We start from the raw sequence: 288,358 nt of genomic DNA, 5'->3' as shown, positions 1-288,358 counted from the left end.
TTTTAAGAGTTGACAGCATGACTGAGGATGGTCTGGAGCACCTGTGGGCTCTCATGGCACACAACACCATGCCCTCCACTGGTGATCTGATGCATCACTAACTCTTCTTCCTTCTCCTTCTCTGCATCTGGTGCATCCTCACCTGCACATGGACAGTGAAAGACATATTGAGCCATGTGCAACGAGACACAAATGCTCATTTGCATCAAAGTGCACTCAAACAACAAATGACAGGACAAGCAGGCATCATACATTGTGCATTCTCACACTATGAGCTGTAAGCACACACAATGTTTGGTTATGCAAGTGTCATGTAAGCACACATACCAGGTAAAAGTACTGTCCATGTGACATTGTAATGCTTGGAAAATGCCTCTGAGTAGGTTCAGCTGAAGGTGGGTCTTCTAGGCAAAGTCTGTGAAGTGAAGAGAGAAGGAGAGAGGATTCGAAGATGACAACAAGGTCTATTGACCAACAAGTGGGTGAAGGGGAGTAGGCCCATGGAGTGCGGCCAGAGTGGGGGAGGGTAAGAGGAAGCAGGTGTCCCAAAGAGCAGGCTCTCTCTGTCACTGGCATTGAGGCAGAGAATGGTAGCAGCACAGCATGCCTGTATAGCAGACAGCCAGTAATGCATGAGAGAGGATGAGAGGGAGACAGGTAGTGAGGCTTGTTTGAGAGCTGTGTGTCATATGCATTACCAAGCATGGCCCTGCCCTTTTGCTCCTGCTTCACCCATGCTTGTGGGGAGGCTGCGTAGGTGCAAATGTGAAGCACATAGAACATTTTGTGACACACAGTATTTGGATATGGTGATTAAGGTCATACAGGGTCAATGAGTTGCATGTATGTGCAAATATCAATCATTAAAGCAATGCCTCCGGCATGGGTGTTCTTGTTTGCAATGTATTTCTGGTACATGCACATCATTCCACAATGCTGGGTCAAATTGTCATGGCCGTGCAGGCTCATACTTTGAACCACCACTGCCTGAAATACCTGTCACATTACACATGTTGCACCAAAGCCATCATGACACATCTGGATGTGCACTGTAGCTGGCATGTCTGACCGTATCAGACATATGACACGGGTGTGGGGAGTTCACAGCCAGGCCATTGTCTGTGCAACTGCACAGCACAATGAGGGAAGTGGCAAGGCATGTGCCTGTCAAGTATCACTTGCCGGACACATACAGGCCTTTGATGCCAGACAGGTGCCTTAAAATTTAAGTCACCTGACATATTTGAACAACTACCATGCACATGCATAGAATGTAATGCATCCAGGCACACTCATTACCATTCATGATGTACACGACCTACCACATGTGCTGTCTGCAGTCATGTGATTTACATGTTGAAGGGATGCCAACCTCTGCATGACAACCAAACATCAGCTATTGTTCTCCATATAGTAAATGGCATAACCACTTACTATACTCATTTGTATAAGCAACAACATGCCTGTAACTCAGGGCTGTGGTCGGTGCAGGGGTGCCGAGTACTCGGGTGCTCCGGGGCCTGGGCACCCACACGCAGAATTAAGTCAGGGCTGAGCTCTCTCCACGGGCCAGAGAGAAGAGACAGTATGGATGGCCCTTTGTTCCATCCATAAAAAGTCAGGTAAAAAGTCAGGTCAAAAACCATTTTTATAAATTGTGGGAGAGATGCAAAGCAAGAGGCACTTGCTTTGCATCTGTCCCTCAATTTATAAAAATAATTTTGGGTTGGGTATACTTCTACATCTTCGCACCCCTCGGTGCATAGATGTAGAGGTACACCCAAGCCATAACGATTTTTAGAAATGGAGGCACAGATGCAAAGCAACAGCCTCTTGCTTTGCCTCTGTCCCTCAAATGCTTACCCTCCTTGATCTATCAACCTGTAAATAAAACATTACTGCTAAGACCTTGTAGGATCAGTCCATGAATTTGGCCAGATTTCCATGTAACACAAATGTTGCATACAATGTCTTCCGGAATCCTGGTTTCAGGGGAAACCGAAAACCCATGCCTGAGCTGCCCTACAATACTGCACCTGCCGTGATAAAGTGTGAGATGTCTGGGTGAAGCAAATGGCTGTCGTGGATGCCGGGGCTGTCATGACAGAGAGTCTCCTTTCCCCACTACATAGGCCCTCATTTTCGAGCTTAGATTAAATCTGCTGTTGTTTTACATTTAAATAAATACAAGAAACAGGAAGGTTTGCACTTAGGTTTGTCCAATTGCCCTTTGGCACTTTAATTTGCTTCAGCAGAGCTTTTAAACTGGGAAGCAATTAATGGAAGCTGGCTGCAGACCTAGCAGTGAGTGAGAAATGTGGAGTGGCTATGAACTGTAGCATGTCACGTAAGAGTTGTGAATGTCGAGTGCTTAGAAATAGAAATAGGATAAACTGCATGTTGTGTGAAAAAGTGTTTGCAAGCAGGTTCTGGTATCATGCATTTTCTTTCACTGTGCTTATTTAATTCTTGGGAGCACAGTTGTAAAATCAACCATTTCTTTTATGCTCACATTTTGCATGCTGGTACTTGTAGGCTTCTGTTTAGGATGGGGAAAATACCTTTTTTCTTCATAGTGAGACTAATTGTTAGGAGTTCTATGAAGAATAGACAGGTCCCTCTTCTCCTGGGCGACTTTTGGCAGCCACGTTGGACCAACCATTATCTGGTGGCAGTCGGGAGGTTCCCTAGGTAAATATCCATGATTAAGATTATCCTAACCCTTTCCAAGATGGCTACCATGTAAGTTCCTGTTCCTCTCCCAAGACGACTGACCACACCAGGCGGCATCAGTACATTATTGACACAAAGTGCGCAAAGCTAAAAGGGAAGAAGAAACAAACCACTGCATCTTGCAAACGTGAACTATGATGCAAGCCGGATCATCACGTAGCTTAGGTAATTAGCCTTTGTTATTTTTCAACCTTGTTCCTTGCCCTGTATGAGGACTTCCTTTACCACTATATTGTTTTTTTTCGCAGGGCAGAACAATGCAGTGGTGGAGAGGTACTAGGTAGTGGTTGAACAACAAGGGAGAGTGGTTAGAGCCCTCAGGGACACCACAGGTGGAGAGAGAGATAGAGGAAAGGAAGGACCCAAGTTGGAACTGGGATGGTGGGTCGGAGAGGAAAGAAGTCAGCCAGGCTAGAGCCTGATTAGTGATACCCAGGTTATCATGCAGCCGGTTCAGCAGGAAGGCATGGTTGACTGTGTCAAAGGCAGAGAAGAGATCAAGTAGGATGAGGACAGAGGAGGGGATGTTAGAGTCGAGGTTAGATAGCAGGTCTTCACGCATGTTTAGGAGAGCAGTTTCGGTGCTCTGGCTGCTCTAAAGCCAGACTGATGGTCCTGGAGACAGCCAACAGAATCAGTGTGAAGGTTGAGCTGGGAGATGGTCTGATTTTCAAGGGGTTGGCCCAGAAATGGAGTGATAGAGATTGGGTGATAGTTAGCTGGAAGGGAAGGGTCGGCAGAGGGTTTCTTGAGAAGATGGTGCACAAGGGAGTGCTTCAAGGGAGAGTGGAAGGTTCCAGAGGTGAAAGAGACATTGCAGAAGTCAGTCAAATCTGGAGCGAATGTGTCAATGTGGTCCTTGATGGTTTTGGAAGAACAGGTAAGAACCTGTTTTGATGAGGTTTTCATAGATCAGACATGTCTAGAGATATCACATGGGGAGAAAAGAGTAAAGGCAGAGAAGGGGGGCGCAGGAGGGCTGGAGGAAGAGGAGGGAATGGAAGATGAAAGAGGAGAAACTGAGAGGGTGGACATGATGTCATAGGTTTTAGAGATGAAGTGGGAGGCCAGGGCTGTGCAGAGAGCCTGGGTGGGAACAGGAGAGGGAGAGACTGCAGCAGGTTTGGCCAGTTCCTTGCAGATTTTAAAGAGTTCCGCCCAGTTGTTAGATGCTGCAGAAACGTGGGCTTCTATGTGAGCTCTCTTCTTAGTGAGGACAGAGAGTGGGTATTGCCTTTGGAGCAGGCGGCACAGTGGTTTGTCAGAGGATTGCAAGAAGTCAACCATTTCCTCTCAGCAACCCTGCACTTTCGTTTAAGTGTGATGAGATCTGAGTATTACCAGGAGTTACATTTGGTTTTAGTTTTCATGTGGATCCTCATGACAGGGGCAATTGAAATGGGCAACATGGAAGGAATACAAACACCTCACTTAGATTTCAGATGTATACAAGGCCTGATGTGGGAACTTTACTTCACCTGAACACGTACTTTGAAACATTGTTAAGCCCGGGTGGGGGTCGGTGGAGGCCATGAAATAGTCCTGGAAAACAATACAAAACAGTGTCCAACATTCACAAAATGCAGCTTGTGACTTTTTACAACAAACTATTCGAAATATTCTTTAGAGGGCATGGGGGGTAATTTTAGGGAAAATTGCATGAAATGGTTCCACGTTAAACACTTTAGGCAAGTAACATTGGTCCAAACTACAGGCGGCACAAACATTAACGAGGCCCACATTAGCCCAGAAAATTGAGCCACACTTGTCTGTCTGCCTGACTCCACGAATAAAACTTTGGCCTAGTTCAGAAGATGCCTAATCGTGTCCTATCCTATCCTACTCTGTTCTTTTAATTAGTATGGTTTCCCTCCCACTATCCATGGCCCCTGTTGACCCCTCCCTCGTCAGCACACTGAAGCCATCTGTTAAAATTTAGAGTGCTCTCCATAGCCAAATAAAATACACATTTGGCAGAGGATCTTTTTTGTTTTCCTGATGAGAGGTGCAGCTAGGAATTGCCAGATGCTGTCATGTACATGGAAGAGCCCTGAGGTGATCAACTGGACTAAGCACAAGAGGGGTGCAGAGATGTAGAGGTACACCCAACCAAAAACAATTTTAAAAATGGAGGCACAGATGCAAAGCAAGAGGGGTGCACAGACATGTAGGTAAAATTGATTTGGGTTGGGTGTATTTGCACATCTCTGTAAGGGACGTAACTCCTTCCCTTGTGCCAAAGAAGTCAAGGTCTACACAAGTAGCAAAATCTCACTGTGGTGTATTACAGACAACAAACACAGAGGGGTCATATTCATGGAGGGAAGTCCGGGCACATCTCGCCGCATTCAGGCTCGCATGCCAGTTTTCTTACAGTGTGACGTTACAATCAGCATCCCGAGTTGGGTGCTTTACTAAAACCTATTGCCGCCCAGTATAGGTCACTGAGTGGTAGTCCCCCTATGGGACCCTATAGAGAAGTGATGTGAGTGGATGAGGCTGTTTCAAGTTGTACGCTTGGATCATCCCTGGAAACTGTTACATGAACTGTTACATTAAATTTGTTACAGTGAGTGGTCCCTGTGATTGGTCAGTGACCCCCGCCATCTGCCCCTAGACCCACGGGTTCTGATTGGCCAGGCCATGGGCCCCCAAGCATGGAACAAACTCTGTTCCCAGCCCGCAAGACACCTGTTGATAATATATGTATACTATGTGTCAGCACGGTGCAACTATATGTATTTTGCAGGGAATATTACTTGCTGCAGCTGGTGTCACCTTGGCTCTGTGTGTGGAATGTTGTTCACAACAATGTGGCCTTGGCAGTGCCGTCGCTCCTGCCGTAGCTGTTCACAGCATTTTGTGTGCTTGAGATTTCTCTAAAATGATCATGGAGCCATTTTAAGAGAAGTCGTCTCTGCTCTTTGAAGTGCTGTGGTAGTGTCCCCTGCAGCGCAAGTAACACCACAGACTACTGCTCCCCCACCTGCGTATACTCACCCACCTGAAGTACCGGCATCAAAGAGTTATAGGTCCAGGGAGTTTGAGGATAGGTTGGCAAGATTACTAACAGAACAGAGAAGGATACAGATGTGCCCAAGAACAGTAAGGGACATAGGGGCATCGAGAGAAGGGTCAGGAAAATGGAAATCAGGGGAAGTGCTGCTTAAGATGGATAATGAAGGAATAAGACGTGTAAGTGTAGAGAAAGAAAGAGGCCAGGATGAGTGGTTCATCCTTGGAGAGGAGAATACAGTGTGGGGAGAGAATGTGGAGGAAGAGGATGCCGCTACGTTTACTGAGGGTCAGAGTGAAGGAGAAGGGAGGGGTGAAGAGGCAGCTGAGAATACCCCCCAAGTAGAAGGTCTATGGGCAGGGGGCAGGTTGAGGAATAGGGCCGGCTGGATGGCATTGGTAAAGAGAAGAGGGGTTATGAAGAAGGGTGTGGGAAATAGGACAAAGATGCAGATGCCCCTAATATCTAAGGGATCAGGGAGGACACAGTATGTTCCCTGGCCCTAAATGGATAAGAATAATTTAATAAAGGCCATCCTATAACTCACAGCAGGGGCGAGTGGGTGGATACATGAATTTGAAAAGCAAACAGCAGGGATGTCTCTGGCAATAGGGTACCTTAAGATCTTGCTGTAATTGAGGACGAGGCTGGGAACGTGTGGGTTAAGACCGGATACCTTGGAGTAGAGCATTGGTATGGGACGCAATACAGAGGGCCTCCCCAGATACCCCTGATTTAGAGTCCTTGATGCAATATACTATGGGTGATGATGAGGACCCGACTAGATTTATTCTTAAACTACAAGAGAAGTGGAGAGGTGAGACAGGAAATCCGTGGGACCAATCAATACCATTATTCAATTGTATTGCAAAGAGGGGCTTGCCGAAGGAAGTGGAGAAGACTTTGGATAAGATTGTGGGTATTGAGTCGATGGGGTGGCTGGAAATACAGAGTATAATAGTACATCATTGTAAAAGGATTAAGAAGCGGGCAAAGGAAACAGCCCAAAGACGCCAGGGCAAAGAAGAAGGAAATTGGTGGAGAAAAGAATTGGCAAATGTTGCTGTCCAGGTGCCTGTATCAATGCCAATACAGTATGAGGGAACTGAGGGTACCCAACAGATTGTTAGTACAACCATTGTGGCACTCTGGGCTGAAGGAGCTCAAAGACAGGGGAATGGGGGGCGACGGTATCCCTGGCCACAGTCGCAAGAAGGAGGGCTGCAGAGAGGAAGAGGGGGATTTTGAGGAGCAAGAGGAGGAGGGTTTGGGTCAAGGGGGGTGGGTTTGCACCATCTCAATTTTGGATTTTTTTTAGGTGGGGACATTTCACAAGGGAATGCAGGACCTGGTCTGCAGTGGGGTATCATGGGCTGCAGCAACAGGACCAAGGGCCCCGAGGGCTCCAGGGACTAGGAACAGCGTAAAGGGTATCAGAAGCAAGAGTATTCACAAGGTCAATACCAAACCTATAATCAGCAGCCCCAAGCACCCGACTCACAAGCGTGGCACCTGCCACAACAACAGCAGGGTGGTGCTGCCATGGTGAACAGGGAACCAGGTGGGGTTGCCGCTCCCTTTGAGGGAGCAGCTGTCGTAGGAGGTAGCCCCTTCTTGTTCCCAGGAACAAACACATATCCTGATTAGGACAGCCCTCGCGTGTCCGGTCTTGTCGATGACCACCCACCCTGAAGAGGAACCTTTGGTGGGAGCGGTGATTTATTTTAAAATGTTTTTATTGAAATTCAAAGTGTACATTAACAGTTTGCCACTCAATTCTCAATCACTGTCACATATGTCCGTAAAACAGGTTAACAGCTACAAGTAACTTTGTAATAACAACAAACAGTCTTCACTTTCAAGTTTGCTTGTGGGAGCACACATCCTTGTCCCCAGAAAAGTTCTGGTGCTTAGGTTGTCACTAGGGGCTTTGGGGGCCTTAGTGTATCAATCCGGGTTACCTGATTGTAATGGGCCAAATCTTAACAAGTACTGGCCATCACAGGATTGGGCTCGGTCATTCACAGGGGTATGTCATCTGATGGATGAAACATGTCCCAGATGAGAACTTTCCATGCTTCATATGGAGGGCTCACATCCCCTCCTGCCTTAGATACTCCATCGCCCCATACCCTAGTTTCTGCCCCTGTCCAGTGTTCCGGTTCACTGTACCATCTGGCATATTGTGGGCCCCCCGCTGTCTTCCACACCATTGCGATGGCCCTTTTGGCCACAACACATACCATGTCCATGAATTTAATTACATGCCTGACTTTACTTACTCTTGGGTTGGCCCCTAGGAGGCATTTTTTTGGTGTCCATTCATACCGTGCTACTCCGGCCTTTCTGCCAGCTTGTTCTATCATGGCCCAGAAGTACTGTACCTTCGGGCACCCCCAGAACATATGCAAAATTCCTGCTTCCTCCGACCCATACCATGGACACAGTGGGTTAGTATTGTTTCTAAGTTTAACTATTCTACGTGGTGTCATATAAGCCCTATACAGGACATTTAGTTGGATCCGCCTAAAACGGGCATTTCTTGAAACTTCCCAGGGGTACACTAAGATCCTCTCCCATTCCTTCTCTGTCTGTCTGCCACCACTGTTTCAACATATCACTTTTAGGGTTGGGTCTATCTACGAGTTGACAATAGAGTCTGGACACTGGTTTCCACCCATCCCCTAGGTTGTGAAGAAATGTTAGTACTGGTTCTGCTTCTGGTTCCTCCGGCCACTCTTTCCATTTCCCTTTAGCCACCTTCGTGATCTTCCGATTCAATAAAAATTGGCCATTGGGCAGTCCCTCTTTCTCCCCCATGGATTCAAATTCCCTGAAGACACCCTCCTCATATGAGTCCCCCCAAGTGTAAATACCATGGGCCTCATTACGACCCTGGCGGAAGGCCATGGTGCTATTAGCACCATGGTCCATGCCGGTACGTTACCGACTCCGCCATGGAGAAAAGGGGAATTACCACCCCATTACAAGGTTGGTGGGGCGGTAATTCCCCCTTCCTCCATGGCCCTTCCCCATTCCCATTTTTGCCCCATAGGGCTCAATGGGATTGGGGAAGGCGCTAAGTACGGTGCCGCAAATTGCGGCACTGTACTTAGCACCAAGGTCCCTTTGCGGGTCCCTACTTTAACGGCTGGTAAAACCAGCCGTTAAGGTCAGGTCCCGCAAAGGGACCTCGTAATTAGGCGCTGATAGGTTAACAGCACCGCAGCCTTTTACGGCGCCGTTAACCCATTAGCACCTGGGTCGTAATGAGGCCCCATATCTTTCCCATGGCCTTACCATTGTCGGGTCCACATTGACTGCACAGACATCGGCAGCAATCAGCGTCTCAGGGGAGTAGGGGTGTTCATGTTCCACCTGTTTCAGGGACCTGATCCAAACTCTCCTACCCTGCTGTACTATCATTGGGTCCACCCTTTAGCACTTCAACGGGACCCACAGTATTTCCTTCAGGCGTGTCGACTCTACAAGCTGTTTCAGCAGCTTTGTTTCCGAGGTGGTCTCGTCCGCGAGCCACTTGGCCACGAAGCTAAGTTGCACGGCCAAGAAGTCTTTCTCGAGATTTGGTAATTGGACCTCACCCACTTTGTATGGTAGCATGAACGTGTTCAGAGATAGCTTATGCCTGCAGGGCCCCACTGCAGCTCACTCAGCAGCTTTTCCAATAATCCAAATAAGGAGGCTGGTATATAGTAGTGGACTTTGTGCAAAAAGTATAGGAACCTCGGTAGGACTATCATTTTAATGATGGCAACCCTCCCCATCACTGATAGCGGCAGTTTAGACCAAAACTTCATGGACTTCCTGAGACCCTGCACCGCCAATACAGTGTTGCCCCCGTGCATCTGTTAATTTGTGTGCGAGATATTCACCCCTAAGTATCTGAACGAATGCAGCTTCCACCGGAGCCCAACCTTCAGGAGATCCTCCTCCCTTTTCCTTGCCAGTCCCGCTAATGGGAATATGCACAATTTCTCAGTGCTGAAGGAGATCCCTGATACTCAAGCAAAGTTTTCCAGCACATCAAGTATCACTGGGACATTGAGGTGTGGGTCCCTTAAGTACAACAGTACATCGTCTGCATATAAGGACACAACATGGTACACTCCTCTTAACCTGATGCCTGCATCTAAAAATTGTTTCTGATGTATATAGGTATCGGCTCTAACCCTAGGACATAGAACATTGGCAACAGTGGGGAGCCTTGTCTGGTGCCCCTTTGGATGTCCCACAGTACTGACACTGTTCTTCCGGTCTTCACCCTCGCCACCAGTGCTTCATAGAGAATTCTAATCCACCTAATGAAGTGTTTGCCGAGCCCAAATTGTCACAAAACAGCGAGTAGCCATTCCCAGTATATGGAGTCAAACGCTTTTATGGCGTCCAAGGAGATCACTGCATATTGTTCCTGCAAGTCTGTTGTTTGTGCGATAATATTTTGCAGCCTCTGCAGGTTTATCGCTGTGTTTTGGCCTGGTATAAACCCGTTCTGGTTCCCATGCACTATCGGCCCTATAATCCTTGACAGTCGTTTGGCCAGTATGGTCGTCAATATTTTGATACCATAATTCAGCATTGCCTGTACGAGCCGCACTCAACTGCTGGTTTCCCCGGTTTAAGTATCAGGACCAATAATGTCTCCCTCATGCTCCTCGTAAACACCCCTGTTTCATTTGACTCCTTAAATACTTCATGGAGAGCCGGGGCTAGTTCGTTGCTGTACGCCTTTTAGAACTCGGGGGGGGGGGGGTGACCCATCACTCCCGGTGGTCTTGCTGGTAGCTAATGATTTAATCGCTTTGCTTATCTCCTCAACCTTTAACTCCCCATCTAATATTTCCCATTGGGTATTGTCTAGTGAAGGCAGGCCTATCTCTTCTAATGTGTCCAATATATCACCTTGGGGTATTAATGTGTCGTGGCGGTACAATTGGGAATACACATTTTTGAATGCATCATTAATTGCTGCTTGCGATGTGTGCACCAAGTCTGTTTCATCTTTAATTTCTGTGATTAGGCATTTTGGGTTTTCCCTCTTGCACAGCCACAGCAGTAGCATACTTGGTTTAGCACTCGCCAAGTGTGCCCTGGTGGTTTTTGCAATATAATCGAACTTTGCCAACCTAGCCCATGCACTTTGGCAGTCATCCCTGGCTGCTGACTATTCCAATTCCGCTTCTCTGGTTTTCTGTGTACAAGCCTCCATCTGCTGGATCCTCCCCTCACCTACCTCTAGGTCATGTTTCAGTGATTTTCTGATGCCCCCAGCGCTGGCAATGACTTCTCCTCTAACCACAACTTTCAGGGTCTCCCAGATTGTATCCCAGCCGTTTACACTTCCCACATTGTTATCCATGTACTCTGTTATTCTACCCCAGAGCCCTTCCCTTAAGGTGCAGTCTGTCAGGGCATCCGCTGGCCTGCGCCACAGTGGTATGGGTGACCTAATGCCCCTTATCTTCCATTCCATGAGTAATGGTGAGTGGTCTGATATTGTTCTGCCCAGATATGACGCTAATTCTACTTGGTGCAAGTGTGTTCTATGTATTACTATGTAATCTATTCTGGTATAGAGCTCATGGGGCGAGGAGAAATAAGAAAATTCCTTGCTCACTGGGTGTAACTCCCTCCACACCTCCGCCAGGCCCAGGTTCCCTATCACTTCATTCAGTGACTAATGGGTTGGTTTCACCCCTTGCATTGGCGGGTTAGACCTATCAAGGGTGTGGTCACGGACACAATTAAAATCTCCCCCCCAGATGAAAAAGCAGTCTCAATAAGGAGCTAATTTCACGCCCAACTTGGTCAGGTACGGTGAGGTCCCACAATTATGGAGGTAAGAGCTAACTATGCAGATTTCTAGTTGTTTGATGCTTCCCCGAAGTATCAGGTATCGCCCATCTGCTTCCACCTCCTTTGTTAATAGTTGGAAAAGGCACTGTGTTGGTTATCCACGTGTATACCCCTTGTGCGTACTTCATGTTGCTCCAAAACCTTGCCCTCCCCAATGTTCCACCACTTTGCTATAGCCCTCAGCAGTGAGGTGGGTTTCCTGTAGCAATGTGATGTAGACTTTCTTCCTCTTCAGAAAGGATTTAATTCTGTTCCTGCGCATATATGTGCCCATCCCTCTGACATTCCATGTCAGCACTTTTATGTCAGCCACCATCGCCATCCAGTGTGACCCAGTTCTCCCTGTCAGGTGCCCATTTTCTTATTACATCAATTACTGTGAAGACTTTAACACATTTCCAACCACAACAAATCAAACTCAATCAACTACATCCATCAGTTGCACTGTTCAGGCAACAATCAGGTGCCACCGTTCCGTCTTGGCCCATCCGGGACATCTTGTGTGGTTTGCGATGCGTCAGCAACAGGCCGGCACCAGTTCTTTTGCGGGGGGAGTACCTTCTGGCTTAGGCCAGATGGCTCAACAGTTCCCCTGTCCTTTGTGAAAACTTTGCCATGGTTGTTGTGAGTTTGAGTGTCTATCCGTATTTGTCGGGTGCCTCCCCCTTTGTCTCAGCAGTTTGGGCTATTTTACAGCTTCTTCTCACTCCGCCATGTTGTTATGTTCCAGCCACATGTTAGCCACCGCCAATGTCTCCAGGAAAACTGCTCTCCCCTTGTATAGCACTTTGAGCCTGGATGGGTACATCAGCATGTACTTAAGATTTAGTTGTTGCAGTCTGGCTTTGATTGGGACGAAGGAGTTTCTTGCTCTCTGTACTGCTAGGGTGTAATCCAGGTATATTGCAATTTTGGCATTGTACCTCCTTATTTCACCCCCTTCTCATGAATAGTGCAGTGTGATTTTCCTGTCCTGGAAGTTCAGGATCCTTGCTATTATCGGGCGGGGATGTGATCCAGGTGGCGGCTTTTTTTGTAAGGATCTGTGGGCCCTTTCCACCTTGAACCCCTGTGAGAGGCGGCCAGCGTCTATTTCCTGTTGGAGCAGCGTTTCGATGAAATTCATGGGGTTGGGGTCTTCCATCCCCTCAGGTATTCCTAGTAGGCGCACATCGTTACATCTGGACCCTCTTTCAGCGTCTTCCGCCCTTTCTTCCAGGACTTTGTTTCTTCTCTCAAGGTCCTGCACTCTGTTCTGTATGTCTTTAAGTGTTTCTGTTATTTCTCACTGCCCAGACTCCGTGATGGTTATGTGCTCCGTGAGGCTGCGCATGTATTGGTGAATCAATTGCATGTCTGTTTTGACCTCTTATATTTTGGTGTCAATAAAGGAGCATAGCCCCGCAATGGCCTCCAGCACATGTCTGTCTTTGTTGTTTTCATCTAGTTTGGTCTGACATTCTGCCTTTGATCCTGTGGTTTAGCTGCAGCAAAGGACTCCATGATGGTGGTCTTGTTCTTGTCTTTGAGGGGGGGCATAGCCACCAGCAGTGGCCCAGGGCAGCGATGGCCTGCGAGTTGGTTCTGCGACCTGTGTGGCCCGGAACTACCTTCCGTTTAGTTGCATGCACCAGCACTCCTTCCCCAGCTCCCAGTTTCCAGGTTTGTGTTATTTACAGAGTTCAGTTTTGCACCAGATGCTGTCCACGGCATCTTTTCTTTGCTTATGGGACCTATCTGTGATGGAAGCTCTCCCTGTTTGCACTGTCCGCTTGGTCCCTCTGCTCTGTGTGGGCGTCTGAGACTCGCCACTGCCCCTGATTGATTCTAGTGTGCAAACTGGTACAGGCAGTCTGAGTCAGAAGCCTTCCTTTGCTCTTTTGGTGTTTGCTACCTATGATTTATCAATTCCCTCTTCCCAATCCGGAGCAAAGGTTCAGTTCAGTTGGGGGAGGCGTACCGCGCTGGTTTGTTGGGCTATTCCCACATTGCATACCTGTTAGTGCTGGTTATCGCCTGGCTTCTTGCCTGATTTGGGTGCTTAGTATTGTGGCCGCACGCTGTCTCCCCAAGCAGCCCAACCACTCACGGCAAGAGGCGCACTCGCACTTGGTGTGTGTGTTCACAGCTCACTGCCCCAGGTGACTAGAGTTGTTACGTGTATCTTTCTGGGATTAGGTACCTTGTTCCTGGGCAAGTGTTTCTTGCCAGAACCCTTTGTGTGCAATGGTGTGTTAGGGAGTGGTGAGGGTGTCACCCGGCCGGTCAAACAGCCATGTTAGCAAATGCTCATTATCAGCTCTCGCTGTTCCCCCAGCCTTTGTTTGTTAACCTCTCAGGGTAGCATTGTCATTCGTAATGATTGGTGTGTCTTCCAACAGTGAGCACTTAGGGCGCCCTTCACGCTGTGGTAGGGACAGCTGCGTATGTTCCCCTGTGCCGCTGCGATGTTGGTGCCAGCTTTGTTGGGTCTTACCTCACGTTTCTTTAGCTAACTCCTCTTCCGCCTCCCAGCTGTATCCCATGCTGTGGGCTAACCTCCATCTCTTTTCTTGGCCCCTCAGTGACTCGGGCTCCTTAATGCCTCTCCCTTGGTGGTTAGCGAGGCTCCCCGCTCTCCCGCACGTCCTATGGGGCTCTTCTGCGCGTTCTTGCTTATGTTTCGTATGTGCCTGCAAGTGCCTTACAGCCCTGCGTTCCTCTTCAGCGGTTCCGCTGGTCAGTGCCCTCAAGTCCGCTGCTTGCTTCTGTCCACGCGCCCCAGCGTCACTGTCTCCCTTCAGCCGCAAACGTTCTAGGTTGCCAGTGCCGTGTGCACACCATTAGCTCGCTAGTACTGGCCAACTCCGAACTGCATCCCACTGGGCATGCCTGACTGACCCGCCATCCTCCAGTTTCACGCAGCCTCTTCGCTTGAAGCCTGGAGGGAGACAAAGACAGCGCCTGATCCTTTGTCCGTGTTCAGCCCAGCATGAGGCATCGCAGAGCCCGGTCCCTCCTTTCCCTCGCTCTCGGGCCGTAGCGCCGCCCGCCATCTAGGCTGCCCCGGGATGCAACTTTATAATCTTCGTTTGTCACAGCGCAGGCTCCGATTCTCGTCAGTTCTAGTTAGTTATGTTAAGGATTTCAATCAGGCACACATCCGGGTCTCGCCTAGCATGTAATGCACAAATTAAATTCTTATTTATTATATCTATAGGTTCAATATTCTGAGCGATATACCACTCATATCACACCTGTCTCAAAATACCCCCAGGTCACAGTGGGCCAGGAATCAGGCTTGTTGGTAAAAGTAAATGTTTATTTATTTATTTAATATTCAAAACAAACACACATGGGTCAGCAATCACCACGTCGTGACAATACAATTCAGAAAATAAGTAAAGCAATTGAATTCACTTATGGTAATGCAGAACAGAAAACACAGGAAATAGAACAGTTTTGGTCTGTGAACAGATAGCACTTAGGTTAAGGTTACTCCCTGCAAAGTTCTTAATTCAACATTGAGCAATTCTACACAGATGTAAGTAAGCAGCAGGTTTTCAGGAATGAAAGACAGTGTCTAGAGTTTGAATGCAATCTTCCCTCCCCAAACAAGAGAGAAGACCGTTTTTGGGAAATTTACACTTTTTAAAATGACAGGTGAAAATGGCTCTGTGAAAAGGAAAAGGGTGCAAAAATGCTTAAATTGATAGAAATCCTAATGAGAGCAACACTAAACAGGCCCTAACAAACATGAGCTACAAGATAAACAACAGTACACACTTTAGATCAGAATGGGAGTTAAGAAACAAGTTGGATGGGAAAAGACACGTGTAAAACCTTTGCAAAATATAAATTTGCAGCAAAATTTCCCTATGCGATTTTTTATAGAAAAACGGGTCAAATACATTGTTACATGATGTGGTTCTTGGTTGTGAATGTAGCTAAGTGTCTTAGGTTTAACTGAGAGTTGAAATTACGTTTCTATCTATAGAATTGAAGAACTTATGGAAGTTGTAGGTGCTGAGCCCTCAACATGCAACCCAGATCCTGAGACAAGTTCTGGACCTGGCGCTCAAGTTGGGACACAGGCACTGGCTGTACGGGGGTCTCTGTTCCATCCTAGGTGGATCACGGGAAGGGTAGCTGTCCCTTCTCCCATAATAACCTTGGTTTGGATAGTTCTGGTACCCCTCCACCCTTGGCCTCTTCTCTCTCGGATTGGGATGTCTGGGCTCAGGAAAGTGGGGAAAGAAAGAAGGGTTGTTTTGTGGGTTGGAGTTTGGCGGGTAACGGGGAAAGAAACTCAACCCGGCATTTAGGGAATTACTGCCCTCCTGGGGAAAGTTACAAGGGATGTTTTCAAGAGCAGTGCCTACCTGATTGTACCCCCCCCCCCCCTTGGGCTGGGGGAGTCCACACATACCCCAGGATGGGTTTGTTGCCCTTGTAAAGGGGGCTAATATAATCAGTGGAGTTAGGGGTCCCATTTGTGGGATTACCTCCCTGACTACCAGTTTCGGATTGGCCCGAGGGCCTTCTGATTCTTTGGTTAGAAGATGGATTCTCTACAGGAATATTTTTAGGTCCCCCATCTCCAGATCTAAAATGGGGGCAACCTTCACCTCTCCCACCTTAGCAGCAGCAGGGGTGTTGGCTGGTTCAGGGTTTTTATTTGTATTATTATTCTCTACAGGTTTCTGCACTTCATAAATACGGGTCGCCTGTTCAATGACCCAGTCTAGTGATCTCTTCGTGTGAAAGTCGCACACTAGCTGGGTCATGATTTATTTGGGGAGTGCATGAAAGAAGGTGTTAATGAACTCCCTGCTGTCTGTGTGCACCATCCTATTGGTCTGCGCAAAGGCACGTTTTAGTTCTTGCACAAATTCTTGTGGGGCCTGATTTTCCCCACACTGCAGATTGTAGGCCACCTTGCGGGCCTCTTGGGGATTCCTATGGACTGAAAAATGTTTTAAGATGGCCGCCCTGTAGGTGGACTATCTTGAGTGGTGCTGATCTTCAAGCTCAGCAAAGACGCTGGAGTACTTAGAGGAAAATGTCCATTTGACATATTGGATGCAACTCTGGCTACCTTTCAGATGGAAAGTATCCATCATCTGCTCATATAACTCAAGGTGCTCACAAACTGAATACTTGGCATTTTTGTGATAGGGAGTTATGATGCTCTTAATGGCCTTGATCTGTTTCAGGGAATCTTTTAGTAGAGCCCTCTTAATATTGTTGGGCTTTTTGGTCTTAGTCACCCGATTCCACTCATCCTCTGACTCAGAGGCACTGATACAGGAGGTGGCTATCTGATCCTCGAGGCTCTCCCTGATTCTGTGAGCTTGAGAATGGCTTGCAGAATGTGGGGGCCTAGGTTCTTGATGCCTGTGGCACTCAGAAGAGTCTTCTGACTCTCCCTTGCTCCCAGGATTGGCTGAGTACCCACCCGTACTGCCCTAGTTGGGTGTCATGATCTCTGCTTCCAAAAGATCAGGACTTGCCCGACTCCCTTGGAAGCAGACCCATAACCCCGGTTCCGAGTGCCAGCCAGTCCCAATTGGGACCTTTTGGACCCTGTCCTGGCGCCAGTGGCACCAGGCTCATAAAGATGCCCAGTCCCAGCGCTGGAAGCGCCGGGCTCATAATGCTTGGGTGGACTTACCTGCAGCAGACCATGCTGCTTACTTACCTGCCAGTTGAACCCCTGATCCTCTTCTGTTTGGGACTACTTTTCCTGTTGGGTGGGACAGGAGCCACTCCCTAGGTTCAGAACACTGGAACTCTTCTGGAAAGCAGGAACTCTTTTCTTACCTAGGCGTGGCTGTGGAAGGAGACACCTAAGCACTACAGGAGGCTATTTAAACCACACCCGATGGATGAATCTTGCTTTGTGTTATTCTGCATTCTCTGCAGCAGAACGCTCATCGTGTCTTCTGCTTCTGATCCTGGGCCTAAGGGAACAAAGGCTTACCATCCTGGAATCCAGTCTTCAGCAGCACCTGTAAAGACAAAGAAAGAACAGGTTAGCACTACGGTCTTCAGTGGCAGCGCATCTCTTACCTGGTCCATCGGCTGTCACCAACGCCTCGCGCTGCATTCTGGCATCTGAAAGACAAAGGCTTACCTACTCTTCGCATGCTCCGGAGGTCTTCACACTCCATTCCGGCATCTGAAAGACAAAAGCTTACCAGCTCTTCGCACGCTCCGGAGGCCTTCGGCGCTGCATCCCGCATCTGAAAGACAAAAGAAGGTGCGTTTAAAGACATTGGGCAACTTTATTACTCACGTGCCATTACTCCTTCCCACGCCGAATCCAGTGGGTATTCCAGCACCCTTCAGCTTCTCTAAAGCTCCGAACTTGTACCTGCAAGATAAAAGGGACTGTTAGTGCGCATCGTGAAGCAGGCTACAAGCGCTTACTTACGTGCTTCCAGGCGCTTCTGTTCCTCACGTGGGTTCGATCCTCAACTCTCATCAGCCCGCCATCCGCCATCGCCGGAACCCTGCAAAACAAGAGATATCATTACAAAAGACTTTTAAGACATTTGAAGTGCCCAGAACTTAACGTTCGTGCAGTTAACGACGGACAGCAGTCCTCTGAGGTCAAGAGGCCTGCACCCTTATCCAGTGAAGAAACTGGTTACGGCACCCTGCCCCGAGGCAGATGGAGAGCTCGGCGTTCACTTACCTAAGGTGAGGGCGTTAACCTTTGGGGTTCTACAGGAGAAGAGAAAGGGAAGAGGAGAGAGGCATCCAATAACCCCAGTTCATTAATCCATATTTTCTATCTGCAGACATCTTACTCTTCGAGTCAGACATACAGTGCACAGAGGTCCAGCCCAAAGAGCCAACCGTGTGTTACACATCACCTTTGAAGATACGGCATTCACCCAGTCAAGACCGGCGCCTCTGCGGGAATCAGGTGAGCGTTACAGAACACAAAGCCCACCGCAAAACTCCCACCCAGGCGCTATGGAAACCTCGGATACCGACCAGCTAGCCCAGTTACTTGGGGAACTAAGAGCAGAAGTGCATGCAGCCCGTCAGGAAACAAATGCTCTAAGAAGGGAACTGATTATTTCCAAGGAGCGAACAGACGATCTCGCTAGACAATTGCTACAGTCACAAGCCGGACAAACTCCGTTACCCGCATCAGGGGCAAATCTTCCTTCAACATCCTCTACGAACCCAGTGCAGATCAACCTACCTGGGAATGTACCTCTGGCTCCGCCCGAACGATTTTCTGGTGACCCAAAGAGGTTTGCAGTATTTATTAATCAGTGCCGGTTGCACTTCTTATGCCGGCCAGCAGCCTTTCCAACTGATCAAGCTAAGGTAGCTTTCGTGCTTTCGTACCTTAGTGGCAATGCGGCAGACTGGTCGATCCCTCTAGTTAATCAAGATGATCCGGTTCTCCATGATTTTCAAGCTTTTCAGCTCAGTATGGAAAAACTGTTTGCAAGACATTCACAGGGGCAGGCCTTGGACAATGAGCTCCTTTCATTGCGACAGGGTAATAAAGACCTTTTGGCTTATATTGCGTCTTTCAACAGACTGATAGTGGAAACTCGATGGCCTGAGGACAAAAGGATTACGCTGTTTTATAGAGGTCTACGTGGAGAGCTCAAAGATGTGTTAGCCCAAGTAGTGAATCCCCCGCAAGACTGTTCGGACTATATTGACTTAGTCGTTCAAATTGACCACAGACTGCAGAACAGGAAGGCCGATCGTTCCAAGTTTGATGCTCGAGTATTTTCCAAACCACCAACTCCTACCAAAGGAGTAGACTCCGGGGAACCCATGCAAATAGGGGGCCTGAAAGGACCACTAACACAAAAGGAGCGGGAAAGGAGAAAACAGCTGCAATTATGCCTCTATTGCGGAAACTTGGGGCACTTTCTTCGAGACTGTCCGGTGAAACCAGCCAAGAAGGCAGTAGGAGCTGCAGTTACCAGGGTCACAAACTCTGAGCAGGGAAACGACCTCGCCCGACAAGAATAGAGGTCCTCTTGCCGAGCGTTAAAATCAGTTCCGTGACCTCGCATTTCGTGATACCTATGGTCCTCATTAGCCCTGAACATCCGGATCGATTACATGCAATTGAAGCTTATGTCGACAGCGGTGCCATCGGCAATTATGTGGATCATGAAATGGTTTTGAGGATGAATCTGACTCTTTGTCCAAAGGCTGTAAAGGACGTCATTACTACGTGGATGGTACGGAGATAGCCTCCGGACCAGTAACGCATACCACCCAAGAAGTGACGCTAGTAAGTCAAGATGGACACCATGAGAAGATTGTGTTCGATGTGATCAAGGCCCCTCAGTTCCAGATTATTCTAGGAATTCCTTGGTTAGAGAAGCACAATCCTCAGATCGATTGGCGAGCAAGAACGGTTCAGTTTCCAGAATGTGTCTCTACTTGTCACCCTCGACCTGGTGTTGCACTGGCAGCAATTTCCTTGGAGGCTCCCCAGTTACCTCCTGAATACCTAGAATTCCAAGATGTTTTCCGGAAGGATCAGGCTAACTCTCTACCTCCTCATAGGTTTTATGACTGCCAGATAGACCTGATACCTGGATCTACTCCTCCTTGTAGTAGAATTTATGCCCTCACTGAGCCTGAGAATCTTCACCTCCGACAATACCTGGATCAATACCTAGCGAATGGGTTTATTCGTCCTTCCAAGTCCCCTACTTCCTCAGCTTTGTTCTTCGTTCCAAAAAAAGAAGGGGACCTTAGAACTTGTATAGATTATTGCGCCCTGAACCAGATCACCGTTAAGAATAGATATCCGTTACCTTTGATCCCTGAACTCCTGGACCAAGTCAGAAAAGCATGCATATATACAAAGCTGGATCTTAGAGGAGCCTACCACTTGGTACGAGTAAAAGAGGGCGATGAATGGAAGACGGCCTTCCGCACCAAGTATGGGCTATTTGAATATCAGGTCATGCCCTTCGGACTTTGCAATGCCCCGGCCGCCTTTCAATATTTCATGAACGATGTCCTCAGAGAGCTCATAGATGTGTGTGTTGTTGTTTACATTGACGACATCCTCGTTTATTCTTCATCGGAAACTGAACATCGGAAACATGTGAAAATGGTCCTCGAGAGATTGCGTCAACACAAACTTTTCGCTAAATTGGAAAAATGTGTTTTCAACGTGACTGAAGTTGAATTCTTGGGATTCATATTATCACCTAGCGGAGTGCGTATGGATTCAAAGAAGGTCGATGCAATTCTCAAATGGCCATCGCCATCCTCCGTAAAAGGTGTTCAAAGCATGTTAGGCTTCGCTAACTTTTACCGCAGGTTTATCCCCGAATTCTCTCGAATAGTCCAGCCCATCACCGCCTTGTTAAAGAAAAACAAACGTTTTGAATGGTCTACCGAGGCGGAACAAGCTTTCCAGAATTTGAAGACTAGATTTATCTCTGCACCGATCTTAAAACATCCTCGCCCAGAACTCCCCTACATCGTTGAAACTGATGCTTCGAGCCTTGCCATGGAGGCAGTTCTATCACAAAAGGACCCAGTAACCAATCAGTTGCATCCCGTGGCATTTTGGTCCCGCAAATTCTCGCCTCCTCAAATCAATTACACTATTACTGATAAGGAACTTCTAGCTATCAAGTCCGCCTTTAAGGCTTGGCGGCATTATCTTCTGGGGGCCCGATACACCGTTACTGTGATTACAGATCACCGAAACCTGCAATATTTGAAAACCACAAAAGCTCAATCCTCTAGGCAACTCCGTTGGGCACTATTCTTTGCCGAGTTTGACTTCATAATTACCTATCGACCTGGTACAAAAAACGGTAAAGCTGATGCCCTTTCTCGGATGGGAGTGGAAGAACATTTGATCAATCCTAAACCTGTACCTATCATTCCCGAACAAAGAATTCTAGGTGTAATCGCCACACAATCCATAGAGGAAGTTAAGGATAAAGCCAGGCTACTGGTAACTCCAGCAGACATACAGAATTGGCATCTGCAGGGAAAGAACTTTACGGTGAAGGACAACCTATTATATTTCCAAGAACGGTTATACCTGCCCAGCACAGATTTACAGAAAAAGGTAATCTCTTGTTATCACGATTCTTTAATGGAAGGACATCCCGGTATGACCAAGACCTCGGAAAAGATCAAGCGCTACTTCTGGTGGCCGTCTTGGAAAAAAGATATCAGAGACTTTATAATGTCCTGTGGAGTATGCGCCCAAAACAAGAGTCAAAAGGAAAAACCAGCCGGCCTCTTACGCCCTATTGACATCCCGCCTCACCCTTGGCATACGCTTTCTATGGACTTCATCACCGATGTACCTCCATGCTCCGGATACAATACGATCCTAGTAATCGTGGACCTATTCTCCAAGATGGCGCATTTCATTCCACTCAAAGGCTTACCAACAGCAGCAACTCTGGCCCGAGAATTTCTCGAAAACATCGTCCGACTGCACGGTTTTCCTTCAGTTCTAATTTCGGATCCAGGTAGTCAATTTATTTCTCATTTTTGGCGAAGTTGCTGTCGGTCGGCTCAAATTGATGTGAGACTTTCAACCAGCCACCACCCTCAAACCGACGGACAAACCGAGAGGACCAATCAAACTCTGGAACAGTATTTGCGCTGCATGCTACAACAAACTGAAAAAACTTGGAAAGATATCCTTTGGATAGCCGAATATGCCTACAATAACTCTGTCCACTCGGGAACTGGGAAGACCCCGTTTTTTCTTTTATACGGTAGTCACCCTCGAACCTCGGAGTTGGATCCACTCCAAGATCTTGGAACACCAGCAGTAGACCACCTGCATTCTACAATCACCCAAGCCTTTAAGGAAGCCGTTTCTCACCTTCAAAGGGCTAAAGAACAATACAAGAAAGGAGCAGACCAACATCGGAAGGAAGCCCCCCAATATCAAGTAGGAGATCAAGTCTGGTTATCCACCAAATATCTACCTCTAAAAGGACCACGCACATTCAACCCAAGATACCTTGGTCCCTATTCCATCACTACCATAGTAAATCCAGTAGCGGTCAAGTTGGACTTGCCCCCTCACATGAAGATACATCCGGTCTTCCACATCTCTCTATTAAAACCCGTGCAACCTCAAACCCGACTAACTACATCTCCAAAACCTATTCTAGTTGATGGAGAACTCGAGTTTGAAGTCAAAAGCATCCTGGATTCCAAGATCTCCAAATCTAAACTATTTTACCTGATTGACTGGAAAGGCTTTGGTCCCCAAGAAAGATCCTGGGAACCTGCAGAATATGTCCACGCGCCTCGTCTAATCAAAAGATTTCATCGAACATTTCCTAACAAGCCCAAACCCCCGGAGAAGCTCGGTTTGGGAGGGGCCTTGAGGGGGGGTGCTGTCATGATCTCTGCTTCCAAAAGATCAGGACTTGCCCGACTCCCTTGGAAGCAGACCCATAACCCCGGTTCCGAGTGCCAGCCAGTCCCAATTGGGACCTTTTGGACCCTGTCCTGGCGCCAGTGGCACCAGGCTCATAAAGATGCCCAGTCCCAGCGCTGGAAGCGCCGGGCTCATAATGCTTGGGTGGACTTACCTGCAGCAGACCATGCTGCTTACTTACCTGCCAGTTGAACCCCTGATCCTCTTCTGTTTGGGACTACTTTTCCTGTTGGGTGGGACAGGAGCCACTCCCTAGGTTCAGAACACTGGAACTCTTCTGGAAAGCAGGAACTCTTTTCTTACCTAGGCGTGGCTGTGGAAGGAGACACCTAAGCACTACAGGAGGCTATTTAAACCACACCCGATGGATGAATCTTGCTTTGTGTTATTCTGCATTCTCTGCAGCAGAACGCTCATCGTGTCTTCTGCTTCTGATCCTGGGCCTAAGGGAACAAAGGCTTACCATCCTGGAATCCAGTCTTCAGCAGCACCTGTAAAGACAAAGAAAGAACAGGTTAGCACTACGGTCTTCAGTGGCAGCGCATCTCTTACCTGGTCCATCGGCTATCACCAACGCCTCGCGCTGCATTCTGGCATCTGAAAGACAAAGGCTTACCTACTCTTCGCATGCTCCGGAGGTCTTCGCACTGCATTCCGGCATCTGAAAGACAAAAGCTTACCAGCTCTTCGCACGCTCCGGAGGCCTTCGGCGCTGCATCCCGCATCTGAAAGACAAAAGAAGGTGCGTTTAAAGACATTGGGCAACTTTATTACTCACGTGCCATTACTCCTTCCCATGCCGAATCCAGTGGGTATTCCAGCACCCTTCAGCTTCTCTAAAGCTCCGAACTTGTACCTGCAAGATAAAAGGGACAGTTAGTGCGCATCGTGAAGCAGACTACAAGCTCTTACTTACGTGCTTCCAGGCGCTTCTGTTCCTCACACGGGTTCGATCCTCAACTCTCATCAGCCCGCCATCCGCCATCGCCGGAACCCTGCAAAACAAGAGATATCATTACAAAAGACTTTTAAGACATTTGAAGTGCCCAGAACTTACCGTTCGTGCAGTTAACGACGGACAGCAGTCCTCTGAGGTCAAGAGGCCTGCACCCTTATCCAGTGAAGAAACTGGTTACGGCACCCTGCCCCGAGGCAGATGGAGAGCTCGGCGTTCACTTACCTAAGGTGAGGGCGTTAAACTTTAGGGTTCTACAGGAGAAGAGAAAGGGAAGAGGAGAGAGGCACCCAATAACCCCAGTTCATTAATCCCATATTTTCTATCTGCAGACATCTTACTCTTCGAGTCAGACATACAGTGCACAGAGGTCCAGCCCAAAGAGCCAACCGTGTGTTACACATCACCTTTGAAGATACGGCATTCACCCAGTCAAGACCGGTGCCTCTGCGGGAATCAGGTGAGCGTTACATTGGGAAGAGGTCTTCAATATACTCTTTTTGGGCTTGCTTTCCTGGAGTTCCCCACCAAATTTTACTAACTGGTCCTTTGGTGGGCAGTATTTCTGAGGATCCAATTCCCTGATTCTCCCCTCACAGGAATCTTCCTGATCAGAGAGGCTAGCCCTAATATTTGGGGATCTGTACAGAAACGCCCATCCATCAATTTCTGGGAGGCACTGATCTGTCAGTCCCATGTTAACAATTTTGCTGAAGTCTACCATCCCCATGGCCCTTGGTTCATATGAGCCAGTGGACATGATGCTGGCAGAGTCCATGGTACTGAAGGTGTTAGAGTCCCAGATTACAGGGGTCCTGATGTTATGCTCAGGGGTTTCTCTGTCCCTCCCTACCTCTTCTCTTTCGGCCCCTATTCCCTAGTGACCTGCCAAAATCTGACCCTTTGCTCCTCTATTAAGGCCTTACTGATCTCAATGATTTGCTCTTGCATGGGTATCTGTTTGTGGAGCCTATCATTCTTTTTACAGAGAGCCTCATTTTCTCTCTGTGCTTCCTGCCTGGTCTGAAAATACTGGGCCAATTTCTGCTGCAGGAGACTTACCTCCTGGGTTTTAGCATCATTGGCCTGGTTGTTTTTCTCCAGAGCATCCTCCACCCGCCTGGTGTGCTCTAGTAGCTTCTCATATTCGGTTTTTACCTCACTGAGCTCCTGGAGGGCCAGCTTTCTTTCCTCTAGCTTGGTTTTTAATTAGCTGACTTCATGGCCTAAGGCGTCCCTCTCCTGACTTACAGTGCCCCTCTGTTCAGTCAAGTTGTCCCTTTGTTTTTTAAATGCACTGGACTTCTGGCGCTCTCCATCAAATTTTGTTTGAGATTCTAAATCTTTAAGAATTAATTTATTGTTCTCCTCTTTTAATTTTTCTATCTGGTCTTGTAGGACGACCATTTGTTCTGCGCAGACTCTATTAAAAGTTAACTGGTGTGCCAGCCTCTGCTGACTCTGTTGTAAAGATTCAACCCGTTCCTGACACTCATCTTTCAGTGCCTGAACTTGGGTATCTTCCTCTGCCTTCTCTTGCTGTAAGAGGGCCAGATCTTCTTTTAATTGGGTAATATACTGTCTAGCTTCTGTCTCTAATTGTTGGCTCTTCTGTAGCCTTTGCCCTCCAGAGTCTAGATCAGTTTGGATTTTCTGTAGTGTTTCCACTTGCTTCTTTGCCAGAACTATGTTTTTTGCATGCTTTTCCTGTATTACTCCTATGTGGAGGTGGTATAGGTAGGCCGTCATCCTGGCAATTTTTGTCATCTCCTCTTTACCTTTTGGAGCCATGTACAGTTCACTAAGAGCTTGGTGTAATAGGCCCCTGTCCTGCCATGTATCTAGGTCTATGGCAGTGACCTGGTGTTTGATTTCCTCACAGGTATCAGCTCGGTTTACTCTCTCTTCAAGCATTTGCCCGAAGCCCAGAAAGACTTTTGGTTTGGCTATCTCAGCGGCCTCCTCCAGCTGGGTGGAGGAGTCGCTGGTTAAAGTACTGACTTGGACTGATAGCATCAGTTGGTGAAGGCAGTCCTGGTGGACTTGAAAGATCACCTCACCCCTCCTGAAGTCACAGGTCACCTCTTCCTTACCATAAGGGCAGGAAGAGGACAACAGGAAATTCCACCCATGCCGGGTGAAGATCCTGTCTGGTGTTGTGTCATTGTCGCTATCACTGACAAAACATTCATTGGGGATTGGTCCTATCAGTTCATTACCTAAATCTATGGAAAAATATCGGTCATCAACCGCCATTCCAATAATAGTGCCTGAGCCCAGAGTGATACTCCTAAGGTTGCTGTTATCCATCACTATTTGAATGGTGTTGTGTTCTGTATTAACTAGTGGTGTTGGGTTTAACCCCAACCCTTGCTGTTGGAGATGGGCGTTGAGGTGAACATGCGTCAGGATTTCGCAGTTTCTGTCCTCTTTTAATTTTTACTTTCAGTAGGAATAGCTGGGTCGATTCTGGGATGGTGACTTCCTCTCCAATCTGAACTTCAACTGCATATGGCAGCAGTTGAGCTGACCAAAATGCTTTCTATGGATCATCAAAGTCCATGGAATTACCCGCTAATCGGGACCAGGCTTTGAAGTTTATCAGGTCCAAACAAATGGCTAAACGATTGAGAATGTCACTGCCTAAATAAAATGCAGCAGGTACATCTCACACAACCCAACAGCTATGCACAATACTTTTGTTTCCTATGGAAATTTTGAGCATGCATCTGCTAGGCAGGAGATGTTTGGAATTGGGAGTTTCCAGGCCCATTTCCCATTGTCTATCAATTTAAAGGTGGGAAGGGCTGGATCTTTTGGGAGTTTTCGGAACATGGCTTTGTTGATGAAGCTCTTACCGCTGTTCAGGCACACTCTTGCAAGAACAGAGTCCTTCCCCTCATTTAACTGAATAGGGATGAACAACTGTTCTCCAATCTTCTGAATGTCAGCTAAGCTGTGAGCTGGTTTCTCATCATTTTGGACTATGGAAGTGGGATTTTCTGATTGTGACTTGGTATAGAATTTCTGAGTATTTCCTTCCAGGGTGGAATGCCACTTGAGATTTGAAGGAAGGTTGATTTTCAGAAATAGAGAGGACTTCCCATAACCAGTTTGTTGTCCTACTGCAATTACTGTCACATCAGGGATTTTGCTGTTTTGAAAGTAGAACTTTATTTGGTCAGGTTTGTGTTCAACCATGTGGCATGTGCCATTTAAACTAAAATGGTTGACGCTATGTTTTAATTTTATTGGTCGGTTAGTGTGGGTCCAGAGGACCTTGCTTACACAATCTATTAGGGGAGACAATCGACGCAGATGTCATTCCTCAGTAAACATGGTGTGCCCTCTGGAGTCACAACTATGACCGGGTGTTTCACCTTGTGTCACCCAATTTTAATTTCCAAAACCGCAGTCCCCTCGACAGGAATTTCATTCCCATCGAAGTTCTGAAGTTGTCCAGGAAGAGGGGTGAGAGGGATCTGGTATCTCTCCCCCCTTCCTGAATTCAGCTCATCAAAGGCCCTCTTTGACAGAAGGGTGGCTTGGGATCCAGTGTCCACCAGTGAGAAAAATGTTCATGGCCCTTGTATTTGCACCGGGGCATAAAATCACCCCGCCTTCTCCTCAAGGGGACAAAGATAATGTGCATTTTGGGCCAGTTGGTGGGTTAATATCTTGACTCTTGATTCCGACACAGGGATAGTTTGGGCAGGATTCTGTGTGGGAGCTTGGGAATCTGTAAGAAAAATATGACAGTTGGATATTGGGGGAGTTTTGGGCTCCCCCGATTCTGATTCTGGGCTGCCGGCCCCCCTGCCCCCTTTTTGGAGGCAGTTCCCAGAGTACGTTTGGGCAAGATGGTTTTCTGAGTAATCATTCTGGGGTTCAATTATGGGTGGTTTTGACTCAGTCCCCACATTTACCCAGTCTTTGTTAGGATTTCACGGGGCCCATTTTTCTTTGGGAGGAGTTCCCTCATCCCTGAAGGAGAAGATCCTTTTCCCAGAGTTCTCTGAGGACCCCTTTCCTTCAAATTGGAGGACACTAACATCCTCCACAAATGTTTTTTTTAGGTCCTTTATTTCTCTTATCCGCCCTCTGTTCCTTAGGTTGCAGACTTTCGGGGGCAGGAGATTTTGGTTCTGGTTCCTGGGTTTCCCGGGACTTTTCACAAGTGGGGAATGAAGCTTCCTCTAAGTCTTTACACTGCCCTTCCCCCCTTCCTCCTCCTTTGGAACCGGTGAATTGTTGGGGTTCTCTCCCTGTCATTACTCTGGAGTACCAGACCCTTGGTTTGTGAAGTTCTGAGCCGGCATGCTCATCTGAGGGTTCTGCTGAGCCCTCAACATGCGACCCAGATCCTGGGACAAGTTCTGGACCTGGCGTTCCAGTTGGGACACCCGCTCTGGCTGGTACGGGGGTCTTTTTTCCATCATAGGTGGATCACGGGAAGGGTAGCTGTCCCTTCTCTCATAATACCCTTGGTTAGGATAGTTCTGGTACCCCTCCACCCTTGGCCTCCTATCTCGCGGATTGGGTTGTCTGGGTTCAGGAAAGTGGGGAAAGAAAGGAGGGTTATTTTGTGGGTTGAAGTTTGGCGGGTAACGGGGAAAGAAACTCAACCCGGCATTTAGGGAATTACTGCCTTCCTGGGGAAAGTTAGGAGGGAAGTTTCCAGGGTTTGTGCCTACCTGATTGTATCCCCCCTTGGGCTGGGGGATCCACACATACCCCAGAAAGGGTCTGTTGCCCTTGTAACGGGGGCTAATGTAATCAGGATATTTAGGCATCCCATTTGTGGGATTACCTCCCTGACTACCTGTTTGGGATTGGCCCGAGGGCCTTCTAAATCTTTGGTTAGAAGATGGATTCTCTACAGGAATATTTTTAGGCCCCCCATCTCCAGATCTAAAATTTGGGCAACCTTCACCTCTGCCACCTTAGCAGCAGCAGGGGTGTTGGTTGGTTTGGGGTTTTATTTGTATTTTTATTCTCTACAGGTTTCTGCACTTCATAAATACAGGTCAACTGTTCAATGACCCAGTCTAGTGATCTCTTCTCGTGAAAGTCCCTCACCAGCTGGGTCATGATTTATTTGGGGAGTGCATAAAAGAAGGTGTTGATGAACTCCCTGCTGTCTGTGCGCACCCTCCTGTTGGTCTGCGCAAAGGCACGTTTTAGTTCTTGCACAAATTCTTGTGGGGCCTGTTCTTCCCACACTGCAGATTGTAGGCCGCCTTGCGGGCTTCTTGGGGGTTCCTTTGGACTGAAAAATGTTTTATGATGGCCGCGCTGTTGGTGGCCCATCTTGAGTGGTGCTGATCCTACAGCCCAGCAAAGACGCTGGAGTACTCAGGGGAAAATGTCCATTTGACATATTGGATACATCTCTGGCTACCTTTCAAAATGGAAAGTATCCATCATCTGTTCGTATAACTCAAGGTGCTCCCAGACTGAATACTTGACATTTTTGTGAGAGGGAGTTATGACACTCCTAATGGCCTTAATCTGTTTCAGGGGATCTTTTAGTAGATCCCTCTTAATTTTGTTGGCCTTTTTGGTCTTAGTCACCCGAGTCCACTCATCCTCTGACTCAGAGCCACTGCTACAGGAGGTGGCCATCTGATCCTCTGGGCTCTCCCTGTTTCTGCGAGATTGAGAATGGCTTGCAGAATGTGGGGGGCCAGTTTCTTGATGCCTCTGGCACTAAGAAGAGTCTTCTGACTCTCCCTTGCTCCCAGGATTGGCTGAGTACCCACCCCCACTGCCCTAGCTGGGAAAAGGTCTTCAAGATATTCTTTTGGGCTTGCTTTCCTGGAGTTCCCCACCAAATTTTACTAACTGGTCCTTTGGTAGGTGGTATATTTGAGGATCCAATTCCCTGATTCTCCCCTCACAGGAATCTTCCTGATCAGAGAGGTTAGCCCTAATATATGGGGATCTGTACAGAGACGCCCGTCCATCTATTTCTGGGAGGTGCTGATCTATCAGTCCCATGTTACCAATTCTGCTGAGGTCTACCATCCCCATGGCCCTTGATTCATATGAGCCAGTGGACATGAAGCTGGCAGAGACCATGGTAATGAAGGTGTTAGAGTCCCGGATTACAGGGGTCCAGATGTTATGCTCAGGGGTTTCTCTGTCCCTCCCTACCTCTACTCCTTCAGCCCCTATTCCCTGGTGACATGCCAAAATCTGACTATTTTTTTAAGGCCATACTGGTCTCAATGATTTGCTCTTGCATCGCTATCTGTTTGTGGAGCCTATCATTCTTTTCACAGAGAGCCTCATTTCCTCTCTGTGCTTCCTGCTTGGTCTGAAAATACTGGGCCAATTTCTGCTGCAGGAGACTCACCTCCTGGGTTTTAGCATCATTGGCCTGTTTTTTTCCAGAGCATCCTCCACCCGCCTGGTGTGCTCTAGTAGCTTCTCATATTCGGTTTTTACCTCACTGAGCTCCTGGAGGGCCAGCTTTCTTTCCTCTAGCTTGGTTTTTAATTGGCTGACTTCCTGGCCTAAGGCGTCCCTCTCCTGAGTTACTGTGCCCCTCTGTTCAGCCAAGTCGTCCCTTTGTTTTTTTAATGCACTGGACTTCTGGCACTCCCCATCAGATTCTGTTTGAGATTCTAAATCTTTAAGAATTAATTTATTGTTGTCCTCTTTTAATTGGTCTATCTGGTCTTGTAGGACTCCCATTTGTTCTGCGCGGATGCTATGAAAATGTAACTGTTGTGCCAGCTTCTGCTGACTCTGTTGTAAAGAGTCAACCCTTTCCAGTGGACATGATGCTGGCAGAGTCCATGGTACTGAAGGTGTTAGAGTCCCAGATTACAGGGGTCCTGATGTTATGCTCAGGGGTTTCTCTGTCCCTCCCTACCTCTTCTCTTTCGGCCCCTATTCCCTAGTGACCTGCCAAAATCTGACCCTTTGCTCCTCTATTAAGGCCTTACTGATCTCAATGATTTGCTCTTGCATGGGTATCTGTTTGTGGAGCCTATCATTCTTTTTACAGAGAGCCTCATTTTCTACCTGTGCTTCCTGCCTGGTCTGAAAATACTGGGCCAATTTCTGCTGCAGGAGACTTACCTCCTGGGTTTTAGCATCATTGGCCTGGTTGTTTTTTTCCAGAGCATCCTCCACCCGCCTGGTGTGCTCTAGTAGCTTCTCATATTCGGTTTTTACCTCACTGAGCTCCTGGAGGGCCAGCTTTCTTTCCTCTAGCTTGGTTTTTAATTAGCTGACTTCATGGCCTAAGGCGTCCCTCTCCTGACTTACAGTGCCCCTCTGTTCAGTCAAGTTGTCCCTTTGTTTTTTAAATGCACTGGACTTCTGGCGCTCTCCATCAAATTTTGTTTGAGATTCTTAATCTTTAAGAATTAATTTATTGTTCTCCTCTTTTAATTTTTCTATCTGGTCTTGTAGGACGACCATTTGTTCTGCGCAGACTCTATTAAAAGTTAACTGGTGTGCCAGCCTCTGCTGACTCTGTTGTAAAGATTCAACCCGTTCCTGGCACTCATCTTTCAGTGCCTGAACTTTGGTATCTTCCTCTGCCTTCTCTTGCTGTAAGAGGGCCAGATCTTCTTTTAATTGGGTAATATACTGCCTAGCTTCTGTCTCTAATTGTTGGCTCTTCTGTAGCCTTTGCCCTCCAGAGTCTAGATCAGTTTGGATTTTCTGTAGTGTTTCCACTTGCTTCTTTGCCAGAACTATGTTTTTTGCATGCTTTTCCTGTATTACTCCTATGTGGAGGTGGTATAGGTAGGCCGTCATCCTGGCAGTTTTTGTCATCTCCTCTTTACCTTTTGGAGCCATGTACAGTTCACTAAGAGCTTGGTGTAATAGGCCCCTGTCCTGCCATGTATCTAGGTCTATGGCAGTGACCTGTTGTTTGATTTCCTCACAGGTATCAGCTCGGTTTACTCTCTCTTCAAGCATTTGCCCGAAGCCCAGAAAGACTTTTGGTTTGGCTATCTCAGCGGCCTCCTCCAGCTGGGTGGAGGAGTCGCTGGTTAAAGTACTGACTTGGACTGATAGCATCAGTTGGTGAAGGCAGTCCTGGTGGACTTGAAAGATCACCTCACCCCTCCTGAAGTCACAGGTCACCTCTTCCTTACCATAAGGGCAGGAAGAGGACAACAGGAAATTCCACCCATGCCGGGTGAAGATCCTGTCTGGTGTTGTGTCATTGTCGCTATCACTGACAAAACATTCATTGGGGATTGGTCCTATCAGTTCATTACCTAAATCTATGGAAAAATATCGGTCATCAACCGCCATTCCAATAATAGTGCCTGAGCCCAGAGTGATACTCCTAAGGTTGCTGTTATCCATCACTATTTGAATGGTGTTGTGTTCTGCATTAACTAGTGGTGTTGGGTTTAACCCCAACCCTTGCTGTTGGAGATGGGCGTTGAGGTGAACATGCGTCAGGATTTCGCAGTTTCTGTCCTCTTTTAATTTTTACTTTCAGTAGGAATAGCTGGGTCGATTCTGGGATGGTGACTTCCTCTCCAATCTGAACTTCAACTGCATATGGCAGCAGTTGAGCTGACCAAAATGCTTTCTATGGATCATCAAAGTCCATGGAATTACCCGCTAATCGGGACCAGGCTTTGAAGTTTATCAGGTCCAAACAAATGGCTAAACGATTGAGAATGTCACTGCCTAAATAAAATGCAGCAGGTACATCTCACACAACCCAACAGCTATGCACAATACTTTTGTTTCCTATGGAAATTTTGAGCATGCATCTGCTAGGCAGGAGATGTTTGGAATTGGGAGTTTCCAGGCCCATTTCCCATTGTCTATCAATTTAAAGGTGGGAAGGGCTGGATCTTTTGGGAGTTTTCGGAACATGGCTTTGTTGATGAAGCTCTTACCGCTGTTCAGGCACACTCTTGCAAGAACAGAGTCCTTCCCCTCATTTAACTGAATAGGGATGAACAACTGTTCTCCAATCTTCTGAATGTCAGCTAAGCTGTGAGCTGGTTTCTCATCATTTTGGACTATGGAAGTGGGATTTTCTGATTGTGACTTGGTATAGAATTTCTGAGTATTTCCTTCCAGGGTGGAATGCCACTTGAGATTTGAAGGAAGGTTGATTTTCAGAAATAGAGAGGACTTCCCATAACCAGTTTGTTGTCCTACTGCAATTACTGTCACATCAGGGATTTTGCTGTTTTGAAAGTAGAACTTTATTTGGTCAGGTTTGTGTTCAACCATGTGGCATGTGCCATTTAAACTAAAATGGTTGACGCTATGTTTTAATTTTATTGGTCGGTTAGTGTGGGTCCAGAGGACCTTGCTTACACAATCTATTAGGGGAGACAATCGACGCAGATGTCATTCCTCATAAACATGGTGTGCCCTCTGGAGTCACAACTATGACCGGGTGTTTCACCTTGTGTCACCCAATTTTAATTTCCAAAACCGCAGTCCCCTCGACAGGAATTTCATTCCCATCGAAGTTCTGAAGTTGTCCAGGAAGAGGGGTGAGAGGGATCTGGTATCTCTCCCCCCTTCCTGAATTCAGCTCATCAAAGGCCCTCTTTGACAGAAGGGTGGCTTGGGATCCAGTGTCCACCAGTGAGAAAAATGTTCATGGCCCTTGTATTTGCACCGGGGCATAAAATCATCCCGCCTTCTCCTCAAGGGGACAAAGATAATGTGCATTTTGGGCCAGTTGGTGGGTTAATATCTTGACTCTTGATTCCGACACAGGGATAGTTTGGGCAGGATTCTGTGTGGGAGCTTGGGAATCTGTAAGAAAAATATGACAGTTGGATATTGGGGGAGTTTTGGGCTCCCCCGATTCTGATTCTGGGCTGCCGGCCCCCCTGCCCCCTTTTTGGAGGCAGTTCCCAGAGTACGTTTGGGCAAGATGGTTTTCTGAGTAATCATTCTGGGGTTCAATTATGGGTGGTTTTGACTCAGTCCCCACATTTACCCAGTCTTTGTTAGGATTTCACGGGGCCCATTTTTCTTTGGGAGGAGTTCCCTCATCCCTGAAGGAGAAGATCCTTTTCCCAGAGTTCTCTGAGGACCCCTTTCCTTCAAATTGGAGGACACTAACATCCTCCACAAATGTTTTTTTTAGGTCCTTTATTTCTCTTATCCGCCCTCTGTTCCTTAGGTTGCAGACTTTCGGGGGCAGGAGATTTTGGTTCTGGTTCCTGGGTTTCCCAGGACTTTTCACAAGTGGGGAATGAAGCTTCCTCTAAGTCTTTACACTGCCCTTCCCCCCTTCCTCCTCCTTTGGAACCGGTGAATTGTTGGGGTTCTCTCCCTGTCATTACTCTGGAGTACCAGACCCTTGGTTTGTGAAGTTCTGAGCCGGCATGCTCATCTGAGGGTTCTGCTGAGCCCTCAACATGCGACCCAGATCCTGGGACAAGTTCTGGACCTGGCGCTCCAGTTGGGACACCCGCTCTGGCTGGTACGGGGGTCTTTTTTCCATCATAGGTGGATCACGGGAAGGGTAGCTGTCCCTTCTCTCATAATACCCTTGGTTAGGATAGTTCTGGTACCCCTCCACCCTTGGCCTCCTATCTCGCGGATTGGGTTGTCTGGGTTCAGGAAAGTGGGGAAAGAAAGGAGGGTTGTTTTGTGGGTTGAAGTTTGGCGGGTAACGGGGAAAGAAACTCAACCCGGCATTTAGGGAATTACTGCCTTCCTGGGGAAAGTTAGGAGGGAAGTTTCCAGGGTTTGTGCCTACCTGATTGTATCCCCCCTTGGGCTGGGGGATCCACACATACCCCAGAAAGGGTCTGTTGCCCTTGTAACGGGGGCTAATGTAATCAGGAGATTTAGGCATCCCATTTGTGGGATTACCTCCCTGACTACCTGTTTGGGATTGGCCCGAGGGCCTTCTAAATCTTTGGTTAGAAGATGGATTCTCTACAGGAATATTTTTAGGCCCCCCATCTCCAGATCTAAAATTTGGGCAACCTTCACCTCTGCCACCTTAGCAGCAGCAGGGGTGTTGGTTGGTTTGGGGTTTTATTTGTATTTTTATTCTCTACAGGTTTCTGCACTTCATAAATACAGGTCACCTGTTCAATGACCCAGTCTAGTGATCTCTTCTCGTGAAAGTCCCTCACCAGCTGGGTCATGATTTATTTGGGGAGTGCATAAAAGAAGGTGTTGATGAACTCCCTGCTGTCTGTGCGCACCCTCCTGTTGGTCTGCGCAAAGGCACGTTTTAGTTCTTGCACAAATTCTTGTGGGGCCTGTTCTTCCCACACTGCAGATTGTAGGCCGCCTTGCGGGCTTCTTGGGGGTTCCTATGGACTGAAAAATGTTTTATGATGGCCGCGCTGTTGGTGGCCCATCTTGAGTGGTGCTGATCCTACAGCCCAGCAAAGACGCTGGAGTACTCAGGGGAAAATGTCCATTTGACATATTGGATACATCTCTGGCTACCTTTCAAATGGAAAGTATCCATCATCTGTTCGTATAACTCAAGGTGCTCCCAGACTGAATACTTGACATTTTTGTGAGAGGGAGTTATGACACTCCTAATGGCCTTAATCTGTTTCAGGGGATCTTTTAGTAGATCCCTCTTAATTTTGTTGGCCTTTTTGGTCTTAGTCACCCGAGTCCACTCATCCTCTGACTCAGAGCCACTGCTACAGGAGGTGGCCATCTGATCCTCTGGGCTCTCCCTGTTTCTGCGAGATTGAGAATGGCTTGCAGAATGTGGGGGGCCAGTTTCTTGATGCCTCTGGCACTAAGAAGAGTCTTCTGACTCTCCCTTGCTCCCAGGATTGGCTGAGTACCCACCCCCACTGCCCTAGCTGGGAAAAGGTCTTCAAGATATTCTTTTGGGCTTGCTTTCCTGGAGTTCCCCACCAAATTTTACTAACTGGTCCTTTGGTAGGTGGTATATTTGAGGATCCAATTCCCTGATTCTCCCCTCACAGGAATCTTCCTGATCAGAGAGGTTAGCCCTAATATATGGGGATCTGTACAGAGACGCCCGTCCATCTATTTCTGGGAGGTGCTGATCTATCAGTCCCATGTTACCAATTCTGCTGAGGTCTACCATCCCCATGGCCCTTGATTCATATGAGCCAGTGGACATGAAGCTGGCAGAGACCATGGTAATGAAGGTGTTAGAGTCCCGGATTACAGGGGTCCAGATGTTATGCTCAGGGGTTTCTCTGTCCCTCCCTACCTCTACTCCTTCAGCCCCTATTCCCTGGTGACATGCCAAAATCTGACTATTTTGCTCCTCTATTAAGGCCATACTGGTCTCAATGATTTGCTCTTGCATCGCTATCTGTTTGTGGAGCCTATCATTCTTTTCACAGAGAGCCTCATTTCCTCTCTGTGCTTCCTGCTTGGTCTGAAAATACTGGGCCAATTTCTGCTACAGGAGACTCACCTCCTGGGTTTTAGCATCATTGGCCTGTTTTTTCCAGAGCATCCTCCACCCGCCTGGTGTGCTCTAGTAGCTTCTCATATTCGGTTTTTACCTCACTGAGCTCCTGGAGGGCCAGCTTTCTTTCCTCTAGCTTGGTTTTTAATTGGCTGACTTCCTGGCCTAAGGCGTCCCTCTCCTGAGTTACTGTGCCCCTCTGTTCAGCCAAGTCGTCCCTTTGTTTTTTTAATGCACTGGACTTCTGGCACTCCCCATCAGATTCTGTTTGAGATTCTAAATCTTTAAGAATTAATTTATTGTTGTCCTCTTTTAATTGGTCTATCTGGTCTTGTAGGACTCCCATTTGTTCTGCGCGGATGCTATGAAAATGTAACTGTTGTGCCAGCTTCTGCTGACTCTGTTGTAAAGAGTCAACCCTTTCCTGACACTCATCTTTCAGTGCCTGAACTTGGGTATCTTGCTCTGCCTTCTCTTGCTGTAAGAAGGCGAGCTCTTCTTTCAATTGGGTAATATACTGCCTATCTTCTGTCTCTAATTCTTGGCTCTTCTGTAGCCTTTGCCCTGCAGAATGTAGATCAGTTTGGATTTTCTGTAGTGTTTCCACTTGCTTCTTTGCCATAACTATGTTTTCTGCATGCTTTTCCTGTATTACTCCTATGTGGATGTATAGGTAAGCCGCTATCCTGGCAATTTTTGTCCGCTCCTCTTTAGCTTTTGGGGCCATGTACAGTTCACTAAAAGCTTGGTGTAATAGGCCCTTGTCCTGCCATGTATCTAGGTCTATGGTAGTGACCTGTTTTTTGATTTCCTGCAGCCAGATCTGCTCATTCTGTTCTGGCCACTCACACCTGACAAACAGTTTGTGCAGGAGATGTTCCCTAGCAATATTAATTTCTACTGGGATCGTCATTTTAGAAATATCAATTTCCTCAGGACTTATTTTAGGGTTAATTTACTTTTACAAACAGGCCAGAATTTTTGAGTATTTATTTTGAGAGGTGCCTGTACAGTCTAGCACAGGACACCAACCCAGCTAAGTGTCTGTACCCTGCAGGCTAGTATGCTGTGTTAGACTGTCATGGGTAGTAACTCAAAGTTAGAATCACGGCACAAGCATCCAAAATGTGTTAAGGATTTCAATCAGGCACACACCCGTGTCTCTCGCCTAGCATTTAATGCACAAATTAATTACTTATTTGTTATGTCTATAGGTTCAATATTCTGATCGATATATACCACTCATATCACACCCGTCTCAAAATACCCCCTGGTCACAGTGGACCAGGAATCAGGCTAGTTGGTAAAAGTAAATGTTTATTTATTTAATATTCAAATTAAACACAAATTTAATATATATATGGGTCAGCAGTCACAAGTGGTGACAATACAATTCAGAAAATAAGTAAAGCTATTGAATTCACTTATAGTAATACAGAACAGAAAACACAGGTAAATGAACAGTTTTGGGTTGTGAACAGTTAGCGCTTAGGTTAAGGTTTCCCCCTGCAAAGTTCTTAATTCATCATTGAGCAATTCTACACATATGTAAGTAAGCAGCAGGTATTCGGGAATGAAAGACAATGTCTAGAGTTTGAATGCAATCTTCCTTTCCCAAACAAGAGAGAAGACCGTTTTTGGGAAATGTACACTTTTTAAAATGACAGGTGAAAATGGCTTTGTGAAACAAGGAAAAGGGTGCAAAAATGCTTAAATAGATAGAAATCTTAATGAGAGCAACACTAAGCAGGTCCTAACAAACATGAGCTATAAGATAAACAACAGTACACACTTTAGATCGGAATGGGAGTTAAGAAACACTTTGGAGGTGAAAAGACACGTGTAAAACCTTTGCAAAATATAAATATGTGGCAAAATTTCACTATGTGATTTTTAATAAAAATGGGTCAAATAAATTGTTCTGCAATGCGGTTTATGGTTGCGGATGTAGCTAAGGGTCTTAGATTTAATTGAGAGTTGAAATTACATTTCTTTGGGCCTCATCACGACTTGGGTGGCAACCCTTAAAATCGGCGGTAACGCTCTTAGCGCCGATTTTAAGGGTCTGTCGGATCACAACCCCAAATACCGCCTGCGCAATAACAACCGGCGCAAGGACAGCCGGGTGTACAAGCGCCGGCCATAACAGGGCCAGGAACCATTCGCGCTAAAACATCATCAATCACGGGTCCGGCGTAAGCGCTATTAGCGCCAGAAAAGCGAAAATACCTCCAGCAAAAAGCTGGAGGTAACAGAACACAGGCCACAGCAATAAGGGCCCAGGTGGAAGCAATGCAAATCATAGGCCTACAAAGGACCCACCCATGCACAACACACCCTCCCTAACCCCATTACACCAGCAGGAGCAGGGAGGAGACAGCAATGAGGGCCCAGGTGGAAGCAATGCAAATCAGAGGCCTACAAAGGACCCACCCATGCACAACACACCCTCCCCAACACCATGCTGCCATTTGGAGCTGGGAGCCTTGATGTCGACTTCTACCAGCTGCGTCTGGAGCTACAGAGGCCAGTCAACCAGGCCAGGGCCCTGGGAGTGCAGGGGGCAGTGGGGATGAGGAGAAGGAGGAGGAGAGCAGCACCAGCAAGGCGGCCAGCCATACCCAGGGTCAGGCCAACACCCTGGGCCCTAACTTATGGTCAGTTGGTGACAGAATATCGACTGGACAGGGCAACCATCACCCAGTTGCTGGACACAATCCATATGCAGCCGCATAGCCACCAGCATGGCAGTACCTCCCCTAGTGAAGCTCGTGTCTGTGCTTCAATCACTTGGGACTGGCAGCTACCAACATACCGTTGCCATGATGCATGGAATGGCCCAGTACACATTCAGTGCCATGCTGGGACAGGTGCCTGATGCACTGTTGAATCATGTGAACGAACACATTGCATTGCCAGCCACACAGGTACAGGTGCACCAGCTTAAGGGTCAATTCTATGCCATTGCCCAAGTCCCGAATGTAATAGCAGCCCTGGACTGCACACATGTGGCACTTGTACCACCCCAGGCACATGAGGTTGCCTACAGAAACCGTAAACAGTACCATTCCCTCAACGTGCAGATGACATGTGGCCCTGACCTAACCTTCAGCCACTGCTGTGCCCGCTACCCAGGATCCACCCACGACTCCATGGTCCCACGCAACAGTACCCTGCCAGCGTACATGGAAAGGCACCGAGACCAAAACAAATGGCCACTGGGTGAGTACAAATGTATCCCACAAAGCATGTCAATCCACAACTGATGGTGCCTGTCACAGAATCCATCATTCCCAATAGTCAGCAGCATCACAGCAGCATACACATTCAAGCACCTTACACAATGAACCTTGGACATGTCCTACACAGCAGAACACACCCACGCAGGATGTAAGACATGTGGCGGCACAGTGACATATGGAATCCCCACCACAACAAAGCCTCCTGTGTGAGTAGCACCATGGCTCACAACACTGACAGAGTCCAGATATCCCACCCTGGCCATACGACAGTAATGTAATTCCAAACCATGAGCTGGCACATCCACGAATGCCCCACACATAAGTAGGCTGAGTAATGACAATGCACATCCCACAGACACTGTCCCCAAAAGGGCCATGGAAATGCATGGAGAACAGTACAGAATAGTGAAGAGCAGCAAATGCAACTGCAGCCAAATGGATTTGCAATGACACATGAGGCAGCCACTTCTGTCAAGCAGAAGTAGAAGGAAGGGCCCCCTCATCCTGCGACAAGTGAATGAGTACTGTTACATACAGAAACATAGGCGTACCAAGTGGAGAGTATCTCATTGATTCAATCGTGCCCGTAGGACAGCACACTCCACAATGTTATAGGCCACATGCCAAATATGGCAAAATCACACTGATGACAGGGCTCTGTACACCCACTGGACTTACCTTGTCCCCATACCGGCTTACTCTCCCCTGCAGGTGATTCTGGATATCCCCAGTACACGTGGCTCATGACCCCTGTGCTTCACCCACACACAGCGGCGGAGTGGGCATACAACCTTGGCCATGCCCGTACACGGATCTGCGTGGAGAGGGCATTTGGACTGCTGAAGGCACGCTTCCGGTGCCTTGACCGCACGGGAGGGGCAATGATGTATGCACCAGAAAAAGCTTGATAAATTGTACTGACATGTGCCATGCTGCACAACATCTGTTGTCGCAGAAATGTGCCACTGCCCCCTGATGCACATGTGCAGTCACCTGATGATTGTAGTGAGGGCGATGAAGTGCCAGAAGGTGTTGCACATGCACAAAGGGTTGGCCAGAGGGAAGGGAGGTCGGCTAGACAGGGATTGATTGATGGAGTCCATTAGAAATGGGTAATAGGTAAATTGTGAACATGTCACTTCAACATCAAATTGCATTTGTTACAATCACTACTGTCCATGCATTGTGTTTTTTGTAATGTGATTTATTTTCCCTCCAACAATCCCCCCTCCCCCCAGTGAACACCCAACTATCCCCCCTCCCCCCAGTGAACACCCAACAATCCCCCCACCCCCCAGTGTACAACCCCCAACTGTGCAGTTGCCTCATCAGGCCAACAACAATGTTTCCATGCACCACTAGGATGGGCGCGGGCGCTTCCCTCTCCCAGGACCCTCCGGTGTGCGTGCCCTCAGGTGGCGCATGGACCGGCGCCTCGGAGATGGGTCTAGTGAACCCTCTGTGGGTGTTGTGGAAGTGGAGGGTATGGAAGCGCTGGCCATCATGTGCTGGCGCATGAGGTTATTGGCCTCGCGTTGCTGTTCTGCCAGTGCTGACACTGCCTCCGCAAATTTGCGGACTCGTTAACCAAAGCCTGTCAGGGCAGCGGTGCATTGTTGCACAACTTGCCGTGTGCGCGCATTGTCCCGTGCAATGTACCTGCACCCATGCCGGATGGATTTACTCACGGCCTTTATGTGCCGGCTCTGGACCCTTGCCATTCCTTCCACCCGGGCTTGTTTTGCCTCAATGATATCGAGTCGGCCCATGACTGCTGCCCCAGTGACAAAGGGGTCTTATGGTGCGTCAGGTGGTGGACCGCAAATTGGGCACTGTGGGGGGGGGGGCTGCATGGCAACATGCCACCAGACTGGACTGGGCTGCCTGGCTCAGATCGCTGGCCTTCTGGACTCCCATAGGACGGAGTGTCCACATCAGGCTGCGGTGTGCTGCAGCGACGCACAGGGACATGGCGACTCCCTGCCTGGTGTCTGCCTGGTCTTGGGCTTCCATGGGGTGTTGACATCCCTTCTCCATCACTACTGCTTTGCGAGTGTTGTGCGGCGGCATGATGCCCTCGTGGAGGTGTTGCTCCCATGTCGGGCTCCACTTCAGGCCTCTCTCCCTCGGCATCGGGCTGTGGATGGTGGCTTCTGGTGAGCTGCTGGTCGCCTCCCTGATGCCATGTGTCTGCCGCTGCTGTCTGGCGGGGCTGCGTTGGGGTGAGGTGGGTGTTCCCCTGTGTTGTCTCCCATGGGTGAGGCGTCTTTGGGGGGTGCTGGTGCTGGTGGAGGCACAGTGTTGTGGGCGCATTGTCGGTGTGGCCTCATCGCCATCATCCCCAGGCTGTTGGGATCGACGTGTGCCTGTGGGGTACATAGGGGGTGGTTTGAGTCCAATGCTACATACATTTGTGTGATGCAGGTCATGCAAACAAGTGTGAATGAAGACAGTGACAATGACGCAGTCAACTTGCATTCCGTTCAGTCACCATGTGGTGCTTGTTGTGGATGTGCATGGAGGTACACTGCATGGGAACGCGTGGTTGGGGTGGACTGCGCTCAGGCTTTTGTGGTTGTGTTGAATCACAGTACCACTCTACGTAGCTGTCCTATGGGTATGGTAGTCTAACCCCTGCCCCTGTCATTCATGCACTGCACGTACAGGGTCGTCTAGGCAGCACTACCGTTCTAGGGATGTGGCCCTCACTTACGGGTGTATGCAGTGCCTCAGACACATGTCTTCACTCTCATTCAGATGCATGTATTTGGGGATGGGACTCACCTGCCGTTGGATTTATGCCAGTCCCTGCCTCCGCTCCACCAATGCCCTCAATGGTTCCGATGTCGATGAGGCCCGTCAATTTCTCCTCCCATGGTGTGAGGTCGGGTGGGGGGGTGGCCCTCCTCCTGTGCCCCTGCTTGCACTCCTGTGCTGGGACAGGATGCCTCGCACTCACACGCGCAGGTCATTCAGCCGTTTGCGGCAGTCCTCCCCATCCCGGGGCACACGCCCCACTGCACTGACCCTTTGTGCGACGGATCTCCATATTTTGCCTCTGCGCTGGGCGCTGGTTTTACGCTGCTGCAGCTCATTGTGGTACGTCAGTGTCTCCTCCACAAGTACCTCAAGCTCCTGCTCACTGAACTTGGGTTTTCTGACCCTGTCCAGTGCAGACTTGCCCCTAGTGCGCTCTTGACTCATTTTCAGGGTTCAGATCGCGTGGATGGCTTCCAGTGGCTGTGATATCCGACGGATTGTTATTTCCAAGATGGCCGCCGCTTTATTTCCCGTTCCGGCGGTGACGTGTTTCCTGCGCGCTAAAAGCGCGCGCTTATAGCGCGCGCTATGAGCACGAGGTGGCGGTAGCGCACGGTGCGGCGGATTTAAGGGTTCGCGCTAATCGCGCTAACGCCTTGGACCAGGGCGCGTGCACGATGACTCGTGATTTGGCGTATTATCCCCTGGATGCCTTGGCGTTAGCGTTATTTAGGTCCGGTGGATAATCCGCCACATTTACCGCCCAAGTCGTGATCAGGCCCATTCTATAGAATTTAAGAATTTATGGAAGTGGAAGTAAGAGGCGTTTTTGAAATAATAGCCACAAAAATGAAATAAGAAATCAGTTCTTACAATGACATTATGCTCTAAACTAGGGTATTCAGGCTGGTTACCACTGTAAGCCCCAGAGTGATCCGCAGAAACCAACCCCGCCACCTCCGTGTCTGCCTTGGAGTACTCAGTCGGATTAACCGTGGGATGATATTAAGAGTTTGGGATTTTCAAAAGACAAAAGGATTTTCAAGAAATTATTACTATTACAAGAAATCAAAGCAAGGTTTCAGACTGGTGTGACACTATTACACGTTCTTAAGTTAAAGAGAGGATGGTTTGAGATTGGGATACGACGAGGCAATATACTATGGGCTACTTTTATTCCTGTTGAGACTTACAGCCCACTGTAATTAAGATTGGACCATCAGGGTTCTGGTCATCGGATTGGGTCTACCGGCAGCAGGGCACATTTGGCAGAATTGGATCAGCTGTGTGGTTCTGGTCGAATGGGACTGCACCTCACACTGGATTTGGATTGGCCCTTCTGGTCACTGGACACTGCAAATTAGCTTGATGGCGAGTTTCAGTGGTTAAGCCTTAATGGTAGCAAGCCATACTGGATCAGAATTAATTTCCCTTATGTTTGAGATGGTTGGATTTGGGCCTAGCTAAAAAGAGTTCAGCAAATGCTGAGGCCTGGTTTTTGCAAAGAAGTCTGGAATCAGCTGCAAGATGAAGAGCTCTGGGACAAAGCGCTGTGCGGAAATCAGGATGTGGTCATGAAGCAGTGTGTGTCTATGTGTGGTGAAGTTCCTATATTTATCCTACCAAGTGACATCACAAAGTTTATGGTATGGGCAGAATTTCAAACCACACCACCACGGCTGTGAGTGGCCAAAGGCACTTGCCTTGTTCTGGTTGGCAGACAGAAAGAGCTGTCATATTTTATGATGCGATTTAGGAACTCCCACATTGATTTGAACCACAATTTAACTTTCCCATAAACACACATTTTTATAATTATGCCCTCTTCTAAAATCAGACACATGCATTACATATTTTATGGGTTATCCTGGCGTCCAGTTCCCATCTCTGTGAGAGCTATCTTTGTCGTTCTGTGGAATTTTGTCCTTTTTAATCGTAACGGTTTGGCATAACAATTTCTAATTCAATACATATCTGGGTGATGACCCCTAGAACATGGGTATACAATAGCATATTTGCAACATTAACAGTTTTGCCACAATTAGGGTTTTGGTGTATCTTTGGTTACTTATGTAGTAAGAACTCCTACCAAATCTTCAAATGTCTAGCATGAGTTCAGATTTATAAGAATGTATTTTTCACTTGTCTACTTTTTTTGGCTGCCATGTTAAATGTCATAAAGTTCTGAGGCAAAATAAGTAATGCCCATTCAAAATCCATTCCAGTTTTATTTTTCTTACTTCCCAAGTGAGCAAATGGCCAGTCCTTTGAAGTTCACTGAGAAACCTCCTCCACATCCTGACCCTCCTCTGGGAGGATGGGTGTCCAAGCCTTCCTTTGTCCTTGGGTCAGCCAAAGACGAATGGCTAGTGAGGTCTTTGTTCTAAATATGAGGGAACCACCAGCATCCATTAAGCCTTCCTGGGAGCAGCTTAGTGTCAATATGAAGTGTCATCTTTCCCAGGCTGGGCACTTTCCAATCAGAATAACCAGTTAACTCCAACTGGGTTACTTTAAGATTCACCTACAAGCTTTAATTTAAAAGATATAAAATGAACAGAGTTTATAATGGATTTTGACAATAAAAGGAATTAAGCCCTTCACAAAAAAACATGCTTTAAATAGGCACATTTTGCACTTCTTCAGAGAAAAAAACACATTTAAACTGACCCTTTTACATCTCATTTTCTTATGCAAAACACACACATTTAACTCAGCATTACTCGGTCTTTAAGTGTTGGGAATTGTTTTGCAGGACATACATATTTCAGCTGCTGTCAGTCAGTGAGGCCCAGTTTCTTCTGACTGCACTGTATGATCAGTGGTTTCAGCACACTTTTAATTTCAATTGTTCACTTGGAAAATGACTGAATTTAGCACCAAAACCAGACTTTGAAGGTTGCAATTGGTTGGGAAAGCTGCGTTTTAAAAGGCTTTTTCGGTGTTTAGCCCACTTCTGTGGCCTTGCTTCATGTTGCATTCTCCTGCAGTGAGTTCTGTTTTTACACCAACTTTGACTGGGTGGCAGGGGTGTACAGCCTTTTGTGATTTATGAACAATGCACAATTTTCCAGATTTTTGCGCGCACAGGGGTTTACGCATCCATTTTTGGCGGTTTCTTTCCCCATTGGCAAAGGGGTGCAGTGTGGCGCATTGGAATGGGTAAAAATATCCCACAGTTAGATGTGGAATCGATTACTTTATTCCAAAACTCTTGTTTCTATGCTTTATACAGCCGTTGCCATATGTGCCAAGGATCTTATCCAGGATCTGGACGGGAGCTCTGTCCAAGCACGTCCTTACTCCATGAGCTTAGGCACGCCCCGTATGGGGGTGGTGATAGGAAATAAACAGTTTATATTGATATGATACGATATGGTATGATATGATAGTTTATTTATATAGCGCCTATACACAATGTGTTTCAAAGCGCTGCAAGGCAAGGGAGGCAAAAAGGGAAAATACAATGACATTCGTACAGGCCATGAACAATAAGGATGTGAAATTAACTATCGTACTTGGCCTGGCGACATTTCAGATAGTGCAAGAGCTAAGACATATATAAGGAAGGGAGGGGGAGAGTGGGAAGGAAATGGAAACAGACAGGCCACTACCGTACTAGGCTTGATGACATTTCTGGTAGAGCCGGAGAAAAACAAAAGGTGAGGGAGAGGGGTGCAGAAAGGGAGGGGAGGAACAAAACAAGTGACTATCGTACTGGGCCTGACAACATTTCAGATAGTGCTGGAAGGAGGGGGGGACAATAAGGGGATCGTGGAGTGACAGCCAAGTTTGCTATCATACAAGGTCCAGGGACAATTAATTAGGGAGTAAGTGCATAAAAAAGTAAGGGGAGGAGGGGAGGATAAAGGAAAAAGGGAGAGGGGAGGGGAGGAGAGGGACAGAGAGTAAGCAGTCATAAAGAGTGTAGAAGCAAGAGGGGAGAGTGAATACAATTGCAGAAGTCAGTAGTAACACATGATGTTGCAAGCCAGGATACAAGATGAAGATGGGAACAGCATGATTCATGGCCACCATGAGTACATGATGCAAAGCAAGTCCAGCATGAGTTGAGATAGAGTGACGCACCATGAATCAATGAAGTCCATAAAAGGAAAATCCAGCATTGGCCACAAGACGGTGATGGTGAAACCATAATGTTTCAGGACAGACTCCTGTGTGCGGGAAGTGGGGGTGAAAGGGAACAACACGGGGGGACGAGAGTGGGTGGGGATGGCCTGTGGGGACAGAGGGTGTAAACTCATTTTGGTGCATTCTTACCTGCTGTCTTAGCAGGGGGTCGGACCCAGGATCCTCCTGATCGAAGGTCCAAACAGGAATTGCCCTTTTCTTTGCCTGCTAAGAAGGTGGATGGTGCTTAGGCCAGGTGACCTAGATCCACTTACACCTGCTCCCCAGTTGCACAGGAAAAGAGGCTGGAGGGCTCCTTAAGTAGTTAAAAGAGAGGCAAGCAGGAAGGCACCAGGAGGGCAGGGCTTGCTAAGTGGTGAAAAAGAGTGGCAAGCAGGAAGGCACCAGGAGGGCAGGGCTTGCTAAGTGGTGAAAATGAGCAGCAAGCAGGAAGGCACCAGGTGGGTGGGGCTTGTTATGTAGTGAAAAAGAGCAGCAACCAGGAAGGCACCAGGTGGGCGGGGCTTAGGCCAGGTGACCTAGATCCACTTGCACATGCTCCCCAGTTGCAAAGGAAAAGAGGCTGGAGGGCTCCTTAAGTAGGGAAAAGAGCAGCACGCAGGAAGGCACCAGGTGGGCGGGTCTTGCTAAGTGGTGAAAAAGAGCATCAAGCAGGAAGGCACCAGGTGGGTGGGGCTTGCTAAGTGGTGAAAAAGAGCAGCAACCAGGAAGGCACCAGGTGGGCGGGTTTTAGGCCCAGTGACCTAGATCCACTTACACCTGCTCCCCAGCTTCAAATCAAAAGAGGCTGGAGGGCTCCTTAAGTGGGGAATAGAGCGGCAAGCAGGAAGGCACCAGGTAGGCGGGGCTTGCTAAGTGGTGAAAAAGAGCAGCAACCAGGAAGGCACCAGGTGGCCGGGGCTTAGGCCAGGTGACCTACATCTACTAACATCTGCTCCCCAGCTGTAAAGTAAAAGAGGCTGGAGGGCTCCTTAAGTAGGGAAAGAGCGGCAAGCAGGAAGGCACCAGGTGGGCTGGGCTTGCTAAGTGGTGAAAGAGCAGCAACATGGAAGGCACCAGGTGGGCGGGGCTTAGGCCAGGTGACCTGAATCCACGTACACCTGCTCCCCAGCTGCAAAGGAAAAGAGGATGGAGGGCTCCTTAAGTAGGGAAAAGAGCGGCAAGCAGGAAGGTACCAGGTGGGAAGGGCTTGCTAAGTGGTGAAAAAGAGAGGCAACCAGGAAGACACCAGGTGGGCGGGGCTTAGGCCAGGTGACCTAGATTCACTTACACCTGCTCCCCAGCTGCAAAAGAAAAGAAGCTGGAGGGCTCCTTAAGTAGGGAAAAGAGCGGCAAGCAGGAAGGCACCAGGTGAGCGGGGCTTGCTAAGTGGTGAAAAAGAGAAGCAAGCAGGAAGGCACCAGGTGGGCAAGGCTTGCTAAGTGGTGAAAAAGAGCGGCAACCAGGAAGGTACCAGGTGGGCGAGGCTTAGGCCAGGTGACCAAGATCCACTCACACCTGCTCCCCAACTGCAAAGGAAAAGAGACTGGAGGGTTCCTTATGTAGGGAAAAGAGCGGCAAGCAGGAAGGTACAAGGTGGGCGTGGCTTGCTAATTGTGAAAAAGAGTGGCAAACAGGAAGGCACAAGGTGGGCGGGATTGCTAAGTGGTGAAAAAGAGTGGCAACCAGGAAGGTACCAGGTGGGCAGAGCTTAGGCCAGCTGACCTAGATCCACTTACACGTGCTCCCCAGCTGCAAAGTAAAGAGGCTGGAGGGTTTCTTAAGTAGGGAAAGAAAAGAGCAGAAAGCAGGAAAGCACCAGGTGCGGGGGGCTTGCCAAGTGGTGAAAAAGAGCGGCAAGCAGGAAGGCACCAGGTGGGCGGGGCTTGCTAAGTGGTGAAAGAGCGGCAACCAGGAAGGCACCCGGTGGGCGGGGCTGTGAAAAAGAGCGGCAAGCAGGAGGGATCCTTAAATAGTGAAAAGAGCAGGAAGCAGGAAGGCACCAGGTGGGCGGGGCTTGCTAAGTGGTGAAAAAGAGCAGCATCCAGGAAGGCACCCGGTGGGCGGGGCTTAGGTCAGGTGACCTAAATCCACTTACACCTGCTCCCCAGCTGCAAAGAAAAGAGGCTGGAGGGTTTCTTAAGTAGGGAAAGAAAAGAGCAGAAAGCAGGAAAGCACCAGGTGCGGGGGGCTTGCCAAGTGGTGAAAAAGAGCGGCAAGCAGGGAGGCACCAGGTGGGCGGGGCTTGCTAAGTGGTGAAAGAGCGGCAACCAGGAAGGCACCAGGTGGGCGGGGCTTAGGCCAGGTGACCTAGATCCACTTACACCTGTTCCCCAGCTGCAAAGGAAAAGAGGCTAGAGGGCTCCTTAAGTAGGGAAAAGAGCGGCAAGCAGGAAGGCACCAGGTGGGTGGGGATTAGGCCAGGTTACCTAGACCCACTTACACCTGCTACCCAGCTGCAAAGGAAAAGAGGCTGGAGAGCTCCTTAAGGAGGGAAAAGAGCGGCAAGCAGGAAGGCACAAGGTGGGCGGGGCTTGCTAAGTGGTGAAAAAGAGCGGCAAGCAGGAAGGCACCAGGTGGGTGGGGCTTGTTAAGTGGTGAAAAAGAGCGACAACCAGGAAGGTACCAGGTGGGCGGGGCTTAGGCCAGGTGACCTAGATCCACTTACACCTGCTCACCTGTTGATGGTGGATGGACTCTGGTGCAACTAAATGATGTATCATGGAAGGAACCTTTGCTCTATCAGGAAAATATCTTGATACAAAGGTATTCTCTGAGACTATTTCCAAGGTTCCATACACTGAGGAGTTGGACATAAAGGTGGGAGGGAAGGTAGTATGGGTGCCCCTGATATATATTCCAAAAGTTCCCTTGTCAACTTACTAGGCAGTGACCTGCTCAGAAAGTTAAATATGACAATATCCTTTTCGGATCATGGTATAGTCTGTTCCACGCATTGCATATGCGCTGTAAATGTGATGTTCATAATACATGCAATGACAAGGGAGGTGGTGGCCCGTGGGATTTCCGTAGACCTGGACATGTTCATTTATGGTATTACAGTGCTTGTGGAGGTGGTGCCCTAGATTTTCAAACAGTGTTAGCGAGTGCCCACTGATTTTATCTTTAGTCCGGCAGACTCACTAGAAATGGTGGCGGGAACGATATTATCGCTGGATTCACAGGGGTTGTTGATTTCGAACAAGAGGGTTGTCTTGTTGGGAATGGACAGGGACGGATGTGAGCGGCGCACACTGCTCTGTGTAGATCCAACGGTACAACTGAAGGAAATGATGGATGGTGAATTGTTTGAAGATAATGACAAAGAGGGGTAAATAATTCTAGAGATTTGTATCCCCTGTGACATAATGAGACAGTACCAAAGAGTGCAATGTCCCTTGATGGCAGTATTAACCCCACCACCATTTGTTGATGAGGACTTACAACACATGCCTCCGCACTTGTGGACTACAAATCCACACAATGTAGGATTACTGAATGATGTCACCCGTTTGCGTATAACACTGAAGCCAGGTAAGGTGCTGCCCAGGGTAAGGCAATATCCCTGATCAAGGGAGGTGAAGGAAGGTATTATTAAGACAATGCAGGCCCTACTGGACCAGGAGTCCATTGTGCAATCTACCTCCCCATGTAATACAGCAGTATACCTTATCAAAAAATTGATGTGGGGCAATTGGAGAATGATTCAGGAACTACACCCCCTAAATATGTGGTACAGATAAACAGGCCGATTCATGGAATTAATGTGCGCTGAAATTTTCAGCGCAAGCATGCGAAAGTGTGCGAAAGCGTGCAAATCGCAGTGCCAGTGCGAAAATCGCAGCAAAACCCGCGCACAGCGATTCATGGAAGTCTGTGCATGTGTAAATCCCCGGATGTGCTCCAAAATTCTGCATGGCGCACGCTGGCGCAAACGTCTTCAAACAGCGTGCGCTACGCGCACAGCGGAATCGCACATAGCGCGGCACACACAACAAAAGTAGGAGGAACAGAGGGCATGACACGCAGAATGGGGAACAACGCGTGAAAATGTAGGCGTCACGGGAGAAGTACAGGAGGCAAATGCGCGGAACGCCCACACATACGTTCAAAACACGTATTCATGGGTTCGAACGGGGCTAACGCGTGCACCAAAAAAGACGCGGCAATCCGGAAACACTTACGCCAGCAGGAAGCAGGCAGACGTGGACCCGCGCAGCATAAAAGTGCACGCAAACAACAAACAAGCTCAGACGCCAGGATGAATATACCATTCCTAGCAGCAGTGGTCGTGGGATACCGCAGGAGGAGGAGGAGGATAGTCAGGCCCAGAATTTTCACACCCAGAACCAACCTTTTTGGGATGCCTGATGACCAGGTGTATGGGAGGTACAGGTTTCCACCTCACATAATACTCGACCTGGTGAGTGAGTGGGAGGATGACCTCACATCACCCACCCTGTGCTCCCAAGCACTCAGTCCCCTGGAGAAGGTCCTCAATGTACTGCACTTCTTGGCCAGTGGATCATTTCAGCGGACAAGTGCTATAGTGGGGGGGGTTTCACAGGCCACGCAGTCACGCTGCCTACACCAGGTCTTGGCCATCATGACTGCACCCCCATCAGTCCGTAGGCACATATACCTGCCCCGAACACCTGCAGAAAGGCAGGCTATCGTCCAGGATTTCTACGGGGTGGCACAATTCCACAAAGTCCTAGGTGCCATTGATTGCACCCATGTGGCTCTACTTCCCTCCAGGGCATCAGAGCACATCTATAGAAACCGCAAGCACTGGCATTCCATCAACGTCCAGGTAGTATGTGAAGACAAGGGAATCATCACCTCAGTATATGCCAACTATCCAGCGTCCACCCACGACAGTTTTATTTACAGAATGTCAACCCTAAACTGGGACCTAGAAGCTGGGCGGCAATGCGATACATGGCTGCTCGGTGAGTATAAATGCCACAGCACATGCATGCATGTCAGATACTGAGTAATGTCACAACCCCACTAATGATACCCATCACCACCTCCCCAGGGGACAGTGCCTAACCTCTGAGCACCCACATGATGACGCCAATTCGGAACCCCACCACGCCACCCGAGGTAAGATACAACACAGCCCACATTGCAACCCGGGGCATAGTGGAGCGCACATTCAGAGTGCTCAAGTCACGCTTTCGCTCCCTTGACCGTTCTGGCGGGCAGCTGTTATACGCTCCCCCAGTAGTGTGCAGGATCAAGGATCATAGTGGCAGCATGTGTCCTGCACAACGTTGCAACACGCCGGGGCCTACCCGTGGACATGGTGGTGCCCCCACATCCCCAACCACATGCACGGCCGCTGCGCATGGGAGGGGAAGGGCACAGGGTGAGGCAGCCCGTACGCAGCTGGTGGCTAATTACTTCACCTAAAATCACACCCCTGTGGAGTGCACACAGCCCTGGCACATACTATCTGACAATCAATGATGAGGACATAAGGGACAGTCAACTGTCACAACCATACCAGCCTGAGATTGGTCACCTGGAAGTGTTACATTGTGTGCATCCCAACCTACACAAACACCACCAATGCTGTGTCATCAAAAGACACACTTCTATGCTGCTAAATTCATTACCCCCTTGCAAAATACAACATGACAACAGTGCCATGTCACCCAACCCCTCCCCAGCACTGCCACCCAACACACCATGGCATGTCTTGCTATGTGAGAGCAAACAAAGCAATCCCCAAAACATGACACAAGTGTCACAAAGTACAGTGTCCCTAATGGAAACTGGCCACACACAATATGCTCCCAGTAATGTAGAACTAACAACACACATGACCAAATACTTACCAACAATACAATGCAGCTACACAACCTCAAACATAGCATAAACATGACAGTACTAAGTTAAAGTAGTGGTAAACTTACAACCTGATAATGCCAGCACATCAACCACATCCAACTGTACAGGGCTGCTGCCATGCAAATGTTTAAGTGCACTGCTTACAACATGAACTCCATCTCCAAAGTAGACGGCCTTGTGAAGACATGAGGAATGAACCTGCAAATTAGGAGGAAGACATGGATGCACAAGCACATATCAATACACCATGCAGTGTACAATACAACAACAATATCCACTAGGAATGTATACACAGTATTAACTACAGACTGCCCACACAGCTCATGGGAGTCCAACGTCACTGTGTAAGTCACTGTCACTTGGGCACACCCTTTGCAAGCCCATGGAAACGGGAAGCAGGAGGGGTGTGTGTCTCACGAACCCAAGCATCTAACCCAAAGACAGGACAAGCCTGCATGTGCCCAGCTGGAATACAGTGGATGCCCACGAGAGCCACACAAGGCAACACACTGTAAAAAAAAAATCAAAAATCAAAAATGGCCATGTGGGGTCCTGGGGGGAGGCCACCCAGGAGGTCCGAGGACAGGGTGCGCACCAACAGCCACCTGTGTGGATGTTGGAAAAAAAAGCACCTCCATGGGCTCATGGCCTGCACGGCTATGCCAATGTGGGAGAACTGCTGCTGTCGCTCTCATCACCCTCTGCTGATGCCACAGGCGGTGGTGCTGCTATGGGAGGCAGCCCACGCAAAGCCCTGGTATGGTCCTCCATGGCAGCAAGCATGCGGGTGTGGAAAGTCTCGTTCTGGAGAATTATAGTGCGGAGATCCCCATGCACCACCTGACGTGATGCCTGGATCTTCTCCCGAGTTGCCTGCATCTCAGCTGAGAGCGAACGTGTGAGCCGATCCAGCTGCTATTCTGTCCTCAAGTTAGTGGAAGCCTCAAGGTCAACAAGAGTCTCCCTGAGGTGATGGAGTTCTACCCTCAGGGCTGTAACGCTCACCTGATTCCCACGGAGGCGCTGGTCTAGGCAGGAAGGTGTCTGCGACTCGAAAGGCGATGTGCAGGACTCGGTTGGCTTCTGGGGCTGAGCCTCTTCGCACTGTGTGTCGAACTCGAAGGGTGAGATTTCTGCAGGTGAGAGAATATGGGGGTTAATGATCTGGGCAGTTGAGTGTCTCTCTCTCTCTATTCCCAGCTTCCCCGTAGAATCCCCCAGGTCAACGTGCTCACCTTAGATAGGTGAATGCTGGGCTCTCCATCTGCATCTGGTGCAGAGTGCCGTTGCCAGTTCCTTCACTGGGTAAACGTAGGCCTCTTAACATCAGAGGATCGCTACCACTGTTAACTGCGCGAGCGGTGAGTTTCCGGGCACCTTTTGTCCTTAAAGTCTTTAGGTGCGAGGGCACTTTTATGTAGATCAGGGTTTGGTATAATGCTTTCTCCTATTTGTTTTGCAGGGCTCTGGAGACAGAAGATGGTGTGAAGGGAGCCGAAGCTGGAGCCAGAGCCTTGGAATGAGAATGAAGCGCTTGGAAATGCGTGAGTAAATGCAAGCGCTCTAACTGTTTCTTTTCTCTTGCAGCTGCGGGTTCGTGCTGAAGAGATGCTGGAAAACGCCGGAGTATTTGCAGGTGTCCTATTATGGCGAGCACGATGGGCGTAAGTAAATACCTGTCTAATGTCTCTCCTTTTGTCTTTCAGGTCCGGATTGCAGCATTGGAGACCCAGAGTGCCGGTAAGAAATAACTATGCCTTTGTTTTCACAGGCGGAGATGCAGCGTGATGAAATGATCGCTGCCGATGGATCAGGTGAGTAATGCGCTTCGTATGAAGGTTGCCGTGCTAACCTGTAGTTTCTTATTTTGCAGGTGCTGCTGAAGACTGGATGCAGGAATGGTAAGTATTGTTCTTGCAGGTTCGGGCCCGGATTGAAGAAAAGCTGGAACAGACTCGGTGAGCGTTCTGCTGCAGATGCAGAATAACGCGAAGCACGTTTCATCAATCGGGTGTGGTTTAAATAGCCTTGGAGTGCTGAGGTGTCTTCCTCCACGGCCCCACCTAAGTAAGAAAAGAGTTCCTGTTCCAGAAGAGTTCCAGTGTTGTATCCAGGGAGTGGAGCTTGCCCCACCCAGGTAAGAAAGTAGTTCCGGCTTACTGAGGATTCCTATGCAGCTGGTAAGTAAGCAGCATGGTCTGCTGCAGGTACGTTCACCCAAACATCTTCATATAGATTATGAGCCCGGCGCTTCCAGTGCCGGGACCAATGGCATTGATGAGCCTGGCGCCACCGGCGCCAGGACAAGGTCCAAAAGGTCCCAGTGGGGACCAGCTGGTGCCTAGGATTAAGGTTAGGGGCCTGCTTCCAAGGACGTTGGGCTGGTCCTGACTCCTTGGAAGCAGTGATCATGACAGGGCTTCCCTGTGGCCCTGGGACTCTATTGATATCGATTGGCGTAGAGTCTCCAGTGCCGCCCGTCTGTCCCTGTTGGACGCCAACATGTCCTCCCTGTGTGATTGGCAAATGGAGTCTGTTGCCTGCTGTAGTTGCTCCATCTGCCTTTCAGGGGGGACAATGGAAGTGGCCACCCTCTCCATTGCTTGAGCCATCATCTCAACTGATGCTGCCTGTTGGGTTGCCATACCGTACATGGATTGTTCCCATGCGGTATTGCCTGGTGGCGTACGGCCACCGCGTCGGCGGGCACCACACCTGTTTGGGGCAAGGCGATGTGCGCCTTGCTGTGCCGGCACTGCCTGAGCTGCAGGACTGCATTCCCCCACTGATCTGCTGGCCCAGGAACAGGATCAGATGTTGTGGAGTGTGACCCTGCATCCGTAACCGCCAAAGGCGGACTTACCAACACTGACATCCCCATAGAGGTTTCTACCCCTGGTACAGGTGGGTTGGACAGAACAGAATATCCTGCCAGAAACACTTACCTGCGACAGCACATAGGTCTCATCATCCGAATCAGCACCTGAATAGAGGTCTGGGGAGGTGCACCCAGAGACACCCCTGGACAGAATGGTCTGCAGCAAGATTGGGTTCTCACCCACCACCACACCACGTCCCCCACTGGTGCCCGGTCGTGCCTGAGATCCCTCCTGAGTCTGCACCATCTCCTCAACCTCAACAGCATCAAGTGCGTCATCCCCTGCAAAAACATGAAAGATAAAAAATGGAAACAGGCATTAGCACCATAGCACACAAATAGGCCTGACAAGCTACAGAACCATTACATGATTTACACATGTCCCACATGACTATAACTCTCCCATGCGTGCACTGTCACTGAGTTGGGAGGGGAAGCAAAAGGCAGGCACTGATGACACCAAGATGGAAGAGCAACACATTTGCTGCATGCTGGGTAGCACTGCCATCACTCATTGGCCTGTGAGTGGCATGTCCAATATACATACATGACACATGCCATCACACAGATGGCATGTACCATAGCCAAGTACATCCATATGTCAGTGAATGAATACTGTCAGCCATCCATGTGAGATGGACATGATGAGATGAAAAATGCTACATAGTGTGACAAAATAGGCATGTGCCACTCACTGCAACCCATCCAGTGTACAAAAATACAGTGATTGCAGGCCGATGTACACATCAATGGTTGTGCACTTCAACATGACATGAAACAACTATCATGTTCCACATTCAAACAGGCCCCAAAAATGTATGTGATCAGGCCAATACTCAATCAGCCTGAATGGTCAAATCATTCACCTAACAAGGTAACACATGTGGGTCAATGTGGGGTTCATCAATGACAGAAGCATGTCACAAATGTGATAATAGGGCTGAGGAATGCGTAGCAAAAGTGGGAGAATTGAAACAATCAGCCTGAACGAACACTGAAAAATACAAACAATGTTTTTGCAAGATGCCACTTCAAGGGCAACTGCCGTAATGTTGCGCTAAATTACTACTGTGGGCAGAAGGGATACTGTCACACCCAAATCCAAGGCCGCTGAATGTTTTGGATGAAGCACATGGGTGACCCATACCACTCAGGCACACACACCCTCACCTGGCACTCAATCAGAACCCGTCACCCAAACAACATACACATGCATTACACACACATGCATGGGCACTCACCGGACAATGCATCATAATCAGGTAGTTCTCCCACACCTTGGATCTGTTCCTCTGTGACGAAGGCCCCAGCAACAGACTCATGTTCAGTGAGTTTGTTGTCCTCTTGTGGAGACCCACCGCCAGACACCAGAGTAGCGGCATGATTTGAGGTCAGCTTGTTCTTTGCTCTGCATTTCAGGTCATTCCACCGCTTGTAGCAATCATCAGCTGTGCGCCTCACAAATCCAAGGGCACTTATGCGGTCTGCGATGGTCTGCCAGTGTGCCCTACGTTGACCAGATGTGGTCTTGCACCCTGCAGTCAGCACCATTTCGTGGCTATGTGCTGACACATAGGCCACAAGTGCATCAAGTTCTGGATCATTAAAGCTGGGCTTCCTTGAGGTACCGGAGTGTTTAGCCATGTCTGGGGTCTCAGCCTGTCGTGCCAGAGCACCCTTCTTCCTCTTCTTTAACGGTGGAGCAGAGCCAGAGTGGCTTATGCCGCTCTGGTCAGTAGGGGCAGAATCACCGGTGGACTGGGTAGTAGGAGTGTGGGAATGCACAATGACCATAGGTCTTGATGCAGGCATTGGTTGCAGGGTAATGTTGGCAGGGGGAACATCAGTTTGATGGACCTGGACTGACACTGTCCTGGCTGGGAGAGTCAGAGCTGGGGCGAATGGAGCTGCAGCTGCCCCTGAAGCCTCCCCACCTTGCATACTTGGGGCAGCAGATGACATAGCTTCCCCAGATCCACGTGGCTTGGTGACAACAACTTGCACCGCCACACGTGGCCTAGACTTGCTGACCTGGACGTCAGCCAGGGAGTCATCCTGTGCCAGGTCAGGTGCCACAATGGGTTGGTCCAACAGGGGCTGAGCTGGGATGGTGTCAGCCACGTTTCCCTCAACCATGGGGGGGGGGGCATGGGTGTCCCTGATTGTTCCTCTATGGGGGTAAAGGGGCACTCTGCAAATCCCGGCCACGTTGTTAGGCAGAAACCTGTGCAGTTCCCTCTGGGACCACTGCAAAAAATTTAAGACTACAGGAGTTAGCAGTAAACCCAATTGGTAGCAGTCTGCACCACCCAGATTTACCTGGTAGCTGTGGCTGAGAAGTCAGACTTCTCTCAAGACGAGTTAGGCAGTATTTGGAGTATACAAGATAGGGAAATTTACACAGTAGAACAAGCAGACCCGGATCAGAGCTTGGGTGTAAAGATATATAATTATTTATTTAAAAACACATCTATGAAAAACACTCTGGCCCTAATATGGCAAACAACTTCAATCACAGTTACTATAAGTATATATCAATCACATAACAATATTTCGACAAGTCTAGGTTCAACGGCACCACTTATTTGCAGACAGAGGTGAGTGCTTTCACCTAGATGGCACTCTAATATTCGTTAGGAAGGGAGAGAAAAAGGCAGGGTATGAAACCAACTCAGTACTAACACTTTTACGAAACAAATGCAAGGCAAGCAAGGCAGGGTCTACTGTAGATCACAAAGTTCAGAGGCCAGGCCCACTCGGAGAGAGGCAAGGCAGTTTGTGGAAATGCACTTCAAGTCTTTGTAGCAAAATGTCACAGAAAGGTTGGACCAGTTTTAGTACAAAAGTTAAGAAGGTCTGGAGGCGACCAAGTGGAAAGGTAAGGATTTAAGACACCTCATGCTAACCGTCACAAGGGAAACCAGGTGGACACAGTACCTTGTAAGTGAAGAGACAGCTCCGGCGGGGGCGGTTGTTCCTGGTGGTGGATGCAAGTCGGGGCTTTGCCAGAAGATGAGATGATCTCATCGTCGAGGAAAGTTGAAGATCGTTGCACCACCAGGGAAGAGACCAGCCGCGGAGTGCTCAGTCACAGGGCACCACCTTTTGGTCGCGGTACAATGGTTAGTGGCTATCCGGTTGCCGGGGTGCTCAGCACGGGCAATTCGACCACTAGACGTCCTGGAAGCAAAGAAAAAGCAAGGGACTGGTTCTTCCCACCAGTCAGGGGAAGAAGACTCTCCAGCAGGGAGATCTCCTCTGTCGTTGGGAAGTGGTGAGTCGGTTCAGCAGGGCTCCACCGGAGGTGTCGTCGTTGCAGGTCGGATTCTTAGGTCCTGTGGCGACTTCTGAAGTTCCAGTCCCAAAAGCCCTGCTTTTATGCAGAAAAACCCCATTCATTCAGCCTAGCTATCAATCAAACATGCTAAGTGGTGAGCGGGGCGGCTCACCACTTGGGCCAATCACACCAGAGTGCGACTTGAGTTGGCAAGGCAACTCAGTCCGGGGTGCCTAAACCCCCTCCCACACCCCCTGTGGTACCCAGACAGAATGGCATCACTCTGGAGTGCTTCTGTGCAGAAGCCCGCCAAAAGTGGAACAAAGGGCTCAACCTTTGGTTCGGAGTTACAGAGACGAACACATACGCCATTTTAAAAACCGAGTTCTGGCAGAAAATACCAACCGGTGAATTTATTTAAAACAAATAAACCGGCGGTATGTTAGAGACTAATGTGAAAAAGTATTAGCCTCGAACAATGGGAAGAATCCCATAGGAATACATTTGCGGTTGAATCTAAAAAGTAGTATCCTCTGCCACCAGCCAAAACTCGACAAGGGGGGACAAACAGTGCCCCCTCGAACAACAGACCCAGGGTAATCGAATTACCCCTACCAGTACATCCACAATAGGATGTTTTGTACTGGTTCTGTTAGTAAATTTAGGTCTAGTAAAGCCAATGGTTACTTTACATGCCGTGGGAGACAGTAGTCAGTCCCAGGGTATGGAGTCTATGGTGGGGATCACCTATGATACCCCAGTGTTACGGCACGGAGGGTGCTGTGTAACACACATAGCAAAACACATGAGACCCTATGGAGTAAAAGACCCCATAGCCCAAAGAACACATTAACATTCAAAGAAATACCACAAATCATGTCCAAGAGTGGGAGAAAAAGAGTCTCACTCTTGGCAGGATGAAAAAAAACAAACTCCAGAAATCCAGCAAAGCTGCTAGGGGACTCACTAGGTTAGGAAATTCAGCCTAAACAGAGAATTTTCCCTAACACTCGCCCCCCCCCACACACTAAGGGACAGGAGGATTTAATCCACTCCTGGATGAATCTCATACCTCTAGTCAATGACATACATCCTAGAGAGACCATCAGCATTTTGTTGGTGATACCCTGACCTGTGCTCAATGGTGAAATCAAACCCTTGCAGGAAGATTGACCATCTCAGTAGTTTTGGGTTTTCCCCTTTCATTTGCTTTAACCATCTCAAAGGTTGGTGGTCAGTCTGAATGACAAAAGTAGAACCATACAAGTATGGCCTAAACTTCTTCAGAGCCCACACGATAGCAAAGCACTCTCTTTCGATTGTTGCCCACTTTGTTTCAGGATCCTTCAGCTTGCGGCTGATGAAGCAAACGGGGTGCTCCCTACTTTTCCCATCCAGTTGACTGAGTACTGCAACTACTCCTACATTTGAAGCATCTGTCTGCACAATGAAATTTTGGTGGTAATCAGGAGCTCTGAGTACTGGGGCTCGGCAAAGAGCCTTTTTCCGGTTTTCAAAGGCCTGATTGCATTCCTCATTCCATCTAACCTTCTTAGGGAATTTTGGAGAAGAGATGACATTCTGAGGAGAAGCTATGGTCCCATAGTTCTCAATGAAATTCCTGTAATACCCGGTGAGTCCTAAGAAGGCTCTCAACTGGGTCTGAGTAGTAGATGTTGTCCAATTTTGCACAGCTTCAATCTTACTGAGCAAAGGCCTTATTTCTCCACCTCCTACCTCATGTCCAAGATAGACTACCTTACTCTGTCCAATTTGGCATTTACTCGCCTTTATGGTCAGATTGGCTCATCCAAGAGCCTGCAAAACATCTCTTAGGTGGTCTACATGTTCTTCCCAGGAATTGCGGAACACTGCTATGTCATCCAAGTATGCCATGCAGAAGTCCTCCATCCCATTCAGAACCTGGTTTACCATCCGTTGAAATGTAGCCGGTGCATTTTCCAATCCAAAAGGCATTACCTTAAACTGGTATAAGCCAGCTGGGGTAGAAAATGCGGTTTTCTCCTTGGCATGGTCTGTCAGGGCTATTTGCCAATAGCCTAACATCAAGTCAAATGTGCTGATGAACTTGGCTGAACCAAGTCTATCCACCAACTTATCTGTTCTTGGCAAAGGGTGGGCATCAGTCTTGGGGACTGCATTAAGAGCTCTATAGTCCACACAGAATCTATGTTCTTTAGATCCTGCCTTTGGTACTAACATGACAGGATGAAAAAAACAAACTCCAGAAATCCAGCAAAGCTGCTGGGGGACTCACTAGGTTAGGAAATTCAGCCTAAACAGAGAATTCTCCCTAACACACTTCCCCTACCGTGCCCACCACGCCCACCTTTTGAAGGTCGGCCACCTTTTCCTCCTTTACCGCTTGGTCGCCTCCCACCCATGGCACTTATGTTTTTGTGCGTATGGGAGTTGCAGTAAACTATTGTCCTGGGCAATTGGGGGTTAAAGGGGTAGTATACTAGATGGAATTCGTACCCTAGTGCTCTAACAAGGCTGTCTGTGACCCCTGGGGGAAGATGACAGGTCACGCAAAGCACAGGCAGCCCAAAATCAAAAATTAACGTGCATGCAACCCCTCATAGACCACGTGCGTGAAAAAATGAACCCGCACTACGCTGTGGCACCCAGAAACACAAAACTAAGTGTACGCGTAATACACGCAGCCTACTATGACCTCTGAAGGGGAACGCGACACACGGGGTAAGCACAGTTGCTAAGTACGTGCGGAACTCACCGTTTGCCTGGAAAAAGAACGTGAAAAATACGCGCATGTGCGCGTTGGCAACACCCCCGCTAAAAGAAGAATTGTGCGTTGTCTGAGAGACAGGACAAAAGGAGAAGTGAACTCTGTTTGAGGAAACAGGCCCAACAAAAATTCAAAAAAGAGCTGTCAGAGGTAACAGGGAGTACGGACTAGAAACGCTGTGAAGTAATCGCGTGTGAACTGACAAGAAGTACAGATTTCACCCACTCGCTCTCCACGAAAAGCACGTACAAGGAAATGGCATCCTACACGTAGCTTTTAAACCGGCCCACACGTACACGTCAGATACGCGTGTACGCGGGACCTTTCCTCCAATTACACGCGATGACACTCGGATGTGCAGTTTTTCCACATGTGCTCTGTCATCACGTGCTATGAGGGAAACGCCCGTGCGCGTAATGTAACTTAAGCGCTTACGCGCTAAGGGCCTTTGGTCAAATGAAATTGCGTGCGTGTGCTGACTTGCTTATGCGCTAAGGCCCTTTCCTCGAATTACACGCTGACGTGCAATTTTTTCACATGCCAAATCACTCCGTATCAAGCTGGCCACGTGAAAACACACGGAAGACCACGCTCCTGCCCAGAAGGCTGAATTACTGCCCCCCAGAGCCCCGAGCACGCTCCTACCTGCCATCTGCTGCTGCCTGACTGCCTGCTGCCCACGTGCCCTGCCATTTGCTGCCTGCACGTCAGCCAGGGGTGTAGTGGCTGTGACCACCCCTGCTGGAACCGAAGACTCCCGACTGGGGTTCCATCGCTCCACAGCCCAGCCCCAGGACCCAGTTGCCCACCCACACCTGCCTCTGGGGTTGCCATGTCCAGCACAACACCATCTGGCAGCAGTAGCAACCCCCAGCCAGAGAGGCAGAGGGCCACCAGCTTCACTGCCACCGAAGTTGGTGTCCTGGTGGAGCAAGTCCTGGGGCAGTATGATGCCCTCTTTGGAAGTTTGCGCGCCGACAATGAAGGACGGACCAGGATCAGGATGGACATCGTGACTGCCATCAACGCGGAGGGGGTGGCAGTCCGTGACTTACATCATGTCAAGAAGCGCTGGGAGGACTTCAGGTCCAGGACCCTCAACAAGGCCAAGGCAGCGGATGCCAAGGGGCGCCGGGGCCAGCTGTCGAACCATCAAATGAGGGTCCTGGAACGCATATGCCCAGCGCTCTACGTCCAGATCCTTGAGAGGCAGACCCGTCTGGAGTTGAGCGGTAAGTGTACATGCATGTTGATAGTACGCTGTGCGTGTTGTGGTGTGCCAGTAGTGTGCAGGTTGCACATGTGTTTATGTAGGGCCATGTAGGGATGTGTATGAACATGGGTGTGAGGCTGCCACATGTGAGTCCTCTCAGTTGTGAGACACATTGATGGTGTATGTGTTGGTAAGCATGCTGGGCAAATGCAGGTGTGGGAGCACACATGTTTGAATTTCTGTGTATGTACATTGGCATGGTTGTGGCATGGATGGTGGTTCATAATGCATGTATCTGCACTGTGTACATGTGCATGTATGTGTATCTGACAAGTGTGCAACTTTGATGCAACATGGATGCACATGACACTGATATGTAGAAGGATGAAGGGCAGATGTGACATGTATCGCGATCTCATCACTGCAACAGTTGGAGGAGATGTAGACATGCATGTAAATGTGGTGGCGTGTGTGCATGTCTAGTGCACTCCTTGTGTTTCATCTGATGTCAGGCTCACCTTTGGCTGTTCATGCTGTTGTATGTGTATGGATGGTGCTGCCTGGTGCAATATTGCTGTTGAAATGTTCATGTGTGTGAGTTAAAATGACATGTGCTCATGGAGTGTGATGCCGTGTCTGAAGTTAAACATTGCCACTCATGTGCAACTGTCATGTGTGTATCAGCCCGTTGTACAGTGCCCTGATGCCTGTGTTTTATCTCTCCCTGTCTGCAGCGTCAACTGAAGAAGAGGGCGGAGAGGGTGCTGTGGAGCACAGCGGCAGGGATCGTCCCGCCAGCCGGAGACGCAAGGCCCGGCTCCCCTCCCAGATTGTCATCATGTCGGGGAGTGAGGAGTCTGGTGCCGCGTCCCAGGCCGCAGCTGTCGAGGGTAGGTCCAAGAGACGGAGGTTGGGGGTGGACCTCTCGGCAGCAGAAGGGGCAGCTGAGACTCCACAGGGTCCGACGGAGGAAAATGGCATGGAGTCATCCAGGTTGGTGGGGGGTTTGGTGTAGGAGGAGGCTGTGGAAGGGACACACACAGGGTCTGGAGGTGGGGATTCCACTGGTGCTAGTGGTGCAGTGCAGGACCAGGGACAGGAGGCAGCACAGGCCGCCGTGGAGGTGCCTGTGTGCAATCCTGTCCCTGATCCTGTCACTGCATCATCTGGCACCAGCAGGGATGCCAACGTCCAGACCCGTTTTCAGGGAGGGGATGAGCGCACAACAACTGGCCTTCCTCTCCCTGTGGACGTGGCTATCCAGGACTGTGTTGAGCCTTTCCTGGCCGGGATAGCGTTGCGTCAACGGGGCATGTGAGGTGACGTGCAGTTTTTTCGTGAAGAGAGTACACGTCATCTCGGGTGCCTCTTTGACCGCGTTGACCTGCTTGGACGGGTAACCAGTGCTGGATTCCTCCGTGTGCTGGACCTCCTTGCGACCTCCTCCTCACCTGAACCAGCCAGTCGTCCTGCATGCCATCTTCCCACCCATGTATCACCTGGGTACCCTGTGGCGCTGCCTCTGACCCTGCGGCCAGGCTGGTGGAGGACACATCCCTGCCACAGTCGGGAGTCGGACATCCAGCAGGGGTGGCCACCTCAACAACTGCACCCCAGCCGGAGGAGGATGTGGAGGCAGCAAGAGCCAGGGCACAGGCAGAGGCACAGCAGCAGCAGCAACAAGGTGGGAGCCATCATGGCTCGGGCCTTCGACATCGGAGGGGCAGGTATCGGCCAGAGGGCAGGAGGACCCAGCACTGGAAGTGTCTTGCATGTGGCAGCGGTTAGGCCATGCTATAGATGCGGAGCGGCAGCAGGCAGAAGAGGCACGGCTCACGATGGTCAGGGCGGAGAACTCCATGCAGAGGGCCCTGAGGCGGGCCGAGTTCCTCGAGGCAATTCGCAGGGAGTTGGAGTAGAACATGTCGTCGTCCCTGCAAACCCTCAGGGCCATAGAAGAGGACCGCCTCCAGGACATTTTGCAGGAGTTCGATGATGCCCTGGCCCGGGACATCCAAAAGTGAGCCGTCGGACTAGCCCGCTGCCCTTGTAAATAGTTTTTAGAGTTAGGTTTCCTTTTCGTTTTCCTTTTATTTGTGGTCAATGGACAATGCCACACAAATTTGTATATAGTTATATTTTTAGGTAGTTTGTTAGGTAGGTTTCATTTGTTTGGTTGGGATCATGGACCCTTTACATCCTTGGACAATGGATTGTATATAGTTTCATCATGTATTCATTTTTTTTTTTTCATTATGGACATGGAGCAATGGATTTATTTTTTCCAGACAATGGATTGTAAATAGTTGGACTATGGATTGATTTCTCTTTTTTTTTTATTATGAACATGAAGCAATGGAGATTTTTTTTTTTACATTTCCTTTGGATTTGCGTTGTTGGAGGGTGACTTTGGACTATTTTTCTTTCTCATTTTTTTGGATTGGTTATCATTTTCATTCAATCATCTTTTTCACATGCTTTTCATTTCATGTTTCATATTTTGGTATGCTTTCATTTCATTTTTGATTTTATGTACATAATACATTTTCGTTTTTTAGTTCCATGTGTAGGATTCGCCCATTGGGTTGATGCATGTGAAAATGTGGGTTTACACAAGCAATGCCAACCAGTGTATGTGTGTGACGGACATGTGTTGATGTACATAGTTGGCTTTTGGTTGGTGTCATGAGATCGGCATTTCACTGCTGGGGGTGGGGGTGCAGGGGGACATGAGTGGAGGCCTGCTGGCAGGTGCCCCACAGTGCTGGGGGGTGGGTGTGCAGGGGGACATGAGTGGGGGCCTGCTGGCAGGTGCCCCACAGTGCTGGGTGGTGGGGGTGCAGGGGGACATGAGTGGGGGCCTGCTGGCAGGTGCCCTCAGTGCTGGGGGGTGGGGGTGCAAGGGGACATGGGTGGGGGCCTGCTGGCAGGTGCCCCACAGTGCTGGGGGGTGGGGGTGCAGGGGGACATGAGTGGGGCCTGCTGGCAAGTGCCCCTAAGTGCTGGGGGGTGGGGGGCAAGGGGACATGAGTGGGGGCCTGCTGGCAGGTGCCCTGCACTGCTGGGGGGTGGGGGTTCAGGGGGACATGAGTGGGACATGAGTGGGGGCCTGCTGGCAGGTGCCCTGCACTGCTGGGGGATGGGGGTGCAAGGGGACATGAGTGGGGGCCTGCTGGCAGGTGTCCTGCACTGCTGGGGGGTGGGGGTGCAGGGGGACATGAGTGGGGGACTGCTGGCAGGTGCCCTGCACTGCTGGGGAGTGGGGGTTCAGGAGGGCATGAGTGGGGGCCTGCTGGCAGGTGCCCCACAACAGTGCTGAGGGGTGGGGGTGCAGGGGGACATGAGTGGCATGAGTGGGGGCCTGCTGGCAGTTGCCCCACGGTGCTGGGGGGTGGGGGTCCAAGGGGACATGAGTGGGGGCCTGCTGGCTGGTGCCCTGCACTGCTGGGGGGTGGGGGTGCAAGGGGACATGCGTGGGACATGAGTGGGGGCCTGCTGGCAGGTGCCCTGCACTGCTGGGGGATGGGGGTACAAGGGGACATGAGTGGGGGCCTGCTGGCAGGTGCCCTGCACTGCTGGGGGGTGGGAGTGCAGGGGGACATGAGTGGGACATGAGTGGGGGCCTGCTGGCAGGTGCCCTGCACTGCTGGGGAGTGGGGGTGCAGGGGAACATGAGTGGGGGCCTGCACTGCTGGGGGTGGGGGTGCAAGGGTACCTGAGTGGGGGCCTGCTGGCAGGTGCCCTGAACTGCTGGGGGGTGGGAGTGCAGGGGGACATGAGTGGGGGCCTGCTGGCAGGTGCCCTGCACTGCTGGGGGGTGGGGGTGCAGGGGGACATGAGTGGGATATGAGTAGGGGCCTGCTGGCAGGTGCCCTGCAATGCTGGGTGGTGGGGGTGCAAGGGTACCTGAGTGGGGGCCTGCTGGCAGGTGCCCTGAACTGCTGGGGGGTGGGGGTGCAGGGGGGCATGAGTGGGGGCCTGCTGGCAGGTACCCTGCACTGCTGGAGGGTGGGGGTGCAAGGGTACATGAGTGGGGGCCTGCTGGCAGGTGCCTTGCACTGCTGGGGGGTGGGGGTGCAGGGGGACATGAGCGGGGGCCTGCTTGCAGGTGCCCTGCACTGCTGGGGGGTGGGGGTGCAGGGGGACATGAGTGGGACATGAGTGGGGGCCTGCTGGCAGGTGCCCTGCACTGCTGGGGGATGGGGGTGCAGGGAGAAATGAGTGGGACATGAGTGGGGGCCTGCTGGCAGGTGCCCTGCACTGCTGGGGGATGGGGGTGCAGGGAGAAATGAGTGGGACATGAGTGGGGGCCTGCTGGCAGGTGCCCTGTACTGCTGGGGGGTGGGGGTGCAGGGGGACATGAGTGGGGGCCTGCTGGCAGGTGCCCTGCACTGCTGGGGAGTGGGGGTGCAGGGGGACATGAGTGGGACATGAGTGAGGGCCTGCTGGCAGGTGCCCTGCACTGCTGGGGGTGGGAGTGCAAGGGGACTTGAGTGGGGGCCTGCTGGCAGGTGCCCTGCACTGCTGGGGGGTGGGGGTGGGGGTGGAGGGGGACAGGAGTTGGTGATCAGTAGTGCAAGCTGACATGTGGCTTGGCTGGGGGGCATGCCCATGATGGATAGGCTGCCTGCGGGACATGACCAGGGGTGCAGGGTTGTCCCCTGTGGTGTAGGCTGCCTGCAGGGGCCGTGGAGGGTGTAGAGGGAACACCTGGGAGGACCCACACTGCCAATTCACATGTAGGACTCCCCGCGCACCCCGAAATACACGTACCCTGCTGAAATCGCGTGTGAGACTTCCCGTGAACCCCATTAATACACGTACCCCACTTGCACAGGCCCTTTCGCGTGTGAAACTTCCAGCGTACCCCCAAAATACACGTACCCTGCTGAAATTGCGTGTGAAACTTCCCGCGAACCCCAGTAATACACGTACCCCGCTCGCACAGGGCCTATCGCATGTGAAACTTCCTGCGAACCCCAGTAATACACGTACCCCACTTGCACATGGCCTATCGTGTGTGAAACTTCCCGCGAACCCAAGTAATACACGTACCCCACTCGCACAGGCCCTTTCACGTGTGAAACTTCCCACGCACCCCCGAAATACATGTACCCTGCTGAAATCACGTGTGAAACTTCCCGCGAACCCCAGTAATACACGTACCCCGCTTGCACAGGGCCTATCGCGTGTGAAACTTCCCACGAACCCCAGTAATACATGTACCCCACTCGCACAGGCCCTTTCACGTGTGAAACTTCCCACGCATCCCCGAAATACAAGTACCCTGCTGAAATCACGTGTGAAATTTCCCGCGAACCCCAGTAATACACATACCCCTCTCGCACAGGGCCTATCGCGTGTGAAACTTCCTGTGAACCCCAGTAATACACGTACCCCACTCGCACAAGGCCTATCGCGTGTGAGACTTCCCGCGCACCCCCGAAATACACGTACCCTGCTGAAATCGCATGTGAAACTTCCCGCGAACACCAGTAATACACGTACCCCCCTCGCACAGGGCCTATCACGTGTGAAACTTCCCCGAACCCCAGTAATACACGTACCCCACTCGCACAGGGCCTATCACGTGTGAAACTTCCCGCAAACCCCATTAATACACGTACCGCACTCGCATAAGGCCTATCGCGTGTGAAACTTCCCGCGCACCCCCGAAATACACGTACCCTGCTGAAATCACGTGTGAAACTTCCTGCGAACCCCAGTAATACACGTACCCCATTCGCACAGGGCCTATCGCGTGTGAAACTTCCCGCGAACCCCAGTAATACACGTACCCCACTCGCAAAGGCCCTTTCGCATGTGAAACTTCCTACGCACCCCCGAAATACACGTACCCCACTGAAATCGCATGTGAAACTTCCCACGAACCCCAGTAATACACGTACCCCTCTCGCACAGGGCCTATCACGTGTGAAACTTCCTGCGCACCCCCGAAATACACGTACCCTGTTGAAATCGCATGTGAAACTTCCCGCGAACCCCAGTAATACACGTTCCCCGCTTGCCGTTCTAGTACAGGGTTAGCGCAGCCCTTTGCGCTGGATTGGGGATTTTGATGACTTTTCCCTGCGCGAGGGGCGTTCTTGGGGGCGTAACTGGCGCTGTTGCAGGGTCGCTGCGCCACTGTGCACCACAGCTGGTTTTGGTAGCTAAAATCCATGAATATGCTGTGCCTGGAAATGGATTTTAGCGCACGCGGCTGGCGCAGAGATTTGCACGCGCGCACTGTGCGCCAGCCGCGTGCGCCACTTGTGCACTAAATTCTATGAATTAGCCCCAAAATGTCCAGTCATTCTGAATCCTGCAGCAATGTTATGTAGCATCCCAAAAGAAGCCCAGTATTTTACTGTAGTGGATTTCAAAATACATTTTTCTCAATTCCACTCCATCCGAAGTTGAGGTACCTCATGGCATTTACACAGGGCTGGATGTGGTTTGAACACCCTAGATTACCTTAGGGGTTTTGCAATAGTCTGAGCATATTTAACAGATTATTGGATACTGATCTTGGGAATATTCATGAGCCCAGCACGATTATTCGGTATGTGGATGATCATCTGATAGTGTGTAGTGACTAAGAACAATACTGCCAAAGGGACTCCATTGCACTCTTATCATTGTTGGCCTGTAAGGGCTACAAGGTTGACAAGGCCAAATTACAATATTGGCAACAGGAAGTGCTCTATTTGGGGCAGTTCATATCAGCAAATGGTAAAAGAATACTATCAGACAGGGCAGCATCAGTATGTGCCACCCCCAAACCTGCATCAGTTAAAGAGATGATAACGTTTCTTTGCCTGTGTAACTACTGTAGGGCCTGGATCCTAGATTACGCAGTGACCATACAAGACCAAGTCTACAGGCCCTTAGGGAAGCACACAAGAAAAAGGACCATAAGTTACAGTGGATGGTTGAAATGGTCAAGACAGTTTGACGACTTAAAATAAGTCATTAGTTCTGCACACGTACTGGCCCCCCCAGACTATACGCAGGAATTTTATTTGATTTCACACTCTGATGGTCAGCAAATGAATGTGGTATTGACATAGAAAAGCACTATGGGCTATCAGCCATTGGCCTATTATAGTGGGGGTTTGGATGCAGTGATGCAAGGGCAGTTTGCATACAAAAAAGCATTGGCAGCTGCTGCCTTTGCAATAGAGAAAAATTCTACAATTGTAATGGGATGTTCTGTAACGTTGTATGTGGAACATTCTTTGTTTGCTATTCTAGAAAGGTCAAAGTCTACACTGACTAAGCAGAGGTCGTCGGCATATGAGATCATTATTTCAAAACCTCATATTCATGTGGTTAGGTGTAAAACAGTGAACTGTGCCACCTTTTTGACAGACATGCTTACTACAGAGGATTTGACGGTGCACGACTATGCCACATACGAGCGGGATGAGGATGACACTCCCAAAGCAAGGGACTGTGCATTGACTGAGGGTGAGATACTTTTTGTTGATCAGTCTTCCACAATTGATCAGGAGGATGGGCAGTGATGGACAGGGGCAGCGGTGGTATGACTTGAGGAAGGTGATTACAAGGAAGTGGTTGTGAAAAGGTTACCTACGCATGATTCTGCATACCCATAGAACTCGTGGCACTCATCGAAGTACTGAGAGCATCTCAAGGGTGCCATGTCACAATATATTCTGACTTGGCACAGGTTACTACAGTGGTACATGCCACTCCATCCCTCTGGAAGTGAAGGGAGTTTTTGGGGGGTAAATGTATCCCCAGTGCAGCATGCAGCACTCCTAGAAAGGCTGATAGAAGTGTTATTACAGCCATTTGTTGTGGTGGTCGTTAAGTGTGCCACCCACACTAACGGGAAAAATGATATGTCAATGGGGAAAGCAGTCACTGACGCAGCAGCCAAAATGGTGGCGTACCTGCCAAACGAAATACGCGCTAAGTACCTAGTGACTGCCCCACCTGCAAGTGAGCATCCAGTACATTACCAGCATTGCCTCCCAGATTATTGAACTACAAGGAAGGGCACCTGAAAGGGAGAGAGAGTTGTGGTTTACGGAGAGGATGTAAGCAATCTCTGACGGATCTACTAAGGAGGCAAAGAAGCTCTGGGAAAACAATGATTCCCAAGGAATTGCTAGCAGTAGCCTTCAAACAGTTACATTACCAATCTCACAGCTCGAAGCAGCACATAGCAGCAGATATACAGGATGACTGGTTTATACCAAACATCCAGGAAAGCATTACAGAAATCGTTATACATTGCACCACATGTCAAAGTTTCAGTACCGAGATTACACAATGGACATTAGGGGCACTGTGACCCACCGTACAGGGCTGCTCCGTGAATTAAACAAAGATTACACTGATATGGGTGAACATTGTACTGGATCTAGGTACCTCATTGTGGTGGTCTGTCCGTTCTCAAGGTGGGTGGAAGCAGGGTCACGTGCACACACGGATGACAAGCGTGCTGCCAGGTTTTTAGTGCAGGAAGTTTCCAGTAATGGGGTGTGTGCAAGGTTTTAAGGACAGATAACGGCACACATTTCTTCAATGCTTTATTTCAACACGTTAAACCACTACTTGGCATCAAGCATAGCATGTATTTTTTTTATCACCCACAGGCCGATGGCATTGTGGAGAGAATAAATGAGCTCTTCAAGAGTAAGTTATTCAAACTGTGTACGACGTTGAAGAAAAACTGTGTGCACTGTTTGCCTCTGGCCCTCTTCAGTTTATACACACAGCCAAACAAGGACCACCATTTGTCACCTCACAAAGTGGTCAATGGCTGGCGTATGCATACTCTCATATCCCCTGTCAGAAGGGCTTCTGACGTACATAGGGCTGCAGTGGTGCTAGGTGAGGAGTTCAAAGAGTATTTGACTACGCTAACTAGGGCAATTAAATATGTCTCCTGAAAGATTGCACCTCCCAGGATTGTGACAACATAGACACCAAATGCCGAGACTACTACGGTGACGGGCCCGAGCATATGACCACACAACCACTGCTGCCTGGGGATTTCATTTATGCCAGCAATTTTGTACGCATATGGAATAAGGGCCCTATGAGATGGTGTTTTGTTCTCCCCTCGCTTTAAATGTCAAGAAATTGCGCTATTGGGTCTACCTCTCTGATGATTGTATGGCACCTTCAGAGAACACACTGGTGCATCAGTTATCTTTAAACAAGGGGCATTAGTACTTGTACCCCGACTACCTCACCAGTCTTCCCAGGGGTCATATATGTGCGGTAGCACGCTCCAGTGACAGGCCAAATCTTAGCTGCAAACTCCATATCTTTCTTTTTTCAGGGAGCTATTTCTTCCTTCCCTTTTTTATTTTCCTTTTTCTCTTTCTCTCTCTCTCTCTCTCTCTCTCCCTCACTCTCTCTCTCGCTCTATCTCTCTCTCTAACTCCCTTTTTCCTTCTTTTTTTGTGTACAAAGTAAGTCTTTTAAGATTTCCCTTTTCATTGTCTTGTGTGTTTGTGCTTTCATTTCTGGAAAGAAGATGGACGTGACCAATGCAAATCAATTTTTAAGTAGGGACCCGAGGTGCAGATGCACGAATGAGTGAATATGGACCTGTGTTTATTATTGTGGATCAGCTATTGCTGTAGGTCTCAGTGTGATATTGCTAGTATTGTTGGGAGTGTACTGGGGGAGGGTGTTATAGGGGGTGGTCCTATAATGGGTAGAATGGGGGAAATAGGTTTGTATATTATCCAAACAGGAAGATAAATATACATGTTAATAATATGAGTGGATTTACATATATTAGCACCAATGTGAACACTAACAGTAATAATGGAAATGCATTTACTAAATCTAAGAAGCATGATATGTCAGTGCGGGAAGCAGCAAGTAGGTGATTGGCTTCCATTATCAAACAATATAAGGTTATTTCCAATAGTGCTACTAAAATGGCCATCCCGGAGAATATGTATAGAAAATAGAACTCAGACAAAAGTATGGCACATATCAAGGGCTGGGTTTTGATGTGAATGAGGATATTCATCATCCCGAGTTTGCTTACTTGTGGTACTTCGATATGAGCGGTGTGGGGAGAAACAATGTGAATGGGAGCTGTTTTGTGTTTTCACATGTGTCAGGGGCTCCCAAGCTGTAAGTACAGCAAATGCTCCCAATTATAGAGGCACAATGCCTGGTTCATCTTGCGCTATGCAGAAAAAAAGGAACGTTTGGGGCACATAGTGTGCAACTGCAAATGGTGGGTCCAGATTTTGTAAAGTAAAGTGAAAACTCAAAAAACATCATGTGTGTGGAGTTACCCAATCTGATGGTGAAAGGGCAGAAACATGCCAATAATAACTGGCAGGACACAACACTGCCTTGTTTGGAAGAAGGACTGGTAACATACAGCAAGGAAACAATAGCACGATGGACACTTTCTGTGCACAAATCTTGACAGAGCATATCACAAAGCTGACATGGATACCAACAATGGAAAATCTGGTGAGAGTGCACAAGGAAGAAGAATATAGACTCTGTTTCCGCAGTATGGGTACAGTTATTGTCGGCTCAAATGAACATTGCAATAAGACTCTCTTGATCACAGACATGAAGACAGGAACAGTGGTGCTGATGGATTATTGCTGGGTCTGTGGCCGACAAGATTACTTGCACCTCCCACAATCATGGAGTGGCTGTTGTTCGCTGGCCACATTGCATACAACAGTATTAGTAATCCCAGAAGAACACCTGAAGGGGGAGCACTGCCTGCAGAGGGACCAGCTAGTCTCCCAATAGTTGAACATGAAGATATGGGCTTGGTGCCCAGACAAGAGCCCCATATCCGGCGAGGAAAAGGACAGTTTCAACAATTTCAAAGGATGAAAAGATCAAATTACATGGCCAAATACTCTTACACATTGCTTGCTGAAATACCAGAAGAATACAGCCTTTTTTAGCTCAGCAGAATCCTTTTTTGCATGTTTACTGTTGCCGGGAGTGCAGGCCGCAGAAAATGCCAAATGGTTGCAAATCGTGAAATGGGATCTGGTGCAGCTCATCAATTACACAGAGTATGGAGTCAACGTGATCAAGGTTGAGTTGCGTGCAATGAGACTTATGACGATTCAACTCGTTACATGATGGACATGTTAACAGCAATGGAAGGTGGGTTTGCTAAAAGTTTGTCGATTCCTGTTGCACTTTCGTGCCTCAAGAGAATGTGGAGAATGCATCATTATCCCACATCATTGCAGCTGTCAATGGCCTGTGTGTTTGTATGAAGAAAGAGGGAGCAATACAGGACAGTGATTGGTTAACCATGATATCCAGTTGAGCCTTGTCGTGGTTCGGAGCGATCATGAAGATGCTAATGACCATCATTGTGTTCATCCTGGACATTTTCTGCACTTGTCAGCTGGTCCTTCGATGCTGTGCCAATGTGCCACCTGATAGCGCAAGAATGATGGTATGAATTGGGGTTCCAAAATCACCTCATGGAACAAAAAATATTGAAGTACAAACTGATGTCCCTCACGGTGCCCCTAAGTATGAAATGTTCCCTATCCCGTGTGGAAATGAAGTTGATCCTCTATACCACTCTATCATTTCTCCACCCACTGACCTAGTGAATTACACAGATGTTTGAGTGGACCTGGCAGGGGAGGGTAGATGCAACTATATGACTTGCTCACCTGAAGATTACGCTAATAAGGGGGAGAGATTGTGGTCAGTGTGTAGGGCCTGGGTGCCAAAAAAGGGAACTCAGCCATATGTGGAAGCAGAGATGGGGGAGTGGGAGCGCAAAGGAATTCCAGAGTTCTTTACAGTAGAAGTAATGAAAGGGGGGAATGTTGGGAAGGGGGCACCCTCGTCCCACCTCCCTAAGCACTTTAGAGTAAGACAAGATGCATTTGAAGCACTATGATGGGGCAGGGGGGAGGGAGGAAAGTCAGAAGGGACAGCTCCCAGTTTAACAGGACCCCACCGCGATATAACCAAATATAGTCTATCCATATAGTACAGCATAAGGCGTGAGCAGCATTGCTATTTTGTGTAGATATTAGTAACCATAGGTAGAAGGGAAGACCTGTGCGGTAAATGGGGAATTGCATGCACTAGGCCCAAATGTGTGAGACAAGAGAAATCCCCAGCCATGCACAAGCCATCCTATGAGGGCAGCCCACACCCCCAACCTCAACAATGCATATTAATTGTTCTAACTGTGTTGCAAAGATGTGTTTTTTACCCAAGAGGAATGTACCCTACAAGGCTGTGATCAGAGACCGGCGCCTGGTGTACATAATATCTCAGATTGACCAAAACATGACCCTGGCCATTCCCGGGTGAGCACAAGTTATAGCCCATATAATTGACTGAACCTTAAGATCCCTGAATTCCATGGCACCAGGTACCCTTTGACCACCATCCCCAAAGTAACATGAGATGTTCAAAGAGGACGGACAGGGTGTATCGTTGAAGCCACAATCATGTGATTTGTATTGCGTGTTGCTGGAAGGGATAAATTATAGTTCAAGCCAAGGGTGGAGACCTTGGAGCTAGATGGCACGGAGGCGAGTGAGTTTAAATGTGTGTGTGAAGGTTGGAGTACCCCAGAATCTCCTTTGTGTCCTTCTTAAGCACCGATAAGTGCACAGTAGGAGTGGTAAAATACCTGTGTGGTAGGAGTATAATTATTTTGTTTTCTGACCATCGAAGTGAGAAGAAGATGAGCCCCGCAGCACCCACGTGATGGAAGATGGATGGATTGGGCCTGGAACAATAGATCGGCACCCCTTAAGGGTAAAGGTGGAACATGTATAAGGTCCATCCAATCAACCGTGCAGGTTTTTACTGTATGTTGTTGCATCATTATGACGTTGTGTATCTTTAAAAGTTTCTGCTTGCACGTTTTTTCAATAGAAAGTTCTTATCAGCAAAGTTCTTTGCTGTTGCTCTCATATGAGATTTAAACTTGTTTTTCTTACAAGATCAACTTGGGCCTTTCTTCCCTACCAGGCTGTATTATCACTGGTGTGAGCGTTCAGGGCATGCCTTCACCTGTGCTGCCTCCCACATTTTTATCTGCTGCTGCCTTTCCAGTGTAAGTGCCTGTCTCACACATATACTGTGTTGGGAGTGCCTGCTGCCCAGCCATTGCTTCTGCTCCTGTCTCTGGCCCTGTGACCACTTCAGCTGCTGTGTCTGACTTCTACCTTTCCCTTCCATCACCACTGCTGACCTTGCCCACCCACACCTGCCTCTGAGGTTTCCATGTCCACACCATTGTCCTGTGACCAGAGCGGCAACCCAACGGCAGCGGGGAAGAGGGCTGTCAACTTGAGCTCCAAGGAAGTTGGCAACCTTGTGGATAAGGTCTTGGAGAATTACGATGCCCTCCTCAACACAGCGAAGCAACGCAGCAAGGAAGCACATATGCTCATCGGGGGAGTCAAAATGGCTGCCACAAGCACAGAGGGGGGCAGTCTGCTGCAACAAGTCTGTCCATAAGCGCTGGGAGGACCTCAAATCCAGGACCCACACCAAGGCCTGCGCACCCTGAAGGTCGGTGCAACCGTGGAGGTGTAGCATGCGGCAGGTGTAGATTCTCCTCTAACAACATGTAGGCCCTGGAGAGGTTCTACCGGGATCTGCATACCCAAGTCTGTGATTGGAGAAAATGCCTGGAGTCTGCTGGTTAATAGGCATGTGCTGCAATGCTCTACAGTGCATGTGTGCTGTGCTAGTGCCTGCATGTTTGTAGTGACACCATTAAGTTTGTAGCATGTGTGTTTCGGACATTGACAGTGGCATGCAGGCCCCAGACAATGCCCCCCATGTGTGAGGTGTGACATCTGTTGATTGGACAGGTGCTGATATTTGCAGTGTGTGCTTTTGTGCAGTTGGGCAAACCATGATATGATATGATATATTTTATTTATATCGCGTTCATACACAAGTGTTTCAGTTTGTGACAAGGCAAGGGAGGGGATCAGAGGAGAACAAAACAACGATCTTACTAGGCCCAGTGACATTGAGAATGTACAATTGCATGGGAGAGGGGGAGGGGGAAAAGTGCATGGACGGGGGGGAGAAAGTGGAAAGTGCAGATCAAAGGAGAAACAGGATAAATAATAATAAAATAAATAGATAATAAAATCAGCACAAAGTGGTAGTGCAGCCAAGTGGCAAGTGCTAGGTTTGAGGCAGCAGATCAGGTGGGTCTGATAAGTGCAGGAGGGAAAAAAAGGAGGGGGGGCTGTATGGGTACAGATACAAACCCCAGTGCAAGGGGTGGCCCGGAGGCAGTGTGGTAGGGTGGCAGGGTGAGCAGGAACCTGGAACCAGAGGACAGAGAGTGTCCCAATGCAAGGTGCCAAGAGAGAGCAGATCAGAAGGGGAGGGGGGACAAAGGCAGAAGCAAAGAGGAAGGTCTTGAGGTGCTTCCGGAGCCTGAGATGGTTTCCTCAAGTTTTAGAGCGGCAGGGAGGCTATTCCAGAAGGAGGCCCAAGCTGAAGACAGAGATCTACTCCCAGCTTGTTTCTTTGAAAAACGACTGACCCTTAGGGAGTTAGAGGAGGAGGAGCAAACAGCTCGAGAGGGGAGGTATTTACGGAGGGATATCTTAAGATATTTTGGACCTAGGCCCCAGAAAGCCTTGCACATATAATGTCACTTGTGCCTGAGACATGCATGGATGGCAAGGGTAGCAGATGAGGATGTGGTGCTCATGTCAGATGCATGCATGATGGACATGATGTTGTGCTGACAATTGCCATGTGTGACTATGCTTCATCTACATCTGGAAGTGACAAGTGCGATCCGTTTGGATGTTTGGCATAGTCAAGTTTGGACATTAGAGTTTCTGGGACTTTGATGTGATATGTCATGGCACTAGTTGTGTACTCAGATTTGACGTGTGTGCATGCCATGTGTAATTGCTTGGGGCTATGGCATATTCACATATGTCTCTGCAATTGATGTATGTGTGTGCTGCATGCGCACAGGTTGAGTTGTGATGGAGGCATGTTGTTTGGTGTTATTGTGTTGTGAGATGGCCAAGCAGGTGTTGTCATGTCCATGCTCTGAGTGGTGCAATCATGAGTGACTTCTGGTGGCCGGGAATCCACTGAGTGTCTTGCCAACAATTTTTCCATGGCGGGGGTCCAGGACATCTATGGTTATATGATTTTCAGGTATGTGCATCCTACCAGTTTACTCCCTGCCCACCCTTGTGCCCCTTTGGCATGCCTTCCACAGATATGAATCAGGCTGCATTTGGGTCATATACCCTTTCCCATTGTGCCATGTCGATTCTCTTTGTCTCTGTCTGCCCACATTGTGCTGCGTTTACATGTGGATGTGTCATGACTGTGGTTGTCATCGAGTCTGGGTTGTTGTTTCTGTTTCTATGTGAATTGCATGTCCATGTGTGGGAGTGTGGATGTTGCTGAATGTACCTTGGACAATTCATGTTCCTGTAAATGTTGTTGATGCCACATGGTCTTTGACGCGGTACACTGATGTCGTTGTTCTGTGTCTCCCTTACCACAGTTGCTGCAGCTTAAGAACAGGGCAAAAGTGGTGCTGTGGAGCATGGATGCCAGGACCGTTCCACGGACAAAGGTACAGGCCCCAGCCACTCCCCTGTGACAGCTCATCTTCGGGGAGTGGTGTGACTGAGGTAGCACCTGAACCATAGGCGTGGCTGCTGGGGGTAAGTCAAAGGAGGTGAAGATGGCAGGGAACTCCTCAGCAGCACTGGGACAGGGTGATGCCAGACAGGCTTTATCCACGGCAGAAGACACCTTGTGGTCATCCACGTTGACAGAGCGGGAGGCGGAGGAGTTGGCCATTGTAGCCCAGTGCTAGGGTCAGGAGGGGGTGCAGAAGTGGGTGTGCATGCTGCAACCCTGTCCCAGGGTCATGAGGCTGTGCAAGCCACTGTGGAGCTGCCTATGGAAATCCCTGTCCCTTGGCCATCAGATGGAGCAGTGCACGCCTTCCGGGATGCCTTCACCCTGTCCAGCATCCCCTTGCTAGCTGATGTGTCCATCAGGGATCAGGTTTCACCCCTGTTGGACTGCCTGATGAGGCAGACTACAGTCATACGTGATGATGGGAAGGCTACCCATGGTATGCTTACCCATCATCACACTAAGCTGTACCACCTCATGGCATTGCTGGCAACAGGCTTGTTCCCTGGTTGGCTCCATGGGCTGTTCACTGCTGCAACCACCTTCTCGGCTTTCTCCTCTCTGTGCCAGTTGTATTCTGGGGTGCCTTCCAGGTCACATACCAGCAGGGCCCCCTGTGCACCAGTCCCACTCCCAACACCCTGTCTGGTGAAGCTAAGATCCCCACCGAGGTGGGAGTCCCAAGTACGTCGGCTGAGGTAGTCACTGTGGCTAGCCAGGCACCAACAGGGGCACAGACAAAGGAGGGACAGCAGGCACCTTGGAACATTGCAGGAGGTGTATGCCCCTGACAATTGTTATCATGTCGGAGGGCGTACCGATGGAGCGTGCACTGGGCACAGTGGCAGCAGGTGGCAACTAGGAGGTGGACTTTTGAAGGGCAGACCACAACAAGGAGGCAGGTGGCGACTTTGGGGCAGGAGGACCATGAAGGGGTGTTAAACACCATCTGTTCCGTGTTCCCCAACTATGAGAGGCAGTAGGTGGCAGATAGGCAGTGGGCACGGGAGCCACTGGTGATGGGGGCCAGGGCTGAGGTGGTGCTGCATTGGGTGAGGAGACGGGCTGCTATCCTGGAGGCTACTTGTAGGTCGGCACGGGACGCTGAACGACAGATGCTGTCCACCCTGCAAGCCCTCTAGGAAACATTGGAGGCCCACCTGAGGGATGAGGGTGTGGTGTGTGAATCAGCCTTTGCCGACAGGTTGGGAGAGATTGGAGATGAGGGCTAGCCACTGCCTTTGTAGATAGTTATTTAGGTATAGGTTTCATTTATGTTTTTTTTGTTTTTGTTTTGCCAAGGACTTCAATGACTTTCCTTCCCTGTTTTTCATGCAGATAGTTCCCTAGGCATAGGATTCATTTCAGGTTTCCTCATTTACCCCGGACTCCTTGGACCTTCATTCCCAGTTTTTGTTGTTTATTGTTTAATTTAATACATGTTCTGTATGGTTACATTCCACATTTCATACAGTTCATTTGTGTGTCTGCACCTGTCATGGTCATGAAGTTAGGGTCACAGGCATGCAGGGGTCGCATGCACAGGAGACCTGGGTGGACACTGCCCTGGCACCAGGCTCATGAACAAATGTAAAAAAGAAAATCCATTTAACACCAAAAAGCTTTTATTATAGGCATAGCACTTCAGATGCATTAACCTTGAACATTCCATCCATTAAGCAGGATGCATTAACCTTGAACATTCCATCCATTAAGCAGCCCCAAGTGTATTCATGGGTGTGGCTGCTAATGGATTGCCTTTGCACGTGTTCAGACTCTAGGAGTGGCAGGGTGTGGCTGGTAAGCCGGCCCTAATGGGCGTGCCCATGATCTCAGCTATATAAGCTGCCCTGATTCTCAAGACAGACGCTTCCTGTTATTCTGCACTTGCAAGCAGCGTAACGCTCACTGTCGCCTGAGGTCAGACTTACCTTTAAAGATCCTGCTTCCTGGACATCCTGCTTCCTGCCAGCATACTTACCAACTGTGGGAAGCTGTTCTTACCTGTACATCTCTTTGGCGAACCAAATATTCATCTTTACACTTTCCGGAACACCGATATCTTCATCTTGGCACCGCAACACGACATGCTCCATCGTCGACAGCAGCGCCTGCAAGGAAAAACAGTAGACAAGGTTAGACATCGAAAAAACAGTCTATTTAAGGTTGCGCTTCGCCATACTTTGCATTTTTCCTTAAACCATCACTTACCTGCTGTCGAACATTGCGGTAGCATCCATCTTCCATCCGGCCGCGTCTTGCGTCTCAAAGCTGCATTGAGGCTGTATTTCCATCTAAGGGAAGAAAACAGAAGAGAGAGATTATTGCGGGCAAAAATAGGAGCAACATAAGAAAGACATTACACATAGCGATCAGCACCACAAGAGCACAAGAAATATTTACTAATCATAAGGAGAAGCATAGTCGCAGCTGGACAGACTAATCCTTATCCGAGATCAGTGAAGGAACTAGAACCCATTCAACGTGCCCCTGCCAGAAGTAGCAGGACGGAGAGCTTATCTTCCATAATTCACAGGTGCAGTATCACCACATACCACCGCACACAGCTTTTCTACTGAGGGAGAGGCCTGAAGTGGGTGATCCAAGTTCAGGGAGGACTGCAACCATGCCCCAACGCCTCGACAGAGACCAGGTGAGTGTAACAGCACCTTTGATTGTTCACATTTCACACAGTGCATCTCTCCATTGCAGGTCATGTTTATTGTTGTGTGCCTGTGTGTGATGTTGTTGATGTCATATATGCGGGTGCAGGGATGCACATGTGCCTAACATGTGGGGATGAGGCCATCAGACTACTGGAGGCTGCACTTGATGTTTCAGCTTTTCTTTGCATGTGCAGCATCACTGTGTGTTTCGCGTCAGTGGGTCAGTGTGGTTGGGGAGGAGGGTTCTGGTGTGTGTTAGATGATGTACATCCGGGTATGGTTGCATTGATGTGTGGATATGTTGTTTTTTTTTTTTACTCTGATGGTGGCTCCAATGCCACCTTTTCATCTGTGTTTGAACACTTTGACATTGTTTTTATTTCAGGTCCACCGTTGTTCATGTGACCCCTTTGCACATGATTGTGATTGTGTATGTGTCCACAGTCGAGTGACTGTAGTGTGTATTTAGCATTGTGGGTGTTGCGGAGGGAGGTGGGCTCACTGTTAATGGGTAGCCTGGTCCTGTCACTTGCACATTTTGTTTTCTTTGCTGTGTCACTCCGGTATTTGGACTATCCATCGAAAATAAATTCATCGAATGGAAATCCAACGAAATGTATTAATTAGAAGTCATTTCCATCGAAATGCACTTTAATTGAAAACATTTCATTGGATTTCGATTAGGGTTAGGGTTAGGGTTGGGGGGTTCGGGTGGGAGCACCGCCCAAATAAAAAAAATGTCACATGAAGCTGGCCAGTGCCGAAATACTTTAAAGATTTCAGGCCTGGACAGCTACATGTAACGTTTTAACGGGAAAAATAAATGCATCGAAATGCTATCTTTTACATTGAAAAGTGCATATCCATTGAAACTTGTCCATTCCTATATTCGATGGACAAGTTTCGATGGATATATACTTTTAAATGTAAAAGATGGCATTTCGCTGCATTTACTTTCATTGCATTTTCATCGATGGTTTTCCTTTTCGATGGTTCTTTTTCGATGAAATGACCATAAACTCCCATGTCATGCTCACACGTGCTCACCATCATGTGCAGTCACCCACCGCCGCTCTCATATCTTGCTCCACCACTGCCACTGGAATGCATTTGTGTCCCATGTTTGCTCTTTCTATTTGGCAGCCCACATATCCTGTCTCATTGAGTCCTGAACTCTCTGACTGCCCTCCCATCACCCATGCACGGGCCCAGGGGAGTTGCTAGGTCTGGAAAAGACCCGGGGCTAAGCTGATGTTGGAACTGTTGGGACTGGGGGCTAGCTAGTCTTTTGGCTGTAGCTCCTGAGATTCTATCCGGGGCTACAAGCAAAAGATCAGGGGCTATAGCCCCTTTAGCCCCCCCCTAGCAACGCCCCTGCACGGGCCTATCATGTTGTGGTCCCTGCAAATAGCGGCATGGCTACCTCCAATGTCGTAATCAGGCCCAGAGACTCTTAATTCAACAGACTAATTTTGATCACAAATACAGGCATAGTCATAGTCCATTACTCTGACGGTGGGTACTGCATAGTATGCTTGTGAAAAGCCTAACAAACGGTATTTGGAATATCAATGTTAGTCCTTGTGCTTCAAGGATGTCAATGCTTGTGTCATACTTCTCGAAGTCACCAGAGGACAAGATCCTTGGAGAATTAGTGAAGACTTTCAGAAGCATGGAATGGCGCTCTGACAGAAATGCTCAGAGGCCCCTGAGGAGATTAAAACATAGAATAATAGAACAGAAATACTCGACCACTTAACCGTTCCTTATTCTTAGACTTCGGAAAGGTGTCTATTGTGAGTGAAAAGGGAAAGTAAGCCGTGCCTTTCAACGCTAAGCAGCGCAGTCCTTCAACACCCTCGTGGGGCTCTGACTGAGCTGCTTGTTAGAGGGAACAGATACGTCTACAACTGTCTCCATTTTAGAATCGTTTTGCGGATACGTCTCTTGTGACTAATGGCCAGGACTGTCACCAGGGACTGTTCTAGTGGAGTTTTTTCTTGGGTGGCGGTTGCCTGGTAAAGAGTGCAACTATGCGTGACCCAGTTATTCTTATGAGAGCTCCGGCTCGAAACATCAGTGGTGCTGCTTTTTTGCTGTCACCTGTGCACAAATGATCACACCAGCATCACATTCATCATGCATGTTGTTAACGAAATGGACATGCTTATTTCTGGGCATGCAGTAATGCACTCTGTAGTACTCTAAGTCGTTGTCTTGAGCACTTTTAGAAATAGGAGGGGTACTTTGGTCCTGATTTACAAAGGGTTTTCCAATCGGACTTTCCCATTGGAAAACACTTTTGCAAATCAGGCCTAGTGTTTGTGTTTCTTCAGTGGTTTCAGTGCGGGGGTCCACATATTTACCAGCCTGTCAAACATTGGATTTCCCTAGCCATCACATTATGTCATCATTAACAAGAGACAGTATTTCATCTCTCGACTAGGTCATCAAATAAAAACGCCATATTGCAAATAAAAGCACGAGTTCAAAGAAGCAGAATCGCCGCATCACGCCTGCACATTTCCCAAAGTTCCATGGGGATGATTTGGCAATCATTTTACAATACACATATAATTGAGATTTCAGTCAAGAAGCCCGTCATTAAAATTATAAACAGGACCCAGAATACCTCTTAAAGCTTGATGAATTTCAATAGACTCGTCTTCTCCCCTGATTTGGTAAATATTCATCTTATTACGCTCCTGGATGGCCATTATCAGGCCTGCGTTTTGGCTGCTACACCGTCTGACACTCTCAGCGAGGGTGAGATGATCAAACCGTTTTATACATTCAAATACCTGCAGATTGAAGGAGTATTAAGAGAATAAAACCATTATTACTGGAATTACATTTCAATCCTTTCTCCGATTGCAAGACAACATTCGAGGGAAACTCGCGAAATCCGCAGGACTCGGCTCGCACATTTTCGGTGTCAAATTAACAGTAAAAATTGCTTCTATATTAATATTCCGTTATAGCAAACGCAGTACAAGAAAGTAGTGATCATGCTCCCAAAAGCAACAAAAAAAAAAATAAAAAAAAATCATACGCAATCCTGGCTGTTAAAGGCTTATCACGACTGCCCTGCACTGTGTGCTGTAGATAATGATCCCGGAACGCGGCCGCCAGCCCCGGTTCAGAAGACAGATAAAACCGCTTAGCCATAAATCCTTTGCAGCACAGTAAATACAGTCATACCCAGAGAGCGATTTTCAAAAGATTTTAACCATAGGCAGAAAATGATTGAAACCATTCTCAAAATAGGCTTTCAGTGCGGGGATGCTGGCTTTGGAATTTTGATTTTTACTTCCATTTGTGAACGCCTCGGAGTCCAGTCTCCGTAGAAATGTGTTGAGAAAATCAATCTCACTTTACTGGTGTATACAAATGCCCGTCTTCTGTTCCACGATGCAAACGTGGGCGATTGGTTTTTGTTTTAGCAGCTGGGATGAACTGCACTCCGGGGCAATAGGTCAATGCCCGAATAGAAAAAAAACGCAAAATGCTGGTATGGGCCAGTTTATTGGGTCAAAGTGGACCACTTTTTTGGTCAGTATGGGCCAGTTTGATGAGATGCTTTATTATGTGTCTAGTAGTTTTGAAATTTTTTGCTGAATAAATATTTTTTAAATTGCTGAATTGGCATATTTGACAAACAAAAACTCTTCCTTGGGCACTATTCAAACAGTCTGTCACAAAAGGAATGAATTGCCATTTGCAAGGGTGGGACACATCTTAATTGGTCCTGAGACAATTTTATGCCCCAGTCCGACCTTGGCCATGTGCATTGGTGTGTTGCTGGGTGCCACACCCAACACAATGCGCAGATATTCGAAAGGAAGTCTTGGTGACAGGGGAGGGAGCAGACCTCAAGGAAATGAGACTCGACAAAGACGAGGCCTATTTGAGCTGCCTTTCCCAGCCGTGAACTGCAATGGAGAGTCTCTGGAGAAAGATTTTGTGCCTGTGGGTTACACACAATAAGTAATAAAAACATACAATTGAATGGGCCAGCGGGGGTCGGGAGTCAAAGAAGAGGCAGCCACTCTGAACGAGAACAGTCAAGTGAAGTGTTTGTAATTAATTGTTACTATCTCTGTTAGTCGGGAAGGGGCCAGAGGACTCAGTGTGTGTCACGGGCAAGCAATCATCATGTCAGCATGACTAACAACACATGCAACTCAAACCACAAGGGGATGTTTGAGCACAGACAAAAACAAATATGGAAAAAAAAAATCCCATTTCCAATCAGACTAAATGAGTGTCTTTTGAATGAAGATCAAGTTTTCTCAAACACCTGTTGCAGGAAGCAGCATCTCTCCAATCCATGGCATATGGTGGTGGGAGCATGAGATGACAAACTAGATGCTGTTCCTGGCGTATCCGCAGCTGGTCCGGAAGGGATCTGTGTTGTGGTCTGCATGGGTCATTGCTTGCAACACCTGGCTCAGTGTGTGCTAGACAGCAGTGGAGGGCCAGCCTTTGTAGTAGTCCTAGTCCTTACAAAAGTGCACCATGGGAGAAGGGAACACTGAATCCTAAAACAACCCCTTTTTGTGTACATAAATGTGTTCGTGCAGGATTGCCAAATTGAATGAATGCCAGAACAACACGCTTAAAGTACTGTGGACTCGGCCCACATGGAAGAGCTTCCCTGGACAGACAGGGTGCAGGGAAAGGTGAAATGTCCTGTCCTGGTGGCACATGCAGGGCCTAGATATCATGGTTGATGTGACGTTTTCAGAAATAGTATTATTGTGCAGTCTTTCATTCTACTAATTGAAGCGTCAACCTGATCCAAATTCCCATTCCCCTTTTACCTTTATCTTCCGTCTCCACCCTCCATATTCTATCAAGCCTGGCCCCAAGTATTCAATTGAATCCAATTTCTCATAATGTGGGCTCAGGGGGTTTTAGGGACCTGGCTGTCCATGTTGCTCAACTGTGCATAAGGCATTTATGGTGCAGCTCAGTTGGTTTGTTGGAGGCAGCCCAGCTGATGTGCGCTAGTGGGCACTGGATTTATGGTCGCAAGTCCGAGACAGTCTGCGCTTGTCTATCCATTTTAAGATAGCCCGGGCCTTCACTTCTTTGGGGTGCTACTCGGTGGGTGGGCTTCACAAATGGAGGAGGTCCGACTACATTTTAGGCCAATCAGGCGGAACTGGTTCTGAAGTAGTTATCTGCTGCGGCAAAGTCAGGACAGAGTTACCAAATGTGCAGCCTAATGTATAAAACATTAATGCTGCTCTGTGATGCTACTCAGCAAAATAGATGTTTACGCTGCTGTCAGAGGTGCTTTGTGCTAAAGGCATGTGAATGTGATGGTGTTCTGTGGTGAAAATACTCAGTGCTGCCCAGTGGTAAAGGCATTTGATGCTACTCAGTGTGTCAGTGTTAAAAAAAAAGTTTTAAATTGTGTGGGTCTGGGATGGAGTGGTGATGATACAGTATTTAGATGGCTACACTGTCACAATAAATATGTGCAGGAACTTCTATGTTTCAACCTGGGCTGCCCTGATTCTATGTTATTGTACGTGCTGGCTCCTTCATGCAGTGAGATTGTATGTATGTATGAAACACTTATCAGGTCATGATCGAGCCTCTCTGAAATCTCTCTAAGACTGAAAACGAACTGCATCCACGCTGCGTGTCTCTTTTTAACTCATGAGCATTATCATCTTCTAAAGATTTCTGAAAAATCGACCTGGACAAACCGCTACAGGCCAGGACAAAGCTTCATAATTTTAGTTTACAGAAATGGAAATTTACCTTAAACTGTGGTAAATATTGCTGCATGTATGAGTATTATGTGCATTCCCGTTGACTAGTATTGTCCAATGCAGCATGCTTCTTGTAAGAGCTGATTTCCTAAGTCCCAGTGTACAATTATAGGACACACACAGTCAGTTGGACTTCTGCATTAGGTATAAAGTGTGGCAAGCACAAGTGTGCACTATAATTTGTCATAATGTGGTCCTTTAGCTCTCAGTCCAAACTGTTGTCTTTGGAGCCTAATGTTTGACCTTGCTTCCAAACTTTGCACCATACGGCTGTCGCGTTCCGTAAGCCCTAGGATTGTATTTCAGAATGTACTATATGTCCAGAAGGTGGGGATTAAGGCAGTCAGCAAAACTAATTTAATTAAAAAAAAAACTATTTCCTAGAATACCTTGCAAACTGCTTCCTTCTTACCTTTGCAGGTCAAGGGTGGGTGAAATAAAAAGAACATTTGTGCTGGCAGATAGTTGCATTTGCTGATACCTGAGGCATACAATCATTATTATCTCTTAAAAGCTTAGTTTTGTTTATTCCAACGTTAGTCACAGTCTCTGGCATCTAAACGCTGGCCCTTATTCCAAACATCCAACTTTAATATATAAAAAAGGATTTTCCCTGGATACCTCACAAGACAACCAGGGCCACCCCCTACCCTCCTCACCTTCAGACTGATCACACAGAACAAACAGCCACAGAATAGACTGTGCGACCCTGTCCCAGTGTCAACCTGACTGACAGCTTAATACAGAATGGTAATTCCCCCCCCGGAAGGTTTATCTCCCCCTGGTTCTTCCATCACACCAGCTAGATCCGGTCAACCTCACTGGACACTGGACCAACACAATTTAGCGACACTGGCTAGCGCTCTCAATGGTTCCCCACGATTCATACTAAGGATTCACTCAACTACTGTACGGAGCACCTATCCCAAGTGGTGCATGACAACTCTCACCCACCCAACCTCCATGGGATCGCCCATGTACACAAAATCATGGACCACACGCCCATTATACACATACAAAACGAAAAGAATACGCATGAGCCACGGCCAAGGGACACTTCCCTGACTTGCAGCATGCGCATGCGATGAGGATACGCGACTCTCCCTTCGCCCCTCGTGGGACCCTCTCAGGAGGATAGCTCAGCGGCAATGTGCTCTCTTTGGAAGCAAGATGACACAGAGCTGTGCGGGTTCGATCCCGGATCCACGCTTAGAAACCTTTGGGTATTAAGCGCGTTACAAATAACCAATCATATCATATCCTATCACTATGCGCGCCACAAGCATCTCAAGCATAGATGGCACCAAAACCAAAACCATAACGCATGCGCAAGGCCAATGAACACTTCCCCGACCTGCAACACGTGCATACGCTGAGGAAAAGCGCCTCCTCCTTCGCCCCCGCACACGTGCACCATGCACGCCGCTAATAGTTTAAACACAGACGGCACCTAGACACACCGTGCCACAGGAGCAGGACGTATCCACGCCACAATCCACATTAAAGAAGTTAAGCCAACCCATCCCTGGGCTTACACGGCACATCGCCTTGATGGGTACCCCATCTAGAAACACCACTTGCTCACAACAATTTGAAACCTATGCCCTAACCACAACGCGGTTAGCACTTCACCAATGGGTTAGTAAGTTTCCACTGCCATCACGAGGCACCTGCCTCAATGCACCTTGTCACATCATTCAGAGACATGCCACGTCGACAGGGAAACAACCGTCTATTCACCATAAATTAGGCACTATTTATCCATTGGGACCACACCAAATGAACACATAAGCACAAATGCCAGAAGCAAAATGACCCAGCAGACCAGTACTCCATGCTAATGCCGCCGGACTCTGGGACAGGCACGAGAACCTACATTATAGGCACCTTGCGACCTGGACACACAGGATTAGACCAAGCTCATTGAGGCTAACACCCTATACCACAGCCTCCCTCTGCACACAAGCCAGCACACATCCCCAGGACCCACCCCAAGAGGGATCACACCCTGCAGCAAGAGCTGAGCACCACAACCCCAATCCCCCCTCCCCCACCACCACCAAAGTGATTTCTATATGGCTGAAACCATGAACCCTTACCTTACAGGGCCCAACGAGAGCCCAGCTGCAAAATTACAGGACTAAGCAAACCAAGCCTAACAGGACCCCACAGGGGGCAAGAAATTCAACATCATAGGTAAGAGGACTACAAATCCCTCGCATAAATAAGCCTGACTCAATGATCCCAACACTAACCATTGCCATTCTTCTACTTCTCTCCCTCTCTTTTCTCCCACCTATGTATCAACATAAAATGTAAAATGTAAATTTCATATGCTTCATACAACTGTTATACTCTAACCAATGCACATTATCTAACCACTACTGAATCCACTGCAAAACTAATGTCATTACACCATGCACTTTTGCACAACCACACATATATCATGTCACACATGTCACCAAAACAAACAACTGTGATTATATGTGTGTAACTTTTAATATGTATCAGCCTTGAAAAAGACCCACAGGTTCAAACACGTGTCAGCTGACCTTTTTTAAGACTAAGAGTCCACACTACAAATACAAGACAAATTAAAAATCTTGCAGCACCAGCACAAAACGCAAAAACCGAGTGGAAAATTAAACATTATTTTCACCCAAAACTGAATCGCGAGGTATCCAGGGAAAACCCCATTTTGCAACCAACAAACAAGGAGTGGGCTTCACCTCAACAACCTACCCTGTGACCTTGCAAGTAAATGACAGAAACGGTATAGGCAAAAAACAGGGCTCAGCAAGGTTAGTTCAAACCTAGGGCCCCAGTACAATTTTGCAAACGTTAATGTATAGTGGATGTATGGTTGAACATTCAGATCCTAGCTTTTATTGTCCCTCTGCACTTGATAAGCTGAACCCCAATACACAACATGATATGAAACAATGTTTTCTCTGTGCTTCCCTCTGCATTGGGAGTTTTGTTACAGGCCTCTCCGTAAAGGACTTCTCAGAGGCTGTGTATAGTTCAGATTCAGTGACTGCATTGAGGACCCTTTCTGAAGTTGCATCAAGGCCAGTTTTCTTGGGCCATTTCTGTGCCTGGGAGGGAGCCAGAGGGACATAATGCTTCTTGTGCCATGTTTGCTTTGATACGTGTTTTCTGGTGTAGGGCATTTTTGCTCAAAGTTTTGAAAAGAAAACATGAAGTTGTGGAAAGTGAGAATTTCTCACTTCACTAAAGTCTAAATATAGCGATCTAAAGCCAGTTTATTGCTTGTGCCAGTTCTGCAGCACGATGTGTCATACTGGTATGAGCATCATGTGGAGCACTGAGGACAGGTGTTCCTAATTTTCCAGCCAGCAATCTCACCTCGGTAGTTTAGGCGCATTACCCTAATTTAACGAGGGATGGTTCTCACACTGTAGAATTGGGTAGAATTGGGGAGGTGGTAACTGTAGTGTGGCATTGCTTTAGATTGGATATTGTCTGAGCGGCATGAAGTGTGTGGTGGCACCATGGTTGTGGTGGATTGTGGCACTGTTAAGTTGTAGCTGAAACTGCATGCTTGCGGACATCACCCTTTCCTGGCACCTTACCCGCAGAACTATAGAACACATACAAGCATTGTAAATCCTGGCCCCTAATCCTGTGAGAGATTTATACCTAGACAGATCCAGATATGGGATCTATGCATGCTTAGATTAAATGCTTCTGTCTGAACATGGATTTATCACACTCATGCTGTATCGACTAAGGGCTTGGTGATGCAGCTGCCCTTTGGTATCAGCTGTGATTTAAGAATGTTGCAGAGCCCATCACTGCACTCAACTCGAGTGCACCCTAGCATGTTGACCATTGCACAATAATTTATCTGTAACTGCTATTTTCCAATATAACAATGGGGTAGGGATTAGTGAGAGCGAGGAATGAAAGAAATAAGGAGGAATCGTAGAAGAGACAAAAACAAGGACAGCATAAGGATGGGGGAAGTTAAGAGGAATGTAACGCTCACCTGATTCCCGTAGGGGCCGGTCTTGACTGGGCGTATACCGTATCTTCAAAGGTGATGTGTAACACACGGCTGGCTCTTTGGGCTGGACCTCTGTGCACTGTATGTCTGACTTGAAGGGTAAGATGTCTGCAGATAGAAAATATGGGATTAAGGAACTGGGTTATTGAATGTCTCTCTCTTCTTCCCTTTCTCTTCTCCTGTAGAACCCCAAAGGTTAACGCTCTCACCTTAGGTAAGTGAACGCCGTGCTCTCCATCTGCCTCGGGGCAGGGTGCTGTAACCAGTTTCTTCACTGGATAAGGGGAGCAGGCCTCTTGACTTCAGAGGACTGCTGTCCGTCGTTTACTGCACGAACGGTAAGTTTCGAGTAATTCTAATGTCTTTAAAGTCTTTAGTAATGATGTTTCTTGTTTTGCAGGGTTCCGGCGATGGCGGATGACGGGCTGAAGTGAGTTGAAGATGGAGCCTGTGTGATGAATAGAAGCGCCTGGAAGCACGTAAGTAAGCGCTTGTTGCCTGCTTCACGATGCGCTCTAACTGTCTTTTTATTTTGCAGGTACAAGTTCGGAGCGGCTGCAGGGTGCCGGAATACCCACTGGGTTAGATGTGGAAAGGAGTAATGGCACGTGAGTATTAAAGTTCCCCAATGTCTTTAAACGCACCTTGTTTTGTCTTTCAGAAGCGGGATGCAGCGCCGAAGGCCTCCGGAGCGTGCGAAGAGTTGGTAAGCTTTTGTCTTTCAGATGCCGGAATGCAGTGTGAAGACCTCCGGAGCGCACGAAGAGTAGGTAAGCCTTTGTCTTTCAGATGCCGGAATGCAGCGCGAGGCGTTGGTGACAGCCGATGGACCAGGTAAGTGAAGAGCTGTCACTGAAGCCCGTAATGCTAACCTGTTCTTTCTTGTCTTTATAGGTGTTGCTGAAGACTGGATTCAGGATGGTAAGCCTTTTTCCTTAGGCCCAGGATCAGATGCAGAAGACACGATGAGCGTTCTGCTGCAGAGGATGCAGAATAACGCAAAGCAAGATTCATCCATCGGTTGTGGTTTAAATAGCCTCCTGTAGTGCTTAGGTGTCTCCTTCCACAGCCACACCTAGGTAAGAAAAGAGTTCCTGCTTTCCAGAAGAGTTCCAGTGTTCTGAATCTAGGGAGTGGCTCCTGCCCCACCCAACAGGAAAAGTAGTTCCAAACAGAAGAGGATCAGAGGCTCAACTGGCAGGCAAGTAAGCAGCATGGTCTGCTGCAGGTAAGTCCACCCAAGCATTATGAGCCCGGCGCTTCCAGCGCTGGGACTGGGCATATTTATGAGCCTGGTGCCACTGGCGCCAGGACTGGGTCCAAAAGGTCCCAATTGGGACTGGTTGGCACTCGGAACCTGGGTTATGGATCTGCTTCCAAGGGAGTTGGGAAAACCCTGACCTTTTGGAAGCAGAGATCATGACAGTACCCCCCCTCAAGGCCCCTCCCAAACCGGGCTTCTCCGGGGGTTTTGGCTTGTCAGGAAATGTTCGGTGAAATCTTTTGATTAGGCGAGGAGCGTGGACATATTCAGCAGGTTCCCAGGATCTCTCTTGGGGGCCGTAGCCTTTCCAGTCAATTAGGTAAAATAGTTTAGATTTGGAGATCTTGGAGTCCAGAATGCTTTTGACTTCAAACTCGAGTTCTCCATCAACTAGGATAGGTTTTGGAGATTTAGTTAGTCGGGTTTGAGGTTGCACGGGTTTTAATAGAGAGACGTGGAAGACCGGATGTATCTTCATGTGCGGGGGCAAGTCCAACTTGACCGCTACTGGGTTTACTATGGTAGTGATGGAATAGAGACCAAGATATCTTGGGTTGAATGTGCGTGGCCCTTTTAGAGGTAGATATTTGGTGGATAACCAGACTTGATCCCCTACTTGATATTGAGGGGCTTCCTTCCGATGTTGATCTGCTCCTTTCTTGTATTGTTCTTTAGCCCTTTGAAGGTGAGAAACAGCTTCCTTAAAGGCTTGGGTGATTGTAGAATGCAGGTAGTCTACTGCTGGTGTTTCAAGATCTTGGAGGGGATCCAACTCCGAGGTTCGAGGGTGACTGCCGTACAGAAGAAAAAACGGGGTTTTCCCAGTTCCCGAATGGACAGAGTTATTGTAGGCATATTCGGCTATCCAAAGGATGTCTTTCCAAGTTTTTTCAGTTTGTTGCAGCATGCAGCGTAAATACTGTTCCAGAGTTTGATTGGTCCTCTCGGTTTGTCCGTCGGTCTGAGGGTGGTGACTGGTCGATAGTCTCACATCAATTTGAGCCGACCGACAGCAACTTCGCCAAAAATGAGAAATAAATTGACTACCTCGATCCGAAATTAGAACCGAAGGAAAACCGTGCAGTCGGACGATGTTTTCGAGAAATTCTCGGGCCAGAGTTGCTGCTGTTGGCAAGCCTTTGAGCGGAATGAAATGCGCCATCTTGGAGAATAAGTCCACGATTACTAGAATCGTATTGTATCCGGAGCATGGAGGTAGATCGGTGATGAAGTCCATAGAAAGCGTATGCCAAGGGTGAGGTGGGATGTCAATAGGGCATAAGAGGCCTGCTGGTCTTTCCTTTTGACTCTTGTTTTGGGCGCATACTCCACAGGACATTATAAAGTCTCTGATATCTTTTTTCCAAGACGGCCACCAGAAGTAGCGCTTTATCTTTTCTGAGGTCTTGGCCATACCGGGATGTCCTTCCATTAAAGAATCGTGATAACAAGAGATTACTTTTTTCTGTAAATCTGTGCTGGGTAGGTATAATCGTTCTTGGAAATACAATAAGTTGTCCTTTACTGCAAAGTCCTTTCCCTGCAGATGCCAATTCTGTATGTCTGCTGGAGTTACAAGTTGCCTGGCTTTATCCTTAACTTCCTCTATGGATTCTGTGGCGATTACACCCAGAATTCTTTGTTCGGGAATGATTGGTACAGGTTTAGGGTTGATCAAGTGTTCTTCCACTCCCATCCGAGAAAGGGCATCAGCTTTACCGTTCTTTGTACCAGGTCGATAGGTAATTATGAAGTCAAACTCGGCAAAGAATAATGCCCAACGGAGTTGTCTAGAGGATTGGGCTTTTGCGGTTTTCAAATATTGCAGGTTTCGGTGATCCGTAATCACAGTAACGGTGTGTCGGGCCCCCAGCAGATAATGCCGCCAAGCCTTAAAGGCAGACTTGATAGCCAGAAGTTCCTTGTCAGTAATCGTGTAATTGATTTCAGGAGGCGAGAATTTGCGGGACCAAAATGCCACGGGATGCAACTGATTGGTTACCGGGTCCTTTTGTGATAGAACTGCCCCCATGGCAAGGCTTGAAGCATCAGTTTCCACGATGTAGGGGAAATCGGGGCGAGGGTGTTTTAAGATTGGTGCAGAGATAAATTTAGTCTTCAAATCCTGGAAAGCTTGTTCCGCCTTGGTAGACCATTCAAAACGTTTGTTTTTCTTTAACAAGGCAGTGATGGGCTGGACTATTCGAGAGAATTCGGGGATAAACCTGCGGTAAAAGTTAGCGAAGCCTAACATGCTTTGCACACCTTTTACGGCGATGGTGATGGCCATTTGAGAACTGCATCGACCTTCTTTGAATCCATACGCACTCCGCCAGGTGATAATATGAATCCCAAGAATTCAACTTCAGTCACGTTGAAAACACATTTTTCCAACTTAGCGAAAAGTTTGTGTTGACGCAATCTTTCGAGGACCATTTTCACGTGTTTCCGATGTTCAGATTCCGATGAAGAATAAACGAGGATGTCGTCAATGTAAACGACAACACACACATCTATGAGCTCTCTGAGGACATCGTTCATAAAATATTGAAAGGCGGCCGGGGCATTGCAAAGTCCAAAGGGCATGACCTGATATTCAAATAGCCCATACTTGGTGCGGAAGGCCGTCTTCCATTCATCGCCCTCTTTTACTCGTACCAAGTGGTAAGCTCCTCTAAGATCCAGCTTTGTATATATGCATGCTTTTCTGAGTTGGTCCAGGAGTTCAGGGATCAAAGGTAACGGATATCTATTCTTAACGGTGATCTGGTTCAGGGAGCGATAATCTATACAAGTTCTAAGGTCTCCTTCCTTTTTTGGAACGAAGAACAAAGCTGAAGAAGCAGGGGACTTGGAAGGACGAATAAACCCATTTGCCAGGTATTGATCCAGGTATTGTCGAAGGTGAAGGTTCTCAGGCTCGGTGAGGGCATAAATTCTACTGCAAGGAGGAGTAGATCCAGGTATCAGGTCTATCTGGCAGTCATAAGACCTATGAGGAGGTAGAGAGTTAGCCTGATCCTTCCGGAAAACATCTTGGTATTCTAGGTATTCGGGAGGTAACTGGGGAGTCTCTGAAGAAATTGCTGCCAGTGCAACATCAGGTGGAGGGTGACAAGTAGAGACACATTCTGGAAACTGGACCGTTCTTGCTCGCCAATCGATCAGAGGATTGTATTTCTGTAACCAAGGTATTCCTAGAATAATCTGAAACTGAGGGGCCTTGATCACATCGAACACGATCTTCTCATGGTGTCCATCTTGACTTACTAGCGTCACCTCTTGAGTGGTATGCGTTACTGGCCCGGAGGCTATCTCCGTACCATCCACCGTAGTAATGACGTCCTTTACAGCCTTGGGACAAAGAGTTAGATTCATCCTCAAAACCATTTCATGATCCACATAATTGCCGATGGCACCGCTGTCGACTTAAGCTTCAATTGCATGTAATCGATCCGGATTATCAGGGCTAATGAGGACCATAGGTATCACGAAATGCGAGGTCACGGAACTGGTTTTCACGCTCGGCAAGAGGACCTCTATTCTTGTCGGGCGAGGTCGTTTCCCTGCTCATAGTTTGTAACTTTGGTAACTGCAGCTCCTACTGCCTTCTTGGCAGGTTTCACCGGACAGTCTCGAAGAAAGTGCCCTGAGTTTCCGCAATAGAGGCATAATTGCAACTGTTTTCTCCTTTCCCGCTCCTTTTGTGTTAGAGGACCTTTCAGACCCTCTATTTGCATGGGTTCCCCGGAGTCTACTCCTTTGGAAGGAGTTGGCGGTTTGGAAAATACTCGAGCATCAAACTTGGAACGATCGGCCTTCCTGTTCTGCAGTCTGTGATCTATTTGAACGACTAAGTCTATATAGTCCGAACAATCTTGTGGGGGATTCACTACTTGGGCTAACACATCTTTGAGCTCTCCACGTAGACCTCTATAAAACAGCGTAATCCTTCTGTCCTCAGGCCATTGAGTTTCCACTATCAGTCTGTTGAAAGACGCAATATAAGCCAAAAGGTCTTGATTACCTTGTCGCAACGAAAGAAGCTCATTGTCCAAGGCCTGCCCCTGTGAATGTCTTGCGAACAGTTTTTCCATACTGAGCTGAAAAGCTTGAAAATCATGGAGGACCGGATCATCTTGATTTACTAGAGGGATCGACCAGTCTGCCGCATTGCCACTAAGGTACGAAAGCACGAAAGCTACTTTAGCTTGATCAGTTGGAAAGGCTGCTGGCCGGCATAAGAAATGCAACCGGCACTGATTGATAAATACTGCAAACCTCCTTGGGTCACCAGAAAATCGTTTGGGCGGAGCCAGAGGTACATTCCCAGGTAGGTTGATCTGCACTGGATTCATAGAGGATGTAGAAGGAAGATTTCCCCCAGATGCGGGTAACGGGGTCTGTCCGGCTTGTGACTGTAGCAATTGTCTAGCGAGATCATCTGTTCGCTCCTTGGAAATAATCATTTCCCTTCTTAGAGCGTTCGTTTCCTGACGGGCTGCATGCACTTCTGCCCTTAGTTCCCCAAGTAACTGGGCTAGCTGGTCGGTATCCGAGGTTTCCATAGCGCCTGGACGGGAGTTTTGTGGTAGGCTTTGCGTTCTGTAACGCTCACCTGATTCCCGTAGAGGCGCCGGTCTTGACTGGGCGTATACCGTATCTTCAAAGGTGATGTGTAACACACGGCTGGCTCTTTGGGCTGGACCTCTGTGCACTGTATGTCTGACTTGAAGGGTAAGATGTCTGCAGATAGAAAATATGGGATTAAGGAACTGGGTTATTGAATGTCTCTCTCTTCTTCCCTTTCTCTTCTCCTGTAGAACCCCAAAGGTTAACGCTCTCACCTTAGGTAAGTGAACGCCGTGCTCTCCATCTGCCTCGGGGCAGGGTGCTGTAACCAGTTTCTTCACTGGATAAGGGGAGCAGGCCTCTTGACTTCAGAGGACTTCTGTCCGTCGTTTACTGCACGAACGGTAAGTTTCGAGTAATTCTAATGTCTTTAAAGTCTTTAGTAATGATGTTTCTTGTTTTGCAGGGTTCCGGCGATGGCGGATGACGGGCTGAAGTGAGTTGAAGATGGAGCCCGTGTGATGAATAGAAGCGCCTGGAAGCACGTAAGTAAGCGCTTGTTGCCTGCTTCACGATGCGCTCTAACTGTCTTTTTATTTTGCAGGTACAAGTTCGGAGCGGCTGCAGGGTGCCGGAATACCCACTGGGTTAGATGTGGAAAGGAGTAATTGCACGTGAGTATTGAAGATCCCCAATGTCTTTAAACGCACCTTGTTTTGTCTTTCAGATGCGGGATGCAGCGCCGAAGGCCTCCGGAGCGTGCGAAGAGTTGGTAAGCTTTTGTCTTTCAGATGCCGGAATGCAGTGTGAAGACCTCCGGAGCGCACGAAGAGTAGGTAAGCCTTTGTCTTTCAGATGCCGGAATGCAGCGCGAGGCGTTGGTGACAGCCGATGGACCAGGTAAGTGAAGAGCTGTCACTGAAGCCCGTAATGCTAACCTGTTCTTTCTTGTCTTTATAGGTGTTGCTGAAGACTGGATTCAGGATGGTAAGCCTTTTTCCTTAGGCCCAGGATCAGATGCAGAAGACACGATGAGCGTTCTGCTGCAGAGGATGCAGAATAACGCAAAGCAAGATTCATCCATCGGGTGTGGTTTAGATAGCCTCCTGTAGTGCTTAGGTGTCTCCTTCCACAGCCACGCCTAGGTAAGAAAAGAGTTCCTGCTTTCCAGAAGAGTTCCAGTGTTCTGAATCTAGGGAGTGGCTCCTGCCCCACCCAACAGGAAAAGTAGTTCCAAACAGAAGAGGATCAGAGGCTCAACTGGCAGGCAAGTAAGCAGCATGGTCTGCTGAAGGTAAGTCCACCCAAGCATTATGAGCCCGGCGCTTCCAGCGCTGGGACTGGGCATATTTATGAGCCTGGTGCCACTGGCGCCAGGACTGGGTCCAAAAGGTCCCAATTGGGACTGGTTGGCACTCGGAACCTGGGTTATGGATCTGCTTCCAAGGGAGTTGGGAAAACCCTGACCTTTTGGAAGCAGAGATCATGACAAGGAAAGATGGTATGGAGACTGGAAGGAAACAATGTGAGCGAGGAAGGAAAGGAGGAATGGAAAGATGCCCATCAAAGAAATGGGAGAAAATGGAATACGGAAGCAAGAAAAAAGGAAGGAACTAAAGAAAAAAGAAAGAAGAAAATCAAGAGGAAGGAAGGGAGGCAAGGATAAGGGAGTGATGTATGATGGGAGGGAAGAAGGAAGGAACTGCTTGCTCAATCTTAGCTTACTCCAGTAATATAGACCAGCAAGTTGAGTGCTCGCTGTGGCTGCTGCGATCTATGCATGATCTGCAGGTAGCAGGTTCAAATCCTGGCTAGGCCGACTGAGCCTTTCATTAATCAGAGGTTGATGAATGAGTTCCAACTACTTAGGTTGGGAATTATTGTATGTAAATATATGATATGTACAGTGCTTTGGCAAATACGCTATTTAAATAACAAATCATTATCTAATGCCACAGCCATGGAAAAACGATGTTATCACTAATTTTCTCAAGTGTTTACACAAAACATTACATTACATGCAACAAACACCATTCACCCTCCATAAGTAGCGTTTTCTGTAAAGGTGTAAATTGACATGATTCATGGATGAGGGTTTGAGGGCCAATTTTATATGTGAGGGCCACTTTTTTAAGGTGTCTGGGCCCATTTCTTGTCCCAGTCCAACCCTGGTCAGGGTTGTACAAACAGGGGCCAATGCACGAGTCAGACCTTCTTCCCTATTAGATTAATGACATGAGATGACGTGCAAGCAGAGCCCGATTAATTCCACATCTGCCTGGTCTCATGGGCATGGAGACACACAGTGAGGCAGCTCTGCCGGTCTCTGACAATGGCCAAATTATCTTCTTAAGAGCATCATGCCTATCACCCCCCCAAAAAAAACACACATTTACATTAGAGACTGAGAGCTGCAGGAGTGATTACCGGCAAGGGTGAACTGGGAACCAAAAGAGTCCACAGAAATAATGTTCAATGTGGCCCCACATTACACATTTTCAGTAAGCCCAATCCTTTTCCTATGGAAACATTTGGAAATACCACACAAAAGAGGCCTACCAGGAAATCTCCAGAGTTCCCTATAGACCAGTGCACAGCAATGGTGAACATTCGCACTACGCAGAAATAAAGAGTGTTTTGGCCCTTTCTAGTCTTGAACATGTCATCTAGAGTGAGAGCATGAACCTCAGAAGCAAGCACCAAACACAGTGAGCTATCTGTCGTGCGGATAAGCATGAGCTACGTAGATTTGTCTGGCTAGTAATCAGATGTAATGAATTGCAATCTGGCATGGCTGTGAAAACCCAGGCTTTTTTGATTTTTATTAAATGATAAAATGTTGCAGATCATTCTTTTTCTAAAAGGGGAATGTTAGGGAGAATGTTCATTCATGTGCCAATTCCCTTAAAACCTGCAGGCCTCTGGATTCAGGCATTTTAATTTGTACTCCTGAGTGAGTGGTGTGATGCTGGAAATGCATCGGAGGGACAGGGCCTCCGTATCCTTGTCCTTTACTGCCTTTTTATCATGTGTTCTGTCGTGTTTTTCGCTCAGGAGTTCATGTGGGACTCCTGGCGGTGCAGCTCTCTCTCTTTTGGTTTGGTGAAAAGACCCATGGGATACCCTTACGGCACCCATGGGTGGGGGGGTACAACCCTGCGCCCCTAGTGTATGTTTTTGGGCACCTGAGGGTGGCCCGCAGAGCAGGGTATGGGCTGGTGGCAGCTCCATCCTGAATTTGACAGGTGCCTGAGTATCCTCCATTTTGGGATACACAGGCCCTGCCATTGGAATCAGTTCATTCCTGATGGAAAACAAGATGGCCCTTGTGGCCTCTTGCTTTCTACTACCTGTTACCTTGTTTTCCCAAAGTCCTGAGAAGCCCTGACTCTGTCCCTTCCCCCTGACTGGCTGTTGGGTGGAAGTTCCATATATGGTGTTGTTGTGAAGTCCAGTCCAGACTGACTGGAGCCTTCCCAGTGACTGTATGTTGTGGGTACGCCCTGTGGGTGGGACCTGGGTGAATGGAGTGTGTGACCAATATGCACTTCTTGTTGTGGCTGTCTGGTTTCTGGTATGAGAGACAAAGACTGAGACAGCCCTGCCGAAACTGGCCTGAATGCAGTGTGTAGTGTTGAATGGCTGGGTCCTTGTCCCAATCAACATTCCTTGTTGTGAGGGTCTGAGAGGGAGGAGGATGGCCTGAATGCACTGTGTGCCTGATTGGCTGACTGACTGCATGAATGCCCTTCTGTATGATTGGCTGCTGAGAGTGACCCAGCAGTGTGGATGAGAGACAAGATAGTATATCTGGGGACCTCTCACCACTGGAAATTGTTCAGAAGCTATATCTACACTTGAAGAGTAACTGGAACTGCTGATCCTCGATGCCCAGCTGGAAGAAGAAGACTTGCTGTTGCATTTGCTTCGACCTGATCTGAAAGCTGCCGAATTCGTTGAAGACTGATCCAAGAGAGGACCTGGTAAGGTGCCCTCTTCCCGTGCTCTGAGGGACCATCGAGCACAGCTAACCTTCGCCGAAACTCCCTGGAAGTCAGACCCTCGAAAGGCTGCCGACCCGAGACGGGACCGCTGACGGGAACGAAGCAAAGCACCCAGACTTTGCCGTTGTCGAAGTCTATTGCCGTCGACCAGGGTTCGCAGGTTTGTGTAGCCGCTCGAGGCCAGTTGAAGTTGTGTTGCCTAGCTGTGGGGACCACTTGACGTCGTGCCCCCGACAACCGGAGCCACCCGCTCCTTTGCCTAAGAACATTTGAATCCAAGGACTCCGTTGTCCGCAACGTCGCCCGCTTTGTCCCGCTGGAGAAAGTCGAGGATGACCAACGCGCCGAGGAGAATCCGCCGGTGGGATTCCCACCACCTGAAGGCCACAAAGACTTCAATGACTCGACGCCCTTGTTGGGCCACAGTTCTCCTGAAACTCTTTGCGGTCCTGAACAATCCATCGCCGAGGTGCCCCGCACACCTCATCCTCGCAGGATGTCGCTGTCGAGCACCGCCTGGATCGACGTCGTGGTCTCGGCACCCTTGAACTTCTCATCACCGCCTTCAACAACAAGTTCACCATCTTCAACGCCTCTCGATGATCCATGGCTCCTGCTTTAAAGGGAGTCACTCAAGAAGGATCCTTCAACGCTTCTTCGAAGAACTCTACTCCCTCAGGTACATTGGGGGGTTAAAACCTTAATAGGAGGAAATAAGGCTATTGAACAATATATGGACTGGGCTTGTGCTATATATCTTTATTTTACAGGTTTCCCAGGTGGGGAGATCTCCACACAGAACTGTGCTTAAGGGTAGAGGCCAGTACTCTGCCTATTGTTTTAACCATCTTGCTTTCCTTCTTATCTCTATTGCTGGTTTCCTCGTTATTGATCTGTGTGACATTTTAAACGTACAGTTGATGCACTTTAGTGAGATTTGATAACATTGGTGGTACCACTTTAGAATTGTATATATTTATCATTGTTGATTTCCGAGTACAAAGTGCGTTATTGTGATCGTGTACATACCTTTGAATATTAATTCTATAAAGACTGTGTTTTCAGTAATACAGTGTGTGGACATTCCTTTGTGGGGGTTCGGGGACTACACTGTTCTTAAGAACCAGCCCGCACCTCCTGAGAAGCTAGGCCTTGATTGCTCGTCCATTGCTACCACAATAGAGAATCTTGGCTGGGGTCCTCTGTACCTCTCCTCTACCATATAGAGAGCAGAAGTACAGACACCTCCCTCCAGTCTTTACAAGTGAGACCTTTTTTTCACTCCCTCATCTGTTTTCCTGACTATGATTTTCTATATTCCTTACTGTTTTATGGAGTCTGGTAAACTCCTATAAGGGAGGAAAGGTCTTTTGAGACCCCACTGACATTCCCACGTGAAATGGATTTTGTCTTTAGACACACGATGGGAGACGTCCACACGTTTGTTTGTCTGCCCTAATAATTTGGCCTCAATGTAATCACAAATAAGACGATAAACAAAGCCTTATGGGGAGATGCACAGACTCCATTTCGTACCACCCTGAAATGCCATCTTTCTCTAGGTCCCATCATGATTTCTAAAAAGCCATCTCTTTCTCTGTCCAGCGCCGGGCACAGAAAGCCCAGCCTCCCCCTCCACCTCCTGGCAGCTCTGCACAGACCCATTTCTCACGGAACCGCATGATCATGTATTGTTTCAAATATCCAGTATCCTTCTCTCTTCCTCTAAGCCCATTGCCCTGCACGTGACCGGAGCAAACACTGGCCTGCATTATCGTCCGTCTCCACAAACCTGCCTGTGCCACCTAGACCCCCACCTTTAGAAGTTACAGCTTATAGACCCTTTGCCCCTACACTCTCTCTGAACGTAACTGCTGCAAGACCCTTACCCACGGACCACCCTAAATTGCCCACCATATACCTAATCAATGATCATATATCCTCCTCTAAAACTAACATCAATCCATCCATTTGTTTGAATCGTGAGGCACCAGAAAAATAAATCACAGATAAGACCACGTAGACAAGGCACCTTGGAGAAGGGCCAAAGGTACCCTTGCCCCCATAAAAGCATGGGTCAGAATGTACATATATCGATCCACATATTACAGCCTCCTCCATCCAAGTAATGGTTTCATGTCTAACATTATTCTTTGCATGCCAATGGTCATTGTGTAGTTTAGATGAGTTAGGAATGTGACATCTTGTGAACCAAGCCTGAACTTCACCCGGTGAAGAAGAGCCCAGCTGATCTACTTGCCAACTGAACAGCCCCAGCCACAGCAACCAATTGGAGCCCAACATTGCTTACATTCCATAATGAACCGTGTGGGCCGACCAACTGAAATTGTTATATTGTACATATGTCATTACATCACTCATGGCGATTTTCGGGTTCATAATGTGCTGCCTGTGTATTATTGGGCAGAGCGCTCTCAGGGCAGCAGAGTTCTCTGGGTGCACATCTTTATTTACATAAAACCTTCTTCAACATGCAGTCTATCTCCTCGTCTCATTCTCAACTGGGGTGCATCCTTTTATTTGGTTTGTTTTGTATCATGTTGGGACCAGGTGCCTTCAAAGTGTTGACCCTGACGTGATATTTCTTGATGACCCCGTACTGTGGCGAGATCCGGGGCTTCTCCAGGAGGCCCAATTACCACCTATGGCTAACAGAAGTCTACAAAAGCGTACGCTCTTAAACAGGTTCTCTGGGTCCCGTCTTTAGGAATACCCAACTGCTCTCTGGAGACGGGGAGGGCCTGCCGCGGGGAGGCCCCCCTTCTGGATAGACTGTGAACGAGGCTCTCGGAATACAACAAACATGTGAGTGTTGATTGCAAGAAGAATTAAAGATGGGGAATATGAAGGGTATAGAGCAGGTTTTATTAAGGGAACAGTAGTATGAGTTGGGTTGTATGTGATTGTATAGAGTGATTGTTGAATTTAAAGAGATTGTTCTTTCTTCTATGGGCATTAGATTTTTATATGAGTAAGGTCATGAAATAAGAGGAGATAGAGGAACCTATCTCCGAAAGGGGGTGGAAGGCGGCACGGCATAGCACTGTCCCGAGCAGTGCAGGTATATAAGTGGAGATAAAGAAAAAGTAGGAGCCTCACATATTTAGAGTGCTTGGGAAAATAGTGATAGTTCTTCTTTTAGTATCTATAATCTTTTGGTGGAAGGCCCAGGAGGGGCAGAGGGGATGTGAATGTTGAATGGAGTGGGGAAACAGATTCTTAATTAATAAAGGCCTGGTGGATGAGGGACACATTTTAAGGTTTCATGTTTTATGGTCAACGTTGTTAGCAAAATTTGTCGGTCTATTATGTCTAAATGTTGATTGGTTAAATGTTTTTGTGCTTCTATCTGTTTATTGTTGCAATGCATAAGTAATTAATCTGTTCATGAAATTGAAAGAATAAGTGAAATATTGAAGGTTGAAGGGTAGTGGTAGAAGTCCATAAATACACACACTTTAAGGGGAAAAGAAACACAGTAATACCATGGGCTTAGATACACTACTCTCACAAATTTGTAAGCACCTCCCTCTCTATAGCGACAAAATAAAGAAATATCATGGGCAATGGTTGACGGAAGTAAAAGGGGAGGGGTCACCCCGGGTCTGGCCTGAAGAGGGGTCTTTTGATAAAGTAGTATTGGACCATGTAGCGACATACTTAACGGCTAAGTATAAAGGGAAGAAGCTCCAAAACAGACACAAAGTATTAGATTTGTGGAGGATCTTTGTAGAAACACCCATTACAAATAATAAGGAAAACAAAGTGGAGGTCCCAACTGTGCCAAAGGATGAGTCAGGGGAAAAGGACAGGGGAGGTGCGGAACCAAATAAATTGTACCCACTACTCACTGGACTGCTGAAGTGTATTGTGACCCACTGTATTTAACACATCCAAGCACACCGACCACCCTAGCAGCTGCACCACCTCCACCAGACAATCCCACATGTGTTCCAGATTTGGAAGTAATAATGATGAATACACAGGCGGAGTTCGCGTGATTGCGGATATTAGGTGAAACAGCATTGCCAACTCCGGACGACGGCCGCCCCATCACAGAGCTCCACTGCACTACTAGAAGATGAGTGGAAATCTGGAGATTTCCTCTCCCAAATAGACAGTACACCAATCAGGAAGGTCTGGGTGGAACGAGAAGGAGAAACAATTAGTGTAGGATATGACACAGTAGCATCAGATGGGGAAGAGGAATGTTGGAGCAACTATGACGAGTTAGAGGAAGGGGCAGCCGGAGGAAAACAACAGAAAAAGTGGGCAACTCCACAGGTAGCAGAAGCAGGAGAAGAGGTGTTGGAAGGAAGGCTTTGCAACAGACTAGGGCGAATGGCAATAGCAAAAAAGAAAGGAGTGAAGTTAAGTAAAGGAAAAGTAAGAGCACAATTGCAAATGCCTCTCATTCACAAGGGTGCAGGGCGTCCCCATTACGTCACTTGGGCGTTGATGGACAAAACAAACATACTAAAAGCACTCCCTCCACTTTCAGGGGAGGCGGGAAAATTGATATACCCATTTGAGAAAAACACTGCAGGGGTCACCCTAGTAATTGGGGATATCAAAATCATCTTGGTATCGGCAGTGGGTGACCAAGCATACAGGGTGTGGGTGAAGGTGGGGTTGCTGGCTGTAACGATGGGCAATGATCGACATGACGGGGTGTCCTTAAAAAATGTAAGAGCTCAGGCATGGGATGCACTGCAGAGGACCTACCCCAATATCCCAGATCTACACTCTGTTATGTAATACACTATGGGGGATGAGGAAGAGGCTCTGCAGTTCATTCTTCGATGCAGAATATGTGGTGGGCTGAGACAGGTACAGCGTGGGACCAATTCACCTCCCTGTTCTACTTCATTATCAAAAAAGGTCTCCCAAAGGAAGTGCAAAAGGCCCTTGATAAAATTGCTTGGATCGTAGCCAAAAGATGGGCAGAAATTCAAAGCATCATAGTACACCACTGAAGGAGGATCAAAGAGAAAGAAAAAGAAATAGCACAAAGAAGATTGGCAGACGAAGCAAAGCTGGAACAGAACAAAATGGTGAAGGTTGCATTGTTAATCGCAGGACCGCCCCAACAAAGGCAGGGAGAAGAGGGGGAGGAAACAGTAGCATTACAGGCTAGAATGGCATCTACATGGGTGGATAATGGTCAGGAGCAAAGGGGAGGAGAGGAGCAATATAAAGGATCCCAGTGGCAGGGAAGGCTTGCAAGAGGAAGAGGTGGGTACAGAGGGCAGCGTGGAGGAGGGTACGGAGGGCAAGGACTCAGGGGAGGAGGACAAGGTGCATGTTGGTCGTGTGGAAGGTGGGGCCACATTGCGAGGGAATGTCGTACCTGCCCTATGGCTAACTATCAGAATAATCAGAGAAATCAATTTGGGCACCCACACCCAGGGAGCCCTTATGGGTTGCCTATGGGAGGATATGCACAGGATGAACACAACAATAGCAGATACACAGCAGGACCCAATGCACCCAGACAACCACCGCAAAACATGCAGAAACGTCTCACGTGCCAAAACCAAATGACACGCACTCATGCCAACCCGTTTGTTACAGCTGCAAATGGCGCACCAAGCCCGTTTCAGGAAACATGTGTGCTCAGTGACATAGGTATCTGCATTTGCATTGTGACACACAGCACCTTCTGCACAGTGCACAGAGAGTAAAGCACATTCTAATCCTCCACCACCTAAAGAGGGCCACACAAACCAGAAGGGTACATTTAATGGGAAACCTTATAGGGCTGGTGAAACCTCTGGAGCCAAACCAGAGTGAGGATACCAGAGACCCCATTCGAGAGAAGCTTTGGTAAATGTGTGGTTTGTGAGTCTAGTGACCATGTGAAAGCGGATCCCAGATGTAAGGCTAAACCTTCAGGGGTTCACACCGTCTCCTTAGCCTTCACTGCAGAGGAGGAAGCACCAATGACAGGTGCTCACTTTCATCTACTAGCTGATGACCCCATTGGAGAAAAAACTAGTGTTTCTTTAGTGTCCTTTGGTCTGCGGGAACAGCAGAATACAGATGTGCATAACACAATACCTGACAACACAAAATAATATTATAAGGATAGTGTACTTGAAAATGGCCAGGAGACTCCTGCCATCAGAGACACTGGAGCCAGCATTACAGTGGTTGATGAAAGCTTCTTCAAACCCGAGGATGTAGCTAAGGGACCCAAAGGTCCCACTAAACCTCCTGGAGGCCCTATCCAAATGGTTCCTGTTTTACCAGTCCTTATGCAGAGCAATAACATGACTATACAAATTCCTGTTAGTGTGCAATCCGAAGTATTGGGAGAGCTCTGTTGTGGAATGACTTGACAACTCTTGTAGTAGTCTCCAGTACCCCCAGGCCTCCCAGAACAAAGAAACAAGAGCTGACACGATCGGCCATGGAGGCAACCTTAAGAGACTCTCAGTTTGAGGTCACAGAGGAATCCAGTAACTCACACCAGCAGACAGGCCAACCTTCCAGAAAGAGGAAAGAGACCAGGGAGAAATCCAGAGTCTCTGGAAAGAAAAAGGGTCTCAAATCCAAACCTGCTCTGAAGACAAGGACTTCCCGAGAGAACAGTCCCAGGTCACCCCAGTAACCCCATCCCCAGTTGAAACTGAGTGGGTGGATGTACCAACTCCTGAAAACCCATCTACTGGTGAAACAGATATAGAGGAGATCGTTCATGCTTAGAAGATCTGGATCTTAGAGATCATCCTGAGCTGCAGACTTTTCTTGCAGGAGGCGGACCATTTAGGGCAGATTCCAGCAGAGGACGAAGAGAATGTACCTCTCTAGAAGGTCTGAGACAACAGATAGCTTCCCAGCTGGAAGGACAAAGAACCACCATGGAAGCATAGACTATACTGGGAGGATGGATTCCTGTACAGTGAGCCTACAGAATCTACCCCAGGGGACATCAGGCAACTGGTAGTACCTGAGGAGGTGTAATCTAAGCTACTACAACTAGCACAAGAGATACCTCTGGCTGGTCACGTGAGCGCCAATAAGACCAAAGAGAGACGTTCTCTGTACTTTTACTGCCCCAAGTTGGGGGTAGATGTTGACAACCTGCCAGACCTCTGGCAAAAGTGGGTCCATGAATGTGGCACATTTAGTGCCCCTCCCAGTAGTGGAAGTTTTGTTCCAGAGGGTGGGGATTGGCATTCTTAGTACCCTAGACCCTCCTAATTCCTCAGACAATCAATTTATATTGGTTGTGGAAGTCCATGCTACCCGGTACCCTGAGCATACACATATGAGTACTGTTACTGCCCAATCAGTGGCTAAGGCTCACCTTGGCATTTTTACCAAGGATGGGGTTCCTAAGGAAGTAATCCCTGACAGGGGATCTAATTTTATGTCCCTCTACAAGCAGACCATGTGGAAGAAATGTGGAGTAACTTACAAGTTCTCAACTGCCTACCACCCTCAAACAAATGGATTGCTAGAGAAGTTTAATAGAACAATGAAGAGCATGATAGGTGCTTTACAAGAACCCCTGATATGAAAGTGGGACCTTCTACTGCCATGCCTTTTATTTGCTTACAGAGAGGTGCCTCAAGCTGGAGTGGGTTTCAGCCACTTTGAGCTCCTCTATGGTCATCCAGTCAGAGGCCCATTGGCCCTGATTAAAGAAAGAGGGTTTGGAGAGTCCTCCATCCGTAAAGTCAGTCTGTGTCACTGACTATGTGCTAGGCCTCAGGAGAAGGACAGTACTTTTGATGACAGAAGTGACATAAAATATGAAAGCTGGTGAGGCTGGGAGCTTTGCTTCTAGCCTCTGATTAAGAGGATGAGGAGGAGAGTGACCTCTCCCTGATCTCCTCATGGGACACCCTTCAGATGAGACAATTGAAGGAGTCAAACTCTCTTTAGATCTGACTCTGCAGCAACAGGACGAGTGCAATGCTCTGTTAACTCAGTTTGCCTCCCTGTTTACTCCAATACCAGGCTTGTCCCCATGAGGCCATCATGATATCCTGACTGGTGACAGTCTCCCTGTCAAAAGCCGGGGCAACAGAAGTTCTGACAATGTCAGAACTCAAATAAAGGAAGAGGTTAACAAGATGCCTGGCCTTGGGGTTATAGAGCCACCTCCAAGCCGACAGACTAGTCCAGTTGTACTAGTACCCAAATCAGGAACCAAGCAATTGAGATTCTGTGTGTTCTCTAGAGCTCTAAATGCAGTCACAAAGACTGATGCCCATACTTTACCAATGACAGATGAGCTCGTGGACAAAAGGGTGGTGAACCAGATTCTGAATGGGTTAGATGATTTCTACATGCCATACTTGGATGACATAGCAGTGTTCAGCCCCACTTGGAAAGACCATCTTCATCACCTTGGATATACATTGCAGGCTTTTGAACAGACCCATCTGACCATAAAGGCAAGTACATGTCAAATTGGTCAGAACAAAGTGGTCTACCTTGGACATGAGGTAGGAGGTGGTGAGATTAGGCCCTTGCCTAGTAAAGTACAACTGTACAGGACTGGGCCTCCCCCACTACTCAAACCCAAGTGAGACCCTTCCTAGGTCTCACTGGGTAGTACAGACATGTCATTGAGAACTATGGTACCATAGATTCTCCCCTGAATGTCATGTCCTCTCCAACATTTAATAAGAAGGTCAGATGGAATGAGGAGTGTGCCAAGGCATTGACAGGGCTGAAACAAGCCCTCTGTAAAGCTCCCATCTTAAGAGCTCCTGATCACAACCAATCCTATAGCACAAACAGAGGCTTCTAATACAGGGATAGGTGCACTCTTAAGTCAACTGGATAACCATGGCAGAAAACACCCAATTTGCTTCATAAGTAGGAAACTGAAGGATCGTTAAACAAGGTGGGCAACTATAGAGCGTGAGTGTTTTGCCATTGTGTGGTCTTTGAAGAAGATTAGGCCATATTTTTGAGGTTCTAATTTCCTTATTCAAGCAGACCACATACCCTTGAGATGGTTAATACAAATGAAGGGGGAAAATACTAAATTACTTAGATGGTCTATCAGCCACTAAGGATTTGATTTTACCTTTAAACATAGGTCAGGATGCAATCACCAAAATGCTGATGGTCTCTCCAGGAAGTATGAATGACTGGAACAAGAGATTCATCCAGGAGTTGATTAAATCCTCTTGTACCTTAGTTTTGGGGGGATGAGTGTTAGGGAGAATATTCATTATTGTGCCAGTTCCCTTTAGCCTTAGAGACACCCAGCTCTTTTGATGAACTCAGTGCTTTTTAATTTTTACTCCTGATTGAGTGGGACCTTTTTTACTATCTAGTGACATGTATCTGCTTGCTGATCCCTTATCTGCAGTGCTGCACCCATGGGTGACCATTTTCTCAAAATAGCCCCTGTCTTCTTTTTTTCACCATTTCTTGTTAGTCATTTCTTTGGGACTTTTACTCTGTTGTTTGCATCAGGTCTGAGTCCTTTGTATATTTTGCCTTCGGCGGGATTCAGCCCTGAAGCCCACCCAGGGTCCAGTGTGTCTGGAAAGGCAGGAAGTGAGGGAGGGCCCCAAAACGTCCCTGTCCTTTGTCTATAGGCGTGCCTGATTGAAACCAGTTTCAATTGGCCAGCTGGCTGTTCTGGAGGACAGCCACCCTGCTGTGTGTTTGACAGCCTAAGGCTGTGAATGAATGCAAACTTGCATTTAAAGCAAGGATTTTGGGACTAAGAGCAAAGTCAACCACTGGAGGACAACATCCGAAGCAGAGGACAAGTGAAAATGCCAGCAGCACACTCCTGGACCGTGAAGTGCTCGATGAAGCCCTGCACCTGTGCTGACCCTGTTTTCGAATCGACAGGGAAGACCCGGAAAGGACGACTTTCTCCCGTAGGTTGGTGTGACCAACTAGACTCGAGAAAAACTCTATTTTGGCACAACCTCCGACTTGCTGCAACTTTCCAAGGCTGCAGAACCCGGATATCCTGGGTACCTCAACCACCTGTGAGTGCATTGTCTTCCAAAGTCTGAATCCAGACAGATCTTTGTGGGCATCCAGAGCACCCTAGAGAAGCAAGAAATCCCCATCCAGAGTCCCCTCACCAGAGTCCAGGGCCGAGGGATCAAGGACATCCTAACCAGAGCATTTCGTTTTTCTTTGGTGCTGAGAAAAAGGCACAAAAACCACAAAGAGCTGCTGAATTGATGGAAACCATTGCTGCCGAGTCCCTCTTTCGAGTGCTGCCTCAGGAGCCCACCAGACATCCTCCCTTTCGCCACCATGACCAAGGACCAGGAACAAAGATCTACTGCATTGCATCGTTAAGGCATCCAGATGGAACAACTTCTTAATTTCAATGGTACTGTGGGGCTTGGGTTACATTATTGTTTCACCACTTGGGATGCTTCCTATCTTTGAGAGTGCGATTTAACCCTACACAAAGTTAACCTCAATTTACCTGCATTGTCCTTACAGCTTGTGCTTTCTAAAGGTGACTCCTCTTGAATTGCTGTGATTTCTCTTTTGAACACTGACGATTTGAGAACATGTTTCTAAGAAGAAGAGCATTAGAACTTTAACTTTGCCCCTTGACTTTAGCTGTCCTGTCTCCTTAAAGGCCTCCTTCTGAACCTATTGGCTTTGGCAGTGCTTGCTCCCTCACAGGTTTTAAATGTTGAACACTGTAATGCTGGGACAATAGATGTATGCATCCCTTTGGGAGAATCTAAACTGTTCTTATAACCTATCAGTCTGTTCTGATCTAACCCTAACCTTTACTCCTTTGAAAACTCAATATTGCAAAGGTGTTACTATATAAATGCTATAATGATCTCAAATGACGTCACCTGTGGGTGCTGGAACATGTGTAACATGCAAATTATCTACTCACCTGCTTTATTGTTCACTGTATGAATTCAATCCTATCTTGGGATTCATGTTATAGCAAACTACTGCTTTTTAAAGAATGCTTTAAATATCTTTGTGTATACATAATGCATTATATAACTTTAAGTGTGTAAGTGTTTAATTGGATACTTGTATTTACTCATTTGATTGTACTGCTCTACGGTTCACATTACCCATCTTAAGATAAGCCTTGCTGCTCAGTCACTCTGCCAACTTGTGTAGTACAGGCCTACATTAAAAGGTGGATTACCTAATACCAAGAGATAAATCTTGTTTAATCCCAGAATAGTTGGACTGCACTAATTCTTCCCTAACAGGGAGTCTGCTAACCAAATGCTCCTTTCATGCCAAAAGCCTAGTGCATATGTGGTCCCTTGCTGCGCCAGTCTACTGACATCTGCAGCCCTGCCCTCCAGTGACACAGAGCAGGTTAAAAGGTCACATGTGCATTTTTGCAAGCTGCTGGGACCCAAAAACAAAGCAGACAGTAACCACAATTTAACTTCTATATCACTGTTCCAAAATATAATAATTGTTGCCTTATCCATCTGGTGGCATGGTAAACCGTAAGAATAAGCTATAGTTGGTTATGGAATAGCGATTGATAAGAGCACACAATTATTAAATCCACACCAATCTGTTGTCACACTATTGTCAGCCCTGTGAAACCAGACCAGGTATGTGAGGGCAAAGTGAATTTTTTCATGGCAGGCTGGCTGTCTGTACTGCTCCCATTCCAACAGTAGCCAGAATGCAGCACTTGTTTGATTGCTAGGGCGGATCTCATGGGAAACCTTGCTTGGCACTCATTACAAATATTAAAATTACAAATTACAAATTACTCACTTAGGAAAGGCTAGCCCCACACTAGGATGCTGCACACCAAAGTGCCTTTTGAAGTTGCAGAGCCGGGAAAGAGCCTGACATTTTCTATGGGGCTCCCTTTCCTTCCAGTCCCCTTCATTTCATGTGGAAGGAGACACTCTGGGTCTGCTGGAAGAAGGGAAAAGGAATTGGAGACATTACAGCAAGATTGCATTTATGCCATCCCCTGTGAACATTTACATTTAAAAGGAAGAGGCATCCAGCTTCCTCAATGATTCTTTCCTGGAGAACAAGAAGAAGACATCTATGAAACTCTGTTGAGAGTGCAGTCCATTCCAACGTCCTATGCCCCCTAACTAGCATCAGAGATGATTGAGCTTGAACTGTTGTGGACTAAGCCATGCACTTTCCTAGCTGAAATTGAACCAGTCTCTTACTGGTGATGAAGAAACTCCTGCAGGTGCCAGTCAAGCTCCCTCAGCTGGGAGTGAAGAGTAGCAAGCTACTCATCTTCTCCTAGAGCTCTGGAGTGGGAATCACAGCACTCAGAGCCACCTGGACTCCTGGTATTCTGCTTCGGACCATCATTGGACTGATTAGTCCATGTATAATGCTTTCAAACCGCTGCTTGCAACCTTTGTACTGGCACAACACCTCACCAGCTCTCATCACTTTCAGCACCAGCTCACTGCTGCAGACCCCTTAGAACCATAGCCTCTGAGGACTATGCATTGAACCATCAGAACCTGGTATCGACATGACTTGAACCTCAACATGAACTGCTGGAAGGTATTGGGGGCTCATGCCTACCCTACTCAGTGGGCACCATTATTTTGAAACCAGGTCCAGCGTAAAACCAAACCAGATTCCTCAAACTGTACTGCTCAAACATTGCTTCAAACCGCCCAGACTCTCGCTTGGAGCACTACTGCATGCTGGCTCTCAACCGGGACCAACCTTAATTGCTGCATTCAAAACTGGTTCAGCCTGCAAGTATAGTGCATAGAAGCCTGGTTTGATGGAGTCAAACCACCAAGAATAACAATCAAGTACTCCCAAGAGGCCAGGCCCTTCTGTGAAGGATGTCCATCTAGCAAGGCTGCAAAAGCCGTGGCTTGTTTGATTTTTATTAATGCTTACAATGATGCTGGTAAAACCATATAAGAAAGGGTGGGTTGCTACCCAGACCCACTTTCACAAAAGTTCCATGCCAAAAGCCTAGTATGCTGCTGTGCATTGTTACATCAGTGGCCTGAGCTTCAGCCATATTTCACATCTGATGTGACAGCATAGTTACTGCAGTCCAGACGATGCATTTAAAATCTGCACTTCTGTTTCAAAGGTGTGTGATTGTGATGAACTTTTATCCTGGTGGCAGTTTAATCTTTAGACATAATACATACCTGAGTTGGAGTTGTGGTGGCTGGCAATTCACATAATAAGTACCATACATATGCCAACACTTTGCGCCCAGGCCAACCATGGGCAGGTGCCATGTATTCTCCCTAGAGAGGCTGCATCTTCTCCAACCAGCATGCATATAGCCACTGGGAGCTGCATCTCTTTTAATCCTCTGTCAGGATGCGTAACAGCTCTCTACAGGAGTTGCTTTCCTAGGAAACAAAAATCAAAGGACACACTCTAAAAAAACATCAGCATGTTGCATATCAAAGTGCCTTTGATTATATGGGCTTGAAAAGGGTGCAGGTTAGTATAGCCAGAGGCAGCTCAATATAGTTGGGGGAGGATTTTACCTTGTAAACATCAAATTGAACAGCTCCAAATTGAACAGTCTTCATTTTCAAAAATGGTTAAGCAAAATGATTTATCAGTTTGCTTGGAGGTGAAACGGACAGCATCCCAGTGGATAACCAATTCCTAACCAACTAATTCACCCTGCCCTCCAGGTCCACCACTTATATTTTCTCTGGGGCAACTGACATCCAATGTCTCTAGAAACACTAGCAGGCTTTCCAGTGCACTTTTCCCACCTAAAACAATACCACTCTTTGTCCCAAACCTTAGCCCCTCTTTAGTGTTCATGCCGAGGGGAACCATGTGATGCTTCACTTCTGGTAAACATGACTGCCCCATTCTCCTCATCCTCAGGTGTAGGGTGTAAGGCATTGTGACAAATTTGATTTTGCTGCACAAGAGTATAAGGACGAGTAGGGTTAAAATAGCACGCTCAGCCTTATCACTTCTTCAAAGGAAAGCACAATGCAATCATAAAGGTAAAACAGGGATACTGAAGAGATGTAGCTCCTTTGCCTTTTGTGGTACGTTGGGCCAGGTGAAGGCTATACTTTCAAGAGGAGTTTGAAGGTTAACCAGTGGTGACTCAAACAACACAGTTTCATGGTCCAAAATAGAAGGAAATTCCAATCAAGGGTCTACAAAAATATAAACACTTGAATTAAGCACAACATCTGCATGGAGAACAAATAGAGAATACTACACAAAACACACCCCAGAGACAGAACAGAGAATATGGAACAGACTGCAGACAGTAGTTCCAGGGGTGGTAGGTAAGGTACTGCCATAAAAAGGATATCATGTTAAAAACTGGAGTGATCACACCTTACCAGTCTCTAGGATCCAAGTGGACCGTGGGGCAGTACAGAGTCAGCAGTACATGGATTCACTTCTTGGGGGGTAACAGTCAGACCCTGGTTGGAACACTGATGAAAGCTGATCAGGCTCAGTCAGGCACGTAGGATAATGTAGGCCCTAGCAGCAAGCAGGCATTGAGTAAGGGTGAATGTGGAAGCTTGTGTTGAACAGCAGCTCTTCAAAGATGCAGGTCGGGGTGGTCCCAGGAACGCTTTGCAGTTGACCAGGCCAAGTCAGGCTTTTGCTGCTGGAAGGGGTCAATGAGTGATGAACGGTAGTCAAAGTGATGATCTTGGGTGCTTTGATGTGTGATCATTGAAGCAGCAGATCTAGGGCTAGCTAGACTGAGCCATGGTTGTAAACCCTAGTCAGAGTTAGCAAGTGACTCTCCAGAGATTTAGTTTCGATCTCCACATTGAGCAGTCACTTCGGGCCTAGCAGGTGATGTGCTTTACTAGAAAATGAGGCAACGTCGAGCTGGTTTAGATGCAAGCAATAGTTTGGCTGGTTGGAGGAACACATACACCAGTGCCAGTGCCTATCCTCTTGCTCAAGATGCAGGGAACACAGAGAGGCTGGTTCAGTGCAGAAGAACAGGGATTTTTCGTGGCTCTGGCCCTCTGGTAGCTGTGAGGCCTCCGCAGATGACTTGAGCACAGGATGCTTCTGTTCAGGGTTTGCTCCCGTGGCTAAGGAGATCAGTTGCAGCATGGTTGGTCCTGATACAAAGCACTGGTCACTCCCGAAGTTGCATGGAAGTGGTTACGGAGCAGATTTCCTTCTGTTTTAGACACTCTTTCATCTCAGGCTGAGGTCTTTGGAGAGTGCAATTCTCCTAAAGGAAGTCCAGTTAGTTATTCAGAATGACCCTGCAGCCTTAAAGGATCTGAGAGTAACTGAGCGAAATCTCCCGAAGGGGTGAGACAGGGCTCCCTCTGTCATCGTGTGGGCTCATAGGGAAGGCTCCCTAGACATACATACCCAGGCGCTATAGAATACCATCATCCAAGCAGGAAGCTCTCAAGACCATTTGGGCAGTAGGCTGGGTGGCTGGAGGCCTCCCAAGTCATTGAAAGCCAAAGCAAATCACGCAACTATGGGCAACTTTGCAAAGGCCTAAGCAGCAGGCATCTGGGGGAACCATGGACTTGGAGCCAGAGAAAGAAGGGAGCACCATGCAACTACATAAGCAATTATTTTGAGCCATAGCAGATTTGAAGGCCTCCTCGGGGACACACGTTGAGGCAGTGCAACTGGATGCAGGGTTGTTGTGCGAGGATGGTCAGGGCCTTGCAGAGCGCACTTTCGCATGGGAGATGCAGGTAAAGGAGAATTCAGGGCCACTCCGAGACACACATGCAGATGTTCATTTTCTGCAGCAAAAGGTCAGTGTGCTGGAGAACAGAGTGAAAGAGGCAGAAGGGCGAGCCCAGAGAAATAATACACTAAATAATACACGTATAGTAGGCCTGCCGGAAGGAGAAGAAGGTGCAGACTTGGGCCTGTACATATGTTGTCCAAGGAGACAGGGGCAGGGCCACTATTAATGCTTAATCAAGATAATAAGATATTGACCTCCATATTAGTTGCCAGAATGAAAAGGGTGATACATAAATGAGTACAGCCGAATCAGATGGATTATGTCCCAGGCCGCAGTATGACCTGGGACTTGAGGAGATTACATCATGTGATAGATTGGACAGAATCCTTGGAAACTCTGTGTGCTATAACCACATTGGATGCAGTGAAAGCGATTGATTCAGCGAGGTGGGACTGGCTTTATGCAACTGCGTAGATTTGGATTTGGTCAGACATACATCAAATGGTTTCAACTAGTGTACACTAAGCCGATGGCTAGGGTTAAGATGGGCAAACGCATCTCAGAGGCATGGCAATTGGAAATGGGCACCAGGCAGGGCTCCCCCTTATCACTGCTGCTCTAAGTCTTAACTATGGAGCCATAGCCCAGTACCTTAGGACAGAATATGGGGACGCAGGGATAGCAATCGATGGGGTTAGACATCTTATATCGCTGTAGATAACTTGGAGCTACTGCTGGAAACCATGGCATTATTTGTGAATCTGTCGGGGATTACAATTTGTATAAATAAATCAGCACTATTCCCATTAGCAGGACTGTGTAAGGAAGAACAGGAGCTGTTGCCTGTGCTTGCCCTGCAGCGGAAAGAGCACACATTTCGGTAACTGGGATTTAATGTGTACCATGACGCGGCAGACGAACACACACACAATAATCTACACGCCCTGGAGGGTATCAAGAGCTCCATGAAGTTCTGGGCCAAATTACCTCTTTCAATGATGGCGAGGGCAGCCTTACTGAAGATTTTGGTATTGCCTGGACTACTACATCTTTTTGTAAATGTTCCATTCTATGTGTCTATGCCTTTCTTTAAGGCATTAGAGGGTATCGTTGAAGTTTTTTGTGGCAAAAAGGGAGGAATAGAATATAATTTTCCTCATGGTACAGGCCGCATGCAGAGGGTGGTATCAGGGTCCCGCACTTCGTATTATATTGCACAGCAGGCCAACTGCAATTTATGGTAGATTGGCTTGCTGATGACCCTACCCCGGACACACTAATGTTACAGCCTATGGGGCAGCGTCATTATCTAAAGGAGCTATTGTGGTTCAAGAAACATCGAGAGGGTGGATGGTCACATCTGGTCTCCCTAGGGGTGAACATGTGGAACAGGGCCCTTGCAGAGATGGGGCTGATGGACCCAATATCTGCACAGATTCCTCTGGTTAAAATACTGCCATCAACGACTCAGGCGAGACTGGAAATATGCAAGTATTGGGAAGCCTGCGGGGTGGCCACCATAGGAGACGTGTTGCATGATCTGGCTTTTATTCCCTTTGAGGAATTGACAAGGCAGACAGGTATACACACAGTCCAATATATGCTACACTGTACTCGACATTACATTTTTAGAACGCTTCAAAGTGACTTTGCACTGCTGAAAAGTGACTTTGCCCTGCCGACACAAACCCTGATTCATTGAACTGTGCAAAGTGTATTTTTGCAGTGCAAAGTCAGTGCATAGTCATTTTTGCAGTACAAAATGACTATGCACAGACTTTGCCCTGCAATGATACACTTTGCACAGTTCCATGAATCACGGTTTGTTTCGGCAGTGCAAAGTCACTTTTCAGCAGTGCAAAGTCACTTTGAACTGTGCAAAGAATTCCATGAATCGGGGCCACAGAATGATGCAAAGTGTATTTTTGTGGAGCCAAGTCACTCTGAACTGTAAAAGTACTCTTTGCACCGTGCTAAATGGCACTAATATACAAAAAAGCACTAAGTAGCACAAACTTTTTGTAAATTATGCCCATTTAGCGTGGTGCAAAGAGTACTTTTGATGTGCAAGGTGAGTTTGCTCTGCAAAAATACATTTTGCACCTCTCTGTGAATTAGGCCCGGTTCAACTTGTTTCTGGCTGTCCAAAGTCACTTTGCACCGTGCTAACCGTTCCATCAATTTGACCAATGTATTCTAGTAGAACCAAATATGGTACGCAGTCTTCTCTGTATTACCAGTATTTTGTCTCATTAAATGCTTGTAAAAGGGTGTCACACCCATTAAAAAACCATGGGGTGTAAAACTCTGACTCTTACAATCATTTAATATTATGTTTGCTGAATGTATGTTGCCTCATCTCAAGGAGATTGCACACTTAATGACAGAACCGAATACAATTGACTGCTCCCAAAGAATTGTACAAATTCATATTTTGTCTAATCACACAAGGTTGGCACATTCAGTTATACACCACTGAATGAGATCCCCCCCCCGAAAGAATTGCATGAGTTTCTGTTCACAACTATTATTTTGTCTACACTCGAAAAGAGGCCACACTCAGTTACAACCACTGTCTGTAATTTCCTGCCTCCAAACATTTGTATTGTTTTAATTTGACTATTAGCATGTTGCATCTTCACAAACATGATAATACAATCGTATAAGGCAATCCATGTATTTTCCTGCTGCCAATAAAACAATTATACATTTTTGTTTTCACTACTATAATTGTGTCTCATGCCAAATTCTGCTTATGGTCACTAACAACATAGTCATTTCAGTTCCTGCCTCCCAAACAACTGCATGATTTTCTCTTTGCTACTAGTGTTTTGTTTTGTTACAATGAATGCATACTTGGTTACATCTGCAGAATGTAATCTCCTGCCTCGAAACTATTGTATGTTCTTCTCCTTGCAGATAGAATTTTGCCACATGTCAAAATGTTGTCATGCACACTTACAGCCAACGAATATAATACTTTGCACCTGAACAAATTCATGATGTCTTTGCTACTAGTATTTTCTTCCATCATAAAAATAAGCCACAGACAGTTATATTCTCTCTATATATTCTCCTGCTCTAGACAATTCTGTGATTTTTACTTTGTGACAAGTATTTGGATTGTCCTAAATGTTCTGCACACCTAGTTACACCCACTGTTTGCAAAATACAGCATCCAAACAAGAATTGTTCATTTTCTATTGCTACTAGTATTGTGTCTTTTCACAAAACGATGGCACACTCAGTTACGGTAGCCAAACTCTACCTCCAAAAACATGCATGATGTTCTATTCAATGCTAGCATTTTGTCTCTGACAAAGTTTTGACACAGTCACTTAGCATCACTAAATGTAATCTCCTGTATTCAAACAATTCTAAGGTTTTCTCTTTGCTCCTTAAATCTTGCGGGATAAAAAAAAAGAAAAACATGGCATACTCTGTTAAAGCCCCTAAAAGATGTACCATGCTCCCATGATTTTCCCTGTTAACAAAAAGGTGGCACACTCAGTTACAACCACTGAGAATAACCTCCTGCCACAAAACACTTGCATGATATTGTCTTTACAAATAGTGTGTGTTGTCTTGCTACAAAAGTTGGCATACATAGGTATTGACACTGGATACAATCTCTTTCCTGCCCGCCAAATAATTATGGGATTTTTTCCTCACTCTTTCATTGACCATAAGGGTCGCGGATTGTGCATGCTATTCAAGTTGCTAACTCAGATCTCCTCCCAGGTAGTCACTAGAAGATAGTTCTGATATGTTCTACTAACCGAAACTAAATCTTTTTTTTTTTATTTACTAATTCACCCTCATCACAATCCTGTCTTAATGTTCTCCCTCTCACTGCTCTAAATCCTGTTTTAATGTGCTACCTCTCCCTCAACTGAACCCAAAATAATGCAGACAAACACAATATTGCCACTTTACAAACTTTACACAGTGATACATACTTAATTGTTCTTGCATAATACTGTAGACAGTGACACATTCCATAAGTAAAAATTATGGACACACTTTAATACATTAACTGCCTGAATACATGTCCTTCATTCTAATAACAATTTAACTAAGGTCAATTATGCAATAAGATATCCTTATATTTATTACTGTAATTCATGAAAATGTTTCAAATAATGTTTTTAAAAAAAATAACACATCCTCCAAGATGCACGTTTTCCTTTCGCTAAATAGGGAGGTTACGCATAGATGTGAAAAGTGATCAAAAATAATCTAATCTTCCAAATAATCTGGATTCAAGTAAAAATATGCATGCCATTTCAATTTATTTTTTACAATTTGTCAATATTGATATCTAGCCACAGCCATACAACCACAGCAATGCCAACCTTATTCTTTAAAACGAGTGTTTTAAAATAAAAATATATTATTACAGTTTCTCGTGATTAATTTGACCATGTTATTACATTCTGAATCTGATGTATCTCCCCAATGTGTTTGCAGCCTCATGAGCAGATCATTTAAAATCTCATTCCCGAGGAATCCGTGCTTACCTTTTTAGTCAGAGTCTTATTTAACGATAATACCTCCTATAGGAATCTTTAAATCAGAACAAAGTTTCAGGTATTGTGACATTAAAAGCGTCAGAGCCATTTTTTTAGGCTCTCGGGTGAAGCAGCATGATTTATTTAGGGCACAATTATCATATAAATAGTTGATATATTAATGTAAACTGTGGAAAGATGTCTTCTTCGGTCTTAAATATTAATTTGTCATTTTTTTTTATGCAGTGCTCCCACTGGTCCCTTGTACTTTTACAGTCATTATCTCTTCTTAATAGCTTTTTGAGCTGGGTAACTTTGGCGACTTTGATTATGATTATAAAAGTCTCAAATCTAATTTTCAGAGTTATCTATCAATCAAGTGTGTGAAAGAGCAGGTTACCGAACACACGATGGATAAATGCAAATGTCGCAATTGTGTAAATTCCCACATCAGGCAATTTCTGCATCGCTCCAATAAAGGGAGGTGTTTTCGGGATTTCTTCCAGCAGTGTTGATTTCCAGATCACTAAAGTGTGGAATGTACACATCCTGGGGTGCACGTATTTGTTTGCAATAATAACAATAACAAATTAAGATATAATTGGATTCTACGTTGCTTATATTTGATTGCATGCTTGTACTTTCTTCACATTTGTAGAACATATTTAATCTATGCAAAACATAAACTGTTCCAATAGGAATTTCCCATATCTGTGTATACAATGATTCTTGACAAGAATACATATTGATTTTAAGAAGAAATAAAGAGTATGATTATTGGTCAAGCCACATTTAATACTATTTTTCATCAAACAAATAATATCTAACCACAAAATAGTTGTTTGCAAGTACTGCAATAAGAACATGCAAACATATTTAGTCATGTATCATAAACAAGGCACACAAGCACCCCCTTTCTTGGATTGGGGAACAGCAGTACCAGGTGAAAGGTCAGAACTGCTTGCCTGCATCAACTAAGCTCGAATCTGACTTTACATCAATCACGTTGTAAAGAATCAGGTACACTGGTTACATGCTAGTTTAGAGATTCCTTTCAGTTCTCTTTCAAATGTGATGTTAGTTATGTGCCTTCTAGTCATTGATGATGATTGGTGCTGCCTTTGTGTATACATATTTTTTTTATGGTCTATGATTAAATAATGTATTCAACCTCTACAACGTGATATCAGATTCTTTAGTACAAATTTCATCACACTAAATCGTAAGTCAAAATACATTTCAAAATCATTTCTGAATTCTAAAATCGAACATCAACGTATTAAACTGTTACAAGTCAAGGAGGGCTGTTTCCCATCCTCAACCCCTTGTCTATGGAACACCCTTCCATGCGACTCGAGGCTATGCTCTAGCCAACCGAACTTTAAAAAATGTTTTTGAAAACTTTCTTATTTGAATGAGTATGAACTTCCTGGATACAACAATATCATGTTAAGGGTATTGTCTTTTTTTGTGTTTTGTCATGTCCTAGCGCTCTTATGCCTCAGGGCTGCTGTCTTCAGCGCTATAGAAATAAAATAAATAAATAAAACATGTTATCTATTACTCCTCTCTAAATTAGCTTCTTACATAATCAATTATTCCTTTAAAAAATGTTGACACTGAAAAAATATCCTTACCAACATCATTTTAAAACCTAAAACAGATCAATCAAAAAACCTGGTTAGTGTAGACTTCAAGACAACTAAGGAAACCCCAGGCTGCCAGTGCTTTTTTAATATTACCCATGCTCACTAGCATTTACCAAAGAGATTAATTATCAATACTGGCAGGGCAGTAAACAAACTGTTCCAAATGCAGCTTTCTAAAAAAACAAAAGTGCTGGATAGTGAAGAAGCATATGTTTTCAGTTTTCAAGTGTGTTCAAATCTCAGCAGTTCCTACAATGAGATGCCACTTTCCATATGAGCCCACTAGGGGCCATTATATCATGCCAGTAAAAGGTTAAATAGAATGCGGATTAGTACATTTCTCACAAATGTATTCGGGTAGCAATGTAAATAAGGTGCTATCATGCCTCATGTTTTGTGTTCATTTGCTAAATTGGGTAAGTGATTCATACTCATGCATCCTCTCTACTGTATCAATCCAGTCCACGTGATACACAGAATGCTTTACACACCAGGAGTTTAGCTCAGGGACAACGCGTTTGTCTTGGAAGCAGGACAACACATTGAACACAGGTTCAAATACCATTCTTGCATTTAGAAACTGGTCTCCAATATTAAGAACTTTATAAAAGAACAATTATAATAATTATAATGACACAGACATTTTCTCAAACCCAGCTCACCCAACATGACCTTGCAGTAGTCTTGCATTATGGTAGCATTCTGGGATGGCTCCATTAAAGTCGCCATGTCCCCATATGAAGACTGGCCTGGTGTATTGCAGAATTTAGCAGAAAGGCATAATAATTTCCAATTCACCCTGGTCACTAGCAATGTTAGTCCCAACTCATGCCTGATTAAGACACTGGGTACACAATTAGGCCATTTCAAAGTTCGCTTCTAAATCATATCTTCCAATACGGGTAGATACTCCCTAATCCAAGGCTCCATAGTTTTGAATCTGTATAGCAATTCGACACGATTTTACCCTCATAGAACTTCACAACAGGACTTAGAGAAAATTCCCAAATGTATTATTGACTTTCACCAACTGAGATGTCAGAGCCCTCGCTTTATTTTTAAAGTAATCCCACAAACAATTATGAACATGAAGACATAAATAAATCAAGTTATCCACTTCAGCCAGTTTCTCATTATTGACTATCCAATACCTTTTCTTTCACAAAACCTAGCAGTCAACTCCAAGATTTTAGTTTTTGTTGGATTGAACCTCAAACCATGTTTACTGACATAGGATGAAAAGGCTATAATCACTCTTTGCAGACCTAGGTGAGTACAGTCGAACAATAGATAATCGTCTGCATAAGACAGCCAAGTGTACCTCTGTTCACCTAGTTTAGGAAGAACAAATGCTACTGGCCTCAAGTGCTCATCAGCATCTGCCATAAATAAATTAAAAAGGCATGGCACAAGCAGACATCCTTATCTCAAGCCAAATTGAGTCTATATCGTATTAGTGAGGGTGCCATCCATGGTCAATCTAATTTCAATGTTAGAGGCTTTGTGCGGCTTTACCAGAGTGCCTAACTATCCGGGAGGCCTGATGCCGCTAATTTAGCCCATAGACTGCCTCTTTCCCACCTTGTCAAAAGTGGGCGTGATGTTGATGTAAGCCGTAAATATTGATTCATCTTTCTTGTTCCAAGCCAAGTCTTGGAAACAACGCAACATCAATCCATTCAATGTTACATGCCGACAATGAAAACCTGCTTGGTAGTTCAGGATATTTTTCATATACATAGCCCAATTTTCAAGATGATTTAAGACCATATACACAAATATCTTGCTATCTGCGTCCATGATCATAACTGGCCCAGTGGTCCATGCGCAGGCGCTTTTTTAAAAAAAAATCTGGATGACAACTGAGGTCTGCCATGATACTGGAAATGTGTTTGCAAGGAAAATATGTCTAAAGAAAATCTCAAGCTGCAAACACGCACTGCCTCTTGGCACCCCATGCACTTGTGGTCTGTATCTGTAACCCTACAGTCCCCTCTCCTGCACTTATTAGACACTTGTTGTCTGCACCTCTAACACTCACACTTGCCACCCGTTGGCTGCACTACTTGTTGTTCCTGATTCCTTGTCCTGCACTTGTCCATCCTCCCACCCCTACCCCCGGCACTTCTCCCCTCCCCCCTCCCCTGCACTTGCACAATCTGAATGTTTTTGTTCTCCCTATGTTTCCCCTCCCTTCCCTTGTCGCATCTTGAAACTCTTGTGTATAGGCGCGTTATAAATGTCATATCATATCATATCAAGTATCACCACCAATAACTGTGGAGCTGACTTAAACACAGGGTTAGTTAGCACATTTGGACCCATAGCACGAGAGCTACTGGTCCACATGATTATAATCAAAATCCAGGGAACATACTTGTGCGACCTGTCTGTTTCCCCCTTATCATGGGATGTCACTATCTGAGTACCAAACTTCCCCTGAACATAGTTTGACCACTCCAACTCTGAGATACTATTGTGCCTTTAATGATCCAGGTGAACAAAATCAGATTTGTGTTGCCATTACTTTTGATTTACTGAAAATATATGTAATATGTGTGTAATAACACTTTCAGACTTAATTGCATCTCCAAAGCATTGCTCCACTCTGGCTGCATGCATTTTACCCAGAGGGCACACCTGCTTGCTCTTATGTTGCTGTATCCTTTGATTGTTGTTACAAAACGTTGTTTGAATGGGCCATGTAGCTGCGTGTGTTGTAATCAAAAGTTAATTACTATTCTCTATGTTAAGCACACAGAATGAGACAATTATTTTGCTATGACTGGTGAACCTCCACACACCCTTCTCCATCACTTTCATCCCTGCATTATAACGATCCCCGTCCCTCCTAAAAAGTGAACAAATACATTCACCTGTCTATGCTGAGATTTGATTGTATTTTGCTAAAACAAAGTGTAATACATTTCCTGCAATAACAATTGTTTGTGCCAGCTTGAGACTCTGTGAGGTTGGTACTTGACTTTGCAAGAACACAGACATTGATCGTTCGAATAAGAAATACTCCTCTGTGGTTCATACATTTTGCTCGGATTGTTCTCACTTAAAATGGAAACATATCCAGTGTTCCGATGTTTTTGCCTATTGTATAAACAACTCTGACTTCTGAGAGTTTTAATTTCTTCAGAAATATTGTGTCCATTCATGTTTAAATTAAGCTATCTCTCAATGTTTATTTGATTCCATTCCAAGTGCTCACATTATTTTCGAAGTCAGCGCATGTTTTTTGAATAATCAAATAGAAAAAGACTGTGTACGTTGATTGATCGTTGTTGTTAATTTATTTGACAGCAGTCAATACAAAACAGTTTTTTTTATTGAACATGTCTTTTGTAAAAGGTGCACTGTTCCAGTAATGTGACCATATGTAGCACACATTGACATCTTCTGCTCCCCCCCGCCCACTGGTTTTTGTCTCCCTTTCCCTACTTATACTCCACACTCTCAAGACGTCCTGCACAAGGCCGAGTATAATTTACCAGCATATAAATACTTGTTTTGTAGTCATAACATGTAATCATAGTAAGTAACCTCTGAAAATGTGCCTAGTATGTATATCAAAGTCTCGTATAGAGGCTCCCTCCAACTGCCATCTCTCTTAACCCTTCACATAAACAGTTTACATTACACATGTCTCCAACCTCCAAGATTGCATACACTCATCACAAGCAGATTATGTATTACATTAGACAAATACTACCTGCTACCACACACACAGACACACCTCTTCAAAACAACTCTCAGAAGGGCCCTAAACATCTTTTTTTAAACAAAACAGCAGACATTGATTCCAAGAAAATGCACCTGCATAACTTAATCTTTAATCTTCTCAAGACATTTGATAAATCTTTGTCTGGACACTTGCTAAGTCATTGTTTTTTTGTATGAACATAAAACAGTAGTTCATCATAGTCGTTTTATATTCTGTGCTACTTCCATCTCACCTGCGTTTCTTCTCCTGTATATATATATATATATATATACATACATATATATATATATATATATATATATATATATATATATATATTACATGGCAACGGTAGTGGCCATGTAGTTATGGTTAAGTTGCTGTTTCCATAGGAAGAGCACTTTTTGGGTGGCTTTTGGGTGGCTTATAACTTCGCTCACCCTGGACGTATCCTCACCAAACTTTGCAAAAAAGTATTTGGGTCACTCTGCAAAGTTTGGTGAGGATTCGTCCAGGGGGGGCAAAGTTATAGGGGGGGTCCCAAAACTTTTTTTTCCCCATAGACTGAATGGGAAATTGTATTTGCTCGCGCCTACAGCCCAAACCGCTGGACGGATTTCCACCAAATTTGGACCAGGAGCAGCGGCTTGGTCCCGAAAGCTTGCTTTTGCAAATTTGGTGAAAATCCGTCCAGTAGTTTCTTTTAAAATGACCAAAAAGTAGGTAAAAAAAAATTAGTGATATCTGTGTTCGGTTCGCGGACACACTTCCCTGTTCGCTCCGCGGACAGTGTCCTGATTGGCCAATCGTCTTGCGTGATGTTCGCGGACATGCAACGTGTTCGCTGATTGGACGGCGTGGAGCGTGAAGCGCGTCAGATTTTTCGGTAGCGCCCGCCATCTTGGATTCGCGGACGTCCGCGGACAGCACGGTGAAACTTTGTTCAAAATGTGTATTTAGTAGAGTGTGTTGGTGTGTAGGAGTGTATGGGGAGGGTGGGAGTGTATGAGATAGGATGAAAGTTGTGTTTTTTATGTGTTAGACGTTCCTTTTGTGTTCGATTTGTTTGCGGACTTTGGGGTGTTCTAAGGACTCAATATGTGTCCGTTTTGTTCGCAAGCAAAGTGAAACTGCTCTAAGAACACTCGCGGTGTCCGGGGAGTGTTCGTAGGGGGTTTCCTGCGGACGCTGTCCATATTGTTCTCTGTCAAGTTGAATGTGTTCTAAGAACACCTGCGGTGTCCTGAAATGTTTGCAAATAAACAAAATGGGGGTGTTCTGAAGACGTTTTTGAGAACACTCCCGGTGTCCTGAAATGTTCGTAGAGGGTGTCCTGAGGACGCTGTCCGTATTGTTCTCTGTCAAGTTGAATGTGTCCTAAGAACACTCGCGGTGTCCTGAAATGTTCGCAAATAAACAAGATGGTGGTGTTCTGAAGAAGCTTCTAAGAACACTCCCGGTGTCCTGGAATGTTCGTAGGGGGTGTCCTGAGGACGCTGTCCGTATTGTTCTCTGTCAAGTTGAATGTGTCCTAAGAACACTCGCAGTGTCCTGAAATGTTCGCAAATAAACAAAATGGGGGTGTTCTGAAGACGCTTCTAAGAACACTCGCGGTGTCCGGGGAGTGTTCGTAGGGGGTGTCCTGAGGACGCTGTCCGTATTGTTCTCTGCCAAGTTGAATGTGTCCTAAGAACACTCGCGGTGTCCTGAAATGTTCGCAAATAAACAAGATGGTGGTGTTCTGAAGACGCTTCTAAGAACACTCGCGGTGTCCGGGGAGTGTTCGTAGGGGGTGTCCTGAGGACGCTGTCCGTATTGTTCTCTGTCAAGTTGAATGTGTCCTAAGAACACTCGCGGTGTCCTGAAATGTTCGCAAATAAACAAGATGGTGGTGTTCTGAAGAAGCTTCTAAGAACACTCCCGGTGTCCTGGAATGTTCGTAGGGGGTGTCCTGAGGACGCTGTCCGTATTGTTCTCTGTCAAGTTGAATGTGTCCTAAGAACACTCGCAGTGTCCTGAAATGTTCGCAAATAAACAAAATGGGGGTGTTCTGAAGACGCTTCTAAGAACACTCGCGGTGTCCGGGGAGTGTTCGTAGGGGGTGTCCTGAGGACGCTGTCCGTATTGTTCTCTGCCAAGTTGAATGTGTCCTAAGAACACTTGCGGTGTCCTGAAATGTTCGCAAATAAACAAGATGGTGGTGTTCTGAAGACGCTTCTAAGAACACTCCCGTTGTCCTGGAATGTTCGTAGGGGGTGTCCTGAGGACGCTGTCCGTATTGTTCTCTGTCAAGTTGAATGTGTTATAAGAACACCTGCGGTGTCCTGAAATGTTCGCAAATAAACAAAATGGGGGTGTTCTGAAGACGCTTCTAAGAACACTCGCGGTGTCCGGGGAGTGTTCTTAGGGGGTGTCCTGAGGACGCTGGCTGTATTGTTCTCTGTCAAGTTGAATGTGTCCTAAGAACACTCGCGGTGTCCTGAAATGTTCGCAAATAAACAAGATGGTGGTGTTCTGAAGACGCTTCTAAGAACACTCGTGGTGTCCGGGGAGTGTTCGTAGGGGGTGTCCTGAGGACGCTGTCCGTATTGTTCTCTGTCAAGTTGAATGTGTCCTAAGAACACTCGCGGTGTCCTGAAATGTTCGCAAATAAACAAGATGGTGGTGTTCTGAAGAAGCTTCTAAGAACACTCCCGGTGTCCTGGAATATTCGTAGGGGGTGTCCTGAGGACGCTGTCCGTATTGTTCTCTGTCAAGTTGAATGTGTCCTAAGAACACTCGCGGTGTCCTGAAATGTTTGCAAATAAACAAGATGGTGGTGTTCTGAAGACGCTTCTAAGAACACTCGTGGTGTCCGGGGAGTGTTCGTAGGGGGTGTCCTTAGGACGCTGTCCGTATTGTTCGTTGTTAAGTTGAAAGTGTTCTAAGAACTATCGCATTGTTCTGAAATTTTCGTAGGGGGTGTCCTGAGGACGCTGGCCGTATTGTTCTCTGTCAAGTTGAATGTGTCCTAAGAACACTCGCGGTGTCCTGAAATGTTCACAAATAAACAAGATGGTGGTGTTCTGAAGAAGCTTCTAAGAACACTCCCGGTGTCCTGGAATGTTCGTAGGGGGTGTCCTGAGGACGCTGTCTGTATTGTTCTCTGTCAAGTTGAATGTGTCCTAAGAACACTCGCGGTGTCCTGAAATGTTCGCAAATAAACAAGATGGTGGTGTTCTGAAGACGCTTCTAAGAACAATCGTGGTGTCCGGGGAGTGTTCGTAGGGGGTGTCCTGAGGACGCTGTCCGTATTGTTCTCTGTCAAGTTGAATGTGTCCTAAGAACACTTGCGGTGTCCTGAAATGTTCGCAAATAAACAAGATGGTGGTGTTCTGAAGACGCTTCTAGGTACACTGCCGTTGTCCTGGAATGTTCGTAGGGGGTGTCCTGAGGACGCTGTCCGTATTGTTCTCTGTCAAGTTGAATGTGTTATAAGAACACCTGCGGTGTCCTGAAATGTTCGCAAATAAACAAAATGGGGGTGTTCTGAAGACGCTTCTAAGAACACTCGCGGTGTCCGGGGAGTGTTCTTAGGGGGTGTCCTGAGGACGCTGGCCGTATTGTTCTCTGTCAAGTTGAATGTGTCCTAAGAACACTCGCGGTGTCCTGAAATGTTCGCAAATAAACAAGATGGTGGTGTTCTGAAGACGCTTCTAAGAACACTTGCGGTGTCCGGGGAGTGTTCGTAGGGGGTGTCCTGAGGACGCTGTCCGTATTGTTCTGTGTCAAGTTGAATGTGTCCTAAGAACACTCGCGGTGTCCTGAAATGTTCACAAATAAACAAGATGGTGGTGTTCTGAAGAAGCTTCTAAGAACACTCCCGGTGTCCTGGAATGTTCGTAGGGGGTGTCCTGAGGACGCTGTCTGTATTGTTCTCTGTCAAGTTGAATGTGTCCTAAGAACACTCGCGGTGTCCTGAAATGTTCGCAAATAAACAAGATGGTGGTGTTCTGAAGACGCTTCTAAGAACACTCGCGGTGTCCGGGGAGTGTTCGTAGGGGGTGTCCTGAGGACGCTGTCCGTATTGTTCTCTGTCAAGTTGAATGTGTCCTAAGAACACTCGCGGTGTCCTGAAATGTTCCCAAATAAACAAGATGGTGGTGTTCTGAAGAAGCTTCTAAGAACACTCCCGGTGTCCTGGAATGTTCGTAGGGGGTGTCCTGAGGACGCTGTCCATATTGTTCTCTGTCAAGTTGAATGTGTCCTAAGAACACTCGCAGTGTCCTGAAATGTTCACAAATAAACAAAATGGGGGTGTTCTGAAGACGCTTCTAAGAACACTTGCGGTGTCCGGGAATGTTCGTAGGGGGTGTCCTGAGGACGCTGTCCGTATTGTTCTCTGCAAGTTGAATGTGTCCTAAGAACACTTGCGGTGTCCTGAAATGTTCGCAAATAAACAAGATGGTGGTGTTCTGAAGACACTTCTAAGAACACTCCCGTTGTCCTGGAATGTTCGTAGGGGGTGTCCTGAGGACGCTGTCCGTATTGTTCTCTGTCAAGTTGAATGTGTTATAAGAACACCTGCGGTGTCCTGAAATGTTCGCAAATAAACAAAATGGGGGTGTTCTGAAGACGCTTCTAAGAACACTCGCGGTGTCCGGGGAGTGTTCTTAGGGGGTGTCCTGAGGACGCTGGCCGTATTGTTCTCTGTCAAGTTGAATGTGTCCTAAGAACACTCGCGGTGTCCTGAAATGTTCACAAATAAACAAGATGGTGGTGTTCTGAAGAAGCTTCTAAGAACACTCCCGGTGTCCTGGAATGTTCTTAGGGGGTGTCCTGAGGACGCTGTCTGTATTGTTCTCTGTCAAGTTGAATGTGTCCTAAGAACACTCGCGGTGTCCTGAAATGTTCGCAAATAAACAAGATGGTGGTGTTCTGAAGACGCTTCTAAGAACACTCGCGGTGTCCGGGGAGTGTTCGTAGGGGGTGTCCTGAGGACGCTGTCCGTATTGTTCTCTGTCAAGTTGAATGTGTCCTAAGAACACTCGCGGTGTCCTGAAATGTTTGCAAATAAACAAGATGGTGGTGTTCTGAAGAAGCTTCTAAGAACACTCCCGGTGTCCTGGAATATTCGTAGGGGGTGTCCTGAGGACGCTGTCCGTATTGTTCTCTGTCAAGTTGAATGTGTCCTAAGAACACTCGCGGTGTCCTGAAATGTTTGCAAATAAACAAGATGGTGGTGTTCTGAAGACGCTTCTAAGAACACTCATGGTGTCCGGGGAGTGTTCGTAGGGGGTGTCCTTAGGACGCTGTCCGTATTGTTCGTTGTTAAGTTGAAAGTGTTCTAAGAACTCTCGCATTGTTCTGAAATTTTCGTAGCGGGTGTCCTGAAAACGGTGTCCGTATTGTTCGCTGGCAAGTTCAAAGTGTTCTAAGAACACTCACATTGTTCGCGTACATTAAAAGTTTCCCATAGATCATAGTTGAAATGTTTGACTCTATGGATGTGATATGCTGCGGTGGTTGTTGCCAGGGCATAGAGTCTTGGGTGCATGGCCATTTTGCCATGCACCCAAGACTGTATGCCCTGGCAACAACCACCACAGTATATCACATTCATATTTGCTTATAACTTTGGGTGAAAAACAAATGTATGGTTCTCTGTCAAGTTGAATGTGTCCTAAGAACACTCGCAGTGTCCTGAAATGTTCGCAAATAAACAAGATGGTGGTGTTCTGAAGACGCTTCTAAGAACACTCGCGGTGTCCAGGGAGTGTTCGTAGGGGGTGTCCTGAGGACGCTGTCCGTATTGTTCTCTGTCAAGTTGAATGTGTCCTAAGAACACTCGCGGTGTCCTGAAATGTTCGCAAATAAACAAGATGGTGGTGTTCTGAAGAAGCTTCTAAGAACACTCCCGGTGTCCTGGAATGTTCGTAGGGGGTGTCCTGAGGACGCTGTCCGTATTGTTCTCTGTCAAGTTGAATGTGTCCTAAGAACACTCGCAGTGCCCTGAAATGTTCGCAAATAAACAAGATGATGGTGTTCTGAAGACGCTTCTAAGAACACTCGCGGTGTCCGGGGAGTGTTCGTAGGGGGTGTCCTGAGGACGCTGTCCGTATTGTTCTCTGTCAAGTTGAATGTGTTCTAAGAACACCCGCGGTGTCCTGAAATGTTCGCAAATAAACAAAATGGGGGTGTTCTGAAGACGTTTTTGAGAACACTCCTGGTGTCCTGGAATGTTCGTAGGGGGTGTCCTTAGGACGCTGTCCGTATTGTTCGTTGTTAAGTTGAAAGTGTTCTAAGAACTATCGCGTTGTTCTGAAATGTTCGTAGGGGGTGTCCTGAAAACGGTGTCCGTATTGTTTGCTGGCAAGTTCAAAGTGTTCTAAGAACACTCACATTGTTCGCGGACATTAAAAGTTTCCCATAGATCATAGTTGAAATGTTTGACTCTATGGATGTGATATGCTGCGGTGGTTGTTGCCAGGGCATAGAGTCTTGGGTGCATGGCCATTTGGCCATGCACCCAAGACTGTATGCCCTGGCAACAACCACCGTAGCATATCACATTCATATTTGCTTATAACTTTGGGTGAAAAACAAATGTATAAGGAACAAAGGTATTAGATACTATGGATGTGATATGATGCTATGGTTGTCCTTATTATTGTATACTTACTGTTTGGTCTAGTAATGGGAGTCCATGTTTTTCTTCTTCATTTCTGTGATAAAAGAAAATAGCATGTTAGTATTAGTATTTTGTAATGACTTATTACATTGTATAAGCAATATACTTTTATGTGTTTTCGACCCTCATATTTAGTAGAGTACAAATCAGAGTACTGTGCAATTTGCTCAGTTTCTGTATTTGTTGCTAAAATAATTGGGTCTGTTGGAGAAAAAAAAATCCATGTTGGATTAAAAAAAAAACCTTTTTCTGTTATGCTACAGTTTATTTGTTTGTTTGTTTTCAGTGTTCACTTGTTGGTTCTGGCTAATGCTTTATACTTTGCTTTGTTGTATTTTTTTTGGAGCAGTAACAGATTCTTCATTTGTTTTGATATTATAAAATTTTGGAGCAGTTAGATACCAATTGGCGTATTCTAAATGTCTATTTTTTTAATATATTTTAGTGGTTTTGATTTATCTATTTGGATATTGTTAAATTTTGGGACAGTTAGATACCAATTGGCGTATTCTAACTGTGTATTTTTTGGCCTAATTTAGTGGTATTCATTTATCTGATTAGTTGTTGTAGAATCTTTGAGCTGTTAGATAGCTTTTGGAGTATTCTAACAGTTTATATTATTTTAACAGAAATTTATAATTTTGGGACAGTTAGATACCAATTGGCGTGTTCTAACTGTGTATTTTATGGTCTAATTTAGTGGTATTCATTAATCTGATTAGTTGTTGTAGAATCTTTGAGCAGTTAGATAGCTTTTGGAGTATTCTAACAGTTTATATTTTTTTAACACAAATTTACTTAAAGGTTTAAATACAGTTTATTTATCAAATTTTGGTTTTAAGAACATCAAATAAGCGCTTGTAAGATTTGCTGGTAATCTCTGCTTTAGAGTAATGGTACTATCATTACATTCAAACCATCAACATTTCTTTTTTATATATGCCGTGTAGTGCCCTGAATTGGTTGTGGCTCCTGCGTGGTAGATTATACCTATTGTTGTGAAGGTTTTCTTACCAAGTGATATTTGACTATGTGTGAATCCAGTCAGCTTGCAGTTGTTTTTGGTACCATCTGCATTGTAACGTAGAAGCATTAGTATTACGTATTTACTATGTGTTTGTATTACTAACGTGGAGCGATTATCTGAATTGCAGGTAGAGCATAATCTACCATGGTTTGCATTTTGTACAAGTTGTTGAAATGGAATGGATTCACAATTTGGTATTGATATATATATGAAGCGTTCATTGGGAATTTCTTCTTGTGTCACATTGTTGCACAGAGTGCATGTATGTTTCCACATGTATGAAATCTGGAAGATTTCCTTTATAGGTATGTTTTTTTTTTTCCAGTACTTGTAGTAAGTACATTAAAAATTCTTGTGGATCTTCCTGTGAGTTTATAGTGAATTTCACCATTCCAGCACAGTAGTCCAATTCTTGTCTTATTCCATAAACACTATCAGGCCGATTCATGGAATAATTAGCGCGGCGCAAGTGGCCAAAAACGTGCAAATCGCAGTGGAATTGCGAAAATCTCAGTGCAAAAATCGCACGAAAAGCAGCGCACATCGATTCATGGAAGGCCGTGCGCGAGAAAAACATCGGATGTGCGATAAAAAAGTTCGCGGCGCACGTTGGCGCACAGGCCATCTAACTGCGTGCGCCAGGTCACAGCGAAAATCGCACAGGCCACAGCGAAAATCGCACATAGCGCGGCGTATGCAACAAAAGTAGGCGGAACACGGGGCGTAACACTCGGAATGGGGAACAACTTGCCAAAATGTGGTCGTCACGGGGGAAGTACAGGACACAAGTGCGCGGAACGCCCACACGCTCGCCTACAACACATATTCATGGAATAGAATAGGGCAAAAAAGCGCACGCTCAAACCAGCGCACAGGCACAAACACGACCGCCACAAGAAAGCAGGCGGTAGCGTCTCTGCGCCTGTAAGAAATGTGCGCCAAAAGGTGCGCCAACAAATAGCACCTATATACTGCCATGATGAATGTCCTATACTGTGGCCCTCCAGGACAAATGACGTGGAAAGGTTTACCCAGAAACAGGCACACCCGCTGACAAAAAATACGTGTGTGTGTACACCGGGGTGCGCGGGAAGTTCCACACGCGATTTGTCAGGGTACGTGAATTCCAGGGGTTTGCGGGAAGTTCCACACGCGATTTGTCAGGGTACGTAGATTTCAGGGGTGCGCGGGAAGTTCCACACGCGATTTGTCCGGGTACGTGGATTTCAGGGGTGCGCGGGAAGTTCCACACACGATTTGCCGGGGTATGTAGATTTCAGGGGTGCGCGGGAAGTTCCACACGCGATTTGTCAGGGTACGTGAATTCCAGGGGTTTGCGGGAAGTTCCACACGCGATTTGTCAGGGTACGTGGATTTCAGGGGTGCGCGGGAAGTTCCACACGCGATTTGTCCGGGTACGTGGATTTCAGGGGTGCGCGGGAAGTTCCACACGCGATTTACCCGGGTACGTGGATTTCAGGGGTGTGCGGGAAGTTCCACACGCGATTTGGCCGTGTACGTGGATTCCAGGGGTGCGCGGGAAGTTCCACATGCGATTTGGCCGTGTACGTGGATTACAGGGGTGTGCGGGAAAATCTACACGCGATTTGGCTGTGTGCTCCCAGGTATTCCCTGTACACCCTCCACGGCCCCTGCAGGCAGCACACACCACAGGGGACTACCCTGCACACCTGCTCATGTCACAGTGCACCCCCACCCCCCAGCAGTGCAGGGGCACCCACCACCAGGCCTCCACCCATGTCTCCCACCACCCTCACCCCCAAGCCACCAGGGGCACCCTCCACCAGGCCCCCACTCATGTCTCCCACCACCCCCACCCCCCAGCAGTGCAGGGGCACCCTCCACCAGGCCCCCACTCATGTCTCCCACCACCCCCACCCCCCAGCCACCAGGGGCACCCTCCACCAGGCCCCCACTCATGTCAACCACCACCCCCACCCCCCAGCAGTGCAGGGGCACCCTCCACCAGGCCCCCACTCATGTCTCCCACCACCCCCAGCCCCCAGCCACCAGGGGCAGCCTCCACCAGGCCCCCACTCATGTCTCCCAACACCCCCACCCCCCAGCCACCAGGGGCACCCTCCACCAGGCCACCACTCATGTCAACCACCACCCCCACCCCCCAGCAGTGCAGGGGCACCCTCCACCAGGCCCCCACTCATGTCTCCCACCACCCCCACCCCCCAGCAGTGCAGGGGCACCCTCCACCAGGCCCCCACCCATGTCTCCCACCACCCCCACCCCCCAGCCACCAGGGGCACCCACCACCAGGCCCTCACCCATGTCTCCCACCACCCCCACCCCCCAGCAGTGCAGGGGCACCCTCCACCAGGCCCCCACTCATGTCTCCCACCACCCCCACCCCCCAGCCACCAGGGGCACCCACCACCAGGCCCCCACCCATGTCTCCCACCACCCCCACCCCCCAGCAGTGCAGGGGCACCCTCCACCAGGCCCCCACTCATGACTCCCACCACCCCCACCCCCCAGCAGTCCAGGGGCACCCTCCACCAGGCCCCCACTCATGTCTCCCACCACCCCCACCCCCCAGCAGTGAGGGGCACCCACCACCAGGCCCCCACCCATGTCTCCCACCACCCCCACCCCCCAGCCACCAGGGGCAGCCTCCACCAGGCCCCCACCCATGTCTCCCACCACCCCCACCCCCCAGCCACCAGGGGCACCCTCCACCAGGCCCCCACTCATGTCTCCCACCACCCCCACCCCCCAGCAGTGCAGGGGCACCCTCCACCAGGCCCCCACTCATGTCAACCACCACCCCACCCCCCAGCCATCAGGGGCAGCCTCCACCAGGCCCCCACTCATGTCTCCCACCACCGCCACCCCCCAGCCACCAGGGGCAGCCTCCACCAGGCCCCCACTCATGTCTCCCACCACCCCCACACCCCAGCCATCAGGGGCACCCTCCACCAGGCCCCCACTCATGTCTCCCACCACCCCCACCCCCCAGCCACCAGGGGCAGCCTCCACCAGGCCCCCACTCATGTCTCCCAACACCCCCACCCCCCAGCCACAAGGGGCACCCTCCACCAGGCCCCCACTCATGTCAACTACCACCCCCACCCCCCAGCAGTGCAGGGGCACGCTCCACCAGGCCCCCACTCATGTCTCCCACCACCCCCACTCCCCAGCAGTGCAGGGGCACCCACCACCAGACCCCACCCATGTCTCCCACCACCCCCACCCCCCAGCAGTGCAGGGGCAGCCTCCACCAGGCCCCCACTCATGTCTCCCACCACCCCCACCCCCCAGCAGTGCAGGGGCACCCTCCACCAGGCCCCCACTCATGTCTCCCACCACCCCCACCCCCCAGCAGTGCAGGGGCACCCTCCACCAGGCCACCACCCATGTCTCCCACCACCCCCACCCCCCAGCAGTGCAGGGGCAGCCTCCACCAGGCCCCCACTCATGTCTCCCACCACCCCCACCACCCAGCAGTGCAGGGGCACCCTCCACCAGGCCCCCACTCATGTCTCCCACCACCCCCACCCCCCAGCAGTGCAGGGGCACCCTCCACCAGGCCACCACCCATGTCTCCCACCACCCCCACCCCCCAGCAGTGCAGGGGCAGCCTCCACCAGGCCCCCACTCATGTCTCCACCACCCCCACCACCCAGCAGTGCAGGGGCACCCTCCACCAGGCCCCCACTCATGTCTCCCACCACCCCCACCCCCCAGCCACCAGGGGCACCCTCCAGCAGGCCCCCACTCATGTCTCCCACCACCCCCACCCCCCAGCAGTGCAGGGGCAGCCTCCACCAGGCCCCCACTCATGTCTCCCACCACCCCCACCCCCCAGCCATCAGGGGCACCCTCCACCAGGCCCCCACTCATGTCTCCCACCACCCCCACCCCCCAGCCACCAGGGGCAGCCTCCACCAGGCACCCACTCATGTCTCCCACCACCCCCACCCCCCAGCCACCAGGGGCACCCTCCACCAGGCCCCCACTCATGTCAACCACCACCCCCACCCCCCAGCAGTGCAGCGGCACCCTCCACCAGGCCCCCACTCATGTCTCCCACCACCCCCACCCCCCAGCAGTGCAGGGGCACCCTCCACCAGGCCACCACCCATGTCTCCCACCACCCCCACCCCCCAGCAGTGCAGGGGCAGCCTCCACCAGGCCCCCACTCATGTCTCCCACCACCCCACCCCCCAGCCACCAGGGGCACCCTCCACCAGGCCCCCACTCATGTCTCCCACCACCCCCAGCCACCAGGGGCACCCTCCACCAGCCCCCACTCATGTCTCCCACCACCCCCACCCCCCAGCCACCAGGGGCACCCTCCACCAGGTCACCACCCATGTCTCCCACCGCCCTCACCCCCCAGCAGTGCAGGGGCAGCCTCCACCAGGCCCCCACTCATGTCTCCCACCACCCCCACCCCCAGCCACCAGGGGCAGCCTCCACCAGGCCACCACCCATGTCTCCCACCACCCCCACCCCCCAGCAGTGCAGGGGCAGCCTCCACCAGGCCCCCACTCATGTCTCCCACCACCCCCACCACCCAGCAGTGCAGGGGCACCCTCCACCAGGCCCCCACTCATGTCTCCCACCACCCCCACCCCCCAGCAGTGCAGGGGCACCCTCCACCAGGCCCCTACTCATGTCTCCCACCACCCCCACCCCCCAGCAGTGCAGGGGCACCCTCCACCAGGCCACCACCCATGTCTCCCACCACCCCCACCCCCCAGCAGTGCAGGGGCAGCCTCCACCAGGCCCCCACTCATGTCTCCACCACCCCCACCACCCAGCAGTGCAGGGGCACCCTCCACCAGGCCCCCACTCATGTCTCCCACCACCCCCACCCCCCAGCCACCAGGGGCACCCTCCACCAGGCCCCCACTCATGTCTCCCACCACCCCCACCCCCCAGCAGTGCAGGGGCAGCCTCCACCAGGCCCCCACTCATGTCTCCCACCACCCCCACCCCCCAGCCATCAGGGGCACCCTCCACCAGGCCCCCACTCATGTCTCCCACCACCCCCACCCCCCAGCCACCAGGGGCAGCCTCCACCAGGCACCCACTCATGTCTCCCACCACCCCCACCCCCCAGCCACCAGGGGCACCCTCCACCAGGCCCCCACTCATGTCAACCACCACCCCCACCCCCCAGCAGTGCAGCGGCACCCTCCACCAGGCCCCCACTCATGTCTCCCACCACCCCCACCCCCCAGCAGTGCAGGGGCACCCTCCACCAGGCCACCACCCATGTCTCCCACCACCCCCACCCCCCAGCAGTGCAGGGGCAGCCTCCACCAGGCCCCCACTCATGTCTCCCACCACCCCACCCCCCAGCCACCAGGGGCACCCTCCACCAGGCCCCCACTCATGTCTCCCACCACCCCCAGCCACCAGGGGCATCCTCCACCAGCCCCCACTCATGTCTCCCACCACCCCCACCCCCCAGCCACCAGGGGCACCCTCCACCAGGTCACCACCCATGTCTCCCACCGCCCTCACCCCCCAGCAGTGCAGGGGCAGCCTCCACCAGGCCCCCACTCATGTCTCCCACCACCCCCACCCCCAGCCACCAGGGGCAGCCTCCACCAGGCCCCCACTCATGTCTCCAACCACCCCCACCCCCCAGCCACCACGGGCACCCTCCACCAGGCCCCCACTCATGTCAACCACCACCCCCACCCACAGCAGTGCAGGGGCACCCTCCACCAGGCCCCCACTCATGTCTCCCACCACCCCCACCCCCACCCCCCAGCAGTGCAGGGGCACCCACCACCAGGCCCCCACTCATGTCTCCCACCACCCCCACCCCCCAGCCATCAGGGGCACCCTCCACCAGGCCCCCACTCATGTCTCCCACCACCCCCACCCCCAGCCACCAGGGGCACCCTCCACCAGGCCCCCACTCATGTCTCCCACCACCCCCACCCCCCAGCAGTGCAGGGGCAGCCTCCACCAGGCCCCCACTCATGTCTCCCACCACCCCCACCCCCCAGCAGTGCAGGGGCACCCTCCACCAGGCCACCACCCATGTCTCCCCCCACCCCCCAGCAGTGCAGGGGTAGCCTCCACCAGGCCCCCACTCATGTCTCCCACCACCCCCACCACCCAGCAGTGCAGGGGCACCCTCCACCAGGCCCCCACTCATGTCTCCCACCACCCCCACCCCCAGCCACCAGGGGCACCCTCCACCAGGCCCCCACTCATGTCTCCCACCACCCCCACCCCCTAGCAGTGCAGGGGCACCCTCCACCAGGCCACCACCCATGTATCCCACCACCCCCAACCCCCAGCAGTGCAGGGGCAGCCTCCACCAGGCCCCCACTCATGTCTCTCACCACCCCCACCACCCAGCAGTGCAGGGGCACCCTCCACCAGGCCCCCACTCATGTCTCCCACCACCCCCACCCCCCAGCCACCAGGGGCACCCTCCACCAGGCCCCCACTCATGTCTCCCACCACCCCCACCCCCCAGCAGTGCAGGGGCACCCTCCACCAGGCCACCACCCATGTCTCCCACCACCCCCACCCCCCAGTAGTGCAGGGGCAGCCTCCACCAGGCCCCCACTCATGTCTCCCACCACCCCCACCCCCCAGCCATCAGGGGCACCCTCCACCAGGCCCCCACTCTTGTCTCCCACCACCCCCACCCCCAGCCACCAGGGGCAGCCTCGACCAGGCCCCCACTCATGTCTCCCACCACCCCCACCCCCCAGCCACCAGGGGCACCCTCCACCAGGCCCCCACTCATTTCAACCACCACCCCCACCCCCCAGCAGTGCAGGGGCACCCTCCACCAGGCCCCCACTCATGTCTCCCACCACCCCCACCCCCCAGCAGTGCAGGGGCACCCTCCACCAGGCCACCACCCATGTCTCCCACCACCCCCACCCCCCAGCAGTGCAGGGGCAGCCTCCACCAGTCCCCCACTCATGTCTCCCACCACCCCCACCACCCAGCAGTGCAGGGGCACCCTCCACCAGGCCCCCACTCATGTCTCCCACCACCCCCACCCCCCAGCCACCAGGGGCACCCTCCACCAGGCCCCCACTCATGTCTCCCACCACCCCCACCCCCCAGCAGTGCAGGGGCACCCTCCACCAGGCCAACACCCATGTCTCCCACCACCCCCACCCCCCAGCAGTGCAGGGGCAGCCTCCACCAGGCCCCCACTCATGTCTCCACCACCCCCACCACCCAGCAGTGCAGGGGCACCCTCCACCAGGCCACCACCCATGTCTCCCACCACCCCCACCCCCCAGTAGTGCAGGGGCAGCCTCCACCAGGCCCCCACTCATGTCTCCCACCACCCCCACCCCCCAGCCATCAGGGGCACCCTCCACCAGGCCCCCACTCATGTCTCCCACCACCCCCACCCCCAGCCACCAGGGGCACCCTCCACCAGGCCCCCACTCATGTCTCCCACCACCCCCACCCCCCAGCAGTGCAGGGGCAGCCTCCACCAGGCCCCCACTCATGTCTCCCACCACCCCCACCCCCCAGCAGTGCAGGGGCACCCTCCACCAGGCCACCACCCATGTCTCCCCCCACCCCCCAGCAGTGCAGGGGTAGCCTCCACCAGGCCCCCACTCATGTCTCCCACCACCCCCACCACCCAGCAGTGCAGGGGCACCCTCCACCAGGCCCCCACTCATGTCTCCCACCACCCCCACCCCCAGCCACCAGGGGCACCCTCCACCAGGCCCCCACTCATGTCTCCCACCACCCCCACCCCCTAGCAGTGCAGGGGCACCCTCCACCAGGCCACCACCCATGTATCCCACCACCCCCACCCCCCAGCAGTGCAGGGGCAGCCTCCACCAGGCCCCCACTCATGTCTCTCACCACCCCCACCACCCAGCAGTGCAGGGGCACCCTCCACCAGGCCTCCACTCATGTCTCCCACCACCCCCACCCCCCAGCCACCAGGGGCACCCTCCACCAGGCCCCCACTCATGTCTCCCACCACCCCCACCCCCCAGCAGTGCAGGGGCACCCTCCACCAGGCCACCACCCATGTCTCCCACCACCCCCACCCCCCAGTAGTGCAGGGGCAGCCTCCACCAGGCCCCCACTCATGTCTCCCACCACCCCCACCCCCCAGCCATCAGGGGCACCCTCCACCAGGCCCCCACTCATGTCTCCCACCACCCCCACCCCCAGCCACCAGGGGCAGCCTCGACCAGGCCCCCACTCATGTCTCCCACCACCCCCACCACCCAGCCACCAGGGGCACCCTCCACCAGGCCCCCACTCATTTCAACCACCACCCCCACCCCCCAGCAGTGCAGGGGCACCCTCCACCAGGCCCCCACCCATGTCTCCCACCACCCCCACCCCCCAGCAGTGCAGGGGCAGCCTCCACCAGGCCCCCACTCATGTCTCCCACCACCCCCACCACCCAGCAGTGCAGGGGCACCCTCCACCAGGCCCCCACTCATGTCTCCCACCACCCCCACCCCCCAGCCACCAGGGGCACCCTCCACCAGGCCCCCACTCATGTCTCCCACCACCCCCACCCCCCAGCAGTGCAGGGGCACCCTCCACCAGGCCCCCACTCATGTCTCCCACCACCCCCACCCCCCAGCCACCAGGGGCACCCTCCACCAGGCCCCCACTCATGTCTCCCACCACCCCCACCCCCCAGCAGTGCAGGGGCACCCTCCACCAGGCCACCACCCATGTCTCCCACCACCCCCACCCCCCAGCAGTGCAGGGGCAGCCTCCACCAGGCCCCCACTCATGTCTCCACCACCCCCACCACCCAGCAGTGCAGGGGCACCCTCCACCAGGCCACCACCCATGTCTCCCACCACCCCCACCCCCCAGTAGTGCAGGGGCAGCCTCCACCAGGCCCCCACTCATGTCTCCCACCACCCCCACCCCCCAGCCATCAGGGGCACCCTCCACCAGGCCCCCACTCATGTCTCCCACCACCCCACCCCCCAGCCACCAGGGGCACCCTCCACCAGGCCCCCACTCATGTCTCCCACCACCCCCAGCCACCAGGGGCACCCTCCACCAGCCCCCACTCATGTCTCCCACCACCCCCACCCCCCAGCCACCAGGGGCACCCTCCACCAGGTCACCACCCATGTCTCCCACCGCCCTCACCCCCCAGCAGTGCAGGGGCAGCCTCCACCAGGCCCCCACTCATGTCTCCCACCACCCCCACCCCCAGCCACCAGGGGCAGCCTCCACCAGGCCACCACCCATGTCTCCCACCACCCCCACCCCCCAGCAGTGCAGGGGCAGCCTCCACCAGGCCCCCACTCATGTCTCCCACCACCCCCACCACCCAGCAGTGCAGGGGCACCCTCCACCAGGCCCCCACTCATGTCTCCCACCACCCCCACCCCCCAGCAGTGCAGGGGCACCCTCCACCAGGCCCCTACTCATGTCTCCCACCACCCCCACCCCCCAGCAGTGCAGGGGCACCCTCCACCAGGCCACCACCCATGTCTCCCACCACCCCCACCCCCCAGCAGTGCAGGGGCAGCCTCCACCAGGCCCCCACTCATGTCTCCACCACCCCCACCACCCAGCAGTGCAGGGGCACCCTCCACCAGGCCCCCACTCATGTCTCCCACCACCCCCACCCCCCAGCCACCAGGGGCACCCTCCACCAGGCCCCCACTCATGTCTCCCACCACCCCCACCCCCCAGCAGTGCAGGGGCAGCCTCCACCAGGCCCCCACTCATGTCTCCCACCACCCCCACCCCCCAGCCATCAGGGGCACCCTCCACCAGGCCCCCACTCATGTCTCCCACCACCCCCACCCCCCAGCCACCAGGGGCAGCCTCCACCAGGCACCCACTCATGTCTCCCACCACCCCCACCCCCCAGCCACCAGGGGCACCCTCCACCAGGCCCCCACTCATGTCAACCACCACCCCCACCCCCCAGCAGTGCAGCGGCACCCTCCACCAGGCCCCCACTCATGTCTCCCACCACCCCCACCCCCCAGCAGTGCAGGGGCACCCTCCACCAGGCCACCACCCATGTCTCCCACCACCCCCACCCCCCAGCAGTGCAGGGGCAGCCTCCACCAGGCCCCCACTCATGTCTCCCACCACCCCACCCCCCAGCCACCAGGGGCACCCTCCACCAGGCCCCCACTCATGTCTCCCACCACCCCCAGCCACCAGGGGCATCCTCCACCAGCCCCCACTCATGTCTCCCACCACCCCCACCCCCCAGCCACCAGGGGCACCCTCCACCAGGTCACCACCCATGTCTCCCACCGCCCTCACCCCCCAGCAGTGCAGGGGCAGCCTCCACCAGGCCCCCACTCATGTCTCCCACCACCCCCACCCCCAGCCACCAGGGGCAGCCTCCACCAGGCCCCCACTCATGTCTCCAACCACCCCCACCCCCCAGCCACCACGGGCACCCTCCACCAGGCCCCCACTCATGTCAACCACCACCCCCACCCCCAGCAGTGCAGGGGCACCCTCCACCAGGCCCCCACTCATGTCTCCCACCACCCCCACCCCCACCCCCCAGCAGTGCAGGGGCACCCACCACCAGGCCCCCACTCATGTCTCCCACCACCCCCACCCCCCAGCCATCAGGGGCACCCTCCACCAGGCCCCCACTCATGTCTCCCACCACCCCCACCCCCAGCCACCAGGGGCACCCTCCACCAGGCCCCCACTCATGTCTCCCACCACCCCCACCCCCCAGCAGTGCAGGGGCAGCCTCCACCAGGCCCCCACTCATGTCTCCCACCACCCCCACCCCCCAGCAGTGCAGGGGCACCCTCCACCAGGCCACCACCCATGTCTCCCCCCACCCCCCAGCAGTGCAGGGGTAGCCTCCACCAGGCCCCCACTCATGTCTCCCACCACCCCCACCACCCAGCAGTGCAGGGGCACCCTCCACCAGGCCCCCACTCATGTCTCCCACCACCCCCACCCCCAGCCACCAGGGGCACCCTCCACCAGGCCCCCACTCATGTCTCCCACCACCCCCACCCCCTAGCAGTGCAGGGGCACCCTCCACCAGGCCACCACCCATGTATCCCACCACCCCCAACCCCCAGCAGTGCAGGGGCAGCCTCCACCAGGCCCCCACTCATGTCTCTCACCACCCCCACCACCCAGCAGTGCAGGGGCACCCTCCACCAGGCCCCCACTCATGTCTCCCACCACCCCCACCCCCCAGCCACCAGGGGCACCCTCCACCAGGCCCCCACTCATGTCTCCCACCACCCCCACCCCCCAGCAGTGCAGGGGCACCCTCCACCAGGCCACCACCCATGTCTCCCACCACCCCCACCCCCCAGTAGTGCAGGGGCAGCCTCCACCAGGCCCCCACTCATGTCTCCCACCACCCCCACCCCCCAGCCATCAGGGGCACCCTCCACCAGGCCCCCACTCTTGTCTCCCACCACCCCCACCCCCAGCCACCAGGGGCAGCCTCGACCAGGCCCCCACTCATGTCTCCCACCACCCCCACCCCCCAGCCACCAGGGGCACCCTCCACCAGGCCCCCACTCATTTCAACCACCACCCCCACCCCCCAGCAGTGCAGGGGCACCCTCCACCAGGCCCCCACTCATGTCTCCCACCACCCCCACCCCCCAGCAGTGCAGGGGCACCCTCCACCAGGCCACCACCCATGTCTCCCACCACCCCCACCCCCCAGCAGTGCAGGGGCAGCCTCCACCAGTCCCCCACTCATGTCTCCCACCACCCCCACCACCCAGCAGTGCAGGGGCACCCTCCACCAGGCCCCCACTCATGTCTCCCACCACCCCCACCCCCCAGCCACCAGGGGCACCCTCCACCAGGCCCCCACTCATGTCTCCCACCACCCCCACCCCCCAGCAGTGCAGGGGCACCCTCCACCAGGCCAACACCCATGTCTCCCACCACCCCCACCCCCCAGCAGTGCAGGGGCAGCCTCCACCAGGCCCCCACTCATGTCTCCACCACCCCCACCACCCAGCAGTGCAGGGGCACCCTCCACCAGGCCACCACCCATGTCTCCCACCACCCCCACCCCCCAGTAGTGCAGGGGCAGCCTCCACCAGGCCCCCACTCATGTCTCCCACCACCCCCACCCCCCAGCCATCAGGGGCACCCTCCACCAGGCCCCCACTCATGTCTCCCACCACCCCCACCCCCAGCCACCAGGGGCACCCTCCACCAGGCCCCCACTCATGTCTCCCACCACCCCCACCCCCCAGCAGTGCAGGGGCAGCCTCCACCAGGCCCCCACTCATGTCTCCCACCACCCCCACCCCCCAGCAGTGCAGGGGCACCCTCCACCAGGCCACCACCCATGTCTCCCCCCACCCCCCAGCAGTGCAGGGGTAGCCTCCACCAGGCCCCCACTCATGTCTCCCACCACCCCCACCACCCAGCAGTGCAGGGGCACCCTCCACCAGGCCCCCACTCATGTCTCCCACCACCCCCACCCCCAGCCACCAGGGGCACCCTCCACCAGGCCCCCACTCATGTCTCCCACCACCCCCACCCCCTAGCAGTGCAGGGGCACCCTCCACCAGGCCACCACCCATGTATCCCACCACCCCCACCCCCCAGCAGTGCAGGGGCAGCCTCCACCAGGCCCCCACTCATGTCTCTCACCACCCCCACCACCCAGCAGTGCAGGGGCACCCTCCACCAGGCCTCCACTCATGTCTCCCACCACCCCCACCCCCCAGCCACCAGGGGCACCCTCCACCAGGCCCCCACTCATGTCTCCCACCACCCCCACCCCCCAGCAGTGCAGGGGCACCCTCCACCAGGCCACCACCCATGTCTCCCACCACCCCCACCCCCCAGTAGTGCAGGGGCAGCCTCCACCAGGCCCCCACTCATGTCTCCCACCACCCCCACCCCCCAGCCATCAGGGGCACCCTCCACCAGGCCCCCACTCATGTCTCCCACCACCCCCACCCCCAGCCACCAGGGGCAGCCTCGACCAGGCCCCCACTCATGTCTCCCACCACCCCCACCACCCAGCCACCAGGGGCACCCTCCACCAGGCCCCCACTCATTTCAACCACCACCCCCACCCCCCAGCAGTGCAGGGGCACCCTCCACCAGGCCCCCACCCATGTCTCCCACCACCCCCACCCCCCAGCAGTGCAGGGGCAGCCTCCACCAGGCCCCCACTCATGTCTCCCACCACCCCCACCACCCAGCAGTGCAGGGGCACCCTCCACCAGGCCCCCACTCATGTCTCCCACCACCCCCACCCCCCAGCCACCAGGGGCACCCTCCACCAGGCCCCCACTCATGTCTCCCACCACCCCCACCCCCCAGCAGTGCAGGGGCACCCTCCACCAGGCCCCCACTCATGTCTCCCACCACCCCCACCCCCCAGCCACCAGGGGCACCCTCCACCAGGCCCCCACTCATGTCTCCCACCACCCCCACCCCCCAGCAGTGCAGGGGCACCCTCCACCAGGCCACCACCCATGTCTCCCACCACCCCCACCCCCCAGCAGTGCAGGGGCAGCCTCCACCAGGCCCCCACTCATGTCTCCACCACCCCCACCACCCAGCAGTGCAGGGGCACCCTCCACCAGGCCACCACCCATGTCTCCCACCACCCCCACCCCCCAGTAGTGCAGGGGCAGCCTCCACCAGGCCCCCACTCATGTCTCCCACCACCCCCACCCCCCAGCCATCAGGGGCACCCTCCACCAGGCCCCCACTCATGTCTCCCACCACCCCCACCCCCAGCCACCAGGGGCACCCTCCACCAGGCCCCCACTCATGTCTCCCACCACCCCCACCCCCCAGCAGTGCAGGGGCAGCCTCCACCAGGCCCCCACTCATGTCTCCCACCACCCCCACCCCCCAGCAGTGCAGGGGCAGCCTCCACCAGGCCCCCACTCATGTCTCCCACCACCCCCACCCCCCAGCCATCAGGGGCACCCTCCACCAGGCCCCCACTCATGTCTCCCACCACCCCCACCCCCAGCCACCAGGGGCACCCTCCACCAGGCCCCCACTCATGTCTCCCACCACCCCCACCCCCCAGCAGTGCAGGGGCACCCTCCACCAGGCCACCACCCATGTCTCCCACCACCCCCACCCCCCAGCAGTGCAGGGGCAGCCTCCACCAGGCCCCCACTCATGTCTCCCACCACCCCCACCCCCCAGCAGTGCAGGGGCACCCTCCACCAGGCCACCACCCATGTCTCCCACCACCCCCACCCCCCAGTAGTGCAGGGGCAGCCTCCACCAGGCCCCCACTCATGTCTCCCACCACCCCCACCCCCCAGCCATCAGGGGCACCCTCCACCAGGCCCCCACTCATGTCTCCCACCACCCCCACCCCCAGCCACCAGGGGCACCCTCCACCAGGCCCCCACTCATGTCTCCCACCACCCCCACCCCCCAGCAGTGCAGGGGCAGCCTCCACCAGGCCCCCACTCATGTCTCCCACCACCCCCACCCCCCAGCCATCAGGGGCACCCTCCACCAGGCCCCCACTCATGTCTCCCACCACCCCCACCCCCCAGCCACCAGGGGCACCCACCACCAGGCCCCCACCCATGTCTCCCACCACCCCCACCCCCCAGCAGTGCAGGGGCACCCTCCACCAGGCCCCCACTCATGACTCCCACCACCCCCACCCCCCAGCAGTCCAGGGGCACCCTCCACCAGGACCAGGCCCCCACTCATGTCTCCCACCACCCCCACCCCCCAGCAGTGCAGGGGCACCCACCACCAGGCCCCCACCCATGTCTCCCACCACCCCCACCCCCCAGCCACCAGGGGCAGCCTCCACCAGGCCCCCACCCATGTCTCCCACCACCCCCACCCCCCAGCCACCAGGGGCACCCTCCACCAGGCCCCCACTCATGTCTCCCACCACCCCCACCCCCCAGCAGTGCAGGGGCACCCTCCACCAGGCCCCCACTCATGTCAACCACCACCCCCACCCCCCAGCCATCAGGGGCAGCCTCCACCAGGCCCCCACTCATGTCTCCCACCACCCCCACCCCCCAGCCACCAGGGGCAGCCTCCACCAGGCCCCCACTCATGTCTCCCACCACCTCCACCCCCCAGCCATCAGGGGCACCCTCCCCCAGGCCCCCACTCATGTCTCCCACCACCCCCACCCCCCCGCCACCAGGGGCAGCCTCCACCAGGCCCCCACTCATGTCTCCCACCACCCCCACGCCCCAGCCACCAGGGGCACCCTCCACCAGGCCCCCACTCATGTCAACCACCACCCCCACCCCCCAGCAGTGCAGGGGCACGCTCCACCAGGCCCCCACTCATGTCTCCCACCACTCCCCAGCAGTGCAGGGGCACCCACCACCAGGCCCCCACCCATGTCTCCCACCACCCCCACCCCCCAGCAGTGCAGGGGCAGCCTCCACCAGGCCCCCACTCATGTCTCCCACCACCCCCACCCCCCGGCAGTGCAGGGGCACCCTCCACCAGGCCCCCACTCATGTCTCCCACCACCCCCACTCCCCAGCCACCAGGGGCACCCTCCACCAGGCCCCCACTCATGTCTCCCACCACCCCCACCCCCCAGCAGTGCAGGGGCACCCTCCACCAGGCCACCACCCATGTCTCCCACCACCCCCACCCCCCAGCAGTGCAGGGGCAGCCTCCACCAGGCCCCCACTCATGTCTCCCACCACCCCCACCACCCAGCAGTGCAGGGGCAAACTCCACCAGGCCCCCACTCATGTCTCCCACCACCCCCACCCCCCAACCACCAGGGGCACCCTCCACCAGGCCCCCACTCATGTCTCCCACCACCCCCACCCCCCAGCAGTGCAGGGGCACCCTCCACCAGGCCACCACCCATGTCTCCCACCACCCCCACCCCCCAGCAGTGCAGGGGCAGCCTCCACCAGGCCCCCACTCATGTCTCCCACCACCCCCACCACCCAGCAGTGCAGGGGCACCCTCCACCAGGCCCCCACTCATGTCTCCCACCACCCCCACCCCCCAGCCACCAGGGGCACCCTCCACCAGGCCCCCACTCATGTCTCCCACCACCCCCACCCCCCAGCAGTGCAGGGGCACCCTCCACCAGGCCACCACCCATGTCTCCCACCACCCCCACCCCCCAGCAGTGCAGGGGCAGCCTCCACCAGGCCCCCACTCATGTCTCCACCACCCCCACCACCCAGCAGTGCAGGGGCACCCTCCACCAGGCCCCCACTCATGTCTCCCACCACCCCCACCCCCCAGCCACCAGGGGCACCCTCCACCAGGCCCCCACTCATGTCTCCCACCACCCCCACCCCCCAGCAGTGCAGGGGCAGCCTCCACCAGGCCCCCACTCATGTCTCCCACCACCCCCACCCCCCAGCCATCAGGGGCACCCTCCACCAGGCCCCCACTCATGTCTCCCACCACCCCCACCCCCCAGCCACCAGGGGCACCCACCAGCAGGCCCCCACCCATGTCTCCCACCACCCCCACCCCCCAGCAGTGCAGGGGCACCCTCCACCAGGCCCCCACTCATGACTCCCACCACCCCCACCACCCAGCAGTCCAGGGGCACCCTCCACCAGGACCAGGCCCCCACTCATGTCTCCCACCACCCCCACCCCCCAGCAGTGCAGGGGCACCCACCACCAGGCCCCCACCCATGTCTCCCACCACCCCCACCCCCCAGCCACCAGGGGCAGCCTCCACCAGGCCCCCACCCATGTCTCCCACCACCCCCACCCCCCAGCCACCAGGGGCACCCTCCACCAGGCCCCCACTCATGTCTCCCACCACCCCCACCCCCCAGCAGTGCAGGGGCACCCTCCACCAGGCCCCCACTCATGTCAACCACCACCCCCACCCCCCAGCCATCAGGGGCAGCCTCCACCAGGCCCCCACTCATGTCTCCCACCACCCCCACCCCCCAGCCACGAGGGGCAGCCTCCACCAGGCCCCCACTCATGTCTCCCACCACCTCCACCCCCCAGCCATCAGGGGCACCCTCCCCCAGGCCCCCACTCATGTCTCCCACCACCCCCACCCCCCGCCACCAGGGGCAGCCTCCACCAGGCCCCCACTCATGTCTCCCACCACCCCCACCCCCCAGCCACCAGGGGCACCCTCCACCAGGCCCCCACTCATGTCAACCACCACCCCCACCCCCCAGCAGTGCAGGGGCACGCTCCACCAGGCCCCCACTCATGTCTCCCACCACTCCCCAGCAGTGCAGGGGCACCCACCACCAGGCCCCCACCCATGTCTCCCACCACCCCCACCCCCCAGCAGTGCAGGGGCAGCCTCCACCAGGCCCCCACTCATGTCTCCCACCACCCCCACCCCCCGGCAGTGCAGGGGCACCCTCCACCAGGCCCCCACTCATGTCTCCCACCACCCCCACTCCCCAGCCACCAGGGGCACCCTCCACCAGGCCCCCACTCATGTCTCCCACCACCCCCACCCCCCAGCAGTGCAGGGGCACCCTCCACCAGGCCACCACCCATGTCTCCCACCACCCCCACCCCCCAGCAGTGCAGGGGCAGCCTCCACCAGGCCCCCACTCATGTCTCCCACCACCCCCACCACCCAGCAGTGCAGGGGCAAACTCCACCAGGCCCCCACTCATGTCTCCCACCACCCCCACCCCCCAACCACCAGGTGCACCCTCCACCAGGCCCCCACTCATGTCTCCCACCACCCCCACCCCCCAGCAGTGCAGGGGCACCCTCCACCAGGCCACCACCCATGTCTCCCACCACCCCCACCCCCCAGCAGTGCAGGGGCAGCCTCCACCAGGCCCCCACTCATGTCTCCACCACCCCCACCACCCAGCAGTGCAGGGGCACCCTCCACCAGGCCCCCACTCATGTCTCCCACCACCCCCACCCCCCAGCCACCAGGGGCACCCTCCACCAGGCCCCCACTCATGTCTCCCACCGCCCCCACCCCCCAGCAGTGCAGGGTCAGCCTCCACCAGGCCCCCACTCATGTCTCCCACCACCCCCACCCCCCAGCCATCAGGGGCACCCTCCACCAGGCCCCCACTCATGTCTCCCACCACCCCCACCCCCCAGCCACCAGGGGCAGCCTCCACCAGGCACCCACTCATGTCTCCCACCACCCCACCCCCCAGCCACCAGGGGCACCCTCCACCAGGCCCCCACTCATGTCAACCACCACCCCCACCCCCCAGCAGTGCAGCGGCACCCTCCACCAGGCCCCCACTCATGTCTCCCACCACCTCCACCCCCCAGCAGTGCAGGGGCACCCTCCACCAGGCCACCACCCATGTCTCCCACCACCCCCACCCCCCAGCAGTGCAGGGGCAGCCTCCACCAGGCCCCCACTCATGTCTCCCACCACCCACACCCCCCAGCCACCAGGGGCACCCTCCACCAGGCCCCCACTCATGTCTCCCACCACCCCCAGCCACCAGGGGCACCCTCCACCAGCCCCCACTCATGTCTCCCATCACCCCCACCCCTCAGCAGTGCAGGGGCACCCTCCACCAGGCCCCCACTCATGTCTCCCACCACCCCCACCCCCCAGCCACCAGGGGCACCCTCCACCAGGCCACCACCCATGTCTCCCACCACCCTCACCCCAGCAGTGCAGGGGCAGCCTCCACCAGGCCCCCACTCATGTCTCCCACCACCCCCACCCCCAGCCACCAGGGGCAGCCTCCACCAGGCCCCCACTCATGTCTCCCACCACCCCCACCCCCCAGCCACCAGGGGCACCCTCCACCAGGCCCCCACTCATGTCAACCACCACCCCCACCCCCCAGCAGTGCAGGGGCACCCTCCACCATGCCCCCACTCATGTCTCCCACCACCCCCACCCCCACCCCCCAGCAGTGCAGGGGCACCCACCACCCGGCCCCCACCCATGTCTCCCACCACCCCCATCCCCCAGCAGTGCAGGGGCAGCCTCCACCAGGCCCTCACTCATGTCTCCCACCACCCCACCCCCCAGCAGTGCAGGGGCACCCTCCACCAGGCCCCCACTCATGTCTCCCACCACCCCCACTCCCTAGCCACCAGGGGCACCCTCCACCAGGCCCCCACTCATGTCTCCCACCACCCCCACCCCCCAGCAGTGCAGGGGCACCCTCCACCAGGCCACCACCCATGTCTCCCCCCACCCCCCAAGCAGTGCAGGGGCAGCCTCCACCAGGCCCCCACTCATGTCTCCCACCACCCCCACCACCCAGCAGTAAAGGGGCACCCTCCACCAGGCCCCCACTCATGTCTCCCACCACCCCCACCCCCCAGCCACCAGGGGCACCCTCCACCAGGCCCCCACTCATGTCTACCACCACCCCCACCCCCTAGCAGTGCAGGGGCACCCTCCACCAGGCCACCACCCATGTCTCCCACCACCCCCACCCCCCAGCAGTGCAGGGGCAGCCTCCACCAGGCCCCCACTCATGTCTCTCACCACCCCCACCACCCAGCAGTGCAGGGGCACCCTCCACCAGGCCCCCACTCATGTCTCCCACCACCCCCACCCCCCAGCCACCAGGGGCACCCTCCACCAGGCCCCCACTCATGTCTCCCACCACCCCCACCCCCCAGCAGTGCAGGGGCACCCTCCACCAGGCCACCACCCATGTCTCCCACCACCCCCACCCCCCAGTAGTGCAGGGGCAGCCTCCACCAGGCCCCCACTCATGTCTCCCACCACCCCCACCCCCCAGCCACCAGGGGCAGCCTCGACCAGGCCCCCACTCATGTCTCCCACCACCCCCACACCCCAGCCACGAGGGGCACCCTCCACCAGGCCCCCACTCATGTCAACCACCACCCCCACCCCCCAGCAGTGCAGGGGCACCCTCCACCAGGTCCCCACTCATGTCTCCCACCACCCCCAACCCCCAGCAGTGCAGGGGCACCCTCCACCAGGCCACCACCCATGTCTCCCACCACCCCCACCCCCCAGCAGTGCAGGGGCAGCCTCCACCAGGCCCCCACTCATGTCTCCCACCACCCCCACCCCCCAGCCACCAGGGGCACCCTCCACCAGGCCCCCACTCATGTCTCCCACCACCCCCACCCCCCAGCCACCAGGGGCACACTCCACCAGCCCCCACTCATGTCTCCCACCACCCCCACCCCCCAGCAGTGCAGGGGCACCCTCCACCAGCCCCCCACTCATGTCTCCCACCACCCCCACCCCCCAGCCACCAGGGGCACCCTCCACCAGGCCACCACCCATGTCTCCCACCACCCTCACCCCCCAGCAGTGCAGGGGCAGCCTCCACCAGGCCCCCACTCATGTCTCCCACCACCCCCACCCCCAGCCACCAGGGGCACCCTCCACCAGGCCCCCACTCATGTCTCCCACCACCCCCAGCCCCCAGCAGTGCAGGGGCACCCACCACCAGGCCCCCACCCATGTCTCCCACCACCCCCACCCCCCAGCAGTGCAGGGGCACCCTCCACCAGGCCCCCACTCATGTCTCCCACCACCCCCACCCCCCAGCCATCAGGGGCACCCTCCACCAGGCCCCTACTCATGTCTCCCACCACCCCCACCCACCAGTCACCAGGGGCAGCCTCCACCAGGCCCCCACTCATGTCTCCCACCACCCCCACCCCCCAGCCACCAGGGGCACCCTCCACCAGGCCCCCACTCATGTCTCCCACCACCCCCACCCCCCAGCAGTGCAGGGGCACCCTCCACCAGGCCCCCACTCATGTCGACCACCCCCCTACCCCCCAGCAGTGCAGGGGCACCCACCACCAGGCCCCCACCCATGTCTCCCACCACCCCCACCCCCCCAGCCACCAGGGGCAGCCTCCACCAGGCCCCCACCCATGTCTCCCACCCCCCCCACCCTCCAGCAGTACAGGGGCACCCTCCACCAGGCCACCACCCATGTCTCCCACCACCCACACCCCCCAGCAGTGCAGGGGCACCCTCCACCAGGCCCCCACTCATGTCTCCCACCACCCCCACCCCCCAGCAGTGCAGGGGCACCCACCACCAGGCCCCCACCCATGCCTCCCACCACCCCCACCCCCCAGTCACCAGGGGCAGCCTCCACCAGGCCCCCACCCATGTCTCCCACCACCCCCACCCCCCAGCAGTGCAGGGGCACCCTCCACCAGGCCCCCACTCATGTCTCCCACCACCCCACCCCCCAGCAGTGCAGGGGCACCCACCACCAGGCCCCCACCCATGTCTCCCACCACCCCCACCCCCCAGCCACCATGGGCAGCCTCCACCAGGTCCTCACAATCCCCAATCATGTGCGTCATGGTCAGCCTCCACAGCCAAAAAGCCCTACCAAGTAACCCATTCACCCACATGGAAAAGGAAATTACATGTTACACCCCCAATGTTCATAAAGCTAATGAACCCATGTCCGTCACACACAATGGTTGCAATTGAATGGGAAAACACCCAACATGACATGCATGAAAGCAATGAGATGATACCACACAGTGAAGTATGAAAACAAAATTGTATTAAAAATAAAAAGAATGCAAATGAAATGAAACAAACTACAATGGGAATGAAAAAAAGATAAGCTGCATGTCCGTGTAAAAAAATAAAAACACCAAATCCTAATCCAAAAAAATGTAGTCCAAAGTGAAATGAAAAATAAAATCAATCCAATGAAGAACTATGTACAAAACATCCAAGGGTCCATGAGCCCAACTGAACAAAGGAAACCTACAAAAAACCCTAACTAAAATGCAACTATATACAAAAACTGGAGCAGTGTCCGTCGACTCCAAATCACAAGAACAAAGAAAGGAAACCTAAAACTAAAGAACTATATACAAAGGCGGCGGGCAAGTCCAGCGGCTCATTCCGTGGTGTTCCGGGCCAGGGCATCATCGAACTCCTGTTCGATGTCCCGGAGGCGGTCCTGTTCCATGGCCCCGAGGGTCCGCAGGGTCGACGCCATGTCCTCCTCCAACCCCCTGCGGATTGCCTCGAGGCACTCGGCCCGCCTCAGGGCCCTCCGCATGGAGTCCTCCGCCCTGACCATTGTGAGCCGCGCCTCTTCCGCCCGCCGCCGCTCCGCACCTATCTGCTGGCCCAACCGCTGCCACACAGAAGACACCCCGTCCTGGGTCAACCTGCCCTCCGGCCGATGCCTGCCCCTCCGATGTTGAAGGCCCCGAGCCTTCGTGGCTCCCACCACATTGCTGCTGCTGCTGTGCCTCTGCCCGTGCACTGCCTCCTACTGCCTGCACATCCTCCGCCGGCTGGGGTGCAGTTGTTGATGTGGCCACCCCTGCTGGACGTCCGACTCCCGACTGTGGCAGGGATGCCTCCTCCACCAGCCTGGCCGCACCGTCAGAGGCAGCTCCACAGGGCACCCAGGTGACTGATGGGTGGGAAGATGGCACAGAGGACGACTGGCGCGTAGGGGGTCCAGTTGAGGAGGGAGTCGGAGCAAGCCCCATCAGACGGAGGAATTTGTGATGTCATCTTTGATGTCCTGGGTGTTAGTCTTAGCAGTGCACGGTGGTGGCGCGAGTTATGGTTGCTTAGCTTACCATAACTGGCCAATTTCAAGGGTCTTTCGGTTTTACTTGGAACCATAACGTCCCTTTAACAAAGTTTTTTCACTGAATTTCATAGGTTTTTAGTAGCGCAACTTAACCATAACGTCCCTTTAACAACGTTTTTTTCACTGAATATATATATATATATATATATATATATATATATATATATATATATATATATATATAGTTTAGTTAATATTAAGTTGCTAAACCCATAGGAAGCACACCTTTTCGGTGGCTTTGTTCCCCACTGGACGAATCCTCACCAAACTGTGCAAAAGAAAGTATGTGGCCCGCTCTGGATTTTTTTTGGCATGTTTGGTGAGGTTTTGTCATGGGAGGGCAAAGTTATAGGGGGTCCCACATTATTCTGCTTCCATAGACTGAATGGAAAAAGAAATGTGCTCACAGCTCCAGCCCAAACCACTTGACCGATTCTCATCAAATATGCAGTAGGAGCGGAGGCTTAGTCCCGAAAGCGTGCTTTTGTACATTTGATGAAAATCTATTTTTTTTAAAACAGGCAAAATGTAGGTGTCAAAAAATCAGTGATATCTGTCTCCTCTCCGCTGACCCATTTCCATGTTCGCTCTGTGGACAGGACTCTGATTGGTCCAGAGGGTCGCGTGATGTCCGCTCACATATGACATGCCTGATGATTGGCTGGAGGAAAGCCCTATGTGCGTCATATTTTTCTGAAACGCCTGCAATTTTGTATCTGCCGATATTCGCAGATAGTGCAGCGGCAAACATGGCTGGAAAACATGTTTTGGTTCATTTGGTGTTGGGAAGAGGGTCTGGAAAGGGTTGGAGATTGACAGATGTGTCATGTGATGTATTTGTTTAGGTGGAAGAAGACTGTGTTGTGTCTGCGGTGCCCTCAGTACTGCAATAGTATTTGTACAGAAGTGGACAGGGCCTCAGGCGGCTTGCTTATGTGTTTGGGTTGTGGACAGTGTGCAGATTGTTGGGTGCATGGCTGTATTATGCTGTGGTGATTGTGGCCAGCTACTAGACTCTTGGGTGCAGAGTCTGTCCACTGGCTGCAAATAGTGAAATAATATGTGCACAGAAGTGGACAGGGTGTGTTGCAGTTGGCTTATTGGACTGCCCTCTGGGTTGTGGCCACAGGGCAGATTCTTGGGTGCATGGCTGTATTATGCTGTGGTAATTGTTGCCAACTACTAGAGTCTTGGGTGCGTGGCCGGAGTCTGCCCACTGGCTGCAAGTAGTGTAATAGGATGTGTAGAAAAGTGGATAGGGTGTGTGGCAGATGGCTTATTGGACTACCCCAAGATTCTTGGGTTTATGAGAGTCTGTGCAGTGGGTGCAAGCAGTGTAATAGCATGTAAACGGGTAGGTCCTCAGGCAAGCAGCTTATCTGGTGACTGCAGGCAGGCTTCTTTAGGGTTGGGGAATAGAATGTAGATGATATGAGGATGTTTGTATAGGCTAAAATACGGTGTGGTTGTTGTGGCAAGCTCCTGTACTCTTGGGTGCATGGCCAGAGGCTGTAGGCCATGCACCCAAGAGTCTAGACCCTGGCCAAAACCACTGCAGCATAATACGGCCATGCACCCAAGAATGTGACACCGGCATAGGGATTGCACAAACATGTGCATAGAACTGCAATTTGCTGATTACAAAGAAGCATGACACCAATAATCATATACTCATTGTATATATTTTTGAGTCACTGTATACCTTTTTGGAACTCAGTGATAGAATTCCATTGAAGTGGCAATAGCAGATTTGAAATTGTGGCACTGTGGGCACATATTGTCTTTGTTGCATGTAGAAATGCAGGAGAAATATTTCTTTCATTGTCTTTGATAAAAAACATAATACGTTAGGGAAGATACTTCATAGTATCATTAGTATCATATTGTATTCAATTGTATTCAATTTCAGACATTCATGTACTTTGTACACCCTCATAATTAGTACATTACAATTACTATGCTTCAAACAAGTGTACTGTGCAATGTGCTTACTTCCTGTGTTTGTTTGCATAATCGTTGGGTCTGTGAGAAAAAAATAATCCAAGCAGGATTACAAAAAAAACTTTCTGCATTCATTTGATGTTATGTGGCACATTCTGGTTCACTGAGGTGTGCAGTACTTACGGGAATGTTTAAGGTGCACATCTATGTGGTCCTGCTGTTACAAGCACTGTTGCATTAAGAGGAATTGAAATGGTGTATGTGTTTTGCTTTTTGGAAGTGGTGGTACTACAGTTGCACTTAGATACTAGTTGGTGTATTCTAACTGTTTATCTGTTTCCTCTTTTTAACAGGATCTGTTTATTCTGTTTGATTGCTGTTGGTGTTTTCTAAGTATTGTACTATTGCAAACTAATATTGCAGGATTATGCGGGCAGTTAGATATATGTTGGTGTATTCTAACTATTGGTAGTTTGAAAGTTGTTCAGGGTATGTTTTGTAGCACTTTGCTGAAGGTTGATTTTAGCAGTTTGGCCACTGGAAGTAACATTGTAGTAATGTGGGTGTAGTAAGATACCAGTTGCTGTATTCTGGTTGTTGATACTTAATTCGTCTTGAAGGGTTTCCTCAGAATAACTTTATTTTTGCTGGTGTTTTTTAAATTGTGTAGTAATGGGAAGTAATATTGCAGTATTATGGTGCTGTTAGATGCCATTTGTTGTATTTTAACTGTTTACAGTTTCAGAGTTTTGGAGAGTATGTCTTGAAACACCTTCATTCTTGTTAGCAGATTTTAATTTTCCACTATTACCAAATGCCATTGTAGTATTATGGTTCTAGTTACACACAGTTGTGTATTCATTGAGTAGTATGGGCATTGTTAGACAGCTGTTGCCTTAGTCTAACCGTTGGCCATTTTACAGGTCATTGAGGACGGTTGTAGGTTAAAGGATTGAATACAAAGGATTGAATCACAATACTTTCGAGTCAAAAGGACCGAAAAAAAGGTTGATTTTTTTTCTTCTGGGGGGTCTACCCCCAAACCCCTGTTTTTGGTGTAAAAACCACTTTTTTTTCCTAAACGGAAGCCAAAGAATATATACATTTTAAAAAAGGCATTCAACCTTTTTTTCTCGGTCCTTTTGCCTCAAAACTATTGTATGGGATCCTTTTGTTTTCGATCCTTTGACTGGACACCATTGAGGACAGTTTGTAGACCCTCATACCCAGTACTTTTCATTTTAATTACTATGGGTGAAACAATATTAGTGTGTTTTTTCCACGGTTGTTGTTTCTGTGACTAGAATCATTGGGTCATTGGGGAAAAAACTGTACAGCAGCACAACTGATGTCCACATGGACAAGTTGTTGTATGCAATGTTGTTCCAGTTTCACTGGCAAGAAGATTATTTTTCGTGTACAGTTACATATCTGTTGGTGGGTACTGGGCAGTATTCTATGCTACTTTTGTACATCAGTGAGTACATTTTGATTTTAAGAATATTAAGTAAGCATTTGCAAAATGTGCTGCTAATTTCTGCTTCAGAGTAATGGAAGTATCATTGGATTCAAACCACCCACATTTCTTTTTAATGTATGCATTATAGTGACCTGTGGTTGTGACACCAGTGTGGTAGATTATGCCTACTGTTGTGAATGTTTTCTTGCCAAGTGATACCTGCCCGTGTGTGAAGCTAGCAAGCTTGCAGTTGTTTTTGATACATCTGCATTGTATCATAAAATCATTGCTATTACGTATAAGCTATGTGACTATATCTGTAAGGCGGAACAATTGTCTTCATTGCAAGTAGTACATAATATGGCATGATTTGCATTTTGTACCCCCTGCTGAAATGGAGTGGATTCACAGATAGGTAGAGATACATACACAAAGCGCTTGTTAGGGACTTTGTACTGCGCCAAATGGTTGAAGAGAGTGCATGTATGTTTCCACATGCATGAAATCTGAAAGATTTCATTTATAGGTATGTTTTTGCATTCCAGTACTTGCAGTAAGTACATTAGAAATTCTTGTGGATCTTCTTGTGTGTTTATAGTGAATCTCACCATTCCCGCACAGAAGTCCAATACCTGCCTTATTCCTGAGACACTGTAAGTGTTGTCAGGATTGTTTGTTGCATTTCTATGAAGGAATAGCATTTGCAAAAAACAACTGGTCTGCTACGTTTAAGTAAATGTTTTCAACAAATAGTGGCAAATGGAATAGTACATTGATTGCTACATTTGCATAGAAATGTACACCAGTTGTGTTGGGAAATTTGAACGGACAAGACAGTTCTGTGTCTGAGTCATTTTATGCAAGTCCACTTGCTAATTTTGAAGAGGTACTTATCTTTGTTTGTGCAGTTGGGTATGTATGTGCCTTTTCAGTATATCCTTCTGTGTTTGTGGTAATTGATGGGTAGCAGCTGCTTTCAATTTCTTTGGTGGTGCTGTAGGGAGATCACGTATAAGTTGTGTTTGCACTAGTTTCTTTTACCAAGTTTGCCTTTTTGAGGAACAGGGCACATTTTGAGATGGCGTGCATAAAGTGAACATAGTCTCTTAGCGGTAAGCGCTACCTCCAAATTGTGCAAAACAGATTCTCTGCATCACAATATCCCAGCTACGATGCCCAGATGCCCTTGCTGTCCCTGCAACTGAAATCTGCTTTGGCGCTGTGTTTCCGGCCGAAATTGCGACCGTGTGCATGCTTCCACCATTGCTCATCATGTGAAGCCCAGCACACTCAAAGATGGCCGCCCGCCACCCATTTGAGGCATCCACTGCCTAATCCACCCAGCAGACGCTGCTGAGTCCCGATTGGCTGGTGACCCTTCTTCAGCTACCTATCGGGAGCCGGCCCACTCTCTCCAAGGCCCAGTGAAACAAGGCTGACTCCTGTCCTAGCCTGTCCTCAGCCTTACTCGCCGTTCGCTTGGACACTATGCCCTTTTTCACCTTGCACTAATCCCTGCTTGTGGTTACTCAGCTGACTCTCCTCCTCGTGAACCTATGGACTAGCGCTCTCATCATCCTGAAAGTAAGACTAGTAACGTTATCAACTATTTCAGCGCTTCTGAATGCTATGCTTATTCCCACAAGCTTGCTACCTAGTATAGCTATATAAGTTGTCCGCTTTGTGCCTACTGCCCTACAAGCATTTATCTTGCCTGTTAAACTAGCTGACATACTATCTATCCTGATGTTGATAATGCCACCTTTACTATGCTAATATAATCACATACGCCACTTGACGAGCTGTAGCAACGTAGCAACGTGCTCCATGCACACCTCTGTACTAAGTCTGCACATCTATTACGAGCATCCTGAGTTTAATCAACTGAGCCGACTGCATATTCGAGCCCCTAGTCGCTACCTATTCGCGGTTGCTTACCACCAAGTGATCGCACCATGTCAGTGCCTTATTTGCTTGCATTGCCTATGTCTGTTCTCATTGCCGCCCAGGCCATACCTTCCCATTGCATGACCTCGGCACCGCTTTCATTTGCGGCTTTGTTCGCCTGTGCTTGCCTTGAAATTACTATGCTGCCAACCCCATGCTTGCTTTTGAAATGATTGAGCTCTTGCTCAGAACCGCAACGTGGACCCACTTGTTAGCCCCATGATATATGCTACTCTGCCTGCCTGATACGCTCATTGTGTATTCCCTAATTTGCTGCACCACACCTTGATCTATACCTGCATATGTTGCACCGCTCCGCATAAGACATGTCCACGTGATCTAAGCTAACTCCAGGGTACCTGCCTTACTCTGCCATGCCTTTCAACTTGACATTTACCTGATCTGCCAATACTTGCTGCCAACACTAGAATGTCTTCTCTGCCTGAATTGTTGCACCGTTACAATTAGATCAAGCTTCTTGCATTCTGCATTGTTCCCTGCCGAACATGCTAATGTATATGCAAGCTTTGGTATTTGCTTTTCCTGTGTACCCTGATCTGATGCACCCCCATTGCTTGACTCTGAATAAGTAGACTTAACCTGTCTTAAACTCATTAGCCTGCATTGCTCGTACAGAGCACGCACTGCCTAGCCAAATAGTGCCTGTAACGCTTACCTATAACTGCCTCATAGACCCGATGGCCCTTCCTCTCTAATCTCGGTAACATGCTACCACGTTGGTCCTCCCTAAGGTCACTGCTCTCCTGATTACAAGTACTACTCTCAGTGTGGTCAATTACCAGGTCGTCACACCTACCACCTCCCAACTTAGCTGCACCTAGCTCCTTGCACACCTCATCCATGGCCACCTCTCACAGATCTCCTGATACCTACCAAAGTACTGCACCTCAATACCACAACATCTACCTCAACGATCCGGCCCTATGGCTCGACCAATTCGCCAAAAAACCCTCACCCAACCAACCATGTCCTATTACTCTTAGAAACCTAAGATTAGGATCTAGACTTATGGGTAAGAAGGGACACCCCATGTACCTGAGTCCATACCTCAAAACTCATACGCACAGCCCGCCTCCACAAACGGCCACCTCACCCACGCCCCATCACCCTCAAACCATCACAGCTTCATCAAGCAACATTGGTTTAATTAAAGCTGCCCTGATTAACGCAAGATCCCTAGCTGCGCACGCTCTGGACATTGCTGATCTTATCAAAACTCAGGAACTCGACTTCATCGCCATCTCCGAGACCTGGCTGCATGCGGCTTCTGGCCCGGCACTCTCATTGGCCATCCCCACTGATTACTCCGTCATCAGATGTGATCGCACCTCGAGAGGTGGAGGAATTGCTTTCATCGCTAGAAACTCATTAGGACTTAGAACCATCCCAAGCACTAACGTGGAAACTGCAGAGTTACTCTCTGTCAAGCTCGGACTCTCAGCTAACCAAACGGCCACCATCCACCTAATATACAGACCCCCTGGTCCACCCACATCCTTTGTGGATGATATCTTTACGTTAGTACTCAACAATGCTAAATCCAACTCCCAAACCATCATTCTTGGCGACCTCAATCTAGGACACCAAGACCCTAATGATCCTGCGGCCCTCGACCTAGCTAATACCTTAACAGATTTAGGTTTCACTCACCACATACAGGAACCCACCCACATTAAAGGGCAGTCACTTGACTGGCTTAGTGACACCAATTGCAATATTAGCATAATCTCCAACGTCCCTTGCTTGTGGTCTGACCACCACGTCATCAGTTTCAGCATCGAAGCAGCCCCACCACCCAGGCCTTTGGTCGCCCCAGCCATCCTCACTAGAAATAAAAAGAACATTACGACAGAAAAACTACTCCCCCTTATCCTTCCCACACTAAATAATGCTCCTGACACTTGCTCAGTCCCCACCAACCTAGCCGACATGTATAACCAGTCACTGCTTGCAGCCATCAACTCTATCGCCCCGCTCAAACTGGGGAAACCCAAACAACGAGCACACCTTAACTCGTGGTTTACTCCCCATCTTAGAGTGTTATGCAATGAGAAACGCACAACAGAATCACGCTGGAGAAGTTACCCCTCCGGCGCCCACAAGGACAGTCTTCTGATAGCCACCCTTAACTATAAAGAAGCTGTACTCCAGGCAAAAAAAGATTCTTATAATAACCGCATTATGTCAGACCAGTCCAATACTAAGGAACTCTTTAATATCCTTAAGGAACTCGAGACACCTGCAGCCCCCCCTGACTCTCACTTGGTGCACCAATATTCAGTCAGCACTCCTGGGTAAAATTGCTACCCTCCAATCTAAAATCAGGGACAAACAGAAATCCCTACAGCTTGACCAACCACCAACCACACCTACACTTAATACACATTTAACCTATCTGCATAAACCTTTCTCCTTCTTCCCACTCACTACTCTCGAAGTAGAAAACATCATAAACAATTTAAAACCTTCCAATTGCCAAGGCGACCCCTGCCCAGCACCTATTATCAAGGAAGCATCTCATGAGCTAGCCCCGTTCATTACAGCATTCATAAATGCTTCTTTCAAGACGGGTATTGTCCCCGACAACCTAAAGGATGCATGGGTTATCCCACTCCTCTAAAAACCCTCCCTTGACCCTAATATCCCAACTAACTTCAGACCTATCACTACAGTCCCATTCCTGCTCAAGATCCTGGACCACGCAGCCTACCTGCAGATTCAGGATTACCTCGAACTAAACAATCTCCTGGGCTTAAGACAATAAAGGTTCTGCCCTAAACATGGCGCGGAGTCAGCTCTGATCGACTTGAAAACTCAGAAGGAGTCACTGAAGAACAATGGGAAGCTAGCTCTTCTCCTTCTCCTCGATCTCTCCGCGGCTTTTGATCTGGTCAACCACCAAATACTCTGCCAGCATCTCAAATCCGCAGCCCACTTCTCCGACTCTGCCAATGCCTGGATCCACTCATTCCTGAGCAATAGATCCATGAGGGTCTTCTCACTGCTGGCATCAGCGGATCCCTCCCCTATTCACTGTGGCGTTCCTCAAGGCTCGTGTGTATCCCCTATGTTGTATAACGTATTCACCAAGCCCCTCTTCGATGTGCTTGACTATCTGGGTGTCTCCTACACTAACTATGCGGACGACACCCAGATACTCATCCCTATTACAGGAGACTACACAGCTGACACCAAAGCCCTTAACGATGTTTACTCAGTCACCCAGGCCTGGATGGCACAGCACAAACTTTGCCTTAACGATGATAAGACTGAGCTCTTACTTTTAGGATCAAATCATCGGCTCAACAAACTAGACCAAACCTACAAGTCCTTCATTATTGACGGCAATGACATCAAAGTCCCCAAAGATACTAAGACGCTAGGGGTCTATCTTGACTCCTCACTTTCTCTGAACAGACAAATAAATGCAGTTAGGTCAGCTTCGGCCTATACCTGCAAACATATCACTGCCTGTAGACCCTTCCTAAACTCCACCAACTGTATCACACTCGCCAGAACTCTTGTTATGGCCAAAATCGACTAATGTAGTGCTCTCTACCTAGGGACCAGTCAGTCTAACCTTAATAAATTGCAAACTGTACAAAATAATGCCTTAAGGGCAGCCTTAAACATCCTGAGATGCTCTCATATCTCCTCCGTCAGATCGGACTCACGCTGGCTCGCGGTAAAACAGAGAATTGCCCTGAAAACCCTAGCTTTGGCTCACAAATGTCTGAGCAACAACGCCCCACCTTACCTGTCCGCTTGCTTCTCACGCCACACCTCCACTCGACCTACCAGAGCAGCCCAAACTCCCAGCCTCATCGTGCCTAGATGCAAACTCCAAAAAGCTGGTGGGGTGAGCTTCCCCGTCCTGGCCTCCAAACTCTTTAACACCTTGCCCACACCTATCAGAATTGAACCATCATTCCACTCCTTCAAGAAAAATGCTAAAACGTGGCTGCTCAAAGACTCATGAGACCTTGACACAGTCCAGACTCCATGTGGGGTACAGGACTGAATATACATTTTCTCTCTGCTCTGTCACTGTATTATATGCTGTTAATGGTACCCTTCGGTACATGTATATATGCTGTATATTTTTGTAACTCACTGTAACTACTGCTTTTTGTAACATGTTCAAGAGTATGTACATGTATATATGCTGTATATTTTTGTAACTTCTGTAACCACTGCTTTTTGTAACATGTTTAAGAGTATGCGCCCGGTTGCCCCTAGGCCTGGTTTTTTGCGCTTCATAAATAAAATAAATTCAAATCAAATCAAATGAAATCTGTTGTACTCTACAATGCAAGGAATGTAAGCCTTAATTTTGCTTGAATCAAAATTGACTATAAATAGCCCTTCAAGTGTACATAGGCATGACAGTGCTGCGTAACTCATGCCTTCTTTAAATACTGTGGTGCCAATGGCAATCAATGCTTGATCTACGGTTATACCTTGCCATTTATGAATAGTAACTGCATATGCAAGAGATAGAGAAAACCGTTCTCTGTGTACATACATGTCTTTGAAAAGAAAGAATTGGGCTGCTGAGCATCATATCCTTTTAACTTCTAAAGGTTTGTCAAAGTTGATGTTGACAAACTGAATGCTGTTGTCTCATGGGTATGTCTGGAGGCCAACAACTGTAACCTCCGGGTTTGGGCATATAATCAAATGCAATCAATAAATACCAATTGCTCCATTAACTAAACATTGCTCCACGTCAAGGTTACGCTTAAACATTACTCTCCAGTTTAAAGACAATATTATCATTTTCTCCAAACCATCTGTTTTGGAGATAGAGTTTTCTAAGCTATTTAGTCGTGATGTGGATTGTTGACACATAGGCACTGTCATACCTTGCACGTCCAGTTTGTCTGTGGAGTAAATTTTCACTATTGGTTGCATTTTCTTTTTCAACATTATTCCATTGAATTGTGCACAGCTTGCTAGGCTTGGCTTTAGGGACATACATTTTACATTTTTGTGTGCTAATTGTTCCATGACCTCAGTAGCAGATGTGTTATGCCTGTATAGCTCATGGATGTGTCTGCTATTTTAGATAGACTGTGCTTTCTTAGAAAGTACACCAATCCAAATGCTTTTGAAAATGTTAGCATAGGTGAGGTCTGCGGACTGACACATGTTTTCAGTTAGTTCTCTGTTTGTAAATGTTGCCAGAGATTTACATTTCCTATGCTGCCAATTGTGTTATGGCACAGTTTGTGTCCTAAGATTCTAAAAATTGTTTCACCTTTCACTGGTGTTAATTGAAAAAGATCTCCCAAAACAATAACGTGTTTTCCTCCAAGGAGTTCTTCATAGTCGGTTTTAAGGACCTCTTGCAACCTGAGGGGAATCAAAGCCAACATTAGTTTGGAGACCATGCTCACCTCATCTACTAGGAGCATTTTCATTTGTTTCAAAATTCTGCGTAGCTCCATAGCAGCTTCTGCTGAAAGTTTGTAGTACTCTAATTTGTTTTGGTGTTCTACTGGAAGGAGTAGCAATTGGTGTAAAGTAACACCACCTATGTTGTAGGCAGCTAAACCCGTGGGGCAGTTACAACAGCTGAAAGCTTGTTGTTTGTCAATTGTTGGAGGAACTTGCTGATGAATTTTATTAACAGTTTTTTGCCTGAACCAGCCTCACCACTCACATGCAGGAGTACAAGTTTATAGTTTTGACAGGTACAAGTTTTAGTTTCGTGCTGCACACCATGTTCAATTTATTTAGTTACTTCTAGAAAAATGCTACTCTGTTCATCATTCTGTTGGGATTTCAGTAGAGCAAAGTTTTCTTCAGATTACTCATATTGAACCATGGTGTTTTCTACTTCAGTCATGGCTAATTCTGCATCATTTACTATGAGTGGCTCTCCAAGTGGTTCGTGGCTTCCTGTAAGAGAAGGTTGACTGCTCTCAGGAGTGTCTACATTTAGTTGTGCTTGAAGTTCTTCCTCTTTTTGGCATTCATTGTCCAACATGTTTTTGCACTGTTTGAAGTTTGTATCTGTTATAGAGCTTTCACTCGCATTGAAAGCATCTTCATAGGAGGCATGGGTGTCCAATACATCTTCCTCTTTTCTCCATGGTTTAAAAAGTTGCAGTAGGGACATGTAGTAAAGTTCTCTATCTTGAGGAGTTTTAAATGATAGCTTCATATAATTAATCAGGCTGTGTTTGGTAAGTTTAACCAGGCTGCCCTCACAAGTTTTGACTATGTATCTACCTTTTTTTCTTATCTGTTCTAATATTATTTTTGTATGATATGTTTTGGGCTATGTTGCATAGACACATGGTTTCCAAAGCAGTACTCCTGTTAGGGTAGTATGTGTCCAATACATTATTTTTAAAAATGTCCTGGGTGTTGGAATTGTTTTGGCTATTGTTTCTATGTCTTGGTATGATTTGAGAACTAGTTTTCTGGATGCAACAGGACCAAGGCTTAGCTAGACTATGTTTTCAGATTTCCCATACAAGGCTGTGCCTGTTAAACAGTCTGCGGCTTTGTAGCAACCACATTCTCTAAGGCAGACCATTTTTATGCCAAAGCTGTACAATTTTTGTAACAATGTTTTGTCAGATGATTTGTCATCCCAGAGGTCTTTCAGCTCTGTTTTCTCAGCTTTGGTTAAGGAGGATGTGACATATTGTGCAACTGCATTGTCTTCAATGTACTGCACATATATGTTTGCATTCCACAGGAGGGCAATGGTTGCATTGTAATCATTGATGTACTTTGATGCTTTTCTTCTTATAATTCAGTATGCGTTCTTAGGTGATTTCCCTTTCACACTGTGTCTAACAGAAGACATGATTCTCTTTACTTGTCCTTTTGCTGAAACTGATCTAGTGAAACCAAAGCAGCATTTGGTCTGGTATTTGCCTTTGTTTTTATATATGTGCCGACAATACTTTCCACATTTATGTGTTTGAAACCACAAAACGTGTGCATGTAGGTCACTATGTGTGCTTTCTGAAGGGATTTTGCAAGTGGCATATTTGTGAATGAACTGCAAAACAGTAGTATCACTGTCCTGACCAAATCTAGGAGCATCTTTAATCCACAAAACCATGCATGTGTGTGGTGCTTCTCGAATTGATATTCTTTTCTCCAAAAGAAGTGTTGCACTTCTCCAAGGGGAGGAATTGTTTTAATACAGGTGAAGTGCAGCATGGCAATAATGCAGTGATGGAAGCACCTTGACACATTTACAGGGTTAAGATAGAAGAATTCTCCTGGTGTTTTCATGTCCATCCCTGCTTTGTTTTCATTTGCTATGTGTAGGAAATCGTGCATGTCTTCCCTTGCATACTCTGCAAAACTTAAAGTAACAACCATGTGAGTGGGCCACGGTGCGTAGCAAACACCATATATTTGCGTGACGTTGGAACCAGTAATCTTTTGTACCATGCATGTTTGCCAAGAGATTTGTAATACTTGACAGTAAAACTTTAGCTTTCTGTTGCACCTTTTGAAGTAGCTGCGTAGCAGACATGTTTAAAAAATTGGAACCTGTTTTGCTAGTTCACTTTCAAACAGGAGGTGGGCTATGTATTCTGGTGCTGGTATTTGTGTGCATCTTTCATCATACCTTCCACCATTTCTAGTAGGAAAAATTAAATTACAGGAAAGGCTAATGCTTCAACATTTTTTCCCCATAAACTGATTCTAGATCCTTTGGCTTGCAGAATTTGATATGTTTCTAGTGCATCATCTAAGGTATCTTTGGAATGCAGTGGGTGAATTATATATGGTCTAAAATATTGGAGGCTGTAGTAGGATCTAGAAGTTCAAATTGGCCAGTTGATGAGTAATCCTGAATTATTTTGGTGGTTTCTCTCAGGTTTTCTTCAGTGTTTATTCCTTTGTAGTATTCATTGTTCTCTTTAAGATATTGGAGGGCTTCTCTAACTTTGGTTAAGTCTATTAGAAGCTGCCAATTGTTTTTGTCGTTTGTAGGTACACCATTCACTAGGATAATCAAAGATTGATCTGTTGCCTGTTGCATTCCCAGAGTGTCTACATTTTCTTTAAGATCTAATGGCAAATAAACTACTTTGTCACAAATGCCTTTCAGTAAATCAGAAGGAGGCAACTTGGCTGTTTTCGGTTGAAAGCATATTATCACTTAAAATTGGGGTACTGTTTGGATTACAATGTTCTCATACAAATTAAGTTGTTGGAGGGGTTTTGGAAGTGGAACTATTTCCAAGTTATTAGTGATAGGTTGTTTAGGCATTTGGTTATTATAAAGATTTCTAGTGCAGTGTTTACAAAGTATTGAGGGGTTAGTAATTTGTTTTCTGCTATAAAATAGAGAGCTAATTGGAACCATTGAGATTCCTCATTATCTTCTATTGTGTATGTCATATCTATAGTTTTGGTGCTCTTTGTATAAAAAGTTCTCCGAAAACATGCACATACTTGGTTTGGTACTTAAGCAGATGTGCTTTTAAACTTTGCTTTCTTTTTTGTACGTGTGTAATAGAAGGTTGGCATCTGCAAGTTTGTTGCTTCTCTATTCTAACATTACTGGATTTTGTAAGTGCTCTTCACTTCCAGAATACTTGGTTTGGATGTGGTCTATTTCTTCCAGGAGTTCTCTGGCTGTGCCATGCAGGAGAATGTGATTTAAATGCTCCAGTGCTAATGCAGGACTTTTGCATAGTACAGTCACTGAACGAGATTTTGCATAGTAGGATGGTGTGTTGCTAATATTTTGATGTGGTGGTAGGTGCTTTTGCAAGCAGGGCGCAAATGTAGGCTAATGAGTGTCCTCATAGTGCTTTGTATTTGTGCACTAGACAGGAGTCCATGGTTTGTAATTTTTATAATTTTAATTTTTCTTTGGCTTTCACATACTGATTGAGGAACTGCTGCAAAGATTTGAAGGATTGTTTTAGTACATTACAAATTGAGGTGCACAGCCATTTGTAGACGGGACAGATTGGTTCAGTGGAATGGAGAGTTGATTGTAAGTCTGTTGGGGATATTCTTACAATCAGCGTTTCTTCTGCCGTAATGGTACTGTGAACCTTTGCATACCCTCGGCCTCTGGTATGTATGGCAATTGGGTCAGTTTGCTTTTGTTTTTATCTCTCTTCATTAAAATATGTCTCTGTGCTGGTTGTGTGAATCCACTCACCTGCAAAGAAGTTTGCAAAGGAATCTATGTTGATATTGTGTATGTTGCAAAGTACTTTTTGTAGTTTACTAATTAATTTTGTTAAGGGTTTCTTTCTTTTTAAAATTAATATAAACAATTTCCTTTTGAAGAACATTGAACTGTCTATGAGAGCTTCCCGGATCAGTTTTCTGTGGTGAGTTTTAAGGGTTGACTGTTATTTCTCCCCTGTTTTTAAAAGGTTCTGAAGGATTCTATGATGGAAATGTCTTTGTGAAATTATTTTTTTGGAATGCTAACTTGTTGTTATGTAAACATTGGTTGAGGCAGTGTTAGCACTACTGGTAGTTGCTAGTTCTTCTCAATACATTTACTTTTTTAGTTTTACATTTTAGAAGCGAGTCACACTTTTTTTCTTCCTACCTCGTTCCGTTTTGCTCATTGACTGCATTAGCTGTTTTGTTTGAACTTTTCGTACAAAGTCAGCTAGAGATGGATGCCTATTTGGCATGGTTTGAGTTTTATCTGCTCTATTTCCACGTTGTTTTCTATGGAGTTACTTTTTGGTAGGCATTCTCTTGTGTCTGTTGGAGAAAAAAGAAAGTGTAGGTTTGGAAGTTGTGCAATGTATTTGTGTGCACTGTGCATGAGTGTCTGAATATGAGGGTAGGCATACATAGAGGAGTGTGATTGTGAAAAGGGCTGTTAACTTTGGTTGGGAAGGTGGTACTGGTATGTGTGTATGTTCCTGTGGGAAAGGTTTGCTTCAGTGTGTATGGCAGTGTAGTGTGTCTGAAAAAGTAAGGCCATTACAATGTTTTTATTAAACTAGTGGGGATTACCATACTGGTGTTCTGATGACAATACAATGAGTGGACCTTGCAAGGTGCAATGAGTAAGGGTGAAGCGACTGTTGTGGAGTTGGATAGAATTGTCTAGGCTACAATACAACAACACTGCACTATCTGAGTAACAGGCAGAACAATACTACAGTACTGCACTTACTTTGTTGTCTGTGAATAGTAGGTTTCTTCTGGGTTTTCTCCTCCAGCAGAGACATCACTGGCTTTTAGGGGGCGGTCCTTCACTGCAATTGCAAAAATAAGGAAGTTAGTGGGTTTTTGTGTTCATGGTATAGTAATAGCACTAGGAAAACACATTATTTTAGATTGTAGGAGGATTTGTTGACAGGAAGCGTTAGTGTGTGTGTCTAGTTGTACAGCACTGCATATGAGTGGGGACTTGGAAGTATCCGCATTGTTGGTATTGGGGCCAGTGCTGTAGTGATAACTCTGCCATATGGGGCTGCACTTTTGAAGTGTGTAAGATGTTGTTGCACTACTTGCTTTGGAAATTGATTAGTGCACATCCTAGTAGGGTGGGCCAAAGGGCAGAGAGATGTACAGATTGGAAAGGAGAATGTTACTGTGCATGGAATTATGTTAACTTTCTCTCACATAGATTCTTGCTACATGAGTGCAGAAATCCTTTCCTGATATTTCATATATGTATCGAAATTTACAGATAACATTGTTTCCAATGTACACATCCATTTCTTTGTTTTCCTTCCAATGGTGCATTTTGTCAATTGTGCAATGTATCTACTTGCTATGCTTTCCTAACATACATTCAGTTTCCCTTTCCTGTGTGCATTCTTCACATTTCACATACGATCTGGCACTTGAATTTGCTGTGCAAATGTTCCTAATGTGTTTTTTTATTTTAAAATAAATCACAGACAGTAGTGCTGAAATTGAAATATGTGGTTTGCAGCTGTTATGCAAGTGGACATTACAAGACAACTTTGAAAGCAAACAGCATTGTAATTAATTGTCAATTGATGTCAGGCGATGGGGCAAATGAGAGTATGATTATTGAGTAGGTTATGCAGGGCAAATGGCAGGCACCCTGTTCACATGCATGCAAGTTTTGTACTTGCTATGCTTTGGTAACATACATACTGTTTTCGCTTTATGTGTGCATTACAAAACATATGCATACCTGTAGTTTGTGTTGATGGATGTAGATGTGGATGAATCTGGAAGTTGAAATCTTGGAGAGTTTTCCAGTACTTTTGGATGCAGGTGTTTGGGAATCACAGAACATGTGTGCTCTGAGTGTTGAACAGTACATCCGCAGTGCTGTACTGAGTTGACAGAGTTAGATGCAGAGATCTTGGATGTGATTGGTGGATGGGTGTTTGACTGTTTACCAGTAAACAATGAGAGAGTGCTGCAAAGAGTGAAGCGGAAAGGGAAGAAGGGATGCCCCTGTGTTACAGGGTCAACAGACACAGCATTAGTTCTTGGAACGCACATGCCACATCTGGGGCTTCTCAGGATGCCTGTCATGGAAATGGGACTATGGGGATTAGCCAATCAGGTGTTCAGGGTGTGGTTTACAGGAAGGGAGGGTAACACTTTTTTCATTGCTCTGTTGGTTGTGGAGTGACGATGTCTAGAGTTACTGTATGGATAATGGGAGATTCCTTTCTGTGTGATCTGGAGAGTTGCGCAAAGGCAAGAGGTATTTCTGCTGATCTTCATTTTCCAGGCCTACAGGCTTTGTCGTGGAGTGCGCCTAGCCGAAATATGCAGGCACTGGTTGCTCTTTGGAGAAACATGGGTGCTTTTGGTAGTCCTGATGTTTTGATGATGCACTGTGGAGGAGAGCATTTGGGCTACATCAGTGATCCAAGTTTGGTTACTGTACTGAAGTTGTTGGTGGAGAACTGATGCTGCTTTTCCCTACTGCAAAGGTGTTTTCTTCTGAAATACCACCTATAGCACAATGTAACAACTCCAATGTCTTTAATCCCCAGCAAAATGTTCTAAGGTGCCTCATTAATAGAGGCATGTGTATAGTTTTGCACGTGTTGTGATGTCTGTTTTCTCTAATGACACCATTGACTCCCTTAGTGTATACTATTTTACCCCAGACAGTGTTTTGTTGTCCATTCTTGGAAATCCTCATTTTTTTCGCAATCTTCGGGATGCTTTCCAGAGGTTGATTTAAGGCAATAAGGAGGAAAAGAAGAGAACCCCCCCAAAATAGAAAACACAAGGTGTTTGTTTAGTAGCAACAAAGAGAAGCTCTTTTCAGAGCCACCACAATTGAGGGAATCTCCTAACATGGGTTCAATTTCTCTCCTCACCCCCTTGAATTGGCCCAATTATCCACAAACTCTGCGGTAGTTCACAGATCGCGGGTGCCACTTAAAGAACTTTTAAGGATGGCAGGCATGTAAATGGAATTGTGGAGGCCAGGGGCTTGGTCAATAAGGTTCCCTGGGTGTGGTGTGCAAGGAGATAGTGTGGCAGAGGCACTGTTTGCTGAGAGGAGTGCAGATGGCTGTGGCTATGGCTGTGTGTTTCAGGAGACAGAGTGTCTGGATTTTGGGGGACTCTTGGATACCCTTCCTCATCACTTCTGCCTTTCCCCTCTCCTCCCCTGCTGATCTGTGTTTCTCTCTCGGCACCGTGTATCTGGCCACCCTCTGTCGTTCGGGCCCAGGTACCTGATCACCCTGCCACCCTCCTGCACTGCCTCTGGGCCACCCCTTGCACTGGGATCTGTATCTGTACACATACAGTCCCCCATTTTTCTTCTGCACTTATTAGATATACCCTATCTGACTAATCACGCACTTGCCACTTGCTGCCTGCACTACCACTCTTCACTGCCTTTATTCATTTATTTTTTGTACTTATTATTTATTCTGTTCTCTACACTGCTCCGCACTTTCCACTTCTCCCCCTTCCACGCACTTTCCCCCTTGTCCCTTTTCTATGCACTAGCGCATTCTTAATGTCACTGGGCCTAGTAAGATCATTGTTTTTGTTTCTCCCTTGTTCCCCTCTCTTTGCTTGGTAGCGCTCTGAAACACTTGTGTATGAGTGTGATATAAATAAAATATCATATCATATCATATCATATTATTGGTTGCAAGTGTATGAAGAGTACTGTGGAGTGACTGCACATCTTGGATTTCCTCATGTGGATGTGCATTGGTATGGAGTGCGTGACATGAAGTGGCTAGATTTGCTTCCCCTTTGTGCCACTTTGGTGACGCAGCATCATCCAGCTTTTATTATTGTTCATTGGAGAGGGAACAGTTTAGGCCATGTTACTGGAATCTCTCTGCAGTTTGCAATGAAGGAGGCACTTGGGAAAGTCATGGACATGTTTCCAAACTCTCAAGTAATTTTTTCTCACATTGCCCAGAGACAGATGTGGCTGTGCTCTTTCGCATTTGGTCGGCAAATGGAGAAAGCCAAGCGCAATGTCAACAGGGATGTTTGCGCATTTGGTATGTCTTCCTTCCACAATGAAAACATTACATTTTGTAGCACCAACATTTTCCGCAGAGATGGCATCCATCTTCGTAATGCTGGGCGTCACTTTTTTTGTGCAATATGCAAAATGCTTTGCAGGCGTTCTTGCAAGTATAGCAAGCATTAGTGCAGTAGGTGTTGGCCACTTCAAAACTTCCAAGAACAAAAAAAAAGGACCTTTTCAGAGCCACCACTTTCTCCTGGAAAAGAATGCAATGGTTTACATGCTGCAACATCCCTGCATGCTTTAGGAGTCTGCAGCCTACCGCTGACTGTGCAGGGGCCTGCACCCATTTTTTGGTACTTCTATTTTTGAACTGTGAAAGGGGGCTGTGAAAAGAGCCATATTTCTTTTGAGTTTTGTGTTTTGGGATCTTTTTGGATTTTTTAAACCTAGCACACACGGGAGGGAAGGGAAAGAAGGGTAAGGGCGGGGCACAAACCACAGGGATAAGAAAGGGCAGATGGAGAGAGGAAGATGTTGGGTGGGCCTCAATAAGGTTGGAGCACTTTCCTTTATTGTCCCAGACCACAGCCTCGAAACCACTCGGGAACTGCTCACCCCTGCAGAGTAACGCATTGCAGTACACACACAAAACAGTGACCTTTGAAAGGTAAAGATCTATTGCAGTGTGTATGGACTGTGAGGCTGAGTCAGGGATCCGCTGCCCCACAGGATGTCCCTTGTGGTGACAGGAGCAGATGTCAAGGATGCTGCAGTGGAACTCAACCTACTACCCTGTTCAAAGGGGACGACCCTCCGAACTGCTGCTTTGTGACTGCTCTCAGGTGTCGCCGCATGGAGGTTGTGCCATAACTGTACAGACCAGGTTTGCAGCGACTGAGTACCACTCATTGCAGTGAACCATGGCTGCTTGAGCCCTGGCTACCCCCCCAACGGTGGTAAAAAGCCTCTACACCCAAGACTCGGCAGATGGTAGTGGGGATTTCCACTACCTCATCCTCTTCTTCTTGTTCCCCCTCTGTATCATTATGCCTGTTTGACTCTTCAGGCCCTTGGGAAGGTGGTGGTGGTGGTGATAGTGGTGGGGGTGGTGCTGAGGCAGAGGCAGCAGATGTAACAGCAGTGGATGCCATTATTCAGGAAGTAACTCAGCAGCTCAGCAATGAAGCAATGTGTAGTAGTAATGCAGCAATCCAGCAATCTGGATCACTAAGGCAGTAATCCGGCAGAGTGTTCTGTTCAGGAAATCCAAAAACAGAATGAGGAGCAGCACTGGAGTGTGACCTTTTATATGGATGCTGGGGAGTGCTTTGCAGACTGTTGCACGCTTTGCGGACACTTTGAACCCCAAGCTGGGCTCAAAAAGTTGCAAAAAGTCTCTAGATGGGCAGGGGCATGGTCTGGGATGCCTGCAAGGGTGAAGTTTCACAGTAAAACACCTTGGAATGCTAAAAAAAAAAATTATTTACTGTGCAGGGGCCCAGACCCTGTTCACGAATAAGGACCGACGCTCAGCATGCGTCTGGTCACATGGTGCCATCGTGAATGTTCGCGAATGGGACAGCTGTCCGTAGGACACCTATTTTTGTGTGATCTATTGTGTGGATGTGCCTAGGTGACCTACGGACAGGGTCGGTCTCCTCAACCTAATTAAAAGTGCAACGCACATGCAGCTGGCAGTTCCAAACAGACGCAGTGTTCATAGGACCCAGGGGGTGTGATGCGCATGTGCCCAGTTGTCCGCTGGACTTTGGTGGGCTCCTCACACTAATTAAAGTGCATCACTGCTTTTCAGACATGCAGGACAGGCACAGTAGTAATAGTATCCCGGGGGCTTGATGAGCATGTGGGCAGGTATCCGCCATACATGGGTTGGCTCCCTGAACTAATTAAAGTATGTACTGCTTTGCGGACATGCCGGACAAGCCGGTTGTTCGTAGGACCCCAGCGATAAGATACACATGCACCCAGGTGTCCGCCGGAGAGGGCTGGGCTCCCTGAACTAATTAAAAGTATGCCACAACTTTGCGGACATGCCGGAAAAGTGCATTGTCCATAGGAAACATGGAATGTGATGCGCTTGCTGCCAGGTGTCCGCAGGACAGGGGTGGGTCTTCAAAATAATTTAAGGTACTTAACACCTTTGCAGACATGTCCGGACAGGTGTGGAATCCTACGGACACCTCCATTTTTATTGCAGACAGCCCAGACAAGCACAGAGTGCGTAGGACACCTCCAATTTGATTGTGGACAGGCCGGACAGTCGTGCGCTCTGTGGACTCCTAACAGGGCTTTTAAAAAAGAAAACATACACACACACAGCAACAGTATACACATATAACTTTATTTATACACACAAATAAACAGAATTAGGAAAGGGAGGGGGTAGCGGAAATGGAAACATATACAGCGGAATTGGTGTTTTGTATAGGCTGGTCATCAGGGGAGGAAGATATTGAGGTCTTGTCATAACATCTTTGCTTACAGGGGATTTGTGATGATGGTAGCTGGGAAAGGGGAAGGGGTAGAGGTGCAAGTGGGGAAGTGGTAATTTTTACTTTCCATTATATGCGTTTGAACAAGTTGCTTTAAATCTGCAAAGCTGTCATTCAATTGGTCGATTTTTGCCCCCAGGCTCACTAGTTCATTGGCCACATTGTCAGTTTGTGTTTCTATGTGCTACTTGTGTAGTAGCTGGTGTGTCCGGGCCTTTCTCTTCATTTTCCGTATGTCCTGTTAACAAAGTGTATTAATTATTGTATTTTTCAAACTGCACTGTGTATCATTGGAGTTACTATCTTCACTCATTTCATCAAAAGTGAAATTCTCCTCAGGCTACTCCAGGGTGCTTGCCATTTCTATGTAATAAAAAAAATGTTTTACTAGTCATGTACTCAGAACAAAATACACAGTTAGGTACAAATATAGTGTACTTACCACTTTCTAGTACGGTTCTGCTGTCACTACTTTGCACTTCTTCTGCTGACAGTTGCTTCTCAGTTTATATGTAAAGTCGTACTGAGGTAATACTGTTGGAAGCACAGCTTATTTTTCTCCTTGGCACATTATATTATGTGCAAACCCTATGCAATTGCACTGCTGCTTTTATAAGTACAGAATTTGTAGACCTACTTCACTTTCCTTATAATTCACTTATGTGTTGCTCTTTAAACATGTTCAGTGTCTTTGTTGTATGCTATACCAATGTAAGACAACCCATGAGCTTTTGGCCAGTGTGGATGCTAACTGAGGTCCACGGACAGTTGCATAGTCTGCGGACCCTGTGGATATCAGGAAGCAGCCAGGTGGTTCAGTATGTTGTATGGTATATTTATACAAATTAAGGGTATCCTGGTAAAAACCTATGAAATTCAGTGAAAAAACATTGTTAAAGGGAAGTTTTGGTTAAGTTGTGCTAATAAAAACCTATTAAATTCAGTGAAAAAACGTTGTTAAAGGGACTTTATAGTTATTTTGTACTAATAAAAACCTATTCATATGATGGTCACAAGTAAAATCCCAGGAATGTGCCAGTTATGGTAAGCTAAGCAACCATAACTTGCACCACCACCATGCACTGCTAAGACTAACACACATGACATCAAAGATGACATCACACATGCCTTTACCCCATTTTACCATGTAGGATACTGCAGAACTCCCTTTCACAACACAAACACCTTCTCACGGACAGCTTGCTATGAGAGAAAACAGACCAATACCTGAGTCTTATACCTGACGTGTCCCAATACAATGGTCAGGCAGGGTCAGGCAATTCCTGACCATAACGTACACCTGACTTCCATTACACTTCCCTACATGGATAAAAGGTGGAGCACAAGAGCACACTCTGAGCAAGGCAAAGCACACAAGGAAACAGCAGTTCCAAGATGGCAGTTTAACATGAGGAAAAAGATGGCAAAACAGAAGGGGATCACGAGGAGGAAAGTGCCCTTGACCTTTTCAACAAGGACCTGTTACTTTCAAGAAACATCAAGAATAGAAAGACTGAGATCATAAAACCAAGCTGAAGACTCCTGCATTGGATGTCAGAGGTAGCCAGGGCCCTCCCACGTCGATAAAGAATGTGAGGAGAATCACCTACTGCCATGGTACTGTCCTTGGCTCTCACAACAAAGCTACACCAGTGAAATGAACACAGCTGGTGAGTTGGGGAGGTTGATACCCAACCGATCTCTGTTGAAGCCAAGGTTTCAAGCGGCAACATTGTATGGTGAGCATCGAAGCAAACAGTGTATGAAACACATGTGATAACCAATGCAAGTAAAATTGAACTACAGATGAGTGATAGAACTTTGAAACCAAGATACAATACCTTTGACAGAGTGGTCCGGCACTGCATGCCTGCTCATTGAAAGGTCTGTGTAAGGTATCCAACTGAGAGGTGGCAAAAGCGAAAGAGTGCAAAGGATTGTCAATAGAAGTGGTCCTGTAACGGGTGAATCTAAATCCTGTGCACAATCAAAAGTCTTAGATGTTGATACAGTAAATAAAGATGATGACAAAGTAGATAAAGTTGGTCTGAGCCCGAACGAGGGAGATCAATTGAAAGCTTTGGGTTAAAGCAAGTTTTTATTAAAGTGAATAAAAATTGGTGCGATTCCCGGGGGAAGGAGAGAGATTGAACATTGTGTTGAAATGGATCTGTGCCTGGTTGAGGGGAATCCAGGATGAATCGTCAATCACCCGCGAAATTGGATACATGGAAATCTGACAATCATTGCATTAAAGGGGATCTGAGCCAGACTGAGGGGGATCCAAGGTGAATAGTGAATCACATGAGAAATTGAATATGTGTGAAATCCTAAGAGGAAAGGAACTTATTGTTTGCTTGTAGCATCAGGCCCTCTGAAAGAAGAGACTTTGAAAGTCAAAGAGACTTGGGCACAGAATGCCCATATGCTAATGTTTGAACTGCATCTTCGTGCCAGAGACGCCAGAGACTGTGCTGACCTCGAGTGTACCACTTTGTCCTGTGCCAAAAACATGGGTAAGGGAAGCCAACAGCCTGAATATTCTGACATATCATGTCTTGAATACTTGTTTATTTTACATAACATTGTTTCCCACACTTTTTGAATTTAAAGGTAAGGATTTCAATAGGTTTATTAGTTTAGACCCTTTTATATTGACAAGACAGCACTAGGATTGCGTTATTATTATTTGATGGTCGTAGATTGCTCCCATATTAAGATTTAGGATTAGATAGGTGCTTTTCAAACTCTTTTTGAAATTCAATAAACACTCTTGAACTGTGGTCACTTGTGTCTATCTTACTGTCGATACCATACCTTCCTTACAGCAGCCAGACATCATACTAATTCATTGTGGAGGCAATTATTTAAGGAATGTTCGATTTGTGTCCCTTACTTTAATGATGAAACAAAACATGGGAAAACTTGACTCAGAGGTAAAAATAAAAATTGACCAAAAGGTTTAATGGTAAAATTTAGAAATCAGTGAGAAATGTTAATAAAGCAGTATCAGCATTCTTGAGAGACCACAACCAATTATAGATTGTGAACAACAACATACAGTTCTGCCAATTTCTATAGACATGACAGAGTACATCTAACCGATAAAAGAAATGCAGTGTTCCTTCAAATTATTAAAACAGTACTCCAGGTATGCTAAAAAAACTCACTCAATGTACCCCAAAACAGTCATTTTAAGCACTACTTATCATATATAAATACACAAATACAAAAAAATAAGCACCACTCATTTTAAGCATACCTGCAGCTACAGTTCAATTACTTTTATTATAATCGCGGTTACAAAAAGGGGGGCTCACTTCAGGTTTTATACTACAATATAACTTAAAAGATCAATGCAGTACAGCACTACTACTACAGAGATAGGAAATGGGAAGGGAAACACACTAGGTTTCATACATATAACAAAAGGTTAAAAACATATACTTTTAAATAAATATGTAGGTTATATATCAGTCTTAGAAGGGACTCTTTTGGGAACAAACAGCATACTTTTTTGCACATTGAGTCCTATAGCCCGGGTATGATCCAACAAACCCACGGCTACGATGTTCACCAGTCATTGTTGTGGTTAACCGTGCCTCCACTTTTCAACAGCCCATTGGGCGTTACCGTAGCCTTGGTTATTCATCTATGTTTAAAAAAATTATAATATCCTTCTATCTGAAAAAAGAGAAAATATAATCAGTTAAAAAACACACACACTTTAAGAAACGAAATGTAATACACGCTTTTATGACCCTCCTATCTTGTACGCAGTGCATCACATACAATATATAAGATACAACATTTGTGCATGCAACACTGTTGTTCTCTTTCCATATACTAATCATTGGGCCATTGGGAGAAAAATGTAATTTGCATTTAAGAAAAACATTAAAACAGCTAGGTGTGACCAGTGTTTGTGCAAAATCAAACTCCTTACATTAAAGGTGCCGCCACCAACAAATAGAGACTTGAACCACCTGTAGCATTCCATTTCAAGAATCATCAGAAATGCTAGAAAGGTTCAAAAAGAAGGCTTTTCATAAACTGTCTACAAAGTACTGCTCCCATCTCCAGAAGTACCACTATGTTTTGAATATAGCTTGTCCTTCAACGGAAGTTAACTGTTCATCATCTGGTGCAAATCCACTGGGATGATTAGAACAATACAGCTAAAACACAATAAAAAAATAAAAAATGACTAAAACGAACTTAAACAACATCTTCAATTCTACTACCTCACAGAACACTCAAAACAGCTAAGAGTACTGCATAGTTAAAACTGCATTAACATTACAACAAATACAATCAAATAAACCTTCAACATCACTAACAACAATACAAAAACAAAATGCCTACATATAAATGCCATTGGTTGACAAGTCTTTTTTTGTAGGTCAGTGTTAATGAAAGTTAAAAAATACATTAAAAATACTTGCTACACAATTAGAGTAGATGAAATAAATGATAATAAATACAATTTGATAGCAGTTTTGTTATGTTATGTTATTTTGCATTTATTTAGCGCTCTATATGTCATTGGTATGACCTTAAAGCGCTGGTAGGTGGAACGCCCTCGGTGACTGTAGTCCAGATCAGTTGATAGAGTAAGGTGTCATAGGGTGCTTGGGTGCACCAATTATGTGGGCAGACAATGTAATTGTCTAATGGTAGCTGCAGCCTAGCATTAGGTGTGGTGGTATTTGATATCAGTTGTATGTGTGCAGTCTGAAGTATGGACACCAAGACTGGGTTCTGGCTGCGTTAGGCCTGCGTAGGACACTTATGTGTGCAACTAGGCCGTTTTTCGTAGGATGTAGCTGCGTTTTATTAGAATGATGAGTGTTAGGCAGAATCCTGTGCAGTGCCCTTAGGGACCACTGCACACAAATAGGACCACAGGTGGCAATACAGGTTTTACCTTTGGTACAAGCCTGTACCGCTATGTCAGAGTGGTAGCAGTACGGAGCAGCCAGGCTTATCTCAAGGGTATATGAGCAGTAGCAGAGATTACACAAAGGGACCACACTTACTGTGACTCAAGCAAACACTGACTCAAGGTTTCAGGTAGAAAAATATAAGTACATTTATTTTTAAACCATTTGTTATAAACACAACACTTCTATTAAACTTAAACAAAAACCACATGTTAAATATACTACCACTAACCAATTCACTTTGTACAGTAAGTCTCAAGGTAAGTACCCTGTGTTTGAATGAACCGGTGTTACGAACAAAACATGTTACCGCAAATACGTTTGCGATCACTTTTTGACAGTTCGGTCTACTAGATAAACATGTATCCGTGACATGAAATGCTACCGGGGCAAAAACACACTTAACACCTGAGATACTGAGAGGGAGTTGGAGGCAAAAATCATAGGCAATATTTTGTTTAGGCAGACAGGATCGAGAAACACTCAGAGACGGAAGTTCAAAAGTCAAAGGGCCGGAGCCAGGGTCAAGTGACACCGGGGGCCTGTGCCGAAGATCGCATAGTCAGACAGTTCACGATTCATCGTAGCCAAAAGTAGTTCGATATTGTCAATGTTCGGGAGAAAAAGTTATAAGAAGAAGGGAAGACAAGGGCAAGCCTTGGAGATGAAGAAAAGGGGTTCACCCAGTTTCCTCAAGCAGAACACAGTACCTTGTTCCAATGGTGCAGCTGGTGCCCTGGCAGTTGTTCCTGTTGGTTTCCCGCAGACCCCCGATTCCTGGAGCTTCGTTGTGAAGGAAGATGTCTGAAGGGGGTCTGCACCACACAGGGATGATGCCGGCAGCAGCGACGAGGAATAAAAGGTGTGCTCTTTAAAAACAGGAGAGGCTCTTCAGATGGCTATCCAGACCACTACAGCAGCGTGCAGCGATTTTGACCAAGGAAGAGGATCCTCTGGCTGTGGAAGATGAGCTGGTTATCCCCACCAAGCTCAAGGAAAGAAAATCCAGACTGGATGTTCTCTGAGTTGCTGAAGGGAAGATAGCTCAGGATTGCAGCAGGGCTTCACCGGGACGGGGTAATTGCAGCAGCCGTCGTTCTCTCTGCTTCTCTTCGGTTCCTTGTAGTTCCAGTGGCGATGCTCTGACCTCTAGCCCAAGAGACCTGCCTTTTATGCGAAAAACCCCCATTCACACAGCCTGACTGTCAATCACCCAGCAGGGGGGCTGTCCAGCCCGGACAACTACCCTGGCCAATCATGACAAAGTTCGACTTGGATTTCCTAGGATACCCTGTGCAGGGGGCGACTACACCCCTCCCTCACATTCCGCCCACCTAGACACCCAGGTGCCTTGAGGAGAGCTTCTGAGCAGAAGCCCGCCAAAAGACAGTGAACAAAGAAAGCGAACCTAGTTTGCCGCGAAAAGTAAAACACAAGAAGCACTTTAACAAAAAGAAATGGCGAATAAACCCAACCGGAGCCAAAAGAAAGACAATTTGGTCAAGCGGGTTTATGTTCAAGGTTAATATAATAGACAAGAACAGTACCACGTTTATTTAATATAATCGCGGTAGAAAAGTTAGGGTAGATACCACTGCCACCAGCCAAGTCTAAATGTTAAAAGAGCGAAACAATGCTTTAGGAGGTACAGATAAAAAAGGATACAAATTAACCCTTTCCAGTACTCCATGGAGATGGGGTGTACTGGATCTGTGGTCGATTGACTAAGTAAAGTTAATGGTAACTTTACCCTTTTTTGGGGGTGGTAGTCACCTCAGAAATTGAGTCGGGGAAGTCTGAACGACAACCCTGTGCCACTGCACAGAAGGTGCTGGGTGACACACACAAAGAAGTGGGCTACTGAAGTGGTGTACCCCAGAGCCCACAATCACAAAGAAACAGGTAGAAACACATAGCAAAACACAGGTAAGAGTGGGGGAAAAGCTCACACTCTTACCAAGTGAAAAAAATGAACTCCAGAAGTCCAGCAAAGTTTTTGGGGGACTCACTAGGTGAGGGAAATTAGCCATAACATGAGAATTCTCCCTTACAATGAGGTATTCGTGGAGTAATGTTTGTATGTGAGTAGCTAGGCCAAAATTGATTGAGGGGTGTAGCTGCACTCTAATTGTGTGTTGGTGTAGCGTAGAGAGTAAGGATATTGATATGGGAGGTGAGTGTTTGGAGGGAGTTATAACGTAAGGAGCTCGCTATTCCGGATTTCAAGCCCACATTTGCTTAGTAGTAACTTAATAAGCGTATTCAGTGGTGTCATTGCTTGGGATCTCATTGAGTATTTTTCATCAGGTTGTATGTCTTAGTCACCTCAGATGGTCATAGTCGACATTACGGAAAGAGACACGTTTTTAGAGCTGTACAGAAGTTCATATAGTCGTGGGTGTGTCGATTATGTGGGGGAAGTGAGTTCCACAGAGTTTGGGCTAAGGTTGAGAAGGTGTATCCTCCGATCCTGATAGAGTTAGAGGTTGGAATCACTAGAAAGAGGTCACTGCTTGATTTTAGGGTGTGAGATGGGAGGTAGGGTTTTATCTTCTCTTGTAGGTACATTTTGCCGGTCGTGTGCACTGCTCGGTGAGTGAGCATAGGGTTCTGAAGGTGGCCATTCATCTGACTTGGAGCCAGTGGAGGGTTTATAGAGTGGGTGAGATGTGGTCTATGTGTCCCAGGGCCAGGATCAGTGTTGCAGCAGTGTTTTGGGCTCTTTGGAGTTAGTTGAGTTGGTATGCTGGTGCTCCCAGGTATAGGAAGTTGGCATAGTCCAGTCTCAACATCACAATAGACTGCAGAAAGTCTGTTGGGGTAGAAGAGGTAGGGAAAAATGCATCTGAAAAGTTTGAGATGATAGTGACAGCATTTTGACACGTTGTTGATCTGACAGGAGCGGGGTAGGCCTGAGTCCATAGTGCAGTCTAGGTTTTTGACTATATTGGAGGGGCAAGAAGGTGCTCTGAGGGAGGGGGGCCATGGGAACGGATGTGGCAGAAGAACAGCATTGCCGAACACCATCATTTCGGTTTTATCAGGTTTCAAAAGGCGTTTGTTTTTGTCATCTATCGGTCAATACCAAGGAGACAAGCTTCAAGGTCGGGATGAGGGTTGGTGCTTGTATTGGGGATTCTTAGGATAATTAGTGAATCGTCAGCGTAGTTGTAACAGGAGAGGTTGTGGTTGCAGATGATTCCAGGTAGAGTGGTCAGATAAAGGTTGAAAAGAAGAGCACATAGGCATGCACCTTGGGTTATTCCGGTGTTCACCAAGTGAGTAGTTGAGACAAAAAAGGAGAGGAAAGTTATTTGTTTCCTATTGCAGAGGAAGGAGGCAATCCATTTGAGAGCAGTGCCACAGATTCCTAGGAAGTGGAGGCGGTCAAGAAGGATGGAATGATTAACCGTGTTAACGGCTGCAGAGAGATCAAGGAGAATCAGTGCTGCACAGCCCTCAGAGTCTGCAGTGACCTTGAAATCATCCCAGATCGAGATCAGAGTGGTTTCTGTTCCATGTCATAGTCTGAAGCCTGACTGTGCGGGTCGAGGAGATTGTTGGATTGAGCTGGGAGTATACAGTCCGGTCAATGAGTTTCGCAAGAAATCTAGTGTTGGAGATCCACCTGTAATTCTTGTAATTAATATAACTAACACACGCAACACTGCAAACAAACCTTCAGATGTGTACATATTTATTAACACTTATTTTCACATCAGTCACACTCTTGCCATGTGCACAGTGAGAGTTCTCAAATCTAAACGATTAACTGCAGACAATGGTGGCTTTTATACTTTCCAAAATGAATACAAAAAAAGAGGGCTATATACCAATAAAATTGCTAAAATGGATTACACAATTTCACTACAACCAATCAGAAAGAGCTACACAAATAGAACAGTAACAACTCACAGAAATCAATTTTTTTCCCACCCAACCTCTTTCATAGCTGCGACTATTTAGTCGCTGCTGCAGACCTTGCTTTGTATCCACGGCTACGGAACATTTTTCTACAAGTCCAAAACCAAACTAAATCAGCCTTCAAACCTTCAAATGATATAAGAGAACACCTAAGCAGATAAAACAAAGCACACAAAAGCAATTATGTACTGTATCACCCATATACAAATATGATAACTGCACAGACAATTTATAGTTTATAGACGCGACTTTAAATATAATTGCGCCTATGCGTACAATGAATAAAGTGTTGTAAAGCATTGAGGTGCTTACACATGTGCTTTTTCAATGAATACGGTTATAGAAAAGCTCTTTTTGGCCATTTGCTCTTAGCCACGGCGAGACTAAAATAAATACAAATAGCAATATGTATTTCCATTCCCTCAAACTCCAAAAACGTGTCTCTAACATTCCTTACAGGCCCCCTCCTCCCTCCATGGCCCTGCTCCACTCCCGTGGACTCTCCCAATCTCCAAGAACACTCAATGCATCTATGATGCTACTCCACTAAAAATTCTGGATATCCACGGCTAGCACATGTCCACAAACATACGACATGATATTTGTCACAATATAGCTTTGGTGCACAGTGTACCACATCTAACTGCGGGTAGAAATGCTGTGTAGTAACTGGCTGCTGGATAGCCGTGGATAATTACAACAGTACCATCAACCAATTACAATCTTGAAAACAGACACATCATACATAGCCTGCTCATACAAACTACTAGAAATTCAAACTAGGAATAATTTTTCTGGAAACAGAGAAAGATTGCAGATAGCATGGCTGGTTTGAAAACTGTGTTGCTGATCGGAGACAGTTGGCTGTTTTGGTGACTGACTTTTTGTGAGAAACAAAATATTGACATGGACCTAGGTTTGCGAGATTTTCCAATTAAATGGTTTGGTTTGAATCGGATGCCTTTGTTCCACGTTTTTCCAAAAATGTTAAGTCTCATAAGTACAGGGCACCCAGACATCATACTAATTAATTGTGGAGGCAATGATTTGGGGTATGTATGAGGTGTGTCCCCTACTTTAATAATCAAACAAGATATGGGAAAACTAATGGAACTATTTCCTCACACCATCTTTATCTTTTCTAATTTGACTCAGAGGCAAACATTGAGATGGACCATTATATTTAATGGTAATATTGAGAAATCATAGAGAAATGTTCAGAAAGTAGTTTCAGCATTCAAGAGAGACCACAACTAATTATTTCAAACAACAACATAGAGTACTTCATGGCCAATTTCTATAGAAATGATGGAGTACACCTAATCGATGAAGGAAATGTGGTGTTCCTTCTTAACATTAAACAGTACTCCAAATATACTAAAATACTACTCTCAGTGTACCCAAAAATACTCCTTTTAAGCACAACTTATCACATATAAATACACAAATACAATTACAAAATAACCACAAACATTGTTTTATTATACCTGCGTGTACAGTTCATTGCTTTTATCATAACCGCGGTTACAGATTCTTTGTTAATGGAGGGGGGCTCACTTCAGGTTTTATACTACAATAAAGCATAAAAGATCAATAAAGTGCAACACTAATCATGTACTTATTCAAAGTAGATGACTATAAAAAAAGAAGAGAATAATACATACAAGTAAACTGGGTAGGCAACAATTCACAGCCACACAATATAATACCACACATGCGAATATACAACCAAAAATACATTATATGGGGCATCTAAAACTAGAGTATGATTGCTCCTTTAAACCATTTTCTTCTCTTTTTCTACAAAGTCTCACATATACAAAAGTCTGAAAACACACAACCAAAATAAAAAAGATTTCCAAATACCTGCCAGTTATTTAAATAACTAATGCATGGAATCACCCCAAACCATGCATGGATCACGAGTCAACACTTTGTGCCAAGTTGTTTCGTACCTGGACCAAATCCATCCAGCTGTTTGCGCTGTGTGCTTTGGAAAAATTGATCTTTTTTGTCTAAGGTAAAATTAATGGGAAGCATGCCTCACTTTTGGTGAAAAATGAATTACGCTTTTTTAGGGGTTCTAGCGGCTGAGTCTATAATATGTATATTACAGGGCCTATGGTTAAGTTGCTTAACTCATATAAAGAGCACTTTTTGTGTAGCTTATAACTCTGCCCCACCGATCAAATCCTCATGAACCTTTGCAGAAAATGTATATGGCCCTTTAGAATGATTTTTTGAAGTTTGGTGCTGTTTCTTCGAGGGGGTCCGAAAATGTGTGAAAATCCTCATAGATCAAAGGAAAACAAATTTAGCTTGTGCCTACAGTCCAATTTGCTCTATGGATTTTCACCAAATTAGCACCAGGAACGACGGCTTGGTCCCAAAAGCGTGGTTTTGTAAATTTGGTCTAAATCCATCCAGTAGTTTTAGGAAAATTTGCCAAAAAGTAGGTACAAAGAAATTGTGATAACTGGGCCGGTATGCAGACTAATTTCCTGATTCAGAGTCCACAGACACTTCTGGACCAATCAGGGTGTGGCGTGATGTCCACGGACATTGTATGAGCCTGCTGATTGGATGGTGAAAAATGTGGGCTGTGTCATATTTTTGGAAACAGTCACGATGTTGGATCTGCGGACAGCCGCCGGTGTCCGAAGATAGAATGGCGATTCAAAAGTGTGCAAAACACTTTTGAGGTTATTTGGTGACTGAAAGAGGGTCTAGAAAAGGTGGGGGAGTGCAATACAATTGTCATGGAGCTCTTTTTATGGGTGAAAAAACGGTTTGCAGGTGCTGCAGAGTCTGCGGACATAGCCACTGACGGTGGACAACGTGGTGACGAGAAATTGAGGAAAACACATTTGGGATTATTTTGTGACCGAAAGATGAACTGGGAAGGGTGGGGAGTGGAGCAATTTTTCTAGGTAAAGAAGAGTGGTGCAGGTTTAATTCTATTTTGGTGGTTTTAGTCAGTATAGATAGAAGGGCTCCCTTGTGCTATTTTGTCCATGGACACATTAGGAGCCAGCGGATGCGCACATGCCATCCATGGCCTTTTAAGAATGCCCTGCATTGAAAGGGGACTGTGGTGACCACGGACAGTCGTAAATGTCCTGGGACATCAGTGGTATTGGCCAATTAGGCTCTATTTTTGTGGTGTACACAAAAGGTAGTAGGTGTTTTCTTTGTTGGGTGCAGTGAAGATGTCTGTAGCTATACCTACAAGGAAACAAAATGTGTGGGTCGTGGGAGATTCTTGGATGCATTCATTGAAGGGTTACAGTGAATTTTGTGGCATCTCTGCTACTATTGGATTGGAAGTAGTGGGAGTTTCATGGTGTGCAGTTTGTGAGTTAAACTGGGATGCCTAATTGCCATTCTGTAAGCGTCCAGATATTATTGTTGTGCATTGTGGAGGCAAGTGTTTTGGATGTATAAGCCAAGTATCTTTGCCGCTTGCCATGAAGAATATGTTGAGAAGTCTAATGGAACCGTTTCCAGCCGTGAAAATAACTTGTTCTCAAATCAATCCAAGGCAAACATGGATATGTCCACATTTGTTTCCTCCACAAATGGAAGAAGCTAGGCACCTTATCAATGAAGGTGTATGTGCTTTTTTATATGGTTTAGGGATGGCATTTTTTGAGAATGAAAATGTGAAGTTGAATGGTGAAAATACTTTTCAGAGCAATGAAGTGCATTTAACTGATGTTCTGATGTTGGCAATCAGATTTTTCTTTGGAATGTTAAAAATGCATTGAAAAAGTTCACGTGAACAAGTTAAAAGGGAAGATGTGGAGTGTATACTAAAGCATTTCTTAGTAGGTGCTTGGCATAAACAGGAGAAAAAAAAATTACAAAACCCCAAAAAACAAAAAAAAGATTTTTTAGGATTCACCATTGTAAAATAAATGCTTTGAATATAGTTTAAACCTCCCCACCCCTGTCAGTTGGTCATGCCGTTCTCGACAACACGGCGTCCGTGAACACACCATGTTCATTCCGAGTAGTTTAAGGATGCTAGGCATGGAAAGCGGACTACTGATTTTGTGGGTGTGGTGTACAGGAGGAGTGGGCAGCACGTGTTATATTTGTTTTGTGCAGTGATGATGGCTATGGCTTTGAGGAAGCATATCTGGTTGGTTGGCGATTCTTGTGTCCATTGGGTTAAGGTGCACTGTGAGCAGTGTGGGAATCTTGGATTTCGAGAATTTGAAGTTTCTTGGTTTGGAGTTTGACAAATAAAGTGGGTGGAATTGCTCCCCTTTTGTGATAGCCTGGTAACTTGAAATCATCCAGACATCATTGTAGTTCACTTAGGTGGCAATAGTTTGGGCTATGTAATTGGAATGTTATTACAGTTTGTAATGAAGGCTACATTTTCATAGTTGATGGAACTGTTTCCACATTTGAAGATTGTTTTCTCTCAGATAGCTGAAAGTCAAATGTTGAAGTGTTCAAATGTATTTTGTCCACAAACTGAGAAAGCAAGGCGCAATGTTAACAAAGCGGTATGCACTTTTTTTTGCAGGATGTTGGAATGACATCCTTTCAGAGTGAAAATATCAAAATTCATATTGTCAACATTTTCTGAAGAGATGGAGTGCTCATGACTGATGTTGGCAATCAGATTTTTCTTGAAAATGTTCAAAATTCATTGAAACAGTTTCTGTAAACATATAAAATATGAATCAAAGTATTTTTTAGTACATGTAGTAAGCAAAAAGGAAAACTGAAAATAAATTACAAGCACTTTTTGTGAAAGTTAGAAAAAATAACAAAGTTTAGTTGAACATTTGTTACTTAAGTATATACAACCAAATAATCCCAAAAATATATAGAAGGCAGAAAGTTAAAAAGGTTATTTTAAGAGCCCAACACAAGTATAATTCATTTTAATTCCCCTGCCTGCACCTGGATTTTTGTCAGGTGTCAGCACACTATAATAGTGTCTGTGGACCTTACAGGCTGAAAAAGATCCTGTGATTTTTTTTTGTTCTATTTTTTCAAGTTGGCTCCAAAAGCAACCTTTTTATGTCTTTCTGGCTTTTATGTTTTTTTTTGTATTTGTTTTTGTTAGAGAGGTGAGGAGGTCAATTGGGGAAGAAACGGAAGGTAGGGAGGGAAGGGATAACAACCACAGGTACAGAGGGGCAGATGGACAGGGGAAGATGTTAGGTGTACACAGAGAACCGTGACCCTTGAAAAGTAAGGATTGACAGCCTAATGTGTGGCCTGCCAGGGAGCTGGCAGGATCCTCTTCTCCACAGGAGTAACTTGTGTGGTGGCAAGAGTGATTGTGGAATTTGCAGTATAGTAATGAACTGCTTCTCTGTGACAAAGAAACAGACTTTCTTGGAGCATCAAAGTGGTTGTATTTGGTGTGGCCCCCAAAGTTGTGGGCCATAGGGCATGCCCCCAAGAATCTGCCCACTGGCTCCATTCACTATAGTAATATGTGATTAGTTATTATAGGTACTATAAGTGTAATATATTGTATTTGTAATATGCAGTGGTCGAAGTGGGCGGGATCAGATGGGAGTGGTGCTCCTATTCTTTTTAAAAACATTTTTTACTTTTCCTATTCATTTTAATTTTAAAAAGAAACCATTCCGGAATGGATTTGTTTTAAAATAAAAGTGTAGGTAGAAGTTGAAATGTGCACCTCAATGCACGCCACTCAACATTCCCTTAAACAGCAGGTGTGCTTGTTTGGGTGTTTGGATTGGATGTGGGGTTTGGGAAATCACGGTTAAACCAGTAGGAAAAATAGTTCCACTACTTCTTTTCGCACACTTCGACCAGTGGTAATATGATGGAATAATATAATTGAAGTCTATATGGTCTTTTTGATTGCAGTAAAATTGAGGGTAGTGATTGTCGATGTTTGCTTTTGCTTCACCATTCACACAGTTAACCATTCTATAGTATTAAACGGCTCCATGATACCTTTGGTATTATGGATTGGGCACTGGACTTGCTGACCTCTTCTGTCATTAACTGCCCTTCGCAGCCGTAACTGGACCGTCTCTCCTCCACCAACTCACTCTCTAAATGCATGTTTCCCACGGTTCTAGGCTGGACTGCTGCAACAGCCTCTTTTTCAACCTCCTCCTTTGTTCCCTTCACCGCTTTCAGTAATCCAGAATAGGGCTGCAACATTTATTATTGCCCTCAACCCATGAATCATATCTATGCAGCCCTAAACTGGCTCCTGCTAGCCACAAGGATGAAATTATAGACCCTCTGCATTATCCAAAAGGCTTTTCGGGGCCTGAGACCACACTATTTACAAGTTTGTCGCCCTAAATATTTCCCTGCTAGAACCCTCCGCTCCTGTAACTTGAATTCTCTGCTTTTTAAATGCTTATTGAAACAGAGCACGGGAGGCAGGTTTCTCTGTTCGGCTGGTGCCTCTATTTGGAACAGGGTCCCTGCTCCTCTTAGACTTGAGCCGGACTACCTTAAGTTCTGACAACTTCTACATATGTTGCTTTTCTCTTCCTCTTTCCCTCTCTTCCATCTCTATCAACTCATGCTACTGCCAGTGAAACCGGTGGCCTTTGTAAGGAACGCATGGTGGCAATAGTAAAGACAGACACAAGTCATAGCAGTTCAGGGGTGTTTATTAAACTGTATGAATGGGTGAGAAAAATCCTAATCAAAACCTAAAGCTAAGATGGGAGCCAGCTACGGCCATCAAATAATAATAAGGCAGTCCAAGTGGTGTCTTGTCAATTAAAAAGTGCCTATACCAAAAAAAAAACTATTGCTAAAACTTACCACTGAGTTACAAAAAGAGTGTTGGATAATGTTCACCAGAAAAGAAAGAAGTGTTCACAAATGATAATTCAGTATGGTAGGGCAGCACACTCCTGGGCCTCTCCAGCATGAGGTTCACTATTCCATTCAATGATATCAGGAACTTCAGGGGCCAAGTCTCTTGTGCCAAAGTCTCTTGCCTTAGAAGGCCTGCTGGACCAAAATAACAAACTAACAAATGTTACATTGGAGCTCTTTCACTCTGGGCAATTGCACTTCGCCCCTAGGCTCTCCATCCGCTGGGCTCAGATCCTTCTTGGAATTTGGGCCTCCCTCTTCCGTGTTCACTATGGCCTTTCACTCTTCTTCTTTCTTTCAGCAATTGGTCAGAGACTTTTGATTGTACAGAGGATTTTATGGGACCTGTGTAGGACCACTCTGACCCTCACGCCACCCTTTCCTAGGGCGTTCTGAGACTTGTAGTTTCACCACAAAACAAAGGAGCCTGCCAGAGCCCTTCAAATGAACACTCCTGCTGCACCTGACCACTTTGCAGCCGGTCCTTCTCTCGCTTTTCTCAAAAGTTCAAAACACAAGTTCTTTGTTCACATATAATGTTGCCACTTGCAACCTGGGGCTGAACACAGTTCAGTTTGCTATCAGCTTTCTCACCGGCTGTGTGGAACCCACTGGTCTGTTTCATCTCTGGAGTCAAGGATGGTACCACGGTAGCCAGCGGGCCTCCCTGCCTGCGTTATCTGTGTGGAAGGACGCTCTGCACCATTGACACCTGTCACTCCATACACCAGCTGTACGTCTCGGTCTTGTAATTCGTTTATTGGAGAATTTGTGGTCTTGAGTTGAAAAGGCCAAGGGCAACTCCCTCGTCATTGTCCTTTCAGGTCTCGACACTTTTCTTCTCCTCTTGAATTGCGAGTCTGAAATACCTGTCCCCTCGTGCGTCCGGCCTTGCTCGATGTGTGCTGTCATGCTCTGCCTTTTATACCTGTGGGGAAGGCAAGGGCCATCAGGTGTGTCCCAGGTGATCCTCCCTCACTGGTCCACTCCCAGGAACTGGATCCAATAGTGATGGCTGTGTCCTGGCAACATGGATGACAGATCTCCAGGGACTAGCGGATGAGACACCTTCAGGTTTCTCAGACCTGATCCCTCATAAACTGACAGGTTGCACGCCCTATATCTAGTCGACATCAGAACTCAACCCTTTATACAGCACTTTGCTTGCAAACCCACCACCAGGCAGCTGTACACCCCACTCTTGGGACTGCTCTGCCCTAGGACCTTGGCATTGGTCTACAACTTTGGTACTCCTCGGCACTTCCTTCCAGTGTTCCCTTCAGCACTTGCACATCCCTACTCCCCCTTCAAAGTTTTATAATGAAAAAGTGAAACTACAATCACAGAATGCAAAGAATAAAAAGTATCCACATACTGCCAACATATTAAACTTCCACATAAGTGCCACTTAATAATGTTCTCCTTTACATCTGCTGTTGCTTTCCTTTTGAAAAAAGTTACACACACTTCTGCTATAAATGCACACATGCATTTATTAACTTTCAACAAAATGCTCCCAAAAAGAAACATTTTTAAATGCTCAGCCTTTCCATTTTTCTCCATATAAATGTAACACGTTCCAACCTCTCTCATAACATCCCTATAGTGCGACCATTCGCCACCTGTTCAAACATAAATGTATAGTGCTAAAGAATCTATATACAACACTTTACCTAACAGTTAAAGTACTGTTCTTTCACAACCACTGCTATAAGGCACCAAACACTGCTGCAGCTACAATCTGCCATTTCATTACCAGTAGCCAGTTTCCTTATTCTTTAAAAACATTGCAACACATTACAAATACATTGCATCACTAACACAATGCTTCTCTTATTAAAATCATCATCACAAAAATAGCCTAGGTATGCATCTTTTTTACACACCCATGTTTGCACTGTACCTTGTAATGTCCCAAACAGCACTACTCATACTCCAATTGTTCTACCAATATAGTTAACATACTTTACTACACCACCCATAGCACAACTTTATCATCTCTTTTTCCCAACAACTTCTAACTATCTTTATAAATAACAACCTCTCCTATTAAAAGTATTTCACCATTACCACATATACCCACTAACTTTATTTTACAATTATAGGGGAAAAATGGATTTACAAAGAAAGCTACTAAAACAAGAACACTCTTCACATCCTACAAAGTAAGTACATTAATATAGCATGTCTATTTATCTAATTGTAACAATGTACTTTCAATATATATTAGCTTAGAGTAACAACATTGTATTTCACTCTAACTCATTATATTACAACAGTCACACTCTTTCTATTCCCATCGAAGCATTGCTCTTTATTCAATACACCACCCATTCCATACAGGCTAACAACACACCCATCTCTCATCAACTTCTATACCACAGTTGTACTTCCTTACTGTTCCATACCCCTATCCACATGAGGTCCTATTTCCAACCCAAAAAGTGTCACACTCATTGCATTCCAAATTACTATCACACATTACCACACATTCACACAATTCTGCACCCATTTTCAATTACACCCACATAACCCTCATACCTATGCACTATATCACACCATTATAACAACCACTGTTTTCCTCAAAACATCATAATGTCCCTACTTATTCAATCACACCACCACTTACTAACCAAGCGCATCACACCTGTACAGATGCTTACTCTAACAACGTTCCCAACCATGCATATCATCCCACTACACAATCACACAGCACAATATGTATCTCTATATTCACACCCATGCATAATACATGCATATACATTCCTCAACTTTCAAACCCACACTTTCTTTTTTCCCAACAGACAGAACAGAATGCCTGCTATGAACCAACTCCATAGAAAACAAAAAAATGATAGCGCAGATTGAAATAAAAGCAAGCCATATACTCACCCGCCTCTAACACAATGTATAGAATTCATTAAAACAACACTGCTAGTAACCTCACCCAACACAACTAAACCAGCCACCACAAAAAAGTAAGGCCCCTCTTGCACAAACTAAAAGTACAAACAGATGTACAAACAAAAGCAAACCTACTAATGAACGTAAAACTATATCTACCAATGTTAAGGTAGTATAAGTAAAGCATTCTCCCAAAAATATTTCACAAAACATGTTCCACTGTAGAGTTCTTCACAGAAGATAGCCAAAAAGTCACAATGTATCCTTAAAAACTACTACAGAAGACTAATCCTTGAAACTCCAATTGGCAGCAAATTTCTACTAAAGAGACGGTCATTTAGTTTAATTCTAAACAGAATTAAACCACTAAATTAATCAAATAATTACCTTTTCAAACTTCTGTGAAGGTGAATGGATTCACACAAGCAGCACAGAACCATATTTCAATGAAGAAGCTTATAAACAAGAAATGCAAAACTCAACTGCCATAGACAGTAATGGCAGAGGGTATGACATAGTAGGAGACACCATTATAGCAAAAGAAACCCTTTTGGGTTTTGCACTGTGTCTAACAGAAGACATCAAGCTATTTACTTATCCTTTTGCACAAACTTTTCTAGGGTAGCCAAAACAACATTTCGTATAGTATTTACCTTTTTTGTATATCTACGTTGGCAGAATTTGCCAAACTTATGTTATTGGAAGCATAGGATTTGTGTACCTAGGTCACTATAGGTGGTTACAACGCAACCATTGGCCCCTTGTGGAATGCAAATATGGACATACAATACTTTGCAGACCATTCCACTGCAGCTGCAAGATATGTCACAGTCTATCTCACCAAAGCTGAGAAAACAGAGTTAAAAGAGCTCTGGGATGACATATCATCTTACAAAACACTGTCACATAAATTGTACAGCTTCGGTATAAAAATGCTCTTCCATAGAGAATGCAGGTGCTGCAAAGCTGCAGACCGTTTAACAGGTGCAGCTTTATATGGCAAATCTGAAAACATTGTCTGGCTAAACCTTGGTCCACCTTCATACTGAAAAAGAATACTAAAATCATACAAATGATCCCACATCCATGACATTAAAAAAAATGATTTAATTGACACATACTACCCAAACAGAAGTACTGCTTTGGAAAACATGTGCCATTACAACATAGCCTAAAACTACTTCTAGAGAAACCATGACATGCCAGATGAGACAACTGGCAAATATGCAGTCACAACTTGTGAAGGAAGCCTAGTACAACTTACCAAGCCCCATCTAATTAATCATCTAAAGTTATTGTTTAAATCTCAACAACATTAAGAACTGTATTACATGGCCCTACTACAACTTTTTAAACCTTGGAGAAAAGAAGTATTATTAGGTGACCATGACACATTTGAAGCTGCCTTAAAGGCAAATGAAAGCAGTATAACAAATGTCAATTTCATACAATACAAATAAATTTTGAACAATGAATGCCAAGAAGAAATTGAAGCTCTGCTAGATAATGACACTCCTGGGGGTAGTCAACCTTCTCTTACAGGCAGCCAAGAACCACATTGAGAACCACTCATTCTAAATGAATCAAACATAGCCATGACTGAGGTAGAACATGCCATGTATCAATCTAAACAAACTGAATAACACTTGTCAGTACTTAACTCTCAGCTAAATGATGAACAACTCACCATTTATCTAGAAGTCACTGAAGAAATTGTACATGGTTTTAAACATGAAACTGAACTTGTAGCTGTAAGAATGATAAACCTCTGCTACTGTATGTACGCGGTGAAGCTTGTTTTGGCAAAACATTATTAATAAAAATAATCAGCTCATTTCTACAAGACTTAACAAACAACAACCTTTCAGCTGATATAGCAGCCCCCACAGGTTTAGCTGCCTACAACATAGGAGGTGTAACTTTACACCAACTACTGCTCCTCCCAATAGAACACCAAAACAAATTAGAATACTGCACATTATTAGCATAAGCTGCTACTGAAATATGTAGAATTCCTAAATAAATGAAAATGCGCCTAATAGATGAAGAGAGCATGTTGTGCGACCTCATGTTGCGTTTAATTCATCTGAGAATGCAAGAAGTCCTAAAAACCAACTATAAAGAACTGTTTAGAGGAAAATATGTTATTGTTATCGGAGACCTCCTACAGTTAACACCAGTAATAGGTCAACCTAGTTTCAAAGCATTAGGACACATTCAATGCTGTAACAAACTTGACAGCATTGGAAATGTAAATCTCTGACAACAGATTTGTCACAGAGAACTAACTGAAACCATGTGTCAGTTTTCAGATCACACCTATGCTAACATTTGTAAAAGCATTGGATTTGGTCTGCTTACGAAAGATGCAAAATCCACCTTAACAACTAGACTAATCCATGAGCTACATGGGAAAACACATCTGCCCTTGATGTCATGGAACAATTAACTGAACAACATATACATAAACTTTAACTACTTGCAAACCATATAGAGATGTCAATCATTGAATGATTGATACTAAATAGTTTTTTTTGCAGGGATTTACCCTTTATCTCATCAAAGTGAATGGAATGAATATAAAGACCAATGGTAAGTCTCCACCTGACCTACTAATATAAACCCACATTTATGTTATCATATATCTGAGCCGCCCCTCACCCAGCATATTTTATCTTTAACTTTAAATTCAAATCATCAAAAGAGAGTAACAAGATTAGAGTGCCTCAAATATCGAGTAAATACCTCATAGGTTTCATGGAATACATTTAATCTGTGACCAATAGGAACAGTGTATGACAGTGTAACAGTGTAAACCTGTTAAGGTTTTCAATCAGGTGACACAGACACATATACCTTGCTCTCGGCATAGTATGCACCGCACAATTGAAATGATTATCTTTTTATATTGATTCAATATTGAGATGGTACACCACTCATTTCACAACCCCTTTTCAAATACCCCAGGTCACAATGGACCATGAACCAGGCCGGTTGGTAAAATCCAATATTTATTTATTTATTTATTTATTTATTTATTTATTTTTACACTCAAAAGAAATCATACACTTTTAATATGGGGCAGCAATCACCAGTGGGGTGATAAATTACAATGAGAATGTGAGCAATGCACTGAGTTTAACTTGATAGTGGAACATATAAACAGCAGAGAGGAATAGGAACACTTTTTGATTTAGGACAGATACACCCAAGTTAGAATTTCCCCCCTGCAATGTTCCCTCAACCCACAAATAATCAATTCTGAGTGGATAAAGAGAAGCAGCAGGTAATCAGGAATTAGAAATAGGAAACATAATCGAAATCTGACCTTCCCTCCCCAGTGAGAGAAAAACAGATTTCAAACCCCTTGCAATGTGATGAAATGAGACTCGGAAATTGACAAATAAATAATGAATGTGTGTTTAAGACCTTGCAGCAAATATAATTCCCCACTAATGCAACAATGCAAAGGCATTAACAATCGCAAAGAATGGATGACCAAAAGCATACAGTTTGAAAATGAGTGGATAGCTTAAAACAGATAGCAGCAAAATTAAATGTGTGAAAGTTGAATTTTTTCCATTCCTGCCTAAAATTACCCAAATGGTTTTTAATAAAAATGGGATAAATACACTGATTTGAAGTGCAGTGTTCTCTTTCGGAGCACCTTCTACCCATCTTTTGTGCTCCAGTAGATTCCCAGATTCTGTTTTTAGTTCATTGAGTTTCTGGAGGGCTAATTCACTCCCCTGTAACTCTAATTTATTTTTAATTTGCTGATTTCCTGGCATAGGCATCTTTCTGCTGATTTAGGTTGCATCTCTGTTCAGTCAGGTCATCCCTTTTTTACCTGATGATATTGAATTTCTGGCGCTCTTCATCAAATTCTGTTTGAGAGTGGAGGTCTCTCAAAATTAACTTATTATTTTCCTCTTTCAAATTCTCTATCTGGTCTTGTAGGGTAACTACCTGCTTTGCCCAGACCCTGTTATAGGTTAATTGTTGAGTCAGCTTCTGTTCACTCTCTTCTCGAGAATTAACCTTTTCCTGACACTCTAGTCCTACTGGGTCTAATTGGGCCTCTTGATCTGCATTGTTTTGCTATTGGCAAGCCAAATCTTCTTTTAGTTTTATGATGTAGTTTGCAAATTCTACCTCAAACTCTTGGGTCTTTTGTAATGTTTGTTCTGCTAAATTTAAATCAATCTGGATTTTATTTAATAGTTCAGCTTGATTCTGCGCTAGAGTTTCAGAGGCCGATTCATGGAATAATTAGCGCGGCGCAAGTGGGCAAAAACGTGCGAATCGCAGTGGAATAGCGAAAATCGCAGTGAACGTGCGAAAATCGCACGAAAAGCAGCGCACGTCGATTCATGGAAGGCCGTGCGCGAGAAAACCAGCGGATGTGCGAAAAAAAAGTGCGCGGCGCACGTTGGCGCACGTTGGCGCACGTTGGCGCACAGGCCATCTAACAGCGTGCGCCAGGTCACAGCGAAAATCGCACAGGCCACAGCGAAATTCGCACATAGCGCGGCGCACGCAATAAAAGTAGGCGGAACACGGGCTTAACACTCGGAATGGGGAACAACTTGCCAAAACGAGGGCGTCACGGGGGAAGTACAGGGCACAAGTGCGCGGAACGCCCACACGCTCGCCTACAACACGTATTCATGGAATAGAATAGGGCAAAAAAGCGCACGCTCAAACCAGCGCACAGGCACAAACACGACCGCCACAAGAAAGGAGGCGGTAGCGTCTCTGCGGCTGTAAGAAATGTGCGCCAAAAGGTGCGCCAACAAATAGCACCTATATACTGCCATGATGAATGTCCCATACTGTGGCCCTCCAGGAAAAATGACGTGCAAAGGGGTACCCACAAACACGGACACCCGCTGACAAAAAATACGTGTACATGTATACCGGGGTGCGCGGGAAGTGTCACACGCGATTTGCAGGGTACGTGCATCACAGGGGTTCGCGTGAAGTTCCTCACGCGATCAGGCCTGGGGGAGCGGGCTACGTGTATTACAGGGGTTCGCGTGAAGTTCCTCACGCGATCGGGCCTGGGGGAGCGGGCTACGTGTATTACAGGGGTTCGCGTGAAGTTCCTCACGCGATCGGGCCTGGGGGAGCGGGCTACATGTATTACAGGGGTTCGCGTGAAGTTCCACACGCGATCGGGCCTGGGGGAGCGGGCTACGTGTATTTCAGGGGTTCGCGTGAAGTTCCACACGCGATCGGGCCTGGGGGAGCGGGCTACGTGTATTACAGGGGTTCGCGTGAAGTTCCTCACGCGATCGGGCCTGGGGGAGCGTGCTACGTATATTTCAGGTGTTCGCGTGAAGTTTCACACGCGAATAGCCTGGGCGCGTGAATTTGAGGGGTGCGCGGGAAGTTCCTCACGCGATCGGGCCTGGGGGAGCGGGCTACGTGTATTACAGGGGTTCGCGGGAAGTTCCACACGCGAATAGCCTGGGCGCGTGTATTTCAGGGGTGCGCGGGAAGTTCCACACGCGAATAGCCTGGGCGCGTGTATTACAGGGGTTCGCGGGAAGTTCCACACGCGAATAGCCTGGGCGCGTGTATTTCAGGGGTGCGCGGGAAGTTCCACACGCGAATAGCCTGGGCGCGTGTATTTCAGGGGTGCGCGGGAAGTTCCACACGCGAATAGCCTGGGCGCGTGTATTTCAGGGGTTCGCGGGAAGTTCCACACGCGAATAGCCTGGGCGCGTGAATTTGAGGGGTGCGCGGGAAGTTCCACACGCGAATAGCCTGGGCGCGTGTATTTCAGGGGTTCGCGGGAAGTTCCACACGCGAATAGCCTGGGCGCGTGTATTTCAGGGGTGCGCGGGAAGTTCCACACGCGAATAGCCTGGGCGAGTGTATTTCAGGGGTGCGCGGGAAGTTCCACACGCGAATAGCCTGGGCGCGTGTATTTCAGGGGTGCGCGGGAAGTTCCACACGCGAATAGCCTGGGCGCGTGTATTTCAGGGGTTCGCGGGAAGTTCCACACGCGAATAGCCTGGGCGCGTGTATTTCAGGGGTTCGCGGGAAGTTCCACACGCGAATAGCCTGGGCGCGTGTATTTCAGGGGTGCGCGGGAAGTTCCACATGTGATTTGACAGTGTGGCTCCTCCCAGGTGTACCCTGTACACCCTCCACGGCCCCTGCAGGCAGCCCACACCACAGGGGACTACCCTGCATCCCTGGTCATGTCCCGCAGGCAGCCCACCCAACATGGGCATGCCCCCCAGCAAAGGCACATGTCTCCTTGAACTAATGAACACCAACACATGTCCCCTTGCACCCCCACCCCCCAGCACTGTGGGGCACCTGCCAGCAGTCCCCCACCCATGTCCAACTCATGTCCCCCACCACCCCCACCCCCCAGCACTGTGGGGCACCTGCCAGTAGGCCCCCACCCATGTCCAACTCATGTCTCCCACCACCCCCAGCCACCAGGGTCACCCTCCACCAGGGCCCCACTCATGTCTCCCACCACCCCCACCCCCCAGCACTGTGGGGCACCTGCCAGCAGGCCCCCACCCATGTCCAACTCATGTCTCCCACCACCCCCACCCCCCAGCACTGTGGGGCACCTGCCAGTAGGCCCCCACCCATGTCCAACTCATGTCTCCCACCACCCCCAAACCCCAGCCACCAGGGTCACCCTCCACCAGGGCCCCACTCATGTCTCCCACCACCCCCACCCCCCAGCACTGTGGGGCACCTGCCAGCAGGCCCCCACCCATGTCCAACTCATGTCTCCCACCACCCCCACCCCCCAGCACTGTGGGGCACCTGCCAGCAGTCCCCCACCCATGTCCAACTCATGTCCCCCACCACCCCCACCCCCCAGCACTGTGGGGCACCTGCCAGTAGGCCCCCACCCATGTCCAACTCATGTCTCCCACCACCCCCACCCCCCAGCCACCAGGGTCACCCTCCACCAGGGCCCCACTCATGTCTCCCACCACCCCCACCCCCCAGCACTGTGGGGCACCTGCCAGCAGTCCCCCACCCATGTCCAACTCATGTCCCCCACCACCCCCACCCCCCAGCACTGTGGGGCACCTGCCAGTAGGCCCCCACCCATGTCCAACTCATGTCTCCCACCACCCCCACCCCCCAGCCACCAGGGTCACCCTCCACCAGGGCCCCACTCATGTCTCCCACCACCCCCACCCCCCAGCACTGTGGGGCACCTGCCAGCAGGCCCCCACCCATGTCCAACTCATGTCTCCCACCACCCCCACCCCCCAGCACTGTGGGGCACCTGCCAGCAGGCCCCCACCCATGTCCAACTCATGTCTCCCACCACCCCCACCCCCCAGCACTGTGGGGCACCTGCCAGTAGGCCCCCACCCATGTCCAACTCATGTCTCCCACCACCCCCACCCCCCAGCCACCAGGGTCACCCTCCACCAGGGCCCCACTCATGTCTCCCACCACCCCCACCCCCCAGCACTGTGGGGCACCTGCCAGCAGTCCCCCACCCATGTCCAACTCATGTCCCCCACCACCCCCACCCCCCAGCACTGTGGGGCACCTGCCAGTAGGCCCCCACCCATGTCCAACTCATGTCTCCCACCACCCCCCAGCCACCAGGGTCACCCTCCACCAGGGCCCCACTCATGTCTCCCACCACCCCCACCCCCCAGCACTGTGGGGCACCTGCCAGCAGTCCCCCACCCATGTCCAACTCATGTCCCCCACCACCCCCACCCCCCAGCACTGTGGGGCACCTGCCAGTAGGCCCCTACCCATGTCCAACTCATGTCTCCCACCACCCCCACCCCCCAGCCACCAGGGTCACCCTCCACCAGGGCCCCACTCATGTCTCCCACCACCCCCACCCCCCAGCACTGTGGGGCACCTGCCAGCAGGCCCCCACCCATGTCCAACTCATGTCTCCCACCACCCCCACCCCCCAGCACTGTGGGGCACCTGCCAGCAGGCCCCCACCCATGTCCAACTCATGTCTCCCACCACCCCCACCCCCCAGCACTGTGGGGCACCTGCCAGTAGGCCCCCACCCATGTCCAACTCATGTCTCCCACCACCCCCACCCCCCAGCCACCAGGGTCACCCTCCACCAGGGCCCCACTCATGTCTCCCACCACCCCCACCCCCCAGCACTGTGGGGCACCTGCCAGCAGTCCCCCACCCATGTCCAACTCATGTCCCCCACCACCCCCACCCCCCAGCACTGTGGGGCACCTGCCAGCAGGCCCCCACCCATGTCCAACTCATGTCTCCCACCACCCCCACCCCCCAGCCACCAGGGTCACCCTCCACCAGGGCCCCACTCATGTCTCCCACCACCCCCACCCCCCAGCACTGTGGGGCACCTGCCAGCAGGCCCCCACCCATGTCCAACTCATGTCTCCCACCACCCCCACCCCCCAGCACTGTGGGGCACCTGCCAGCAGGCCCCCACCCATGTCCAACTCATGTCTCCCACCACCCCCACCCCCCAGCACTGTGGGGCACCTGCCAGTAGGCCCCCACCCATGTCCAACTCATGTCTCCCACCACCCCCACCCCCCAGCCACCAGGGTCACCCTCCACCAGGGCCCCACTCATGTCTCCCACCACCCCCACCCCCCAGCACTGTGGGGCACCTGCCAGCAGGCCCCCACCCATGTCCAACTCATGTCTCCCACCACCCCCAAACCCCAGCCACCAGGGGCACCCTCCACCAGGCCCCCACTCATGTCACCCACCACCCCCACACCCCAGCAGTGCAGGGTCACCCTCCACCAGGGCCCCACTCATGTCTCCCACCACCCCCACACCCCAGCAGTGCAGGGTCACCCTCCACCAGGCCCCCACTCATGTCTACCACCACCCCCACCCCCCAGCCACCAGGGTCACCCTCCACCAGGCCCCCACTCATGTCACCCACCACCCCCACACCCCAGCAGTGCAGGGTCACCCTCCACCAGTGCCCCACTCATGTCTCCCACCACCCCCACCCCCCAGCACTGTGGGGCACCTGCCAGCAGGCCCCCACCCATGTCCAACTCATGTCTCCCACCACCCCCACCCCCCAGCACTGTGGGGCACCTGCCAGCAGGCCCCCACCCATGTCCAATCCATGCCCCCCTGCACCTGGGTCCCAACATTCCCCAATCATGTCCGTAATGCCCATCCTCCCCTGCCAAAAGGCCCAACCAACTATCACACCCACCCACATATCAAAGGCAATTACATGTTACACCCCCAATGTAAATAATGCAATTTAACACATGTCTGTCACACACAATGGCTGCAAGTGAATGACAAAACACCCAACATGACATGCCTGAAAGCAATGAGATGATACGACACATTGAAGATTAAAAAAATAATATGTATTGAACAGCAAATAAGAAAAAACACAAAGCAAATCAAACAAAACAAGATGAATGTCCAAGAAAAAATTATGAAAAATTAAAATAAGCCAATCAAGAAGATCATCCTGGGTCCATGAGCCCTACCAAATTAAACCTAACTGACTACTAACTAAAAAGGGAACTATATACAAAAAAGTGGTGCATTGTCCAATCGCAACCAAAAAATAATTCAAAAAAACAAAGGAAACCTAACCCTAACTATACAACTATATACAAAGGCAGCGGGCTATTCGGACGGCTCACTGGTTGTTGTCATGGGCCAGGGCATCCTCGAACTCGGCGGGCATGTTCCCTGGCCCCGAGGTCCCGCAGGGATAACGCAGTGTCAAGCTCAAACTCCCTGCGAAGACCCTCGAGGCACTCAGCCCGCCTCAGCGCCCTCCGCATGGAGTCCTCCGCCCTGACCATCGTGAGCCGTTCCTCCTCTGCCCGCTGCCGCTCCGCACCTATCCGCTGGCACAACCTCTCCCACACGGAAGCCACTCCCATTCCAGGGTTCTCCTGCCCTCCGGCCGATGCCTGCACCCCTGATGTTGATGGCCCCGAGCCATGATGCCTCCCACGTTGAGCCTGCTGCTGCCTCCGACGCAACTGCCTGTGCCAGCACGACGGCATCCAGGCTGATGGAAACCACCGACGCCGTCGTGCACGTGCCCTGCCCGATGATGCCGTCACATCCTCCATCTGCTGGGGTCCAGTTGCTCTGGTGTCCACCCCTGCTGGATCTCTGACTCCCGACTGTGGCAGGGATGGGATCCCCACCGAGCTGGCTGCATTGGTCGGGGCAGGTCCACAGGGGGCCCTGGTGGCATCTGGGCTGGAAGACGGCAAGGAGAACGACTGGTGGATAGCCTGCACAGAGGAGGAGAGGGCCGCCACATTGGCCAACACATGCAGGAAACCCCCGAACATGGCCGATCCCAATTGGGCCACGTCGGCACGGTGCACTTCGTGATGACGTGCGTGCTCCTCCCGGGAAGCACGCACGGCATCACGAATCACAGCCGTGCGCAACGCGACCCCAATCAGGACCTTCTCCGCACGGCCAGGGGTTCCCACGTCCGCAGGCGGAGGGGAGTCAGGTGACATGGACATCCCCTCTACCTGCGGACAGGCCTGGGACGGGGCATCCCTGCTGGTGCATGGTGGTGCACTCACAGGGTCAGGGACAGCGACATGCACAGGCCCCTCCACGGTGATCTGTGCTGCCTCCTGCCCCTGGCCCTGGACTGCACCACTTGCACCAGCAGGGATGCCCCCACCAGGCCCCATGTGTGCCCCAGTGGCGGCCTCCTCCTCCTCTGTGCAAACCACCAACCTGGATGGCTCCTCACCGTCTCCCACCGTAGCAGGCCCCTGTGGGGGCTCACCCACCCCTTCCGCTGCAGCCGTGGGGGCATCCCCGCCGCCTTGCTCCACAGCGCCGTCTCCGCCCTCTTCTTCACTAGCCGCTGCGCAGAGGGAGACAAAGAACACAAGCATCAGGGCACTGTACAATGGTCCCCTAGACAGGAAGCAATAGCAGATGAGCACCACTGTCAAAGTACACTTCCATCATGTCCCTCCACAACACATGGGCCAGTCCAGGCAAAACACACACAGTAACAGGCATGGTGCATGCCATGGACATTTCCATGCATGTCCAATGGACTCTTGAAACATTCAATGATATGTAACTCACATGCATCATGCCTCATGCCCATCACATGCACACACTTCACCTCAGTCACATCCATCTGGCCCCAAACACACCAAACACAGCGGATACAAGGGTAATTTTGCTGCTTTACTGAATCTCTGCATTGTCACACACATGTGTCATGCATCCATGGCATGCACAAGTCACAGACACGCAGGTCAGGCACACAGACATGGCTACCATATATGTACCTGGCATCAGCACCCATCCCTCACCCCCACCCATGTTCAGGTACAGAGACTGGCATGCTCTCATGTTCATAATCTGATTAGGGCTCCCCATGCGGCATTTCAACACATGCAACAACCATGTGCATCACACATCACTGGTCGCACATGCATTACCATGATGTCCCTGCACACATACATGCATACATGGGCTATGGCACACATACAGGCAAGTATCATAGAACCAGCACACCGCAACATGCCCTGTCTCACACAGTAATGCATGGACACTTACCGCTCAACTCCAGACGGGCCTCCCTCTCAAGGATCTGGGCGTGGAGCGCTGGGCGTACGCGTTCCAGGACCCTCATCTGGATGGTACTCATGCGGCCCCGGCCCCCCTCCACGAGGCGCCGGGCCTTCACAAGGGTCCTGGACCTCAAGTCCTCCCAGCGCTTCTTGATCTTCAGGACGTCGCGGGTTGCCACCCCCTCCGCGTTGATGGCAACCACACAGTCGGCCCAGATCCTCTGCCGTCCTTCCTTGCTGGCGCGGGACGATCCAAAGAGGGCATCATACTGCCCCAGGACATGCTCCACCAGGACACCAACTTCGGTGACAGTGAAGCTGGTGCCCCTCTGGCCTGGGGTTGCCACTGGTGCCAGATGTGGAAGTGCCCGACATGGCAACCCCAGAGGCAGGTGTGGGTGGGCAACTGGGTCCTGGGGCTGGGCTGTGGAGCGATGTAATACCAGTCGGGAGTCTTCAGTTCCAGCAGGGGTGGACACAGCAACTGGACCCCTGCAGATGGCTGATGTGCAGGCACCAAATGGCAGGGCACGGTGGCAGCAGGCAGGCAGGCAGGCAGGCAGCAGCAGATGGCACGTGGGAGGCTGCTCGGGGCACTGGGGGGCAGTAACTCGGCCTTCTGGGCAGGAGCGTGGGCTTCCGTGTGTTTTCGCGTGGCCAGCTTGATACGGAGTGATTTGGCACGTGAAAATCCTGCACGTCAGCGTGAAATCCGAGGAAAGGCCCTTAGCGCGTAAGCGCGTCAGCACGCATACGCGATTCTATTGGACCAGAGTCCCTCAGCGCGTAAGCGCGTCTGTGACGTGACCCGCACGGGTGTTCCCCACTCAGGACGTGATGACGGGGCACACGTGGAGATACTGCACGTCAGAGTGTCATCGCGTGTAATTGGACAAAAGTGCGCGTACACGCGATTGGCCTATGTACGTGTATTTAATGGGTGCGCGGCCACTTACACACGCAAGTACGTCAGCGAACCTGTATCCCGTGGTGCGTGTGAATTTCCACACGCTATTGGACTGGGAACAGGATTCCAGGGCTGCGCGGGTCACACGCTGTATCCCGTGGTGCGTGTGAATTTCCACATGCTATTGGACTGGGAACAGGATTCCAGGGCTGCGCGGGTCACACGCTCGCCTAGAACACGCGCTAAGCATAAATTGCGGACTTTAACAATAACAAGCTCAGACGCCAGGATGAACATACCGTTCCTAGCAGCAGTGGCAGTGGGCTACCAAAGGAGGAGGAGGAGGATAGTCAGGGCCAGAATATTCACACCCAGAACCAGCCTTTTCGGGATGCCTGATGACCAGGTGTATGGGAGGTACAGGTTTCCACCACACATCATACTGGACCTGGTGAGTGAGTGGGAGGATGACCTCACATCACCCACCCTGTGCTCCCAAGCACTCAGCCCCCTGGAGAAGGTCCTCAATGTACTGCACTTCTTAGCCACTGGATCATTTCAGCGGACAAGTGCCATAGTGGGTGGGGTGTCACAGGCCACCCAGTCACGCTGCCTACACCAGGTCTTGAACATCATGACTGCACGCCCATCAGTCCGCAGGCACATATACCTGCCCAGAACACCTGCAGAAAGGCATGCTGCCGCCCTGGATTTTTACGCAGTGGCACGATTCCCCAAAGTGCTAGGTGCCATCGACTGCACCCATGTGGCTCTACGTCCCCCCAGGGCATCTGAGCACATCTATAGGAACCGCAAGCACTGGCATTCCATCAACGTGCAGGTAGCATGTAATGCCAAGGGAATCATCACCTCAGTATATGCCAACTATCCCGGCTCCACCCACGACAGCTTCATTTACCGAATGTCCACCCTAAGCCGGGACCTAGAAGCTGGGCGGCATGGCGATACATGGCTGCTTGGTGAGTATGTATGCCACTGCACATGCATGCATGTTGGATACTGAGCAAGGTCACAACATCACCAATGATACCAATCCCCACCTCCACAGGGGACAGTGCCTACCCTCTCAGCCCCCACATGATGACGCCAATTCGGAACCCCACCACGCCACCCCAGGTAAGATTTAACACAGCCCACATTACAACCAGGGGCATAGTGGAGCGCACATTCGGAGTGCTGAAGTCACGCTTTCGCTCCCTTGACCGTTCTGGCGGGCAGCTGTTATACGCTCCCCCAGTAGTGTGCAGGATCATAGTGGCAGCATGTGTCCTGCACAACGTTGCAACACGCCGGGGCCTGGCCGTGGACATGGTGGTGGCCCCACATCCCCAACCACATGCACAGCCGCTGCGCATGGGAGGGGAAAGGGCACGGGGGGAGGCAGCCCGTACACAGCTAGTGGCTAATTACTTCACATAGAAATCACACCCCTGTGGAGTGCACACTGCCCTGGCACATTCCATCTGACAATCAATGATGACTCAACCTGACACTGATCCTGAATGTGTGGAGAATGAACCGGGAATTCCATGTCAGCCTGAGATTGTTCACCTGGAAGTGTCACAATGTGTGCATCCCTACCCACACAGACACCACCAATGCAGTTTTGTGAAGTTACACATTGAAGCAGCTAAAATGAATACCCACTTGCAAAATGCAACAAGAGGACAGTGCCATGTCAGCCAACCCAACCCCAGCACTGCCACACGACACACCGTGCCATGTCATGCTAATTGCAGGTAAACAAAGTAATCCCCACAACATGACATCACTCTCACTATGTACAGTGGCACTATTAGAAACCTGCAACACATGAAATGCTCACAGCAATGCCGGACCAACAACATACTTGAGCACGTAGTACCATTAACATGACATCAAAAATGTTACATATTAGTAGTCTCACCACCTGGAAATGCCTGCACTCCCACCACTACCAACTGTGCAGTGTTGTCGCCATGTAGAGTTGTAGGTGCACTGCTGCCAACATGGTCCCCATCTCCAGACTAGAGGTCCTTGTGTGGACATGAGGAAGGGACCTGCAAATTGGGAGGTAGACACAGAAGAAGAGTTACACATCAATGCAACATGCAGTGTACAACACAACAGCAATATGCACTATGAATGTATACACAGTATTGACTACAGACTGGCCACACAGCTCATGGGAGTCCAACGTCACTGTGTAATTCACTGTCACTTGGGCACACCCTTTGCAAGCCCATGGAAACGGGAAGCAGGAGGGGTGTGTGTGACTCAAACCCAAGCATCTGAACCAAATACATTACAAGCCTGCATGTGCCCAGCCACAATGCAGCGTATGCCCACAGGAACCACGGAAGCCAACAGATCGGAGCCAACAGATCGGAGCCAACTGATCGGAGCCAACAGATCGGAGCCAACAGATCGGAGCCAACAGATCGGAGCCAACAGATCGGAGCCAACAGATCGTCCCAAAAAAATTGGGAATAAAAGAAATCAAAATAAAAATAAAAATAAGAAACAATCAAAAATGGCCATTGATGGGCCCGGGGGGGTTGGGGAGGCCACCCAGGAGGTCCGAGGACAGGATGCACACCAGAACCCACCTGCGTGGATCCTGGGAAGATAAAACACCTCCATGGGCTCATGCCCACACGGCTACCCTATTGTGGGAGTGTCACTGCTGTCGCTATTATCACCCTGTGCAGCTGCATCCGGAGGTGGTTGCACTATGGGAGGCAGCCCACGCAAGGCCCTAGTCTGCTCCTCCATGGCTGCAAGCATACGGGTGTGGTAGGTCTGGTTCTGGAGGATGAGTGTGCGGAGGTCCCCATGCAACAACTCACGGGATGCCCGGACCTCCGCCCTCGTTGCCTGCATCTCAGCTGAGAGCGTACGGGTGAGACGCTCCAGCTGCTGTTCTGTCCTTTGGTGTGTTGAAGCCTCAAGCTCAACAAGAGTCGTCCTGAGGTGTAGGAGCTCCTGCCTCAGGGCTTCCCTGTGGCCCTGGGACTCAATGGAGATGGCCTCCTGCAGAGTCGCCAGTGCCGCCCGCCTGTCCCTGTTGGACCCCAACATGTCCTCCCTGTGTGACTGGCAGATGGAGTCGGTTGCCTGCTCTAGTCGCTCCATCAGCCTTTCTGGGGGGACAATGGAAGTGGCCACCCTATCCATGGCCTGAGCCATCATCTCGGATGATGCAGCCTGTTGGGTAGCCATACCGTAAATGGATTGCTCCCATGCGGTATTGCCGGGTGGCGTACGGCCACCACGTCGGCGGGCACCACACCTGTCTGGGGCAAGGCGAACTGCGCCTTGCTGTGCCGGCACTGCCTGAGGCTGCAGGACTGCATTCCCCCTCTGATCTGCTGGCCCAGGAACAGGATCAGATGTCGCGGAGTGTGACCCTGCATCCGTAACCACCGAAGGCGTAGCTGCCAACACTGACATCCCCATGGAGGGTACTGACCCTGGTGCAGGTGGGTGAGACAGAACAGAATCCCTCCCTGGAACACTCACCAGCGACGGCACGTAGGTCTCATCCGAATCAACACCTGAGTACAGCTCGGGGGAGGTGCAGCCAGAGACACCCCTTGAGAGCACGACCTGCAGCACTTGTGGGTTCTCCCCCACCACCACACCACGTCCCTCACTGGTGGTTGGTCGGCCCTGGGACACCTCCTGGGTCTGCACCATCTCCACAACCCCAGCAGTATCAGGTGCGTCTTCCCCTGCAAAGACATGAAAACAAAGTAATGGAAACAGGCATTAGCACCATGGCACACATTGAGGGCTGAGAAGCAAGAGAACCAGTACTTGATTGACACATGTCCCACATGACTAAAACCCTCCCATGCATGCACCCTCACTGCGTATGAAGTGCAGGCAAATGGCACACACTGATGACACCAAGATGGAAGATGAACAAATTTTCTGCATGCTGCCTGGCAGTGGCATCACACATTGGCCTGTGATTGGCAGGTGAAACACACATGCCATCACACAGATGGCATTTACCATTGCTATTGAGTGAAGATGGAGAGGAGGGCAGCACCTATTCATTCAGTCCAGTTCCCGCATGTAATAGCTTTTCTGATTCTAACAGGTCAGATTTTTCACCTGGAACTGCCAGTCTGAAATGGTCAAATAGCACAGGGACATGTGTGTACAAATGATATCCAGGTAACAAAGTCACTCCACTTTACCATACCCATGTCAGACATGTGACTAGTGGACAGCGACATGCCTAGGGAAAGTGGTGGAATGCAAACAAACTGACTGAATGAACAGTGAAAAATAAGCAAATATGTTGTGTCAAGGTGACACTTCAAGGGCAACTGGCGTGCAGTTGTGCTAGATGTCTACTGTTGGCAGAAGGGATACTGCTATGGCCAAATGCAGCTGCGCAGGAAGTATTGCATGAAGCACATGGCTGACCCATACGACTGAGGCGCACACACTCTCACCTGCCACCCAAACAGAAGCCCTCACACACACACCATGCACATGTATGACACACACATGCATGTGCACTCACCGGACAATGCCTCGTAATCAGCCAAATCTCCCACGCCTTGGATCAGTTCCTCCGTGACGTAGGTCCCAGCGACTGACTCATGTGGAGTGAGTTCCATGTCTACTACTGGAGACCCACCTCCAGTCACTAGAGTTGCGGCATGACTTGAGGCCAGCTTACTCTTTGCCCTGCGCTTTAGGTCATTCCAGCGCTTATAGCAATCATTGGCTGTGCGCCTCACGATTCCAAGGGCACTTACGATGTCCGCAACGGTCTGCCAGTGTGCCTGGCGTTGTGCAGGTGTGGTCTTGGATCCTGCAACAATGACCATCTCGTTGTCATGTCCGGACACATACTCGACAAGTGCATTCAGTTCGTCATCCGTGAAGCTGGGCTTCCTGGACGGGCCGGACTGTGTAGCCGTGTCTGGGGCATCAGCCTGTGCCGGACGAGCACTCTTCCTCTTCCGCTTGGAAGGTGGTGGTGATCCTGAGTGTCCTGCGCCGCTCTGGACACTAGGGGCAGGAGCCCTGGTGGACTCTGTATCAGGAGTGTGGGATTGCACACTCAGCATGGGAGTTGGTGCAGGCATTGGCTCTAGTGTGATGGTGTCAGGGGGAATGTCAGCATGGACTAGGACCGACACTGTCCTGGCTGGGTGTGTGAGGGCTGGGGTGGATGGAGCCGCAGCTGCCCCTGCAGCCACTCCGCCCTGCCTCCTTGGTGCAGCAGATGACCTTGCTGCCCCAGATCCACGTGGCAATATGGCATCAACGTGCACCAGCGCACGTGTCGTAGCCCTGCTGACCTGGAAGTCAGCCATGGAGTCAGCCAGGTCTGGTGCCACAATGGGCTGGTCCAACAAGGGCTGAGCATGGATGGTGTCAGCCACTTCAGCCTCAACGGGAGGGGGGGAGGGGGGGAGAGGGGGGGATGATGGGTGCCCTTGACTGGTCCTCCACACATGGGGGGACAGGCTCACCCTGCAAGTTACGACCACGTCCCCTACCGGATCCACCACGGCCACCACTTGTGGCTCTTCCACCTTTGCCACCCTTACGGAATCCTCGCCTCCCAGCCATGGCACTGATATTAATGTGCGTATGGGAGTGGCTGTAGACAATTGGCCTGGGCAATTGGGGGTCAAAGGGGTTGGGTACCAGATGGTAATTGTACCCTAGTGCTCTAGCACGGCTGATTGTAACCCCTGGGGAAAGATGACGGGTCACGCAACGCACAGGAGGCCCAAAAAAGGGAGATGACGTGCACGCAACCCCTCCTAGACCACGTGTGCAGAAAGAAAAACCTGCACTACGCTGTGGCACCCAGTAACACAAGAATGAACGTATGCGTGTCACACGCAGCCTAGAATGACCTCTGAAGGGGTAGGCTACACACGGGGCAAGCACAGAAGTTGGATACGTGCGTGACTCACCGTCTGCCAGGTAAAAGAGCGTGAAGAATGAGCGCGTTTGGCTGGCTAAACCCCCGCCAAAAGAAGATGTGTACGCTGTCTGAGAAGACAGGACAACAGTAGAAGGGGACACTGTTTGAGGGAACAGGCCCAGGTAGACCAGTAAAAGAGAAAAAAGAGAAAAAGCTGTCAGAGGTAACAGGGAATACGAACTGGAAACGCCGTGAAGTAAATCGCGTGTGAACCGACAAGAAGTACAGAATTCACCCACTCGCTCTCCACGAAAAGCACGTACAAGGAAATGGTGTTCTACATGTACCTTATATACAGGCCCACACGTACAGCGTCACTTACGCGGCGTGTACGTTCACCAATCACACGCTTTGTCACTTCTGCGTGTAGATCCATTTTCACCATTCACACGCTTTGTCACTTCTGCGTGTAGATCCATTTTCACCAATCACACGCTTTGTCACTTCTACGTGTACATCCATTTTCACCAATCACACGCTTTGTCACTTCTACGTGTACATCCATTTTCACCAATCACACGCTTTGACACTGGGACGTGTCACGCAACAATTTCCTGCACTGCGCGGTGACTATAGGCGCGCATATGCTGTTGACGGGTTTACGCGCTAAGGGCCTTAGCTGACGTGTGGGATTTCACTACCTATCAGGCTGTCCACGCGTTCACACACGAGAGACCACGCTCCTGGCCAGGAGGCCAAATTTCTGCCCCCCAGAGCCCTGAGCACGCTCCCACCTGCCATCTGCTGCTGGCCACGTGTCCCACAGTGCTGGTGGGTGGGGGTGTTGGGAGACATGGGTGGGGGCCTGGTGGAGGGTGCCCCTGCACTGGTGGGGGTGGTGGGAGACATGGGTGGGGGCTTGGTGGAGAGTGCCCCTGGTGGCGGGGGGGTGGGGGTGGTGGGAGATATGGGTGGGGGCCTGGTGGAGGCTGCCCCTGGTGGCGGGAGGGTGGGGGTGGTGGGAGACATGAGTGGGGGCCTGGTGGAGGCTGCCCCTGCACTGCTGGGGGTGCAGGGGGACATGAGCAGGTGTGCAGGGTAGTCCCCTGTTTTGTAGGCTGCCTGCAGGGGCCGTGGAGGGTGTACAGGGAACACCTGTGAGGACCCACCCAGCCTAATCGCGTGTGATGATTCCCACGCACCCCTGTAATACACGTACCCTGGCCAATCGCGTGTTAAACTTCCCGCGTACCCCTGTAATACACGTACCCTGGCTAATCGCGTGTTAAACTTCCCGCGTACCCCTGTAATACACTTACCCTGGCTAATCGCGTGTTAAACTTCCCGCGTACCCCTGTAATACACGTACCCTGCCTAATCGCGTGTTAAACTTCCCGCGTACCCCTGTAATACACGTACCCTGGGCAATCGCGTGTTACACTTCCCGCGTACCCCTGTAATACACGTACCCTGGCTAATCGCGTGTATAACTTCCCGCGTACCCCTGTAATACACGTACCCTGGCCAATCGCGTGTTAAACTTCCCGCGTACCCCTGTAATACACGTACCCTGGCCAATCGCGTGTTAAACTTCCCGCGTACCCCTGTAATACACGTACCCTGGCTAATCGCGTGTATGACTTCACGCGTACCCCTGTAATACACGTACCCTGGCCAATCGCGTGTTAAACTTCCCGCGTACCCCTGTAATACACGTACCCTGGCCAATCGCGTGTTAAACTTCCCGCGTACCCCTGTAATACACTTACCCTGGCTAATCGCGTGTTAAACTTCCCGCGTACCCCTGTAATACACTTACCCTGGCTAATCGCGTGTTAAACTTCCCGCGTACCCCTGTAATACACGTACCCTGCCTAATCGCGTGTTAAACTTCCCGCGTACCCCTGTAATACACGTACCCTGGGCAATCGCGTGTTACACTTCCCGCGTACCCCTGTAATACACGTACCCTGGCTAATCGCGTGTATAACTTCCCGCATACCCCTGTAATACACGTACCCTGGCCAATCGCGTGTTAAACTTCCCGCGTACCCCTGTAATACACGTACCCTGGCCAATCGCGTGTTAAACTTCCCGCGTACCCCTGTAATACACGTACCCTGGCCAATCGCGTGTTGAACTTCCCGCGTACCCCTGTAATACACTTACCCTGGCTAATCGCGTGTTAAACTTCCCGCGTACCCCTGTAATACACGTACCCTGGCCAATCGCGTGTTAAACTTCCCGCGTACCCCTGTAATACACGTACCCTGGCTAATCGCGTGTATGACTTCACGCGTACCCCTGTAATACACGTACCCTGGCTAATCGCGTGTATGACTTCACGTGTACCCCTGATATGCACGTTACCCGCTTTGCGTTCCTTGTTTGGCAGCCCTGTAAACTGGTCCAGGGTTAGCGCAGCCCTTTGCGATGATTTAGCGATTTGGATGGCTTTTCCTTGCGCGAGGGCGTTCTTGGGGGCGTTACTGGCGCTGCTGCAGGGTCGCTGCGATACTCTGCGCCACGGCTGGTTTGGGAGCATGAAATCCATGAATACGCTGTGCGCGGAAATCGGTTTTAGCGCACGTGCCTGGCGCAGTCAATCGCACGCGGACACTCTGCGCCAGCCGCTTGCGACACTTTTCAGCGAAATTCTATGAATTACCCTGTCAATGTCCTCCTGCTTTTACCACATCACTCCCATGTGGAGATACAGGTAGGCCGTGATTCTGGCAATTTTGATTTGTTCCTCTTTAATTTTTGGGGTCATATATAGCTCGCTCAGAGCTTGGTGTAAAAGGCCACCGTCCTGCCATTTATCCAGATTCATGGCGGTGACCTGTTGCGTTATCTCTTGTAGCCAGACTTTTTCATCCTGTTCTGGCCACTCACCTCTGACAAATAACTTGTGCAGAAGGTGCTCCCTAGCCATATTGATTTCTACTACGGCCATTTTGGACATGTTCTTTCTTCATTCATTTATTTATTTATGTAAGGGTAACCTGTATTCTATTGCTTTTTCTGTCTATTTTGGGGTTGATTTAACTTTCATTATAGATACAGGCCTGTTATTTAGAGTATTTGCTTTGGGAGGCGCTTCTACAGTGTAACCCAGTATTCCAACCACACAAAGTACTACTCCCTTGCAGGTTAGTCTGCTGTGTTAGACTGCCATGGGTGGCAACCAAAATCCCAAATCCCGGCTTACGAGCCCCCAGGTTTGTTAAGAATTTCAATCAGGCGACACACACCTTGGTCTCAGCCTAGCTTTGCAGCGCACAACTGAAATGCATATCTTTTGATTTGATTAATTATCGATATGGTATACCACTCATTTCACACCTCCTTTTCAAATAACCCAGGTCACAATGGACCATGAACCAGGCTGCTTGGTAAAATACAATATATATATATATTTTTTAAATTCAAAAGAAATCATGCACTTTTAATATGGGGCAGCAATCACCAATGGGGTGATAAATTACAATGAGAATGTGAGCAATGCACTGGATTTAATCTGCTAGTGCAACATATGCACAGCACAGCGGAATAGGAACACTTTTTGATTTAGGACAGATAGCACCAACGTTAGAATTCCCCCCTCCAGTGTTCCCTCAAGCCACAAATAATCAATTCTGAGTGGATAAACAGAAGCAGCAGGTAATCAGGAATGAGAAATAGGAAACATAATCCAAATCTGACCTTCCCTTTCCAAATAAGAGCGAAAAACAGATTTTAAACCCAATGTGCTGAAATGACACGCAAAAATGGACAAATAAATGATGAGTGTCTGTTAAAAACCTTGCAGCAAATATAATTCCTCACTAACGCAACAATACAAAGACACTAACAATCACAAAGAATGGATTACCAAAAGCATACTGTTCGAAAATGAGTGGACAGCTTAAAACAGATTGCAGCAAAATGACATGTGTGAAAGTTGCATTTTTTCCATTCCCCCCCTAAAATTACCCAAACGGTTTTTAATAAAAATGGGTGAAATACACTGATTCTAAGTACGGTTTTGGTTGTGGTGTAGCTATAGATCACAGCTATAATATGGAAGTGAAAGTAAGTCTCTAGCTGGTAATTTGAGAGAGATATGGACGGTAGAGTGAGGTTCGTTTTTACGAAATTAGAGCAGGGGAAAGAGGAATCAGCTTTAAAATTGAAAGGCAAATTTCACTTAAACTAGATTTATTGGCTAAGAAAAGAGGAAAGCCACCCGTGAATATCAAAAGTTATGCTGCAGTTGTAATCCTTCATGCAGTGTACCCCTTTTCTTAAAGGAAAATTAATTTATTTAAACACAATATCGCTAATGACTTAGGATCTATGCAAGACAGAAATGAAGAGAAACGTGGCGCTAACACTAGGAATCAAGGGTAAAGTTGCAAGAATGAGTTGGACAGCTGTACAAGTTATCAGGATGAGGATAGGATGACTTAGAGTGGGGATAAGGACCAAGGCAAGATATGCTATGGGTATAGATGGGGTAGGGATGATAATTACAGTCCACTTTAGTTTGCTATTTTGGCCCATCAAGGGTTCTGGTCACTACACAGCAGGGTGCCTGGAAAACATCTGGGCAGTTCTGGTCACCGGATGGAACTTCTGGAATGGCAATTCTGGTCACTGGATACTAAAGATCAGCTGGATGGCAGGTTTGTAGAATGCATGCAGTTAGTTGGATCAGGATGCTTCCCAAAAACACCACAGCTTTCCCCTTTGGTTATTTGGGAATTTTAGTGGTATTTCAGAATTGAGACCTTACTGGAGCTGGATCAGCAATGCTTGGGTTTTGCAGTGGGCCCTGGAGTAGGCTCAGCAATGTTTTCACCTTGTAGTTGGGATCTGGAATCTGGATGGATGGAACAGGAACAGGACGCCAGCCCAGGAAAATCAGGAACAGTGTGTGTGTCTTGCCAGGGACTCATATTTATAATGCCTAGTGACATCATCTAAGTATATGACTGGAGCAGGCTTAACTAAAAATGCGTCTAACAACAGAATTGGACATTAGTGATGGTGTCCGCCTCACTCTCAGCTGGTTGGATTTCAAGAAAATGATATCAGATGTATGATGTGAGTTTTACAATGTCCGAAAAACTCCCATAGTTACTTTAACTAAAATCTGATTTTGTCACAAACATACATTTATACAATTGTAATCTCTTAGCTAATTACATACACAGGTTACATATTTTTAGTTTTGCTAAAGCCCATTTTTACACAATTGTTGAAAACTGCTAGCATTTCCTTTCAAATTCGATTTTGCCATCTGCCTTCCCAATATTGCCTTGCAGCCATAGTTTGTTTCTTGTACACAACAGTCTGTACAAGGCAAAGGTCTCCTGGAATGGGCATGAGAAAAGAGCTATGATTTCTTTTGCAGGGTTCATTCCTTTGACATTTTATAGCACAAAATAAAGTGTTTCCCGTGCACAGCAGAAAGTGAAGTTTCTTGTTGATATCTCTCAGAGTTGGTTTGAAAGGGCCTGTCATTCAGGGATTATGCCTGGTTTTGGTGAGGCACAATAAAATATCCTGGGCATGGCAGGGCCTTTTTAATAATCGTAGTTTAAGACAGAACAGATGGAATGTGCATCAAAACAGCATTTTTAAAGGGTGAACATTTTTCATTTTGATGGGGAATATGGGGTTTTCAGCAAAGCAGTGCTGCCTTTTCACTTTATTCCATTTATATGTTTCAGAACACACTGGCATGCTTTTTCAGTGTGTCCCCTTGTTCTATCATGCCTGAAGTGTGTTTGGCAGGATGGTGCAGCCATCTTTTTGTTGCTGCAAAACACAGTTTTGAGGTCCTGGTGCGCACAGGAGCCAGCACAACCATCTGCTCTTTTCTGCAAACAGGCAGCTTGGTGATGTGGTGAAGTACTGCTGAGTGGGTCCATGTATCCCACACACCATTGAACTATTTAAAGTAATACATGTCTAATGCTTTAATACAATTGGGCAAGATAACACAAATGCAAACTGTGTTTTACTTTATTTGTGTTTCCCCTTTGTGTTTTTCGTCTCTGAACGCTGTTTTTATATTTATTTATATTTTTATATTTGTATGTTATCTTGACATGTGATTTTCATATTATCTTCTTCTATTGATTAATTTGGGTTATCTTTTGTCACCATCAACCTTTTTCCAACCATCCCTCTGCTAAATTATATATAATCTTTGTTGCACAATGTATTCAAATTGTATCAACGTACATGAATATGTAATCACTAATGTACATGGATTATGTTCTGTGACCAATATTTCAAACAACTAAAGTACTCAATGACAATGCCCTGATTTGACAAAGGCCAGGGGCCGAAACATGTGTCATCACAAAGGGCACTACAGTATGAAAATAAATAGTGAAATGTAAAAACTTTTGGCGCTTGTCTTCAATGAAGTACTGTGATACTTACTAAGATAAGTGGATTTTAGCTTTTTTTACCACCAGACATCAGGGAGACACGACAACCTGATTATTCATAACACTGTGACCATAAAAAACGGTTGCTGAGCGATAACAGTATAGCATAAAAACGCGCTCTTGCCCCTTTCTCATATATTTACAGTAGGTTTGTTTTAATCCACTATAGATTTTTTCTCTCAATGACCAAATGATTATTTCATGTCAGTACAACAACAGTGTACCAGAGCCTAATGTTGTACCACACACAGTACATAGAATGTACTACTTCTGATGGTCAAACAATTAAATCTATATGTTCAATTGTATGCAATTAACGGTTTTAAGCTATGTTGTTTAGCAAATTGTACTCTTTTTAATTCACTGAAAAAGAGCCAAAAATTCCAGCTTTATTACCACATGCAACTAACTAACCATACCCACTATTATCCTATTTTTGTCTTGCCAAAGAAACAAAAACAGACTCCATAACCACTATCCTCAATTCTGCAATAATCATAAATACCATATATACTTCAAGTTTTTCAGTCCACCATATTACAAATGCTATATACTCTCCTTACACTACCTATAATTACTATACACATATAACTATGGCTGTGGCCAGTGGCCAGATTCTCGGGGGCATGACCTATAATAATGCTCCCAAGAATCTGGCCACTGGCCACAACCACTACAAGACAATTAAACCATAAAAAAAATAAATATGAACAATACACCTACAAATAACAGCACTCACACTGAACCTGCCCACTCCCAATTACGTTTGCGGACAGTAAAAAGGACATCAGAATTGGCGGCACGTGCACCACTTTCTTTTACCTATAAAAACATGTCTGGGGATCCAGCATGGTGACTGTTTCCAAAAATCTGACATGGGCACATGGGCGAGTTAAATTACAACTGTAACCAGCATTAAGTATGGTAGTGTGCATGGGCAAATATATTTGAACACATTAATGCACACTAATCCTGGCCTTTAGTTATGGATAATAGCCACGCCTTAAGGCATGTGCACAGAATATTTTAAAATACTAACATACCACCAACCATAGACTTTGGCCTTCATCAGTAGCTACAGCCTTCAATCGTGTCCACTGTATATCGAATGCACTTACCAGCTACTAGCCTTGGCCTTAAGAAAAATACTGACCAGTAGCCACAACCTTTGATGTGCCCACTATATATTCTAACATATACATGAGCTGTTAGACATGACCTTTGACCATGAGAACTTTGTACCTCTTTTGTCCTTATCCACTGTATATTTTAATCAGGCCCTCCAGCTTGTAGCGATTCTGCGATCCCGTAAAATGCAACGAAAAATTGCAATTTTTGCAAAAAAGCACAAAAACAGCAGTTTTTGCAAAAACACCCACAAAAATGTGTTTTTCATCACTTCAGCAAAAAACAAAAATAAAAGAGCAGTCTGATTCACAAAGGACATCTGAATGGACGCTTCTTATATGCGCCCCTTCAGATGTCCTTTTTCACCCCTTGGCACAAATCAGGGGGCGTTTCTGCGCATTTAAAAACGCATCCCAAATTGACAAGCAAGATGCGCTTTTGAATGTGCAGAAATTGTAGGCCACTCTAAGCGACCACTTTAAATATGTGCTCGAGGGGTGCTACTGCTTTACAGGGCCTTTACTGACCCTACTGTCTCATGCAATACTTAAAAAAAAACTTTTTAAGTGTGACAGCTGCTGTCTCACATACATTTATGTTCCCCAAATGGGGAAGAAATGTGTTTTTTTGGGTTGCATTTTACAGTGGCAGGACCCTTAAAGGCCAGTCATGGTGAAATGCACGGGGAGCCTGTACACCATTGTCAGGAGAGAGTTTACAACACAAACGTATATAAGGTGGCTGGCCAGAGCATCATTTGCACTACAGCTCTGCCCCGTGGAAATGGGCAGGTCACCTTTGAGATTAAGGTGGCCTGCTCATTTCCAAAAATGGCTTATCTAAAAACTGCACATCTTCTGCTCTATTTTTAGATGCCCCATTTTTTCATGACAAAATCTACAGTTTTCTTCAAAAATTGAAAAATGGTCCAAATATGTGAGAGAAAGGAGTGAGAGGGAGTGATGAGTGATCTGTGGTGTGGTAGGCAAGAAAGTGAAGGGAGATCAGAAGGAGAGCAGTGGGCAAGAGAGCAGAGCAGATGCAGTGGGGCGGTGGCCAGAAATCAGAGAGAGCGGAGGTTGAGAAAGTGGAAGGAACGTGGGCTCAGGTTTAGTAGTGGGCTGCAGATTGGGAGAAAGGATTAGGGAAGAGTGTGATAGAATGGGAGAAAGGATGAAAGATGCAGAAGTAGCATGCAAGAATGAAGGACTGTATTCTGCGGGAGGAATTGGGGAGCATACTGTGTGAGTTGGGAGTGTGATTTGGAGTTTGGAAGGGACTACAGAGCCCAAATTGTGACTTGGCATTGTGACAGAACATGTAGAGTATGTGTATGACTGAGCGTGAGGTTCAGAAATACAAGTTTAGATGGGGAATTGGTGAGACGTGTGAGGTGTGTTGGGGGTTGAGGTGTGTGGGTGTTTGCGGGATTGGGGAACATAGAAGGGGAATATTTTCAGCATTACAACTGATAATGATTAATAATGTTAATAATATTAAATAGGCATGCACATTAAACCAAAAAATGTAGCCAAAACAAACACTGTTCTGCCAAGCCAGAGACATCTAGTACTCTTCCTATTCAATATAAAAGATACATATATTGACCCCCTAGCTCTCTTGTAGCCTAGCACAAAGCCTCTTTCCTGCAATGCACCAATCTTGCACCCTCCAGTCAATAAAAATTGTGCTACAAAAATGCAGCCATAAATAAAGGTTTGTGCCACAAAATGTGCCATTTCATGCCACAAAATTTGCCATTTCATGCCGCAAAATCCGGAGGGTCTGTTTAATATACTGACATGCCAGAAGCAAAAGCCTTTGGAAGTGCCCACTGTGTATTATACAACACTAACTAGTTATTTAAATTTGGTTTAATATACATATAGCAATTATGCTTTCTATATACAACATACAATTCATAAAATAAAATAGAGATAAAAGAGAATTAAAAATGTACACAATTCATTACATATTATAACATACATAACAATATAAAACAGTGTCCGTCATAAAATCATCATAAAAATAAACATACAAAATGCTTAATGCCGGAACATGACCTAGATTAAAAACAATTCCGATTCACACCATGTGAAATAATCGCCAAAATCTCTTTGTATTTCCAATACAATTTGACCATAAAATAAGTTAAATTAATATTATTCCCCTTCATAAAATGTGACCATAGCGCAGACAGCTCAGTACAATCGATTTGATTACTAAACATTTTCAGATATTTTTGCCTTAGTTTACTCAGGCCCTCACAGGCAAGCATTGTATGTTCCAATGTTTCGTTGGCATCTTCACCACATAGTCTTCATAGATGTTCGGCACAGGGAATGTCCACATGAGCTGTTAGACATGACCTTTGACCATGAGCAGTTTGAACTTCTTTTGTCAAAGCCCACTGTATATTTTAATATACTGACATGCCAGAAGTGATGGCCTTCGGCAGTGCCCACTGTTTATTATACAGCACTAACTAGCCACTAGCTATGGCATGCAGGCATGCCCATCGTATATTATATACACCAACCAACCACTAAGTACGGTCTTCAATAGTAGCCAGTGGCCATAGCTTTTGGCTGTGCTGACTGTATATTCTAACATATTAATGGGTATTAGCTATGGCCTTTAGTCATGGCTACAGACTACAGCTTTTAAGTTGAGTCGGACTCCCATAGGAACCATTTAAAATTCTATTGTCAATAGCTTCTGATTCGAGTAATAAATTGAACAGAAATTTCGAAAGTTATTAGGGACTCATGGGTCCCCCGGACTGCAAAGTTCTGTAAAGATTTGTTAAAGAATTCAAAAGATATGAAGAGGACAAAAACCTTTTGTTTGCCAAAGTTGTGCCTTATTTCCCATTATTTTTTTTTAAAGAAAACAGCATCCATTTTCGCACAGCCCAAACGGCTGGACAGATTTGGACCAGGTCCAAAACAACTTGGGCACAAAGTGTTAACTCCCTATCCATGCTTGGTTTGGGGTTATTTGCCCACTGTATATTTTAAAACAGTGATGGGCTACTAGGCATGGCTTTTCACCATGCATATTTGTTTTTTTCAACACTAACTGACCACTACCATGGCCTTTGGTGATGGCCACTACAGCCTTCATCAAATCCAAGTCCACGGCCTAAATTGCTATTAAGATAATCGAAGTTTTTATGAGCTAATTTATTAATTACGTTATGTTTAATGCCATTATTGATGTAATAAGTTACATACGATGTAATCAGTGCTGTCACCAGTGATGTCATCATTGATGTCATGTGTGATGTCATCATTGTGGTCATAGGCTGTGCAACAGGGGGCTCAAAGTTAAGGTAGCTTTAGCTGAATTTTCAGGGTTTTGTTGTGTTGAGTTCTCACCTTAAAGCCCCTTTGTTAGGGAGAATTCTCAGAAACGTGCTAATTCCTCTCTACCTTAGAGACCCCAAGCTCTTTTTGCTGGACTTTAGGACTTTTTATCTCTCATGTATCTTTTTGCGATTTATTCTCTGTGTTTATTTTTTGACTTTGGAGTCTGACAAACTCCATAGGCATCATTTTTGGAATTTTGACACACAGCATCTTCAGTGCAGTGGCACAGGGAAGTCTCTTAGATTTCCAATTGGTTTAAATACCTTCTCCTGGTAAAACTACTCTTTACAAGCACAGTGTAGTGAAATTGACTTTACTTACATTTTCTAACTTTCTAGACCCAGTACACACTATCTTACCATAGGGTGCTGGAGGGGCTGCTTAGTATCCCCTTTGTCTAGTTTCTCTTGTAACATTTTTATATTACCCTTTCTACAATTATTGGCTGGTGGCAGTGGTTTACTTTTTACTACCATTGTGTGTTTCTACCGTGTGCTGTGTTCGCAGCTGCAGTAAGTCACCCAGGGTTGCCCAGTTTGTCAAAATGGCCACGCTCTCCTTTTTTACCATTTCTTGTCAGAAAGGTCCTTTTTGAGATTTACTCTGCGCAATAAATCAGGTCTGGTCCCTTTGTTAGTGTTGTCTTTGGCGGGATTCAGGAGTGAAGTTGGCCTCTTGATCCAGTTTGTCTGAAGTGAGGCAGGTGCCCAAAACTCCCTGCGCTTAATCCCCTGGATTCCAGGAATGCACCCAAAGGTGACTGGCCAGCTGTCTGTCCAGCAAGGACAGCCACCCTGCTGTGTGAATGACAGCTAGGCTAGAATGATTGGGAGAAACCTGCATGAAAGGCAAGGCATTTGGCTTGGAAGCCAGAGTCGGCCACTGGACAAGGGAATCCGAAGAAGAACTTGGAAGAGATGCCTGTTGCAACTCCTGGACCATCGGTTTGCCCGGTGACACCATGCTGCTGTGCTGAAGCTCTGAATTCTGGCAAGTTGAATGTGTTCTAAGAACACTCGTGGTGTCCTGAATTCGTTTTGACTAGAGAAGCCCTGCAAAGACGACTTCTACCCTTGAGTTGGTGGGAACAATGAACTCCAAAGTGAACTCATTTGGACATCCTCTCGACGTCCAGAAATGTTTGTAAAAAAAGAAAATGGGGGTGTTCTCAGGACGCTGTCCGTATTGTTCGTTGTGAAGTTTAAAGTGTTCTAAGAACACTCGCGTTGTCCTGAAATGTTTGTGGGGGGTGTCTTGAGGACGCTGTCCGTATTGTTCGATGGGAAGTTGAATGTGTTCTTAGAACACTTGTGGTGTCCTGAAATGTTCGTAAATAAACAAAATGGGGGTGTCCTGAGGACGCTGTCCGTATTGTTCGATGGAAAGTTGAATGTGTTCTAAGAATACTCGCAGTGTCCTGAAATGTTCGCAAATAAACAAAATGGGGGCGTCCCGAGGACGCTGTCCGTATTGTTCTCTGGTAAATTGAATGTGTTCTAAGAACACTTTTGGTGTCCTGAAATGTTCGTAATGAAACAAAATGCGGGTGTTCTCAGGACGCTGTCTGTATTGTTCGTTGTGAAGTTTAAAGTGTTCTAAGAACACTTGCGGTGTCCTAAAATGTTCGTGGGGGGTGTCCTGAGGATGCTGTCCGTATTGTTCGATGGGAAGTTGAATGTGTTCTAAGAATACTCACGGTGTCCTGAAATGTTCGTAAATAAACAAAATGGGGGTGTCCTGAGGACGCTCTCCGTATTGTTCTCTGGCAAGTTGAATGTGTTCTAAGAACACTCATGGTGTCCTGAAATGTTCGTAAATAAACAAAATGGGGGTGTCCTGAGGACGCTGTCGGTATTGTTCGATGGCAAGTTGAATGTGTTCTAAGAACACTCGTGGTGTCCTGAAATGTTCGCAAATAAACAAAATGGGGGTGTCCTGAGGACGCTGTCCGGATTGTTCTCTGGCAATTTGAATGTGTTCTAAGAACACTCATGGTGTCCTGAAATGTTCGTAAATAAACAAAATGGGGGTGTCCTGAGGACGCTGTCGGTATTGTTCGATGGCAAGTTGAATGTGTTCTAAGAACACTCGTGGTGTCCTGAAATGTTCGCAAATAAACAAAATGGGGGTGTCCTGAGGACGCTGTCCGTATTGTTCGATGGCAAGTTGAATGTGTTCTAAGAACACTCGCGGTGTCCTGAAATGTTTGCAAATAAACAAAATAGGGGTGTACTGAGGACGCTATCCATATTGTTCATTGTCAAGTTGAATGTGTTCTAAGAATACTTGCGGTGTCCTGAAATGTTCGTAGGGGGTGTCCTGAAGACGCTGTCCGTATTGTTCGCTGGCAAGTTTAATGTGTTCTAAGAACACTCACGGTGTCCTGAAATATTTGCAAATAAAAAAATGGGGGTGTTCTGAGGACGCTGTCCGTATTGTTCTCTTGCAAGTTGAATGTGTTCTAAGAACACTCGTGGTGTCCTGAAATGTTTGTAAATAAACAAAATGGGGGTGTCCTGAGGACGCTGTCCGTATTGCTCAATGTGAAGTTTAAAGTGTTCTAAGAACACTCGCGGTGTCCTGAAATGTTTGTGGGGGGTGTCTTGAGGACGCAGTCCGTATTGTTCGATGGGAAGTTGAATGTGTTCCAAGAACACTCACGGTGTTCTGAAATGTTCGTAACTAAACAAAATGGGGGTGTCCTGAGGACGCTGTCCGTATTGTTATCTGGCAAGTTGAATGTGTTCTAAGAATACTCGCAGTGTCCTGAAATGTTTGCAAATAAACAAAATGGGGGCGTCCCGAGGGCGCTGTCCGTATTGTTCTCTGGTAAGTTGAATGTGTTCTAAGAACACTTGTGGTGTCCTGAAATGTTCGTAATGAAACAAAATGGGGGTGTTCTCAGGACGCTGTCCGTATTGTTCGTTGTGAAGTTTAAAGTGTTCTAAGAACACTTGCGGTGTCCTGAAATGTTCGTGGGGGGTGTCCTGAGGACGCTGTCCGTATTGTTCGATGGGAAGTTGAATGTGTTCTAAAAACACTCACGGTGTTCTGAAATGTTCGTAAATAAACAAAATGGGGGTGTCCTGAGGATGCTGTCCGTATTGTTCTCTGGCAAGTTGAATGTGTTCTAAGAACACTCATGGTGTCCTGAAATGTTCGTAAATAAACAAATGGGGGTGTCCTGAGGACGCTGTCCGTATTATTCGATGGCAAGTTGAATGTGGTCTAAGAACACTCATGGTGTCCTAAAATGTTCGCAAATAAACAAAATGGGGGTGTCCTGAGGACGCTGTCCGGATTGTTCTCTGGCAATTTGAATGTGTTCTAAGAACACTCGTGGTGTCCTGAAATGTTCGTAAATAAACAAAATGGGGGTGTCCTGAGGACGCTGTCCGTATTGTTCGATGGCAAGTTGAATGTGTTCTAAGAACACTCGTGGTGTCCTGAAATGTTCGCAAATAAACAAAATGGGGGTGTACTGAGGACGCTATCCATATTGTTCATTGTCAAGTTGAATGTGTTCTAAGAATACTTGCGGTGTCCTGAAATGTTCGTAGGGGGTGTCCTGAAGACGCTGTCCGTATTGTTCTCATGCAAGTTGAATGTGTTCTAAGAACACTCGTGGTGTCCTGAAATGTTCGTAAATAAACAAAATGGGGGTGTCCTGAGGACGCTGTCCGTATTGTTCTCTGGTAAGTTGAATGTGTTCTAAAAACACTTGTGGTGTCCTGAAATGTTCGTAATGAAACAGAATGGGGGTGTTCTCAGGACGCTGTCCGTATTGTTCGTTGTGAAGTTTAAAGTGTTCTAAGAACCCTCGCGGTGTCCTGAAATGTTCGTGGGGGGTGTCCTGAGGACGCTGTCCGTATTGTTCGATGGGAAGTTGAATGTGTTCTAAGAATACTCACGGTGTCCTGAAATGTTCGTAAATAAACAAAATGGGGGTGTCCTGAGGACGCTCTCCGTATTGTTCTCTGGCAAGTTGAATGTGTTCTAAGAACACTCATGGTGTCCTGAAATGTTCGTAAATAAACAAAATGGGGGTGTCCTGAGGACGCTGTCGGTATTGTTCGATGGCAAGTTGAATGTGTTCTAAGAACACTCGTGGTGTCCTGAAATGTTCGCAAATAAACAAAATGGGGGTGTCCTGAGGACGCTGTCCGGATTGTTCTCTGGCAATTTGAATGTGTTCTAAGAACACTCGTGGTGTCCTGAAATGTTCGTAAATAAACAAAATGGGGGTGTCCTGAGGACGCTGTCCGTATTGTTCGATGGCAAGTTGAATGTGTTCTAAGAACACTCGCGGTGTCCTGGAATGTTTGCAAATAAACAAAATAGGGGTGTACTGAGGACGCTATCCATATTGTTCATTGTCAAGTTGAATGTGTTCTAAGAATACTTGCGGTGTCCTGAAATGTTCGTAGGGGGTGTCCTGAAGACGCTGTCCGTATTGTTCGCTGGCAAGTTTAATGTGTTCTAAGAACACTCACGGTGTCCTGAAATATTTGCAAATAAAAAAATGGGGGTGTTCTGAGGACGCTGTCCGTATTGTTCTCTTGCAAGTTGAATGTGTTCTAAGAACACTCGTGGTGTCCTGAAATGTTTGTAAATAAACAAAATGGGGGTGTCCTGGGGACGCTGTCCGTATTGTTCAATGTGAAGTTTAAAGTGTTCTAAGAACACTCGCGGTGTCCTGAAATGTTTGTGGGGGGTGTCTTGAGGACGCTGTCCGTATTGTTCGATGGGAAGTTGAATGTGTTACAAGAACACTCACGGTGTTCTGAAATGTTCGTAAATAAACAAAATGGGGGTGTCCTGAGGACGCTGTCCGTATTGTTATCTGGCAAGTTGAATGTGTTCTTAGAACACTTGTGGTGTCCTGAAATGTTCGTAAATAAACAAAATGGGGGCGTCCTGAGGACGCTGTCCGTATTGTTCGATGGCAAGTTGAATGTGTTCTAAGAATACTCGCAGTGTCCTGAAATGTTTGCAAATAAACAAAATGGGGGCGTCACGAGGACGCTGTCCGTATTGTTCTCTGGTAAGTTGAATGTGTTCTAAGAACACTTGTGGTGTCCTGAAATGTTCGTAATGAAACAAAATGGGGGTGTTCTCAGGACGCTGTCCGCATTGTTCGTTGTGAAGTTTAAAGTGTTCTAAGACCACTTGCGCTGTCCTGAAATGTTCGTGGGGGGTGTCCTGAGGACGCTGTCCGTATTGTTCGATGGGAAGTTGAATGTGTTCTAAAAACACTCACGGTGTTCTGAAATGTTCGTAAATAAACAAAATGGGGGTGTCCTGAGGATGCTGTCCGTATTGTTCTCTGGCAAGTTGAATGTGTTCTAAGAACACTCATGGTGTCCTGAAATGTTCGTAAATAAACAAATGGGGGTGTCCTGAGGACGCTGTCCGTATTGTTCAATGGCAAGTTGAATGTGTTCTAAGAACACTTGTGGTGTCCTAAAATGTTCGCAAATAAACAAAATGGGGGTGTCCTGAGGACGCTGTCCGGATTGTTCTCTGGCAATTTGAATGTGTTCTAAGAACACTCGTGGTGTCCTGAAATGTTCGTAAATAAACAAAACGGGGGTGTCCTGAGGACGCTGTCCGTATTGTTCGATGGCAAGTTGAATGTGTTCTAAGAACACTCGTGGTGTCCTGAAATGTTCGCAAATAAACAAAATGGGGGTGTACTGAGGACGCTATCCATATTGTTCATTGTCAAGTTGAATGTGTTCTAAGAATACTTGCGGTGTCCTGAAATGTTTGTAGGGGGTGTCCTGAAGACACTGTCCGTATTGTTCTCTTGCAAGTTGAATGTGTTCTAAGAACACTCGTGGTGTCCTGAAATGTTCGTAAATAAACAAAATGGGGGTGTCCTGAGGACGCTGTCCGTATTGTTCTCTGGTAAGTTGAATGTGTTCTAAGAACACTTGTGGTGTCCTGAAATGTTCGTAATGAAACAAAATGGGGGTGTTCTCAGGACGCTGTCCGTATTGTTCGTTGTGAAGTTTAAAGTGTTCTAAGAACCCTCGCGGTGTCCTGAAATGTTCGTGGGGGGTGTCCTGAGGACGCTGTCAGCATTGTTCGATGGGAAGTTGAATGTGTTCTAAGAACGCTCACGGTGTTCTGAAATGTTTGTAAATAAACAAAATGGGGGTGTCCTGAGGACGCTGTCCGTATTGTTCTCTGGCAAGTTGAATGTGTTCTAAGAACACTTGTGGTGTCCTGAAATGTTCGTAAATAAACAAAATGGGGGTGTCCTGAGGACGCTGTCCGTATTGTTCGATGGCAAGTTGAATGTGTTCTAAGAACACTCGTGGTGTCCTGAAATGTTCGCAAATAAACAAAATGGGGGTGTCCTGAGGACCCTGTCCGTATTGTTCTCTGGCAATTTGAATGTGTGCTAAGAACACTTGTGGTGTCCTGAAATGTTCGTAAATAAACAAAATTGGGGTGTCCTGGGGACGCTGTCCGTATTGTTCGATGGCAAGTTGAATGTGCTCTGAGAACACTCGCGGTGTCCTGAAATGTTCGCAAATAAACAAAATGGGGGTGTACTGAGGACACTATCCATATTGTTCATTGTCAAGTTGAAAGTGTTCTAAGATGGCAAATTGAATGTGTTCTAAGAACACTTGCGGTGTCCTGAAATGTTCGTAGGGGGTGTCCTGAAGATGCTGTCCGTATTGTTCGCTGGCAAGTTGAATGTGTTCTAAGAACACTTGCGGTGTCCTGAAATGTTCGTAGGGGGTGTCCTGAAGACGCTGTCCGTATTGTTCGCTGGCAAGTTTAATGTGTTCTAAGAACACTCACGGTGTCCTGAAATATTTGCAAATAAAAAAATGGGGGTGTTCTGAGGACGCTGTCCGTATTGTTCTCTTGCAAGTTGAATGTGTTCTAAGAACACTCACGGTGTCCTGAAATATTTGCAAATAAAAAAATGGGGGTGTCCTGAGGACGCTGTCCGTATTGCTCAATGTGAAGTTTAAAGTGTTCTAAGAACACTCGCGGTGTCCTGAAATGTTTGTGGGGGGTGTCTTGAGGACGCTGTCCGTATTGTTCGATGGGAAGTTGAATGTGTTCCAAGAACACTCACGGTGTTCTGAAATGTTCGTAACTAAACAAAATGGGGGTGTCCTGAGGACGCTGTCCGTATTGTTATCTGGCAAGTTGAATGTGTTCTAAGAATACTCGCAGTGTCCTGAAATGTTTGCAAATAAACAAAATGGGGGCGTCCCGAGGGCGCTGTCCGTATTGTTCTCTGGTAAGTTGAATGTGTTCTAAGAACACTTGTGGTGTCCTGAAATGTTCGTAATGAAACAAAATGGGGGTGTTCTCAGGACGCTGTCCGTATTGTTCGTTGTGAAGTTTAAAGTGTTCTAAGAACACTTGCGGTGTCCTGAAATGTTCGTGGGGGGTGTCCTGAGGACGCTGTCCGTATTGTTCGATGGGAAGTTGAATGTGTTCTAAAAACACTCACGGTGTTCTGAAATGTTCGTAAATAAACAAAATGGGGGTGTCCTGAGGATGCTGTCCGTATTGTTCTCTGGCAAGTTGAATGTGTTCTAAGAACACTCATGGTGTCCTGAAATGTTCGTAAATAAACAAATGGGGGTGTCCTGAGGACGCTGTCCGTATTATTCGATGGCAAGTTGAATGTGGTCTAAGAACACTCATGGTGTCCTAAAATGTTCGCAAATAAACAAAATGGGGGTGTCCTGAGGACGCTGTCCGGATTGTTCTCTGGTAATTTGAATGTGTTCTAAGAACACTCGTGGTGTCCTGAAATGTTCGTAAATAAACAAAATGGGGGTGTCCTGAGGACGCTGTCCGTATTGTTCGATGGCAAGTTGAATGTGTTCTAAGAACACTCGTGGTGTCCTGAAATGTTCGCAAATAAACAAAATGGGGGTGTACTGAGGACGCTATCCATATTGTTCATTGTCAAGTTGAATGTGTTCTAAGAATACTTGCGGTGTCCTGAAATGTTCGTAGGGGGTGTCCTGAAGACGCTGTCCGTATTGTTCTCTTGCAAGTTGAATGTGTTCTAAGAACACTCGTGGTGTCCTGAAATGTTCGTAAATAAACAAAATGGGGGTGTCCTGAGGACGCTGTCCGTATTGTTCTCTGGTAAGTTGAATGTGTTCTAAAAACACTTGTGGTGTCCTGAAATGTTCGTAATGAAACAGAATGGGGGTGTTCTCAGGACGCTGTCCGTATTGTTCGTTGTGAAGTTTAAAGTGTTCTAAGAACCCTCGCGGTGTCCTGAAATGTTCGTGGGGGGTGTCCTGAGGACGCTGTCCGTATTGTTCGATGGGAAGTTGAATGTGTTCTAAGAATACTCACGGTGTCCTGAAATGTTCGTAAATAAACAAAATGGGGGTGTCCTGAGGACGCTCTCCGTATTGTTCTCTGGCAAGTTGAATGTGTTCTAAGAACCCTCGCGGTGTCCTGAAATGTTCGTGGGGGGTGTCCTGAGGACGCTGTCCGTATTGTTCGATGGGAAGTTGAATGTGTTCTAAGAATACTCACGGTGTCCTGAAATGTTCGTAAATAAACAAAATGGGGGTGTCCTGAGGACGCTCTCCGTATTGTTCTCTGGCAAGTTGAATGTGTTCTAAGAACACTCATGGTGTCCTGAAATGTTCGTAAATAAACAAAATGGGGGTGTCCTGAGGACGCTGTCGGTATTGTTCGATGGCAAGTTGAATGTGTTCTAAGAACACTCGTGGTGTCCTGAAATGTTCGCAAATAAACAAAATGGGGGTGTCCTGAGGACGCTGTCCGGATTGTTCTCTGGCAATTTGAATGTGTTCTAAGAACACTCGTGGTGTCCTGAAATGTTCGTAAATAAACAAAATGGGGGTGTCCTGAGGACGCTGTCCGTATTGTTCGATGGCAAGTTGAATGTGTTCTAAGAACACTCGCGGTGTCCTGGAATGTTTGCAAATAAACAAAATAGGGGTGTACTGAGGACGCTATCCATATTGTTCATTGTCAAGTTGAATGTGTTCTAAGAATACTTGCGGTGTCCTGAAATGTTCGTAGGGGGTGTCCTGAAGACGCTGTCCGTATTGTTCGCTGGCAAGTTTAATGTGTTCTAAGAACACTCACGGTGTCCTGAAATATTTGCAAATAAAAAAATGGGGGTGTTCTGAGGACGCTGTCCGTATTGTTCTCTTGCAAGTTGAATGTGTTCTAAGAACACTCGTGGTGTCCTGAAATGTTTGTAAATAAACAAAATGGGGGTGTCCTGGGGACGCTGTCCGTATTGTTCAATGTGAAGTTTAAAGTGTTCTAAGAACACTCGCGGTGTCCTGAAATGTTTGTGGGGGGTGTCTTGAGGACGCTGTCCGTATTGTTCGATGGGAAGTTGAATGTGTTACAAGAACACTCACGGTGTTCTGAAATGTTCGTAAATAAACAAAATGGGGGTGTCCTGAGGACGCTGTCCGTATTGTTATCTGGCAAGTTGAATGTGTTCTTAGAACACTTGTGGTGTCCTGAAATGTTCGTAAATAAACAAAATGGGGGCGTCCTGAGGACGCTGTCCGTATTGTTCGATGGCAAGTTGAATGTGTTCTAAGAATACTCGCAGTGTCCTGAAATGTTTGCAAATAAACAAAATGGGGGCGTCACGAGGACGCTGTCCGTATTGTTCTCTGGTAAGTTGAATGTGTTCTAAGAACACTTGTGGTGTCCTGAAATGTTCGTAATGAAACAAAATGGGGGTGTTCTCAGGACGCTGTCCGCATTGTTCGTTGTGAAGTTTAAAGTGTTCTAAGACCACTTGCGCTGTCCTGAAATGTTCGTGGGGGGTGTCCTGAGGACGCTGTCCGTATTGTTCGATGGGAAGTTGAATGTGTTCTAAAAACACTCACGGTGTTCTGAAATGTTCGTAAATAAACAAAATGGGGGTGTCCTGAGGATGCTGTCCGTATTGTTCTCTGGCAAGTTGAATGTGTTCTAAGAACACTCATGGTGTCCTGAAATGTTCGTAAATAAACAAATGGGGGTGTCCTGAGGACGCTGTCCGTATTGTTCGATGGCAAGTTGAATGTGTTCTAAGAACACTTGTGGTGTCCTAAAATGTTCGCAAATAAACAAAATGGGGGTGTCCTGAGGACGCTGTCCGGATTGTTCTCTGGCAATTTGAATGTGTTCTAAGAACACTCGTGGTGTCCTGAAATGTTCGTAAATAAACAAAATGGGGGTGTCCTGAGGACGCTGTCCGTATTGTTCGATGGCAAGTTGAATGTGTTCTAAGAACACTCGTGGTGTCCTGAAATGTTCGCAAATAAACAAAATGGGGGTGTACTGAGGACGCTATCCATATTGTTCATTGTCAAGTTGAATGTGTTCTAAGAATACTTGCGGTGTCCTGAAATGTTTGTAGGGGGTGTCCTGAAGACACTGTCCGTATTGTTCTCTTGCAAGTTGAATGTGTTCTAAGAACACTCGTGGTGTCCTGAAATGTTCGTAAATAAACAAAATGGGGGTGTCCTGAGGACGCTGTCCGTATTGTTCTCTGGTAAGTTGAATGTGTTCTAAGAACACTTGTGGTGTCCTGAAATGTTCGTAATGAAACAAAATGGGGGTGTTCTCAGGACGCTGTCCGTATTGTTCGTTGTGAAGTTTAAAGTGTTCTAAGAACCCTCGCGGTGTCCTGAAATGTTCGTGGTGGGTGTCCTGAGGACGCTGTCAGCATTGTTCGATGGGAAGTTGAATGTGTTCTAAGAACGCTCACGGTGTTCTGAAATGTTTGTAAATAAACAAAATGGGGGTGTCCTGAGGACGCTGTCCGTATTGTTCTCTGGCAAGTTGAATGTGTTCTAAGAACACTTGTGGTGTCCTGAAATGTTCGTAAATAAACAAAATGGGGGTGTCCTGAGGACGCTGTCCGTATTGTTCGATGGCAAGTTGAATGTGTTCTAAGAACACTCGTGGTGTCCTGAAATGTTCGCAAATAAACAAAATGGGGGTGTCCTGAGGACCCTGTCCGTATTGTTCTCTGGCAATTTGAATGTGTGCTAAGAACACTTGTGGTGTCCTGAAATGTTCGTAAATAAACAAAATTGGGGTGTCCTGGGGACGCTGTCCGAATTGTTCGATGGCAAGTTGAATGTGCTCTGAGAACACTCGCGGTGTCCTGAAATGTTCGCAAATAAACAAAATGGGGGTGTACTGAGGACACTATCCATATTGTTCATTGTCAAGTTGAAAGTGTTCTAAGATGGCAAATTGAATGTGTTCTAAGAACACTTGCGGTGTCCTGAAATGTTCGTAGGGGGTGTCCTGAAGATGCTGTCCGTATTGTTCGCTGGCAAGTTGAATGTGTTCTAAGAACACTTGCGGTGTCCTGAAATATTGGCAAATAAAAAATGGGGGTGTTTTCAGGACGCTGTCCGTATTGTTCGTTGTGAAGTTTAAAGTGTTCTAAGAACCCTCGCGGTGTCCTGAAATGTTCGTGGGGGGTGTCCTGAGGACGCTGTCCGTATCTTTCGATGGGAAGTTGAATGTGTTCTAATAACACTAACGGTGTTCTGAAATGTTTGTAAATAAACAAAATTGGGGTGTCCTGGGGACGCTGTCCGTATTGTTCAATGGCAAGTTGAATGTGCTCTGAGAACACTCGCGGTGTCCTGAAATGTTCGCAAATAAACAAAATGGGGGTGTACTGAGGACGCTATCCATATTGTTCATTGTCAAGTTGAAAGTGTTCTAAGAACACTCGCGGTGTCCTGAAATGTTCGTAGGGGGTGTCCTGAAGATGCTGTCCGTATTGTTCGCTGGCAAGCTGAATGTGTTCTAAGAACACTTGCGGTGTCCTGAAATATTGGCAAATAAAAAATGGGGGTGTTCTCAGGACGCTGTCCGTATTGTTCGTTGTGAAGTTTAAAGTGTTCTAAGAACCCTTGCGGTGTCCTGAAATGTTCGTGGGGGGTGTCCTGAGGACGCTGTCCGTATCTTTCGATGGGAAGTTGAATGTGTTCTAAGAACACTCACGGTGTTCTGAAATGTTTGTAAATAAACAAAATGGGGGTGTCCTGAGGATGCTGTCCGTATTGTTCTCTGGCAAGTTGAATGTGTTCTAAGAACACTTGTGGTGTCCTGAAATGTTCGTAAATAAACAAAATGGGGGTGTCCTGGGGACGCTATCCGTATTGTTCGATGGCAAATTGAATGTGTTCTAAGAACACTTGCGGTGTCCTGAAATGTTCGTAGGGGGTGTCCTGAAGATGCTGTCCGTATTGTTCGCTGGCAAGTTGAATGTGTTCTAAGAACACTTGCGGTGTCCTGAAATGTTCATAGGGGGTGTACTGAAGACGCTGTCCGTATTGTTCGCTGGCAAGTTGAATGTGTTCTAAGAACACTTGCGGTGTCCTGAAATATTTGCAAATAAAAAATGGGGGTGTTCTGGGGACGCTGTCCGTATTGTTCTCTTGCAAGTTAAATGTGTTCTAAGAACACTTGTGGTGTCCTGAAATGTTCGTAAATAAACAAAATGGGGGTGTTTTGAGGACGCTGTCTGTTTTGTTCATTGTCAAGTTTAAAGTGTTCTAGGAACACTCACGGTGTCCTGAAATGTTCGTCGGGGGTGTCCTGAATACGCTGTCCGTATTGTTCTCTGGCAAGTTGAATGTGTTCTAAGAACACTCTTGGTGTCCTAAAATGTTCGTAAATAAACAAAATGGGGGTGTCCTGAGTTCGCTGTCCGTATTGTTCGATAGGAAGTTGAATGTGTTCTAAGAACACTCGCGGTGTCTGGAATGTTTGCAAATAAACAAAATAGGGGTGTACTGAGGACGCTATCCATATTGTTCATTGTCAAGTTGAATGTGTTCTAAGAATACTTGCGGTGTCCTGAAATGTTCGTAGGGGGTGTCCTGAAGACGCTGTCCGTATTGTTCGCTGGCAAGTTTAATGTGTTCTAAGAACACTCACGGTGTCCTGAAATATTTGCAAATAAAAAAATGGGGGTGTTCTGAAGACGCTATCCGTATTGTTCTCTTGCAAGTTGAATGTGTTCTAAGAACACTCGTGGTGTCCTGAAATGTTCGTAAATAAACAAAAGGGGGTGTCCTGAGGACGCTGTCCGTATTGTTCTCTGGTAAATTGAATGTGTTCTAAGAACACTTGTGGTGTCCTGAAATGTTCGTAATGAAACAAAATGGGGGTGTTCTCAGGACGCTGTCCGTATTGTTCGTTGTGAAGTTTAAAGTGTTCTAAGAACCCTCGCGGTGTCCTGAAATGTTCGTGGGGGGTGTCCTGAGGACGCTGTCCGTATTGTTCGATGGGAAGTTGAATGTGTTCTAAGAATACTCACGGTGTCCTGAAATTTTCGTAAATAAACAAAATGGGGGTGTCCTGAGGACGCTCTCCGTATTGTTCTCTGGCAAGTTGAATGTGTTCTAAGAACACTCATGGTGTCCTGAAATGTTCGTAAATAAACAAAATGGGGGTGTCCTGAGGACGCTGTCTGTATTGTTCGATGGCAAGTTGAATGTGTTCTAAGAACACTCGTGGTGTCCTGAAATGTTCGCAAATAAACAAAATGGGGGTGTCCTGAGGACGCTGTCCGGATTGTTCTATGGCAATTTGAATGTGGTCTAAGAACACTCGTGGTGTCCTGAAATATTCGTAAATAAACAAAATGGGGGTGTCCTGAGGACGCTGTCCGTATTGTTCGATGGCAAGTTGAATGTGTTCTAAGAACACTCGCGGTGTCCTGGAATGTTTGCAAATAAACAAAATAGGGGTGTACTGAGGACGCTATCCATATTGTTCATTGTCAAGTTGAATGTGTTCTAAGAATACTTGCGGTGTCCTGAAATGTTCGTAGGGGGTGTCCTGAAGACGCTGTCCGTATTGTTCGCTGGCAAGTTTAATGTGTTCTAAGAACACTCACGGTGTCCTGAAATATTTGCAAATAAAAAAATGGGGGTGTTCTGAGGACGCTGTCCGTATTGTTCTCTTGCAAGTTGAATGTGTTCTAAGAACACTCGTGGTGTCCTGAAATGTTTGTAAATAAACAAAATGGGGGTGTCCTGGGGACGCTGTCCGTATTGTTCAATGTGAAGTTTAAAGTGTTCTAAGAACACTCGCGGTGTCCTGAAATGTTTGTGGGGGGTGTCTTGAGGACGCTGTCCGTATTGTTCGATGGGAAGTTGAATGTGTTCCAAGAACACTCACGGTGTTCTGAAATGTTCGTAAATAAACAAAATGGGGGTGTCCTGAGGACGCTGTCCGTATTGTTATCTGGCAAGTTGAATGTGTTCTTAGAACACTTGTGGTGTCCTGAAATGTTCGTAAATAAACAAAATGGGGGCGTCCTGAGGACGCTGTCCGTATTGTTCGATGGCAAGTTGAATGTGTTCTAAGAATACTCGCAGTGTCCTGAAATGTTTGCAAATAAACAAAATGGGGGCGTCCCGAGGACGCTGTCCGTATTGTTCTCTGGTAAGTTGAATGTGTTCTAAGAACACTTGTGGTGTCCTGAAATGTTCGTAATGAAACAGAATGGGGGTGTTCTCAGGACGCTGTCCGCATTGTTCGTTGTGAAGTTTAAAGTGTTCTAAGAACACTTGCGGTGTCCTGAAATGTTCGTGGGGGGTGTCCTGAGGACGCTGTCCGTATTGTTCGATGGGAAGTTGAATGTGTTCTAAAAACACTCACGGTGTTCTGAAATGTTCGTAAATAAACAAAATGGGGGTGTCCTGAGGATGCTGTCCGTATTGTTCTCTGGCAAGTTGAATGTGTTCTAAGAACACTCATGGTGTCCTGAAATGTTCGTAAATAAACAAATGGGGGTGTCCTGAGGACGCTGTCCGTATTGTTCGATGGCAAGTTGAATGTGTTCTAAGAACACTCGTGGTGTCCTAAAATGTTCGCAAATAAACAAAATGGGGGTGTCCTGAGGACGCTGTCCGGATTGTTCTCTGGCAATTTGAATGTGTTCTAAGAACACTCATGGTGTCCTGAAATGTTCGTAAATAAACAAAATGGGGGTGTCCTGAGGACGCTGTCCGTATTGTTCGATGGCAAGTTGAATGTGTTCTAAGAACACTCGTGGTGTCCTGAAATGTTCGCAAATAAACAAAATGGGGGTGTACTGAGGACGCTATCCATATTGTTCATTGTCAAGTTGAATGTGTTCTAAGAATACTTGCGGTGTCCTGAAATGTTTGTAGGGGGTGTCCTGAAGACGCTGTCCGTATTGTTCTCTTGCAAGTTGAATGTGTTCTAAGAACACTCGTGGTGTCCTGAAATGTTCGTAAATAAACAAAATGGGGGTGTCCTGAGGACGCTGTCCATATTGTTCTCTGGTAAGTTGAATGTGTTCTAAGAACACTTGTGGTGTCCTGAAATGTTCGTAATGAAACAAAATGGGGGTGTTCTCAGGACGCTGTCCGTATTGTTCGTTGTGAAGTTTAAAGTGTTCTAAGAACCCTCGCGGTGTCCTGAAATGTTCGTGGGGGGTGTCCTGAGGACGCTGTCCGTATTGTTCGATGGGAAGTTGAATGTGTTCTAAGAACGCTCACGGTGTTCTGAAATGTTTGTAAATAAACAAAATGGGGGTGTCCTGAGGACGCTGTCCGTATTGTTCTCTGGCAAGTTGAATGTGTTCTAAGAACACTTGTGGTGTCCTGAAATGTTCGTAAATAAACAAAATGGGGGTGTCCTGAGGACGCTGTCCGTATTGTTCGATGGCAAGTTGAATGTGTTCTAAGAACACTCGTGGTGTCCTGAAATGTTCGCAAATAAACAAAATGGGGGTGTCCTGAGGACGCTGTCCGTATTGTTCTCTGGCAATTTGAATGTGTGCTAAGAACACTTGTGGTGTCCTGAAATGTTCGTAAATAAACAAAATTGGGGTGTCCTGGGGACGCTGTCCGTATTGTTCGATGGCAAGTTGAATGTGCTCTGAGAACACTCGCGGTGTCCTGAAATGTTCGCAAATAAACAAAATGGGGGTGTACTGAGGACGCTATCCATATTGTTCATTGTCAAGTTGAAAGTGTTCTAAGATGGCAAATTGAATGTGTTCTAAGAACACTTGCGGTGTCCTGAAATGTTCGTAGGGGGTGTCCTGAAGATGCTGTCCGTATTGTTCGCTGGCAAGTTGAATGTGTTCTAAGAACACTTGCGGTGTCCTGAAATATTGGCAAATAAAAAATGGGGGTGTTTTCAGGACGCTGTCCGTATTGTTCGTTGTGAAGTTTAAAGTGTTCTAAGAACCCTCGCGGTGTCCTGAAATGTTCGTGGGGGGTGTCCTGAGGACGCTGTCCGTATCTTTCGATGGGAAGTTGAATGTGTTCTAATAACACTCACGGTGTTCTGAAATGTTTGTAAATAAACAAAATTGGGGTGTCCTGGGGACGCTGTCCGTATTGTTCTCTGTCAAGTTGAATGTGCTCTGAGAACACTCGCGGTGTCCTGAAATGTTCGCAAATAAACAAAATGGGGGTGTACTGAGGACGCTATCCATATTGTTCATTGTCAAGTTGAAAGTGTTCTAAGAACACTCGCGGTGTCCTGAAATGTTCGTAGGGGGTGTCCTGAAGATGCTGTCCGTATTGTTCGCTGGCAAGCTGAATGTGTTCTAAGAACACTTGCGGTGTCCTGAAATATTGGCAAATAAAAAATGGGGGTGTTCTCAGGACGCTGTCCGTATTGTTCGTTGTGAAGTTTAAAGTGTTCTAAGAACCCTTGCGGTGTCCTGAAATGTTCGTGGGGGGTGTCCTGAGGACGCTGTCCGTATCTTTCGATGGGAAGTTGAATGTGTTCTAAGAACACTCACAGTGTTCTGAAATGTTTGTAAATAAACAAAATGGGGGTGTCCTGAGGATGCTGTCCGTATTGTTCTCTGGCAAGTTGAATGTGTTCTAAGAACACTTGTGGTGTCCTGAAATGTTCGTAAATAAACAAAATGGGGGTGTCCTGGGGACGCTATCCGTATTGTTCGATGGCAAATTGAATGTGTTCTAAGAACACTTGCGGTGTCCTGAAATGTTCGTAGGGGGTGTCCTGAAGATGCTGTCCGTATTGTTCGCTGGCAAGTTGAATGTGTTCTAAGAACACTTGCGGTGTCCTGAAATGTTCGTAGGGGGTGTACTGAAGACGCTGTCCGTATTGTTCGCTGGCAAGTTGAATGTGTTCTAAGAACACTTGCGGTGTACTGAAATATTTGCAAATAAAAAATGGGGGTGTTCTGGGGACGCTGTCCGTATTGTTCTCTTGCAAGTTAAATGTGTTCTAAGAACACTTGTGGTGTCCTGAAATGTTCGTAAATAAACAAAATGGGGGTGTTTTGAGGACGCTGTCTGTTTTGTTCATTGTCAAGTTTAAAGTGTTCTAGGAACACTCACGGTGTCCTGAAATGTTCGTCGGGGGTGTCCTGAATACGCTGTCCGTATTGTTCTCTGGCAAGTTGAATGTGTTCTAAGAACACTCTTGGTGTCCTAAAATGTTCGTAAATAAACAAAATGGGGGTGTCCTGAGTTCGCTGTCCGTATTGTTCGATAGGAAGTTGAATGTGTTCTAAGAACACTCGCGGTGTCCTGAAATGTTTGCAAATAAAAAATAGCGGTGTTCTGAGGACACTGTCCATATTGTTCGCTGGCAAGTTCAAAGTGTTCTAAGAACACTCATAATGTCCGCGGACATTAAAGGTTTCCATAGGCCATAGTTGAAATGTTTGACTCTATGTGTTTGATATGCTGCAGTGGTTGTGGCCTGGGCATAGAGTCTTGGGTGCATGGCCATTTGGCCATGCACCCAAGACTCTATGCCCCGGCCACAACCACCACAGCATATCACACTCATAGTTGCTTATAACTTTGAGTCAAAAACAAATTTATAAGGAACAAAGGTTTAAGCCACTATGGGTGTGATATGCTGCGATGGTTGTACTTGTGATAATATACTTACTGGTTGGTTTAGTAACTGGAGTACATGTATTTCTTGTTCATTTCTGTGATAAAAGAAAATAGCATGTTAGTATTAGTATTTTGTAATGACTTATTACATTGTATAATCAACAATTGTTTTTTGGACCCTCATATTAAGTAGATTACAAAGCAGAATACTGTGCAATTTGCTCAGTTTCTGTGTTTGTTGCTAAAATCATTGTGTCTGTGGGAGAAAAAAAAATCCATGTTGTATTAAAAAGAAAACTTTTTTCTGTTATGCTGCCGTTTATTTGTTTGTTTGTTTGTTTTCAGTGTTGTAGAATCTTTGGGCAGTTAGATAGCTTTAAGAATATTCTAACAGTTTATATTTTTTTACTATAAGTTTACTTAAAGTTTAAGTACAGTTTAGTTATCAAATTTTGGTTTTAAGAACATTAAATAAGTGTTTGTAAGATTTGCTGGTAATCTCTGCTTTAGAGTAATGGTACTATCATTACATTCAAACCATCCACATTTATTTTTCATATATGCAGTGTAGTGCCCTGAATTGGTTGTGGCTCCTGCGTGGTAGATTATAACTATTGTTGTGAAGTTTTTCTTACCAAGTGATATTTGACCATGTGTGAATCCAGTCAGCTTGCAGTTGTTTTTGGTACCATCTGCATTGTAACGTAGAAGCATTAGTATTACATATTTACTATGTGTTTGTATTACTAACGTGGAGCGATTATCCGAATTGTAGGTAGTACATAATCTACCATGGTTTGCATTTTGTACAAGTTACTGAAATGGAATCGATTCACAATTAGGTATTGATATATATAAATGAAGCGTTCATTGGGGATTTCTTCTTGTGTCACATTGTTGCAGAGAGTGCATGTATGCTTCCACATGTATGAAATCTGGAAGATTTCATTTATAGGTATGTTTTTATTTTCCAGTACTTGTAGTAAGTACATTAGACATTCTTGTGGATCTTCCTGTGAGTTTGTAGTGAATTTAACCATTCCAGCACAGTAGTCCAATTGTTGTCTTATTCCCTAAACACTATACGTGTTATCAGGATTATTTGTTGCATTTCTGTAAAGTACTAACATTTGCAAACACAATTGGTCTCTCTTTGGAGGATTTGCAGTGACATCCTGTTGCATTTCTGTTTGATTTAGTTTTCTTTTACAACGTTTTACTTTTTGTGGTACAGAATATGTGTTTAGATGGGGGTGTATAGTGAGCGAAGTCTATTGTATTCTAAAATGCAAGGAATATCAGCGTTTACTTTACTTGCATCAAAGTTGATTAGAAATAGACCTTCAAGTGTACGTAAGCGTGATAGAGCTACGTAGCTCATGCCTTCTTTAAAGACTGTGTTACCAATGTCTATCATTGCTTTGTCTAGGGTAAGACCTTGTGATTAATGAATGGTGACTGCGTATGCAAGAGTTAGAGGAAATTGTTCTCTTCGTATATACATGTCTTTGAAGAGAAGGAATCGAGCTGTTGAGCGTCCTATCATTTTTACTTCTGAAAGTTTGTCAAAGAGAATATTGACAAACTGAATTTTGTTGTCACGTGGGTATGTTTGAAAGCCAACAACTGTACCCAGTGCTCCATTAACTAGTCCTTGGTCCACGTCAAGGTTACGTTTAAGCATTAATCTGCAATTTAAGGATAATTTTAATATCTTTTCCAATCCTGCTGTGTTTGAGATTGATTTTTCTAAACTATTTAGTCTTGTGGCTTGGTCACACATGGGTAGTGTCATACCATGTACATCTAGTTTGTCTGTGGCGCTAATTTCCATTATTGGTTGCATTTCTTTACTTAATATTATTTCATTGAATTTGAAACAGCTTGCAAGAGTTGACATTAAGGCCATACAATTGACATTTTTGTGGGCTAATTGTTCCATAAAATCTGTAGCACATGTATTATCACCATAAAGTGCATGAATGTGCCGGGTTTTCAATATTGCTTCTGCTTCTTTAGAAAGTACACCAACTCTGATACTTTTTAAGATGTTGGCATAAGTGAGATCTGCAGATTGCCGCATGTTTTCTGTTAATTCTCTGTATTGGAAATGTTGCCAAAGGTTGACATTTCCAATGCTGCCAACAGTTTTACGGCAGAGTTTTGTGTCCTAATGTTTTAAAAATAGGCTTACCTTTTACCGGTGTCAATTGAAGAAGATCTGCGAAAACAATAATGTGTTTTCCTGCAAAGAGCTCTTCATTGTTTGTTTTGAATACTTCTTGTAATCTGAGGTGAATCAAAGCCAACATTAGGTTGGACACAATGCTCACTTCATCTATTAGAAGCATTTTCATTTGTTTCAATACTCTGCGTAGTTCCATTACAACTTCTGTAGAATGTTTGTAATAGTCTAATTTGTTTTGGTGTTCTACTGGCAGGAGTAGTAATTGGTGTAAAGTGACACCACCTATGCTGTAGGCAGCTAAACCTGTGGGGGCAGTGACAACAGCTGACAGTTTGTTGTGTGTCAATTGTTGAAGGAATTTACTGATGATTTTGATTAGGAATGTTTTGCCAGAACCAGCTTCAACACTGACGTACAATAGTATGGATTTGTAATTTTGGCAGGTGCATTCTTTGTTTTCATGTTGTACACCATGTGCAATTTCTTTTTGTTACTTCTTGAAAAATGCTACGTTGCTCATTGTTTAGTTTTGATTGTAGTATAGTTAAGTCTTCTTTATCTTCATACTGACACATGGTGTTTTCTACTTCTATCTTGCTAATTCTGCCTCATTTGTTATTAGTGGCTCTCCCAGTGGTTCTTGACTTCCTGTTACCGAAGGTTGACTACTGTCAGGAGTGTCCTTATCTAGTTAGGCCTGGAGTTCTTCTTCGTGTTGCTGTTAATTGTGCAACATTGTTTTGTACTGTGTAAAGTTTACATCAGTTATACTGCTTTCATTTGCTTTGAAAGCGTCTTCATATGAGTCATAGTTATCTAGTATTTCTTCTTCTTTTCTCCATGGTTTAAAAAGTTGTAGCAGGGACATGTAATATACTTTTTTATGTTGAGGGTTCTTTACTGACAATTTGATATGATTAATTAAATTTGGTTTGATGAGTTTTACTAAGCTGCCTTCACAGTTTGTCACTCTGTATTTATCGTTTTTTTCATCAGTTTTTATATTATTTTTGTATGTGTAGTTTTGGGCTATGTGGTATCGACACATGGTTTCCAAAGTGGTACTCCTGTTTGGGTAGTATGTGTCCAATTAATTGCTTTTTAAAATGTCTTGGCTGTTGGGATCATGTTTGGCTATTGTTTCTATATCTTCGTATGATTTTAGAACTCTTTTTCTAGATTTAGCTGGACCAAGACTTAGCCATAGTATATTTTCAGATTTACCATACAGTGCAGTACCAGTTAAACTATCAACTGCTTCATAGGATCCACATTCTCTATGGGACAGCATTTTTATGCCCAAGCTGTATAATTTTTTAGATAATGTTTTATCTGATGACAGGTCATTCCAGACGTCTTGCAGCTCTGTCTTTTCTGCTTTGGTTAGGTATGCTGTGATATATCGTGCAACTGCAGTAGAATTGTCTGCAATGTACTGCACATCTATGTTTGCATTCCATTAGTGGGCAATAATTGCATTGTAATCATTGATATATTTTTCTTCTTCTTTTCTTTTTATGTAATATGTATTTTTAGGTGACTTACCTTTAACACTATGTCTAACTGAAGACATTAGGTTGTTCACTTGACCTGTATTTGTAACTGGTCTAGGGAAACCAAATCGGCATTTGGTGTAGTATTTCCCTTCGTTTTTGTATTTGCGGCGACAATATTTGCACATTTGTGTCTTTGAAATTGTAAAATTTGTGCATGAAGATCACTATTTTTGGATTCCGATGGAATTTCACAAGTGACATATTTTTCAATAAACTGTAAAACAGTGGCATCACTGTCTTGACCAAATTTAGGAGCATCTTTAATCCATAAAAGCATGTGGATATGTGGTGCTCCTCTGGCTTGGTATTCTTTTCTCCAAAAGAAGTGTTGCACTTCTCCAAGGGGAGGAACAGTTTTATTACAAATAAAATGTAGCATAGCAATGAAGCAATGGTGAAAATATCTTGAAACATTAACAGGATCCAGAGAACAAAGTTCTCCAGGTGTTAGTATATCTATGTTTGTTTTGTTTTTGTTTGATATGCGTAGGAAATCATGTAAATCTTCCCATGCATGTTCTGCACAACTTAATGTAACAAACTAAGTGGGTGGGCCGAGGTTTCTGATCATACAAAGTACATCTCCATGACGTTGAAACCAGTACTCTTTAGTACCATGCATATTTGCTAATAGATTTGTAATATTTGATTGTAGAACCTCATCTTTTTGTTGCACTTTTTGTAATAATTGTGTGGCTGTCATATTTTGAAAGTGTGATCCTGATTTTAATATGTGTGCAACTCCGTAACATAAAGTTGCTAGTTCACTTTCAAAGAGTAGGTGGAATATGTTTTCCACATTTTGTCTAAATCTGGGATTTTCAGAATACATCCGTTATGAGCGGTATTCTGATGCTGATATTTGAATAGGTCTATCATCGTACATTCCTCCTTTGCCAGTAGGAACGAGTAGAGGAAAAGCATGTGCTTCTATACTTTTGTCCCATATGCTGATGGGTGATCCTTTTGTTTGACACATTTGGTATGTTTCCAGTGCCTCTTCTATGCTGTCATTAGAGTGCAATGGATGAATTGTATAATGGTCTAATGTGTTTGATATTGTAGCAGGATCTAGAAGCTCAAATTGACCAGATTCTTGTGTCTCTTGAATTATTTCAGTTGTATCCTTCAAGTTTTCTTCAATATTAATTTCTTTGTAATATTCATTATTCTATTTAAGATATTAAAAGGCTTCTCTAACTTTATGTAAATCTACCAGCTGTTGCCAAACTTTTTTGTCTTTTGTAGGTACTCCATTTACCAAGATAATTAAAGATTGTTGTATTGGACGTTTCACTCCTAGAGTGTGCACATTTTCTTTTAGATCTAATGGTAAATACACTACTTTTCAACGAATACCTTTCACTAATTCAGAGGGAGGTAATTTTGCAGTTTTTTGTTGAAGGCGTATTATTGCTTGAAATGGGTGCACTGTTTGAATTATGATGCTCTCACATAAATTAAGTTGTTGAAGGGGTTTTGGTAGTGGATATAATTCCAAATTTTTTGTGATAGCACGTGAAGGAGATTGGTTGTTGTCAAGTTTTGTAGTGCAGTAACTACAAAGTATTACGGGGTCAGTTATTTCGTATTAGTTTTCTGGTATAAGGTAGAGAGCTAATTCAAACCATTTAGAATCGTCATTGTCTTCTGTTTTTTATGATAGGTCTACAGATTTTGTGTTACTTTTATAAAAAGTTCTGCAGCAACATACACACACATGGTTGGTACTTCAGCTGTTGTACTTTTAAATTTTAGTGTTTCTTTTTTGTATGTGTGTAGTAAAAGTTTGCCATGTGTAGAATTGTTACTAATTTGGTTTACAGCTATTTCATTCTGTAAGTGGGTTTCACTTCCAAAATATTTTTCTGGATATAGTCGATTTCTTCTAGTAGGTCTTTTGCTGTACCATGTAGAAGAATGTTATTTAAATTGGCTAGTGCTAAAGCAGGACTTTTAGCATATTACAATTTATAAACTAGATTTCTTATAGTTGAATGATGTGTTGATATCCTTTTGATATCATGGAAGGTGGTTTTGCAAGTACGTCCTGTAATGCAGGCCAATGAATGTCCTTGTAGTCCTATGTATTTGCGTACTGGACAGGTATCCATATTTTGCAGTAGTTTAATTTTGATTTTGTCTTTGCTTTTCATATATTGATTGAGGAATTGGCGTAAAGACTTCAAAATTTGTGGGGGAATGTTACACATTGACGTGCATGGCCGTTTGTACACTAGACGTTCTGATTCAGTTGAATGTAGGGGTAATTCTAAGTTTTCAGGACATATTTTTGTAAGGAGTACTTCTTGTTCCATTATGGTAGTATTAACTTTTTCATAACCTTGACCACTGCTATGTATGGCAATTGTATTTGTTTGCTTTTGTTTGTACGCTTCTTCATTAAAGTATGGTTCTGTGCTCGTAGTGTGATTCCATTCACCTCTGCAGTTCTTTCTGTTGACATTTCGTTTATTTAGAAGTAATTTTTGTAATTTAGTCATTAGTTTTGTTAGTGGTTTCATTTTGCTTAACACTAAAATAAGTAACTTTCTTTTGAGAAGAATTGCACTGTCTATCAACGCTTCTAAGATTAATTTCCTACGATAGGTTTTAAACGTTGAACCTGTTTTCTCTCCTGTTTTTATAAGATTTTGAAGGACTTTGTGACGGAACATTTTGGCTAAAATACTTTTCTTGGTATGCTTACTTTGAACTATATCAAGATTTAAAGAAGCAGTTTTATCTGTAGTGATAGCTGATTTTCTTCTAATTGTTTTTTGGTTTGGTTTACATTTTGATAGAGGAGGCAAGGTTTTTGTACTTGAAACTTGTTTTGTTTCACTAAATGACTGTATTAGCTGTTTTGTTTCAACTTTTTTTTACAAATTGTGCTAGAGATGGATGTTTATGTTGGACACTTTTATTTTCATTTGCTCTACTTCTGCGTTGCTTTCTACGGACTTGATTTTTGGTAGGCATTCTGTAGGGTCTGTTGAAATAAAGAAGGTATGGGTTGTGGTGTTCTGCAATGTATGTGTGCTGTGTGCATGAGTGTTTGAGTAAGATCATAAAGATGTATGTAATGTTGTGTGATTGTGCATTGGGTACTACAACTAGTAGGGATGGGTATTCTTGAATTAATGTGTTACTAATCTGGGGTTCAGATGACAGAAAAAAGTAGGCTAGTGGTGTGGAGAAGTATAAATAGTATATCTAATGCTATACAATTAAAACAGTTGTTTGTTCTGTAACATCTAAATTCTAGCGGTTGAGTTGGGTAATTTGTGTGTCGAAAAATAGGAATTTGTGGGCCATTCTGGCTGTAAATCACTGTTTAAGACATGGGGCTTTTTGGACAGAATGGTGCAGAATCTCTATTTTTAGGCACATAAATAACATGAATTAACCTTACAGTGTGTTTGAGTAATAATACGAATATTATGGTGATATTCTACTTACTATTTTTCTAAAATGAACAGGTTACTTCTTAGTTGTTCTTTGTACTTCAAATTTGGTTGCTTCGTTTCAGGAGAATGGTCTTCACTGCAATTGCAAAAGAAATAAATTAGTAATTTTGTTTGTATATTGCACTGTTTTTTAATTTAGACATTGATTTTTTCAATTGAAATCCTCAGCGCCTTCCTCAAAACCATTAAAACTATCTTATTTACATAAGATACGTCACACCATTTGAATACATATACTATGTTCTTAATGAACAAATTGTATTGCAACTGTAGCAAATAAAATATCTTTACTATGTCTTGTGAAATTCATAATGTACCACTGAATACCATTATTCCTGTAACTAAGCTCTTCCAAGTAAAAGTGCCTCAATGTCATGGGCTGCTTGTCCTATATAAATGTAAGTAATTAAATAAATAAATAAATAAATAAATAAATAAATAAATATATGTAATTGTACAAGTATTATTGTTTGAGATTTGAACATATAGTGTGCATGCAATTTTGTTTGACTATATGTAGTCTATATATTTCATTTTAAAAATGTTAGTTTAACATGATTTGAGTGTGTGCGTGTAAAAAGAAATTAAATAGTATAAATATTTGTAAGTTACAGTTGATTTTAGGAGATTGAAAAAAAGACAGTAGATTCATCTTACAGATTATACAAGTTAAAAGTCAGTTAGAAAATGAGTTTGTGTACTGTACAGAAAATATGCATACCTGTAATTTGTGTTCATGCATATGGATATGCATGGAGCTGCATGGAGATCTTGGAGACTTGTACAGTATTTCTTGTAGATGGTGCTTGCCAATGATATGACACTTCTTCTCAGAGGGATTCACAGTACATTTGCAATGCTGATCTATGATGATGCAGTTAGATGTAGAGGTCTTGAATGTGATTGGTGGATGGTCATGTGACTTCTTAGCTACATCCAATGAGGGAATGGCACAGAGAGTGAAGTGGAAATGGTAGAAGGGCTGTTCATGTTACGATATGTCCGCGGCGGGTGTTACATCCAGGGATTTTTGGGTTCAGAAGTCATGCAAATGAGAATGAGCACTGAAAGGGATTGGTCAGGAAAGTTTAGTGGGTGTGTTGTGCCAGGAGAGAGTTTCTCAGATACTCTTTTTGCTGAGAGAAGAACAGATAGCTATGGCTGTGTTTTTCAGAAAACAGATTGTTTGGGTTTTGGGAGACTCGTGGATACATTGGTTGAAGGTGCATGCAGAAACCTGTGGAGTAGCTTTAGATCTTGGATTCCCACATGTGGAAGTAGACTGGCATGGAGTACGTGGAATGAAGTAGTTGGATTTGTTACCTCTCTGTGCTACTATGGAGAAAGAGCAACATACAGATATAATTATAATTCATTGTGGAGGGAACTGTTTAGGACATGTGTCTGGAATTTCTTTGCAATTTGCAATGAAAGAAGGACTTGGGAAGGTCATGGACATGTTTCCAAATTCTCAAGTAATTTTTTCGCGATTTGCACAGAGACAAATGTGGCTTTGTTCTTCTTCATTTGGTCCACAAATGGAGAAAGCAAGACGCAATGGCAATAAGGCTGTTTGTGCCTTTCTAAGAGATTTTGGCATATCCTCTTTTCACAATGAAAATATTATGTTTCGTAGTACATACATTTTTCGCAGGGATGGAGTACATCTAACTTATGCTGGCAATCAGAGAAACAATGTGATGTCATCTTTGATGTCCTGGGTGTTAGGCTTAGCAGTGCACGGTGGTGGCACGAGTTATGGTTGTTTCGCTTACAATAACTGGCGAATTTCAAGAGTTTTTCGGTTTTACTTGGAAGCATAACGTCCCTTTAACAACATTTTTTCACTGAATTTCATAGGTTTTTAGTAGCGCAACTTAACCATAACGTCCCTTTAACAAAGTTTTTTCACTGAATATATATATATGTATATATTCAACTAAAGCCACCTTAACTTTGCACCCCCTGTTGCGTGGCCTATCACCATTATGATGACATCACAGACAACATCACTGATGTCATTATAAATAACATTTTCTATCAGATCTCTGTTCACATCAGAGTTCACATCTCTCATGCCATCACTGGTGGCAACAGTAATTACATTGTATGGAACAGTTTTCCTTTTCCAATATATCTTAAATGTGTAAAATTTCCTAATGTTATCCGAGTAGACATTTTAAAGTACAGTTAGTACCAGACGAGGGACAATCAAATTGTTGCAGGCTGACAAGTCAATGGTCGCTGCCATGTCCCTCAATGCTCCTTCAGAGTGTGGCTGCCATAGAAATGGAGAAGGGTCTCATCTTCTTTTGCATGGCAGTCATTTTTTTAAAAAATCTTTTTAATGGCAACCCAATTGTGGTATTTACAGCACATTACCTTCATAACACATACATTGGGTGTCACTAGTATAGCAACAGGTGGAATTGAATCAGCAGTCATAGAACTTGAGGGTTGACTCTCTGATGGTGTTTTCCCACTAGTGGACGCTGGTGCTGAAGTTGGTGCTGATTTTCTTCGACGTAATGCATGTGTCCCATGCATTTGTATTTTGTGGTGCTCACATGATTTACAGTACTTATCATCCACATCGTCCTAGTGGATCTGAACCAGATGTTTTATTTGGAATGGCATTCACAGGCTTTCAAGGAAAATGCTTGAAGGCACATGTCTCAATGTTTTTTTGCATTGGAGATTCTCTGCTTCTTTTTTTGAACAATGTTCTGTTACTTTAAAGTAACACCAACAATCTGTGATGGACTACATTGCAGTTGTTTTCTTCTGGGGTGGGGATGGATTGGGGATGCACATGACATCATCATCACTGCTGCCATGATTGTCAGACATGTTTGAATGTCTAGCAGTGGTGTTAAATGTAAAACAACAAAAATTGCAAAAGACAATGGGCCTCATTCCAAGTTAGGAGGTAACCATGCCGCTATTTATAAACACTAAAAATAGTCCTGTTACTTACATATTTAGTTAATCCTAACACCTCAAAATAAATCTGCATAGATATGTTAATTAAGTTGCAGTTGAACTACCATTAAAATTGATACTGGTCGCCCAAAACATTGGAAATGAATTAAGAAAACATTTGGATGAAGTGGTTCAAATGCTCAATTACGTTAAAAGTACACCTTATCAATCACGATTATTTGCTTATATTTATGAATAAAATTTATGAATAAATCTTGACAAGGTTTAAAAAGCTTCTACTGCATCCACAGGTCAGCTGATTTTCAAAAGGTCGAGAGCTTTGTCAGGTATATGAATTGAGGGAAATGATGCTTACACTTTTTCACAAAATTCAGAACAATTAATCCTGAGATCTAATTCTAATTCAAAAGAAAGTTTGGTACACAACATTGGGATAAATTGGATCAAGACTTCCGTCAGATGCATTGACATCAGAAAGAAAAGATGCTGGGAAGGCCTCTCGCTCATCCAAGTGGTACTGCTGGAGATGGGAGCAGCACATCTAAAGACACTCCATCAAAAGCCTCCTATCCGAACCTAGCAAGCATTTCTGATGACACTTCGAATGGACTGCTCCAATTCTGCAGGTGTTTGAAGACTCTGGCTGTTGGACGAAGCACCTTTAATGGGTCGAGTTTGATTCTGCACATCCACCGCTCACAGCTTCAGTGAAGAGGGAAGATCTCATGTAAGTCAAAAAAGGCTGCAGCCCAGTGTGGGCCAACCTTCCAGATGGCATTAGGTTAGTTTTAGACATAGTTTTCAGTATCGATCCCATATGTAGAACTGGTTAAAGTTCTCCCAGGGCATGGGCAAGATCAGAGGTACAGGAGAGCCTGGAAGAGAAAAAGGGGGAAGAAAGAAAGCCTGGAGTGCACATGATAGTCATACACCTCCCAGTATGTCACAGAGGGAGAAAGGTGGCAAGAGAAAATAATTGAGGTTGAGGATGAAAGAAAGCAGGTGGCAGAAAATATCCTCACTCAGCTCGGTTGAGGAAAATGACAGCTGGAAGGATCAGTCCAGTGAATGCTGTCATCTTCCAAAGAAGATAAAGACAAAAGATCTCTCAAGAAATGAAAGAGTGATGAGAATCTGGAGGAAAATGGGGATGACTTTGACCCAGACACTCTCATTCATCCCTGGTCATCGGAATGGGAGCCGCCAATGAGAAAAGCAGCAAACCTGATGTGGTGGTTGAGAAGACCACTGGCCAAAGAAGACAAAAAAAACTACGGATTGAGTGTCCCAGACCAAATCTGCCAGAAGGAATTGCTGAAACGCCTGAAATAGACAAACAATGCTCACCTGCATGGGCAAATATACTAAACACATCAAGAAACGGCTTGAAGGATCTTGGAAATCATGGCAAGACTTTGCTGTGGTTGACAGTGTCTCCAAAATTCAACACCCCATTGAGCTATATGGTAGCTACGTTTATGCATATATGTTTAAAAATAAATATTGACATCCCTATATATGTGAAAATTGAATAAGAATAAAAAGGTGGTAAGGTTAATGTCTGAGGAAGAGAGGCTGCAAATATGTTCACTGTATGTTGAAAAGCAAAGATACAGTAATATTCTTCTATCTTTAAAAAATAAGAATTCACATTTAGTTAGAAAACACACACACTACAATTAAATAGACAATTGTTTTACCCTCATATCTCATATGTAGTGCACCACATGCACTATATAAGATACAACATTTGTGTATACAACACTGTTGTGATCTTCACAAATAGTCACTGGGTAATTTGGAAAAAAAAACAAGATGGATTAAAAACATACATTAATAAATAAATAATCTAAAGAGGATACATTTAATGGTACAGTTACACAAGACATAGTAAAATGGGTGAGCATACACAAGCTACAATGCATTGGATAGGGCAGCTAAAAATAAAGCAGCATGGTTGAAGCAGCTACCTATTCATTTCTTTAAAAGTTATATATTTTATTTCATATATACATATATGTGTAAATTAACTGTACTCCTTTTACTTCATTATATTTTTCTTCAAAGAATTTCCATTTCAAGAACCACACTCCTCTTTGTATTGCATTTTCTTTTACAGTTTTTTTTTTCCACAGTCTCACATGTAAGAAAGTCTGGAAACACACAACTAAAAATCTGTGGCGGACACAGAGCTACTGATACGTAGTCCTATAAAACCACGGTTATCGGGGAAAAAATGGTGTGGAAAAATATCACGTCTTTGCCCCTAAAACCCAAACAAAATGTCCCCCACTCACTACCAACTCCCTACACCGCTACCAACGGGTCCTCACCTCCCCTACCATCTCCCATTGCCCCCTTGATACATGATGTCTCCATGATACAGTTTCATTTGAAATGTCGGCTATTCAAGGATATAACTGTGGCTATAGAAAGCTTTGTTTTGCACACTCACTCTCTGGATCTCCTATAAGTAACAAATTTCACTTGGTGTGCTTCAGCAACACCACCCACCTCTAGAGCCAGAGGCTGCTCAGCTACCACAGAAGCAATCAAAGGCATATATAGGAAACAGCTGATGCCAAGAGGGCAGCATGCACTGTGCCTGTTACTTCAGTTCCACTTTTTCACACTTTCCTTGGTATATGCTGCGGTTGTTTCTGTCAAGTAGAACCATCTCTGGTTCCGGAAGCACCTCAAGCTCTTCCTCTTCGCTTCTGCCTTTGTCCCTCTTCTACCCTGCTGATCAGTTTTCTTTCTCGGCACCATGATCCTGACCACCCTCTGTCTTTCAGGCCCAGGTACCTGCTCACACTCTTGCACTGCCTCCAAGCCACCCCTTGCACTGCGGGTCTGTACCTGTGCCCATACAGTTCCCCATTTTCCTTCTGCACTTATCAGATATACCCTATCTGACTAATCATGCACTTGACACTCGCTGGCTGCAGCACCATTTTCACTGCCTGTATTTATTTATTTATTGTACTTTTATTTATTCTGTTCTCTCCTCTGTTCTGCACTTTCCACTTCTCCCCCTTCCATTCCCTTTCCGCCTTTTCCCTTTGCCATGCACTTGCACGTTCTTAATGTCACTGGGCCTAGTAAGATCGTTGTTTTTGTTTCTCCCTCTTTCCCCTCCCTTTGCTTGGTCACGCTCTGAAACACTTGTGTATGAGTGTGATATAAATAAAATATAATATCATATCTTATCAAGTATTAGTGAGGCCATGCCATCCATAGCCTTTAGAAGTACCCACTATATATTTTCCAACACTACCAAAGTTGGATAGCCCCTTGCATACTATCTTCCAAAACAACTTTCATTGGACAATGTCACTTTCTTGGGGAATTTGCAAATCACTTCACCACAGATAAGAAAAAGCAATGAAAGAACATTATGAAGATGGGCATGTGTATGCTAAATATTCACCTTAACTCCATGGAAGAACCAGTGTGTCTAGAAAACTGTCACTGACAGCTGGCAGTATTTCTGTGTCAAGTAGCAATCGAGTAAGAAGGACATCAAAGAAGTTCATTGTGTTCCCTATTGTAAGCGGTTGTAGATGGAAGCTTCCAAAATACAATCCCAAACATGTTCAACATCTAATTTGATTCAGCACCTCATCCGGTTCCATTACGAGAAACGTGGGGGAACCCAATAGGAAGGCTGATTTCCATCAAAATGTACAAACAGTGGCTGGCCTATAATCTGCGCACAGGTATCTGTTGTAGAAATGCATGTCTGTGTCATTCTCTCCTACTTCTATTGCTTCCTCTTTTAGAGCTACCCCCACCTATCCTCCTCCCATCTTACTTATACCGAATCGGCATGACTGCAAAGTAATGTTTTTGAAATATGATAACAGTATCATGGTGTGGGATCGCACCCTACATGGTTACAGAAGAGCTATTTTAGAACACCAAAGGAATTGCTGCCACTACAAATATATATAGATTTTTTTGAGTTGCAATTTTTATTTATCCTTTTATTTTACAAAAATAAAAACTGAAAAAACTCATGAAAAGAGTAGGCACAACAAACGTATGCTTCGAATATTAATTGGGGACTGAATTTGCATTGCTGCAGCCCATGGACCACCTGTATTTATTGGGGCAATTTAAACCAAAAAACATTTTCTATTTCTTTTTTACATAATAGGAGTGTGCAAAGGTTTCAGATTTAAATCACACATATGTTGAAGTGAGAACATCCAAACAGAAAAGACATGTAAAAAATTGTAGTAAAAGATCCATTAAATAATATGATCACTGCAGCAAAATACAAACAGTTTTAACCGTGGGTAGGACCATTGGGTTCATACCCGTGGTTACAAAACCAGTCGTAATATACGACAACCAATTTGAGCGTTGACAGCTGCGGGTGTGTGCAACTGCCGGTAGCCGTGGCTCGCCGTACATTTTTTGCAGATCCAAAAAGACATATTAACAAGATGTAATAATTCAAACAACACAAAGGTAGACATGATGGCATAGAATTAGAAACCCATGTTAATTGTGTCTTGTAAAATCCATGAAATATCATCAACAATGCAAAGAAATTGGTATCACTATACCATCTGCTAAAGGCGATAGTTGTAGCCATGACTGCACCCACCAAAAATACTCTACAGTCATTGGCCTGCTGGCACCAACGGCTGTTACCTCCTCTGACATAGCACAATGTTTCATTGTCAGCTGTTTTAGCCAAGGCTATTTATATGAAAAGGGATAAAAGGTATTTTCCATTTACACAGTATTTCCAAAATCGTTCACTCTGAGAAGTGCAAAGCAGCCAGAAGTCAAAATAATTAATTGAGGAGGCAATGGTTTGGGTAATGTATGAGGTGTGTCCCTTGCTTTGATGATGAAACAAGACTTGAAAATAAAACAATTGGAAAATGTTCCTCACACCGTCTTCATCTTTTCCAATCTGACTCAGAGCCAAAAAATGGATATGGGCCACTAGATTTAATGGTACAATTGAAAAATCATGGAGAAATTTTAATAAAGTAGTTTCAGCATTCATGTCAGATTACAACCCTTTATGGATTTCAAACAACAATATACAGTTCTACATAACCAATTTCTATAAACATAACAGAGTACACCTAAATGATGAAGGTAATGCAGTGTCTTCAAAACATCAAAAAGTACTCCAAATGATCTAAAATACTACACCCAGTGTACCCCAAAACAGTCTAACCAGGACTACATATCACATGATCACATGTAAATACACAAATACAATGAAAAAGCATTCATATTTGTTTTTCAGTATAACAGCGGCTAGAGTTCAATGATTTTCTTCATAGCTGCGTTTACAAGATTATACTTGGGGGTGTGTCACACAGGTTTTTATTCATATATACATATTATATAATAGATGGTACTTAAAAAGTACTCCTTAGAATACATAAAGTGTACATTTCAGCATGAAACCCACGGCTACGACCTCCAGACTTTTCTGAGGTTGACAGTGCCTTCAAAATTCAACAGTCAATTGAGCTATATGGTAGCCACGTTTATGCATATAGGTTTAAAAATAAATATTGACATCCCTATATATGATATGATAGGTTATTTATGAGGCGCTTAATACCCAGAGGTTTCTAAGCGTGGACCCGGGGATCGAACCTGTGCTGCTCCGTGTCGTCTTGTTTCCAAGGCGAGCATGTTGCCCCTGAGCTATCCTTGAAAAGTTAATAAGAATAACGAGGTGGTAAGGTTAATGTCTGAGGAAGAGAGGCTGCATATACGTTCACTGGATGTAGAAAAGCAAAGATACAGTAATATTCGTCTATCTTTAAAAAATAAGAATTCACATTTAGTTAGAAAACACACACACTACAAATAAATAGACAATTGTTTTACCCTTATATCTCATATGTAGTGCACCACATGCACTATATAAGATACAACATTTGTGTACACAACACTGTTGTGATCTCCATAAATAGTCACTGGGTCATTTGGAAAAGAACAAGATGGATTAAAAACATAAATTAATAAATAAATAAATAAGCTAAAGAGGATACATATCAAGGTACAGTTACACAAGACATAGTAAAATGGGTGAGCATACACAAGCTACAATGCATTGGATAGGGTAGCTAAAAATAGAGCAGCGTGTCTGAAGCAGCTACCTATTCATTTCTTTAAAAGTTATATATTTTATATCATATATACATATATGTGTAAATTAACTGTACTCCTTTTACTTCATTATATTTTTCTTCAAATAATTCTCATTTCAAGAACCACACATCTCTTTGTATTGCGTTATCTTTTACAGTTTTCTTTTTTTTCACAGTCTCACATGTAAGAAAGTCTGGAAACACACAATCAAAAATCTATAGCTGCGGACATGGAACTACTGATACGCAGGGCTCTCTGTAGTCCTATAAAACCACGGTTATCGGTAAAAAGAATTGTGTGGAAAAAAATCACTTCCTTGCCCCAAAACCAAAATCAAATGTCCCCCCACTCACTACCAACTCCCTACACCGCTACCAAAAGGTCCTCATGTCCCCTACCATCTCCCATTGCCCCCTTGACACATGATGTCTCCATGATGCAGTTTTATTTGAAATGTCAGCTATTTTAGGATATAGCTGTGGTTATAGAAAGCTTTGTTCTGCTCACTCAGTCTCTGGACCTCCTATAAGTACCAAATTTCACTTGGTGTGCTTCAGCAACACCACCCACCTCTAGACTAATGTCATTTGGAATTATTTTAACCTGCAAATGGCTTTTTAACTACTTTTCCTTTCCATTTACCCTTGGCTATAATCGCAGTTATCTCTTGCATCAAGAGAAAAACAAGATGGCGGACATTTCATTTCTAAAAAAAAACAGTTTTTTAAATGCCCGAGATATAGCTATCCATTTTTGAGAAAGGGGCACCAAATACTCCATCAAATATTTAAATAACTATTGCATTGAATAACCCAAAACTTAGCATGGATTGCAAGTTAGTGCTTTATGCCCAAGTAGTTTTGGACCTGGTCAAAATCCATTCAACGGTTTGCGGTGTGTGCTTTAGCAAAAGCTGATTGTGTTTGTCTATTGGAAAATGGAAGGAATGTAGGCTGGGACTTTGGGAAATATTTTTCTTTGTCTTCTTAATTCTTATTTTATTTTTTAATGGATCTTTACCAAACCGTGCATCACTTGTGAAATTTCGGTCAAATACGTTACTCGAAACAAAAGTTACTAGCAATAGAATTTTAAGGGCGCCCTATTTTAGCCATAATCACCTTAACTGTATATATTATAGCGATAAGCGCCATATAGTTAAGTTGCTTAAAAGTTGTTAAAATCTATGGAACAACAAAACCCTTGAAATTCAAGGAAAAAACACGTTGAGGCGAGCAATACATTTGTCGGGGGGAAATTCTCCCGGGGTCGGCTGGGCCGTCTGCGGACCTCCGGGCAGGGAGGCCCCAACTCCTCCCGTGTATCCCAAAAATTAGTATCAGGCACACGCAAGAAGCAAGGTGATTCTGCTGTTTATTAGACAAAATGGCAGGAATAGGTCAAGGATCGTACGCGTCTGTCCTGAAACTCTCTCTCCAATCGTGGGGCTCGCAGGCCCTTTTTACATTAGTATGACGCGCTACTTGCGTCACCTGGGAAAGTTAGCAAAAAACCTATCGCCACTCTGGATTGGTTCCTCGAGTGGTAGGGTTAGTATAGCATACGTATAGAGAGCGCTGTTAGTGGTTGAGGGTCAGTCAGGTGGTATACTTGGGTTGTCCCTTCAATTAGATACATGAAAATTGTTACATGAAGACCCCTGAGGATTGGCTAATGTTAATGGCGTCGGTGATAAGAGCCCCATGTTCTGATTGGTCCACTCGCGAAACCCCCAGTCTGGGACCATCGCTGTTCCCAGCTCGCGGTGCACCTGTCATTTGCAACAATGTATAACTATGGGTATATGCAGACAATGCAAGGATTTGTTCATATGCTGGAGGGCAGACTACTCCCACCGCAGCAGATGTCCATTGAGTCGCTTAATTGTTGCTGCCTGTGTCTCAAGACGTGGGATCCAGGCGCCTCCTTCCTCCTGGGCCTGGCACCCTGTCAGGTTCGGCTTGGTCACATGAGGAGAGACCGTGGTTGAGGCAGAATTCTGCACATTTAATATTGCATTTTCCACTGTGTGCCTGGCTTAGTTTGCAGGTGTGACCTTGGCTTCGGCTTGTGGCATGCAAGTTTGCAACATTGTGCCCTTGACTGTCTGCTCTCGCCGGGCTCATTCTGCAGGGTCAGCAATTGTACTCTTGCTCGTTCGATGTTCATGGAGGCTCTTGCTTGCGGCCTACTTGGGCCTGGTGCATAGGTGGGGATGTTTGATGCACGGCGCTTTAGGTTATGGTATCATATTGCTTTATCCCCAGTATCATGTCTTCGTTATATTTCTCATTGCAATGCATGGGTTTAAGAGAAGCGTGAGCAAGCATTTTAGATGAGTTCATTGTGCGTCTTGTGTTTCTGCATTTTGAAAAACCTATGTGAAAAATAATAAAGATGCGCGTCAGTGGGTGTGTCCGTCACCTACGTCATAGCACTGAATATGTTCTTCGTGTGGATTGGTGTGGGAGTGTCCAGTGTGCATGTTTGCACGGGTGTGCTGACCGTTGGCTAGGTCGTCATGGCATCTCTAACGATGTGTTCATTTACTGTTGAATGGTTCAGTCGAGTTCATCCATGCCGCAGGTGTCGGCATGGACAGGGCAGGCTGGTGGGCAGGCTGGTGGGCACATCCGTATGTTCCTGTACCAGGGTATTTGGTCTTCTGGTAGATGGGCAAACTCCTCTCGTGGCGGGTGTCTGGGCCGCGATCCTTTAGGCCAGGGGTGTGAGGGGATTGGTGGGAGCCTTTTGTTCCATTCTCCCACTTCAGTCCCCCCTCTGGTCGACTTGTCGACCACAAACATATCCTTTTCCTTATCTCCTCTCACTCTCCATATTTTAGTTACTCCTCCCAAATGTCCATAGTGGTTGACATGGTCTTCAAATGACCAAACATATATACACAGGTTCCTCCAGGTGTGCAGTATACCCATTTCCCTATGTAGCTTCTTGGGTTTCTTGGGTTTTCAAGCTTCACAGATGGTGGGTCCAGGTGGTTGGTGATGATCTGTTTGCGCAGTTTTTCTCTCTCTTTTATTATTGTGCCTGTGTGCTGGCCACCATCTGCCGGCATCAAGGGGTGCATACCAACCATTTTGATCATTTCGTCTGTGGTGCATTCCTTCCGGGCCTTCCAAAATCTTATTATGATCAGTGTAGCTCCAGCCAGTATTATGCATCCAACTATAATCTTCAGTCCGTCCGTCCGACAGCCAAGATGGCATCCATGACCATAACATTGAAAACCAGCTGTCGTCCTTCTTCACTCCTTTACTTTCATCCATCATTTTGGAGTGCATCTGGGCGAGTTGTGATACTGCTTCTGTCAGTGTACCATTGTCAGCATCGTTAGCCGGAATGAATGTGCAGCATGATTGTCCTATCTTTGCGCAAACTCTTCCTTCCATTGCTGTAAGGAGATCCAATACATATCTGTTCTGTAGTGCTACCATCCTCACTGCTCGCAGTTCCTCTTTTATTGCGTTGAATCCATTTACTGTAGAATTAATTGTCATCATTAGCTCCCATCTAGTTATCTGGATCCATTTTGCGTTTCCGTAAGCTTGTAGTCCCGGATGTATTAATGACGAGAAGAACATTGCTTCTCTGCTGAATAGTCTGTGTTCTGGTGGGATTGAAGTGAGTGCTGTTTCCGACCTTCCCCATAGGTAATTTCCTGTCAGAGGTTCTCCTTGTCTTTTCTTTCTATTCAGGACATTGTTGTTGTTGTTGTCTTCTGGCCCCTTCTGAGGTTTTACAGATCTCTTCTTCCTCGTGTTTCCTTCATCCATTTTAGGGAAGTTCGCCACGTTCACATGTTTCTGGGGCACCACTAGTGATGGTACATTAACGTGTACCATTGTGCATATACCATTCCACAGAGGGGGCAGTGTGTGGTATGCCTTGTCTCTGCAGGCCCAGTAATGGTCCATTAATACTGCTGTTCCTGCTCCCCCCTCAGGTAACTCCATCACGCTTGCACAGTTGGTGTTGTATCCCACATCCACTTCTCCTCTATGTTGGTAGCATACCTTAGGTGCAGACAGCGGCAGTATGGTTATTGGGTCTTCATCCTTCTCTACCCATGTTAGCATGGGTACGTACTTGACCCAAATCGTCCAACATCTGTCATTGTGTTCATTAATAGTTGTAATATTTTCTCTTGTTACCATGTTGCTGCCAACCACTCCTATGTCCCATTTGTTGTCCATGTACATCTTCCCTGTTATTGTTACCAGTGGTCTTTCCCAACATCCTTGTTTACCAGGAACTTCAGTGGCGTACCAGTCACATGGTAGGTATTGTAGTGTTACTTTCTTTGTTTCTCCCTTTTCAAGGCCACTTGTCATGTATCTGAATGCTTCAGCATGCAAACTGGTCTTGTGGTAACTCAAATAAGTCTTGAGGAAGTTGTTTTCGTATGGATATGTGTCTCGCGTTTTCCATACCAAGTTCACCACTGTCCCTTGAAATCTCCCTTTCGTTTGGAACAGTGCCAAGTATACTATACATCGTGCTGTCTTTTCATCTATTTCCGTGGCAACGAATGTTCGAGAAGCGCTCATGGCGTATGGGATCAATGAGCAGACGTAGCAGCTGTCTTCTGTTGTCTGCTTACCTATTTGGGTCATGTGTTGGTACCACATGTTGTTCTAGACGTGTGCTGAATCTGTTATGTAGTTATCAATACCTTTATTATCTGAGTATGTGCTGCGTTTAATTCTATTTCCCTTATGTGGAATCTTGCTAATACTACCTGACGTAACACCTGTTGCAGCCGTGGGTGGGGGTATATTAGGTTTGGGTACAGCCAAAATATTGATAGCATAACTTTTCTGCCATACAGAGGCAGCCAAAAACCCAGTGATCATCAAAATCCCTATCATCTTTATTACAGAGGCTAGTCTCACCGGCATTTTGCTCTTACCTTGCTGCAGTCCGGCAGCTTATTCTTGCGACGTAAAAAGTTGCCCGCCTGAAAATTCTCAATAGGCTTGTTATTAGTGTTAGTTGTTGTTTTCAAGCTCTCCCTATCAAGTAGTTGTTCAGTGCCCAGGCGAAGAGCTGTTCCCACGCCAATCTAAGCGATCTGTCTCTTAGGGCAGGCAAGTGTTGGTGAAGATGGGGCATCGATTGTTCTATGGCCAAGATAAATGCTGTGTAGTAGACACGTACCCTCCTTCTTTTCAGGTACTTTGGCCTTTTTATGTGATAGACAAATTGGTGTGATAGCTCTTCAGGGTAGTTATCGTCTGAGGGTTGCATCTACTCCTGGGCAATGAACTTTGTTAGTTATCTGTTTTCTTAGCAATACAATAATACGCGGTACCTGCATGTGTGAGAAAGAAAAAAGAGAACATTCAAGTGTTTACATGTGTATATGTGCAAGACAATGTCCTTCAATTGGGTGGTTACTTTAGTGGATAGGGGGCTGATGGGCAGAGGGTTTGGGGCTCAACTGGCGGAAGTCTCTTTACTCTTTGATCGTGTGACCATGGGGTGGGCGGTATGGCAATTACCAGTTTCTATTTCAGTAGTTGTCTCTGGGTAATCTGGGGGTGGCGGGGTATGGAGACACTTAGCTCGTCAGCTGTGGTAGAAGTCTCTTCCTCCGTGGGTGACGCTGTTGCTGTTCTTCCAATGGCCCTGTCGGTGACGCTAGGGCGTGTCTGGAGTTTGCAGATCTTTACGTCGTGTAGGTGATTCCAAGCACGTTTGTCCTGCAACTTTACTGCTTTTGTAGATACCTCCTCTACCAGGTGGGGGCCAGTGAAGCGTGGGCTGTTCCACTTTCGATTGAAATTGCGGAGTAGCACGTGGTCACCTTTAGCAATTTTGCACAGTTTTTCCTTTTCCAATTCTTTATCCGCGTCTTCTTGTTGATCACTCGTAGACCCGCCCCGTGTGCGCTCGAGCTGTTGAGACACAAACACAACACTAGTAATCAAAGAAGACACATATTGGTACATTTCATCACCAAGAACAGTTGCAGTGTTTTCATAGTCTGTCAATGCCCTTGATGTTGGCGTTAGAGGAAGGCGCATTTGTCGTCCGGTCACCACCTCATGAGGAGTGAGGTGGTGGTCGGAGCCTGGTCTATTCCTCAGCTCAAATAGAGCTAGTGGAAGGCAATACAACCAACTCTTCTTTCTTGTTTGCTGTATCTTTGCAATTGCCTCCTTCAGTAGGCCATTCAGGCGTTCGCATATACCGTTGGCCTGTGGGTGATATGCACATGCAAATTTATGCTTGATGTTCAGTAAGGATGTGATGTGCTGGAACATTTCATTAGCGAAATGCAGGCCTTTATCCGACCGCAGCACCTCGCACACTCCCCACCTGGGGAAAACCTCCCTCACTAGAAATTTAGCTGCTCTAAATGCATCTGGATGTGAGCAGGGTCCTGCCTCAATCCACCTGGAGAATGGGCATACTACTACAATCATATACCTATTTCCTTGACATACGTTGATCATATCAACATAGTCAATATGGATGTGCAGGAAGGGTCCATCTGGCCGGGGTATAGTACCTTTTATCACTTTCAGCGTGTGACCGGCCGTAAACTGTTGACATGTGAGACAATTGCTGATAAAATTTGTCACATGGGAATTTAACTCAGGACAGAACCAATCTTCCCTAATTCGTGCTGCAATAACTTCCTTGCCTGTGTGGGCTGGGTGGTGGAGTTGGCTCAGGGCGGTGTTCAATAGTGCCAATGGCATTACCATCTTTCCAGTGTTACCCTGGCGCCATAGTGCGTCAGTTGGTGACATTGTACATCCTCTTTTTACCCATATTTCTTTTTCTGCCATTGGTGCAGCCGCTTGTAACTCCATTATCTGTGTGGCTGGGAGATGGGTGTACCCTTCTCTTATCAACATCTCTTTAGCTATCCCCCTCCCTCTCCCTCTCTCTGACTCTGGGGGGTTCCATATTTCACCAAAATATGCAGCATACTTCGCATGTGCGTCTGCTGTTGCATTTCCTTTTGAGATATGATCTTCTCCATTAGTGTGTGCGGTACATTTGACCAAAGCTAATTCTTGGGGGTCATTTATTACTTCAATTAGTTCAGCTAATAAGAGAGCATGTTGCACTGTGGTGCCGTCAGCTCTCCTAAAACCTATTCTCCACAATTTGGACAATCCTGAGTGGACAGTAGACGAGACATATGCGCTGTCAGAATATATAGTCACTCTTTTGTCAAAACTTTCCTTTAACGCCAAGATCAGTGCAACCAATTCTGCTGCTTGAGCAGAGTAATGTTGTGGTAATTGTACGCATTTCACCGCCACACACACCGGTTCCTCTGTCATTTTTACCACTGCTGCCCCAGTTCTCCTTATCCCATCACTTTGGTCTATTGTTGATGACCCATCAATGAACAAGAGCTCTCCTCCATCTAGTGCGTTCTCTTCAACTTTTCTAGTACATGAGTACATTTCGGTAGTCTGTGTACAATCATGTGCATAGTCTCCTTCCTCAATTACTTCCGCTATAAACCTTGCAGGATTAACTGTGCTGCATCTAACAATTGATAATTCTGGTCTAGATAAGATGATCTCATAACCTGACGCCCTCTGCGTGGTTAGTGTGGACTTAGGCTTGTTCAATATTGCAAATAGTGCATGTTCCACAAATAGTGTGGTTGGGCAACCCATTGTGATTGATGATGCTTTCTCTACCGCAAAGGCAGCTGCGGCAAGACCTTGTTCGCAAGGGAAATGTCCCAAAATCACAGGATCCAAGTGACCACTGTAAAATGCTACTGGTTTGTAACCCATGCTTGTTTTTTGAGCCAACACTGCTTTCATTACTGCTGAGTCGCAATGTGAAAATATAAAGAATTGTCGTTCATAATCTGGGGTGGCCAGTACCGGAGCAGTTGATATTGCATCTTTCAGTTCATCAAAGGCCTCTTTCATTTCCATTGTCCACCCCAATTTTTTCTCCCCTTTGTTAGCTTCTTTTAATGCCTCAAGTAGGGGTCCTATGTATGAGCTGTAATCAAATACCCATGCTCTACAGTAGTTGCACAGTCCCAGGAACTGCTGCAGTTCCCTCACTGTTTGGGGCAACGGCGTTTTTGATGTGCTCTTTTTGGTGCAATCTTTCTTCCGTATTGGGATATGAGCTGACCAATGTATAGTACCTGTTCCTGACAGTACTGTAACTTTTCTTTGTCTACCTTGTAACCCTTTTCAGCCAATATTGTCAGCATCTTCAATGAGTCCTCTCTGCATCTTTTTTCCCTTGTGCTGCAAATTATTATGTCATCAACATACTGCAACACTGTGCTTTCCACTTCAATGTTACCCAAGTAAATCTGTATTACTCTGTTGAAAATTGAGGGTGACTCGCAGTACCCTTGTGGCAATCTGGTGTGTTTCCATTTTGTGTTTCTGTACGTGAAGCATGTTAGATCTTGTGAGTCTGGGTGCAGGGGTATTGAGAAAAAGGCATTTTTGAGGTCAATCACTGTAAATCGTGATGCCTCTGCTGGAATGCCACACAATATTGTGGCTGGGTTTGCTGCTATGGGGTATTCTGCTTCCACTATGTTGTTCAAGGGCCTGAGGTCCTGGATGAAGCGCCAAGACCCTCCTTTAGCTTTGCGCACTGGGTATACAGCTGTGTTACATGGTGATTCTGATGGTACCAATATGCCATTATTTATAAGGGCCGTTATTGTTTGATATATGCCCTCATCTGCCTCTTTTGATAGTGGGTATTGCTTCACTCTGGGGAGTATTGCACCTTTTTTCAATTTTATTCTTACTCCCCCTATACTTTTATGCACCCCACGTCATAGGGACTAGTAGTCCATAATGATGTTGGTAATTTTGCAATATCCTCCTCAAAGAAGGGAACTGGGGTGGATGTGGGTGCTTCAAGTGCCATTGCAATTTTCTGTGCCACTTGTTTGTATGTCACTCTTAGCCATATTTCTACACTCATCATAAATACCATTTCACCTTCTTCCTTTTCTTCTGAGAAGAGCTCCTCGTCTGACACCTGGGTGAGCCTGCATCCCTCTGCTAGGGCTATCACTGCCCTCCATGCTCTTCCTTCTCTGTCTTGGGCATGTACTGCGATATAATCAGCAGTTGCTATAATGCTCTCTATGCTCACTGAAATCACCTTTCCTTCTCGTTCGTTGGCTGGTGTGTCTGGTCTAAACAAATAGGCTGTTGGCCTCCTCCAGATCTTTCCTTCAATTCCTGGCATCCATGCAAATGCCATGTCTGTTCCATACTGGATCAGTTCACCATCTACTGGCTCAGCCCTAATCACTACCTGTCCACAGTATGCTTGCATAATTTGTCGTGCAGTGAACATGTTTATTCCTAGAGTGGAGCAAATTATGCCGTCCTCCGTAAAGGAGATCGTCATATTCAACCTGCTCATTATGTCTCTTCCCAGTATGTTTACTGGCGAGGCCCTAGAATATAAAAGCAGGACTGACATGTCATAATCCCCTATTGATAAGGGAATGTTATCAGTAAAGGGAACCAACCCCGTAGCCCCAGAGAATCCTTGGGTGTTCATGGCTTCACCTGACATCTTAACTTTACCTTCCCTTATGCAAGACCGGGTCGCCCCGGTGTCAACAAGGAATGATCATTTTTTGTCACCTATCGTTACCTCTATGCATGGTTCCTCTGCACTATTAGGTGTTACCGACAGGATGGGACACACCAAGGCCGTCTGTGGGCTGTCCTATTGTGGGTATAATGATTGACCACTTCCTGTGTAAGGGTTGTGTCCCAGGACCGTCACCCTTCCCAGTTGTGTTTGCTGTAGTTGTGCATTGGTAGAGGTTATGTTATGGTCTTGAATTTTGGCAGGTTGCTGTATTTGCTGCACTTGGGGTTGTTGTGTTATCGCTACCTGTTGTTGTGGCAGTGAATATGCCTGTGGCTGTTGTTGTGTTACTAGTTGTTGCTGCACATTTCCCGGTTGCAGTGCCTGCTGTTGTTGGATGTCCTGTTGTTCCCTTTTAGGCCCTTGTTGTCCCTGTTCTCCCCATGATGGTGTGCCTGGTCTCACTTTACATGTGCGTGACATGTGCCCTACTAATCCACAAATCCAACATACCAGTGGTTCCCTGTTCTGCCATGGAAAGCTTCCTGAATTGTCCTGGTATACTGGTTGCCCGGTGGGGTAGAAATTTCTGAATCCTCCCCCTTGCTGTTGTGTGTTATAGCCGTATCCCCTCCCCCTCATCATTCCTCCCCTTCCCCTGTTGTAATTATAATATCCTGCTCCTGGCGTTGAGTATCCTCCTCCCATGTTAGTTGTGTATGGTTGGGGTGGTGGCAGCTGTTGTGCTACAATCTGTGATGATTGTATTTGGGAGGGATCTTGTGCAGCCACTACTTGTGTGGGGTTTTGAGTCATTGTTGCAGGTGTAGTTATTAGTGCACCTTCCATCGTGTATTTAGTAAGTTTTTTCTGTACCAATTTAGCCTCTTCTGTTTTTCTATCCTCTTCCTTTTGTTTCATCTTTTCTTGCCATGACCTACAATGATGTACTATCGTCAGTTGTATTTCTGGCCATGCTTTTGCTTCCATCCCCACTACCTTCTACAGTTGTTTCTGAACTGCTTCTGGGAGCCCTTGTATTAGTATATGATAGAATATTGCTGGTGTTTTGTCCCATTGTTCTCTAGTTTCCATACGCCACTTCTCTTGAATTTCCTGGATATAATCAACAGGATCTTCGTTCTCACGCATCTTGAGTGAGGTAATTGCTCCTATGTCTGATGCGTCTGGGTACTGTACCCTCAGCGCTTGCCATAATGCATGTCTGCAGTTTGCGAATGGTGCCCCATTGTGTGATGTGTTTGTTATTGTGATCCCGGGGAAGCCTGCTCTCTTCCAGATGTCATCTGCTGCATCCCCCAATATTGATATTAGAAGGCCCTTTACATCTCCCACTGCCAGTTTCTGTCCTGCGGTGTGTTTTTCCATTTCATATATCCATTTTCCCACACCTCCACTTAATGATGGGAGCCTGCACTTTATATTTTCCTTGTCTGCATGCTTCCAAGGGACGTATTGTGGTCTAACCCCTCCCCTCTCCAGAAGTGGCATTAAGTTGTGTCCTGTTTGGCCCCCTGGGTTCCACAAAATCGAGTCCGTGCACCCCTCCTCTTCTTCCGTGTCTTCTACATCGTCAATGGGGTCCATATTTCCCCTGCTCGTAACTGTTTCTCCTCCATCTCTTCCCCTTCTTATATCATTTTCTTTATTTAATGTGGGCGTGTGTATTCGTTCTCCCTGCCTGCGGCCAGGGAGGTCTCTAAGCCTGCCTGCATAGGGTGTCAGTTCGTGGGGGAAGGGTGCGAGTTTAGGTGGGCATGTTGCACGTAATGAGCGTGGGGTGGTGGAGCATGTTGGACGGGATGATGAGGGTGTAGCTGCACGTGTCTGCCTTTCCCCCATTCGTTGCTCTTCCCCCTCACTTCCCTCCAGTTCTTCCATTCTCCTGCAGGTCCATGGTGATTCTCTATTTGTCCTGGTGATATACAATTTGTCTAGGCTTTCCCTTTCACTATTTCTTCCTTCCTTCTCCATTCCTTCTTCTTCCTCACTACAAAGGTCATCCAGGAATGGCAACCCCCAAGCTGTCTTTTTCCCCCTAATCGTTACTGTTTTTAAGTCTATTAGATCCGTTCCTCCCGTTTCTTCTTTACCAATTGCTCCCCTTTGTGCTGATGTTGTTGCTACTTCTGTGTCTCTGTGTACATACCTCTTTACTTCACTCTCCCCTCTACTATCTTCTCTTTCCCCTTCATTTTTCTCTGTTATTTCTCTACCAATTTCCTCTCTTTTCTTTTTCAATTCCTCCATTACTTCACTATTCATCTTTTCCATTATCCTTTCTTCTTCTCTCTTCCTTTCCCATCTCGCTCTTTCCCGCTCTAATATACCCTCTATCATCCTCCCTTCTTCGTATTTCCTTGTCGTTTCTGATAGTAATCTCCTTTTCCATATTTCCATTTCTTTTTCTTTCTCTTCTTCCTCTCTTTTCTTGTCACGCAGTGCTGCTCTGGATACCCTTTCTGCTACTTCCTTCACCCTTTCGGCTTCTCTCTTTTGCTCCTCAGTTCGTTCCCTCATTTTTTCCAACTCATTCTTGCTCTCTTTCCTTTCCCGTGCTCTCTCTCTTTCCTCTCTCTCGAGCTGCTTGATCAGTGCATTCTGCTCATCCCTTAATTCTGCTAATCGTTCCTCCAAAATCTCTTCCTTTTGTCGTAACAGCTCTTCCCCCTTTCTTTTCCCCTCTTCCCCTTTCATTTCACTCTTCCTGGTGTTATCCTCGTCCATTTTCCTTACTACCTCCTCCTCTTCTCCTGTTAATGAACCTCGTAATTTTAATAATACCTGCGCAGCTACCCACTCATCCTGTCCTATTCCTGCGATCTGTTCTTCGCCAATCCTCCCCTCCCCTGCGGGCATTTTCGTACGAGCTGATCCCGTCGTACTAGTCTGCTCCCCTCCCGTGTGGCCACCTGTAGCTGTATATGGTGGCGGGCTGTATGCCGGGTTCGAGTACCCCTCAGCCGCCCTTAATTGTACTATGTCTCGTAGTTCTGTTAAAGGATATAACCCCCCTTCCTCCTTTTTCACTACCTTCGCTAGGGGCATATCGTCGCTCTGTTCCTTTTTTATTTCATTTTTGTTTAGGTTGTTACGCTTTTCTCCTCCTTCTTGTCCGTTCCCCATGTTCTGTGTGCCTTCACTCTCTTTTTCCCCATTCTCTCCTTCCTCCTTAATCTTCTCCTCTTCCATTGTTTCCCCCATAATGAACATTCCGTTTGGTCCTGGTCGGGACCCTTGGAACATCCTCCATAAGTTAAACACCTCCACGTGGTGTATCAACTTCTTCCCCTTGTATGTGTTATGCAGATGGGTTAATAGTGAATGTTGGGTGTATGGATCGAAACTGCCATTAGGCGGCCATGGTGTCGTCATTTTGTTGTCCGTCCCCTGTGTCCATTCTATGCTATATTTGATCAGTTTCTCCCTATGGGGTGACAGTGTTTTACATATGTGCTGTAGCGGGGTAGTGAGGGTGTTCCCCCACCCTCCCGATCCTGTCCCGTATGAGATAGTAGCACTTCACTTGTTATCCTACCCCTATTTGGTAGCGGTTATCTTGCTAACAGTGTACACTATACAGTCTTAGATCTTTACCTGGCCCCGTAATTTTGGGGACTTGCGATTGTCCGCTAAGGAAAAATAGTAAAATATAGCATTTGCATTTGTATATTCTTTTCTTTCTTTTCTTCCTTTACTGAACACCTTTACGGCCCCCTGCGGCTGAGGCGCACGTAGCCCCCTGCGGCTGCGTGCCCCGTGTGACGTCTTTATACAGCCGTCCCACTTTATTTTATCCCTCCTCCTCTTTCTTCACTTGTCGTGGCCGGCGTTCTCCGTGCGCAGCCACGTCCCCCTTTTCACCTTGCCCCGATCTACTCGTTACCGTTTATCTCCGTCTCCACTCCTTTACCATTATTCTCTTCCCCACCACTCTCCGAAAAAAAAAAGTGCCTTGTGTTCGAGATATCCTATGAAAGCCCTACTGGTGATGTCACCGATCTCTTCAAAAACTGTTCTTTAAAGTACGAAATACGCTTGCAATCTACCCCCGTTAACCCCACAGCTGTCTTCCTGTCACGCCTGGAACAAGGTAATCAACAATATAATCTGACTGCGCATGCTGCGTCGCCTCGCGTTTGATACGCCCCTCGACAGGAGGGCTTAACCAGCCAATTATCTTCCGTATTAGGCAACCAGCTAGCTACCGCCCACAGGGAAACGTCATCTATCTATCGAGTTTCCTGCTCGATCAATAGGGATCCTCATCTACTCATTGATCAATAATCACCAAATCGTAGGAAACCGCACACACACACACCCTTACACGTGGTCGCGACCTAGGCCAATCAGTGTCTACGGACGGCCGCACGTGATGTTTTCGTGCTCCGCCCCTCCTCTTCCGTAACGTAGCGGACTGCTCTCGTACTTGTCCAGCTACCATTCGCTTCACCGTCAACACTAATTTATCAAACCTTTGCCGCGCACCTGTGTAACACCTCCCGCCTCCCGTATTCTATTCCTCCCCCCTCCCTCACAATTTCACATTGCTTGTTGGGCGTGGCATACTCACCAAGTTCTCTTGATGCGGGGCCGCTCGACTGCGTGCACCCCTCCAAGCGGCTCACCACCTCCCCTCGTCTGGACCACGTCTGGACACTCGCCAACCGCGGGCGGGATACTTCTCAACCGGCTCCCGAAGGCCAATATCCGGATTGCGCTGTCCGGTCGTCTCGCAGTTCCGCGATGGTCCTGTAGTCCTCAAAAGGGGGCAGCGGCAGAGGGGGCCGCACCGCCGGGCCTCCTCGCAACGGGAGCACTCGGAAAAATAAAATTAAAGCAGATCTTAAACAGATCTCAGCAGTGCCTCCAACTTGTCGGGGGGAAATTCTCCCGGGGTCGGCTGGGCCATCCGCGGACCTCCGGGCAGGGAGGCCCCAACTCCTCCCGTGTATCCCAAAAATGAGTATGAGGCGCACGCAAGAAGCAAGGTGATTCTGCTGTTTATTAGACAAAACGGCAGGGATAGGTCAAGGATCGTACGCGTCCGTACTGACACTCCAATCGTGGGGCTCGCAGGCCCTTTTTACCTTAGTATGACGCGCTACTTGCGTCACCTGGGAAAGTTAGCAAAAAACCTATCGCCACTCTGGATTGGTTCCTCGAGTGGTAGGGTTAGTATAGCATACGTATAGAGAGCGCTGTTAGTGGTTGAGGGTCAGTCAGGTGGTATACTTGGGTTGTCCCTTCAATTAGATACATGAAAATTGTTACATGAAGACTCCTGAGGATTGGCTAATGTTAATGGCGTCAGTGATAAGAGCCCCATGTTCTGATTGGTCTACTCGCGAGCCCCCCAGTCTGGGACCATCGCTGTTCCCAGCTCGCGGTGCACCTGTCATTTGCAACAATGTATAACTATGGGTATGTGCAGACAATGCGAGGATTTGTTCATATGCTGGAGGGCAGACTACTCCCACCGCCGCAGATGTCCATTGAGTCGCTTAATTGTTGCTGCCTGTGTCTCAAGACGTGGAATCCAGGCGCCTCCTTCCTCCTGGGCCTGGCACCCTGTCAGGTTCGGCTTGGTCACGTGAGGAGAGACCGTGGTTGAGGCAGAATTCTGCACATTTAATATTGCATTTTCCACTGTGTGCCTGGCTTAGTTTGCAGGTGTGACCTTGGCTTCAGCTTGTGGCATGCGAGTTTGCAACATTGTGCCCTTGACTGTCTGCTCTCGCAGGGCTCATTCTGCAGGGTCAGCAATTGTACTCTTGCTCGTTCAATGTTCATGGAGGCTCTTGCTTGTGGCCTACTTGGGCCTGGTGCATAGGTGGGGATGTTTGATGCACGGCGCTTTAGGTTATGGTATCATATTGCTTTATCCCCAGTATCATGTCTTCGTTATATTTCTCATTGCAATGCATGGGTTTAGGAGAAGCGTGAGCAAGCATTTTAGATGAGTTTGTTGTGCGTCTTGCGTTTCTGCATTTTGAAAAACCTATGTGAAAAATAATAAAGATGTGCGTCAGTGGGTGTGTCCGTCACCTACGTCATAGCACTGAATATGTTCTTCGTTTGGATTGGTGTGGGAGTGTCCAGTGTGCATGTTTGCACGGGTGTGCTGACCGTTGGCTAGGTCGTCATGGCATCTCTAACGATGTGTTCATTTACTGTTGAATGGTTCAGTCGAGTTCATCCATGCCGCAGGTGTCGGCATGGACAGGGCAGGCTGGTGGGCACATCCGTATGTTCCTGTACCAGGGTATTTGGTCGTCTGGTAGATGGGCAAACTCCTCTCGTGGCGGGTGTCTGGGCCGCGATCCTCTAGGCCAGGGGTGAGAGGGGATTGGTGGGAGCCTTTTGTTCCATTCTCCCACTTCACATTGTAACAACACCTTTGAAATTTGAGGGAAAATCTTTAGTTGCAAGGATGTTAAGGTGAGAACTTAATGCAACATAACTCAGCTTAAGCCACCTTAACTTCATGCTCCCTGTTGCACAACCTATGACCACAATGATGACATCACATTTCACATCACTGATGACATCACTAATTACATGTTGTATGAGAACACTGGTGACATTACAAATCGCATCACTGATACCATCACTGTTAACAACACTAATTACATTGAATATAACAGAATTTACATTAATAATGAAATTAGACATGTAAGAGATTTTGTCTTATTGGGGTAAATTCGGGATTTGGTGGTATTTTGGTGTAAAATCTTGGTGGTGAACTGGCGGTAAATTGGCCTTACACTTAGAGTGGGTTTGGTATTACTCTATTTTGGTGATTATATATTGTTAGCTTATATTGTTGGTAATTTTAGTGGTGTCTTATTTTGTGGTATTTTCAGAATTACCTCATTTATATGGTATAGTGGTGAGCATGTATTTTTTTATACTACAACCCCATCATAAACAAACCTTTCCTTTCTATTAGAATATCTTCTAGTCGCCTATAGAGAGCCCCAGACTTAGGACACTTCAAAGAACCCAATGAACCGCTACCTATAGTTTGTGGCTGGTATTACTAGTTTATGTACATCCAGTAAATTAAGTGCCAGATTAGACACCCCTTCCCTTCAGCATGCAAGGAAGGAATCACTCATTACATTTCACACACACACACCTTCCTACTTTGTAGATATTTACTACTGACTTTCTCTTGTTTGCTATTTTAACTACAGTGGTAAATTGGTAAATGCACTACTGCACTGATATAAACATCACCTCTGTGCTTCACATATATAAATGATTCACAGATGCATGAATGACACCAAAGTCTTAGTTTCTTTTTATCTGTACTTTGTATTACATGCCAATTACAAACCGCAAAACATCTTACCACGTGATATTTACAGCATCACCTGCAAGATAAAAGAACAATAGATACAAGCAGCTATTTTGCAAACACAAATTTATTTTCTCACACCTTAAACATAGAGAGAAAAATAAACATGAAATTTGTTCTAACCTCCCTGCACTGCCAATAAATTCTAGCAACACACGAACATCATATGTTTTTTTTTCCCTCACTTGGCACTGATCTTACCAAGGCCACTGATCTGAAATGCCCGCGCGACCTTGCTGTCTTCACAGACCCAGGGTCAGTGCGAAAGTCCTCCGTATATGTGTGGGGTGCAGTCAACTGATTAGATTCAAAGTCAGCGCTCAACCCACATGTAGTGCAGCACTGTCCGTCTTCTGGTCCCAGCGAACTGCCAACTCCCTTTTTTTCATTCATTAGGAAAACTCTCATTCAGCCCCCTGTTGGTGTGGCTCGTCTACCTACAATCCGTACCAATCAGAATAAAGGAATGTGCCCTGTGGCAGCCTTTGTTTTTCAAGACAATGAAAACTTCATTTTCAAAGCAACTGTTTCCTTTCCTTTCCTGCATTTTACATATTTCTGTTCTCACAAGATGAAGAAAACGCTAGTGTGCATTTCCTCATGGAAAAATGAATTTTAAACCGTGCACCCATAACATGGACTGTACTTCATTATTCATAGAACACTGCATTATAATGTTAGAGAAGTTACAATTAGTACTTTAGTAATATTAGTGCAAGGTTAATCAGTTATGTATTCTAATGCAGTTTCCATACATGAAACATCCAGTATAAAATTGTGCACCTCCTTATTTTAACTGGCAGCACACCATGCTAAAATGTTTTTTTTTTTACTAAGTATTCGGAAAACTTGCTTGCTGGCTGTTACTGGCTGTAACTGAAGTAATTTCTGCAGTTTCAAACTGTTGCATGTTGCATGGTAATAAAACCGCATATATACCCTTACATATTGCCTCCGTTTTCCGACAATTCTGGCTAACAAACCCATAATTGGTGGAAACCTTTTAAAATGTACATCTCTATTTTTCCATCATATGAATCACAATTGAAATAATAGCATCTTAATAAAATTAACATTTACACATTTCATAATAAACCATTACTCAATCATAACAACAGTAAATCAACTCCCAAATGGCGCCCATCAGTCCTCAAACACACGTGCATGTGCATGTATAATGGAATATTGTACTAATATTTTCCACTTGAATTGTCCACATATGTTTGAAAGTCTTTTCAATCATAGTATTTATATATGTGTGAAATCAACATTTCATATATGACAACAAAATAATAAAATAAAATAGACAAAACAAATGACTAATATCACTAACTAAAACAAATAATGAAAATAACAAACTTGTGAGTCTCCATCACTCCTATTTCCAGTCACATAGGATAATACTATGCTTCATCAGGAACGCTGCAGAATTAAGTTCAACTCATTACTGTTCCCTTGATGGCATTCACCATCTTTATGATTGCACCTCTGAGATGTCCTGATCACCAAATTTTTATCACATCATAGGAATTCTTTCATCCTGGCGTTATTGGGTTTTTTTCCACAGAAAACATGTCTTTTGGCATCTCAGTTCTTTTGTCTTCACCTCCATATTTCGGTCCGGAGGCTTTACTTGGGCTTCATCCCGTGGACTCCAGGACTCCATCATCTCTTCTCGTCTTCCGGTCCTGCGACCTCTGACCCCAACCAATGTTAGTTATTTTTTTCTAAAACAAATAGAAAATGAACAGATTAAGTACATAGCACAATACCAATTTCACCCTTTCTACTACTTTGCCAAAAACAAAATGTGGTCCACAAACATTTTGATTTACTTCTTCCGAATATCTTCAATTAAGAACATGTTATAGAGAAAACAATAATGTATACATTTCACATTATTATACATCAAAACTATTTTTATGCAGAACATTTCAACACATTTTACCATAGTAAGTTAAACTGATTCAGCACCTTCGACCATTATATATTACTGCACTTTTCCAAAATGTGGTACTTTCTTTTGCAGTTATCTCCACACTAAACATTATCTCCAGTTATCATTATCTAATGGTGTGAGACATTATGAAATAGTCACTGAATCTTTCTTTTCCATGTAATCAGGGCACTTAACCTGTCTCTATCTGTTCAAGTCTCCTGACTTCGTGTTTAGGGTGACAGGGCTTAATTTGGTTAACATGAACAAATTGTTCTGTCGCCATTTCACCCTCTGTCTTTAATATCTTATAAACTACCGGGAAAAATGTATCTACTATCTTAAATGGACCATGCCATTTCACAAGAAATTTAGAGTTTTTATGTTTACCTTTTCCAAAATGAAACTTATATACCTGATCACCTACATTCAACTCTTTCACAGATGTCTTTTTTTTATCATAATGTGACTTTGCACTATCAGCAGCTCTTTCCAAAGATTAGCTGCACAAATGCAAATTCATGTTGTTAATGCTTCCTCAGTTCTTCCACGTATTCGTGAACTGTAGATGCACTCACAAGTGTCTGCTCATGTGTTCTGTATAATAAATGTTGTGGCAGTACCATTTTCCTTCCTGTTAACACCTTATGAGGACTGATACCTGTCGCTTTAGCAGGAGTCGATCTAATGGCTATCAATACCAGAGGTAATTGGAAGTCCCAACTAGAACCTGCCTCCGCTACAAACTTCTATAATATCTCCATGACAGACCTGTTGTAACATTCAACATTTCCAGAAGAGGTGGGCCGATATGCAATATGCAGTTTCCTTTTTACCCCTAATATCTGCCACACCTTGCTCATTAAGGTGCTTGTGAAATTACTTCCTCTGTCTGACTCTATTCTCACTGGTAATCCAAATCTTAAAAATATATGATTTACCAGCAATGTAGCTGCTGTTTGCGCACTACAATCTGGTGCAGGAATACATTCTTCCCATTTTGACATCAAACAAGCCACTGTCAAAAGATAACGGTTTCCCCTACTCGACCTCTTTACAGGCCCTACATAGTCAATTTACAAATCTGACCATGGAAGAGTTAAACCTCTTTTCATCAATGGAGCTCTATGCATTGGTGAAGCAGGTTTAAATTGTGCACATACCAGACACCCACTGGTATATAATTCTCCATCTTGGGACATGTGTGGCCAGCAAGCATAATCTTTCAGTATCTTTAAGGTCTTTTGTGAACCTCTGTGTCCTGCAGTTATTGCATCATTTGCATGGTGTAACATTAGCTCTCTGAATGATAGAGGTACCACCCACTGTATCTGTCCTGTTATGGATTCCCTGATCATCAGTCCATCCTGTAATCTAATCTGTTTTTTATTCTTTAATGACACTCTTAACTCTTCTTTTCCTGTACAATCATTTGCAGTTAAAGGCTTTTGTTTGGGATCCATCAAATAATTATAATAGATCCCCAATATTGGATCATCTTTTTGCGCCTTAATCAGATCTTGATCTGGTGTATCATGACTCCATTGGACTATGGGTTGTTCAACTTCTTTTGGAACTTTAGTGCGGGTAATTGCATCTATTTGTATTTCACCAATTAAGTGTTCAATGGGCAACAACTCTCTCATAACAGCCCCAATCTTGGCTAATTGATCTACTTTATCATTTCCCTCCTTATCCTCTCCTGGTGTTTTCAAATGTCCACAAATGTTCCTCCAGTATACTGTTAAATCATTCTCTGACACTCATTTGTCTATAGCTTGTATCACTTTCCCATGTTGGAGGGGCTTTTTGTTATATGTGAGCATGCCCCTTGCTTTCCAGCCAGGCAGCTATTTTACAAAGCTATTTTGTGCATAATCAGAGTCAGCCACTAGAACAATTTCACTGAATTTGTTCTCAACTGCAGTAGTGATTGCTTTATAAATGGCTGCTAACACTGCTACTTGGCTACTTCTAGCCACAATTCTCATTCCTATACTAGGTATATCCTCACATCTCAACCAGACATTTCCTATCCCTGACACCAACTCTTTATTACTGTCATTTTCAATGTAAAAAGCACCTCCATCGACATATACAGTTGGCAATTCCTTGAATGTATCTTCATCAAAAGCTTTGTGTGGTGCTTGTTCAAACTCCTGCAAACTGGACTCCACCTCTACTTCATCTGATACACATTCAGCTGCACAGTCATGTAAATCTGCTAACCCTTGAGCAATTGGGCTCTTTTTATTCTGGCCATATCTCACTTCTACAGGGAAGCCTTGAAATGCCAATGTCCATTAAGTCATTCTGGATTGAGCTAGATTTCCTGACCTAATCCTTTTACTCTGGAAACACTGCAATGGTTGATGATTTGTCTCAATGATTACCTTTTCCCTTTGGACAATGGGACGAACATGTTGCAATGCCCACACAGTGGTCAGACAAGCCTTTTAACATTCACTGAATTTAATTTCAACCTGAAGAAATGCCTTACTCACATAAGCAATAGTTGTGTGGTTCAAATAATGTTTTTTTGAGATAACACTGCTGACATACACTTCTCAGTGAATCCTATTTCTATAAAGAAATCTCTGTTCTTTATGGGATATGCCAACTGCCTCAGATTGCTCCTTTTCCCATTTCCAGGGTGTATTCAGCTTCAATAGTTTAGTCAATGGTAGAGTGATTTCAGCATAATTTTCAATACATATCCTGTTATATACTGTCATTCCTAATAAGCTTTTTAAACCTTTCATATTTCTAGGATCTTTCAATTTCTGTATGCCCTTCACCTTTTTCTTTTGTGGATTCAACCCATATTCAGTTATTTCATGACCTAGGAAATTCACCTTTTGCTTGCACCATTGGGCTTTCTGTAAAGATTCTTTGGCACCCGCCTTTTGCAATTGGTCAAGTACATGTCTAATTTCATCAAAATGACTTTCTAAGTTTTAATTTTTTATCATGACATCATCTACATAAATTATGGTTCCTCTTTCCGCTGCATCTGGCATAGCTTTTCTCAAAAATATGCCAAATTTGCTTCCGCTATTGACATACCCAAATGGTGTTCTAGACCAAGCATATTGCGTTTTATCAAATGAAAATGCAAATAAATTCTGAATGTCCTCTGCCAATGGCACACACTAGTACCCAGATGTAAGATCTAATGTGGTAAATACCTTTGACCCATGCACTTGAGAAAGGCCTTGATCAATGAATGGCAGCGGCCATCTAGACACTGGCACTCTTTTATTGAATTCCATCAGGTCTGCACACAGATGCCAGCGACCATTTGGCTTCAATACACCCAAAATAGGAGTGTAGTGTTGGAGGTACTATGAATGGGTCTGATAATTCCTCTAGACTCCAAGTTTTTATTTATCTCTGCCAATGACTCTAAGCATGCCAGTGGCAATCAATATTGGCGCACAAATACTGAATTTCTAACACACCCCTCTGGTAATGTGGCAACATGTAAATCAGTTAGGCTGCAATAATAGGCGTCTTTGGCAAAAACGTCCTTAAATTCCATAAATATTTTCCTCAGTTCATTCTTATCCTCTTCGCTCTCACAGGCATCAGCTAACAGGACCGGCTCCTCTACCATTTTTGAAAATTCTGGGAAATCCTCCAGTGGAGGAACACTCTGTGCTTTCTTCCAACTGTGTGGTTGTATCTCTCTGCAAAGCTGCCACTTTTAAATATTTTGGCATATCAGCCTCCATTTCAAAGTGCTTTTTTCCTGTTTCATTTTTATTTACATAAAATACTATACAATTCTGCTGGTGACAGCACACTGTTTCATTGGAATCATAAGGGTACACAGATTGAATCTTGAAGTGCCCTTTGGGTTTAGAATCCAGATACTCTGGCAACACACCATGTGCATCTAGATATCTCTTAGGGATATTTCCAATCACCATGTTATTGAAATCTGCAGTATAATGTGATTTTTGTATGGCCATACCTAGTAAGGAATTATTTTCTAAATGAATATCTTGACATCCTTTATTATCCACCATAATTTTGACGGACCCCTCCCCAACATCTATCAATGGGGTATATTCATAATCCAGTCCTTGCTGTTTCATGGATTCATTCAAGCACACAATTGCATCAGAATGCTTCATTTGCTGTCCATTCTTGCACTTTAATGTTATAGGAACCTGTTTGGTGAATGCAGGAATAGTAATATCCTTCTTCAGCTGTAATTCATTTGCATATGGCACAAATTGTGCACAATGATGAGCCTTTCTTTTTTCTTCAAATTCGGGCGCAGGCCCGCCTAGCCGGGACCATATTTTTTGGTTAAGGAAATCTAACACCATGCAGATTCTGTGCATTATATCATTGCCCAAATAAAAATCATTTTGTGTTCCACTCACTATCCACACATTGTGGTAGATTGTTTTTGTCCAACCTTAATCTTTAGCATGCACCTTCCTGCAATTTGATTTTCAAAATCTGGATTGTCTAAACCAGAAATGTAGGAAAAGTTGCAACTGTGCCTGCACTTATTTTCGCCAAGATAAATTACTGGTGTATTTCCTTTTGCTATGAATGACAAATCCAAAAGTTCTGTTGTTTTTTATTTTGAATTTTCAGCCCCTCTTGGATGACACGTGTTTCGGCGTACAACCTGCGCCGTTTTCAAATCCGGGCCTTTAATGTGTCATTACGGTTCACACAAAGAATAATGTTCTTGTTGTAAATGAAGCACTTTTAGTCTTGTGCTCAATCCCAGCTGAAAATTCTGATGCTCGCGCTACAAGCTTGTAGCGCGAGCATCAGAATTTTCATAGCAAAAGGAAATACACCAGTAATTTATCTTGCCGCAAATAAGTGCAGGCACAGTTGCAACTTTTCCTACAGTTTACTAACGGAGTAGAGGAACTCAGTGTCTCCGTAGTGACCTACACTCATGCAACAAAGAACCAACCACAAAATACAAAAACCCTAAAAAGGCTAATAATCAGCAAGTAACCCCGATTTGCTCGTGAAGGTACAGGCTTATGATATCTCAAAAAAGTTCCTCAATGTTAGTAAACCAGAGATGTACTGGTTTTTAATTCTAAATTTCGGGATCTCCTCCCTTTCCATTATTCTATGCAGTAGTTTCTCATTAATAAAACTCCTTTCCTGTTCAAGCGCCAAAGTGGGTTTTATCATTTTAGAATGGCCATTTATACCAATGCGAATCCATGGCTGATTGTCCTCGATATGTATTTCAGCAAGGGTGGTGATGTGTTTTTCTGTGTCTGCTTTAGGGATGGTGTTCTGTTTGCACTTCTACTCTTTTAAATAGAAACGCAATGTATATTCATCTATTTCAGTTTGCCATTTCTTCTTAGGGTCCAAATAAATCTGCACAGATTGTTTTTCTCTTTCATTTTGAGTTTTGTCCTGACACATCAACATAACAGTGACACTAGGCACACAGCTATTCTGTAGGTATACCTCCACTGCATCATTTGATTTGGTAACAGTATGGGATTCATTTACACTGCTGTTTTGTGACTTTATATTCTTAGACCTTAATGGTTTTTTGGTTACAGGCCACATAACACCATTTACCCCATCAATGAGAGGAGACAATCTTTTCAGGCAATCTGTCCCCATCAAGAATGGAATTTCACAAATAGATGTGATCAATACTTCCTGTTTCATTCTGTGTTTTCCTATCTTTATGTCAACATCTGTGACACCCTTGATAGTCACCTCCTCACCGTTAAAGTTATGTACTGGGCCTTAACTCTGTTCCACTTTGATCTGATTCTGTGGAGACCGCCCTTCATTGATGCTTTTTACCAATTATTTGGACATAATTGTGGCCTCTACACCTGTGTCAATCATTGCAAATGTATTGCACTTCTCTTCCACAGTAATGGGAGCATAATATCTGTTTTCAACTTCTTCTAATACAAAGAAAAAGTGTGAATTCTAACTGATTTCAGGATTCACCTTTCTCAGACCCTTCTCACTCTTGGCTAAGCACATCAGTAAATGAAAGGACATCTTTCCCTACGTTCTGTCCATTTTCATTTGAGAAACCTTACTCATCTCCCCATATTCAGAGGTCATTTGGAGTGTGGCCACTGTTCGCCCTTCCATCCGGGGATCATCAGAGTTCACACTACAATCCTCCAACTGAATATGCGTATAAACATCACTTGATAAGTTGTCATTTTCTAATTTTGGGCATGTGTGGGTATTTGGCATGATACCAGTCTTTTTAATTTCCTCAAAAATCTGTGGCTCAAAGAACTCTTCAGGTGATTGATCTGTACCCTCCTTTTTAGTACTTATTCTTCCTGCCTGTATTTTATTAGCATCTTGATTGTCTAGGGAGAGCATTTTAACATCCACACTTACTCCCTGATCAATTATTTTACCCATGCCTGAGTTGTCTTTCTTAAATATGTCTCTTTGTTCTTTTGAAATTTCATGTTTTTCTCGTTTTCCTTTTTCATTTTTGCATATTTCCAACATTTGATTTAACTCTAGGTTAAACCAAACTTCTTTTTAGATGTATTTGCAATGTCTGCCTCATGTTCATTTGCAGGTATGTTAGTTTTAAAATCATTAAGCAGCTCAGAGTCATTATGCAAAACCGGATAAGGGAAATCTGTCTTTTTATCATTACAGGTGTCATGAATATTTAGTCACTTATTATCAGAAGCCACCAGGCCACTTCTATGACCTTCTGCCCCCTCCTTTGATTACTGGTTTTGAGCCATGCAGAGTTTTCCTATTTGTTCAGCCAACATTTTTACTTGGGCCTCGAGACACTGGAATCTTTCCATCTCTCTAGAATCTTCTCTTTGTGGCCTATGCCGATATTGGTTATTTTCCCCCTGGTTAAATCTATTCTGCTATCTCTCAGAAGAGTGATTCCTATTTGAGTGGTTTCTGAACTCTTAATTCATGTGGGGCGGGGAGCAGGGTGTACCTAGTCTTTGGTTGTAATCCCCTGGTGGCGATGATTGATTGTATTGGTGTGGAGCATAGTTCATATTCTGCCTCATGTCATGTCTCTCATTTTGTGAGTATTGTCCCCTATGCTGATTCTCATTTTCAGTAAATCAATCCACATACCGGGGTCTGTCCTGGTTTCCATATATCATGGTGTTGGGGTCAAATCTGCTCTGTGTCCCCAATGTCTGGTAGGGACAATTTACTTCTTTGATCGTGGTTTTGTCTCTGATTTTTGTTCATGTCTGACATGTCGGGCCGATATCCTGCCTGGGGCCTGTCTCCTAAGCACCTAGGGCTAATGTAGGTCTCCCTATTACTAGGATCATGTGACTGAAACATTGATGAAGAAGGCGGCAACCTCTGTGGAGTACCCCTCTGTTCGGGTGTCACATTATTTTTGCCTGGACTTTGAGCGGACTCAAGTGACATTTTAGCTGACCTGATCTCCATCACTGTTGCCAAGGATTCTTTAGATTTTGATCTGGTATCTTTCATTGTATCATTCTCTCTAACCTGACAGTAGAGCACCTCATATAGTTTTGTACTTTGGTGCACAATCCATTCAAGAGACTTCTCAGGATAAAATTCGTTGACTAACTGTGATGTAATGTCTTTCTGTGAACCATAAAAATAAGCAGTTTTAAACTCATTGGAATTAGGATCAAAAGATACATCAAAATGTACAAAAGCTCTTTCTAAGTCTTGCAGAAATTGGCGAGGGGACGTATTTGGCCCAGCTGTAATCGTGTATGCAACTTTTTGTTTTCTTCCTGTAACGACTGTAATGGAGAGAAATGACATCTACTCTCTTTTTCAAATTCTGCCCATGTCATGTTCTGCTGTTCATAGGGCTTTAAATATATCGTGCACTGCTTCTAAGTGGTCCTCTATATAGCACTCCCCTCCTTTTTTGAACGGTTTGATCAAGGCCTTGATTGATTTCATTATCTTGATAGGGCTACTTGGCGCTATATTTGGGATTTCACTACTTTGTGTTTCAACCCTTGTCTCAGGTGTATGGGATTGGTGGCGACCCCCAATGGGTGTGTCAAACCCCTCAAAGGCGCTGCAACCAAGTTCAGACACCAGCACAGCCACTGGTGCACTATCTCCCCGTGTAGAGATGGATTTCACCTCAATCCCATTGAATGTGCTGCCCTGTCGTTTGTCCTGGGACCTGAAAGTGCATATCTGCTGTTCTAAATCCTTACGCAAGTAGTTGTTTTCATCACCCATCTTATTAATCACATATTGCATATCGCTCATTTGCATTTGACATTCATTAAACTCTTTGTCTCGCTAGTCTCTTTCTTGAAACATTTTAGCTATCTTTCGTTCAACATTCTGAAGCTCACCTCCTTTCTCGAAATTTTCTTTTTGTAAGATTTGCATTTCCAAAATAGCCTTGTCTTTATCTTGTCTAATGTGACCTACTAATCCTTTCAAGTGTTTTAACTCTTGCTCACTGTCCTCAAATCGTTTTTTCCTTTGAGACAATTGAGTGTCAAACTCTTTACACTTTGATTGCATGTCCTTCTGACATATCTCCTGTTCTGCCTTCAATGTGTTTACTAACTCTATCTAATTCGACTATTAGTCTGCTAATTAGCTTGGCATCATTTTCTTGCATTCACAGAGACCTATTTAAAATAAACCATGTTTTGGCACATAGTCGTATCAGACAATATTTCTCTGCAGCTTTGTCGGTGGCATTTAATAATCTCAGAAGGCAGACCTGAATTATGCTACCCTCTTCAAAAATGTTGTCCAATGGTTCTTTCTGAACTTCCCCATAGATACGGTCATGCCACTCTGTGGCATTATTTGATCACCGTGTTCCATGTGTTGTATACAAATTTTTCAAACTACAATTGTTCGAATCACAATTGACCTTGGCACAATTGACCAAATTGTGAAGGTCAATTGTTACATATATGTGGGGGGAAAGCCACTGCAACCCCCAATTATGTATACGTTATGGTTAAGTTGCTCTACTAAAAACCTATGAAATTCAATGAAAAAACTTTGTTAAAGGGACGTTATGGTTCCAAGTGAAACCGAAAACCCCCTGAAATTCACCAGTTATGGTAAGCTAAGCAACCAGAACTCGCGCCACCACCGTGCACTGCTAAGACTAACACCCACGACATCAAAGATGACATCACAAATGTCATTGATGACATCACTGATGACATCACATGTCTGTCTCCCTCTTTTTTCCTTTACTGACACATCTAGGCCACATGGTTTTCTTCAGTAACAGTCAGGAACTAAAAATTGTAAACGTACTATATTTGTAGACTTATCCTTCAAGTATGTTCTTACAGTAATTCTCTTAGGGTCCAGTCATATCATATGAAACATATACATAGGGGAAGACACAAGCTTGACAGACAGCAATCCTTTCTGTGCATGAAAATAATCAGTAGAGTTATCAGCACTTTCTGATAGTTCTGTTGTTTTTTTATTACTATACTATACTTTCCGTGAATATGTTCATATTTGTAGACATTATACTCACACTACTTTCCTTAGGGTCCAGTCACATCATGTGATACATATACATAGGGTAAATAGCAGCTTTGCAACAGAGCAATCATTTATTAGCATAAAGATAATCAGTTAGGTTATGAATTGTTTCTGCTACTACTTCTGCTTTTTTGCTTACTTCACTTTCCCTGTATATACACATATTTGTATGCGTTATTGTGTCTTTGTGTTTTGTCTGTAATAATGCAATTATGTAATACGTGGGTTTTATTAGCTACTTAATACATATTTCACAGTACACAAAACTCTAATGAGAAAACAGTTATCATGTAATTGTTCAACATATCAACATTATGAAT

Source organism: Ambystoma mexicanum, chromosome 7p, assembly GCF_040938575.1.
Source record: "Ambystoma mexicanum isolate Mex_15411 chromosome 7p, UKY_AmexF1_1, whole genome shotgun sequence".
Taxonomy (NCBI): Eukaryota; Metazoa; Chordata; class Amphibia; order Caudata; family Ambystomatidae; genus Ambystoma; species Ambystoma mexicanum.
Note: the sequence above shows the minus strand (reverse complement) of the source record.